The sequence below is a fragment of the Cyanistes caeruleus genome, chromosome 2, assembly GCF_971803275.1.
Source record: "Cyanistes caeruleus chromosome 2, bCyaCae1.hap1.1, whole genome shotgun sequence".
Lineage (NCBI taxonomy): Eukaryota > Metazoa > Chordata > Aves > Passeriformes > Paridae > Cyanistes > Cyanistes caeruleus.
In genome coordinates, this window is record NC_141702.1 from 19,129,834 (window position 1) to 19,418,191 (window position 288,358).

Sequence of the window (288,358 nt, forward strand, 5' to 3'; positions counted from 1 at the left end):
AAGACCCAAACACTTTGTGGCTAATCCTATGCAGTGAACTGACTGGTTTGCCCAGTTTTGGGTACTGAAGACTTTGTATCTGAGGTCTGGAGGCCAGATGATGTTCTAGAAAATGTTAGAAGGCTTAAGAGGCACAAGAACAAGATGTCGTAGTTACATGGGCTCTCTTACAGAAATGTGAAAGTTCCTCAATTGAAAATGTTATTAGTAACATCATAATATTATTTTTTTATATTTCAGAATATTTTGTATTGATCAACTACTGTAGTTCTCAAGAACAAAATGCTCAGAGAATTAAACAGGAAGAACAAAATGGCAAACAACAGCTATTTAAGAGGCTTTGGATATGCTTAGATACAATACTTTTGCAAAAATGAAGTTGTGGTCTGTCATTTAAACCTGCTTGATGAGTCAGTGTTAACCTGACCCATGTGTGTAAAGCAATAGGTTCAAGGCAGCTTAGCTGTCTGTATCCCTAACTGGCTGCTCTGATTTTGCTTCTCCTCACTACTTTCTGTTGAAACCTTCAGTAACTTTCTCCTCTTTTCTTTCCAGCTGTATTTTACCTTGATCTCATTTATCTCATGAAGTTTCACCTTTCTGTGTTCCCCACATTGGTCAAATCTTTGAGATGTAACTGTCTCAGCCTTTCCTTAAAGTGAGTACACCTAATGTCTAAGTGAGTGGATAAGAACACAGATTACAACAAAATAAGTATGAAAACTGATAAAATTTAAATATTCTGGTCAAGAAATTAAAATATGAGACCATAACCTTTTAAGGTTCTTCTTTCCAGTTGTGATCTTTCTCTTTTAATTTTGAGTAACTTTATGCATGTAACAAACTCTATCAACTTAACTGCATCACCAGGAAATGTCTTACCTGACAGTGCCTTTTGACCCAGCTCATATCAGCATTTCCCTCCTACTTCCTGCCCCAGTAACACACCTCCAAATGCTCAGTATTGATATCTGAGAGGGACCACCCCTCTAATTCTCAACCAAAGGTACAGGCATTGGCCAATTTTCCAGGCAAAGACATCCTCCCTACATCCCTTAGCTCTCCAACCTTTACGTCCCTCAGTGTCATCATGTATGCCCCCCTTTCAGATCTCACATTCTATTTGCAGTTTCCAACCTGTCCTCATGCCCCCACCCTCCAACTCTTCAGCCTTTCTACCTCTACCTCTCCCTCCCTCTCCTCCTCCCTCCCTCTTTGCTTAATGTTCTTTGTCCTTAGCTTAGTTCTTCTCTTGTGGGTCTTCTAATTGTCGCTAAACCATTCTTTTGAATTCCATCACAATTTTGTATATAACAAGGAGGGATTTACATGCTTTAAAATCCTTTGTGCTGGGTAGGCAGTAAGTACTGCTTGCAATGGGAATTTCACAGATGGCAGAGACTTGCCATACTTGCTCTACTTTTGACACTACCAAGTAAAGTTCCCCCTTTGGATGCACAAAAGCTGCACCTGAATCATTAAATAAGCCTGCATATGAAAAACAAAGTCCAGCTCTCAGAAGACAGAAAAGGAAAACAACCTCTTCTCTTCGGGTACTTAAAAATTAACCCACCCATTTCTCTGTCAGGTGCAATGATGCTAGCCCCAGTTCATGGGCTGCAGTGCAGACTGAGTACAACCTAGTTTCATAAAAATTAGCTGTGAATAACAGCTTCTTTCATTTGCAAAAATAGCTAAGTTTACATCCATCCCCAACCAGTATTAAAAATCATAAGAAAAGAATAAATGCTAATACTTTAAAATCTGCCACTGTCTTAACATTTTTTTTTGCAGTTGAAAAAACACCATTTTTTTCCCCCCCCAATAACTAGGAATCTTCTCTTTTGAACTACATACTGCAGAAAGTAATTCAGCTCTGTCATTCCAAGCATGAAGTAGAACAAACCACCTGAAATAGTTAATATAATTTAGTGCAAAGCAATTACATCTATTGCCATGAAAAGCACAATTTACTACCATGGGCAAGTGAAAAAGTCCAATATGTCATAGTAAAATGCACTTTAAGCTGCACATAAATGAGAACTTCCTCACATCTCTGCATATTTCTCTTCAGAACCAGAGCTCAGGATTACACCTCCCCAGGTGACAGCCCTGCCTGCTGGGTTACCAAAGCTTGCACTTTCATCTGTTCTTACTTTCCCTCTCCAGCAAATCTGCCTCCTCCCCTCCACAGTGGCACAACCTCAGCAGGAGGCCAGAAAGTGCTGCCATTCACAGCAGCCTCCTGAGATAATAAAAGCAGCTAGGATATTGCACTCAAGGGCTCGGGCACAAGCAGAGAGAAGTCGATGCCTAAGGAATGAGTACACAGCCCCCCAGCTGCTTGCCCTGTCCCCCTGTCCTTCCTGCCCTGTTGGTCCCCCCAGGCCAGACACTGAACTTAACCTCTGCAGGGACTGCTGAACTTAAAATGCCAGATTGTCACCCACACACAGGTACACACTCTCTCCCCTGCTGCCTCTTCTGCGCAGAGAACAGGAACAGGCAGGCATCTAAAAATTTGTCTGTTCTAGGAGCTCTCTTGCTAAAAGAACATTTTCCCCTCGGGCCCAGTGCTGTAATCAATGGGCAGTTAAATGTTGGTGTTACTCTGCTTTCCCCCACCTGCCAGTAGATATTTTAATAGAAATTGCAGCTTCCATGTCATCTTCCAGGGAGACTGACTAAAAATGCACTGTAGTATCAAGTCTTTCTGTGGACCAAGCAGCCTTCCTCCCAGCTGGGCTCCGCCTACATATAGCACACTTAAGAATATGTGGGAAATTTGTTGTATTAAGGATGTGCAAAGATTTATAGGCCTCAATGGACAAAAGGCTTTTTCTGTGATTGCTTTTTCATTCTGTGCTGTCAGTTTAGTTGTTTAAGTCTTACTTTAGATTCAATTTTGTGATACTAGGATACCTCTGGATTGAAAGACTAAGAGGATGGGTGAGTGAAATGTGTTAACTTAAAGACAACTTACAGGTTGTCTTTTATGACACTGCTATCGTTATTATCTAAGAGAGTAAGCCCGGCTCTATTACAAGCACATATTGTTTTTCTTTTAGGTCTAAATTCAGGATTTATACTTTTCCTTCAGAATATAGATGTGTTTTCTTTGTACAAGCTAGATATACTAGAAGAAATTAAAAAAGAAAAAAATCTCTGTTTATAAAAGTTCTATGAAGTCTCATTTTCCAAACATCTGCCTGGTACAGCCGACTTGGTCCTAATGTGCCATATTTTTTTCTCTGTTAGTAAAGCAAGAAAAAAATCTAGAAGAAATCTTAGATTACAAATCTGAATCATGCCCAGCTTTGAAGGCTGCAGACATTTTGCTGTTTAGTACTCTTCAATTCAGAATTTCAGCACTGATCTCTCACTGAAGCAAATGTATATGGTGGTCATTATGCCTTTCAGTAAATACTTACTGGCTGCATTTATACTGGCTGCATAAAAATGGAAATGCTTCCAATTACTTTCCATGTCCTCCTCCATATCTTGATTTCCATGGCCAAATTGGTCTTGATGACTAAAGGAAGATGCTGTGGCAATGTCTTTTCGCTGGCTTATAACTAAAAGGACTGGGGGCTGATCATAGGTCACATCATGCTTGAGTTTCTTCCTCACAGCAACAAGATCAAGCTAACAATGACTCATTGAATGAAAAGGAAAATGCAACTAAGTCCCTTAGTATTCTAGTTACAAAACCTTAATTTTAAAAAGTAAGAAACACACTAAAATCACTGATGATAAAATATAAAATTCAAACAGCTGCTATCAAATACCTTATATTTATTTCATAAATGACAAAAAATCCCACTAATGAGCAATAAATTATTTATTCAAAAACATCTATACAAAATAACACTCTTGGAGATATACACTTATACATTTTTAAAGTGCATCTCTTCATTGCTACAATATTTGATTTGATAATTTACACTGTACATTCATAATTTATAAAAAAAATAATTGGTGAATATTTCTCCAGTTGGATGCTAATAACAGTGACAAGGAGCACATATTCCATTGTAGAAATCACTTTTGAAGTGTGAACATATACAAACCATTCATATACAGATTGAAAGACAATACTGTGACAATAGCAAGAGTATCACTACAAAGTGGAATTACAGTATACTGTACGATAATAGATTCTTGTTATAAAAGGTTATTTAAAAGTGAAAAATATATACACTCTGCCTTTATATTACTTCCAAGTTTAATTTTTACTACCTATTAAATCCCTTTCTGACTTCCTGAACAGATAAAATTACAGTAATTTTACACTATGCAAATCTATAATCATGCACATGTTGAGAGGCTGCATTTCCAATAAAAAAAGGAACAAAAGCAAAGCTGCACACACAAAAAAATGCTGCATTTCAGATGTCTTTTTTTAATTTGCCAACTGAAACACATAAAATGTGTAGTAAAATATATAATGAATACCATTTAGATGTGAAACACTATGAGTATGAAAAATTTTTGTTCATTTTATTTTGATCATAGCAGGACTACCTGCAAATAGTTCCCTATACTAAGATGATCACATATATGGACTCATTTTGTTGCATTCTAGCCCTCAGTACCACCTTCCTTCAAAAAGGAAAGAAACCTGTAATATGAAAAAGAGCTTCAACAAATACTTAATTACCACATGGCAAAGATAGACAGCATTCAGTCTTTATGTGTCTATATAGAATTTTGACTCCTATTTAGGTTTGGATCTATTATGAACTGCTGAACTAATGCATTTTTAGGACAGAGGTAGTGAACTGTCAGGAAAAATTTAATAATGAATAGTTACTGGCTGCAATAGAGTATACTAATTCAAATATTCTTCCAAAAGAATTTCTGAGATCACATTGTGTAAAATTTTAAAACAGCAAATCTTGTGCCAGTTACCTGCTGTAGATCATTTTTTTCCCTGTTCCACAGACTGAAATATATTTGATTGTTCAAAACTTATGTCAATTAGTGAAGAAAATATGATCTTTCCCTTTCAATAAGATTTACAGGGCATGAATAAGAACAAATGGCAATTAGAGGGGAATACCTGAGTATTAATGTCACCACTGAATATTTAATCCTAAAGCCCTGAGTTCTTAAGGAATTCTGCCAATGCTCACTGACTTTCAAAGGCATGTCTAGAAGTGGTTTGAAACATTTCCTATTAAGTGTCTACACATCTTTTTCTTCTTTGGGTGAAAAAAACATTAAAAGGAATATCTGAAATATACACCTTTTTTTCCATGAACAACAGTAGCCAGGAGCCAGACTTATGCCACATTGAGGGTTACTGATCAGAATATCAAACTCTGGACATCATTGTCAATGACACTTACACACTGGAGAAAAGCACTGATTTCATTAAAAATCTCCACACTTCTCCTCCATCACATATTCTTGCAAGTTTTCACCAAGAAGTGGCAATTGCTTTTCACTTTGCAAACAAGATTGCATGATGGAGGGGCGGAGAAGCATCAGCTGCGCATTTCAAACTGATTATTTTGGGATGGAAATTCCCACAGATGTACTGTGGGATGCTCGGCTACTGATGGTGCTTGTCAACCACACTGGACAAACTGTGGTATTTAGGATAGTAATTCCTGGGAATACTGATACGAAAGTACAAGTAGGAATGCACTTTATACAAATTTCAAGGACACATAACAACTATTTTTTTTTTTCAAATAATAAGTCAAGTAGCTTTCCCTTCTTTTCAGTTACCACTTTCAGAAAGAATAAAGTCACCTCCATTTCTTACAGCTAAGTATAACCTGAGAACATCCCAAGAACCTTAAATACCTTGCTTTAAATCATAAGTGATTTATAGATTGTTGTCTCTATCAACCTAAGTAATTGGTCATGTTTCTATTGAAACTAACAGACTACAACTCAACTAACATACCACAAAATATGCCAAAATAGTTAAATTAAAGTTGACATCCCCAATGTCATTGCAAAATGTTTCTTTTTTTAAAATTTACTTTCCAGTGGATACAAAGATAAATACAGATCTGAGCATGTAACCATTTATGAATTGTTATTCCGTTTTTAAAAAAATCATGGCTTATATAACAAATACTCAATTTTTAAATGTCACGGATAAAGAGAATGCAATAAGCATGAATAATTAATCATTTATGTACACCTGATACAGTCAGTGTAAAAAATTTGAAATAACTGACATTTTGTATTGTCAATATAGTAAGCTATCAGAAAATTCCAAATACGGCTAAAACTCCTATCTCCATCTGTCTTTAAGAGACTTAAGATCTCCAAAATATTGGTTGTAAATAAGAAGTTTTGATTAAATTGATTAAGAGAACACAAACTTTGTTTTCCAAAGGCACTAGACAAGATATGAGAAAAACCCAACCACTCTAGGATGCTCAGTGAAAAAATACAGTGAATGGCAGATATACGTCCAGTGAACAGACACCTGCTGTGGGAAAAGTGAATTCAGAGGAATGAAATGAGAAAATTTTCAGTGAACCACCAGTGATTTGACCTCTTGGAGAATGGAACTGCTTCCTCTGAATGTTTTCATAATTAATATTATAATATGAGGAACAGGGCAGTGAGTTATGCACTTACATGCTTCAAAAAGAGATACAGAAAGTACTTGCGCTTGCAAAATCACTCACAAGCACAAAAAGGGAACTGAAACCCAAAGGTTTCACTTTCTCTGATAGGACCACTGTTTCATAACAATTGAGCAGTATTTCTGCTCACACTGTTGTTACTCAACAAGTAATTGTTGAATAATTCTCTTTTACTTCTCATTTGTAACCGTGCATGCTGCCTACTCTGGTGGCATAACAGCTTCTCAGGAGTCAGTGTATTCCCGAGCACCTGCTTTCATGCTGTTCCAGTTGAGTTCATTAATTTGCTTTTTTTCTTTGTTTTCTGTTCACATCCCAAGTTTTTTATTTGAGTGAGTGCTTTTACGGTTTGAATGTATTCTTTTCCCACCACTGAATTAATATTTAAAATTACTTTTAAGTATCAGTGGTGTACCTAACTGCTCATAGAACAGAGCATGTGCTCCTGCTCTTTATTTCAAACACTGCCACAGCTATGGCATAAAGAAAATGATTCAACAGCAGTAAGTTAGCTGTGCATAAACGGTGGTTAGAAGTACTTACATGTGCTTTTGCAGAGCTTTGTGTTCTACAGACAAGAGCCTTGTGAGTGCAGCTATCTCATTTACAAAATGTTTTTCACATAAGTTTTGCATTTATGACTGTAATCATGTATTGCATCACAACTACTCTTTTCTCATGAAAAAAATTAATTATGTTTGAAACTAAATGACAAGTTGCTCCAGAAGACTGGTCTCTACTCGTATATTTAAAATTAGCACATTGTTGCCTTTACAAGGTGAAAAAGAGACAACTGCACAAATTGTAGGCAGTGAATTAACCCAGCTCTACGTCTTTGGCATGGACAGAATTTTCAACAGTAGTGGGTCCTGTGATCATCATGGTGATAAAAAGCTGAGGACACTCAGCTAAAATCATGGAATCATATGGAACCAGCACGATCAGGGAACACAAAGAGGAGATTCAGGCACTGCTCATTTCCAGGACTTCATAACAGTGAATTTGCTTCTGCCCTGATCTGCAGTATGGGGATTTTTAATAAAAAAAGGGTATTTCTCAGTTTTTGACTGGTTACCCCCAAAGCTCTGCTGCTATTAAAAAGAGAAGAACTTGGAAACATCTTTATAATCCAGGGCCTGTTTTCTGAAATGAAGCGTGGTGGCAGGAAAACTGACAGGCTGAGAATTCCCCAAGTGCTGGATCCCGGAGCCTCAAGTCTCTGCCGTCTGGACTTGGACAGATTGATTGCTGGTTGGGAGGCAGTGCCAGATGCACAACAGTTGTGCTGGGATGCACGGAAATCTACTTTGTTAATTCATCCCAGTAAGTACTCTTCCAAATTCAGCTTATAATTAATGTTAGAGTATCAGAAAAACATTTATTTTTGTGTGGGTAGAACAGTTCAACTAGGAAAAAAAGCCAACAAAAGTGTAGATGACCAAAAAAAGTAGAAGAAAAAAAATCAAATTAGAATATATTTCTCTATAAATACTCATCTTCCTTCCCTTGTAACAGCTGAGAATCATACCTTTATTTCACCCTGTGTGTGTAGAAGACAGGTTTAAGCCACACTTACTTGCTAGAACATTTAGAGTTCTTGTATTCCTATTTGACCAATTCATGGAGGCTTGGGGGAATGCAGAAAATATTTAGGAACACTGTGCTAAATTAAAGGGGTTTTTCCCCCCCCTTTAAGATAATTTTCAGAAACATATGAACTCTGGATTGGAAAAGAATATTTGCCCCTTTTTATTTTTGTTTCAGTTTTGATTCAAGGAAGGAAAGCACTTTTCTTCTAGGTCTAAACATAAAACTTCCTCATTTTCAAAAATCTGAGACAAAATGCACATAAGAAATGGTGACTCTTTGTTTTCTGACATAGCAGCACAGGGATTGTGTAGGATGAAAGGTCTCCAGGATTAAGTGGCAAAGGCTCTGCTTAACAACACAAATGAGTCAGGAATGCATTTAAAGACAGAAACATAAGCAATGATGAAGCTGAACAGGCAAATGCTCTGAACGACCTTTCACATTTGAAAATGTGACAATACTACAACTTAAAGTATGACTTTCCTACACTGCATAATTATGCTGCCATGAGTACAAAATAAATGGGTAATTTTGATATAATTAGAAATCCTTGGAGTTCAAAAAAATAGAAATGGATTTCAATAGACTTTTCAAGTACATCAAGCGTGCTTATTTTCCTTTACTTTTAATACAACTACTTGCTTGCTCTTGGCACACTAAGAATATTTCGTAGAAATTTTCTTGTATTTTTAATTTAATTATAAACCCACCACTGAAGCACACTTTCAGTGGAACTAATCTATTTGACCTGCAAAGTCCAAGGATAGATTCACAGATAAACAGCCACAGGTAATCAAGCTATTACAGCTTAATGATGACTTCCACTCATCAACTAAGGCACAGCAATAATTTATATGCACACTCTCAGCTGGCTGTAGTTATTAACTGAAATATGCTCAGTAAACAATTGTGAAGGTCTAGGAATTAAAGGTGAGTGTCCAGTGTGAGTAGATTGTTGTACACTTAACTAATTTTCATGTAGGGTGTTCTAAATAATCACTTGCACATAGTACTAGAACAGCTGTATTTATTTCCCACTGCAAGATCTCCTTAGCAAGGTGGAAGTTGATTATGGGAATCTATTTCTTGAGTTTCCTGGGAAGGAACTCCCAAGGACATTTAACAGTTTGCATTCTCACTGTTCTCACAAACTAGAGTTCACAGAGGAACTGCAGTTTTATTCCACCTAAGGAAGGTCTTGCTTGACCAACCTGATGTCCTCCTATGACAAAATGACCTGCTTAATTGATGAGGGATAGGCTATGGATGTAGTCTACCTAGACTTCAGTGAAGTGTTTGACAGCATCTCCCACAGCATCCTCTTACAACAACTGTCTGTTGGCAGCTTGGATGGGTACGCTCTTCAAAGAGCAAAAACTGGCTGGCTGGCTGGGTCCAGAGAGCTGTGGTGAATGGAGATAACTCTGGCTGGCAGCTGTCTCTAGCAGTGTTCCCCAGGGCTCAGTATTGGGGCTGGTCCTGTTTAACATCTTTATTTAAGATCTGAACATTGGCCTTGAGTGCACCCTCAGTAAACTTGTATATCATACCAAGCTGGGTGGGAGGGAGCATTGGTTTGATTGAGTAGGACAGGAAGGTTCTACAGAGAGACCTAGACAGACTCCACCAATGGGCTCACTCCAACTCACTTCAAAAGGGGTGTTGAGGTACTGGAGTGTGTCCAGAGAAGGGCAACAAGGTTTGTGGAAGGGCTAGAGAACATGTCCTGTGAGGAACAGCTCAGGCAGCTGGGTTTGTTTAATCTCAAGAAGAGGAGGCCCAGGGGGGACCTCATCACTCTCTACAAGTTCCTGAAGAGGCTGCAGTGAGGTGAGGGTTGGTCTCTTCTGCTGTGGCTGCAGTGAGAAGACAAGAGGAAATGACTTTTGGCTGAGACAGGTGAGATTCAGATTAGATATTAGGAAAAAAATGTCACTGTTAGGGTGGGGAGACACTGGAATAGCTTGCCCAGGGAGGTGTTGGAGTCACCATCCCTGGAGGTGTTTATAAGAGTCATCCAGACCTGGAGCTGGGTGTTATGGTTTAGTGGTTACAGTAGTAACTGGGTAGGCAGTTGGACTTGGTGATCTTGGGGATCTCTTCCAACTTTAATGACTCTATAACTCTACCTTACCTGGGTTAAAAACTCTATATCCTTTTTGTGAGTATTTAAAATACATCTGCCTGTTGCTCTGTTAGATGGAGGATGTTTTCCGATGGAAAATCCTACAGGTTGCAGATTGCAAGTAGCACACAGTGAATGCTGCTGGATTATACTGTCAGGTGCTAGAGTTCAGCTTTTAAAGCCTGGTATATAATGCTTTAAAATGACAGACACAAGAAGTCTGTCTACACAAGAAGTTTTCTGAAGAGTTGAATTTTTCTGGAAAATTCCTCCCTATGTGTTTTTTACTGGTCCCTGGCTTTTCTAGGTGATATAAACAGCCAGACACAAATTGGTAGTTATTATGTCCACATTGTTTGCAAAACATTTTAATATAAAAAAAACCACATGCCTGATACAAAAATGTCCTCTCTTCTTTATGCTATAGATATTTAAGGGAACACCCATTTCCTTGGTTGCAATTTTATTTGCAGTTCAGATAATTAAAGTAGAGCTGCACACAATTCTGGCAATTTCCAAATTCCGGTGTCAAACAATAATGTACAGTAACCTGCCCATGTATATACTTGTGAGGTTATTTCACAGAGTTTGAATTCTGAATTTTTGAATTTGGATGGCATGTTTTCCTGCCACACAGACATAATTCTGGGTGTGTTTTGAATGTCAGAATTAAAAAGGAATGTGAGAAAAATAGGATGGAGCATGCAACTAGAATTTCCAAATATAACTTTCTTCTCATTTTTTGTAAAAAGAAAATGAAGAGAAAAATTAACTTCAATGAAGCAAGTTGTTGGAGAACAACTACAGAGATTTTTTTTCAGGCAGTTGAATTCTTTCAGAACAAGAGCTGAGAATGTAACTCTAAAAGAAAAAAATTTGATTGATTTTTTTTGAAGAGCTGTGACAAATGAACAGAAAATATAATCTCTCAGAAAAATGACCTTGATAAAATGGAAGTGGTATGATAAACCTAAGGGTAGTTTTTATTGCAGATTAAAACCTACCAATAAAAATGAAGAAATTGATTAGCAAACATTGGGCAAAAATGTTTGGACTCACTCTTAGACACAATTTACCATGGAGGCATTTTCAGTCTATTGGAAAAGTAGTGCAGCTTTGGATGGTAGAGAATACACTGTACACACTGAAAATAATTAAATAAATAATACCTATACCTTACCTGCCTGACTGTTTTGTATTTTACAAAAAAAAATGTATCAGTCATGTTAAACTAGGAGAATGTTCTCTTTGAAGGATGAGGACTAAGCAAATCTGAGTGAAAAGAACCACTTGGAGACTGGCCATGCAATTTAAATTAAGCAAAAAAACCTCCAGGACGCCTATGTATCTTTAAGACAGATTAAGTAAAATCATGAAAGCACGCCTTATAAATGTATTTACTACTGCTGAAAGGCATATATTGTTGAAGGCTGTATAACAGCATGGCAAAGACCTACTGCACTGCTGTGCATACTATGATAAACCAGACAAAACTGAAATATGGTACAAGTTTTTCCAAGAAGAAAATCAGTGAAAGATCATCATGACTAAAGCAGAGAAACCTTGTTTACATAATTTTCATATGAGCATTCAGAAACTATCTTTTTAGGGATAATTTCCTGATTGCAATTGAAGATATTTCTCTACAGGATATAAAATGCTGAGTGAGAAACTTATTAAGAAATTAAAAGGAAATTAAATAATGTTGAGGGAATGGAAATGGTTAATGTGTCAACAAAAGGCATTAGAAGCACTTGGCTTACTAGAATTAGGGTGACAAATACTATAATGAAACAAAAGAGTTTTAAGAGTATTTTGAGATACTAGTAAAACTCTGAAGTGCAAAAGAACTCAAGAAGCAAATAAAGGGAATTTGAAGGTCTGGGAAGAAATGAGCTCTTTGTAAAGTGACTAGGAACCCAGAATCTGATGTTATCATAAGAGCATTTTTACCTACCGTATGGAGTGAGTTAACTGAAATTCCACAGTCCCTTGGTCCAAAGGAAGGAAAAGGGCAAATTAAATATGTTTGGTTATGAATCTGATTACTTTTCCTTTCATCCTGCTATGAATATCCCAGTGATGGGGAAAAATAGGTCTCTAATAATACTACAAATGCTGATAAAAATCACTGACTGGAATGAAGAACTGAAGCCCAGAAATGTCTGTGACATTCAACTTCGCAGTCATTTGGAAGTTGCTGTTTCCTGCTTCTCTCTGGCTTCACACATTTCCCATTTTGAGTTCTGTGAAAGCATCAATATGTCTCAAGCACCATGATGTGATATGTGCTAGTAACTGCTGGGGCTTTTGTGGAAGCCACTGTGCTTTTAGTTATAGTCAAATGAGGAAAACTCCTGCCTTTACTCCAAAGATTCTTCATTGTATTGAAAACAGAAATAACGTACAAGACTGATGCAAATCACAGTACTTCTCCAAGTCTTAGTGTGAAAAATTCAAAAAGCAATTTTTCCAGTTCTATCCAGGAATAAAACCTACTGGTTCAGTAAAGGACTTTAAAACACAGGGAAAGCTTTATCCCTAAAACCAGTTTAGTATTCATATTCACTCCACCGGGGAATACTTGTCCATCTTCTGTGCAAAAAGAAAACAGTGAGCTGATTATGTACTCTGCTTATGAATGTTGTAGAGTAGTAATTTAGCTCAGTTCTGAATGTTAATTGAACAAAGAGCTTAAAAACACAGTAGAATGTCTCTAATATTTTTCTATGAGTAGCTCTGTGTTCCAAGAGTCAGTGCATCCCCTGAGACATAGAACTCATCTATGAAATAATACAATTTCTACTGTCTTATTTTAGAAATATCTTCTACTAAGCCCCAGGTAGTAACTCCTAGCTGGAAAAACAGGCTAAGACCTTTTCTTCCCTCCCCTCTGCCAGTTACATGGGATGACAAACTTCTGATTTAAATTTCATTCACTTCAGGATTGTTTTGTTTTATTCTCACAATCCTGAAACACTGCTAATTATTGCTACTTTTTATTGCATTGGGACATAAATCTGATATTAAACCTATCAATAGAAAATTGAACTGTCAAAAATCTGTGCAGTAGTACAGCTTGTTGATGGAGAAAGATGCCTTCTCAGAACATTATTCAGTCCACTGGTTTTCGACATCTATTGCAGGAAGGAATAAAGCACTCTTCTGGATTTACTGGTTATCAGTTGAGACCAGATGATTAACACAGACTGGATACCTAATTGCTACATTAATTCATTAATAAGCATTGAGTATGACATTTCCATTATAGTTGGGAATTTAGAGACTTATAAAAAACCAGTAAGTTAGTCTAAAAATGTAACAGAAATAATGTTCCAAGAATAGTTGGTAAGGAGGAAAGACAAATAAAGTTCTTACATTTAACTTCCTTTCCTTGCTTGGTTGTCATGCAATCTTAGATATCTATTCAACTGAGATATTTCTGCCACTCACACCTCCTGATGTGTATAGCTGCACAATAGATCATGTCCTTGCACTGAAAAAAAGTCTGTGATCCATTTTTAAATGGTCGGAATACCTGCGTAAGTGCAACTCGTACAGGGCATCATGACAGCTGTTCCAAAAAAAAGATTACTTTTGGGCTTTCATCCCAAATAGTTCTGATTTTGATTCCCAGTCAGCTGTTTTTTTCAATAGGAATGAATCCTTTAAGTGAACATGTAGGCAGCTGTGCACGGAGGGAATATTAGGAAAGAAAAGCATTTTTGTTCCTCTATTTATTATTTAAAATCATGTATCTTTCTTTCAGGCAAAGTCCTGCATAATTTACTGGGACTTAAAACAGCAGTAGATTTTGGCTCATGTCCATGGAGCTTGATAACTTCAAATTTCATAAAAATATTTTACTTAAGAATTTTTTGTGGTTGAGCCATATTAGAATGCATATTTGATTTCATCTTGCATGCTACACAAATGTGTTTTGCAGTTAATAAAGTTACAAGATCTTTAGTTCACATAAGATAATTGCTTCTTTACATACTTCAACACAAAAGTATCTAAACATTTTTGAAGCATAGGTTAAAAAAACCCCAAGATGATTACATGATACATTTTACATCTTTTCTTTGCAGTCTTTAACTCTTCAGCATCCATAACTGAATGGATAGAAACTCAGAGAACTACACTAAAATACTAATTTCCTGATGAAGTTCCAAAAATGAGTCAAATGAGTTCCAAGAGGTATTTTTAGCTTGCATACCTAAGTGAAGGCGTTTTTTAAGATTTCATGGTCTGTCTGTCTGTCCATTCCTCCCCTGCTTCCATTTTTGAAGTGCCTTGTCCCATTGCTCATGCACAGGAAAGATGGACAGAAATCCCCACTTTGCCACTCATGAGAGCATGGAGAAAAATACTTCATTCCTGACATTCACCTTCTTTGCTCTGAAAAAGCTTACTGGAGGACGCAGGCAAACTATATTAAAAAGGAAATCAACCACAGAATAAACAAAAAGCAGAAAAATTGCATTACCTTTATATACACCTCACTTTGAGCACTGTGAGAGGAGATACTCAGGTGGGCAAAAAAGTGTTATAAAATACTGAGAGTATTTTGATAGAAGCCATTTATGGAGATGTACTTAAACAGAAATTCAGGCAGTTTTAAATTCTGCTTAGGCCACTACAAGGATCAGACTACACATTAAAGGTTTTGTGGAAAAGGCATGCCTTGTCTGAAGTTACTTATGAATTAATGTAGTTCAGATATAACATAGGAGTTTGGATTAATGGTTGCAAAATGGTTGCAGAGCTTAGTGTTCCTCCCCCAGAAAATTATTTTTTAAGCTTCAGGCTGACTGGCTCAAGACTGAGAATAATTTTGAAATATTTTTCCTAAGATCCTAACCTTAGAAGAATTCAGTCAGATTTCCACAACTTGAGCTTTGGATCAGCACAGCTTCAGCCTCCCAGGCTTTATGATTACAGGCAAAAATAAAAGAAAGTATTTTAAGTCAGATTAAGTCACTGAAATGCTCTGGTAACATCTAAATTTATAACTAAAATTGTCAGGGCTTGTTTTTTCCCCTGAGGCCATCTGGCACAGCTAGCCATGTTCCCTCTATTAAATGCTCTGGTGTTTTCAACAGGGTAGCACAACCAGGCCATGAACTGAGAACAGAGCTCAGATGACTTCAGTTTGATTGTGAATAAGATTTTTTTCTGCAGATTTTACTCATGTTAGGGCAAAAACTGTCTGAAATTATATTAACAAATCATCAGTATGATTCAAGTCCAGTGCCTAAGTCCAGGCTGTACCACTCCTTAATTTTTAAGTCACTGATGAGACTTGTTCTAATTTCAATCAACAGTACTACCCATTTGCTCAAAATCATGTTTGTAGATGGGATTACTTTTAGCCTTTTAACCAAGTATTGAATTTAAATAAAGGCATAAAGATAATTTGGACACACGGAGACTGTCCTCTTTTTACTCATTTCTAATCACAAGCGGCTATCTTGATTTTGTGATGGGGTCCACTTTTTTAACTCTGTTTTCATGCTTCCTTCCCTAGCCTGCTGTTTATGGTACTGCTTTAGCAAATGCTTGTCTTTTCCTATTCCTTATTCAATTCTGGGACACTTGCCTCCCTAGGGAAAAAATAAAGGAGAACTATGAACAAATACGTAATGAGGTAGTAAGACTAAAGCTTAATATATCACAACTATTAACAAAGAATAATAAAATTTGTTTTATGACCTCATTAGAAACTAAATATTTGACATTTGAAAAGCCTAAAGCAGGTGTCCTCTGCCTCAGCCTGCGATTCCTGAGGGGTGACTTGGGAAGGTATGTACCAGCAGATCTATTTGTGAATCCTACTATTTTTCTATTTTGAGGTGTTTAGTGAGCTGAAATGTGGTGCAAATAATCAAAACTTTGACAGAATAAAACACATGCATGATGTACGATCCACATTCTGAGGGCAATGACTAACTAATATGCTTTACTGATGATTAAAAATCTGACAAAGAAACATAAGCAACCGAACAAATTAGGAGTGTAATATTTTCAAATACAAGTTATATGACTAAGAAATGCAAGGTGCTGTGGAAGTCCTACAAAGCCTATATAACAGCTGAGTAACTGGCAATCCATTAGTTTTTTCCAGGCTCTGGCAACTTCCTCAAAAAAACTGGCCTTTAGTCCAAGTGAGCTAATAGGGATCTTCAAGTTCCTCATTAAAAAATATGTTTGGAGAATTATTTTGAAAATACAATGCTAAATTTCAGAGAGTGAATTCATAAAATATTTTCTCTAATATTCCTTGAGATTGATTTGGACATACAGAATAAATCTACTGTCTTGCAAAAGAAGCAGCTTAGCAAAAGACTAAAATAATTTAGAAATTCCATTAAGCAAATAACAAAATTAATTAAAATCAGTATAAGCAACTTCATATAAGAGATTTGAAAGTGCTAATGAAAAAGTGAAATATCCAGCTGCTTTGGAAAAAAAATCAGTTTTGGAAAAATGCTCTTTTTGAATTGCAAAACTTTATTTTTTGGTAGAAATGAAAGATTACTTAATAAATTTGGCCTAATTTGTTTTAAGGTTTTTTTACAGTATTTGGGGAGATATGTTAGTTTGTAATCAAGCAGTTCTTAAAACATTAAGTCAAGATGTCTGACTGTAGTACCAGTTCAGTACTAGCTGGTAGAGTTTTCTACTGTAACTACCATGTTAGTATTGAACTTTTTAAGAAAATATTAGAAAATCAAAACTGAATTAATTCTTCATTCTGCAGAAACTGTGATGTTTTTAATTATTCATGCTAATAAACTGAATTGAGAATTGGTTATAAAAAAGATATTGTAATGTTAATGCTGTAATTTGTAAATGTTAAAACCTCAGTAAATACAATGAGCTGAAAATAAAAAAGGCTGAGAATTAAATGAAACATTTTCAATAAATGCATGTTCAAAGAAGAAAAGGTTTTAAATTTTTTTCTTGAAATAAAATGATTATAAAATTGCATTATAAAAATGTATGTTAACAATACAATAATGGCTATAATGATTTATTAAAAAGAATAAAAAATATTTATCGCATTTACTAAATACTGTTTTACCAGAAGCTAGCACTCCTACTATTCCTCATTGCAAACAATACTGAAACCTTAAACAACTGGAATTAGAAAATGAGTCTGCACTGCTCAAATTTATTTCTCGATGGATAACACTTAGAAACAAGTAATCCTCCTGGTGGGAATAAATCACCTGCATTAGACTTTCTTTGTGCCCAAGCTTTAGGTGGACAGAGAAGCATCTGTTGGCAGCAAGTGCCCCTCAGTCTGCCAAGACAGCTGAAGACCTGAAGGAGAGAATTTAGCTGACAAAACTTAAGCACTATGTTTATGTAAAAAACACTCCTCTCTTGAGACCTTTCAAAGGTACCAACCTCTTTTCACTGGGATACAGTAACTTCAGGCTACAACTTTAGCAGGACATCTTACAAGACTCCTAAAATTTGGGGAGGACTTTAATGAATTCAATCCTTATCCATACTTAAAATATTCTACTTGTTTGATTTTGATTATTTTCTTGATGCTGCCTCAAAAATACAAGTGAGAAAAACTAAAAGTTCTATTACAAAAACCTGCACTATTTGGTATGACTTACAGGGAATATGTCCTAAGAATAAAATGACTTATTTTTTAATAATTTTTTCAATAGCAGAAAGAATTATCTATGCATTTAAGATCATGATTTCAGAAGGGAGGTTAAGTATATGTCAAAAGTAAAACAATGTTGTTTCCTCAGCAAGGATAAAATCCACTTTGCTTGACTATAAGTAAAGGTTACAACTACAGGAAAAAGAAACACAGATGTCTCAGAAAAATACTTGTATTTTATGTTCATCTTATCTTGGAAGCATTTTACTCCAAATAAAAGCTGTTCCCAAGCATACAGGATAGGTATCAAGTCAATCTGTGAATGAATAAATAAATGGATCATGGAAGTTTTATTAAAAGATAAGAAAACCCTATGGCAAGTTTCTTAAAACTAAGTGTCTGTAGTCAGGCTTCTTAGCTGAGTCTAAAGCTCTTCACAGTTGATCTACCATGATACTTGAATACATACTTAACATTACCTTGGACATACACTGGGGCTACTGAGTATTCTTAGAGCCAAGTGTGTGCTTAACTTTGTTCCTGGATCTGAAATTATTTAGTATTCAGTGTTTTGCAAGAGCTAAAATCTCAGGCCTTGAGAGAACCCAACCATGGAACTACAATTTTTCAAACATATAAAAGGAAGATGGAAGTTCAATTTGTACAGCAGCTGTCTTCCATAATTACTTCTTTTCTACAGTGAAGACTGTCGTGATTGTATGCCCAGTATTTTTCAAAAGAGATTTAGAGGCCAAATTTTGGACATACACTTTTCAAATGTTACTCCACATTACTATCTAATAAAGGGGAGAATGTATCATCATGAGAGCAGAAATCAAAATGATTCTACAAATATTACTGAATGAATATTCACTTAGAATTTTAGATTAATACTGAATATAACAAACTGTTTGACTTAGCATTTTTTAACTCATAGATTCAAAATAATTATCATTGTGAAAACTCTTAACATTACAGATAACACAATTATAAGCTTCTTATAAAATCACAAAGTTGCAATATTGTGAATGAAATAACTACTTTTGTTAAGAAAATAATTTATTTTCCATAGTCACAACATATAATCTAGTATCAGTTACTGTACATATATTTTCTTGCAATACTCTGACTGTCTATGAATACTGGATCCACAGATGCCACTTTTGCTGCTATAAAGGAGTGAATACAGTGTAAAACTGCCGTCAGATCCTGAAATTCAAGTTCCTGAAAGAAGTAAGAGAAAAAAAAAAAGAAAATTTGAATTCAATTCAGGTTTATGAACATTTTACATGAACACAGACCAGGCTACTTAGAAAAAAATAATGGCCTTTACATGAGAATTGAGTTTTTATAGGAAACTGCAATATTAAAATAGTTAAGAATAAAAGCTGTATATCCATAATACCTTGTTAACAGGCAGTGCCACATGTCAATTTAGTTTTCACTCTTTGCTACTCTATTGTTTACATTGTACTCAGCTTGGACAATGAAATCAGTCAACTTGAAAGAACATTCAAATATTGTAACATAGAAAAATTCAGGTTGGAAAAGATCTTGAAGATCGTTGAGTCCAACAATTAACCCAGCACTGCCAAGCCTACCAGTAAACCATGCCTTATCTACACTTATCTCCTGGGATGCTGTGATTCAACCACTTCCCTACATAGTCTATTCCAGTGCTTGACAACCCTTTTGGTGAAGAAATTTTTCTTAATACCCAATCTAAACTTCCCCTGGCACAAGCTAAGGCCATTTCCTTTTGTCCTATCACTTGTAACTTGTTTCAGGCAATTGTAGAGAGTGGCAAGATCTTCCCTGAGACCCCTTTTCTCCAGGCTAAAAATTCTCAGCTCCTCCAGCCACTCCTCAAATGACATGCCTGTGTGATCCTTAACCAGCTCTGTTGCCTTTCTTGAAGTGAGTGGCCCAGAACTGGACACAGCACTCATGGTGTGGCCTCATGAGTGCTGAGTACAGGGGGACAATCCCTGTCCTGCTCCTGCTGGCCACACTATCGCTGACTCAGGCCAGGACGCCACTGGCCTTCTTGGCCACCTGGGCACACTGATTCTTCAGCTGTGGTTAACCAGCATCCTCAGATCTTTTCCCTCTCCAGGCAGCTTTCCAGCCCCTCTGACCCAGCCTGTAGCACTTCAAGGAGCTGCTGTGACCCAAGGGCAGGACTTGGTACTCGGCACTGTTGAACATTATTAAAGTATTTGACAAATTAAGGCTGTTTGAGGATGATGTGGTATCAAGTAGGTAGGGGGAGGAGATCACATCTTTTGTCAGCCTCTGAAGGAGAGATGTGAAGCCAGAGGCAGGGTGAAAGATAAGGTGAAGTCACAGCACACATCACACCTGAGAAACAAACATGGCTGGGTATGAAATTCATACACATTGATTCACAAAGAAAGGCAGAATTATTCCCAAACAGTTCTCAGATTTGTTTGCTTTTTACATCATATTTAATCTTGTGCACACAAGTTAACTTTCTTTTTCCCTATGAACCCAGACAGTAATAGATAGTCTGATACAATGACATGTAAATATAATATAATAAAAACAAATATAATGAAAAAAACATGTTCAATTTAAGTTACACCACTATGTGTGAAGTCTGCAGCTGGTAAATATATTGTGGGGACACCCAAGAGAGTTTTTGGTCTGAGCAGAAGACTATTTTTACCAATCTGATGGCTAACTAGTTGTTTGTTGAGGCATACTCCCTATGCTTGTTTTTAAGCAAAAAAATAAAGCACTGGACTTCTGCTTTTTCTGTAACAGAACTCTGTAGTGTGTTCTAAACAAAACTGGCCCAAAGAGAATATTTGGAATTCAAACTTACTGTTCCAGAATAGTTAACTATCACATAATTTTGTTATCCAAGGCCAGGATATTGTTATGTTATGTTATATTTATATTATTTATATAGGATATAAACCCTATTTACTAGGCACAAGTGGCCCTTACTACTAATTAATTATTCATTAATATTTTTGGGGCATGATTTTGTGAGCCTATTTGGGGCACAACTGGAAAATTTTTGGGAGTAGAGGGATCTGCAGGCACAGCCTCTTCAAGGAGAGTCTGTGTCACATACAGAAGGTTCTAGACAGGTTCAACTAATGCACCACCAGGCACAGCTGAGCCCCACAGTGAGGCAGGGGTACATCCGGGTAAATGTATGTAAGAAAGGGCAGAAAGTTCCCCAAAAAGTTAAGCAAGGCCAGTGAAGCAAGAGGTGCTCCATAGCAGAGCAGGTAACACACCTGAAGGGACTGAAACTGATGGAGAAGCCATAGCAGAGCAGAATAAAGTGTGAGTATATTTAACCCCATGTCATCTTTGTCATAAATTTTGGGAGCAAAATGCTCCTGTTGTTTCCATTTTAAATGACATTTAATTGACATTTGAGGAGAAAATATGGAAGTTTCTTAAAATACATTTTATTGATAGCAGATGTTGACTTTAAATATTAATATAAATTTATATACACATTTCCAGGAAAAATCCCTGCAATGCCACTATTTAAATCTCTTTATCTAAGTTGTATAAAACTAAAATTGGGTACATAGTCATGATTATTAATGAAATATGAACTAATACAGGCCTCAATACATAAGTTTTGGCTCAATCAAATGTTTTACATCTACTGAAATTCCATCTTCAAAACCAATAAATTAAAAAATATGACCATTTCCATTAATCTTAGATTTGCTCCAAAATCAACTGAAATCACCCAGCAATTTCACCTTAGGTTCTGACATTTGACACACTGACCAAACACAGGCAAACAAACAGAGAGAGTGGAGCCTTTCATAGAATTCCCATTTCTCAACTCCAGCTTTATGCACTTCCAATCTATAAATGTTTATGGATACAAGCAAACAGAGGTAACCTAACACATACTGCAGACAGGATTTCAGACTGTTCTAACAATATTATTTGGAGAGCTCTGGGTGTAGAAAAGGGCAAAGACAGGAACATCTTATCACTGTGAGTCAGTCTTTCCCAATGTCCCAACTGCAGAGTCCTGTGTTTCCATCACAGTTCAGAGCATCAAACTGCAGTAGCCCCTCCTCAGTATCTGAGAGAAGTCATCTAATCTGTTGTGAATAACCTTTTGAATACTAACATGCTCTTGTTTCTGTAAGATACAATCTACATAGCAATACATAGGAAGACTAGCAGTAACACTAAACCTGTATTTTATGTAACAACAACACTATTTTCTACAGGTAATACTGCAAGTATTCCATTTTTGGATTATTTTCAAGCATGTTGCCAATTTTGAAAGTTATTACAGAGCTGGAAAGCAAAATGTGTTGCATATAAGCACTCCTCATGCAGTTTACCAGCTGATCCACTCCTCTTGTCTCTCACATCTTCACTATTTAATGTTAGCTTTGTGCAGTGAGAGCAATCATCTGGGATCATAAAACAGGAGCAGAGCTCTGGAGATGTTGTCTTGCAGGCCCCAGTTAGATGTGGCCTCCTATGGTGGCATCAGAAAGGTGGGGCTCATCTGAGGCCTCATGCACCAGAACTTCCAGAAATTCAGCTTGTCATAGGAGTATATGATCCAGAAGTCCACTAATGGGGTAAGACTGTGGAGCTTTGTGTCTGAGGGATGTTTGATGCCTGTGCTGACTGTCTTTGCAATCCTGCAGCCAGCTAGACAGCTGTAGATAATGAGGAATAGTCACACATATCTAAGGATAAACTGGGGTGGGGATTTGCTTGCATGTAAATTACAATAGGGGAAGGGGAAGACCTTGACTGGTGGTTAGTTTGAGAATTTGGATTTAGTAAAAGATAAAGATGCCTTTCTGACTTGGGAAAATGTAGATGTTACAGTCTGAAGACTGGGGCACAATATGTCTCTTTGCTATCTTGAATACAGTTTTATAGGTGGAAATTTAGCCTTTTTAGCTTTGGAACGTAGTATGAATTCTTCCTAGAAAACAACACCATGACACTTCTTTCAAACAAATACATTGCTCTGATAGATTACTTTTTTTAAAGTAGCATTTCTCTCTGTGCTCAGTCAGGCAGATGAGTAACTGATAATTTTATTTGTGCTATATCATCTAACAGCACTTGTGGGAAATAGAAAAATAGAAACTTCCACAGAAGCTGAAGGGTTCAATCTGCAGCCTTGGAAAGAGTTTGGGTTAATGTAATGCTAAAGGTACACAAACGTTAAGTAGAAAAAAAACCAAACTTATGCTCCTATAATTGTAAGTAAGAATATGCCATGAGTAAGTAAGAAATTATATTAGATAAAACAGTAAGAAGTTTAAGCTGTAATAATATGACTTATAGGGTAGGCTAAGGATCTAAAAGCTATAATAAAGGTGTGTGTGGGTACGTGACCTATCAGTTTATTGGCTGAAAGACAAAACTTAGGCCAAATTAGGCAAAGGTGATAGGTTATTAAGCAGAAACAAATTTTGTGTTAACTGTCTATTGGACCAAAATGTTATATATTGTTGTGTGAAGAAGAAACCCGTGACTACCTTTAAGCTATGGCTGACTTGTTGCTTCTCTCCAAATCTCATGCCTTCGAGACTGATACCTTATCTGGCTTACTTAAGCAATAAATCATCTTAAATAGCACGGTGGTCCCATCCCCCGTTTTTCATCTCGAAAAGCATCCTTATACTTGATTTCATTATATGAGTTTGCTTTTTTCTTTAATTGAGACTGTCAGTTTTTAAGGAGAATCTGTGCATGTCTAATATTTCAATAATCGAAGCTATTTCAGTTTACTCTATGTACCATAATAAGCAGATTAAGTACAACAAAAGCACTAGAAGGAAGACACTGAGAGAAGAACACAAAAGGTTGGATTATAGCAGTGGGAGGACAAGACTGCAAAACCTCCTGCTGGTACTGAAATTATAAAAAATGAGTACACTGCACTGACCTCCTTCACTGTATGTACAGGGCCAAGGAAGAAAAATATACGCTCTTATTTCATCCACCCACTAGGAGAGTTGGATTTGTTACATATCATAAACAGCTTGACAGGCGTGTTGCATTATTACCATGCATGCAATTTTATAGAGAACTTCTGAGAGCTGTTGAGTCACTATTAGAACAAGACATGAGCCTGTATCACATAAAAGGCAAATAATGGAGATGCTGACAGTGTTATTGTGCCCTGTGCATTTCATGACTTTGAAGACATTGGTAAGCCTCAGTGTATTTGTTGACCAGAGCAGAACTATTACCATTGTATTATTCAAGATATGTTTTCCAATCAGATTGATTTTCTTTTTAGTTATTGTGGGTTTTTTGTCTGTTTGCTTGTTTGTTTTTGGTTTTGTTGTTGTTTTTGTTTTATTTTCTGGGGTTTTTTTTTGTTTGTTCGTTAGTTGGTTTGGGTTGGGTTTTTTATCAGGTTAAAAGACCAAATAAAGATACCCAGGTTTTAGCTCCAGATAACATAAAAGTCAAAATGGAAATCAAAATTCTAAATTTGGTTCAATATCTCAACAAGTATAGCAGGGCTTGGTTGCCATATCATGGATGAGAAGAACATGCAGGGCTCTTAAATTATCTTCTTGTAATAGATAAGAAATTTATGAGACCAGCAACATCTACTTCAAACTTCAATATGGCTCACAATACTCTATTGATCACAATGGTTTCTTTCTTCAATAAATATTTGAGACTAATATGAAAAGGGAATGGTTTCTTACCTTTCTTCAATAAATATTTGAGGTTAAGTAAGATGAAAAGAAAAGGGAAATGCTCAATTAAAATATGCTTGGGAAAATAGTCTTATCTTCCAGATATATACCTACAGTTTAGCAAAGGGGAATAAAGCATCAATACAAACTTGAAAGTATTAATCTTATTTTTTTTCTTTTTTTAGAGCAACCTGGAAAATTTGGTCAACAAATACCTACTATTATTACTTGTAATTTCTCAATACTAAAGGCAGGATAGGTTCAGGGAAGTACTGAAGTGGGAAACTATAGGAAGTTGTAGGGAATATGAAGAACCTGAAGGAGAAATAAGTGACAGGAATCTTTTCCTTATTATCTCCTTTCAACAGAAAACTTTTTAAATGGAAGAATGTATTGTTCACCTAAAATTAAAATGCAAAGGAAGATGTCCTTGGCTTAAAATTTAGAAGTCAAAATAGGAGAAGAAACATCACATCTAGCTAGTAAACAAGAAACAAAAATAGAATTCCCAATTGTGATTTTTTTTTTTACACCCCCCCCAAGAATTCATAATAATAAAATTAGACATAGTCTGGAAATTTCTTTTGCAACCTTGATTCTCTGTTTTCCACCAAGGGAACATTAGGCATTTGCATCAAGCTCTCTTTCGTGCATAGTGGCTCATTTACGCAGGAAAAATGAAATTTCTATTATTTGATAACATTCTTGTTTCTCACTATTGGCTGCATTTCACTGTATCGCACCATCTGGCCCTATGAAATTTCTTCCAGTGCAACAAGCAGAGGCAAATACTGGATTGAACTATGGGCTGGGCATTTTTCAGCCAGCCTGTAACTCTCAAGTCTAAGAAATCATACCATTTAGATGGTGGGCATACAATTGATTATATATACCAGTTATCTGAAGTTGAGAGGCTGCACAGCTGTGTCCCAGTCCCATTTAATGTGAAACCCTAGTAGGTAAATTGCACTTTGCAGAGGCAATTGTGAAAGGTGTAATCACTGAAATGCTGATAAATCCTCAGGCACTTAGTATCAGATTTTCCTCTGGCCTTTAATGAGCTTTTCCTGGGATCTTCCAACATTTACATCTCAGATGTACTTTTGGATATATAGATATTAAGAATTCTGTATGAACCAATCCCTTATCAACTTCCATCTGATACTTTTAAGGTACCTCACAAATATTCTTGTCAATTTTGCCAATTACAGGGTGTTTTCATTAGAGCCATGCAAAAGAATAATTTTTAACGTTTTAACAAATCTGTCTCCTGAAGAAAATTTACTGCAAAATTATCATAAGGGCTCACTTATAATAATTTTAGAGATAATAAAATTTTCATAAAAATGCTAAAATTTACAATTTTTCTATCTAAAGAGTAAAATCAGGTAAAACCAATTAAAAACAATCTAATTTTCACAAAAGGTAACGATTAAATAAAATTTAAAAGATCAGATTGTTTACCACAAAAGAAAGAGGAATGATACATTATTACAGTAATAGAATTTTACAAACAAAGGAATTTCAGCCCTTGGCTAATCACACAGAGTGACTGATGATTTAATGCACAGACATACACAAAGTAGTTTATGCATGAGTACAATCTTCCTGTCTAACCTGAAACAAGTTATGTAAGCTCTCTGCAACAGATATCACATATAAAATGAAGACACTAGTACTTTTCTGTCTCCAAGGACTACTGTGAGAAATGAAGTGGAAATGTCCTGCTAGTAGACAAATTATTATACATTTTACCTTTTGTAACAGATATTATAGTATCTTTTACAGTAGAGCCAAGAGGTAACTCAGGTCAAGCTTGCTGATGAAATTCTGAATAATTTACTAATACAGATGTATAAAGAAAGATATATTGCATGTACTGTAACTTTATGATAAATAAGGAAGGTTATGGACTTCTTCCTTAAAATTTTTTGAACATCAGAAGAATAGGCAACACAGATATTTTGTGTATGGTCAGTATAGAAAAATATCACTTTAGAAGTGACTTTATCCTGTACAAATCCAGGTATGAGTATTTGAAAACTTTCACAGGTCTTCAGATACTTTTTCTGTTCTTTCACTGGCTTTTGTCAACCAAAACCCAGCTGAACCACACTCTTATCTTCCTCTTCTATGTCATTTCACATGAAAGTTCTCCTCATTCTTTTTAAAACCACATAACTGAATGCAGTGGTTTAGATTTGCCAATTTGAGTTTCCCAGCCAGTGCACCAAATAAACTGTTTATTTTTCATTCAATAAAATCTTGGGATCAAATTTTACTTTTACTTTTTTTTTTTTTAAATGCAGATTTTAGACACTGTATCTACTATAGGTTGACAGAATAACTTCTGAGAAATTATCATTTTGAAGGAGAAAAATACTATCATAACACAACAATAGGAGGCTTGTAGAAATAGTGCAATAAATCTATGGGTATTACATTGCTTCCATGTATTGTGGAGTTTCTATAGAATTGGCAAAAAAGGATAAGCTGTTGTCTGTTCAACATGTGTATGTCCCAGTGAATGGGATTTCTGATTCTTTGACAGTAATTTTATGTCATGTTTAACTGCATTGAAAAAGAGGATGTTGCTTACCTTTGTCTCAATTTGTTTGGTGTCTAGATTTTGAAAAAGCAGCTTTACTCTTGTTTTCCCATCATCTGATGAGCCTTTGAGCTGAGAGAATTTAAACCTCCACAGCACATTCTAAAGGAAAAGAAATTTGATTAAGGACTCTGCTACATGCTTTTACCTAAAACTGTAGAATGATGATATATGTTTGTGTAATAAAATAAAGCACTACAGCAGTAATGCAGTGCATGAGAACAAGTTCTTTGCAGTGCAATTAAAATTGACATTTCTGTACCCTTTGTGAAAGCAAAAGTTGCAATATTAAAATTCACTAATAAAACAATTTTAAAATTCTCTGTGATATATATATATGTTTCAATTGCCTACACAGCATAAAGACGGCAAAAACTTAATTCCATAAAGATCCATGAGGATATTTGTATCAGTTTCAGTATGAACACAACTCCATGCCATATCTTGATCTTTCCTATTTCAGCTGGTTCATTTGCGTAACGTAGGTAAGTGTGACTTACACAGACATTGCAAAGCTGAATTTAATGATGTGTGAAAAGTGGTCTGAAATTCTAAAAAAAGCATTAGCAACGCAAAAATATTATTGCACATAGTCTCTGAAACCATAAAAACTTGTCCTACATTATATAATGGTTTGTAAAATAAATGACTTCTCAGCTTCTCGGTCTCCCACAGCTTTATGTATGGCATCTTACTAGTGTTGGAAAATTCTAGATTGACAGATATGCTGTAATATTTATGGAGATATTTTGTAAAAAAAATAATTGGGAAATTATTTTTGAAATTAAGATAATTTTCTGTATTTATCTGAGTGTTTTCTATTCATCATATGTGTAATTAGAAAAAACCCCGCAAGGTAACAACTTGCACCCTGACTTCCTGCTGGTGTTTCCTTTAATGCCTATAATCTTAATAAAAATTCTCTGCACATGTTGAAATGTGCTTCAGTCCCTGGACATTGCTGAATAAACACAATTGAAATACTTGGGAGGTTATCTTAAAAGTACACATAGAAAAAGAGTTTGCTGTGTTCCACTTTCCAACCTGCCTCTTCTCAAGATATTTTTTTAAGTAGACCAGTATTTTTTTAAGTGCTACCAGTGGTCTTCAGAACCCTACTTGTAGTTTAAAATGGAATGTCCTATAAATTAAAAACTCCTAGTTCCCTGCAGACATAAATGTCACCAACTTCTTAGAGAGATATAACAGATGAAGAAAAACTGAAGTATGCTACAGCACTGTGATGGTGCTTAAACCTTACATTCACAAACAGATTTTAACTGGGTCCAGAGGGCCTAATTAGACCACCTGAGAAGTGTTCAAAGCTTAATGAGTTTGGCTCTAAACAGGATAGATGAATGTTCGCTGTGTAATATAACTGCTAAGGTGGAGATGAATCAAGAACTTAGGAACAATTTAGTAATAATAAGCATTGCTGGAGTCATCATCTCTATCAACAGTTGACACTGAGTGGGAAAGACAAGAAGTAGAGAGCACTGGAAGATGGAAGAGAATGCACACTTTGGGATTCCTTTATATTGGAGGAGTGGCTGGAGGCACAGGATGAGGGAGATGAACCAACCAAGCTGACAAGATAAAAAGAATCTCTACAATGAAATATAAAGCAGATGCAGGCTACAGAAGTATCTCAGTGATGGGCCCAAAAAAGATAGAAGCTGAATTAATTAAGCCCATCAAGAGCCTGGAATGAAATATGCAGGGAAAGAAACTGTTCTAGGAAAGTTCTTAAAAGATATATTTATTGTGCTGAAGAGATGAGTGCGAATACAGGAGAGAAAACCCTACAGTTATCACGGTCAGTGAAGAAGAGAAAGGAGGTGCTGTTCCTGAAGGACTGCACCTAGTGGGAAGGACCCATGCTGGAGCAGTTCATGAAGAGCTGCAGCTCATGGGAAGGACTCATGCTGGATTCTGGAGGACATTTTCTTCCCTAGTGGGAAGGAACTCCATGCTGGAGCAGGAGAAGATTGTGAGGAGCTTTCCTCCTTAGTTGGGAAGTGGGGCAGAGACATGTGGTGAGCTGGCTACAGTGCCTGTTCCCAACCTGGCTGTGCTGGGGGAGAGGAGGAGATAAAGAAAATTGTGAAACAGAGAGGGGTGGGGGGAAGGTGTTTTAAGATCTGGTTTTTTTTTCTTATTATCATACTCTGATTTGATTGACAATAAATTAAACTAATTTGTCCAATTAGTCTGTTTTGCCCATGATGGTCACTGGTGAGTGACCTCTCCCTGACTTTATCTTGACCCACAAGCCTTTCATTGTATTTCCTCTCATTTGCACAACTCAGGAGGAAGCCAGGTAAACTACCCACACTCCAAAGGAAAAGTTCTTGTGCTCTTTATTTCAGGATTTGTAATAAGAAGGCTCTTTTAAAATTGTTTTTCAAAATGTAAAAAAGAATGTTTTTCAATGAGCACATGAGCTGGATGTCCAAAATTTGAGATCCAGATTTAGAGTCATAGAGCAGACAGAGGACTGACCTTCATTTTAATAATCCCCTTTGAACACTTGCTGGGATGTAAGAGGATTCTTTGCATCAATAGAAGACTTACATTTTTTCATTAACTCCATGAAAAAATAGATTCTTCAGTAAAATTGCTATGTCCCTAATGAACTGTTAATTGCTTGACCACTTTAAGAATCTTTCTCGCACTGGTAGGAAATATTCTGAAATAGCTATGCATATGGGAAAACACAGTAAACTTCAGGTGACAATTATGGGGAGATGAACTGCAGAAGTCACCCATTACTGCCTCATTCAGGCTTGAGGATGCAGAAAACATCTCCATCTCTCACACAGATGAAGAATAAATGTACTTGAGCTCTCCAGAATTTTTACTGTTTACCAATGGCATCAGTCTATATGTTGGTATTCTGTGTTTCTTCTTAGTTAAGCAACAATGATTCATCCAATACCTCCTCCTCATCAATACTGAAGGTAGGTACTGTGACACAAAGTCCTATTAATAAAGTAAGGCTACAGTTTGAAAGGTGGGAGTATATGCAATCTTTCTTCACATTTAAAAGAAATCCTTTCTATAGGCTAGGGAGATTACTTCTTACAGTTAATCTGTGGTTACATGCAAAATGTGTATAATAGTTCAAGAAGGAAGATTCCAGAAAGCAGTAGAACCTGAGGGAGAGAAGAGTATATAAAAGCATTTTCTGAATTTTTTTTTCCTGCTTCATGGGATGCACACTTAACTTAATTAGTCTAAATTTTCATGCAATTTTGGTCATTATTTCTCTGCACAAAGATTTCAATAGATTTGAAATTTTGGGGCATTTTGTCTCCAAACCCAAAAAATGCCAACATGCAAAAACTAAATAATGTATCAGTATTTCAAAAGGCAATGTGTTCCCTCTTTTCTCAGAATTTCTGCTGAAATTTCTGATTTTATTTTTAAAAAATATTTGAGAAGACAGACCTTCTACTTCACAGTTCTATCAATTCAGAAATATTTTTTGTATATATGTTTATTTCTATCGCCAAACAAATGCTAAAATCCACATAGAAAAATACACATTAAAGTACCACTAAATTATACAGAAAATAGTAACATTATAGACAGGGCTTGGAAGCTGGCATGTATCATTAACCATTCCTTGTAGACACTTTCTATATAATCACTGTTTTGCAGGATACGTGTGTGTAATCTTTCTGACCCTGAAAAACATTTGCCTTTATTCTGTTTATTTTAGAGATGACCTAAATTTCTTATGATGGAAGAATAATTAATCCTATTTTATATCTGTAGCTTCAAAACACATATAATCAGGTGACATCTCATTTTTTTCATTACTTATAATATTTTACAAATCTTGAAGTTGCTTCATTGTAACAAACCAAGTTCTCTGCTAAATATAACCTTCCTTTGCTTTTATTACTTGAAAAGGAAGTTACTTTTTTCATATATTTCTCAAAAATGTATCTTTACATGCTACACAGCTATAATTACCCCTTTCAAGTCTCAAAACGACTAAATTTCAGTATTTATTTTAAATAAATAAATAGTACAGTATATTGGAGGAATAAATGCTGGACATAAACATAAAATGCAATAGATGATAACTTCAATAACTGTAAAACAATACAGATATGTTTTCCTTTTCTTTTACTCTTACCTTTGTTTTACTGTCAAAACAGGTAAATCCTAGAGCAAAGTCGACTGTGAAACACAGGGTATCCCCTTGCCAACTGCACATATATGTTTTAGACTGAAAAAAAAAGTATGATTTTTGAGAGGACAACCATCACTTATAAATTATAGAATTAAAATAATATTTTATGCAGGTATTTTTGGCTGAGAAGACACTCAGCTGACAGCACTGGCACTGCTTTATATTACTGTGTTTGAAAATGGTCAAAAACTTCTGCCTGTAAATCAGTGTCACATCTGTCAGTTAGACATTAACTGCAGGTCTTTCACATTTCAAGCCACTCTTCTACAAAATATATTCTTGAAAACCAGCCCCTGAAAAACACAACAGAGAACAAAGAAAACCAAATCTGACTACTCTAAACTTTTGGAAGACTGCTTAGACCTCGGCTATTAATGACTTCTGATATCACTTCCAGAAAATGTGCAGGCAACAATGCCTAAATGTTCAGTCATTGCAATCTAATTATAGAAAAGCATTCTGTCTGCTTGACCTCTCCATCTGATTTAAACTTTATAGAGAATCTTTCTAATTTATAACACTTTTTAATTTGGGTCTGGTGATACGTCAGCACGGCACTAAGATAATGTTAGTTAATCTAATTTAATAGTAAGACCTAACAATGTGTCTAGTTAGCACTGATACTTGCTAGACACCACTGTATCTATACACCAATTCCATGGTGACCTTTCAGATTAGAAAGGAAAAAAGTCTGTTTTATTAACGAAACTCAGTAGTTCTGGTTAAAGTTATGAATAAGCTTTACAGTAAAAAGTCATTTGACTCTTTCCAGGCATTTTTAAGGCTCACTAACAACTCCTGAGAAGACATGAACAAGATTTGCTGTAATATGGAGCAGCCCAATAATGTTCACCACTGACAGTTAATAGCAAAAAGCTCATTGCCTTCAGCATGAGTAGAGATCAGATCATGTCTCCAGTCTTTCCTTGCCACACCTTACCAGCTATTTTTAGGATTATACCCTTGTGACCTATGAAATCTGTATTTTTTTTTGTTTCTTCCAAGGAAGCATTACTTCACTGTCATTGATGTATCATAAAACTCAGTGTTGCCTCATGCTTAGACATTTGCTTACACAAAAGTTTTGCATCTGGATAGTTTATTTTAATTAAAAAGGACCTAAACCTTTACACACAAGAATGCTCTAGTGGAGACTGAAAACATTAATAAAACTTGCCTAAAATTCAAACTGTCATTTAAATTGTTTTTTTAATTTTTTTTTAGTATAGTCTAAAACTTTTGGATGATTGTAAAGGTTTCATCACTCTAGTATTAATAAAAATAGTTAGTTACAATAAAATAAGCATTTTTGAGTTACAGTTATGACATTTTAAAAAGGATTTGGAAAGGGCTAGGAGTAATATCAGTTAATAAGTGCAGATTAGTATTATAATCATCTTCACAATAATGGAGATGTATAATATTTCTGAATAAATTAATTTGCTCATTGGTGTTCAAAGACCATATTATTTGGCATTTAAAAGGTTTCAGTGATTGATTTTCAATTAGAATGACATTTATATATCCTTACATTTCATTCAGTAATTAAAAGGTGGCATTAAGCATCAGTCATAACTTATTCTCCATTATTTTCCAATTAAAAAGGTCATACTAGCTGAGATCTGACTGAGCAAAGCAATTTTTAATACGAATAAAATTAGATTACCCTAATGGGTAAGCATCTAATTGCTCAGCCACAAATGGTGAATACTAAAATGAACTATGCACAAATAATGAGCTTGGAGTACTTTAAAAATATTCAATATTAGGACATAATGGGACCAGTTTTGAAATTATTCACAAATACTAGAGACAAACATAACATGCTTAATTTTCACTGTTATTAAAAATAGATATGTGTTTTGTACTTACAAAATAGACTCACAGGGTTTTCTTTACAACAAAATTAGTTTGTATTTTTCCATATAAGTTTAAAAGCCTGCTCATGGCATCTCCTCAGCGGCTCTGAACAGGTTCTCAGAAAGCTCTATGGTAAGGAGCCTCATCTCAACTCATTAACACCTGGACAGAGTCTTATTCATTTCCATTTTTGCATTTGGAATAAGCTTCCCATACACTTGCAATTGTGAACACCCTTGGCTCTCTACAACAATTTTTTACATGGAAACTTAACATCAGAAGTCTAGGCTCAGCTGTCTTTAAGTGAATTTTGCAAAAAAAAAAAGCACTGCATATTAGCTAGATTAGTGAGTCAATAAATATTCTTTTAACTCATGAAAAGATCATTAAGTTGATAATATCACTGCTCAAATAGCATAAGAACAGTGTGTCTGACTCATTTATGACAGAATTCCTCAGACAGACCACCCGTCGCTGATAAGAAGCATGACTCTTGTCAATCTCTGGCTCTGGAATCTCCTTAAGGTCAGATTAACTATTAAGTCTGAGAGGGCTTAATGGTTACAATGACTACACATATACACTCTCTCTCTTTCCCACAGACAGAGATTTCCCAGAAATAATTCTGCTTTGAACTATGGTGGTCAAGAAACAAGTGGGCATAGCACTTAGTGCCATGGTCTAGTTAACTAGCTGGTGATCAGTCTAGTTTGACTTGATGATGTCGCAGCTCTTTTTCATCAGTTTTTATAAAAAGGCAAGGACAAGGGACAGTTTGCTTCAACACTCTAAAAGAAAGCCTTATGTAGGGTTCTGTCTAACAGTAAAAGACATTACAAATATAAACAATTACAAGCCAATTAATTCCAAAAACAGTTTCTGTGGTTATGAATTACTGTGACTCTTTCCCTCAGGGGAGAGAATGTGTTTGTAAACAGATCAGCTAACAAAAAAACAAGGGCTTTGAACTCAGTTTATAGGTGCTGGGTACCCAAGACAAGAGGTGAGTAAACACTCAAACTGGAAAATGAATGCATGGGAAAAGACAAGAGGAACTTATTTCCACTCAGATAGGAGAGCACAAATATACCTCAGATATATGTGAGAGACAAAGCCTGAGGGACAAACAGAAAGAGGGAGCACCTCATGGGATATTCACCAGGCTGTGATGAGGCCAAAGCACAGACTGGGTGGGTACCAAGCACCACTGCAGCCCAGACAGAGATGTCTGGGGAAGGAAAGGCAAAGATAAAGAGGAACCAAATACTTCTAAATAAATCATGACATGCAACAGATTTTTTGCAATAGACTTTTGTTATTCCTGGAATATGAATTTATTTCAGTACTTTAGATGGAGGGCTTAAATTTGCCCAAGTTTTGCCACAGGCATCCAGTGTAGTATCTCTGGATTCTTTTTTGAAGACTGAGACCTTAATGTTATTCTGATGTGAGAGGGATTGTGTTCTGTCCAAGAAACAGGAGTTCAACTTCATTTTGTTTCTCAGTAAAATTCTTTTATATCAATATAAGAATAACTGTCAATTGAGATACCACATTCTGAGATCGTCAACTAACATTCTTAGTAAAAAATACCATTTAACATAATTTTTTAAGGATCAGGGCACTGACCTTTTTCAGTCAGTACTCCTTTTCCTAAGTTCATGGTAAGTAAGTTTTCTAAGGATCAAGTCAGACTCAGTGATGTTGCTGATGTAAGTGTAACATGAAAATGACATAGTGTATATTCATTTTAATGGATATTGCTTTTACAACTCTAATCCTGTTGGTCCTAATGTCCTTCTTGATTTAGTTTCAAAAATTCAGCTGATGATTGTCTACATTGCAGTTCATTATTGTCTTGCATGAAGGAAATCCTCATTTTGTTTTAACTACAGTACCGATATGCAACATATTCACTAATTTTGGACTCAGACACATTCTATTGAGCAGGAATTTTAGTGTTTTTAATCAGCCAAAATAAAGAAATAATACCTATCTTCTAGTCTAAGTGAATACAAATTGGGCATGCACATGATTTTGCTTGTTTATTTTCCAAAAAGCAATTGGAAAGTTGGCAATACCATGACACTTTCCCTGCTAAGCTGTTAACTACTGCATAGATATAGATATACATCTGCTCTAAGATGAGCTGTAAAGGTTTATTACAAGCAAATGGGAACACAGACATTATTTCTCAATATACTCATAATACAGAATTTAACACACACTTTCTAAAACAAAATTATAACCATAGAGCACAGCATTAAGGCAATAGCCATATCCACGAGGTGCACATATTGTATACTGTATTCACTTTAAGTTAAAATATGTGCTATGCCTCTGTGTGGAAATAATATGCTACCAATGTAAAAAATGCTAAAATATTTCTTAAAATTTGCCTTTTCTTAGAAAAAGTATTTAAATTAAAATTAACCTATGCTATGAATCCAAAGAATATATTTTTGGAGTAGAAGACTCCAGCATTGCTAACTTGAACTGATAAAATTTTAGCATCCTCCAAATATCACTTCTACTTGTTTCTTTTTATTTCTGCTACCAAATCCTTCCCCATTTTATATTTAATATTTTTCTCCATTTTTCTGTCAATGTCAGTAAAAACTGGGAGGTATTTTGTAGGACTTGTCAGAGGAAGTTAATGCCTGAAAGACAGAAGGACCTAAATTATATGTTCTTTTATTCTGCATTAGAAATAAAATAATGCACACCGGCAGTTAAGATACAGTGAGAGGGAGGGAAAAAATTATACCAACAGCAGATGGTTTGGAACACATTCTTGCATTAAGACTTTACACAGCAGCTTTTTACAAGCTTCTAAATCATACAGGCATGAGAGGAGTAAGGTGTCTTAATGCATCCAATGTATTTACCAAAACACAGAGTTTGGTAAAAGCCTTAATATGGGACCAGTTATGTGTAAAAAAAAAAAAAAAAAAAAAAAAAAGTCTTTATGAAAATTCCAATTTTAGGATTAAAAAAAATCCAAGTAGGATGTGAAAATGAAGATAGGAGGAACCAGAGTTATTAAGGTTGTACTGAGAAATATATATCAGCCCACACAGAGAGAGAGTACTAGAAGGCAAAATTAAACCCCTTAATTCTGAACCCAGCCTGCAAAACCTTTGAGTCTTTTTGCATAGAATTACTAATGCTAAACAGAAATGCTTTTTAAACTCTTTGAAACAGCAGAATACTTGAATTAAAAATGCAGATGCTTTGGCTTTCTCAAATTTTATAAAGACGTTGTTTTAGCATAAAATGTTTTATATATATATTTTTTTTAAAAACAAAACTTTCAGAACATATTTATAAAGTACACCAAAAGCATTGTCACTCTGAATTCACATTATGTATGAGAAAAATGAAGCAACAGTGAAATCTGTCATCCATCAAAAGCATGAGAGTTTTCAAAAATTTAATCTAGAATGGACTCCCAAATTGCAGGTGTATTCCTCTTCCAGATATCAGTAAAAAAGGACCAGTGAAATAATTTCAGTGAGAGTGTACAAATGAGTATCATCTTCACTTAAAAACTGTGGCAGATCCCCTTATTTTCCCATACCTTTAAGGAATTTGTTATGTCACAATTAAAAGGTTACAGAACTTTAATAATTATGGATAGATACAAATAAATCCACTTCATTGAAACAAACCATATCTGATTAAAAATCTTGTATATTCCTTTAAGATCTGCTGCTGCTGCAGCTAAAGGAATTACATCTTCATCTATGAAAATGACTATTTTTTACATACCTTGCTGGTATTAGTATGAAAAGTGCATTTTCTTATAAAAGATGGTACTGTAATCTGATGATTTCAAGAAGACATTATAGTTGGTTTTTTTTTTAAACATTCATGCACATTTGTGGTTCAGCATATATGTATGCAAGAGACAATCTGGCAGTAAGATTTTTTCAAAGGAATCAAATGATGGCTCATTATATTTTCTCTGAATTTCAAAGAAAGCTTCTATTTATTTCAGCAGAAGTGGGACTAGCTCTGTGCTTTAGAAAATACCTAGGTTTAATACATCCATGTTTTAAATGCTGGCTTTCTCAGGATATTGCTCAACTTTTCCCTTCAGGTTACTTATTGAAATAACTATGTGATCTATTTGTAATTTTAAATTTGTAATGCTCATGACATTACAGCAGCTAAATGCAAAAATGGTTTGCTTAGTAGAGCACTCATTAGATAGACTGTCCTTTCAGAAACTTTCAGCATCACTGAGATTAGTCATTAAACCACCATTCAGATATTAGGATTACATGTACATGTGGGATGAAGTGAATTTTACTCCAAAGGGAATTGTGTTCCTGCAGGAAGACTGAGGTGAACTTGTAGGTTCAGCTATTCCTTGGCAAGACAGATAATGCAGTGGTGGGTGCCTAGTCTTGGCTATGGCATTTTCCCTGTAATACAAACCTAGAACTAAAGTGAATCTGACAGAAGAAAAGACTTGCTATTCTCTTTGCTGAACAGGCAGACAACGGCCTAAATTGGTTGTAGGAAAAGGCAGTGAGAAAAATGGATGCAGGAGGAAAATATATAAGGGCAACAGCTTAAAAATGGTTATCTTCTATCAGGGAAAATTCAAATTGTGTTCTACAGCCTTTGCTTATGTCAGAAAGAGATTGTGCTTCCTCATCTCTGTGTCTCAGCAATGGCTTCATCATTTTGCAGCAACTAATTTTTCCATAAAGAAAAGCAAGAATCAACAGTGACATCAACGTTAAGTTTCCTACATTTAGCAGATTTTTGTAAGCCTGAGGCAGACTCTCAGTGGCAATCACAGCAATCAAGCTGACACCGCTTGTTTTAGTAGAACCAGTAGAGCACTACTGGCTAACTTCAACAAAGACAACGACTTCATTCTGATGCAGTTTGTTATTACATAATAAAAAACATTTTTCTTTGCTGACCTATAAATTCTAGAATTTCACAGTTGAAAGGGAAATTTAAAGAAGTATCATCGAGAGACATTCCTGAGTACACAATTCAGTTGTGAATCAATGATGCTTTGACTTGGATTTTGCTCTTCTGCCTGATTCTCCTAAATCATGGGTGGAGAATAACAGGGAACACCAAAATGAAAAACAAAATCCAGCATCAAAATTCTAAGGTAATATTACTCAATAAATTTGAAATTCCACAACAGTAAATTCTTGACAGATTTAAAAGAATCACAGAATGGTCTGGGTTGGAAGGGTTCCAAAATAGGCCCATCCACCATGGACAGGGACACTTTCCACTGCACCAGGCTCACCAGAGCGCTGTCCAACCTGGCCTTAGCCTCCTTCTGGGATGGGGCATCCACAGCATCTCTGGGAAACCTGTTCAGTGCCTTCCTGTACAGAATTTATTTCTGACATGCAATCTAAATCCACACTCTTGATTTAAAGCCATTCCCACTTGTTCTATCACTACGTGCTCTTGAAAAAGTCCCTCACCAGCTCTCTCATGGTTACTTCCTTATTCAAGTCTATAAGATCCTCTGGAAAATAAAAACAAAACTAGATTCCCGTGACATAATTTTTATCTAAATATTTGGATAAATATATGTAATATATAAAAAATTATTTACATTTATTCTTTGAATAAAAATAAATGCAATTTTAAGAATATATTTTATTTTCAGAAATAATGATGAACTTTTTATATTAATCATATTTAAAATACAGAATATAAAAACAAGTTTGAGTTCAACAGCCTTGTAAATTGGTACATTCTTTCACTGTTTTAAATATTCCAGTAAATGAATTGCTTGATTTTCATTTTTTATGTGAATTGTTGAATTATTAATAACTATTGAAAATGTATTTACTACTAATCTGTATGGTTCTCAGAACCTTTCTTGGTGGTAGAGAATGGTGGGTTTTTCGCATCAGTGTGAAAATGAATTAGAATCTAACACCATTTCTAAAGGTGACCAGTTAAATTGTAATTTTAATTGTAATAAGCTTTCAGTGCATAATGAAAACAATCTAAAACTTAATTGTGTAATTAAACTGAGTGCTTCTTGTAACAAACCGGTGAGTATCTTTTAATGACACTTTAAATCTAACCTAATCTAAATGCTATTTAATATCTCATCTGAATATAAGGAGAATATTTCCTTTGTTTAAATGTTTGTCTCAGAAATTGGTTCTGAAATTAGCATATGGTGGCATTTCTGTTCTTAAAGGAATGGAAAAGTTACATACAACTGTGTTTCATATATGCTTTGCAATCATCACAGAATAAAATAAAAAAAAACCACTGCCAATTGTATTTAAGATTTTTGCAATTCAATACATTATTTGCAGCTCACAAGGCTCATGCTGTGATCAACCAATCATGTTCCATTCAGCCTCTCAGGTCACTGTGAAGAATTAATAGAATCATAAATGTCCAATAATGGATCATAGAAATGACAATTACATCCTTTTAAGACTACTTAATTTCTGCTAGGTTTTGTTTATTTAAGTGGACTTCTTTTGGCTCAGTCTCTGAGGGTGGTTTAGACTTTCTGCAGCGCCACTTAATTCCCAAAATGCCCAGAAACAATGGCTGTGTTTGTTTTTGATGTTTTGTTTTGGATGTGTTTGTTTTGAGAGTTAATAAGACAGTCAAAGTTCTGAGCATCTCAGAGTCAGGTAGCTGGAAGAATTAAGCTTTGATAGATGAGTGAAAAGATAACTAATCTCTGGCCAAGTTCCAGTGGGGACAAAATCTCTAAAATCTATTCTGATTACATCTAACTTGAGTTGTAGTAGGATCAATTCAAAACGCCGCTAAAGAATGACTAGAAAACACATTTTGTATATAATGTTGCAGGAAGGAGACAGAGGAAGTGACACAACACACATCAGTCTTTATATTCTTAGTGACCTGTTGAACACTCAAATTCAAACAAATATAAAGGCACGTTGCTAAAGTATGCATTGAAGTTCTGTTTTCAAAAATAAATTATTTAGAAGCCATTTGAACTTCTATGTAAGGGATTTTCTCCACCTGACTCCTAATTTTGAAATCATGAGGAATTTATAATTATCTCCAGAAGACAAATAATAAAAACCTAACTAAATTAATTTTGGCTCTTTCTTGACCTGCTCAGTGCATGGGAGCTATTTATCCACCAATTTGGTGAAAATGTGAAGTCTTAAAATGTCAGTGCCATTTTGCACAGTTCTTTCTTTTTGATTTTTTATCATTATGTGGTTTTACATACCACAGAAGCAAATATGTGGTTTAAAATATAAACACTGGTTTTCATGTTATGAACCAATTACTGCTTGTGACTGGTTAGTAAGTAGCATGTATGCATACAGTTACTATTACACTGTTATTTTATACAATATAGGCAACTGAATGCTTTTAAAGGGAAATTCTGAGAAAAAATTCTAGTTTCCCTGAAAGGTTATTGAAGTCAGTTGGAAAGAAGTTATTCACTTCTGCATGTCTTAAATGAGTTGTAGTGAACCCTTTCAGAGGATTTTTAATAAAGATAGGCATTTAAAATTAAGTAACAGTCTAGAACAAACAGCAAGCAGTTGTTGTAACATGAGATTGCACAGATTATTTCCTGAGCTGCAAAGGAAGCATAAGAGTGAAGCATTACATGGACAAGTTTTACAAAGAAATCTTTAAACCCATAGCTCTTTACTTGAAAACCAAGAAGTGAAAATCAAAACCTGTTAACAGTATTCTGAAAGGATCTGTACAATGAAAAATATATGTTTCCTGGAAAGAAACTAAATTTTCTCAGATTAAAATCTGAGAAATTTCTACATTCATTTTCTCGGATGAAAATATTATGAATACCTTATAAGTTAATTCAAACTGATGAACTAGCAAAATCTATGACAAGGTATTACAAAGAAATTAAAAAGATGAATAGAAGAGAGGATACCAAAAAGTAGCCAGGACCAGACACTCAGTGTAAAATAGTCTTCTCAATCAATAAGGCAAAGACACATAAAGCTGAGGAAAGGTTATTGAGTTAAGCACTTCTTCAAAATAATTACATGATTTTTTTGTTGATTTGTTGGTTTTAATTAATTAAATTCAATTAATTGCATGACTCCTCATGTATTTAATACAGATCAGCCTGAAGAACACACACTGTACAGGGAGAAAAGTGGACCAGGAAGATAGTGAACTAAGCATTGTATAAGGTATGTCACTCTCATGTCTGTCATCTTTATTAAGCATAGAAGACTCAGATTCACAGAGGAAAACAATGACTAGCTGGAAAAACTAATGTGCAAAAGCAATTAACTGTTGCTTGCAAAACAAAACAAAATTATCAATTGCACTTGTCTATTATTTAATTTTTTAGGAATCGTGGTGTTTTAGCAGCACAATATTTGTATAAAGAAAATTAAAAGTTTAATATGGGAATCCTGTAGAAATGAAGCTCCAGGTCTGCATGCACAATTATTCTCAATCATTATTTTTGCTTTATCCAGGAACAGACATAATGTGTCTGAGAGCAATTCTGAGTCCTATATGCAGCATCAAGAATCTTACTATAGTGAATGGTTTGGTGTTTACTTCTAGGAAAACAAAGACATGTCAAAAATGCATTCAAAAACATAAAACATCCACAGAATATGGGGTTTATGTTAATAGATTTTAAAAGAGGGAAAACACAGGATAAGCATCATACATTTATGTTCATTATAAAATGGTTTTGAATTTCCAATAGTGTTAAGCGAAATAATTTGCAACATTAATTTTCATTTGTTTACTTTATTTGCTTGCTTTATTTACTTTAATTTTATTTGTAATATATATTCTTCACATCAGGACCCTGTATCATTCCAGGAATATCAATTTTATTGCTAACTTTTCCCTATAAATTCGTATCTCTGACTTTAAAAAAAATAATTATAATTTTATTTCAATTTTAGTTCTCTGTCAATGTCAGTCACCGAGTCATGAAACAAAATGGGAAGAAGTCAACTAGAAGTACTTACCTTAAAGCATGGAAAATAATGAGGCAGCAAAACTTCTTGATTATTCTATTATAATTGAATGGAATACAGCTTATTTGAATTCTTGGAGTAATTCATATTAAACAAATATTTTGTCCAAGTAATGCAAATGGTTTCAATACATTATGTTATTCAGCTGTATGAGGACTGGAAAGAATTTGCAGCATCTTCATCACAGACGAAGTATGAAGGGAAAACTTTTGTGTTAGAATTGCTAGTGAGGAGAGTTTGTAACCATGTCTTATCACTGTATGCCAACTGCAGGTACTTTAGAGCCACTGTGGTAGATAATTTTTCCACTGCATGGGTTTTTCAGTCTCCTGAGAATTCTTTCATTTGTAAAACAGATTCCTCTCCTCTGTCCTCTTCCAGCCATCAAACAAAGCTTACATGTACAAGGTTTCAAGATGATAAAACTGCTGGTCTAATTTTTCTATAGGTGACAGTAAAATATATTACTGTCACTCTTTCCCCTCTGTCCACTACCAGATACTATTCCAATATTCTCCTCCATCCTCCTGCTGAACAGAACTGATCCAAATCATCCCTTTGAGATGTTTCTGCATTAATTTAATAATCATACTCAAGACTCAGATGAGTCAATATAATTTCCTTTGGAAAAAATAGTCTGAGGCAAGGGAGGAATACTGATTGAGAAATTTAAAAAACACAACATTGAAAAAATGTGGAATGATATCCTATGCTACTGACAAGATCAACCTGAAGGTTCAAAGAATTAGTAAGAGCTTTGGAAAATGCACTAGTCTCTGGTTTTTGAAGATTTTATACACCATAAAAATAAGGAAAATAAAATAAAAAGAAGAAAAATTTCCTAATCTGAGCTTCATTTATTCATCTTGCACTGTTCAGGATGTTCCAGGTGAGACAAACATTTTTGCTGGGATCTGTGGGAGATAATTTAACTTCAAGATATGACTGAGGGGATTTCATTGCCTATCTTCCACCATTGCAATGCTGACTTTTATTATCAGCCTCATGGAAATACTTTTTAACAGCACTTTTTCTCTCTTTCAATTGCCTTTCTGCCTTAGTTCTACTGCATTTTTATTGCCCCCATCTATCCAAGTTATGCCATCAGCAACCACAACAGTTTTTCTGGGAAAAAGATAAACGTATTTCTAGTACATGGATTCAACATCTGTTTGTTTGTTATCATTGTCTGCAAGTAGATTAATTTCACCAGGGTCACTGAATTTCAGAGTTTCTTGATAAACTTTTTGTACACAATTGCAGCTTGAAATAGGGCTATAAGATAGCTGGAAGGGGAACAATATTGTGAAGGTGTTTCCTCCTGCTTTATTGCATTCTGTCATCTACTGCTGCTACCATTTTCAAAAGAAATCACACAACATGGGCAAATAAAATTCAGGAGGACCACTGCATCTTATCATTTCATTTCATAAACTGTGTAAGGACAGAATCTTCTCAGAAATACAGCTCTTATTATAGAAACACCAAGTACAAGGGGTATGTACAGCATAAGGTTAACAAAAACTCAAAGGCAAGATCCTAACTATACTCAAGAGTAAACAGGACCAAGTCCCATTTAAATAAGAACAGCTGAAATGACAGAGTACAATCCAACAGCTGCCATGAACCTTGCCCAATCATTTATGACTAAAAAATAATTTCCAAATTTCTCCAAAAGAAAGAACTTTTACAGACTACAGACATAGCAGTGATAAGCTCAGATTTTCTGGATACTGGAATGCCAGTTCTTTTTCTATGGCTTGAAACATTCTATGTAATATTACATTGCACCTCATTCATGCTACTCTTGACATCATTCTGAAAAGAAAGGCACTCACAACAGCATTTATGCTTTGAAGGAAGAAAGAAAATAGTGCAGCCAAAAGACTTTTCACTGCTGGAGAATGACCACAGTACTCTGAACTCTACTGACATAGTGGTTTACAGTAAATTTGAATGTATCCAACCATGTGAGAGAAAATTAAGACATAGGAAAACACATATGGAGACTTGAGCACTGTAATCAGGATTTTATTTGACTTTCCTAGGGGCCTCAGATAGGTTAAACCACAGATGCAGGAAATTTTAATGTCTTTTGTGTAAAATGAGTCTAGATGACTGATTCAAATGACAAAAGATCATTCCACAAGCAAAGAATCATTCCTTAGTTTTAAGGATGTAAAGAAAAAGCGAGTTTTGAGATTTAATAATAAATATTCAGAATTTTAATAAGATAAGTAGCTAGCTAATCTCCATACTTGTTATACTTAATTTTAATTATATGTTATCTGTTTTTTATATGGATAATAAATATGAGGATTAAATGGTTGGTCAAACAGTTGTATCACAATTTCTTGAAGAGTTCATGTGAAAAAATACTTTATGCATACTCAATATGCATTTTTATTCCCTCCCTGATGCCCAAGAGGACTTCAGAAAAAATCAATTTTTTCCTAAAGAACTGCACAGCTTCTCAGAAGTTCTGGATTAGGAAATATTACAAAATTTTTTTGTGCCTTCATCAGTCTAAACAGACAAATAGAAGATAATCCAAAAAACTTTAGAACGCTAGAGATTTGGAAATTTAGACAAACTGATTAACCACCTGCAATAGGACTCCTGCTCCTTGCAACTCATGTTTATACAGTGCTGTCATCCAGTGTTCTCAGAATTTCAAATACCTCTAGGAGGTCCACAGGGCATTGCAAACCTGAGCATACCAAATCAAGATGGCATTTGTGTTAAACTGTGTAAAGGTATTTTTAATTGGAGAAGGCCTATAGTCTCAATGCATACACTCCTACAATATTTGTCCAGTTCAGAGTATGGATCTAGATTTACTAGTCATCAGAGAGTGATAATTTGCTGTTTAATTTTGAGAATTCAAGACTATTACAAACTTCTTTTCACTTTTATACTGTCTTTAAACTCTTCTGTTGTTAACAAGGACAATCCCAATTCACAACTAACATTGTGAGAGCAAAATATTTCTTCTTTGAATACAGACTCATTATGCAAAACATAACATGTTTACCTTATGCAAGAGGAAAATTAGCTTTCTGGAGGAAAATGTTCAAGGAGTAAATAAACTCCTGAGAGTTCTCCAGTGGTAAAATATATTAATTTCTAGTTTTTAATAATCAAGGTGAACTTACAAATGACTACTTTCAATTTTCTATCTGTAATAACATGCTCACTGACTGTTATTACAGAGTCATTGACAGAAAAATATTTGATGTGATGATGAAGTTTTCAGAAGTCTTCATGTATTAAATGTACTCAGATCCTTAGTCACGGAGGACATCAATTGAATGCAATTATTAAACATACAAAGAATTTAAACTCTTGTTGTACTTATTTTACAGATTAAATGATTTAAATTGTTTACTACTTACCCCTGTTCTTTGAACTTCCAAGAAAATTGCTCTTTGAAATGATTTCTCCCACACTGCCAATTCACTGCCCAGCTCTACATTGAAATAATGGCTCTTGCCATGTCCAACCATAACACTGAAACAATACGGCCTCTGGTCTTCAAGATCGAAGTCCTGGTGAATACCTAAATACAAGTTTGCTTGTAGCCAGCAATCATCAGCAAGCCAGAGCTGAAAGACATGTTTCAGTATGTGATTCTTCATCTGGCAAAATCAAACAATTGAGGCAACACTGTCTTCTGTAAGTGATGGGTACTTGGATTATACTATGGCATCATGTCAACAATTATGTTGAAGAAATGTTCTAGGAATTAAATAATTATTTCAAAGACAGCTTCTCTCTTTGCTTCTTCTTTGCTTCATGCCCTGTCTTTTAATCCAAGCAACTACTGCAGCTCCAAAGTACTGTCAGAATAACGTAAGCAATACATATATAATTTAAAATGTGTTTGTACCAATATATTGCTTACAGTGAAAAAAGAAGGAAATCCCTGAATGCTACAATACATGCCAGGAGCCGTGTACCAGCTGGACAGGAGGCTATAATTACTCTGTTCTACTTGTGTTCCAATATTCTAAACCCCAAGGAATGCAGTAATTTATCAAGCACCCCAGGGCTAATTCTGGAAATGACAACATGAGTGTGTCCTGATAGCTGGCAATGCTGTTCTGTAATTACAAGGAGACTGAAGCAAGATCCTGCCATAACCTTCAAGATAAAGAAAAACCATGTATTAAACTTTCATAATAAAAAATATACCTGCAATAGAATGTTTTGTAAATGCAAACAAATTACTACAAGAAACTTCCCTAATATTCAAGGCTTCATTGATTAACATAAAGGAAAAGAAAACTAGATTAAAAAGCTACTACTTATACATCTAAGTACTTTCACAGCCTGAATTTCCAAATCATACGTATTTTTATTTTTCTATTTATTAGATAGACCCCTTCCCTATCTCCATTTCTCTGTGATATAATGGGCCAGAAAAGACTGAAACCCCAAAATAATTAGCAATGATTTGTGGGGCATCTTGGGAACAGCACATATTGCAACCACAGTACACATCACTGTGTTGTCAAAATTGACCCTGCAGCTATCTGAGGAGAGAACCGATTTGAAGAAACTCACTTATTTTACAACACTCCTTTGTACTGTTGAACAGGAAGCTGAACAAAATTACTGCATATATTCTGGTGTTTAGCAGCTATGGAGTGACCTGTATTTCATCTGCTTCAAGATTCAGTGCTGCATATCCTGGCTTGTAGATTTACTGTATTAGCTTTTTTAATTTTTGATTTTTTAATTTTATTTTTTTTTTTTTAATTTGCATGTGAAAATACCAGGCAATAAAAGAAAATGAAATGTTCTTAAGACAAGTGACTTTAAAAAATGTACATGATTACAATAAGAGTTTGAATTATGAGGCAAGCTAGAAGAATAAGCACATGTGATGCAAGACATTACATTTCAAATCATCAGGTTGCTACCACCAAATGACCAGAAATATGCAAGGGCATATTATATATATAGATATACATGAATTTTAATTCACGTATTTGTATGTATGTATTCATACACCTAAATCTAAAATATATCAAACATTCTGTTTTAAAATTTAAGATCCATACTGGATTCTTATTTACCATGTTCAACTCTTGCATCATAATAAACATAGATGAGAAGTCAACAATTAGGTGTGTAAAAATTAAAATCCTTAAAATCCATCTTTCATGAGAATGTACAATAACATTCCCCTGCAGTTTTGCACTACTTCTAACCAGCTTCTGAAAATCCTTAAGAACACCCTCCCCAAATGGCAGCTTTTACAACATAACTCTATCATGTGTAATGCAGAAACTTTAATCCCTTACAATTTTTTTGTTCTGTTTTCCTCATTGTCATTTATACCAAAGAATCAACAGAAAAGAGGTTAAGGAGTTCAATTTGAGCTTGTGCACTTTAGCTTATGTATTCATGAAGACTGGCAATTAAGCATTCATTTATTAAAATGTCAAGAACATTAAAGAGTTGAATCTTGGGTAGTTTATTTCCCTACTTCTTTTTCTTAATTAAAAAGTACTACAGAAGTTGCTGTAAGGACAGAATATCCTTGAAATTACCATAATATTCCAGGAAGAACTGAGTTTTAGCAGTAACACTTCTAGGAGAAAAAAACAAAACCAAAACCCAAGCCACAGCAAAATCTTCTCAAAAGGCTTATTGTCTACATCATTGACTTACTTATGAACCAAAAGTAAAATTATAAAAAATATGAAGGAGACTAAATAAATGATCTGTGACAGAACATTTACTTTTGTTGGTATCTTAGCGATGGGCAGGACCTGAATTTGCCCATGTGCTCCCAGCTGGAGACATGGTCACACAAAAGTAATCCCTACAAGAATATGGCTCTTCTCCGGCTCAGCTCCAGTGCCTCTGGAGCTGAGCTCTAGTCCTGAACTCCAGGACTACTGTTTTCCTGCCATGGCAGTGCCAAAACACTTCCTTCCCATGTCCCGAATAACTGTTGCGGATCAGAAAAAACCACAACAAATAAAAAAGCCATTACAACACAAAACCCACCCCCACATCCCAAATTAAACGAAAAAAAATCAACCCACCAATGCTAAACAAAAAACTTTAAGCTGCTTCAGTGCAGGATCTGTTACAGATAACAGCAATAACCTGCAGTTCCATGACATCAGTGCATGGTCAAAGTAGACACAACAGAGAAGGGCAGCAGCTGGTGAGAACTAAAGATGACCTTTAACTTTTCACTGAAAAGATGATTTTCTTTTCCTGAAAATATTTTTTACTCTCATAGACAAATACACTCTCATCCTAGCATAGCCTTATGTCACCTGCAAGAGTTCTGTTTTTGTTGGAGAACAAAATTAATCTATCTGATGCAATTTATTAGACAATATATTCTGTAAGTCAATTATTTACACAAAGTGCTAAAATTTTGCCCCAAATCTTTGCTAGGGACAAGCTAGACAGAAAACACACAAGAAAAAAACAGTATCATTATGATCAGCAGTGTGTTTCACTGATACTTCATACAGCTCTAATCCTGAAAACTTCAATAAGAAAGCATTTTAGTAACTTGCTCACTTGAAGCCTAACCCATTTTCCATGTTCTCTTATATTTGCACAGCTAATGCACTAGCAATTGCAAACAGTTTTTTATAACAACAGATGAACTATTTGAATGCTAATTATTCCTAGTTGAGATTAATTTGAGTTTATCATCACCAGGAAAAGGTAAACTTTCTTTACTAAATAAAATCATTGGAACCATTGGCAAACCTACCTTGTGAATTTTAAACAGAACCTCACAGAGGTTATATATTTTTTCAGCTCGTACCCAGTCTAGTGTGCTTACCTATAATAAAAAAAAAAATTATCAACATATTCTGTATTTGAAAATACTGTTCAGATAAAAAAAAACAAAAAAGGTTTCACTCATCATTATTCTACTGGATTCTTTAAATACAGACACATCACTACATTTAACATCCAGCATTTAGAAAAGACTGTCAAAAAGTATTAAATTTTTACAGACACAAGAATTAGAAGGTGTTAAATAATTTCATTTTTTCCTTTTCCCAGTATGATGGAAATCTCTTTCTAATCTCTACGGTTAGTTACATAAGCATTTTTATTTCTCAAGATGCTAACACAGAGATCTCAGTCTCAGAGTCATTCAGCTTCATGATTCAATATTAAAAAAATCTTACAATCAATAGACCAAGATGTATTCCTAAATTTAGTTTTGAGTTTAGATGCACTAAGGAGGCACTAACTCAATATTTAGTCTAAAAATAGAAAAGGACTTTGTGACTGAAATATTTAAAATCAAGAAGAATATCAACTGTGTGCTCAATAATATGAAAACACCTTTTTTTTTTCTTTTGATTTCATTACTTAATCCTGTTGACATAAAGAAAAACTTGTTTGTAAAACATCTTGTATATGTGGATGAAACTTAACAAGAAAAACTATGAAATTCAATAGCAGATTCTTTTTCTCTATGTTCACAGTAGAACATAATACACTTTTAAAAACATCTAGCATTTCTCCTGATGACTTGCATGGAGACATCAACATGTTCTGGTTCTTTTAAAATTCATTTTCAAGTTTAATTTTCAAGTCACTTTAAATTCTAAACTGAATTGTGATACATTGATTGTAATAATTTGATGAGAATGCAAACCACTACAACACGTACAGGCCTCTGATAGGATTTCTGTTGGTTATAAAATGTTACTTCAGAATCCTTTGGAGAAGTAATGTGAACTTGGTGTTAGTTTCTTTCTAATCTTAACAATCTGAATTAATTCTTAATAATCTAGCCTTCTCCCAGTTTCTCTTAGGCTTGGATTAATTTTTTGAGATTATTAAATTTAGATATTATGAACTACCTACTGAAGTGGGACTGAAGAGATCTGTAAGTTCTAGCGCCACATCTTTTCAGGCTATAGAGGGACTCTATAGGATTCTTCATTTCACAGTTTCTATATCTTAACAATCAAATGGCAAACATCACTTGAGTACAATAAATCCACTAGAATATGTAAAACAGGTTACACAGTTTGTTTTACGCTAAGCAAATTAAAGTTAAAAAAAAATTAAAGCTCATAACATTATATAGCTAATTTTAAAATTACATGATAAAAGCACGTAGCACTACTTAAACTTTTTCAAATTTAAATCTAATGTCAGCTGGTTTAGAAGTTTAAGGAAATTTTAGGTATTAACTTGTCCTCCCATTACTTTATAAAAGGTAGCAATTTTTAAAGACATGCCTTTCTATTTTTTAGGTTTTCATTTCTATTTTATTTCTTGTAAGTCCATTCAATATTTTATTTGAGTTCTGCAATTTAATTATTGTACAAATAACAAATTATGTAAGTTTTGAAACAGAGGACTTATAAAGCTAATTCATCAAGAAATATACATCTAACAGGCTCACAATAGAGTAAGTACTGCAGGTCTTTGCTTAATCTTATTTTCAGGGAAATATTTTGTACTTTGATGGTTGTTTTGAAAAGAAAAGAATTAAATAATACATGTTTTACCCCATTACTGTTGATCCTCCAAAGGGGTACTCATGCTTCTTACAAAATAAGGTTTAGAGTAGAATGGGGGTAGTTCATTATTTGGTCTTGAATTTCTCAAAGGGAAAAGATCTTTTCCATCTCATTTAACAACAGGAGAACCTCTTATTGCTGTAAGTGGCTAGACATAGAAGTATAAGCGTTGATTCATTTGCTGTTTTTGAAACTGAGTTTGGTGACATCGGCTGTGACCCGAAAGCTGTTGAGATATGAGTGGACTTTCATTTGCTCATACCATTTGTTTTGATTCCTGAAGATTAATTTGAACTGCTTGGGGTTTTTGCACTATTAATAATGGACGAAGGTGACACTGCTGTGCCATTAAATTCATTCTGAATACTTCAGACTTCTTCCCATTATTCCATACATCTCTTTGATCTTTTGATGCTGTGTAACCTCATATGACTTTTTCAGCATAGGCAGGCAGTGACAGTGACAACTGCTGGCACCTTCATAAGCCAAGGTTTTCTTTACCTGTGTATGTCAGAGAAAAGCTACCATACTTACAGAGTGAAACAGTCTGAATACCACTGTGTGCAAGGTGCTCAGAACATAAATGACATGTTGAGAGGAATTTTAAGGAGGCAAAATAAACATATTACAAAGGAATACTAGAATCTAAACAGACAGTTGACATTATTTATAGTTTTATCAGAACTATCACAGTACGTCTAAATTTAAAATGTTACTGTTATAGACTGTTTTACTTTTAAAAAACCCACAAATATCTTCCTAGTCAGGAGAAAAACTGGAAATAATCAGGGAAGTTCATGAAAATTGCAATATCCTTCATTTGATTCAAAGAATGTTCCAGTTTATTGCAGGTTATCCATCATCACACATGTAATAACTGGGTAATAAGTAACTAAGATAAATGAGATACTCAAGTATATTTCTTAGGCAATAAAATAGTTTTCTCATTATTTCCCCTTGGAATTGTTCCTGCAGGTATTCTATACATTGCAATTTCTTGGCATGACAGTATTATTATTTTTTCAAAGCATTTGACAAAACATTTCAAACAGCTGTATTCAGAATAGATGACTTAATAAGACATGCTTGAATTCATATGAATTTAGTTCAGACAGTTTCAGAAATAGTGTCAAAATGCATGAGAGTTTCAATTAGCATTCAGTAAGCTTATACTTTAATTCATGTTTGTCAGCTATATGAATTTATGACCAAGAGGAGCTGAAGGTTGTTATTTGTATTATCGGCAGACCAACTCCTTAGCTAACCCAGTGCAGTATCTATTGAATATTTGGTTCTGTAGACATTTAGCTACATTAATCCTTTAAGGAACATTGAAAAACTCAGACATTTGTAAAATCACAGGTAACACTGAGCTTATCAGAAAGATAATAAAACCAGAGTTACAAAAAATAGGAACCTGAAATTACAATTCTAAGTGTTTAATGAGGGGCTGAAATAGGTACATGGAGTTTCAAAAGTCCAAAGTGTTGCAGAAGTGCTTTTTACTTTAGCATGAGTTTCTGCAATTTCCTCATGGTTTAAAATTAAGCATTATAGTGGAGTTCTGAAAATAAAGAACACTGGTAAAATCTAGCTTTACACAGATCAGGTGATCTCAGCAGCAGTTCAAACTCATATTCCAAATATTCTTATCTTTAAATATGTGTGTTAATCATTGGCTTTTCTTAAAAAAGTTATGATTTGAAATAAAGAGAAAGCAATAAAATTAAACTAATTTTGACACATACATGCAGTAAACAATTAGCTTACGAAGTTACTCCCTAGAAGAGAACTCTGCAATTATAAAACAGGCATAAAAAACTTTCATGCCTGATCAGAGATCACCACTAGATAAAGAAATATGGGGTGAATGTAAAAGAGACTCATACTCCAAAACCCACTAAAATCAAATTAACATAACATTCTCTTAGACTTTCTCTGAACACAGAATCTGATTCTAGAAGTCTCCAGAGCCCCCCAAAATAATAAAAACATTTGAATAAATTTAAAGAGTAAAACGTAAGAGGGGAAAAAAGTAAAGTGTGTGTAGTATTTATTACTAGAATACAGCAAATGATGCATTATCTGAGAATTAAACAGAAGCATCCAATCTGCCTAGAAGTATTTAAAAGGTCTAAGGAGAAGATTAAATACTTCTAGGTAAAGAGCAATTAATTTCACTGGTCTCTTCACTCCTAAATGGAAAAAAAAAACCCCAAGAATAATTTTAAAAATTATTATGGAGTATAAAGAAGGAAAACAAGAAATCAAGGCCTGTTCCTGAGATAAACTATGATATGGCATCGTAAGAAGCCTAAAGATGCCCCAGACAGCTCAAACTGGGTGATACAAAATGCACACTAAAACACATCCTAGCAAATCCTGTACAGCAGAAATACAGCAAAAATGTGTAGAATTAGAAAGTTCACCAAAACTGTTCATGGTCAAGTCTAAGCCCTCCAACTTGTTCCCACCTTGCTCCTAATATGTTACATTGACATCAAGTGTAGTGTAAATTACCAGCAAAAATATTTAGAACTCACATGGCAGTATTAAAAACACTGCTTGTCTTAACTACATTGTGCTTCTCTATACTGTCAAATGTGGAACTATTTCTGTTACTTTCGCAATATTCTTCTATTTATTCTTTTCTTGAAATTGTAAACAGCACATGCATTGATTGTCTATCTGTCTTCATGTTAAATCACTTCAGTGCTATTTATTCAATCACATTCAAAAAGATAGTTTTGCAATTAAGGGTTACACAGGAAATATAAGGATATGGCTATTTGAAGACTAAAGCAAAAACCATAATGAGCTATAAGGAAAACACAAAAAAATTAAACAATAGAAATGTTTCCTACATCTAGCCCATATTCTATTAAAACATTAAATTATTTTCTGAGAATTTTCAAAGATATAAAAAATAGCTTTATTTTGAATGACAGTTTAGAATACTTTTCCCAAATTTCTTCTGGGATCTCAATTTAGAACTTTTCCAATATCTGAAAATTGACAGGAATTTTACAGATGCTTTTAGAATATAATACAATACTGCTTGTATATTAAAATTGACACAAGAATAATTTCTATTGTTTCAGTGTTGTTTTCTAGTTATGCAGTTTTCAGAAATGGGTCACACTTCCAATACAGCAGTCTGTAAATGAAACCTGTAAATTTCTTAAATGCAATCAGATAACCCACTTCAGGAATGCAAAAAAGACAATTCTCTGTTAAGCACACCATTCTTGATATTTACTTCTGTGGTGAGGCCTCAACATTTCTGGAATTACCATCTGAGATATTGTAGAAATAGTGTATAAATAGAATATTACTTGTCAGAGTGATTTCTTTCATAGTATAATATCCTAATTTTTTCCACAATTTTCTTTGTTTTTGCTCATATATGTTTTCAATTCTTCTGATTATCAGCAGCTGTATTTACATTCACATCATTTTTTACACACAATGAAACAGAAAAAGGGTGGAGATTTTACTACATCCTTTTACAAACAGTTGTAAAATTAAGGATAAGGATCCTAAAGTGAGCCATGGGGAAGGTGTCAACAAAAGCCAGGGCTGGAGGTGCCCTCAGGAGACTGAGGCTTTAGTGTGGCTTTAGTTTAGAAACTTATAATTGGGTGTTTAGTTTTTAGGGATTATTCCCCTGATGAAGGACATCTGGGGAATGTTAAAAGAGCAAGAAAACTGGTCAACAAGTTTTATGATTTATAGATTCTGCCGCACTTACTGGTGCATCATAGTATTGAGGGGACACAACACATGGATCAAAGGGATTCCCTTTGTTCATTTTTTGAAAGCTAAGCTTCCTACAAAAGAAAATTTAAAAGCATAATAGATTCTGTCAAGTAATTTATACTACCAATCATCCCCACTTGTCTGTTCTCACTCGAGTGCTGAAAATGGTAAATGAAGTAGTTTATCCCAAATTAGTATCATATATCATATAGATGAATAATTTTAATTTCTTAGAAACAGGTCTGAAGACAATAATGAAAATTTATTTAGGAAAATCATTCATATGATGTATTATTTATTTGTTTAATATTTCTGCATAATTTTCACGTTTTAATTGGACTGTAGTAATTTACTCAAATTTTAGTTCCTTGGCTTAACATATGAAACTCCCAATTTTTAGACAGGGAAATAACCTTGCTCTTCCCAGATGTGTTGTCTCATTTTAAAAAGAATACTGTTGGCCATTTTAGGATGTTTGAATTTAACTGGAATCATTGGATTAGTAATTTCAATCTTGAAAGGGGAAATTTTGCTTATTGCATTTCATTGAGGTTCATAAACAACTTTTGAAAAGTATGTATTTCACAAAGGTACTGCAAACAGTACACACTAAAGGATCAGATTTTCTTTATATCAGCAGACAAAACTGGGAGACTGAGCACCTTCTGAACAAAACTGTAAGCAAGTGGTATAACTGAAATTGCATTCTAAGTCCACATTTTATTCTTTTATGATTTGTTTAAGGCAAAGGTTTTCTGGAGAAAAAAAGAAAGGATTAAATATTAACATGTGGTAAGTACAGGTAACTTTTTTAAACAGTTTGGCATTCTACAGTTCATTTCCACTTCACCCTTCTAAATTAATTTTTAGAAAAATATTAGATAAGCCACCTGTTGTGAAACAGAATTCTTGTCATGAGGTATATAAATTATCAAAGCAAGACTTGTTCAAACTGTACACTTAGTACTTTGATCCCCTGCTTGTGTGAAAAACCCACAATTATCATCCAGTATTATGGATGGTTTATTTCATGATGTATCTTGTCTTTCAGAAAGCAGAGTAACTACCAATTCATTACATCTACAAAATACCTTAGAATAAATAAGGGAAGAAATATTAGGCCTAACCAACCAAAATAAAACCTGACCTTGACAACTTCAAAAAACAAAACATCCCATAAGGAATTCTTTACACTATTCAGATACAGCAAGGTTTTCAGAGGACCTTGAAAGAGGCTAAATATCTACAGTTTATTGAAATTCAGTGGCAACTGTGACTTTCACTTACATTGAAATCTCAGCTGAAAACTTCACTTGATAAAGGAAAAAAAACCCAGACATAACAAACAGGTTTCCATTTACAATGAAAATTACACAAAAATGTAATTTTTTTTTACCGGTGGAGTGCTGAAAATGTAGAAGGATGAACCCTTCAGGGCCAGAAACTTGAATTTGTAGAGCTGAGATGAATCAGTTCCTTCAAGTCTCTCATTTACCCATCCCATATGTATGACCTGTAAAAGAAAATAATTGAAAATTAAAGTTCTCTTTCTCAGTGGATCATAAGAGAGATTTTAGTAGAACAAGATGCATCATCTACTTTACATTTGCTTTCCAACCATTTCCATATTCTTGAAGTGCACAATGTCATACCAGTGTGTCAGAAGTCCTTGAAGAGACTTAAACTTATAGTACAGGTAGTCTGAATCTTATCTGAAATAATCCCTGTTTTAAAAGCCACCTATGCAGGTCAAAGCAGACTCTCATTTGAGCCCACAGAAAACTTACGTGTACTGAAGTAGTTCAGCAGTTTATAAAAATCATAATAGCTTATCTACAACAGTGCCAAAACTTGGACATACTGACATTTCAATTACACATACCTCTGAAGAAATACCTCAAAGCAAATCACTAGATTGATCTGAAATCAAACAGCTTTCATCATGCTCATATTTGTAACTGTTAACAAAGTCTTTGCAACACTTGTTGTCTTTCAGAGTTTATACCTTTTTTCATATACACTTTAACATATTTATGTATTCAAAGAATTAGATATCAAATTCAGTTGGTTACACAACATTAGCAGTGTTACAATGAATGTTACAATACAATTTATTTTCCAGATAAATTAATGCTAAGAAAAAATGAAATGAAGAAGTAATATTGCATGTTTCCCTTTTGAGGTAAATACAAATTTATAAAGGAATGCCATAAATAATAATGCCATAGTGTGGTAGCAGAATATCATGAATGTCTTTACTGAAAAATAACAAAGCAAAAAACATTCCAGGCTCCATTCTGCAGACATTAAGAGGAATATATTGCTCTTGAAACAGGTACTTAATTCTAGAGTGAATCACTAGTCTGAATTTACAAGTACTGCTGAGCAGCTTTCTCATTTTCAATGAAGGCTATACTTACAGACAGAAATGAGTTATATGGGAAAGAAATGCCAAAGCACTAGCTAATAGTATGGATGAGTGTTCATACCTATGAAAATGTCACAAATTGTTTTCTAATGTTGGTATTTAATATATCAATTATATCTTTTGTCAATAAATTTATCAATAAATGAAGAATAAATCAGTATGTTGAGGCAGACAATCCTTCTCCATACTGTTCTACTGAGCTCCAGCACTAAAAATTTAAGAAGAACTAAGAAACAGCAAAATAAATACAGTAGCCCTTCCAGGGGCTGATTTGCTATTCTGTAAATTGAATAACTCTCACCAAAACACTGTTTCTATAGTAGTCAGCAAAAGCATAGAAACAGGATGTTCAGACACTGTATTACTTTAAAAAAAAAAAAAAAAAAGATATTATTGTCAATAGTCTACTACAAAGATATTACATACTCAGTTAATCGGGGTCTTAATATCAAGTAACACAGATGAAAAGAATGATATCCAATATAATTTTAGGAGCTTTTACTTTCTTTCTACAAATCTTTCTTATTGACTGCTTTATTTAATGATCATTTAGACCTCAGAAATGGAGAAAGAATAATTATTTAGTTCAACAAAATCTGTATGGAACAAAAGCAAACAAGTGTTGGTACTCAGTAATAAGCTCTCAGTGGTTTACGGGGTTACTGAGATTTTAAACAGATTTTTATTGAAACCTGACATTTGAAGTTATCAGGAGTGCTCATAAGGCATTATACTACAAACTGTTCCTTCTCAGCACTGCTTTCACTACTGTTTGAAAATTACCCATACATCATTGATATATTAGTTTCTAACATGCTCTGATACACTTTCCAAAAGTCCCTGTAAGAAGAAAGAGCAATGGCACCCATTACAAGGAGATAAAACAAGTCACTAACAAAATGCAATCCAATCATAGCAGATAAATGAAAGTTCTTATTTGCACTTATTGTTTCCCTACAGCAATAAAGCAGCTAGATGTTGCAATAACTAGAACTTCAACACGTTAAATTTAATAAAGCACTCAGTACATGTTGTATATTGTACTTTTTGTTAAATACTTATGAAAAAGTAAATGATGCAAAACACTCAGGAGGGAATTGAAGTAAGAAAATCAAGTAGATCTCTATGTACAACACATCAGAACAGACAGATACACTTATGTAATTGAAGTGGGATAAGAATCTACAAGATCTTCCAGATTGACCTACAAGTTAAGAACCAGTGTCATACCAGAGGCAGAATGGAACTATAACTAATTAAGAAAGCAAAGAGAAGTACATCTTAAGGCACCTTAAAAAATAATTTTTGGGGGTCTTTTCCAAAACAAGTGGTAGATGGTAAATTTTGAAGTGAACAGCCATTGGGACAGGACTGGGAGGGGGGGCAAGCAGTCCTTACAGAGACACAAAGTTTAACTGAAAAAAAAAAGGAGATTGGAATGCTGTAAGTTTTAATGTATTACATTACTGGTTTCCATTGTACATCAGTTACTTTTAGCTATGTCTGAATGGCCACAATTCAAAACTAAATGTTCTAGAGATTAAAGTATAGAGGAATTCAGAAATTATGACACTCAGGTGTTTAATGTGCTTTAGTTCAACAATGAAATTTATAACTCCAAGCTGGCACAGTTTGAACACCACAAACAGCAACATATCCACACTATGCTGAAGGGAACTATGAAGACAGGTATGTATCTGAATTCATGTGTCCTCCTAGGCATTGTCTGCCTGGGCAAAATTTAGATTACAAGTCCTTTTGGGTAGCAATAATGATTTCTACTCTTTGTTCGCTTGTTTTAACAAGAAGGCTGGTAAATTCGACCTGATGTCTCTCACCTCTACTCATTACAGCCTTCTTGTTCAAGCTAGGATCCAAAGTAGAAAACTCTGTCTTGAAGACAGCTACCAGCAGTAAGTTGCTTTACTGGTTATACATTCTTATAGCAGATCAGGAACATTACTTATGCAGCAGGAACTAATCCAACTAAAGAAAAATGGGAAACTCACATCCTTCACAACTCACTTATTTGTTTGTTTGTTTATTTTTATTATAGGTCTGCTTTGTATTTTAGCAATTACAACAATATCAACAAGTGGCAAAATAAAGACAAAACCATTTCAAACTATAGTTGTTTATCTCATGGAGCATATTTACCTCACAGCACTGCATATTAGCTGACTAGAGGTTAAAACATTTAGTGTTTTTAAGTGATACTTCTTCTGTTATAGTAAGTTTTTTCAACTGACGATCTGAGGTGACAAAAAAAGTCTCTGAAGCAAATCAAGGCGATTTCATTAGGAAATGAAAAACTGTCATCCCATATAAATAAAGCAAAATAAATTACCAAAGAAGATCTCTATTCTATCTTTATTTGGTTTCTTTATGCTTAAAGAAATTTAGTCCTTCTCCCTTCCAACAAGTGTAAGCTGTAAAATTACAGTCTTCAAGAACCTAACTTTTCCAGACTATTAGAATAAAGTAATTTTATTGCTATATGTTGTATTTTTAAAAACATTTTTCTCTGTTTCGAGAAAAAAAAAAAAGAGGAAGAGAAAGGAAGAAAAAATGGTATTTCAAGAACAGGTACAGGGTTTCTTGTATGCTGTAGGATGAAGCCAGGCAAACATGTTGATGGCATGCCTGCACTAGCAGTTCTGCTATGAGGAACAATGAGAAAATCCTTCATATTTGACAAGTTTCTTATTTAGAATTATGATCTTATAATTATCAAACCACAGTAGAAAGAAGGCTTCTGAAAAACTTATTCAAGGGAACTGGATCCAGATCAGACCCCTTTAGCATTTCTGAAAATTTAATTTCATTTCATTTTTGAAGGTGAATCATGTATACCTAATATTGGATTATCCAACAAAATCTGTGCAACTGAAATCTGTACAAACAAGTATAATACTTTTTAAAAATATTTAAAGGTCAGAAGTTGTCAAAAGCCTTTCTGGAATAAAGACAGCAACCTCCTGTCACAGATCTACAGGATATACACAAGAGAAAATTAGATTTGTTATTGACAAATCCTTCAGGGCAATCATTTGTCATATTTCTGCTCCACACAGGTATTTTGTTTATTTATTTCAAATTTCTTTACAGGGATTGAAGTCAAATAGACTAGTCCCTAATTGTCCAACTTCTCCTTCTTTATTCAATTAGCAACCGTAATTTTTGCTCTTTCCTAATGTTTAGATATGCCATCTGGCAGACACAAAACCCCTGAAATAATCATGATAAAAGGTTGGCTCTGAAAAACATAAGAAACTATTCAGCAAACAAACCAAAAAAAACATTGCAAGTATTTTTAGTTGTGCAGAGAGAGAATGGTTTAATTTACATTCATAAAAAATAAAAATCAATCCAGTAGTAAGTATTTTTGGAAAATTGAGTCCCAAATCTAACCAAGAACCAAGTGCTTTCAAATCTCTAGAGTATTATAATAAATTATATCAAGCAAAATCAGAAGTTATGATGCTTAGATGCTGTGTGCTTCATCATTGACACAGGTTAAATAGACACTTAGAACCAGAGTTTCAGAAGTGCTACTTATTTAATGCCTTTCAAATTTGTGTAATCCCTGAATATTTCTTAAAATCTTGTAGTCTTTGACTTGGAGTAACTATCATGGCAAGTCTTGGTATACCTAGAACTTGGCAAACAATTTTCACAGACAGTCTGGGATTTCAGCTTTGGCGGAAAAAATTTCCAACAGGCAGTTCAAATGCAGACACCTTGCTTTGGTGGGAAAAAGGAATTTAAAAGTGTGGAAGTAGCTGGACCAATTAACTTCATGACCTGGTACTGTTTATTTGAATAGTATAAATAAATCAATAATAACTACAACTTCTACTACCTTGTCTAATACCTCTAACTTTGGGTCACAGACACAGCAAAAAAATCATAGAATCAGAGAACCACAGAATATTCTGAGTTGGAAGGGTTCCACAAGAATCCCCAAAGTCTAAATTACAGCCTTGCACAGGCCAAACATCATACTATGTTTGTTTGACATCTTTTGGCAAAGAGATCCATAAATAAAGCTGGTTTAGACCCAAGAACCAGTACCTCAGTACTTTCCCATATTCTTTATTTAAATGCATATCAAATTCATTATGTTCTGGAGATTCAGTTTGCAGTAAAAGCAGTCGGAGGCAATATCAAAAACAAAGAGGAAAGCAAGGTTTAACAAAATAATTTTTTACATTCTCAATAACCCTGAATTCTAGTTTGTTAATGGCCTGTGAAAACCAGAATTTGAATAAAACCTATCCACATCTAACCTCCTCCCTTAATGAAAGGTTAAGTTGGACTCTAAAAGCAATGAAGAAAACTCACCACAGGCAACACAGTAATGAAACTCTAAGGATCTATTTAATTCTTCAGGAAATATCCATGCTCAAAGAAAAATTTGCAGCTATCACCAGTTTTATTTCAAGGCAGTTCAAGTGACCTTCAATCTCTTAAGGTTATCCTTTCTCTAAATTTTAAACCAAATGCCTGAATAAGAACTATTCAGGTCTTTACAAGTATTACACAACTGTCACTAATAGGCTCCATTAATCTAGGGCAGAACTAGTCCTCTTCTGTTTTCAGTTTTCATTGACAAGTTTTATATGAAGCTTTTGTGATATATATACCCAAGAATTCACATTTTGATTGCTTTTAAAGCAAATTTTCACAAGACATATATAAAGTCTGAATTGTTCACAATTGGTCCTTTAATATTTTTATGTTTTCTAGTTTTGTTTACTTGATCTGCCCAAATTCATTATAAACTTTTTTTTTTTCTCACTTTTTGGCAGAGAACAATCCAATGTTTGTTGCTGTCCAAACTGTTTGGAGAACAATGCAATGTCTGTTGCTTCAAAATTTAAGCTGCACCTTAAATTTCCAACTTCTGAAATTAAGGTCCTAATTGTTCTCCTTTTTATACTTGGAATGGAAAAAGTGGGATAGATTTGTCCCACCTAACTTTAAGCACCTACTTTAGATGGTAGACTGGGACAAGTCAAGATAGTAAAAGTGGCTCCTCTAAAGGATGATTTAAAGCACTGCTACCAAGTTTCACATTTGAACAGCTCTCTGGAACAGAATAAGTTTCTGCACTGATTATTTAGGCAGTTTATGGAGACTAGCCTGTTTACTTAGGAAATCAAATTATGTATCTAGTGGTATCTACATAGTTATATGACTGTCCCCAAAATTTCTGAAAATCGAGGGAAAGTCCTTTTTTCAACCAAACTCATTATGTGTGCCCAAACTGGTAAGTAAAAGGTCTAAATAGTTACTAAAGTACTTGCAGTAGACAGCTCATACAACAAAAGGTATCCAAATCAAATATTCCAGATCAAATATTTTTTCCCCTGGCACTCATAGTCACGTGTTTTTCATATTGGTTTAATTAATAATTAAAAGCCATAGCAAAGAGAGTACTTAAATCACAGAATTCTAGAAAAGTTTGGGTTGGAAGGGAGCTTTAAATGTAATAGAGGTCAACCCCACTGCAAAAAGCAGGCACATCTTCAACTAGATTAGATTGCTCAGAGCTCCACTAACTTGACCTTGAATGTTTCCAGGGATGGGGCATGCACCACCTCTCTGGAAAACCTTTCCCAGTGTTTTACCACCCTTCATGTAAGAAAAACTTCATCTTTATGGCTAAATCAACACTCTTTCAGTTTAAAATCAGTACCTCTTGTCCTATCACAATATGCTCTGCTAAAAGTTTTTCCCAGTCATTCTTATAGGCCACCTTTAGATACTGAAAGGCTGCAATAAGGTCACCCTGGACCTTATTCTCCAGGTTGAACAGCCACAGCTTCCCCAGTCTCTCCTCAGAGGTGTTCCATCCTTCTGACTGTCTTTGAGGCCCTTCTCTGGATCTGTTAGAGTTGGTCCATTTCCTTCCTATTTTAGGAGCCCCAGGGCTGGATGCAGTGAGGTCTTACAAGAACAGAGTAGAGAGGCAGAATCATTTGACCTGCCCTGCTGGCCACTCTACTTTTGATGCAGCCCAGGACACGGCTGGCTTTCTGTTCCCCAAGTCCTTCCTGTCCTTCAAGTGCTTTATCACAACTTCTAGGGGGATCTCTCCCATGATTTTCCCAGGAACATGGATGAGGCTCACAGGTTGGTACATACTGGGTTCCTCCGTTCTAGCCGTTTTAAAAACGGGTGCAATGTTTCCTTTCTACCTTTCTACTTCTCACCAGGGGCTTCCCCTGACTTCTGTGACTTTCCAAACATCATGGAGAGTGGCTTGGCAACTACATCAGCCAATTATCTCAGGACTTTAGGATGCATTTCAACAGGTCCCATAGACTTAAGCATGTTCAGGTTCCTGAAGCGGTCACAAATCTGATCTTTACTTACAGTGGGAGGGACTTTGCTTTCCCATCACCAATCTTGCAGTCAGTCAATTTTAAAACCAGTTAGTTTTAAAACTGACTAGACGTGTATATGCAAGCTCTACAAATTTTCCAACAATGTAATCAAACAAATTTAAAAAATTGGATAATATAATGGAAATCTTACCTGGTCAGAGGGAGAACAGCATTTATTTGCCATTTTCATCTATGAAAGAGAGATGGAAGAACACATAGAGCTATTAGTATGCTGAAGAGTTTCTGTGATGCAATTAACACTGATTGACTTAGTTATTGAGTAATATATTAATACTTCCATATTATATTTGTAAGAAATTTTATCATTCAGTGCCTAAATACTATTTTTATTATTATAGTAAATTTGCAAAACCAAGGACTTGAAAGACAAAAGCCTTTTATCAGAGTTTGCCTTAAATACCTCATAGAGATTTGCATTTAAGAATTTTACTTTGCCAGTCTGAGTGAAAATACCATACTGTACTGTAGACATCTCACTTAGGTCTCAGTTAAACAATTGCTTAAGCAGATTCTTAAATGAGGTCTGTAATTAAGCTCCTGTGAAATGATGACCATGGAGTATAAGATGTATTTAAAGCTGAAATGAAATTGAATGGGCTTTCCTCTTAGTTTACTTTTCAAGACAAAGTTTTTCCTCTTTGTTTAGATAGAGTTTCAATCATTTTGACTTTTCTCTGGCAGTCATAGTTTGGACAGATAAGTGGTGGACAAATACTGACATATATAGTACACAAATACTTCTTTAAAGTGTAACATTTTCTAAAGTGTGATTTTATTAAGTACAGGTAAGAATTTAGAAAGAAATATATTAGCATGGAAAACCACATTCACTACATGCTAGGAGTAAGCTGAAAACTATCCTAGAGCTGATGAATACTTCCAAAGGACCATGCTGTCAAAAAGCCCGTTTTATTAGAAACAAAAGGCTTGTGGTGGAAGAGCAAAATCCTACACCTATGCACAGGGAAAACCACAATTGCCACTGGAAACGAGCAAAAGAAATCCAGGGTTATTGCTTGTAAGATCAAATCTGTGGATGTAACTCAGTTAATATGGTGATGCCATTGACTGTTGTGGTGGGTTGACTCTGCCAGCTGAGCACCCGCACAGGTGCTTACTCCATCCTCCCTACCAGCAGGAAGGGTGAGAGAATAGGAAAAGCAAGAAAACTTCTGAGTCAAGATAAACAGAGCTTAAGCGAAAGAAACAAGAAAAATTCAAATTATATAAATTCAATTACTCTCTGCCTCTGTGGTGGATTTGCACTAATTGACATTTGGTGAGGAGGGAAGAAGCCACCCACAAAAATGATTTTTCTGGGAGGGGCTGCTAAGAGCTTCTTCTGCCAAAAACCAATAGTTGGCTAGCTCTGAGAACTGACAACCTACTGAATGATTTAGAAGCTGTGTCCACCTCTGTGAGATTCACATTTTAAAGATGGGCAAGCCTGGGAAACCTCTCTTGGCTTCCAGCTTTTGAAGAGGGCACTGGTTGGATCAGCCCCATGCGGCCCAGACAAGATTTTCAGCCCCCTGAGGGGTGGTGAGTGGGCTGCTGAGCCCCTCACTGGGGAGTCCACCAGGTCCCGTCCCACCGGGTGGCTGGGCTCATTTCCCAGCGGGGCCAGGCCCCTTCCCGGCAGAGCCCTCAGGTCTTTTCTCCAGCAGCACTGCTAGCCCATGCCACCCAGGGCTATATTTGCGCCGGGAACAGCCATGTATGTGGCCAGGACCAATGCCAGGAGTGGCCCTGTGGTCAGCACTGGGGATGACCCTGAGGCCAGGAGCGGCCAGGGGCCAGGAGTGGCCACTGCCATCTCGTACTGGGAGCAGCCACATGGCTGGGACTGCGCGGCTGAAATCAACGCAACCAGGCCAGTGGCACGTGGCCGTGGCTGCTTCGGCATGGCTCCCAATGAACTTTGTTTGTTTAGCTGCTTTTAGCCAGCCATGCTGCGGACAGAAGGACAAAAATGGCAGCAGCAGCTTTTCTTGTTTTTGGTGCTCCACATAAAGAACAGCGCTGAGTGGATCTGGCAGCCGGAATGGCTCGCAGGGTGTCGGCAGAGACTGCGTGACCAGCAGCAACAGGCGCAGCAAGTGATCTCCCTGAGGCATAGCCTGGATGAGATCAACCTTTCAGCGCTGCAGAACTGTATAAAAACTGTTTTGATTGATAAAGCTTGAGAACAAATGAACCTACAAACACCAATTCTCTCCCAAATCAGGAAAAGGAAAGGGTGAAGACACATAAGGAAAACAACATGGGACACTGAGGTCAGTAAAGGAGTCAAATTCTAGTTAGGAGAGGATTGAGGAGATGCCTTGGTCTTGGGCTGAAATTCTCTTTGTAAGGCTCTGGTGAAGATATATTTTTGACATATCACACTTCTTTTTTTCCCTGTAATTCATTAAAGACATGGGGGGGATGCAGCATTCACCTGCAGCCCATGAGGAAAGGGCACTTGTGCTGGAGTATGTGCATGCTAAAAAGCTGTAATCTAATGAGAAGCTTGAACAGAGAGAGAAGAGAAACTCTGCCCCAGGGATAAGAAGAAGATAGAAGAAGAAGATTCCAAAGATAAAAGAAGAGAACTTTTGGGTTTTTTTATCTTAGAACAGCTCATCCTTAATACCCCATAGCTGACATGGCCCATGAAAGCAGCTTTGGGAAAGCTGCAAGGCTTAGGAGGAACTTTTACACTGTGAACAGATTTTCCTTTCCTGAGCGGCTGATTTGCTGTGACACTGAAGCCACAAGAGAAGCGTTTCTTGTGGAGAAGTCTCCATGGCATGGTGAGAGAAACTCCTCTCCCTACAAGAACTGATGAAAGACTATCGTAGAGGTGGAAACTGATTGAAAATCCCAGGTTTTGTCTCTACATTGTCAGAGGGAAGGAAAGGAGATTATGGGAAGGGGAGAAGTGTTCAGAAGGTTCTATTCTGATTTTTATTATTATTTTAGTTCTGTTAATAAAGTTTTCTCTATACCTTTTAAACTTTGAGCCTGCTTTACCCTCCTAATTCATATCTCACAGCAAGAAATGAGTACATACTTCTAGTAGGTGCACTGGAGATTTTAGCCAGCACTAAACCCACCACATTATTTGGTGCGTTGGCTGGGAAACTCAAATTGGCGAACCTGAACCACTACAGACTCCCACAAGCAGGCTCCAAGCAACTTAGAAGACAAACCCACATCTCCTTTCTCCACTATGTAATTTCAATTGTGGAGCACAGTGGTGTGGAATATTTCTTTGCTCACTTCCGGTCAGATGTCCCATTCGTATCCCTTCCTAATTCCTTGTTCCATCCTTTGCTGAGGGAGGTGGGGTGTGTCAGAGTGAGAAAATGTCAAAGCATTCACCCTGTGTAAGTGCTGTTCAGCACCAATCAAAACATTGGTGTTTTACTAATGCTGTTTTAGCCACAATTACAAAACACAGCACCTGATGCTAAAAAGAAAGCTACCCCTACCCCAGCCAGACCCAGTAGACCTGTATGGGCCAAAAGACTTCATGTTAATGACTTCATGGTAATGACACAGGCCTCAGGATGTGTCAGGATTTATACACACACATACATACACACACTTGCACCTAATTACAAGCCACTGTTCTCTACAGAGTGAAGTATCTATGATCATAAACAAAATAACCTTAGGACAAAAGGCAATGTGGTAGAGTAGGATGACAACAGGAATCTTGACTGTATGGACAAAGGGTGATAGCAATGCTCAGGGCTGAAGTAAGTCCTAACCCATCATGGGCCATCAGGGTTTCTTCTTCCTCATATGCTCATTTTTACAGCCCTTTGGAACGAACTGTGCTGTTAAATGGTGCAGGTGTGCTGGGGGGTCAGACAGCTGGGAATAACTAAAGGTCTGAGGTAGAGGTGACCAAGCTGCTGGGGGCCTGGGGCATCTGCCAGGCCTGTCTGTCACCCTGGACTGTGGGTTGGGAGATCCTGCCAGGCTCTCGCAGTGGCCCTGCCAGCTCCCTGCCACCCTAGAGGAGGAGAAGGTCATCACAACAGCTGCAGGTCACAGGCTGCAGGTGTTGGCACCCACAGCTTAGCACAGGCAGGGAACAATGATGAGGATGGAACTGAAATTCAGCTGCTGAGCAGACAGAGGGGTACCAGCAAGGCTCCTGGCAGGTCATGCACAATGGTGTGCCTTTGTCAGCCTGGCACAACTGCAGGGCTTCACTGTGCTGGGGATGGCCTGGAGGTGACTGAGCTTCTTGGTGCCCACAGGACCCCATCAGTAAAAACAAGCTGGAACTCAAGAACCTCACTCTGTAACTTGGTTAAAACAAATTGCTGACATGCCCAGTGTTGCAGAAGGAAGCAGTCACCAGTCCAATTTGCTGGTGGGTTTAATCCTGCTAGAGCAGTTGTGCAGGACATAATGAAATGACACCTGGAATACTTCAATGTCAGTAGAAATGCTGATACACCCTGCCCATCATCAGATCCAACCTTTCTCCTGTGCCTCAGACACAAATACATACACAAAGTAACTATACAAAAGCCATGTTATATGCACAGAAAATATCCAAAGTCAAGTATCAAGTATCCAAAACCATACTTAACCAGAAGATTATAGCACAAACCAGAGCAAGTAAATGGGTTCAGATGTGCCTGGAAAAAAGTGTGTCAGACTGGCCATGCAGGTTTCCTGCACCAAGTGAGTAGTATATTGTGAAGAGCATCCTCATCACCAGCTCAGTTTTCCATTGGTAAGGATAACAGGGAAGAATGCTTTGGACTCAGCAGCTGTTCACTGCACAGACAATACATTCCCTGTTCAAAGCAGGATGTCTGCAGCCCTGATGTAGCAGTGGGGAGAGGAAAAGATCTGCTTCTATAGCATATTATATCTATATCCCAGTGTCATGGGGCTGAGAAGTATGAACTCTTCACTTCACCTGGCACCACATGTGCCCTTCACATGTCTCCACAGCTGGTGAAGACAGACACAACGCAAATGTGCTAAATTTACCTTGCTGACAGCACATGAGCAATACTCAGTACTGCAGTGTAGAAATACAAGCTGGACACAGCGGGGGAGCTAAAACAGAAAACCTGGGTCTGCAAAGACTGCAGGCAACCTGGAAAGGAACTATTAAGAAAATTGCAATTCCTATACTCTGTTCTAAATGGATGCATATTGGGCAGGAACTGAAATGTTTCACAACCACTTACTTAAATCTAAATACCTCCCAGGTTGGGATTTATCTCACATATAATATACCTTTATACTCTTTCAAGAAAACAGTGCAAGTGAAGAATCTTGACAGGAACCTATTTTTCTCCTAGCTATATTAGTATCCTATGTGACTGCTTGGCTGAGTTTAGGGGATGTGGATCTTATCCCTACTGACTTCCCTTTGCAACTTCTACAGTTTGAACTGTGGTACTTGGTACTTTCAACTGAAAATTTTGCATTTAAAACAACAAAAAGAAACAGTGAAAAAATAGTGTATGTTCTGATTCTGGGAATAAAATTGTTTGTATAATCACTGAGGCAGTCAAATTTGTATACTGCTTCTTACACACAAGAACTTCACTTCCATCCACATGTACCCCACATTCTGCTGCTGTGTAAAAGCAAGTCTGTCTCAGTCTTCTTTCTTTTCCTTTTTTTAATGTATGTTTAAAGCTTATATTTCATAAGTCTCTTCCTGTTACAACAGAAATTTCACACAACTGCAGTACAGAGTATCACTCAGATATGTGTTTACATGAAGAAATAAAAAAGGTTTACAGACTATGACATATACAATTAAAAAAGCTGTCATGGGCATAAATGTGATCTGGATTAATAACCCTACTTTAATACCAAATTTTAAGTTTCTACCATCCTCCAATAAAACAGCTGCAATGATTTATAAAAATCATAAATAATATTTAAAGTAGAACAAGTGCATCATAACTTGTTCTATGATCTACTTATGACCTACTAATTTATTTGCTATTTTTTTAAAAGAAAGTAACACCATTAGATTATATTCGGAAAAAGCTACAAAACCTTGAGAAAATTTTAAATATAAGAAAATCTCTGTAATGTAAATGAACTGACAGCATTACCTTTAGGTGCTTCTACTGATTATGACTAAAGTTATGTTCAGTGCTAGATTTCAAAGAAAATAATTACGATCCATGAGAAAACCTGCATATATATAATAGCTGTCAATTCGAATGGTGGAAAACAGAGAGAAAAATATAAATTATCCCAAAGACCTTCTCCTAAAAAATCACAGCCATTACAGCATTGTCACCTCAGCCTACAAATAAACCTTTAGCTCAAGAATTAAGCACAAGAGCAGTAAGAAGCACATACAGATTAACTTGTTTCCTGTGCTTCTTGTTTCATCATGCAAGACTCACTGCCAGTTTCTGTTACCCTTTTTCCTCCAGTTTCTTCAACTTTTCCCTTCTGCAAGAAAAGAGGTGTATGAAGAAATAAATTTGAGGTGCTGATTCACCTGTATTTATTTCTGCCAAAGGTAAATGCAAAAAGCTTTGAAAACATTGAAAATGAGGACTGAATCACAAAGGTAGGGTAGTTTCATGCTGGTAGAAAAATATGTGAAAAAACAGAATACGAACAGAGAGATGAATCATTTGGGGCAAGGGTCCTCAGAAATAAAAGTGAATGCATCTTGCTTGTAAAGCTGACTGTAACTACGAGATTCTCTGAGCTAAGCATGTAAAACATGTATCAGCAATGAGGGCTGAAAAGACACCCTTACATTTTTCTCCACATTGCAGCATTCCCTGTGCTCCTCTGTCATCTAAGAACTAAGCCCAGGATGGTACCAGAATTGTTATCTCTCATCTACCAAGCAACACTAAATATGCCAACATACAGGGGCAGCACTCCTATGCAGTGACAACTTCCCACTTCTCCACTGTTGAAAGATAGCTCCTCCTCTACACTTCATCCACAGAGAGCTTGCCTTTGTACAGAAGTTAGATGTTTCAGTACTTCAAAAGAGTAGTCTGACATTAGCAGAAGTGTCACATTGTGGCAGAGCTATTTTTGCACTACCTACACTGGGACTGTCTCCTGGCACCAGCAGATCTGACGAAGAGCTGCTGAACATGACTGAATTTGGGTAAAATAAAAAAAAAAGAAGTCTATTAGGGTAAAGTGATACAGGAAAGATTGGGTGCCCTGTACGAAAACAATTAATCTGTATAAGGAACTCTTTAAGAATTAAAATTCTGAAAGAAATTATTAAAATGTAATCCAAATATGTAGGACAAAAAATGCATGTAAGACTAACACAAATAGGTCCAGTTTAAGTTAGAATGACTAAGGTGTGAGAAAAGTTGCTAAAGTAATGAAACAAGCACCACCAAACTAAAATATAAAAATGCATGGAAGTAAAACATGAATAATGGTTAAAATAATTGCTTAAAAACCCAGTAATAGTTCAGGTAAGGATGCTGATATTATGCCAAGAGTGTTAGCAAAAAAGTTCATTGTGATCATGTATCTAGTAATTAATTTCCATACTGAGATGATGGCATGGGACAGAATAAGAAATCAATATTTTAACTATTTTGAGAAGCAACTGAACTTTGAGTCAGAAAGTACTCATGGAAATAAACCATAACCAGATAAGGAACTCTCTGAAACAATTTCTGAGTGAGTAGTGATTTTCTCTCTAGAGAATGGGGAGATGCTCTGCAGAAGTGGAGAAGTGCAGAAACAGTAAGAAGCTCTGAAGGAATTACATATTCATTTCCTAATGTCAGTGTCAGAGGTATGATAAGAAAATAATCACTTTTTGAAATTATAAAACCATAGTAATAAAAAGGATTCCAAATGGACTTCCAAGAAGCCTAATTGAAAGGCCCTGTTCTAAGCACACGGATGTCCTAAGCATGGATGATGGTCTGTGTTTTTTGGTTGCCCAGAATCACAGAGTTGTCCAGCCTTCTGCTATACTTCAGCCTCTCAATCCTCACCTTAAAAGTAGTTTGCAACAAAAGCAATTCTCACTGACTCCATCTCCCCTTTTGATGATCAATAATTAAATAAATGCTCTGGTCAGACCTTTCCAGTTGTACCACAGGCTGCACGCCTGACAAAATCTCTAAAGCTACTGTGTAAGCAAAAATGTTAACATGCTTCTTACATGAGCTGCATAGAGTTTACTTTGTAACTCACTAAGAACACAAAACACGGACATTCATCATGACTTGGTTCTCAAGCCCTTCCTGGGAACAGCCAGTTACAGGAACACCAGGTGGACTATTTTGTTGACAGAATTCACTATTAATAGATAATGGAGAAGACTAAGTACTCAGTTTATAATAAAATATTGCTGCCAACAGGTTGCAGCACAATGAAGATACTGTATCAGGACACACAGTTACTGCACACAGTCCTTTAAAAAAACAGACTAGCACCCTATGACTAACAAAAGCTGCCTGCATTTATTTTTATTCTTATTCACTTATATCCTTGGAGTGGCTTTTATTCAGTTAATTTCTCTAGAAAGAAAAAAAAAAAAAAGCTTAGCAACTATGAATTGGAATTGCTCTAGAAATATTACCATACACTTTCTTAGAATTATCAAATAATAATACCCTGTACATTATGTGAGTCGCCAACTAGTATTTAAAAAGAGTGCATCATAAGAAAAATGTCTTTTGACAGAGATTGCTTAAGCAATTGAATATTTTAGAAAAATTAACAGAATAAATCAACTACTATGATCAAATGTGATTCATGTTTTTTTTGAGGACTAAGAAAACAAACTAAATATTAAGTCCGCTTTAATCAACAGACTTAAAGATTTATGTTGAAATCTAATACAAATTCTACACATTATAATCTGGAGACCTAAGCAACAGTTTGTTTAGAGTATAAAGCACATATAATAGCCTACTGAATCATAATTTATGAAAGAAGTTACATACTTTACACATGTTGAGAAAAAAAAGATTAAAACCTGCACAGGCAATTCTTTCTTTTCTTATTGTGTTTTTATCACTAAATTTTATCATTTCTTAAAGACCAATATATTTTCATTATTGTAGATTATTGAGTTCCCTATTTAGCTTTATGGTTAATTCTGTAATTGTAAATATTTTTATCTCTGTTGGAATAATAAATGTGCTATCCAAATAATAATTTTCTGTTTCTCTGGGGATTAGTTAATACTTGCAATACTTGTGCTTGCAAAGGCAGTTGTTACTTATTAATTTAGAGGAGTAATTTAAAGTAGTATAAGCATCTTTATACTTCTAGGACGTGAGATGGAATAATCTGACCTTAAATAAATCAACTCTTAGGTAACTTAGAGATGTCAAATTACTGTCTCCAGTAAGCCTCAGAAAATCATACTTCACTATGAGAAGAATTTTTACATGCTTCACATGCTTGTTTCAAAATCAACAAGTGCTAATTTCAAGCACAGTTTAACTACAAAAATGTGAAAATGAAATACTAGGTCACATTGAAAGCTCTGTGAAATTACCAATATGGATAAATATTTTGCCATAAAAATCTTTAAAATTATAAACATAATCTGAGTTTCTACTGGTTTCTGTTCTATGCTAATACTGCAAGCATTGAAAACTTATTGATACTTTTGATCAGGCAACCTCTCGCTGCTTTTTCCTTTCTCCTTTTCCACCCCATACACAAGCATTTTATATGTTGTTCTTAAAGGTGAATTGTTTCTTACCCTTTGAAAACTAGAAATAATTTTACAATAGCATAAACAAGAAAATATGCAGGAAGTAACATACATTTTGAAGTGTCAAATCACTGATGTTAGTTGACATTGCTCTCAGCCAGTCAGCACTCTCCTGGGCTGTATAAAACTGAAGTATCCCAGTACTAACTCCATCGAGTGCCAGCACTTCAAATGCATTAGATCTGCAGTAAGAAGAAATATATCCGTAAAGGAAGATATATCAGTTTTCTGAAACTGCCCAATATTTATCAGTGTTCAGGTGATATTTATGCCTTTTGACAAACTTTTGAGTGTTTAATTTTCCAATCAATTGAAAGGCAAGAAAACCAAGGATAATAGGGCAGTACCAAGAGCAACAGATACAATAAGTACTTTCTCTGTACCAATATATACATGTGCCGATGATCATCTACTTCCCCTGGGTATACATATGTTCATAATTACTGAACTTAAGGTAGTGTAATCAGGAAATATGCATTGGGTCTTTTTGAAAAAAACAAAACAAACAAACAAAAAAATAGTGTTTTTTTAAACTAAAATGCCAATTTTTATTAATTGAATTTTGACTTCATTTACTAGGAATGTATGAAGATTCAAAGCACTGTCTTCCCTAGCTTTCATTTGTTGGATTCCTAAACTTTCCCATGTAACATTCAAAGTAATGCTTACTTCAAGCACTTTTGTATCATAAGACTTTGAAAAATATTCTTAGAAATTTCTTCAAAAATTTTCCTTAGCCTTCTCAAAACAGCACTGGCACAGGCTAATGTCTGTCCAATTGCACTTTATAACTTTTAATCAACTTTTATGTGTTTATAGCAACTTTATTCTGCAAATGCCAATGCTTTCCTTTCCTAACTATCTGCAGTAAGTTAGGCACTGTGTATGTATGTACCTCTGAAATCCCTTGCATTTGAATGCTGGTGGGATATGCTTTTTAATTTAAGATTTTCCAATAGGAACAAAAAAAATCTCATTAAGTAGAGGTACAAAAGTACACTGATCTAAATTTTAAAAAAGTGACATATAATACTTGCAGTAACTAAACTTCAAAAAGATATCCAGATTATTTAAATGCCTATGATAGCCAGGAGAATTAGATTTTAGTTATATACTACTGTGAAAGAACAATTATAATTATCTCAGTGATTGTGCATAAGTTTGTTTTGTATATAATACAGAGAGTATCACTGCTACCTTCTACATTTGTAAATTATGTATTTATACCTATATGCTATATTGCTCAATTTTTGGTACCAACCTAGAAGAAAGCTAACTACTGAATCAGAATACTGCTCTATGAAGTTGCTGAATCTTCCTGGGGTTCTCTGATGTAAGGTGAAGACCTCTACTGCTTAACTGATGATATGTCAACATTGAAAATGACATATTTAATGTCATTAATGGGTAGTTATTCATTCCTGATTTACCAAAAAAGTTATTAACCTAACCTTTGTCATTGGTAGGGAGTTTGATGGTGAACATGAATACTGAACTCTGCATGCTTGCCAGAGTAGGTAATGTAAACTACCCATCATACACAATAAGACAAAGTATCTGAATAGGTAAGTATGAGATGCTTTGCTTTTCAAGGAGTCATGAAGCATTATATCTGCTGTTTTCAAAAATTAAGATGCTTGGCCTGGAGACTTAGATATGTATCAGCTGATTGCCTGTTTTCGTTTCATGATTGAATAATCACAGTAACTACTAAAATTTGATGGCAATGGCACAATTCTGTGTCACTTTCATTTCAGTAATATCTTTCACCTCTTCAGAAAGAAAAAAAAGATAAAATAAAATAATTTTACTGCCTTCAAGTAAACTGAGTAAAATAATCACCTCCCAAGCATATTGTTCTTTTTACCTAGGGTTCTGACTAAGATCCCAACAGTGCTGTAACTTATGGTATGATCACTTCAACATCCCACTGAGACAGTGAGAATCTCTCTGGAAGCAGACCTAATTTAATTCTGTGAGGAGAACCATTCCCAGTGCCCAGCTTAGATACCCCATTCAAATATCAAAGCTAAGATGCTAGGATCCTTACACAGCAAGAGGACTGTCCAGAGCATTCAAGAGAGGCAAGCAATAGTATGTGCTCCATGGAACCACGGGATGTCTAGATAGTAACTCAGCTTCAGCAGACACACAAAGACTTGAATGCCTTATCCCAGTGGCAGGAAGTTACATAAGTGGCTGATGAAAGATCACAGAAGGGAACTCCTTGGCTAACAATTGATGCAACCAAAACAGGCAATCAAAATTAAAAAAAAAACCCACCTTTTATTATAAAAATTACCAAATATTTTATCATTTGAAACATGATTCTGGTGATAGAGTGGATTACACTAAAACTCCTGTTCTTTATCTTATTAAAACATGGCAATCAATTACAGACAGTTAATAATATACAATATTCATCTAGAGATCTAACACTTCACTAACAGAATTTTTGCACAGAATCAAATAGGGTGTGAGAGGTCCTGCAAGTCCTCTACTCCAGCCTCCTCACTAACTTTCTTGAAATACAAATCTTTCCCACAGGAGGACCAAAACTGGACACAGAGGGAGCTATCTCAGGTGTGGCCTCAGGAATGGGAGTAGATGAGAATAGCTGAGAACAACCATTTCCCTTGCCTTGTTGACGATGTTATTGCTAACACAGTCCCTTATATGGGACTTCATCACCAGACCTGTGCTCAGCTGATTCCTGCTCAATGGGGAGACTGCCAAGATCCCCAAAAGCCCTTTCTGGAGCTTGTTTCCTTGCTCCAGCACACTGACACCAGGATGTCTTTTCTCAGAGCTCAGGCTGGTTCAAGGCTTCTGATGTGCCAGTGGTGGTCACATTACCAGGCACATGAGACTGAGACCTATGGGGCACTGCTGTCCCCACTGTGCTGACTTGGCAGGAAGATGGTTTGGCCAGAAAGCAGTTCAGTGTAAATGACGTAAGATAAAAAACAGGCAGGGTTTTCAAAGTTTATATATGCCAGTCATGAAGTCTACGGTAGCAACACAGTGTTTCTGCCCTGAAACGTAATCAACTATGATTGTTTTTTGCTTTCAGTTACAAAAATTTCACTCTGTAGATCCCATAATATATTGATATTGTTCCATGTACCACACTGTGTTCTGAAAAGCTTAGTGTACAGAATGCTACACGTAAAAGCAGATATCCTAACTAAAAATAAAAGCTTAACAAAATAAATCCTAAGGCTTTTGTTTTAAGTGAAACAATCAAAGCATGCACCAAGATGGCACAGGAATCCACGAGAAAATAAATCCCACAGGCTTAAATTACATACACTTCTCTCTGCCATTTCCTCAAAACAGAGAGAAGAAAAAAAGACACAACAAAGCACTATTGTTAGCTGTCAAGGAGGAGCTTTTCATTTAATACCAAATAGTAAGTTTGAAAGGTTTCAAGATGCTATAAAGTTGCTGTAGGCTTTTTATTTTCTTTGCTGGTTTGGATTTTTTGCTTTTGTTTTGGTTTTTGGGTTTTTTTCTGAGGCCCTAAGATAATTTTAAAACACAGAGGAAATTGCTACATCTTCCATTACTGCAGTTATGATACTGACTACTGCAACTAGGACAAGAAATTGGTATTTTCATTTCCTAAATACTAGAAATTTGTGTTGCACTGCCATCATATTTCTTACCTTGCGATTTGTCTCCCTGTCTCTAACACTGTTTCCTTCAAGCATTTCTGCTAAGGAGCATGAGGCACCCTTTTCATACTCAGTATCTTTCTATCTGACTTTCACAGTGAAATGATGAATGGATCTGCATTCCTGGTCACTTCTGGAGTCTGATTTATTTCTTTATTTAGGCATTAATTTCTTGTAATAAAATAAACACTACCTTTGTGAGTGTATCAGTCAGAATAACAGATGAGCATTGGTGGACTTTAGGTTCTCTACTTGAAATTGATGCCCTTAAACAAATATTATTAATTAATATTAAGGAAATTTTTTTTTCCATGCAAGCAGTTTGCTACTATAGAGGTGTTAAATCCAAAGATTTCTAAGATAAAAAGTATTTTCAGTGCCAGCTGAAATGGGAAAAGCTGAATTTTTGCTTTACCAGAGCAAAGCATATTTTTATATTTTTCAGTATCTGTGGCATGTGAAACCATCTCTCTTAGACTTGTATAGGTATTTTATTATATAGATATTTCTACAAAAATCTAGATGTAGGTTTGACAGCATCTCTTTTATCTTTACTACCATACTGATACAGACAGACAGATTTGATCAGCTTTGCATCTTCCCAGATCTTGAATCAGTATTCCCTCCTGTTTGTATGATTCTTTGATGTTTGAGTTAGTTTTCATTGCTTTTGTTACAACATTTTCTAGTGGCTTGTTTATAGTAATACATGGCCCTCTTGCTAGAATGTCTACTTAAACTGAAGTTTTAAGGACTATGGGTAGATGGGAGTGGAAATTCTCCAAAAATAAAGGATCTGAAATAAGGATCGGAATTACTTAATCTCTTTAAAATGTCATGTTAGAAGGAATGGGATTTTGTATGGTAAATGTCACAGAACCTCATATCTTACAAAATGTTTAAATGTGCACAAATAACTGGACTATTAACAGAAACTTCATAGCTCAGAAGATCAAAGCATTAAACATAAACTTGGACTGCATTTTATGTTTGTGGTTTTTGGGTGAACATTTTGCTTCCAGTATTGTAACTTTTATTTTTATTACACTTACAGCAATCAAGTAAGAACTGAAGCAATACAGACATTTATACTTCTACAGATATTTTCTAACTGACGTGTCAAAACTACGGGGAAGCTCACTCAGGTTTTGTAACTCAGTGAGGTTATGCAATTAATTCCTATATGTTTTTCAAAATGGTTTATTCAATTTCTTAGTTCTCAATCTTTTTATCTAATTAAAGGCATTTTGTAAACTTACTGAAATGATAAGTGGAAAATGCCATTCTCCAGAAAAAATCTGTTAAGAAACCTGTGACTGCATTAAAAAAAAAATAATACACAATACTTTGGAATAATTGCAATGGTCAGAATACCAATAAACAGAAAATAACACTTAAGTCTAATTAATTTTTGTTTTTTATAATTGGCATCATAGATACATGGGCTGATAGCTACTGGGCCTGAATTACTTTCATTCCACTCACTATTTCAGTCTTCTATATTCTAAATAAGCATTTTTTTCTTCAGCCTGTAAACTCATAATGTTCAAGATGTTACAGCAATTCTACCTCTACTCAAAGCTCCAGTCAATATATTGTATAAAAATTATTATACACTACTATGAGTATCAGCTGTGAGGACTAAAAATAGTTATCTGCATATCAATTCCATAACAAAGATGGAAGACTACAGTGCATCAGCTATGTTCTCCACCTTCTGAAAGACTACCTGTCTTTACTTTTCTCTCTTAAAAAAACCAAAAAACAACAAACAAAAAAAACCCACCCCAAACTATAATATGAACCGCAAACTCCTTTGGGTAAGAAAAACTTGCTTATATTATTTTTCTATTAAACTTACATCACATTTATTGACCAATTTAATTCTCAGCAGGAAAAAAATGTTTCTGTTGCCAACTACCAATTAAGAATATTCACAGCAATAGGATTATCACTACATTTATATTACCTGACTTCTTACAGAGAAAAATTACATTGATGGATTGGTGAGAAGTCTAGAATAATAGAAACAGTAGTGCTATATAATAAAGACAATCAAATACAAAAGTTACTGAATTGCTAAGAAATCAAAAAAATTAATTAGCATGCCGCATATATAAATAGACTCCAATCATATCAACAATGTGAAATACACTAATTCAAGATGATTTCTGTAAATACAATGTTTAATTTTCCATTGAGAACAGGTATGACATCTACTATGTTTCTTATCTTTCCTTTAAAATATTCTGAGGAATTTTTGTTTTGCTTTTGTTTTGTAGTACTGATAAACATGCCCAGTGTGCAGTATTTTAAGCCATTCCTTTATATGGAAGGAAAATATCTATCCCATTCTCTACTGTTTCTGTTAATACATATGGTGTTAACAGAATTTAAAATACACAAAAAAATATTCTTGAGTCACTATGTTACAGTCTAAAGACTTCCTGTGAAAAATACAATAAAAAGTCAAGGGAAATGAAGAGCCAAAGATAACTACTTTCTCTTCACATGAATAATGAATATGAATCAAACAGATATATGTGATCTTGGCCATCTCATGACACAGAAATATGCTGAAAGTATGCCTTTGTTTTTTGGAAAAGCTACTGGAAAACTCAACCAAAGTACAGAAGAATTTAAACTTCTCAGTCTAACAGCAAAAGAAATAATAGCCTAATCTGATTAGATGAGTCCAGATTTGACCGAAGGCACACTTAAAGTGTACTACAGTCTAACAGACAACTCTACCTTTGTAAGGCATTTCTAATTAAAAAATTAATTTTGAGCAAAATGCTGACATGCCATACTTTGTAATATTTTGTATGTTTTCAAAATAAAGGAAACAGAAAGGCCTTTAGTAAAATATCTGACTCTGCCCAACCTTAGGAGAGACAGGTTTTTTCTTCCAAGTACTGTAAGTATGGTACTTACACTACCAGGAAAAGAATGCTGAAAATATGAAACAATACTGAACATCAGGAAGTACTGTAAATGAGATCAGAGGAAATATCCACACTGGTAGATGGTAGTTTAGCACATCAGAACAGCAAAAGTAGTTGAATTTACAGGCACTATACACAGGCTAAACAATACTATGTATTTTTAAAAATCAGAGTACACTAACTAGAGTACGGTAAGTTCTGCCACAGACAACTGCAAGAATTCCACAGGTAAAAAGATGTTTTTTACATCAGAAAAACAAAGGATTGAAGAAAGCAGAGTATGCATTTCCTGTGAGTAGATAGACAATCTTTACTAACCTTTCAAAAGCCATAATGTGTTGCATAGTTAAAAAGTTATGTCAAAAGCCAATGGACTATAGGTAATTTTGATAGAAAGAATTGTATTGACCTCTCTGAATTTAATTCAGGTAAGAAGCAGGGAAAAAGACTTCATACAGTTCATCTAGCTGAAGAGAAGGCAAACAGCTGTGTATATGACACTATAGATGACAGTTACAATACTTCAACAGCTGATTTAAAAAATAATCTGGCTGTTCTGATGCCAGAGCACCTTTGCAAGACCAACTGAAGTAACTTAGTGGAGAAAACATAATAGCGCATTGCAACAAAACAGTTATGAAAAAGAACATGCAGGAGACAAAACCTTACAAGTAAGGCAGACTCATGGACTCACAGTGCAGAAAAAACAGGCATGCTGTCAACCCATGTATGCAAGTAGGCTCCAAGTAAATATTCAGGGTATGGCAAAATTAGGAATTTGGTCAGAAGGGTCTGTGATCCATTCAGGGGAATGAATTCGGACTCATGCCAAGGGCTTTATACTGATGGCTGCAACATAAAAGGGAACAGAGTTGTGTGGCTATGGTTGAAAGTGAGATTTTTATCTAGACTGATCAGAGGTTTTATTTCATGCAAAGCAGATATTTGATTTTAGAAAACAATTACAGAAGAAAAATTTTGGACACTGCATATATGAACATGGGGAAATGCAAAGAAAGGATACAAGTTGGAAAACAGTGAAAATACATACATGCATTTCACAGTAAGAGCAGTCTGGTGTCTCTCAGTCAAATAACAAATACCATTAGTAAGAAAATGGGAAACGCCTCATCCACAATTAACTTCAAGGCAGTATCCCTTTGATGCTCATATAGCTGTTTTTGTTGGTTCACCAAAAAAAACAAGGAGCACTTTAGAAGAAAAGTGTCATGGGATGGTGATAGGCTTTATGGAATTATTTTATCTTCCATCAGAGTGTATACAACAATAATAAAAATCAATTAATTAAGGAGTGGAATATAAACTAAATATATATGGGTGTGAAATACATCACAAGAGAATGTCTCTTCAAGACTAAGACCGAAAGCACCAAGTTCCTCAAATCTTACAAGAAAAATCTATCTATGATGGGTTGATCTTGTACCAGAAGCCAAGCATCTTCACTGCCATTCAGTCCCCCAGCCCTCTCCAGAGGCACAGCAGAGAGAATATGAAGAACAAAAAACCTCATGAATACAAATAAAGGTAGTTTAATAAGCAAACGGAAGAGGGGAAAAACCCCAATGTAGAAGCTAGGGCCCAGCGGTCGGAAGGTATCGGGTTGTAACGGAAAAACAGTCACCCCCCTCCTCTACAGTGTATGGTAATGACCCCCGTAATTAGCCAATAGCACCGAGCTGTGATGAAAGGAGATGAGAGTAACAGTGTGAACCTAGGTTATAAAGTGTCAAATTCTCCAGCAATAAATGCCATTTCTGCCATCCATCACATTGATGCCTGTGTGCGGGTTTGGACCGAGTGACCTGAGCGTGGCCACTGTGCTGCTCTTGAACCAGGGTGTCTGCCTTGCTAGGCAACACCCCAACTAAATTACAACAAAACAAGTCATGCAAAGGCAACTGCTCACTATCTCTCACAAGCAGAATGATGTCCTGTCAGTCTCTGAGACATGGCTCTCTCTCCCCAAGCCCTCTTTGCTCAGTTTTTATTGCTGCGCAAAAATGTTACACAGCACGGAATATCCCTTTGGTCAGTATGGGTCACTGATACTGCTTGCACCTCCTCTCAACTTCTTACCTACCCTGGGTCTCTTTACTGTGTAGGAGCAGAACAAGAAAAAAGGAAAGACTTGATGGTGTGCAAGCACTGGCAACAACCCAAATACTGGTGTGCTATTAATGTTGCTTTAGTCACAAACCAAAACACAGCACTATATTGACCACTATAAAGAAGATAAGCTCCATCTCAGTGAGACAGTACAATATCTGAAGGCGTTTTACTTCAAAGAATTCTCAAAATGAACATGGAACGCTTTTGGGAATTGGAATCCCTTGGGATTTCTTCATCTAATGTGTAAACTGCACAGCACAGGAGGGAAAGTGCTTTAAATAATCAGGGTGATAACTGAAGTCATCAAATGTTCTATCCTCTTCTGTTTATCCTTGAGATTCCAGAACACTGATGATAAGTTGAAGCCTAAATGTGAACCCTGAGATTTGTTTACTTAATTCAGAGAACGTCTAAGCCCTGAATGGTTGGAGGTCTGTGATAGATTGGACAAGGCTAGACATCATGAACTTGTCAGCTGAAGTAGGAAGAAAGTGGTGGAGGAAGAGATGAGACACTAAGTAAAAGAGTATTAAGTGTTCAAACAAAGTCTGTGGAAGAAGCTAAAACTTTTCTGGAAAATTTAATATTTACCTGTGATGCTTTAACACAAAGTCTGAAAGAGGAGCTGCCAACTGCCTTAGAATATGAATTGCTGTAAGTTAAAGCAGCATGTCTGTTCTAACAGGGAAAAAATGCTTTTCAGCTCATTTTTAGGAAAAATCTAGCATACATCAAGAAAGGTATTCAGATGAATTTTTGGTACCTCCTCATAGCAGGTGACCTGTATATTGATTCTTCAACAGAGATTGCAATTATCTTGTTAATATGCAAATATAGAGCAGCCCATAAAGACCATGGAAAACAATGACAGTGAATGAACCCCTGTTCTGATAACTATGGAGAACTGTGGACTGCTTGGACTAAAACTACTGGTAGATTTGAGGCAGTTGTACCACATAATGATTTGCAGAAAAAGCTTATGATTGTTGCAATGCGTTAAACTTTCTCAAGTATATTTATTGAAGCTTTATTAAACTCCACTTCTGCTTTCATATTTCATGAAGCCCAGTAAAATAGTACAGTTACTTTATAAACCATTAGTTGTGTCTCTGAGATGCAAAAAAATTCTATGATCAAAAATACAATATATTGTACCACATACTTTGCCAAAATCTTGTCAATATGAGTTTCTATGTCACAGTGACACAAGCATATCTATATGATATGATAGCACAGACATGATGATTATGCACTGTGTTATCATTTTTAATGAAAAAGGAGAATTAATTGACAATATTAGACATGGGGAATATAGAATTATCCTATTAGAGATACAGAAGGAAATGTAGAAGCTTCAAAATTAATTCACATAACACCAGGATTAACCTTTGTACTAGCTGCTGATGCTAACTGAATTCCCAAAATACAACAGATTATAGAAACATATTTGTAGGTGCTTTACCTTATCTCTGGTAATCACCATGCATACCATTAATCTTAGGAGAGGATGAACTGCATAGTTTTTAATAAGAAGAATTGCGTATCTCCACTCAATTCTTATAAAGCCAACAATCCACAGCAAAACACTACGTACAGCTAACTAACCCAATGCCTCCCCTTTTAGATTACAAACCTTAATTTATCTGTTCCAGTTTTGTACCTCGAGATTCGAGCCATCGACAGAGGAACTGATAAGGCGTCTAGCCAGCGCTTCTCGTATTTTGGTTCATTAGCTATGGGTGAAGAAGGTGATGATGGAGCCTGTGCAGAATAAATGAGAAACAGTAGGAGAGCTTATAAGACAATATAGTGAGAAACCTATGAATATGCATCTCTGGCTCTGTCTCAGAAGTGAATAATCATCACAATAAAAGTATTCAAGAAACTCAGGATGGAGCAGATAAATGAAAACCCATATGTTAACCACCTGGATATTTTGTTCTTGATGCAATTTCAGTATTACTTCAACATTAAATATATTTAAATTTTTGTTAATATTAATAATTGATACTAGAAAAGAAAGAGTTTTCAGTCATAAATGCAAAGATTTCTTTCTAAATGCAATATAATACATATTTGTAGTTTAAATTAATTTTTTCTGTACAACTCTTTTGCATGCTTCCATCATCAGAGAAAAGGATAAATAATATCCTTGTTAAATACTACACTAGGAAATTTATTTGTGCATTGTGACTTTTAGCCATCATTTAACAGAATTAAAATTCTGATTTCTGTGTTATCATACTACAGATGGATGACTTTTGAAATTTTATCTTTGAAGTCTTTCTTCACATGCCTCTACTGGAAAGACAAGAGATGAGCATTTCACTCTCTTATAAAGATAGCAGTAAAATTTACACAAAGGAGGCTGAGAAAAATTCACAGACATACATATTTAGGCCAAAGTTAGGTATTTGTGCTGTTTCTGAAACAAAATTTTTTATCCCAAACTGTGTGGAGAACTTTGCAGCAGAGAACAGAGCTGAAAGTTTCTTATTTTTATATGAGCTGGAAATAAGCGCTGAGTAGTATATATGAAAGGGAAGAAACCACAGAATGACCCAAATTCAGTTCTGTTCCACCCAGGTGTTCAAAAGCCATAAAACTTACTCAAAATAAAATGCATTCTGGGAATTGCCTATTTCTTTTTTTTTAGTCATAAGGATTTAGGATTATTTTTTTCCCCCTAAAGCTCTTTCTTACAGTCAACAAGAGCTGATCTTTGTATTTACTTCTTTAAATAAATCAAAATAGTGAGTTCACAGTCTAACAAGATGACTGAGGCTTAATGGCTGAAGTACATTTCCTAGTAAATGAAAAATTTATAATGAAATTGCTGGAGTTGGTAACACTAAGGAATGTTTTACACAGCAATCTTTTTGGGGACAAAAATTTCATTTAGAACGCTTCGTATCCCTAGAACCATACAGCTTTCATTTGACTGAGATCTCCTGGTATTTTTTGCAGGATGAGTATTTCATAATCAAGTCCACAGACTAATTTTGTTTTATGAAAGTAGACACAAAAGGCTAAGGTTTCTTTAAAATCTAGAATAAATTTATTAGTATCACAATCAAGAATATGATACATATTACAGAATTCTGCACAAACTGAAATAATTGGCAAAATGCCCTGCAATTTGAAGTTGGAAACTGTCCTGGAGTGACATTATGTCAACATAATCTAACACTGTCTGTCTGGAAACAAATTCCAATGCCTAGGAATCAAGCAGAAGGTAGCTTATTGCAGTCAGATATAAATACTTGATTATGATCACTGGATTTAATCCAAGAATGAGAAAATAAAGGAACATAAAAATTTCTGCAACAACCTAATCTATTATTCCCACCGTCTAAACTCTCAAGATGCAGAAAACATCTAGACAATTTAAATATAATAATCTATCTTTTTCTTATGAACTATTAGTTGTACTTCTTTTATCAGGTTATTGAACAACATTCTGTAAGATTCTAGGTAATTTAAGAGCATTTGGCAGGAAAAAAAAAAAAGTACATCAAGCAGGCAATTTAATATTTTCATTTGAGTCCCTTATACTTCAATCAAATGCTTCAATAGGGTATCAGTGAAAACAAAAAGTATCTCAATGTAAGCAGAAGTTAGAATTTTAGAGAACGTACATCACAGCAATTCATTAAATTAATGACTTGAAGGGGGAAAAATGGCCAACATCACTTGGTCAAAAATCTATAAACCCTAAAGCTATGAAACTGCAGTATAGAAATATTCATGTCAAAAGCTAAACTGTGAAAACTGCTGTAAACTCCTAAAGCAAATGGGTCTTCCCCAGACAATTTCAAAGATGTGATATTTGAAAAATACAATAGAAGGAGTATTTTTTTTTCCCCCACAGTTCCAAACTACTAATATCTGTAGAAACCCTGCTGCATGATCTGAACATTAATGGCCAAGAACAGCAAATGGATATGAAGGGGTCAAACTAGTCTAAGTTTCAAATATATATTTCTTATGAAGCCATATTCTACTAACCAGTTTATGGTTGAGCATAAAGTTGGAATTACCCTTCTTCATCTTCTTAAGGACAAACCAGGGTATACATATGTCTGTAAGACCATTGCACAGAAACAAAATAATATCATAGGACCAGAAGCTCATTTTGCTGTATTTAACCTATAATCTAGTAACATATTGATCTGAGATTCCTCTTCAAAACACATCGATAAAAATAAGAAACTAAGGAGGAAGCAAGTAAAAAAAATAAGAGAAAGAGGTGTTGAAGGAGCTCATTATACTGAATGGGAGCTAAAACTACTGCTAAAAATATAGTAAATATATGTATAGCAACGCACATGAAGAAAAACAATATTATCTTTCCCCATACTGTAATGCGATATGAACAGGTGATCACTACTCAAAATTTAGATCTCGAAATTTAGATGTCGAACAGAACTGTTTTTGAGCAATTAGGTTAACAAAGATTCATTGGTCTGGAAAAGAAACTGTTGAGGGAATTGTATGACTGAGGTACGTGAAAAAGTAAATAACCCAGAAAGAGGTTAAGAAACAGTGGTTTACTTGTCATTTTCACATAAGTAGCAGGGGATTGATTAAGAGACAGTAGGACAAAAACAGAAATGAATGTGTTAGTCTATATAACAAACTGGCTCAGGAAGCACCTATGTCAGAAGTCACTAGAGGTGTAGGAAATATTCCCTAGAAGTAACTGTATTTCTTCTGCTCTTGCATTCTCTTGAGGGCATGTGCTGAGAACAAGCTTTTGGGCTGGATGGTTCGTTGACTCAGTGTAGTGAGTTGGCTGACCTTCAAGACATTTCTCCACTATATAGCTGCTGCTGCTGCTGATCTTGAAAACTCTTCACATCACTCCTCCAAAGCACTAAAATAGAGATCATCTCTGTAACCACAGCTCGATCATTTTATACCTTCAGTTTTCTGCTGAGGTCTCCAACAATTTTGCCGATTTATGCCAATTTTCTTGTAACACCTGCCCATTAAGAAATGGATTGAAAGCAAAGATCTCATTTTTGACAGAACAAGAATCAAGTTTTAATGTCAGAAAAACACTACCTACCTGGGATAGCTGTGTACTGTTGACCTGGAGGAGGGTCTGACTCTGTATCCTATTAGCAATCACTGACCTATGAATGACACTGTAGGCAAGTGCTTTAGTGCCTTCTTAAACAACTATATAGCAACTCATTGTGGTGCAACCAGAAAGTCTTCCAAGAAGTAGAATAAGTCCAGAAAGTCCTTCACTAATGGGAAGATGTAATCAGACATGTCTCTATAATTAAGTTTCCACTAAGAACATAGGAAGGGAAAAAATACCAGCTGGCTGCAACTGTCAGTTTTTCATCTTTTTGTGACATATAATTTGCAGAATTTGGGAAACTCAGCTATTTTACCTTACTTTCTTTTAAACCGTCTTTGATTTTCAATCTCTGCAAGAAAAAATATCATGTCATCAGAAGAAAGTCTTTCTGAACCCTCTCTAGCAATTGAAATTCCAGTTGCTGCTAGGGCCCTACCTTGAAAGCAGCCACAGCTATTTTAGGTTGATACAGGTTTTTCATTAAACATGGGCTTCAAGAAGGCTGAAACTGGGTTAACTCACTTGGAATCAGAAATACTCATGGTCACATTACTCAGCATGATTAAGCTTGGTTTTAAATGTATTTTTAATCTCTTTAAATATTACAGTGTCTGCTTTGATGAAAGGCAAATGATGCCCCATCTTTGGAAGTATCCAAGGCCAGGTTGGACGGGGCCTTGACCAGCAACCATCCTAAATGCCATCATGCAGCACATGCAGGACAACTAGCTGACCAGGTACAGCCAGCATGGCTTTTGGAAAGGCAGATCCTGCTTAATGAGCCTGATCTTCTACTGCAAGACCTAGTGGATGAGGGAAAGGCTGTTCATGTTATCTACCTGGACAGTAAGGCTTTTGTTACTGCGTCCCACACCATTCTCTCGGAAAGGCTGGCAGCTCATGGCTGTATTTATCACTGGGTGAAATCTGGTTGGTGGCTGGGCCCAGAGAGTGCTGCTGAATGGAGTTACATGCAGCTGGGAGCTGGTCACAAGTTCCGATCCCCAGAGCCCACTGTTTGGGCCAGCACTGTTTAACATCTTTATTGGTGATCTGGAGGAAGGGATCAAAGGCACCTTCAGTCAGTTTGCAGAGGACACCAAGCAGGGTGAGTGCTGATCTACTGGTAGGGTAGAAGGATCTGCAGAGGGATCTGGACAGACTTTATCCACTGTATGAGGTTCAACAAGGCCAAGTGCCAGGTCCTCCACGTGGGTCACAATGATAACCTGCAGTGTCACAGGCTGAAGGTAGAGTCATTGGAAAGGTGGAAAAACAGCACACAGGGTGTGCTGTTTGACAGCTAACATGAGCCAGGATGTGCTGAGGTTGCTGTGAAGGCCAATGGCTGGAGAAAAGGCAGCTCTAGGGGTCCTTTTTGCTCTCTACAACTACCTGAAAGGAGGTTGTAGCCAAGTAGGTGTTGGTCTCTTCTCCCAAATAACAAGTGATAGAACAGGAGGAAATGGCCTCAGTTTCACCAGGATAAGTTTAGGTTGGATATTAGGGAAAACTTTCACAGAAAGGGTTGTCAAGCATTGGAACAGGCTTAAATGGTTGAGTGACTGTCCTTGGAGATATTTAAAAGATACATGAACAAGACACCTAGAGACATAGTTTGGTGCTGGACTTGGCCATTTTTGATTAAGCTCAGGTTGCATTTATTAATCTTAGAGGTCCTTCTAACCTAAATGTGTCTAGGATTGTACCATTATATGAAATAAGAATCAAGTGTGATAGCCATTAGGAAAAAATAGAACCTTTTACTGATAATTTGGAATTTATCCACTTTCTTCTTTAGATGATTTAATATTTCAAAGTGTATCATTCTCATAAAGTCTTGATCCTTTTCCATAAACATATATTTTTACAAAGCACATGTAAGAGGTATGACTAATCTTGATTACTGTCCTTGTTGACACTGGTTCAAAGAGAGATGATAATGATGATGCTGTTATTTATTTCTCAAAGTAATTTTGGTAGTTTCCATTTTAGTGAGCATTGATGAGAACTTCTGGAAAGAATATAAAATATCTCTCTGTAAAATATCTATATGAAAATGGTAGCAACATTAATATATTTGATATTTATATTTTGATATATTTTCCTTGTAAAAACAACTCTGTGGCTTATAGAAATTAAGTCCTAGAGTACCTCAAGTTGAAAAGGATCCATAAGGATCACTGAGTCCAAATCCCTGCCTCTCACAGGACTACCTAAAATGAAATCATATGACTAAGAGTGTTTTCCAGACATGCCTTAAACTCTGAAATGCTAAAATAGCTTGGTATAGCTTCATTGTCTTAAGCTGTAACTGAAAACACTGACCATTAAGTTTCAGTGGATTTCATGACAATGAAATACTAGCTTTCATGCATCTTTTTGATGCCAACTGGAATGTTTTTTGTCAAAGCTTCATTACTAAAAATGTTACAGCATACTAAAAAAAAAAAAAAAGGCCTTAAATATAATAAGCTTTTCAAATAGACAAGTTTCTCTTACACTTATTCTGAAAAAAGAGATTTATTACATAATTTCTTGCAACAACACCCAGCAACATTCAACTCAGAGTGAACTGGATGTGTTCTCTCTACGGTTTTTAGTCTGGTCTGTGATTGAAATGTATGTATATATACATATATAGGTAGATTGATTTTCAGAATATCAATGAACCAATCTGACCTATGGATGACTGAGCACTTACTAATACCTATTACAGGGACAGACAGAAAGCAGGGGCTTTATGTTGATTGGAGGAGAAAACATGACTGCTCCATTAAGCAGTAAAAGAGTCTCACATTAGCTTACTTTAATCATTGAACAACACAAATACCAAATGTTTAGCCAGGAGTAGAGACATGAGTGAAACTCTTGTGATGCCCAGCCAACAAATTATGGTGATATCTACTGTAAATAGGACTCAAAGCTTTCAACTTGTCTCAGAATTCTGAGGGATTTAATTACAATATCAAAATAACCTGAACATTCCTTTGATGCAGCATGAATTCAGGAGAGGTTCTGTATTTATTTATTTTTAATGGAATTCTTAGATGCAGGTGTACAATTCTGTGACAGTTTTAAGAATACAGTAATTATCTGGTAAAGTATACATCACCGAATCATTTAATAGATAAAGGCTTCTATAGAGGAAACATGCTCTTTCAGGTGAAGTAACAATTTGGACTTGTAATATGATGTCTTCAAAATTCACTGAAAGCAGCACCTTTTAATTATACAGCTCTATCTACAATATTTTAATTGACAGATGTTTAATTAAATGGGAGGAACATGAAAAAACATGCGAAAAACTCTTCCTTTCCTACCACAGAAAAGAAACACTTTTAATTCTAATGCTGCATCAGATACATGCTTTTGAAATATGATTTCTCTGTAAGACATTTAATTCTTTTTAATCAATATATGAGTTTACAGACTCTGAGCACCTAAACATGATGTTTACATAGAGCCTGTATAGCAGTACATGTTAGGGACTTACACTGCCTTACTCACTGCAACAGCTATGCATTTAAATCAATTGGATTACTATTCTGAGAGTGAGGAAAAAATTAAAACCCTTTCAATTATATAAATTTCTCTAGAGGTGATTTACAATGGAAATGAATATTTCATTACATCTGTGCTGCTAGGTGCGAATACATTATTATTTTTTTAATGAACCAGTGGGGTACAAGCCTGAAAAAGATATTTTTAGAGAACACATATGGACTATTTGTCAGAATCATGCCCCTTTTTCTTTAACTTGTTTCCCTTGAGCTAGTATGTAATTGGTTTCTGAGTAACCTGAACAACCTTGCCTGGAACACCTTTCTAGATATATTCCTCCTTTGGGGGTAGGGGACAGAGTAGTTTATATTAAATCTCAGTACAAAAAGTAGAAAGTAATTACGACTCCTCAAAAACCAGAAATCAAAATATAACATTAAATGTATATAAGAAAAAGATACAATGTTGAGATTGTTACAGTTTTACTCTATAAATGCAAGTGTACCCAAACTTCAGCTATTAGACATGGCTTTTGGCAGCCTTTTATATCCCCAAATGGAGCACGCTGTCCTTGCCCAGAAAAAATAGCTCAAGGTTAAGGAAACTCTTTGAACTTCACACAGTCTGCACACCCCTCAGGAAAAATAGGAGCCTTGACTCCTGCTTCTCTTCCTGAGATCAGTGTCAATTTGTTGCCAGAGCTTGCAGAAAAACACTGGATGCGACTTAGTGGGAGAACTTGCTACCTCAATTTTACTATCAGTTTTCTCTATATGCCACATACACATGTACCTGAACTGCAAGGGTTCATCTACGCTAACATCAAATTTAGAAGCATTTTTGCTGCTGCTGCTGCAAACTCAAAATGAGAAAATTCATAAGAACTGTAATAAACAATGTATTCACATGCAAATGTGAATGTATGTGGAAAATATGTATAATTAAGAACTAAAACCAGATACCTAACAAACTGGAAAATTTCTGTGCAGAAGAAATGATCAACCTGATCAACCGAATGTTAAATACTAGAAGAAATAACTCTGCTGAAAAGATTAGCAGTGACCATGGACATTAATAAAAGTAAAAAATATCCTTAAAGATACCTTTTATTAGCTTCATTAATGTCATAGCAAAATTCCCAATCAACTCTAACCACAATTAGAAAAACATAGCACTTCTGTACAGCTACATCTACACAAACATTTCAATCCAAAGTATTTTCCTTACAATTCTGTTGTCGTGAAGTAGGTGTTATTTAAAAGTTTTCTTCCAGTTTCTATTGCTACGATTTCTGAGAGGTATAATCAGAAACAGAAAATCTGGATTTTTTTTCACTGAGGTGGAAAAGGGATAGTCACTTCATATTTTATTAACTGACAAAAACTTACTTGAAGTGTGTTTACGTCATTCCATAAAGGTCTTCAGCACAGCAGCAGTCCAAATTATTTAACTGCAGCTGGCTGTGTTCGTCTGTTTTACCTTTCTCTTCAGCAAAAAATGAAAGACATGGTGACAATTACTTTCATGACAGTAACCACTGTGTACCTCTAAGTGAGATATTTTTGTATTTATTACACTAATCATTTTATGAATTTACATTTCCAAATAGTACACTGTGAACTGGATGTCAATTCAAAGTTACCTTGCTTTCATATTTCATGAGAAAATCATGGATTTTCAGATCAAGAGTTGGCAGACGCAACTGGTATCACTTGTGAAATCATTCTAATAGAAAAGGTATTGAACTGAAATCCTGAAGTTTCTCTTCTTAAAGCGAGCTACGGGATGACAAAAACTAAATAATAAAATAAATTTTAATAATAGTCAATAGTGTAATTTTATACTAAAATGGAAGATATTACAGGAATATTCAAAAAAGCGATAGTATTGAAGCTTTCATATGTAGGGCATCCATTCAATTGCAATTCAATATTCTGGTCATACATTCCCCTGAAGTATCCACCAGAATATATTTACTCACAGAAGAAGGGTGTCCACCTCCCTGTCTTGAATCCTCTTCCCTTTTTGCTGTTTAGTGCTCGGGATTGATTCATTATCATTTTCTCACTCTGGAACTAGGACTACCACAGACATTAAAGATGAAACATTCTACTGGTCCCATCAAGAGCTGAGCATTTGTACTTTTTTCTTTTTAAAAAACTTGATGATGAAGTAGGAAATGTCTTTTTTGAAGCAAAACTGTTTAATTCAGCATATGAAACAATGGCATCAAAGAAAAAATATTTTAAAGCAATTTAGAAAAATTTAATGCCTGTTTAGCTTCATCTAACCAACTATACTTAACATACACTATCAAAATTAAACTAAGAGTTCTTAAATTACATGGACATACAGAAAACAGCAATTTACTTTAGTTTCAATTCACTTGTTAGAATATAATTTTTAGACAATTCCAGGAAGCTGGAATCTCAAATAAATGAAAACCAAGTATATTATGCCTTTGCATTTTAACTGTCGTATTATCCTGTGGTGTCTTAAACAGAAATTTGTTTTATTTGCAGTATTTTTTTTTCCACCACCAATTTCTCCAGGGAGCTGGCCTGAATCTCTAGGATATTTGGACATGCTGTCTTTACAGCACTTTTTTCATTGTTTTAGAGTTAGAACTCTCCAAGTAAACAACCTCATTAGCCTTGAGACCATCTCCTTTGTATGTTTCATGTTCCCCTCTGCAAGTTTACATTGTGTTCAATAAACCACTTACAAGGTACAGATGAATGTAACTGCCACTGTCAAACCCTGTAGCATTTGTCACAGTGCTCAATCACAAAATAATTAGGTGTGAAGAGAGCACTTCAGCTCATTTCTCTGGGTTTCAGAGAACCCTGTTAAAGTTCTGTACTGCAAACTGTGCTGATATTATAAAAGATGTATATAAATCCTGAAGATGGTATCACATCACATACAACAGATGCTTCACAGCACAGGTGACAGAGATAGATCTAATGGAGGCAAGATAACACCAGAACTGAAAATGGTACAATCATATTAGACAGCTAGAGCTTACTGCTAAGATGGCTAAACTATCACCTCTATTATACAAGCCAGCTGTAGTGCCTTGGTACAGTTTTTCAGAAGACATCCAAAATGACAGCTTGGTAAAACTGGTGTAACAGTAATTCTTAGCTCTCATGGCTGTACTTTCCTTTACATGGTGTGCTTTTTGGAGCAGATTTTCTGCTTTAAAATATAGATGCATTGTCTATTATAGCATGGACCTGAGTGTGGTTAGGAAAGTACATAAAACGGTGACACAAACTTGCAAGATGCAGTGTTCAAAGTGAGTCAGATCTCCCCTAACAGGGCAAAGTAAGAACAGGATTCAAATATCATTAGCCTTATTAGGCAATACCATTACATAAAATGCCAGTTCTGTTTTTACTTTACCAAAAATATTTAATTGAATAAAATAGAAGCTCTCACTAGATGGTAGGTGAAACACATTCACAACAACTTTTCAAGATATGAAGCCCAGCTACACTCACAGCTTAGTTTGAGAAAAGTTTGACCATACAAAGCATCATCTCAAAATCCAGTCATTCCTGCTCAAAATACTTAGAGCCTTGCTTTTGAATTTCACAGTAAGATTTCATTTTGTTTTCTGTGAAGGGAGATCACGACTTCTATGAGCTACGATGTATTGTCCTGTTTATTCCACTTCTAGGTTATAGTGTCTGTTGTATACATAGCTCTCCACATGAGTTTATGTCAGGCTTCAGAAAAAATAAGTATTGTATAAAATCAACCTAGTACCTGACTATTACTCCTTTTTAATTTCTGTTTTTCCATTTATATTTGAAGCTTATACCCAGTCTTTTGTGTGCTATCTTGGCAATTAACTCTAAATTACTCTGTTACAAGTCTCCTACAAAACCCCAGCCACATATTTATGTTTTTTTAATATGCGAAGTTCAAAGTGTGCAATTCCTACAGTAGTCATAATGATTATTAAAAATTAATACACTCATTCTAGCATTTAGTAGGCAATAATTTACTAAAATGTGCTAATGCAATCACTGGCCATACCCCTTTTCTTGTAGTGCAGGGTCTTTGGAGGAAGGACTTTCTTTGCCTGCAGAGAGCTTGGCAGACAAACATTGCAGAACGCTGAACTCTGAGGTTTGGATTCTTTAGTAAGACAACAGTACAAGGCAGTTAAAGGTAATAAACATCTGGATAACTGCAAACAAATGAACATGAAACCTTTTGTATCTATGACCAGTTTGGACACCAAACACTAAGATATAGGTGTAAGATACAGGACGGAAAAGCGTATTTCTATTTAGTTATTTACTGTATATAATGCCTTTATATTATCATATATGAATATATTTTTAGCGGATGAAAATAAACTTTAAGGACTAGTATAGAGAGAGTGCTCAAGGAAGTGCAAAGCTTGAGAGAAGTACAGTCAGTATCAGACAATGATATCACTGTCTTAGAAGAAAAGGAAAAATAGAGGAGAAGCCTTCTGTCCATCCAGTGGGTATTGTTTCTATATAATCCAATGAAAAGACTAGAGCTGAGATTTTTAGGTGTGAAACAGGTTTTGAGCATGAAGATCAACAACTTGTACAACTAGTATTTACATCTTCAATCTTCATTACTAAAAGGATAGCACTGTTGCTTACTAAGACATCCTATCATCTTTGGTGACTACCATTTTTCTTGGAGAAGGGAACTTTTTTTCTTTCTCCACAATGCTACAATTAATTTAATCACAGTGCAGAAAAAAAGAATTGAATATCCTCTGGGCTAAAGAAAGAGACTTTTTTCTTCCCTCTTTTATTTCTTTCCCTTTTTTGTCCCTATCTTTCCTATTTAAAAAGTTTGCTTCAAGAATTAAACTTTACATTATGTTTTTAATTCTACCTGCATTTCAGCATCTCCAGCTGGATTAAATTCAACAGTATAATGCTACAATTCAACAATGTATGACAGAAGTTCACATGAATTCGTGTCCAATAATGATTAAATCTTACTCTGTTCACTCTTCCAAGCTTCTCAGCTGTCTCAGAGTAAAAACCTAGCTGTTCAGGGCCACGTGTTCAGGACTTTGTAAGTACAGAATTTTACAGTATAAGCACTTAAAAATCAATCAAAGCAAACAACAAGAACAAAACAAGGGTGGTCTTACTCTAGCATTTTGAAGCACAAAATGGGAGAAGAACTTACAGAGCTTATACCCACCATGCTTTTATTATTCACTTGCTTACCGTGTTAGTTGAGTTTCCATTTAAATGTAAGCCACTGTCAAAGAGAGGTGATGAAGTTCCACTGCTGTGATCACTGGATGGTCCAGGGGAACCTGGAAATCAGATCAAGAAAAATAACTGTTGATGTGAAAAAAAAAATGCATATATCAGACAATATCTACTCAGCTGTAGAACACTGGAAGAATTTTTATTATAATTCACCAAACCAAGACAGAAATACTATGTGTATTTTAGAAAGAGAGACAATTAAATATCCATATGCTATACTTAATGTCTAGAGAGAAAAAAGATATCTAGATGCCATCTGAGAGGGGCTGTGCTCATGAGATCTATTTCTATGTTTAACTGTTTGCAGGATTAAGTCTTTTTTCACTGAGAATGATATATTCAAAACCAAGTAACAAGTTCAGTTACACAAAATGCATTTATTAATTTAAAGACAAATTTTCTATCAGTTCTTGGAAGTCTCACCTTAGAGTATAACCATGGACTGAATTTATAAACAAAGAGAATAGGAAACTCAGGCAAGTAACTGGACACATACATACACTTTATTACTGGATATATCTTTTCCTTAAAATGCCAATTATTTTTAAAAAATATGTTTCTTGTCAAATTCAGAAATTGAAAGCAAAGAATCACCCTGAACTGTTGATACTATGTCAATATGGTAAGACTACACAGTTACAGTCTTTAAAACCTCTCCTTTTAGCAGTTATGTATTATGATCCTACTTTAGTAGTTAAAAGTGAATCCAGGAAAGCTTAATACTTTTGCAAAATATAATAATGGAAACAGCACAAAGTCACATCATTTTATAATTTCTGCTTAAATGTAAGATGTTAACAAATAGCACTAATAATATACAATTACTGTCAGAAAGCACTTGGTCTTATCAGTAATTCACATAAAATCAATTGCACAGCACTATACTCATCATCATTGAAAACTCATTTATCCATCTGAAGAATTCACCTGAAATTGCCTGTAAACCATCTCACATTAATAAGTTAGTCAAGCCTAACATCACGGAAGTCAAAAAGCCATTCTTAGTTATATATTTTTGTATGTATCTTTTCCATATATCTGGAAGATTTAGTAAAACAGAACTTAATTCCAGAAAAGCCATTTTCTCCATTATGGATCTGTCAGTTTAATGCTGAGGTCTCAGAATTATAGCCTGAATTCTGGAGTTTCACCATGTTTTTGTTTGGAGTCCTTTCTGTATGGTACTAGGTCATGTCAGCAGGAGTCATTATGCTTTGCTCCTGCTCCTATGGGACTATACCACCACAGACTCTAGTAACTACAATGTTTTGTAGCTACTATATATGTACAGCAGCCACAAGAATTTATGTTTATAGCCATAGACAACTACAGTGACTTAATGGAACAGAAGAAAATTTCTAATTTTTTTAATAAAAAAAATAAAAAATCCAAAAACTTGGCATTAAATTCTCCACTGAAGAGTCTGCCCACTGGGAAATCTGACTGTCTCCAGCAGTAGACAACTATCACAGGTTCATGAATCAATCAGATTCTGAAAGTGGACATATCCCACCTATTCAGTAATTTATCCCACCTATTCAGCAATTTGAGTATACCAAAAGACATGAGTTCAGGTATTTACAAATCTTTAAATCCAACTTTTACCATAAGACAGAATACTACATTAGAATAATTGATTATTTTTAAGTTGAGAGAATTTACATCCATCTCATGGGAAAGCTAGGAATAAAAGGTTAAGAAAGAAATTTCCCTCCTCTATAGTGTCCCAGCAGATTTACGTTCCAGCAGCTTTCTTCCATTTTCTGTGTGTTCCTAGCTACACAGCCTGTCACAGGCCAAGCCACCTCCATCACTTGACTGCAAACAAGTTCACAAGTATTTTAGTTTCTTCCCTGCTGTCTCTGCCTCACTTACTCATAGACTACTCTGTCATGGCCTCATTCATCATTTTAGAAGTTCCCACTGCAAATGCTCAGCTGCTTTCATTGAAAGTGCAGTGCTCTCATCTCTCCAAGGAACTCTGCCTTCCCACATGGCAGCCCTAGAGCAATCAGGGCTGTTCCTCCCTGCTCTTAGGACAAAACACAGTATGATCCTACTATCTGCTACCGCAGCCCTTGCTTAAGTAGATGAAACTCCAAATCAAGTGTAAGGTACTAGTGCAAACTCTGGAGCCTTACTGCAAGAAAGACTATCAAAATGCTTTCGCTAAACAAAATATCTGCTACAGATAGCTTACTACTCCCTGGCCATAATCACAGAATATTCCAAGTTAGAAGGGATCCACAAGGATCTCTGAGTCCAACTCTCAAGTGAATGGCCTGTACAGGGAGCAAACCCACAACCTTGATGTTATTAGCACCATGCTCTGACCAGCAGAGCTACAGCATTCTGTTGGGTACTGATGCCATGAAAAAAGGCATTTTTGATGTTGTGAAGTTTCCAGCAATTGTTACTGTCTCAATGTGTGATCCCATCCAAACCATAGACAATCAGCCTAAGAGAAATACAAACATACCCTATGACAAGCATCATCTGTTAATTCGCTTATTCTCAGCTTTGGCATTCTTGCTCTTTTGGGAAGGTGGGGTTAGCAAGGAGCCCGTGGGAGAGGAAAAGATCTCTGCCCGATCTTTACCTGAGCAATAGGTGTGTATGCTCAGAGGAAAAAGAAAACCACAACATACCCTGTGAAATAAGAAGGGGTGAGAGAGATGTAGAGATGGCAAGGACATGAGTCTGCAGTTCACAGAGGAAACTGAAATACCTTTTTGGATAGCACAAAAAAAACAGGCAGAACTCTGAGGTGAGAGAAATAAACTTTTTAAGGATCACACATGGTTTTGGAGAGCCAGCAGTAACTCAAGAAATCAGCAAGTTAGCTGACATTAAACCTAACACAAGAACTCATTTGCAGTGGTACAAGTAAGAGTTGTTTATAAATACTTTTATAATAGTTTTGCCAAATTTTTCAATTTAAAACATCAGTTATTTTACTATTTATTTTAATAAATCCTAGATTTTATTTTTAACTTTAAAAGCCTTATACTTTCTAGACCTAGAAAAGTCTCTACTAAAGTTCTGGATTTCAACAGTTCCATCAACAGGAAGTAGTTTATTTCAGTCAGTGAGTTACACTAAATCTCTAAATAACAACCCTCAAAACACACAACAGCAGAACAATGTACAGCAAACAGCAAGACTTCATTATGAACAACAATTTGTCTTATGACTGACATTTCTGAATGACACTGGAGATCCATTGCACATAAATAAAAATATATGTGTTGAACTTGCTGATCATGGCACAGGCAACCTCCAAAATACAAAAAAGTTCATTCTAGGATAGCCACAGAATTACAATCAAAGAAAACATTTTTGATGATCTTTAATTACACTGTAAGCTTTTTAAATTCAGAATATGCTGATCATTTGGTATAACTATCAAACAGAAGTATTTTGAAATAAGTCTGTTTTACCAGAAAATGTCCTGAGTTTTCCTAGCAGCAGTGAATCTTACTTAAATAGGCCCTGTAAGCGCCACTTACCCATCTGGGATGGCTAATGAACATATATCTAGAGAATCCTTAATGACAAGACCCAAGAGCTGATGCCATAATAATTCCGTAACAGGCTAACATACAGCCTCATAGTCAATTTTAACTTTCTGACCCAGCTAAAAAAATCTAAAATTCCTTGTCTTGGCTTCAAGAAAGACAAATCTATCTTCTCTCTAGCTGGCAGACACATTAGAGAAAGCCACAGCCATGTGGTGAGGAATTATCCTTGCCATGGAGCTACACAACTGAGTGAAGCAGACCTTAATGGTCCATAACAATTCTGATCCAGGCCTGATAATTTTCTGAGAAATAACTATTTGCCCTATGTAAAATTCTGCCAAGCATTCTGCAATATTGTATAAAATTGCTGATTAGAGAAATAACTGTGGCAGAGAATATTTGTTGGAATTATTTAATTTATTATTATGGACAGTCTTTTAATAGTCTAGTGAGTGCAAAGTGTCCTGGATCTGCTGTGAAAGAGACAAGGATCAATACTGGCATATCACCCTTGATTGGGACTGCCTCCAAACACAGAAACAAGCAATCCTTGTCTCATCCTTAAATGATACTTAATCAGTATCCACAAATAAGCCCATGCCAAATTTTGTATTTTTTGTTGGCAATAACGAAGGAATTTAACAGACAGAAATATGTTGTGAGAACTGTTGATAAATATTTCCATGTTATGGAATCTTGTGCTTTTGCCATGACATGAGATGGTGTAGGGAAGGGAGACATATGACAAGGAAGCAGGGGAGGAGGCAGATGCTACTCCTGATGATGTGCTCATAGTGATGATATGGGTTAATGGGAAGAGACAGTATGATTGCAGTTGAAGTGAACGTACCACAGCACTAAAACTGCCAGCACAGCAGCTGGTCTGACCAAATGCTGGAAGGTAGGGGACCAAGTGCCTGAGTCTTCTGGGATGCCAGGAAAAGCCAAGGTACTTCAGAATTATGCATATATGTACTTTAATTCTGCCTGCAGTGGGATTTGCAAATTTCTTTATTGCATAATGGCATTGCTACTTAGCTTTTTAAATGTGATGCTTCATGACTGGAATTCCCTTTTGTGCATGGACTTGTGAAAAGCTCTTCTTGAGATGGGGTGCTATTCTTTGTAACTTCAGTTTATTTATTTTCTTAAATCAGAAATATTTTCCATAACTTTATTCACCTTATTTGCTTATTTTCTCACCATAAGAATGAATATTTATAGCAAGCCATTTACCAAAGATCGTTTAACTCACAGACGTTGGTTTCAGCCTTTTTTGAATAGCTACACAGAACATTCTAGAGAGGCACATGTAAGCTCCTGTGGAGATCCAGGTTCAGTTCAGAAGGGCCATTTCTTAAGTTCCTCACATGTCTGATCATAGCTAGCAAGTTCTTTTATTTGAGCACGTGGTATAAGGCTGGGGTCATGCATGGGACTGGGTAGGGTAGTGTAATGCTTGGCAAAAGTTTCTTCATGCTCTGCATAGAGGAAGCAAGTCTGATAACCTGCCCAAAATTAGCAGTTTGTACACAAGATACCTCATTTCAGAAGCACTGCTGCACTCACTGATAGTCTGGTAGCTTGTCTAAAATGGCACTGTCCTCCCTATTCCAGAAAAGGCTTTCTTTGCACTACAGTAATCAGGTGCAGGCCCCAAATACTGCTAGCTGGTCACACTGAGAGGGGAGATGGCCTCTCTGATGATAACTGCTTCCCCTTTCTAGAAACAGCACTTTATGGAAGCAGTGCCATGATCTCAGCCTCCCTGACAGGAATGCTGAAGTATCTCCTGGTGAGAAAGCCAAGTTCTCCTGATGTATAAAGAGGGCACCAATATTCCTGTACCTATGTGAACTACTTGTGAAGATGGCAGCCTTCTACACATGTAGAGTGTGTACTAGGTCTTAGTGGCAAGGGTTTGTGGGATGGAATGTCTCCAGAAGTGGGAAATGGTTGGGGCTGCCCTGTGCCAGACACAGACAGTTCCAGCCAGATCCCACATTACCTCTGAGCCACGCAGCTGAGCTGGTAGCACCTCTGGGAAACTATTTAACAAAGGGTAAAATGCAGAAGAACAGAGACAATAGTAAGGAAAACAGTGACTCAAAAATCAAATGAACCTCAAGATCAATCAAGAAGGTGATGAACAATTTGTTTGTCTTTGTTTCTCATTGCCTGAATCTATTTTAATAGGCAATACATTTATCTAAGTTTCCCCATGCTGCCTCTGCTTCGGCCATGATGGTAATTCATAGCTAATCTCTTTTGACCTAAGAGCTTTTTTGTTCTATTTTCCAGCCATATTCTGTTGAACAACAGGGAGTGAGAGAGTGTCTGAGTGGGAGTTTGGCTCTTAGTTAAGGTTAAAGAAAGACAGGCAATACAGTTCAAGTATGTGATGTCAGTCTACAAGATGAGATACAAGTTCTAGTAGGATTATCATAGTAACAAATGAATATGTCCAGTAACACAGACACTACTGATAAGATGCTACTAGATTGCCAAAATCATGTTTAAGCTTGGACACAGTTATCCAAGGCACTGTCAGTATCATTTTAGAGTTGTCCGATGATCTAATAGGAAAAGTAGGAAGACCAAATCTGAAGATTCATTTTAAGAAACACTGACCATATATTAGCAGATGAAAATGATAAGCAGTAAGCACTGAAAGAAAAGTTTTAGTATAAAATGTATAGTTCAGTGTAACAGAGGCCTGTCAAGCTGGCTTTTGACAGATATAAAAATGATTAAATGATTAAACTCTTGTAATAGCAAGATATAAAATATGACACCTGTGAGTCTGTTGAAATTAGGAAAAAAAGAAGTAAATAGTTGAGCCCAACTTAAATAAATAAAAATCAATCCAAAGAATGAGATCTATTTCAAAAGTTTTTGCTTATTTTGAAGAGAAAACAAACTGCTAATATAAACTAGTGCAAAATTATTTAATGTGATGAAATAAACTTATTTATTATGAACACTTTTCTACTCGCTTGATCACAACTGTGCAACTTGAATATTTTATCTGCTAACCAAAAGAGCCCCAAACTTCCCTGATTTATATTTCTCATACAACTTTTAATATTGCTACTGTTAAACTACTCAGTTGCCAACATAATTCTGCTGACAAAACCAATCAAAATAGTAGATTAATTTATGAAAATATGTAATTAATGTTATCCATTTGTTTGGTAACTGTCCTCAAAGTACCTTTCAGTGTAAATGTATGATTCAAATGTTTGCAAACACTATTTTATTATATTCAGGCAAAGCTTCTATTAAAAAACCTTCAGCTATCACCCATGAGTATACTGCATTTTAATGATTTTTTTCAGTTTTATTTTGAATACATTATACATAAGCAGCAAGGCAGTATGCATTTGATTCTTATATGTTAAACAGCAAAGCAGACAGACAATTTTCTATTTCTTCCTGTAAAGCACTCAAGAACTGAATTTCTATTTCTGTCACTGTCAGCTCATTACAAGAATACTGCAAAGAGGAAAACAAATTACTCCTATTCACTTATTTCCTCTTACCTAATGGGAGCTTTAAAAATGATGGAGCTTCCCTGAGGTATTGAACTGTGATGGTAACTTCATCGCCAGCATTTCGCAGCAGGTGTACCTGTCAGCGTGACAAATAACAACTACTTTAAACTAAAGAACCATCAGTCACGGAAAGCACATTACTTACAATGAAATCAACATTCCTGTTGATCTATAATAAACTCAGTGTAAGCATTTATGACTTAGAATGTAAAACAGCTTGAGGATCAAGCCACACCAACAATGGAAAGGAGTAGACAAGACCAGTGGAATAAGCTGAATAAATAATTTTCTACAGAACCTGATATTACATACCAGCTGAACACAACTTCCACTAATTGATTTTATAAAATTGACATGGGGTAATAGGGAAATATGTGTTTATTTAGATATAATACATTAATTTTGTCTGCATACAAACAGAAAGACATACGGAAATATATATTAATACATCGTACACATCTTGGTTTTAAGTATTTGGTTTGATTGATTTGGGTAACAAATTAAGCACATTTTTGTGTTTCAAATACAGTATTTTGTTTTGTGTCTTTATTGTCTATAAGTATTTGTTAACCAAAAGGGAACACATACACACACACACACACACAAATAGACATGTTTTAAACCATCAGGATTCACTTTGGGGCATAGCACACTACCACATCAAGTGTTTTTTAAATGCAGAACTACAAATAATATCTCTGATGGACCTCAGTTCCTGCTACAGGGCAGAGGTATTCCTCAGTTTCACATCCATGACTCTCAGGAAATAGGAAATGCACTTGGTTTGCATGTGGGCTGTACACACAGGGTCTGCATATCACTGATCCCATCTGTCAGAAATGGATGCTCCACTTGTGGTCTCGAATCTGCACACAACCAGAGCATTCATCCACCAAGCAGAAAAGTAACAAATTGCAGAAAACTGACTTATATAGATGCATTTAATGGTTTAATGTACTGGGAGGAAGTTGGTGATTGTGTTATTCCAGACCACTGTTTTAGCACAATGCCACATTGGCCAACATCATGAGATGCAGGATTACCTCAAACATTTTATGATTACCACTTGTGTACCTAAAATAAAGCTTACACCAGAGACTGATGTACCCACATGAAAACTTCAAGCTTATGTCTGATAGAAACCAAGAACCCTTTTTCTTTTTTTCTTCCACCCCTCTCTCCCCCCCGGTTCAATCTGCTTTTAAATCATTTACTATGAAAAATGCAACACCCAGTGCTACATACTCAACACCAGAAATCTGAGTGTTGTGGTTTTTTGACTACTGACTATAAGAGAACCTGAGGTCTCATTGTGGGAAAAAACACTGTGAGAAAAATAATATGATCACTGATTTCTGACTAAATCATTTGAAGATGGTCACAACAGGAATAAACAGGAATGACACTGTAGCAAACTTCGCATGCTTCTTTAAGGTCATATGAAAGTATGTTAGGGCTGCAAAGCAAACCAATCTGTCTTAAATTAGAAGGTGCAAGAAAACTGTGTTTCCTGAAACTCTCCGCCCCTCATTTCCTGCAGGAAATTTCCTATTTCCTAATTTAGACATTTATTACTTAATACACACTGAAGATGACTGGTAGCTTTGCTAGTCTCACTCTACTGTTACAGACAGGACAAGCAATACATTCCCATTCAAATTAAAAATGTCAGAAAGTATCAGGGCAGGGAGAAGTCACAGTTGGCAAAAAAATACATGATACTGTTACCAAGTGCTGCTATACTTGCAATACTATTTTACTTTTCATTGCATGCTAAATCTATTAAAAATGACAACTTTAGTTCATAATCAGTATAGAAGAAAAAAAGTATATTGCAAAAATTAAATAGAAAATTTCAAAACCAACAAATTTTAAATGTAGTCATGATACTGTCCTAATATATCTAGTGGGAAGAAATATAAACCAAATAAAAATTAATACTGAGAACTTACCTTCTTATTGACAAATGTTTTTTTAAACAAGCCAAAAAAGTGAAGTACTTTAATTTTACCTTTGGAATACCAAGAAAGAACTTTAATTTCTCAATAGAAATAAACCTTTTGCAAACACAGAACAAATATGTTTCCTCTTAATTATGGAAAAAATATTTGCACACAAACATTTATATTTGTCAAGCAAAGAGAGGAGACAGTATGACTGATATATTGCCTAATGTACTTTTGGAAGACATTAGTCAAATTTTACAAAGAGAAATCCAAAAACTGTTACAACAACACAAAACAGTAGACAGAAAGTGTTGCAGAGTATGAGATTTCAGTTTTTATTTCAAAATATATTTTGAAAAGGAAATAACTCTAATATTAATGATTTAGTTTAAAATTATCAAGCATCAGTACTACCTTAAAAGATATTCACACTGTATCATACTCTTTGGAAGCTGCTTAGTATTCTTTGGGTAGTGGCGGAAGAGGTCAGAGTGTTGAACCATACACATACCAACAAAACTAAATCAACTTCAGTGATCACAAGAAGGTCTTAACAGTCAGAAGGTCACTAAATAATGCACTGCTCTGTGATGCTGAAGCTTTGACAAAAGACCACTAAGTCCAACAGAGATAATCCAGTACCTTTGGAGTAACATTTTTACTGTTACACTGTTACAGTAATAATATAAAACAAGGATTGCAGAAGTGAGAGGGTTTTGGTGTTTTTTAAAAGGTTGACTAAATACATTTAGCGCAGCTAAATCTGTGTGTGTATGTGTGTTTATGCACTTACTCATGTATAAAGGAAAAAGGACTTCAGCTGAAATGCTTGATTCTCATGCTGGCTTCAGTTTGCAGTTTGCGTATCTCTAAGTGAATTTATCACTCCAGGACTTATTACACTTCTCGTATGCATTGTTCAAGAACAGAGCAATACTACAAATATAAATAGGAGATTCTATATCTCAATTAACTACAGTACAGAGTCTGCTGAGAAAAATATGGCTCATATTGTCGGAAAATCTAATGACCTTTGCCATCTAATTTTTACTGTCAACACACAATTTAGAGAAATGCTGTATATCTCTAAGCTGACAAGACAATGGCACAATGCATAGCTGCTGTGCACTCTTTTTAAATTCTAGTTTACTTACCTTGTGTTTACTGTGATTTGTTCTAAATCTTAAAGCATCCCTGAACATTAATATTCACACTGCTCAAAGATTTAAACAAGGCTCTGGCTGTTTGAAACAGGTTTTGTCTTATCAAGAAGAACAATTAAAATTGAAATGGAGAATGTTTTTGATGAATGAATTGACCCATATTGCTCTTTAGCCAATACCTATTCTATGTGCAGAAGTTAAATCATTTCACTTTGGCCATTTAAAAGATTCAACTCTAAAGTATTTGCTAATACATTTTCTAGAAAACAGTAAAGATTTTAGGATACAGAGAAATCCTCATCCACAGATAACATATCCCTACATACAGAGAATCTAGATGATAACTTTATACTTTAAACATATGAAGTTAAATTAATCTTACCTTGCATGTATTGAAGAATATTTAAGTACCTAACTCAGACTAAAAGTCTGAAGCAAAAATTCTGAAGTAGAAGGATGTGAATCACCTGATGAATGTTGAGCTTGAGGTACAAAAATTTCACAAATAAAAAACTTGAAATTCACTTGAAGTGTAAGTCTTGCACTTGACAAGTATCTGGGTTGAAGGTTATATACAAGCCTGCAACAAAGCAGGCAAACAACCAAAATGTAGTAAAACATATGAAGAATTAGACCATAACACATAATAGTAAAAAAAACCAAAAAAACCCCCAATGAAATCTAGAGAACTAAAAATTTTTAAAAATTCTTTGTTTTCAGAAAGAACAATAGTATTTAACACTTAAAATGCCTCCTAGGCAAAAGTATACTTGGAGGCAATTTAAGAAACTTGGCCGTTTCAGCTTAAAGCATATGAACAGTGCTAAAAAATCTGGTATGCCTATGAGTAGGCAAGCAAAATGTGTGATAAACAGACACCTTGCAGTACAAGTAGACTTTAAGATAACAGTAGACACAAAATGTTTTTAAAATTAAAAATGGATTGCAATTCATATTGGAAGAATATGGAGCAGAATTAAGCTAGTTCAAGAAAGAGTGATTTCTTGATACTTGTCTCCTTTCCAGTGGCCAAATATGGAGTGTTTTCAAAGAAATACTTTTGATTCTTCTCTTCTTTAGCTTTGCACTATTCAATAAGCAATAATGTCTTTCTAAACTCTTAGCTGCCTAATTCAAAGCAAGCATTTGTCCGAACAATTTACACAAATATGCTAGGAAAAATGGCAGTCAACGCAGCTCATGGAAATTTTCACAGACTTAAACTAAACTGCAGCTTCTCTTAGTTTACTCAATCCTCACTCTTCTCTAATTTCTGCCTATAAATATAGAAAATGACATTTTTACAGATAGCTTCAGTATCAATTTAAACAAATAATTCTTCTTCTGTATGATATAAATATTAGGCATTATGGACAAAAAAATATATTTTTTTCATTATTGTGTACATTATTTTTCTATTTAATTACACACTCTTGAGTGTAATTAGCACTGTGTAAACAATGCTTGCAAAACTATGTGGAATATGAAAGACACTGTTACACACTGTGCATTGGAAAATAAATTTTGAGTCAACTCAGCTGTTCCCTGAAGCAATTAAAGTTTAAATAATTTTGCTTAAGGATAACTATTACCGGAAGCATGAAGATCCATTTCTGATAAAGTAACTTTGCCATTTTCAAAAAATCCCAAGAGTATCAGAGCATTATGGGGACTTCTCTCTGGTAATGCAGGTCAGTCTTAACTGTAATGGGTATACTATAAATAAAAAAGGTTCAAAGCCACAGAACTTGAAATTAAAGAAAAAGCAGTATGTTTTATTGCTTATCTACTGTTATGCATTACTTGTAAAAAGAAAGAATTGTATAAGGCACCAAAAACTCGCAACAGACAGATACACATATCTGACTACATGCAATTGGAAATGCATATGGTAAACTGGAATCAGTATCCACAGAATTGTAAATATTTCTGTCCCAAACGAAGTCCTTTTCAAGCAAAGAAATTGGAACAGCCTAACCCTGCAGGTTCATAATCTTCAACTATATCTAGAAATCTTTCTAGATGATAGTTAAGTGGTTAAGTTTATAAAAACTCAAATGAGCACAGATTGAGCTAAAATGACTAAATGCAGATTATCATGCACACATTACTTTCCAATCTTCTTTGTTTGCTTGTATCTGTAACATACCTGTATAGATCTCAGAAACAGATTTTATCTTACCTGAAGTTACTGAGGAGAGAGGTATCAGCAAAGAAACCCTGCCATCATTTAATGGCAATAGTATAAAATCATGATGAAAGTAACTTCAGCTAAAGGATGGGAAATATTTAATGAAGGTTGTCTTGTGCTACTGAATGTAAAAAAAACAAACAGAAGGTTTTGAAGTTTTTAAACCCAGCAGGTCATATGCTGCATTCTCTGATTTAGAAATTGTTAACAACTGTTAACAATCTGTTAATTTTGTCATAACAAAATTTTCCACAATGATCCCTTTGATCTAGGTCTTCTAGTCTAATCTAGAATTAATACAGGATTAAAGATAGGAAGCACTAAGAAGTGCTTTTGTTGCCTATACATTAACTGCTGAAGTACAAACTAGAAGACCCACAGAGTGATCAGCTCAATGGCGTGCCCTGCAGCTTGAATCAGCCATAGAATTTATCTATAATCATTCGTATGTTCATCCTTTCAGACTTAAAGAACTGGGGCACCTAGAACACAAGAACATTTCTCCTTTACTAAACTCCTTACAGCATGTAGATGAACATGAAAGTGTAATAGGAATACCTATGGATAAAGTTCAGCATTGTTGCACAGTAGTAGTACCCCACTATGTTAGCCCTTAATGCTTTTGTTTCCCCAATTCTGCAAACATGAAAGTGCTACTATCACCATAAACCATCAGATCATCTTCAATATTCAGCATACATCAGAGAGAAATCTTTTTTAGGCAAAGTCTCATACCTAAAACTTCTGTATACTGTCTCAGGACCATAGTCCACGATTGCTTGTGATTTTTCTACTGTATAGGCTAATATTTATTCAGCATAGATCACCATGAAGTATATTGTTTTATTCAATACTAAAAATTTCCTGTACTGGGAAAATAACACACTATTTGATAATGGGAATATAACTTAAATCCTATTGTCATGTTACAACCTGCTGACTTAGCTTCTCTTCCCTCAGAGTACTGAATACAGTTAAAGCCATAACTGCTTAAATACAGAGGTATATTTTTTCTACTAGACATTTTTGCATTAGACCTCTCGATACCTTAAATAACAGACAAATCAAAAAAAAAAGGCAACACCAAAAACCCTTTTGATTTCCTAATCCAGTCCTTTAATATTTTTGATGCAATGTTCTAGCTTATTTGCCATTCAAAATGTATGAATACACTCCTGCTCCATGACTGTTTTGTGTGCTTTCTACCATGATGAACAAGAGCCGGTGCTCTTACTCATCCTCCACTCAGCAGCTGAACAAATGAGCCTGAAATCTTAGTGATACCTAGAAGATCTATTCACTAATTTAGATCACGCTCCCATTAAGCCAATAATTTTTTGAAAAGAAATAATACTTATGTACACCTTATACAGTTAACTCAAAGGGGTTAATCTCTCTTGCGATCAGAAATACACCAATTTTATTAATGGGTTAATTTTATGTGATTTTAAATCCTCTATATAACTTATATTTCCCTTTCCATTTCAAACAATCTAAAAAAAATACAAAATAACTGAGTTTCATTTATGTAAACAGCCTAAATGTAATCTTTCACAAATATTTATTTAATTAATTGATTTGGAATCACCATTAAGAACTCATTATTAACTTGTAGCTCTGTTGTGTTGATAACATTGAGCTAGAGTGCGCTGGACTTCAAAGCTCTTTATACTCTGATGAAATACTGAAGGTCACGTAATTTCAGGCAGACCATTAATAAAAAGCACAAAACATTGTTTAGACAAGAAAAGGAGTAAGAGTGAGAAATGAGAGGTGATACTGCTTCAGAGAAGTCAGCTTAGCCAGAGCAGAAACCGAGTGACTAAAAAGAAAGAGATAGACTACTTTGGGAGCAGTATATAAGGATCAAAGGAAGCAGGAGTGGGTAGGTCTTGATACTGGTTACCAATGATAACAAAGGATATAATATAATATTGTTCCTAAAGCTATAAAGCAGCTTTTTCTTTTCCTACCAGCCCTTTCAAAGATAACCTCTCCCCACACACATCCCTCCCACCTTCCCCACTGATTTACCCACAGATAGCTTACACCCTTTTGTTGTTATTCCAAGTCCCTTTTTTGTTCAAATATTTAACCTACCTCTACAGTACTCAGTTTTGTACAGGTGGGAGGAGGAGGAGGAGATGGAAGAAAGTGCCCCTCTATTTATGACTAAAATGGCTGGTATAATTTCTCATAAATCCTCTGTACATCTTTCCACATTTATAAATGAAATAAATAGAAATTTTAAAGGGTTAAAAGAAATGTTTTTAAAAAAAAAAAATTAAATATCTTAACTCCTTGTATGCATAGTAATTACTGCTTAAAGGTGTAGCTGTCCAGTCACACTCTTGTGCTTTACCTAAGAGCTACATTTTGTGTCCATAGCTTAACAAAGATTTCAATTTTTCATAGCGCTCCTTTGTGTGAGGTACCTCAATTTTTCCATCAGTTTTAATTATAGTAATCCTGCTTTTGTGCTCAAAGATGATGCATGTTGTAAATGCTCATAATGCCAGCATACTTGCTGCTTCTCTCATGCAGAGAATGATGTTCCTGTGAAATGATGGAGCTAAAATAGTAATGCTGAAATATGAGCTACTTAATTGTGAATACTTTCTTAACATATTTAGAGCTTGAAAAAAAGTTGATTTCCACAACTACATTATGAAAGTTCTGTAATATTTTGAAGTACATTTTACACAAGTACTAATATTACTCCCTTTTTTAAAGATTTTTATCTGAAATTTTGCTATCTCCTACAAAAGCACAGTAAAGGTGTAAATGGATGTAAATTTAAATGGCAAAATAGTATCTTAAAAAATGTGAGTTTTATCATTTGCATGTGAAAGACATCGGAGACCAAAAGTATCCTATAACCTGTTTCTTAGTGAGAAATGTTGCCAGATGCATTCAATGAAGAACTAATCACACTTCTTAGAGCATCTGGAAACAATGAGGATGAATTGTATATTCCACTAAGTTTTAAAGTTATACTATAATTTGATGATTTTATGCAGCTTTATTTTTATACAGTTCTGGAATGCAGAATACTTATGGCAAATTAGTACCTGAAGAAACAAAATTAAATTTAGTTGATTTTCATCCAAGCAAGGTGAAAAACATTAAATAATTATTTGTCTCACTGTCATGATAAGTTCTGCTCTGCTGTGGCTAAATCTTCATGAAAGTAGCTCAGGAAAATTCTGTAGGGTAACTGAAAGAAAGCTATGTCCAGCAAATATCATATACTGGCACTCTTGCTGTATTTGATGTTGATGTTCATTTCTGCCCATCTATATAGCAGCAGCAAATTTTCTGAAGTACAAAGTCTTAATGAAAGTGACTACATTACATTTATTCATAAATGCTGCTCAATAAAAGAGTTTGTTCACTTCTCCCAGCTCCTGCATCAGGTCTGATGCAAGCAGCTGTCCCGCAGATTTACATTCAGCATTAACAGGTATTTGCTGTCCACGACTGAAGCATTCTTTTAGAACTGAGGTAATGACAAAGGAACACTGAGAACTACTACCAGATAAAGCTAAGAAAGTAGAATCTTCAAAAGCTTGGTATCTTCTTTGATGTGTCTGTAGTCCTACAAATATATTACAATGCATTAACTAAACATAAGCTTCATGAATTTTTTCACATGTAAAAAGCTTCTCAATGAAAATGAATTTATAGAAATTATGCAGTTTCTTAAACAGCTGTGTGGCAAAACTGCACTGTGCTTGAAAGTAATCTACAAATGGTTCCAAATCCATATGTTCACTTTGGCTGATGCCAAATATAAATATAATAACGAAGAATGCAAGGGGTCAATCTGAGATAATTTCAGCAAGCTCCCTGTCAATAATATTCCTGGGTGATGAATTCTACCCGTGCTGTTCACACGTCTTTGTGTAACTGGAGACACTCCCTCAGTCTGGAGCACATCAAAACCTTATGCCATTAAAGTGTAAAGATACACTTCATGCCCGAAACTGTCCATTTAAAGAAAATGGTAACAGCACCATATTTGGATGACAATATGTGTAATCAAAAACTAGTGGAAGTTTCTTACACAGGAACTAGTAATAGAAAAATTGACTTTTTCATTTTGAATATCTAATGACAATGTAGGTCAGTGGAAATCAGCTAGAGTGAGGAAAGTACAAAATGCTAAAGGTTTTGGCATAAACTCTAAACAGAAATACTGTACTATAATCTAAACAAACAAAAGCAATAAAACAATCTAAAAGCAAGCTCTGGAAATTGACAAGAAAATGAGAGAGCCGTGCAGTTGAAGAATGAAATCCAACGGTTTCATGACATGCAGAGGAATCACACAATCTTCACATGATTTAAGAAAAATTCAGTTACTGGTTCCTCTGGATCTGGTAGAATTACCCTTCCAATATTAAGAGAATAATTCTTCTATGGTGAGAACACAAAAAATTTGCAGTGCAAAGGATGAACTATTCACATTTTTAGCATTGCTAAAAGTACTGTGAAGTTTCACCTTGGCACCATTATGATACACTCATTCCAAGATGAGAATGATAGATTTCAAACCAAGAAATTCAACATACACAGTTTGTCTATGTGGAAAAATACTCGTTTTTCCTTCAAGTGGTCAAGCTCTCATTTTATACTTGTCATACTCAAATTACACTGTTCATTTTCACTTCTTAGCATCTTTTCTGTTGGGTGAAAAAGCATGTTCAAACCAAAAAGCTTCCCACAGGAAAAACTGCAGAAATTCAAGGACTAATTTTAAGTTAATAATCAGTCTTTGGTCGGAGATATGTGTAGGTCTGTAATGGTACCTATACATATTGGTGTAGCAACTACCTGGGCAATCTAGCTGAACAAAAATTTCCTTCATCTTCGGTTAATTCTTTCTAGCAGTAATCTTAAGTTTTTAAACCTTCTGTGTATATCAAATAAAAACTTTATTTTTAATTTCTCTAAGTGTCCTAAGGTTGTTGCCTCAAATATTAATGAATTGCACATTCAAATATTAACATGTGATTTAACCAACAGAACATAACACTGCAATTTTTACATTGTAAATATATATCTCAGTTTTTTAAAGGATTAATGATTTTAATAACATTATAAATCAATAACATTTACTCATGAATATGACCATATTACTACAGAGTAAAATTTGTAAATAAAAAACATTACTTTTGGTACTTCTTAAGCATCTATTTGAAAATATATTTTATAATGATTTTTATGACTGCATTTTATTAATCAATCATTCTAGGTATTTTTCTTTTATTATTTTATTAGTTTTGATATATTGATTGAGTAGTTAAGCATTATGCACCTATTCCAGCTTGTATTCTCTGATAATTTTTCTATGTCATCTCTTTTTTTTCTGACATCATATGGATAAAATTCATAATCTATGTTCCATCATTTGGAACTGAATTCCAGAAGACCACACAGAGAACTTCAATTTCAAAATAGCTAATGGTGAATGGATAATGGATTAAAAGAAAAATGAAAATAAAATCTCACTATCTTAATGAAGATAAATAATTTTCAGGTTCAATCCTTGCATCTCAATTAATCAGCCTACTGAAGAACAAGTTCATCACTGCCATCCAGTCATGCCAATCACACATTAAACCGCATTACACAAACATCTGAAGTACTAAATATTTTAAAAAAATAATTACTAGTGACTAATAACTGTTCAAATTCTGAAAATCTAAAATTATTTCCACTGAATGGATTATCTGTTTTAAGGATATTGTTTATTTAGCAATGTTCTTCTGTGATAATATTCATAAACAAAAAGAAATTAATGTTTCCAAGTACTTTCCTGGATCATTGAGCAAAATTCCAACGAGATTAACATTTGTGTGGAATACTAAAAATGTGTGAAACCTACTAATTTACTATAAAACACACAAATAAGATATAATAAGAAAAAAAATAACATGCAACACCTAATTTTCCATTTTTGTATAACTAAACTCCCTCTCCTGCATTTTCTAGCTAATGGAAATAATCAGTTTTTTAATCCTTGAGATGTGATTAATTTCATACAAACTTACATTTTAACTAATCATAGACACACTAATCATAGTCTACATGAAATTATGCAGAACCCTGTCCAATTCCCCTATGAAAGGCAACAGTGATGGTTTTTCATCACATCTACAATTTGCTTATAGTGGAAACAGACAGGTACTTCTAGACATTTCACACTCCCCTCTAGAGCAGAGGGCAGTGCTTACCTGAGGGACTCACAAAAATCTTTCTGAATCTTATTTTCCTCTTTCCCTAACAAAAGAGAGAGAAAAGTACCCAGATTCATACCACAAAGTGCCAGGTAGTGTGTTCAGCCCAGTGATTATCAAGTGGGTCAGGAAGATGCTCAGAGGGCTGGACCATCTCTCCTATGATTACAGCCTGTGGGAGCTGGAGATGTCCAGCCTGGAGAAGACAAAATTCAGGGGAGACCTTCCAGACCCTACAGGGGGCTATAAGAGGGTTGAAGAGGGATTTTTTACAAGAGAATACAGTGACAGGACAAGGGAGAACAGTTTTAAACTCAAGAAGGAGAGGTTTGAATTAGATATTAGGAAGAAATTCTTTACAGTGAAGGTGTAGAGCAGCTCGCCAGAGAAACTGAGGATGTCCCATCCCTGAAGTGTTCAAGGCCAGTTTGGATGGGTCTTTGAGCAGCCTGGTCTACTGGTAAGCGTCCCTGCCCATGGCAGGGGTGTTCGAAGTAGCTGATCTTCAAGGTTCTTTCCAAACAAACCATTTTATGATTCTGTGATTCTATGAATCCAAAAAAATTCTGCTGAATCAGAAAACTGCCCCCTTGTGTTACATTTCCTGTCACAGTTTATTGTGAATAGCTTGAAAATTGAAGTCCCAGCCAGAAGAACACCAAGTAGTACACCTTTGTGAACTTCAACCAAAATACTCTTTATATTTGCTTCCCTCTTTCTCTCCACTCAGATCTGACTGCTCCTTTCATGCACAGTGACAACCTGATTAGCCATCAGGAAAAGAAAATTAAATTGCCTCTCTGATACACAATACAGAAACAATACTGATCTCAGAATTAACATTTTCTGCATTCAGTCTCTCCACACCAGAATATTTCTAAAAATAAACTTAAGTTTCAAGGAAAAGAAATTATTTTCAATTTTCAACACTACTGTATTACCTACGACAAAAGCAGATTTTTTCATGGCAGTGATTCTGAATTATATATTCTATTCATACCCTTATCCAGAACTAATGTGTAATAGTAGCAGCTTGAATAATTGTGGAGAAAAGAAAATCCTAATATCAGAAGCAAAAACGAGGAGAGCCAGTTTGTTGCTAAAGTGTTGCTAACAGAGTAGCTAATTGTTTGGCTTGCCAAGAAGTAATCGAACAACAGACAGAACAAACTGTCCCCTTTCCTAAAGTTCTCTGATTTTGTAGCCTTCTCTGACATGTATTAATTATAAGTCTTTAACACCTGTGAACCATCCTAATATGCAATTACACTTAAGCTTCAGTTTTGTAAAATAAAGGTTTTCTGATTTTGTGCTGAGTGCACTTCCTCACATCCTGCAAGGGTGAACCAGCAGACATTCTAAAATGGCAGAAAGTAAGAGCAAACAGGGGGAAAAGTCTGAACAGCAAGGAAAGCCATTGTGAAACAAACAAAGTAAAAAACCAAAAGAAAATTTTTGAAAACATTTATTAGAGTTACAATTTAAAAAATAAAATAGTCAAACCACAACAAGAAAAACACACAGAAAAAACCCATCAGATCAACACCAAAAAAAAGTAAGAAACATATTTGCTTCTGCCCCTTTAATGGCTTATCACTGTGGTTGGACTAGTGGAGTAATTCAGAATCTCTACCTTTGCCAGCAGCGTCAGTTTAAACAGTTAATGGTGGGTTGATTCCCATTCCCCCCATTGGTTGGGAAGAGAATAGGAATAACAAAGGAAGAAAACCTTCATGATATAACAGCAGTTTCCCGATAAAGACAATTTAGTACCTTAAATAAAGACAAAAGTAAAAAACAAAACAAATTATGCAAAGGAAATCAGTCACAACTTCCTGATGCCCATCCAGTCTCTGAGCAATGGCTGCTTCCTCCAGAAAATACTCCCTACAATTTTTATGTTTCATGGTATGGAGTATCTCTTTGGTCAGTTCAGATAGGCTTTCCTGGCTGTATTCCCTTCCAACTTCTGGGCCACTCTCAGCCTACTCATTGGGAGGGGAAAAAAAACCTGAAGAACAGAGAAGCATTGATGGCCTACAGGCACTGCTCAGGAGTATCAGACAGTCTGCCAGTTACTCATGTTAGTTAGTCATGAACAAAAATACAACACCATACAGGCTGCTACAAAGAAAACTAATGTAGTCTCAGCCTAGACCCAGTACACACTCCCTTGAATCACATAGTACAATTCATAACCTTAAGTTAGTTGGTTTGCAAAAGAGGCCTCCTGTAGCCAGTATGCAAACAGCCAGAAATATCTTCAAACTGTAGGGTGGTATTTCAGGAGCCCAACTTTGAAGCAGATGACTGAATATGTAAGAAACCACAGTGCCAGATGCATACAGAGCAAGCCAAAAGAATTACTCAATAACCTTTGACAGGCTTCCATTAAGTACATTGTATTATGTTAACAAGGTTGTGTAAACTTGAACCCAGAGTGGATTAAGAATTCCCAAGCCTCACTGATGAGTGTCTTCTGAACTGAAGTGCTGGAGCACCTGACTTTTAACCTGAGTGACATTTAGAAAACAGGACATCTTTTAGAGAGAGAAGATGTAGGTATGATTATGTAGGTTAGATAAGTTTTCCATCCTTAACCTCTTGCTTTCTGGACAACTACCTATAATCACTGTATTATATTACTAACAATATATTGTAACAAGCTTAATATGTTATATACCTTCTTTAGTGGTGTTTCTGGTACCCAAACTTTCTTTTTAAAAGTATTTCCTTCAAATTGCAAACCCACCCTATTCAAATAATGAGGACTTTATCCCAACTATTATTTTATAAAAACACAAAGACATAATTTCAGTAAGAGAAGAAATAATAAATCTTCCATTCAGGAGCTTGGCAACAGCCCACCTCATTTCATAGAACCAGCTCTTTCCTCTACTGTCCGACACATCCTTCTAACCCCATTATGAATATAGTAACAAGCTGTGGTAGCAGCAATTTTACTTAATACTTCCACTGAATTCCCATATACAGGGCAAGGAGCAGACTATGCATTTCTCTCTCATTCCTCATCACTGTTGTGTTACACTGACAGTTCTAAAGCACTTCTTGGTTTTCACAAACAATCCTTAAGGAAAGTAACTTACCATTTTGTGAGAAGTAATGTTGCAGTCTGTTTATTGAATTTTGTCAAAGTTCAAATTGTTTGCTGGCTCGTTCCTTTTCCCCCCAGGTTAAATGTATTGTTTTCTCTCTGTTGTTATCCCTCCCTCATCTTGACTATCAAGGCAAACCCCTCCCTTCCGTCTTGAAAGTTCCTTGTCTGTCTCCCCAGCCCTGCCCCTACTCCCTATCCATCATTGTAAACCCCACCCTATCTTCCAGATCCTTCCCTGTCAATCATTTGTCCCTCGAGGCCCCACTGGTTAGTGTATCTTGCTCCCTCCCTCTGTGTATCCCTATTGGTTTTGAAGTTGCAATCCCCTCCTCCCCTCAGGATTCCCTATTGGTCCACGGTTTGTACCCTCCCCTGGAGATCGGGCTGTACTTAATTCCTTGCACAGCTGTGCTGAGGGCTCCTTCGGACCTGATCGCTTTGAGAGTGATCCCCCATTTCCTTAATAGATATCAATTATCCTTAATTATTACTGTATTAATTATCCTTAATAAATATTGCTGGGAACTTTACTCCGGAGAGACTCCTCTACTTTTTTACCTCCGCCCCTGATGCCATGCACTGGAGAGCTTGGGCCGGCCCAAGTCTCTGGAGGTTTCACTGAGTGAAAAGCCAACATCCTAGTGACTCCCCGCTCTTGGCGCTCACCCGTGCCAGAGGGAGAGAAGGAACGCCATAGAGCTAACCAGAGCTCTGGTGCAGTGCAGCATCAGAGTAACTTTCTGGAAGTCTGATTTTTTTTCTGTGCAATAACAGTACAACCAGCAGGAGGGCAGTTAACAAATACACAATAGATCTAACTATGCTTTACTGAGATTGTCTGTCAGAGAGTCAGCTTGATGGTATTAATCAACACCAAGGAAAGGACTGCAAGATCATGCCAGGTGCACTTTATCTTGACCTAGAGAGATCACCTTCAAATAATAAAAACAAGTTTAGTTCCTTTGCCCATGTAATTTCTGACTTGCTGATAAAACTGTCAAAGCCCGTGTCATTTATGGTTGCTACAGATGCTATTCTGAGATACTGTTTTCAGTGAATCAACTGATAACTGCCAATAAACAAACAGGGGGTAACAATTTTTATCTATATGGCCTTGCACTGCAAACCAGAAAAGCACTGCACATCGAGTGAATGTGAACTGGCTTTGTCCTCATACAGTCAATCTGATATATGAACCAAATCAGTAAAACCCGTCCACTATTCAATAAATTACTTTGTTTCAGGTTAGACCAAACATTGTGGTAAATTGTATCTCAATACAACTGGAAAACTTTTAATCAAATATATGACGAGCTTGATGATAGCACTGTCTTTATAGTAAAAAAAGAGTAAATTCATTTGAAACAAGGCCAGAGACAGAACAGTTTGGACATGAGATATTTCTGTACACCAGTAAAAATATCAAGGTGGAATGACTTACCACTTCTTCATGGGTAGCACTTTCTACATTTATACCATTAACCTAAAAACAGATATGATAGAGAGAAAATTACTTGTAATGCGAAGTTAGTTACTGAAATAAAAGCAAGTATGAAAGAAATGTCTGTGGAAAAAAGTGAATGATTACTTACCTGTATTATTGCATCTCCTATAAATAACATTCCTGTCTGTTCAGCTGTGGGATTACAGAAGGAATAGATTTTAATTGATTGTAATACTGAAAAAAATGCCATATTCTCTTCCAGCAACTGGTTTAACACACTCTTTGTAATCCTCATTTGAAACTGATTTGGTTGAGAAAATACCAATGGCACAGCAATCAGTATTCATCCAAAAAAGGTAATAGATTCCTAGCAATTTAAAAAGAAATTAAGAGAGCTACTTTCCAAGCATAAAGAACTTGTTTAGTATGGAATACAAATGTCAGTTCTCACTAATGAAGGATTTCATTAAATTATGTGGAAAATGTGATTCACACTTTTCATTATTCTTTCACAAAAGGAAAACAGGAGTTTCTGAAACTACTTAGCAATTCCTTTCCCCCGAACAAATTTACAGGAACTGCTATAATTAAAGATGTTGTGACTAGAAATTAATGCAATTTTTAACATGAATTTTGAGTTAGTTTTGTCCCTAAGAGCGACATTATTTCGATCTACAATTTGCATATTTCTTGCCTTACAGAGTTAATGGGAATAATGTCACAAAACTTCACACAACTCTCCATAGATACAAACAATGCCATTTTTGAGGCCTATTCTCTAACATTTAAACTTTCAACTTTTTTTTTGTTAGAATTTGAGGATGTTTATCTCATGAAATGCATTAATTAATTAATAGTAAGGCACCTATCCTGAAAAGACTGATAGTATTAATGAAGTCCTATTAGTCTTATACATGACCTTTAAGGTCATAGCTTGAGGCTTAGAAGAATGCCATCAATGTATTCATCAAAGTATTATGAGAAATGAAAATAGAAGTAAAAAAGAAAAAAAAGACTGCATAGAGTATTCTTTATTTCTGCAATTTAGTTGTTGCTGCTGCAAATGTACCTTTGTTACAAAATAGCATTTTTTAGAAAAAAATTGTTCATCACTCATTTGGCAGATTATAGTTCACTAGTCAATACTTAGGAAATTTCACTTATTTCATTATTTATTTTAAAAATCATGTTGCAAATTGCATTTGAGGTCTTTATCCCACTTCTCATCCTACTTCGTATTTAAAAATATGCATATAATTAGTAGTAGCTGGTATAGAAAAGACATCTATGTACAGAAATTTAATGGAATTAAAGCAGTTCAAAACTGTTACAAATCAATCAGTAGTTTGTCCTGGGTACATACATTGGTAGAGGTGCTGAACATTAGCTTGGGCATCTCAATACTATACTTCTATTTGAGATGTTAGTAATACATACACCAATTGTGAAAAATGTGAAGGATTTTTAATTGAGTGCTTATGTTATGGCCATTGGGCCATTTAAAAAAAGTGGAAGCATCCTTGAATTGGAGCTAGAAGGAAGAGGATGAGTTTGAAATTCCAGTAGTGGCAAAGCAGAAAAGGGTGAATTCAAAGGATGAATGCCTTGTCCCCTGTGTCTTTGACTCAGAAGTGAGTGGAGAAATTTAAAGCATGTTTCTATCAGCAAGTTGCCATGGTTTAACCTCAGCTGGCGACTATTTACATGCAGCCACTTGCTCAACCCTCCTTTCCAACCCCATTTTTCTACTCCAGGCTGGCCCACAGGAATGGGGAGAAGATTTGAAAAAAAAAAACTCTACACCAAAAACCTCATGGTCTCAGATTAAGAACAGTTTCATAATTGAAGTATAATAATAGTAATGGAAAGGTGAGAGTGTGCGATAAAACCCAAGAGAAACAAGTGATGCACAATACAATTCCTCATCCACTGCTGACTGATGCCCAGCCCATCCCTAAGCAGCAACATGCAGCTCTCAGCCAATTACCCAAGCTGATGTTCCAAGGATGATGTTCTATGGTATGGAATATTTCTTTGCCATGGAATATTTTTTTTGGCCAGTTCAGGTCACCTCTCCTGGCCATGCTTGCTCCCAGCTTCTTGTCTTGTTTGTAGGCAGAGCACGGGACAGTGAAAAGTCCTTGATTTAGGGAACACCATATTTTAGCTACAACTAAAATATCAGTGTGCTATGAACATCATTCCCATGCTCAATCAAAAACATAGCACTCTACCAGCTAATAAGAAGAAAATTACTCCTGTCCCATCTGAAAACCAAGATACAAAAGGCGTGTGTGAAGAGGCAGAATAGAAAGAGATCATGAATCAAAGCAGTTGATATTGATGTTCCTTATATCCATACTATAAGTTTTGGGAATTTTAGACAAGGTCAGACAGGTCCTCCAGTCTAAATGCTCTCAAGTGAAGAGAAGCTGCCCAAGGAAAATTAGTACAAAAAATTTCCTGTTTTGTGGATCCCTAAGGAGCAAATCCTAGGGCACACCATTACCACACCATGATGCACTCCTGTTGCCAGTAACAGCAGCAAAAGGGCCCAATAGGCAGAAGCAGACCTCGCGTGCAAGTACTGCAATAGTCCCTGAAACTGGAATCAGTGTAGAACCTGGATAGCAACCAAACAAGGTGAAACACAGGGAGAGTGCATCCTCAGCCTCCTTCTTGAGGGAAACCCTAGTAAGTCAATCCTCGGATATTACTCTGTCTGTGTGGGGGTCACAGTAGGATTGACATTCCATCTCTTTGCAGCAAGGCAGATGTGTTTGCTCTTCAACAAGTACCAGTCAGCTGATCTGCAGGCCACAGGTGTGGTAAGCACAGCACATGGGGGCAACAGCAGTCCTGCTTTCCTGAGGCTCTGTGCTGTTGGCTCTGCTGGGTGGCCAAAGCAGCTGTTGCTTTTGGGAATATGAGCTAGAAACAGCAGTATAGGAAAAAGCACAGTAAAGAAGGAGATGTGGAAATGTGAGAGATGAATTTTTGAAAGAATTTCTGTAAGAGGTGGAAACAGAAAAATGTAGGGCAAGAAAGCAAATCATACTGAACCAGAAAGTGTTTGTGTGAAAGCTGAGGTACTGACAGAAGAGAGCATGATGAAGATTTGCAGGCAGTTAGATAGTTATTACCATTCTCATGGATGTTCATCTATGTGCAATCCACTGCATAATGACACAATATCACAATTGTGCAATGTCTACATTTTCTGAGAAAACTGCCTTGTAACGAAAGTTATAATAAAATACATAGACTAGTATTCATGCAAAAAAGGAAAGACTAAGTTGTAGACGCAGCTAAAATTATTGAATTAGCACTGTTTAAAAGCTCAAGGCATAAAAAGGAAAAGCAGTGATTTGAAAAGGTATAAAACCTCAAGGAAGAAAACTGGGTAAGTGGAGGATAGTTACTTGGCAGCACAGAAGACAATTCACCTTCCAGTAAGCAGTGGAGGCTGAGCCTTTCCCCTGGGACTGTTGACTGCCAGGTCACCAAAGACCCATTGCTCACTCTACAGGGGTGATGAATACTGCAAGATCCCCAGCCACCTCATGTGCGTTAACCGATAAATTTTATAGTTTAAGAACACAAAGCAATTATATCCTGCTTGCTGAGTCTCAAAAAACAATCAAGCCTATCCAAATTAAGTAAATGAGAGAAGGAGCATTATGTGGTCAATACCAAACACCCTACAAACTGAAAGAAGCACAGCATTTGGGACAATCAGAGAACTTTCTCTAGAAGTGCACTGTACTCCATTAAGCCAATAAACTGGACACTTGCTGCTGCTATCATGGCTATGCTTGCATGTCTGTGATGAAAGACTTTGGGTTTAGACATGGTCTATAATTTAAAATCAAGGATGATTACTAAAAAATACATTTTCCATAAATCAAATTGTATAGGGTGTGTCACTACAATGCAGAATTTATAATATAATTTAGAAATATATTAGAAATAAAGTGACTCGAGAAACTACTTGGAGACTAAAAGTCAGCCTTGTTTCTCTAAGGCATATTGTAAAACTTAAGACAAGATATCTGTTGATGTTTTCATGAAATCACATTCTCTCTCCATTTATATAATATGACAAAAATTTTAAGTAAAATCTTACACACTATGTGAAACTTTTGCCCACTGGCAATATCCTCATATACAAAGGTGCTTATGAAAGGCTGTTCTAAAATTAGCAGTCACTATGTGTAAAATGAAGCAATACTAAAACCAAAATACTTCAAAAAGAGCTTTGGGCTACCACAGAGCATATAACCTTATTGACTGAAATTATAAACATGACTTTTTCAGAATCCAGTTTGCCTCCTGAAGTTTTACTTGAAATAATATTTTAGTAGAAGTGAATTGAACACATCCAGAAAAATATTAAAAATAAAATAAGCACAAAGTACTGATAAGCAGAGATATACCAGACTGTAAAAGAAAATGAGGCCCATGTTACAATAAGTAGTGCTACATCACCTTTACTCTTCATCTTAATTATCTTTAAAGAGGTTTAATGCTGATTAAACGTTGTACATTGATTAAACTCAAATGTAATACTGAATGAAGGAAAGCAGGACAGAAACTTAAAAGGTCTTATGTTGAAGTAATGGTATGAAAATAATCATTAGAAAAAGCTAAAATCTTATTTTTGAGTATATTGGATTAGAAAAATTTTCCCAATGTAAATAATCTTTTAAAAAAATAAACCTCAGGCAGAGCCATGAACTATTAAAAATTATTTTGCTCTCAGTGAGAAGGGAAAAGAACAAGTAATTCTAGCTTTGCTTTGCTTACTTTTCCTATCCACTAGGGCTGAAGAATGGCTGTATCAAATTTCCCAAAAGTTTCAAAGTAGTGAAATGGTAAATTTACTGAACAGAGTATCTAGAAATACTTACTTACAGTAGTTAATTGATGCACATCTCTCTGCCCATTTGAGTCTGTAGTTAATCTGATATCTTTATGTTTTTCAAGGTAGCTCACAGTATATATTTTAACACAATTTTTGCTGAATTCCTTAATCACATGAGAAACATACAAGGTACTATATCTTATGACAAAAAATGCTGCTTAAATTACACAGTGAGCTCCACTGACTTCATCGACCTCTCAATTCACCAGTTTAACATTAAATATATGCACAAGTATTTAACTGCCTGAAGAAAATCTAAAGGAATAATTAAGAAAGTGGATTAAATGAAAAGACTGGAAAAATTAAGGATGCAAAGACAATTTTAATATACCCAGATGTTTTTTTCCATCCTCTTCCATGAATTGGACATGATGAAAAATGACTGTAAAGATACATCTGGTGTAAGCAAGACCTTTAGTATGCGATTTAAAATACATTAACTCAATTATGGATAGACATTGGACCTTAAATACATTCTCCTTAGGTTGAACAGAAAAAAAATCCTGAATCACATCAAAATACCTTGCTTTTACTTGTTGAGTGATCCTCAACAGCTCATTATAAGGTGTTCCTTCTAATAAGAGGTACTGCCTTTCACTGCCTGTCTAGTCTTGAAAAGGCAACAGTTAAAAAGAAATCCAAAATTTTAAGAATGTACTTCTATGCCTTCTGAAAATAAGTTTAGAGATGGAGGCATAGGTCCATGAGAAAAAAACAATGGGTATGCTAATTTCATAGCATATATATCATTATGCTATTTCATATAAGCATATGATATTTCATATCATATATCATTAGCCTTCTAATAATAAAGAAAAATAACACTGTCAAAGATAATAAAAGATTGACAGAAAATAAGATTAATGATAAAAAAAATCTGAAGAATTTTTTAAGTGATATTAGGAGATAATGTCCAAAATTAAACACCACCCAGCCTCAACTGTCTAGTATTCTAATGAGGCCTTATGTTCTAATGAGACTGTATGTTCAAAGATGGCCTTGTATTCAGCCTTTACCTTCATTAGCACAAGCCGTAACAAATTTCTTACTCATTCTGTCTTCCTTATAAACCTAAATACCTCTATTTTTGCTTAACTCATCCTTAATATTGAGGTTGCTGGCTCAGTGGAATGAACCTCCAAGGGTGAGGAAACTAAGGTGAATCCAGCTGTAGGGATTAAGAATATCAACTGTGGATACAACCACACTGTGCAGCTTGGTGCAATCGCACATCATGCCCATCAGCTTGTTCAGACTAGGCTGGGTTATTGTACTTGTACCCTTTTGGTGACTAGAGCCAAAACCAAAACCCAGAAATCTATCTATGGAGGAGGCATCACATACAATTTCACACCAAATCATCTTTGTTTGGCATGTAAGTGAAACTGTTAAAAGCCCTCATCAAACTGATGCCATGTCCTCCAGATGGTCCTGAATGCAGGCAGCCAGGATGTGATATTTGGACAAAGTCTGTGTTTGATGAGCATGTGGCTGTAAGCCAAGAATGTTTCAGTTGCTGCATGTCTGGAGTTCATTCCAGTCCTGCCAGGGTATACAGCATCAGTTAGAAATGGACTTAACATAAAACAGAAGATTTTTCAACACAGTGTAATGTGAGTTATGAGTCAGCTTCTGTTACAGAAAGTGGGAAAAATCATTCAAAATAAGATTTTAATTAATTTTGGCTCTTAGGGGAGATTTTTTTTTAAAATTGGCACAATGCAAACTAACCCTATTCCACTGGGATTTATTTAATTTTGTTTACCTATTTTCATCACCCTTCATGAGCTGAACAAACTGCTCTGTTTCATCATTGCTGCTTGTCTGACTCCTCATATTATATGAGCTGTGAGCAGAACTTGCAGCAATAGTCAAATTATTGCAGAGGGTCTCACAAAATGAAAAGTTGCATCAGATAAAAATGTGATTGCTAACTGGATAATTCTGCAACACAAAACAGTACTTTATTTTTTGGTGTTGAAACAATCAGTATTTCCAGTATTATATGCAGTAAATCACTTGTACATTGCATGAGGTTAGATTTCAAAATCCATTCATTTTTACAACCTCCACTATCTTGATTCCACAAACTCATGAAGAATCTTTAGTAATGAAAAATGGGAATGCACAGAGAAATATGTAAACACATGACAACTTGTACACTTTATACATATATAGGACCTGAAGATTCTCTGAAGTACTTTTAATTGATCTGATGGATTCACAGTACAACAAGTAAACCTGGCTGATATGATTCCTTTCCAAGTTCTGGACATTACGTTACACAGCTCTAAGGATAGATAAGATAAAATGTAGATAAGGATTCTACATTTATTTGACTGTAAATCCACAATATTTGCCCTAAAGAAATTGTTAATATGATTATAGCACATATATAAAAATATACACACTTAGAAACTAATAGCAGATCACCAGTGTACTGTGTGTGTGTACTACATAAGTATATGTAAGTGTACTACATCTTAAGCCAGTTTCAAATGGAAAACACAAGAAAAAAAATACTGTCTTAAATTACATTAAAAAAAAAACCAAAAAAAACCCCAAACCAGCCTGAATCAGGCTTATAGAGCATTACTGAGAAGTTTTAACATCAGTAATTCTTTTCGTAATCTGGAAGATTATCAGCAATGTTGCTAGTACCCTGAGTCAACAGATGATATAATATATGGGTAGGAAAAAATCCTGGCTTCGGAAGTAAAATAATTTCCTATGGGATAAACATTATTCTGTGGCTAATTATATCGCATTACCCTTGAGATTCTAACTCCACATTGTTTTTTAAACATTGTAGGTTTGCATTTATTTTTCTCATTCTGTCTGGCACAGAACTTCTTTTCATTTTAACTTTAAATTAACTTTAGCAAAAGCTTTGGTGGTAGGAAAAAAAAATGTAACCTTTGCTAGAATGGAAGACAGAAGCATTTGAAAAAATGTAAAAGGCCAAACTTGGTGATGAGTCATTGGAATTAGCAAAACTTGCTCTGATACTGTTGAGGAGGATGTGCTCAGGAAAAACTCAGGATATTTTTTACTGTGATTTGCAATAGACTGGACACCAGTCTTCAGCCCTGAGTGACCAATTAATCTTGCATTTCAGAAATGTAAAGTCATGCTCTTGAACTGGGTTTCTGTGTATGTTTCAGTGAATTTGTTCAGGAAAGAAAAGTGATCTAGAATAACTTAATTTGAAATTTATAAACACAGTGATCACAGCTGAGAGGTCAAAACTGTAAGGATAGTATTTATAGGCACTGCTGCTACAGATGTGCTTCTGTGGAATAATGAAATGTAATCCTATTGAAATGTTCATCCTATTTCAAAAACTGAAGCAAAAATGCTGTCAGCTGATGCTTAGGTCAGTACCAACAAAATCACTCATCTGATGTTTAAAAAAATTAAAGAGTACAAAAATAGACAACTAATTATTTAAATAGCACAAAGGTTATAGAGATCTAAAAAAGAAACAACTGTTTTATTCTATTATGCTTCTTCATTTGGAACTAAAAAATAGTACTATATACAAACAAAGTAAGGTTGTAAACATGATTTTATATTGTTGTCATATAAAAGGCATCAAATTTCATGAAAATTGTCACAAATTATCAGCCATTTTAGGAAATCAGCTCTTTAGTTAATACGGAGAATTTTACTCATGTATGTTCAGGCATTTTACTTGAGTAGAGATAGCAGTAAAATGTCTGAAAACAAATTTCTTTTTTATCAGATAAATGATTTATTTTCTAATGTTATTGCACAAAAAAGCCTTTTTAATTTTTTTTTAATTCAGTATATTCACTTGAAGCAGCAACAAATCTCACTGCTTAACTAAAAGCCACTCTTAAAGGCAGCCAATCAGTTTCACTGTTATTAGTACCTTGTGTAATGGAAGTCCATTGGTGATTTATCTACATTATGAATACAGAGATTTTCAGACCAAAACTTAATTTTAGATAAATCTGTACTGGTCTCATTTCTCTGTCGTGCATAACACTTCCTCTCCTTACATTAAACTTTTTACAGATATTATTTTATATGTAAATACATCTGTGTTTTGGTATGCATGTCTATCTATATATATTATATAAACGGAGAGAGAATGCACATATTTGTAGAACACTTCTTATTTTCCTTTAAGTAATATTACCAGATTATTTTCTCTTGCATTTAAACACTAGAATCTAAAACCAGAAATATTGCCTCAATGTCACCTGTGAGATAAATTTAGACACGTTCTCTCACTTAATTTCCAATTATATATGATACTAGAAGAGTAACACTGAATAGGTTTGTGAAAAATCTTCTGAGGAGTAATTTTCAAATTTGAAGTAAAAAGCTGACCCCATAAAAATTGTTGCATTTGTTACTCTACAAATGAATACAGAAAAAGAAAAACTACTCACAATATACAGAACTCTGAATGTAAGTATTCTATATACAAACTCACTACTAACCTTGGTTGAAAGTACTATGCTCTAAGAGAGCAGGACATATCTTTCCTTGGTAATTAATTTCCTGAATTACTTCCCTTAGACCTGGATGCTTATGTTATTACTATTATTTTCATGTACATTTTCTTGGTATGGTTTATTATACTGTGTATTTAAGGAGCATGTCACTATTCCATATACAGCAACATAATTGATATAAAAACACCTTCTCTTCCTCAGTGCAGAAACAATATTATAAAAAGAAATGTAAGTACTGTGCACAGGAAACTTGAAGCAGTTTCCAACAGGATAGAGGCATAGACAGTCCATTCAATGTTCACTAGATATTAGATGAAATCAGGTATTCATTTTAAAAAAGGACCCCCTTAGGAAAATGCAGTGGATAAAATCCACTAAATATAAAATGCAGAGGATAAAAATCAGCGCAGTCTGTGACCTAGTAAAAGAGTGAGTCTAAACATGGTGTGAAGCAAATGTGCTTCATCTCCATTACAGAAAAGTAGGAAAAGAGCCTGATCAGTTCAAAAGATTATGTCAGTGGCTTTGAGATCTTTAAGGAGGAGGACGTGCACTAAGGATTATGTCTTTGTCTTTTTTTGAAGGAAATGTTACATGAAATGGGTAGATTTATACTAGGGAAGAGAGGAATCACATATCAGCTTTGGAAAACAACAGATCTTATAATACGTAAAAGATTGCCTCAGAAAATAAAAGAACAAACTTACCCCCATGTCCACATCTACCAGAGAAGAGAATATAACTCAGTTTTTGAACATCTAAGATCCTTAGTTGATGTTGCAAGGTACTGCCCACCCACATGCAATTTTTCCTCACTAAAGAGACCCTTTCACTTTCCAGACCCATTCTCCAACTTGCCAAGTTCAGTCTTAGGTCTGAAAACGTCTCCCAAAGGTTCCTTTTGCTAGATAAATGTCAATGTAATACTTAACCGGGATAGACTATACTGATTTAGATGTTGTGGTATCCTCACCATATTTGTAAATATTACAAATCACTCTCTGCAGGCACCTAGGCACAGCTAGTCATACCATATAGAAGTGAATTACTATGTGGGGAGAAAAAACATTTTTCTATCCTTTGCATTAAAAAGGTTAAGGACATCAATAGATTTCCCATGTCATATATATGTTTTTGTAAGTAAATTTAAATATTTTGTTTTTAACTGTCTTACTGAAGTAAAAGCAGATTCCTGATAATAACTACAGTGCTATATAAGTAAATAGCATAAGTTACCTGCTTGGTCTTTAAATATTTTTGATATGACGACAGGCACTTTGTGCTCTGCACCACCCTGTAAGAAAGACATATTGATCATGAGATCTCAACACTGAGGTGGTTGTACTGAAATTCAAAAGAAGAAAATAGATGTTACCCATACCTTTATGCTTAAGCCCAAGCCACCAACTGGTTGTCTATGAAGTGTAACAGTTCTGTGCTTTAAAAAATCGTAGAAAAAATAAATTTAGGTGAAAATACAATATCTGAATGAGCATAAAAGATGTTCCTAGGGTCTCAGTTACTTAAAAAAAAATTAAGTCTTAAAAGTAGTCTAGAATCCAAGTGATCAGTTCTGAAGTATCATTCAACATTGATTTATAGGCACTTAATTAATTCCTTATCACAGAGAGCAGAACTTGTGAGTTGTGTATTCAGACTTTAGTATGGTTTTCTATCTCTCAAGTGATATTCTTCCTGAACAGAAATTTGCACATACTTTTCCTTTGACAAGGGAAAACTATATGAAGAGCTCATATATGTGCATTTTCATAGCAATTGTGTATGTATATTTGTTCTAATTTCTCAACCAAGAATACCAGTGTTTTCTAGTCTACATCTTCAGATCCCTATGTATTTTTTTTTGTACCATATGCTGCAAAAATTTTAGTGATAATCTGTTTCAAATGTTTAATTTTTTCAGTTCAGATTTAAGTGCATAAGGAAGATAAACCTTTATCAATATTTTTCTAGAGAAACCTATCATATGTTTAACAGAGTGCTGAATTTGATGTTTCAATAATGTGTAACTCATGGTGCCTGACAACATAATAATAGCACTTCATCTGTTGACAATAATTACACAGTCAATGGTAACTTTTTTGGAACATGCTGAACAGCAGTGAATAGAATGACATCTTTACAGTTATTTCTGAACATATAAGATTAAATTTTTTTTCTTTTTCTGTACGTTAAAAATTGTATATAGGATTACTCCTACAGGTATACTTTCTGTCTGGGTGTTTTACAATTTCATTGATTCAGATAAATATAAATTTTTATTTCAGTAGTCAAGACCATAACCTTATAATGACAAGTTATTTTAATATATATACAACTTTTTTTTGTAACAGTTTATTATTTTGTAATAATAAATCATATTTGAGTCAGTGGAAAGCGAAACAAAATAAAACTGAAATCTCAGTTTCATTTTAAGTGGAAAAAAATAATCCATATGAAAAAAACAATTTGGAATAATTTAATACCTTTTCAAAATTGCTTCTATTTTCATGAATACTGTACACTAGTCTATGCTAAAAATGGAAAGCTGCTGCATTCTGAACATGGTACCTGACATATCCAAACTTTATAGGATTCAATTTCAGCTGATGAAATTCAGTTTCTTTGAAATTCGTGCTAATGCAAATTTTTTCACAAGTTTTTTCTTCATTTTGAACTGCATCAAAACTTCTGCTGAAAATTATCACACTTGCTGACAAAGTTCAGATCTGATCTGAATCAGAATACATCCCTAACTTTGAATTCAGTGATTCATTCTCAAGAGATGTTTTCCAGGTACTAATAGCTGTCTGCTTACTTAATTCTTGTTTTATTCATCTATTCTTACACCTTGAAAATATATTATCCTAATATATCCCATCATGAGGAGATGATGAAATAAATATTTCCAAATTTTAGTTTGCTTTAGCATGATCATAAAACAAACAGAAAGCTGCTATGTGGATAGCTTTAGCTGTTTTTATAAAAAGGATAAGTAGGGTACTACTTACTGGCATCTTATACTTTCAAATACAGCTAACATGCATTTTTGTATGATTAATAGGTAGCCCTATGAAGCAATCTATTTGCATAACATTGGTATAATCTTGACATTTCTATTTTAATAGTTCATAGCATTGCTTACTACAGATATTAAAATACTCTTATTAAAAGAAGAAATTAAACTCAAACGACTTCTACATTCTTCTAACAGCTTAGTAAAGGCTATGTTTAAAAAATGCAAAAACTTTCTTCTTTTCAGGATGTTCCAATTGCAAATGAAAATGCTAAAAGCTGATCATGATTAAGTATCATGATCAAGATCACTTACACATATTTATTTCAGTTCTGTGATCACATATAATTTGCTATGACTAGAAAGGCATAACTTGCTTGCCCTGTTTGACTTTTTTAAGGAAACCTTAACAGCTGTTGTCAGAAAAAAGACAGTGAGATTGATAGACTTTAGGTCTGAATCAGTCCTGAATTTGTTATGGAAGGACAAAATTTCATGACTGAAATTTGAACTGAAACCCAGAGTAGCTTTGTACGTAATTATGAAAGAAAATTCTACTCCAAAACATCTTGCCATAACTGAACTGCAATATTTGTAGGGAAATAAACCTAATTGTTTGTGACATTAATGTCATGCATATATGCAGCTGAAAACCCAATGTGTATGTCTCAAACATACAAACAACTTGTTTCACTTTTTCATTGCCTGCAGCCTAGTTATAATTTTTCTTTCCAGAAGAGTTTACTTATGGTTTTAGAGCGTATTTGTATCAGTGTTAGGCATTTGTATCAGTGTTAGAAAAATAAGAAAATACAATGCTATTGTTGACTGTGTAATTTTATTTCATTATAGGCAAGGAAAACCCTTTAGACTGTCTTACTAAATATCAATCTGTACAGCAAAACTGAAACTACATTTTTTTAAAAATTAACTTTATTTTGCTTTTTAACTAGTGTTTTGTTATGTTTAATAGTACCTACAGTTTCTTGAAACTCTGTTCTCATGGGTTCCAAAGCACTCGATGTGTACTCTATAAGCTACCAAGCAGAAGCAATTATATATCTGCCATGGCACAACAGCCTATTTTGTTTCCTGTTTCTAGGAGATTAGAGGACAAAGTACTATTCCACATAAAACTTCAGGATGCATTTGAATTGACAGAATATAAGTAATAAAACTGTAATTGATAGGATACCAATATGAAATACTCCTATCTCTTTGAGACCTTTTATTTTTGCAAGCTGTCAACTGGTAAGGCAGAAAATTTCAGGAACTCCAAGATCTATGCCAGACAGGGAATATATTGAAAAGCAGATATGACAAAAAAATTTAACCATATAAGACACAGACACCATTCAAAAGAACACTATGTCAACTACTGTATAGAGAAGAGACTACTTGTTAACAAGTGTTCATAACAGCTAAAATGAATAATACAGCTGAAAAAAAATCTATACTTTTATTAGTTGCAAACTGAATGACACTTTCAAATGTAATGGGGAGAACTATATGGTGAAATACCATCTTTTAGCTATCAGATAGCTCTACACAGAAAACCTACTAGATTCTGTTAAAAAACAATGACATAATAGAAAAGTTTATCTCTGGGAAGGTCTTTTGTGTCTTGGTATTTGTTCATATGAAGTGGCACAACTGGATCATAATGGGAAACATGAGAAGGCAATTGAAGTGCTTCTTTCTGTTGCTGTGTTTTAGGAAGATTTTATGTACAAATATATATACCAATGCCTACCTGATACATCATTATTACCAGGTTGTTAACATCCAGGACTGGCCCTTGTGGTAAAGGATCTCTCATTAGAAAAAAGTATTATATCTACCTGTATATCTATCTATCTATCTATCTATTTGGATAATACATTATGGGGATTGCAGAATGAGATTATGCTTGAAGAACTCCAAAATCATTGATATAAAAAGACATTTTTTAAAAAAGATTCTGTATGTACAATACTTTACTCTTCTGTTCCAGTCTGCAGGAAAATATTAATTAATACATATATTACTTCCAAACATAAAACTGAAGTACATAGCAAAAATGCTGGAGCACCTGGCACAGGCCATGTTCTTCAGGTTTTGTAGAAACTGTTGTAAGAAAAAAGCTCATTCACAATGGCTAGGACAGGTTGGAAGAGACAGATCACCGATGCTTTAATTTTGTTCTTTTCGCTTCTACTTACCAGTAAGACTACTGTGATGACCCTACTAGTGTCCTCCTGGGCTGCCCTGTCCCCATAGCAAGGAGGTCAACTGGGGAATCCCTGTGCTGACTTGTCTCCTGTGTGGGCATCTTTCATGCTACAGGACCTGGATGCTGACAGCATTAAATTTGGCAAGAATAATTCTCTTAGAGTAGGACCATAGTTACAAGCTGGGCAGAGCTGCAAAGGTCACACCTCCTTGTGTTCCCAATAATGGCCTTGGGGGTAACTAAGCTGACCACTGCCCCAGTATGATGGTGGCACTTCCTCTCCATCTTTTGGCTTCACTACCCAATAGCATTACAAGGCTAAATTCCTGGTACCAACTCCACTTGTTAGCCTGAGCCTGTGCTCATGGGCTAAGAGTAGCTGGGCTAAGCTCTGCAGTTATCGAGGGGTGCTATGTGCCTTATACTGCTTCAGACAGATATTGGCAAAAATGGGTCAACCAATAGCAGTAGTATTCATAACAATGACCACACCAACAAATCCTAGGGAATGTAGGGGGACCAACAGGTTCAGTATCATGAAACATCATCTAAATTACCAATTAGGACAAAAATTACTGGTCTTGACTTAAGGGGACTGGTCACATTTACTTAACTCAGAAAAGGAACAGGTATAAATTGTATGTGTTCATAAAATTATATAATACTCATGACTAAATGCGCCTTGGTACCTGAGCCTATCTAGTCCCACACTCACACCACAACAGACTATTATCTTAATAGATTGCAGTCTAGTCCTTAAATATAAAAAGTGAATAAACAGGAAGATAAGAAAAAGTGAACAAAGAGAACAAAGAAATCATCACTGCATTGTTTACAAGATTTTTTAAAAATAAATTTATTCTTACTTCTAAATCTGTAGTCTAGTATTTATTGGAAGGAGTAGTCTCAGAAGTTCTCCTTACTTGTTGAAAGTAAGATGTCAAATTAACTGCAGACACTACATGGCAGCTTTGCAACAGGAAAAAAAATAAGAAAAATGCAGAGTTTGCCATCTAGGCCCTTAGGAAACATACTGGGGAAAGGAAAAAGGAAAACAAGAAAGTGCAATAATAGAACTCAAAAGAGAAGCCTGTAACCTGTCCTGCATCAACGCAAGGGAAGAAGCAGTCTGATACCTGAAGGGGTAAGAAGATTGTACTAGTTTCACTTGGGATAGAGTTAGTTTTCTTCTTAGGACTTAACATATCAGCCATATGTTCCTTTTATTAGTAATTCTTGAAGGTACCGCAAGGAATTTATGAGATAGGAAATGACTGAACAGATCTTGTAAAAATGTGAGACCCAGTAAAATGCTTCATAAAAGGCAGATATCTGGCTGGTTGTTACATATCTCAAAAGAAGAAAAGATAATGTGGTGAATGAGAGTATGTTGAAATTTTTCAGGGAATTTTCTCCTCAAGAAGATTCATGGGAGCTCCCATGATGAGGGTTTTCTCAGTTCACACCCTCCACCTCTCCAGACCTTGAGCTCCCTCAGCAAACTGTTGAACATGTATTTAGCATTTAGCCAAATAGGTATTTTCACTTCCTCTCATATGACCCTCACTTTTCACTCACTGGCAGCGAAATTTCACCTACTCAATGACTGCAGGTTGCCATGCACCTGCTGGGAGACTGTGGCAGGACATCTATCCCCCATCCTCTCTACCACAGCTGGTGCACATAGAAGAGATAACCCAGGGTCTAAAGGGCCCAGCAAGGGGTCATCTCTGGTGCCAAAAGGGCTCAGACCTCAGCTAAGAATCAACATCTCAGTCTAGAGAGCAGATGTGAGAAGAAATAAAAGAAATATTCTTTACTAAGAGACACTGTTCTACGAACTATAAAAGACAAGTTTTCGCAGGAGCAGAAGCCTCTTACACCCTGAAGTATTTGAGACTTGTCCCCAGAGTTTGGAAGCAAATCCATGGTTACTTCCCTTTAGAGATTGAGGGAAAGGATCTTGATGTGTGCCCCACCAACAATTGGATGGTTAGATACATTGAATACTAAGTTATATTATTTCTTTGCTAGCTGTAACATTAATAGGTGCCTTTAACCTTGCACTGTATGCACCTACTAGTAGTTTCTCTTTTTTTTCCTTAATCCTGTGTAGTATTAGGTTAAGTCTTATGTCTGTTGGTTTTTTGGCTATTAAATAAATAATACATTCTATAATAGACCAAATCAGCCATTATTAAAGAACTTGCAAACGAGATTGGGTATTGACGTGGCTGCCTCAATAAAGCTACTGCCTGCTGCCAGAGGCCTGGGTAAAAGACATGAACTTATCTAAACCCCCACATCCATTTGTAGCACTGACTGTCCTTGTAGAAGTATGAATTTAATAGTACAGTAGGGGCTGCTCTTGCTGAAATTATTTCCAGATGGAATTGAAAATAAACACCATACTGAGGAGGGCGTGTATGTGCAGCACACTAACAAGAGATGGTGCCAGATTATAGTTAACCACTAAGTTAACAATAACAATAACTAACAATATAGGCATCTACATGATGAAGCTAGAACCACGCAGCATTATGCTAATATGTAAAGATACATTATATATCATACAGCACACCAGAGGAACTGCAATGCCTATACCTAGGACTGGAACAGAGACTCCTTCTTTCGGTACATGGCAGTCAGGATCAAAGAATACTTGACTATAAGCCAGAAAGCACTGAGTTTTGATTGCTGCTTCCTTACACACTGCTGTTACTACTTGTGTATGTCCTGAGTAAATGTAAATCTTAAAAAATGAAAGCAGCATAAGAAAAATGTAAATGTCACACTGTTAGCCACAGTCTGACTGAACATGCCATTTCTGCATTTCCACAAGTCATTAATACTGTCCTCTTAGGGAACTGTAATCATAAGCATCTTATATTAACCAGGTAAACAACCAAAGAATGCTTTGAAAAATAATGAAGCAGCTTTTCTATAAAACTACTCCTCCATGGTAACATGTGATGCCTCATTCTCCACATCCATGAAGTGAAGGCAAGGTGTAATAAGGAACAAGTAGACAAAAATCAAAATATTATTTTGAATGGGAGAGTTTTGAAGCTTAACTTCTTGCACTGCACAGGTTCTCACCTTTTTCTAAAAGGACAAGAAGAATGCAGCAAAAATTGACTGAGGCATGCCAGTTGCTGTTCAGCAAAACAAATCAAAGCAGATCTTTTCATGTGCTAAAAAAGACCTGGGACATCTGCAGAGTAAATATAGTAACATTTTTGGCAATTTACATTATTATCTTATTATAAATGTTATATTATCTTATTACTGTAGACAGAAATTGGTGAGTTTTTGTTTGTGTGTGGGGTTTTTTTTGTGGGTTAGTTTGGGGATTTTTGGGGGGAAAACTGTATTTTTTGGCAAATTTCTGTGGAGTTTTTTAGACAAAAATGAAGTCACTCATTTTATTTACAAAGCTAGACAAGCTAAGGGAGGATTATACAACAAAAAACGAAAACAAAAACAATTGTTCTCATAGGCTTACAAAGAAAAAGCATTAGAGGCAACAGTCAGAACTTGCAACAGAGGAAATTCCAATTGAGCATAACAATAGGAAAGAACTTCACATGCTTAAGAGTTATCAAGAGCTGCTCAGAGTGGTGGTAGCACCTCTGTCCTTGAAGATGTTCTAAACATGAATGGAAAAAGCCCTCAGCAGCTTGGAAGCTATCACCATTTTCAGCAGTGGGTTGAATTAGATAACCTCAAGAGGTCCCTTTCAAAATAAATTATTACATGATCTGTTCTAGTTAAGATGACTAACAAAGCTCATGGTGTTTTATTCCTCTGAGGGAAGGAATCACATTAATGTGTCTGGATGAAACAGTCTCAGTATGACTTCAGAATAATCCTCAGGTGCTCCTCCACTGATTTGTGAAATACTCAGTTGGGACAGGAGATTTTTTTGGCAAGTGGTGTGAAAAGACCCCAGACTCTTCTCAGATACAAATTACATCAATGCAGACCATCTACAAATATGGATTTCCAGAGTTACTAATGTATAGGGTCCTGTGTCAAGATATGATAATACTACTTCTATTAAAAATTAGCTGATTACTTTCAATTTAAAAGGCATCCTGTAAAACCAGATTATAGCTAAATTCTGCCAGAATACAGATTTTCTCTGAGTAATGCCAACTGCATTCAACTTTGCACAGCATTTCACAGGCTGGCTATAGTGAGGATGAACAATAGGGGTTGAACCCATCCATATTCCAAATATTGATGCTAGGAAGCCTCATACTTTCATCACAGTCAGACAGTTCAGTCTTAAGTGCTACAAGACCTCTCACAATGTCTACGTTACAGTTTACCAGTCCTGACACTGTCATAGCTTCAAGTATAATAGATTTATTGAAATTTAAGTTAAAGGACATATATATTGATGTATATGTGTGACTTACCGAAGTTGTGATGTCTTCATTTTATCTTGTTGGTATGAATACTCACCCTTCTTTCACTCTTTCCACATTTCAGGAAGAGATTGTTTTTCAGGGTTATTCTAAGTATCCTTTGCAATCTTCTGTTCTGTTTATCAGCCATTTTTTAAAGCTACTTATTCTTTCTATCTTTAATAATAAAGGTTTTTTTGTCATGCTGAGAAACACTCATATTTATTTTGTGATGCAAACTTCTAACTGTTCTCAGAGTGGCAGCAAGACAAGCATGTGATCTGCCATAATAAAGTTCCTAAGGAATTACTTGGTATCTATCTTCTAAGTATCTAGGTCAGCTTTCCAGACCATGGAAAACAAATGACAAACGGTTAAATAATGTATTTTCTCCATACAAGTGATCTTAGTTTCAAAAGGAAGACTTAATAATTCACTTGATGCTCAAAAAAAGATAGAAAAAAATATAGAAATTGTTCATTGTTAGCTTTTTTAATAAAAACAATTTTGAACTAAAATACCTCATCAGCAATGGTAGAACAGTCACCGGGCAAACTGCAGTATTAGCAGTTCTTGAGGCAGAAATTTCCTTGCATTATAAAAAAACAACTTTTAGATTTTTTTTGCAGATCTGTTCCCTAGACGTTTTCTAAAATAACATTCTTCTGTGTCCTTATTAGTGTCTGAGTTACAAAGGAAAACCCATATAAATCTCATCAGGGATTTAAACAGTATTTTCAGACACTGTTTTTATTTTTTTAATCAACAAAACAACTAATTTTGCTGTTTTTCTTCCTTATTCACTTTGTTTCCTTCTAAAACACAGCTTGTGAAGCTGGAACTTTGAGTATCCAGCATGCAAAGGTTTCTATTAGACTCAAATAAGCCTCTGAGGAGTCCTCTTCCAGTCAAGATGCCGTCTGCCTGCATTCAAAACCTCTTTGCCTGACCCCTGACCAATTCAGAGACAGTTCAGCTCTGTGAGAAGGACCAATTTTGATAAAAAAAAAGATGGATTTCTGTTCTTTTTCTTACAAAAATAAAATACAAAATAAAAGAAAGAAAATTCTAATGAAATTCTAATGCCATACCCAGGCATAAAACTATAGACTGTCAACAGAAGGATGAAGCAATATACATAGATGAAAAACAAAGACTATTAAGGATGAGGTACTGTATGCAAGAAATTAATTTTGGCAGGTAAAGTGAGAAAGAATTAAAGTACAATAGTACCTTCATTAAGTATAAAGTTCAAAATGTAATGTTTTCATGTTTCTCCTTTAACTAAAATTGATTTCTCCCTGTCTGTCATACAATTAATTTATTTCTGTGAGTATTGTTAAACTTTAAATTTAGGGGAGAAAATATCTTCTGTTAAAAATACTTGGCAGCTAGGGGAAACTATTTATTTTCAATTCAGTATTTCTGTCAATACTTCTGTGCTTGGATTTTATGAGTGTGCACCAATTCAGGAAATCACAGAATGAGTTTGGAAGGAACCACATTGGGTCATCTGGTCCAACTTCCCTGCTCAAGCAAGGTCATCCTACAGCAAGTGCCACAGGACTGTGTCCAGACTGTTCTTGAATACCTACAATGGAGGAGACTACAACCCTTCTGGGCAATCTGTTCCAGTGCTCAGTTACCTGTGAGTAACTGTAACTGTGAGTATACTGTGAGAGACAAAAAGCCTTACCAAAGCTGAGGTTCAGCTGTTATTCATCCAGGTAGCTGTTTCATCATAGAGGGCAATTGGGTTGGTCAGTCATGGTTTACTCTTAGTGAATTCATGCTGACTATTCCTGGTCACTTGCTCGTCATCCATGTAGATAGAGATGGCATCCAAAATGAGGCATTCCATCACCTTTCCAGGGATTGAGGTGAGGCTGACTGGCTGATAGTTTCCTGCATCCTTCTTCTTTCACTTTTTTGAAGACTGAGGTGACATTTGTTTTCTTCCAGTCCTCAGGCACCTATTCTGATTGCCACAACCTTTCAGGGATGATCATGAGCAGCCTTTATGTGGTATCTGGCATCCCTCTCAGCACTGGTGGATGGATCCCATCTGGGCCCCTGAACTTGTCGATGTCAGGTTTGCCTAGGTGTTCTCTAATCCAACCCTCCTTGACCATGGGAAAGTCTACCTTCCAAGAGTTCTTTTTCCTGGTTTCTCAGGTCAGAGATTCAGAGGTCTGATCTTACCAATAGAAGACCTATGCAAAGGCAGCATTCAGTTATTCTGCCTTCTCTGCATCTTCTGTTATTAAGGTTCCCTCTCCATTTAGTAATGTGCCCACATTATCCTTAGTTTTCCTTTTGCTATTGATGCATCTGAAAAAGCCTTTCTTATTGTCCTTGACATCCCTGACCAGATTTAATTCCAGGTGGACCTTGGCCTTTTTTTCACTTCTGCTTTGACAACCTCTCTATGTTAATTCCAAGTGATCTGATTCTGCTTCCATCTCCTCTGCATTTCCTGCTTACACATGAGTAATGACAGGAGTTCCTTTTTATCCATGCAGGTGTCTTCCCCCCTTTGTTCAATTACTTGCTCACTGGGTTGGTTTGTTCTTGAATCTGGAGAAAGTGATTCTTCAATATGAGCCAACTCTCGGACCCTTCTTTGCTGAAAGGTCCATTCCCATGGGATTCTTCCAAGAAGATCCCCTGAAGAGGCTAAAGGTAGTTCTTTAGCCCTGAATAGGCTGAAGGTTACAATTTACTTGTTGCCCTGCTTCTTGTTCTGTACTGAACTTCACAATCTCATGGTCACTACAGCCAAAACTGCCCCCAACCTTTACATCTCCAACAAGGCCCTCTCTGTTTTTTAGTGAAAGGTCAAGGAGCACACCATTCCTTGTGGGAACCTCCACTCCCCGTGTCAGGAAGTTGCCATTAGCACTTTCCAGGATGCTCCTGTGCTGTTTGTGCTTCATGGTGTTGCTTCTCCAGCAATGTCAGGGTGGTTGAAGTCCCCCACAAGAGCCAGAGCCTGTGACTGTGAGGCTGCTCTGAGCTGCCCGAAAAAGGCCTCATCCACTCCCCACTCCTGACCAGGAGCCTGTAGCAAACACCCACAACAGTGTCACCCTTGCTACTCTGCCCTTTTATCCTACCCTGCCCTTTTATTCTCCTCTGCCCTTTTATCCTAACTCATAACTCTCAATTTGCTCATCATCCACCCCAGGACAGAGCCTGGTACATTCCAAGAGTTGCCTCACACGGAGGTCAACTCTATCACCGTGATTTGGATGCACCTATGCACTCTCCTTTATGCTTAAAATCTGAACACCTCAAACATAACAGTCATGAAGACTTGCTTAAAACACTAGAATTTGCCAAGTCTGAAGATCTGAAATGCACCTTGATGGAAAAAATTGCATGTTTAGAACATAAATATAAATTATATAAATATTTACAGTTACATAGAAAATTATTTTTATAAATTATATATAAATATATTATATAAAAAAGCACTGCAAAATATTACTTCCCTAATTAGCTGCAAATCCAGAAGGATTTTTAGAGATACTTAAAAGCAGCTTGTCTACTGTGAAAAAATCAAATACAAAAAAAACCAGCTAATTCTACATTATTTTTTCTATATACCCGTTGAATGTCAAAAAACATGTTTTTCTCTTATTACTCTCTCATCCAAGTCCAAGACTGAAACAATTTAAATGGGCTGAACATTTAATTACAGTAAGCCAGGTACAAAATTTCTCATCAAAGGTGAAGCTTTCTCAATGCTTAAAAATAGCATTTAAATGAATGTCAGATTACAAAATATGAAATAGGAATAGAACTAGATGATGGTAGTAAATGGTATTTTATAGTAAGAACCTTTTATCCTTGGGTATAATCTCTATTGCTGAAAGTCCAACTCATCACAGTAGTTCTGATGATCACTGATGTCTTTGCCACTCCTCAGTGTAGCATTCAGAACTACACCAGACTGGCAGAGCTAAATATGCACAGCTGCAAATCCTGTCCTCAGTGTTCCTCAGGATTAATGAACCTGTCAGTAAAAGAGAGCCTAGAAGCAAATGCATCCCACAGATGCTATCCCATGTAAGTGGCTGGAGAAAAAAAGTATTACCACAAGTAGAAAAAGAACTTTCCTTTTCAATAATTTTCCATTCAAATATCCCAGTCCCAACTAAGAGGAAAAATCATACTACACTCAGGTTTTTTTTCTCATTCCATGCCTTCATGGTAAGCACAAAAAGAAGGCACAAGTTGCCTTCTTTTTTTTTTTTTGTTGCAAATGAACTGGTTTGATGAATAGCCATGTGTAAAATAAAGATTAACTACAAGTACCTGAGAATCAAAAAGTACAGAGAAAGGAGAATAAATCAGTAAGACAATGTGATCGTTTATGACTGCTATAGCATTGACTTTCAGGTTGCCATTTTCTATTAATATTTTGAATCATACGGAACAGGGATGAAAACTATTCTGTTTAACCACTTGAAATAGAAAGCATTTATCTCTGGAATTTCTATCATGTAACTGTAATTGTAAAATTACCAAACTCGATGTTAGAGAACTACCAACTATTTCAGCCTGATTTCAAATTCTGCTTTTGAGCTCCTATGTACTAGAAATTTAAATACAGTAAAAAGCAACAGTGTTTATCTCCATGTTACACTCAATTTGTGTTCATATTAAATGCTAGTTGTTCAGAAGTTTTTATTTGGTTCAAAATATAAAAAAAAAGAAAAAGTAAATATGGCCATCAAGACAGTCTAATCCATTTTTCTCATTAGAGTTTGATGACAGAATCCTGTGAGGAGTGCAGATAACACTTTCAACAAGGGACCTTGAGGAGATCTTGTAAGGGACGCAGAAAACCAATCAGACCCTTAAAATTTAGTTTTCAGAGTCTTCAGTGAGAAAATTTAAGGAAAATAAGGGTAACGGTAACAATTTTTTTTTCCAGGAAAGGGCAGCTCAGCAGGACTTCCCACTATTATTTCTCAACAGTATGAGGTATGAGAAATCCCTTCTGAATGGGTGTCATACCTAGAGCAATGCAATACTTTGCAACTCTAACCTAAATTACCATCTGTATTATACTTGAAATTCACTTATTTTTACACATTAACACTACATCTACAACAAAGAAAAACTATTTCTTCTTACCACAGTCCTAGGAATCATGTCTTTCTATGCTCTACCCATTACTGTGATTACTACTGGACATGAAATGCAATCAGGGAACTTGCACTCATTTTATATGCAGTGGCTGCATATCCCAGCTATGCCTCCTCTGCAAGGTCTATTATTTTCCAGAATTTATTTCAAAATTCAATTCCTTAAATATTATGAAAGCTTGTCTCCCTGTCTGTCTTCCATCAGGAAATACTATTTAGGGTACCCATCAAGTGCAGGTGTAAAAAGCATCAAAATCAACCCAAATCTTGATACTAAAAGGAAGAGGCAGACTTGGGTTTTTCAGGGTGGGGTTTTGTACTGTTTATGTTGGAGTTTGAGAATGTTGGGTGGGGGATGTCCTGCTGTATTTTGGATGTTGATCAATAAATACACAGATTTGATACAGTGTTTTCTCAGATGCAACTAGCTTGTGTTGATTCAAGAAGTAACCTAGGACTATGTAGGATAGAATTTTGATTCTTCTCTATGAGATTCATACACAAGGCATTTAAACCATTGAGTCCATAACAACCATGTATAATTCTATGCACAGACATATATACTGAAGTCTCATTATATTTTACTATGACTCTTGCAACAAGTTTGCATACAACTTACCAGCATTACCAGCAAGGACTGATAAAAAAAAAAAAAGCTGTGTTTTTTCATGCTTCTCAGTGAAGCAGAAAGTATATGCAAAGCTGATGAATGAGGCTTATACTTATCTCAGCAAACCAACCAGAAGTGGACATGCCTGTCACCGATCAAACATTTCTTAACATTTCTTAACATTTTAAAGAGTAAGTAAGTTATGTTCCACAGAATTCCATGGACAAGTACATAATGTTTTGAATTGCTAAAAGCTATTTCAAATTATTTTATATGTGATATTAAACAATTTATATGAATACTGCAGCAGGAATGAAATATTTACATATTATAGAGGTAGACTCTCTAACATATATATACACACACAGACACCCATTATATGCTTTTTTTGCTTCTAATTCTTAGCAGACTATCACAAACCCACTTAATGTCCCCAAGTCCCAGATTGTAAGCTTACATGACATATTCAATACAGCAAGCAGACAGAAACAATCTCTCTTGGCCCCTCTGAAGAGGATGCCGTGAACTGTGTGCTCTAAGAAACACCAGCAAAGTTCATGAAATTGATTTCACTCAGTTAAATTAAGTATATGTATTCCAATTTCAAGAAAAACACTGGTTCACTATTTATATGAGAAAATGAAATACATTACTTAAAAATGTTGATAACCTAGACACTCTTGCTGTACTGCTTATGCAAAATGCCACCATTTTATCTAGTGACATTACCAAATGGTCACACAGACCATAGAAGATTCCTCTATAGCTTAGAGGCACCACAGGCTTTGAAAATGCAGCATAACTGAATTTTGGTTAAAAAAAGCACCAAATACTGTGCCTGAAAGAGAATTACAGTGAAATAAGTGCCCGTCAAGTGTCCTCTCAGTCAGCTCAGTGCCCTTGAACAGACATCCTGTCTGGTACACAAATGAAGAAAACTTTGGTGTATCAGTTTACTATTCAAATGCTTCCATTAGGAAATATTTTTTCTTTTTCTCCCTTAATTTAATGGCCCAGCAATATTTAATGGACAAATGCTTTAATTTTGGTATTTAGAGAGGTTTTTGCTTCTGTTAAGATTATAAATTCTATAATAAAGTATGTATAGTACCAGTCAAAACTGCAGCTTTTACACTTATGAATGTAGGTAACCAAAGAAGAATTGACAACTGGTAATTACTTGTATTTCCATTACCCAATAAAATCTCTTGCACTCCAACAGAATAAGGTGACCTCTGCAGAAGACATTGAAGTGCGTAGTCAAAAGCACAGAGATATAGAAGCACTTACATTTGCACTGTGATCACTTCCACTAACACAGACGACATCTTGTTTTTGAATTGTTAATACCTCTTTTGTAAGTTTCAGTCGGATGTCATAAGCATTTTCAGATACTTCATCATACAACAATGCAATACCAGTTTTAGTCTGCAAAAAAGAAAGGCATACATAAAAATTTAAGAATATGAACGTTTCATAATGGTGAATAACAAGCTCTATCCCATTCAATAAGTAAAAAGCATACAGATGAGCATTTTTTACAGAAAGTGGAAAACTGGTCTGCTTTTCAGTCTTCAAATTGATTAGACATAAAAAGCCTCTTTTGTACCGGAAAATACAGACTAAGTGGTCTTTGAAGAAGACATTAATATGCAAAGAGTAAAAGAAAAAAAAAAAAATTAAAAAATATCTTCATTGTAGTGTTCCACAAAGAAATGTTGCCAATTAATGATGTCCTATTTGACTTTATTTATATAAAGACTTACGAAAATGTATTCAAAACAGGTAGGTATGTATAAATGCATGTGAACACATTTTCCATTTTTGGCAAGAAGTGAGGAAGTGAAATATTGTTCCTGTCTTAAAGATGTTTGTTCCACTCTGTCAGAAAAAGAACTGTACCCTTCATAAAAGTTTCCATTAAGATACAGAGTTCTGTTACATTAGAAAACTATGTTTTCACGTTTAAAACATGTTATTAAACCCAGTTGTTACAGAATTTCTTTCATTTAGGATAAGATGAACATACATTTCTTAAGTTACACCATCACTGGACTAATAACTAGCAAACTTCATAGGATGGTCAACTATTTGGTATAAACAATGTTTTCTCCATAAGTAGTAGAAAAGAAACTTTATTTTAATTTCTGGTTTATTCGCTTAAATTTCCCACTAACATTCAGTCAGGTATTTCCTTAAACAAAAACTTGTATTAGGACTGTTTACAGCAATTTGTTAAAATATGCAGGCAAATGAAATTTCAAATCTTTACATTCACTGCACAGAAGAAAAAAACCACCTGTTCTGAAATGAGCGATCATATTTAAAAGCACTATTTGTTTATCAATTTATAATATATATTACAACACTCCAGTTTATGCAAGAGAAGAAAAATCAAGCATTAAGTTTTTGTATTTTGTATTTGTTTTTAAAAGAAGATTTAATATCAAGTTGTTCATCTATGTTTTCCTAAACCGTGGACTGTATAAAAAAAGAGTAATGGAAATATAGAAGAAATGTGTCCTGTGTACAGAATGAAAGCTTGAAGGATTTTAAAATAAAAATAAACTGAAAAATTAGCTTCATAATATTTCCATTTCCATAAAATTAAGGCGAAAGGTCTGTGGTGATTGTCAATAAAACCTTTCAGTTATTAAAAACAGGATCAGCTTAAGCTTAAGGCACTTACATTTGGTGTAGCTCCATGCTGCAACGGAGTGTCAAAACCTCCCTTATAGCAAAAATAGAAAATGCAGCCTAGACAACAATTAAATTTGTCCTGAATTATATACACAGCAGTTGCTCAGATGAATTGCTCATGTAGTTGGGCTATCCCTGGGCTCAAAGCAATTGTCCCTAGGTAGGTCACTTCTGCCATTTAAGACACTAGGATATCCTAAGACCTCTGAGCATGCAAAGCTGACACAGGCTTTTTGGGATATCCAGGTCCTTTTCTAGCTGAAGGCAAGACCACATTTCCATGTTTATAATGAGATACAAACACTGGTCATGTCAGCAGACATCCACATGTAGGTATCTTCAGCCTGTAATGGATGTCACGAAAGGTTTACAGTGCAGAAATCACAGAACAGCTTGGGCTGGGAAGGTCCTTAAAATCATCCACTTTCAACACGTTGGAAGAACACCTTCCACTTAACCAGGTTGCTCAAAGCCCTGTCCAGCCTGACCTTCAGCACCTCCAGGAATGGGATATCCACAGCTTCTCTGAGCAACCTGCTCAAGTGCCTCACCACCCTCACAGTGAAGAATTTTTTTTCTAATATGTAACTCAAACCTGTGCTCTTCCAATTTAAAGCTATTCTGCCCTGTCCCATTACTTGTAAAAAGTCCCTCTCTGGCATTCTTGAAGGTGCTCTTCAGCTACTGGCAGGCTGCTCTAAGATATTCCTGGAGCCCTCTCTTTCCCAGAGTGAAAAACCCCAATTCTTCCAGCCTCTTTTTTTGTGAGAGAAACCCACATCTTTGCTGCTCTGAATCTGTCCAGGCAGCGGTGAGACTCTGAAGTGTGATTCTATCTGATCTCTTTTATACATCTATCTAGAAGGGAACAAATGAGTCATAGCTCTCTGAGTTATAAGGTAAATATAAGTAACAACTCAAATATAAGTGTCTAATTGTGGGAAGACAAATCCATTCAGTGTTTGCTGGGTATGTCTAAGGGAAAGAAAGTTCAGTCATAGTATAAAGCCTTACTCACTCTTACTCATTTGGAATCCAACTTTATTTTATTTTTCCAAGGCTTATAGTCTTTTCGCATTTTCAGCATGTGTGAATGTCCTATCAATACATTTTTGTGAATGACAATACATGAAAACTATGCCAGTACTATCTGCCTAAAAACCATGCTACCAGGAAGTATTTCCTAACAGAACTTCAGCCTTGAAAAAACAATGGCCCTGAATTTTGCTGCTGTTCAGATGTTGAGCATCACTGTCCCACATGGACTGGTGATCACTGCTACTTTTGCTGTGTACCAGAGCATGCTTTACAGAAACACTGGAAGAAAACAGCTCTGGAGCACTCTTTATACAGCTTAGACCCAGAACAATTCTCTTGCTAGAAATTGTTACATATGTTTAGAAGAATCACAATGAAAAAACTCTGAACTTTCATTTGTGCCAGATGATCAGATAACAAATGAAATATGCAGAGTGACCTATTAAATAGTTTAGCATTTTCCATCACACTATTTCAACTGAAGTCCAACTGAAGCTCATCTATTACCATTAAAATCCAATACCTACATTACACTTCATCTAACTGCTGAAGTGATCCAAGATGACGTGCAGCAATACCTTATTTGCTTTCAGAATCAATAAGATTAATCTGGATTTCTCTCAACCTTTCAAGTTAGCTTTTTTTAGACCATTATAAATAGCTTTGAATCAAAGTTCAGCACATTCCCTTTTTCTCTCTTTGTGTTAAAGAGCTGGCATACATAACTCTAGGGGACAAATCACAGTCCAGACAAAGGGTTTCTTCAAACAAGAAGCTTTAAATGAGAACTTAGTCTTTGCATGTAGATCTCACATTTTAACTAAGTATGTTCATCTCAATTTCTCATTTAAAAACTATCTATACAGTGGCCATTCTAGGTAGCTGATATCCAGAGGTGAGGACTGAAAAGTCAAAATAACTCTCCAAAATGACATAGTATTGTTAGAGATCATATGTTTTGTAATAAAAAGCATGCAGAAACTTCATAAGGAGTTGCATCTCAATAGGATTTCAGTGCTTACATTAAGAGGTAGGAGAATACAAATTTAAATTCACTTGGGCAGAAGAAGAAATTAATTGTTGATTTTCATACCTCTAACAGTTTTCTAGAAACTGGCTTCAGGAAAAGGAGTGTGTGGGTGTTCATGTGTATGTTCACTATGTGGTGGGAGGAAAAGAAGATCAGTAGTATAAGCATCATAGTAGCTGTGACTTGTAGGAAAGCATAGACACAGCTCTGTTTTTGAAAAAGAAAAAACAACACTGAAGCCTGCTTTCTTAAACCAGCTCAAAAACAGTCAGTACCACAGAAAACATTCCTCTCTAGAGGGAGCTAGAACAGCAGATGAATCTTTTTATCAGTTTTATTGTTGACTACTTAAGAAGGTCCCTAGCCATTGTACTTGCTTTGAAGCACTCCTTGTTCAGCATAATGTTTTGGGACCCTACTCAAAGTAACATGACTCTTTAAATGTGCTGTCTAAAGCTCACAGCTGCAAATTGTGCTCCAAGGTAGGCATCCCTACAACAAATTTCAGTCTTACTGGTATAAAAAAATTGTCTTCACTGCTGTTTTATTTTGAAACAGCTTGCAAAAAAATTCTCTGCATTAAGTTACATTTGCTCTCCAGCAGAAAACATTATTTGCTGATCTTAGTCTTTAATAAACACATCCATAGCTTCAAGGGCACTGCAGTTCAATTTTATATGTTAAAATTCACTCATAAATGACCTTCCTTTATTTGTAAATAAAACTCTTTAAATACTGTATTTGAACTTTTTTTTTCCCCACTGAAATGCCACATTATCCAGACTAATATTTTATCATCAACATTTATACCTCACAAGTCTAGTGATAAAATTCTCTAATCCAATTTAATTTTTTTAAAATGAAAAAATTCATTTTAAAATTTCACTCTGTTGAAATTACATATCTGTGGTATACTTATAGTTGGAACACTTGCAGAAGACACATAAAAACTGGAGTCACTGATTTTTATCTTACATCATTTAAGATTAGAAAGAAAGAGAACTTCAGGAAGTCCCTCATAGTGCCCTGAGCACTAAATTGTGGCAGGCTCAAATCCAGTTTCTCTCTCACAACAGGTTTGATGTTGTCTGCACCGCATTTCCCATCATGATCAAAAGAGAAAGATACTTTCTCAGAGAAATTAAAATTTAAAATAGCCATGACTAACATAAAAAGATTTAAAATGGGATGAAATGTAAAGGGAAAAAAAGCGTGAGGTGTTCCACTATAGGCAGAACAGTCATCTGTATGGAAGAAGAAAAGCTCTTCTACACCATATCTTAAGGAATGGAAACAGGTATGTAGCACTGAGATTGGGCAGAAAAATATGGGCATCAATATTTTGTTGTTGCAATAAAGGCAAACACATGCTTTCTTCAAATCGTTTCCTTTGATTTTTTTTTTTCTCAATCTTACAAGACAGTACCTAAAAGTACAAATAAAAATACAGTTCTTTAGTTGGGTAGTTGAGAAGGTTCCTTAAACACTGCTGAATGTGAGGGAGCAAAATTTCATGCCCATGAAGTAATCTATCATCAGTGTTGCATTTAATACATCTCAGTATATTGTTTCCTTTTATACAGTATTATGTCAGTGTTGTTTCATGGCTACACTACATCAAAGAGGTAATGAGCTGAAAAGGGTCATGAGAGAAACAAAAAAAATTAGAAGTGGTCAGAGATCTGTAAAATAGGATGTGTAAGTAATTCAAGATAAATTCAGGTTATTTTGTTTCAAGACAGCATATACAAAAACATAGTGACAGTTTTAAGTACTTCAAAACATATTGCTAATAGAGCAATCAAGAAAGAAAATAATTCAGAAATCTCCTCCTTTGAAAATATTCCGGTTACAAGGAAATGGAAGTCCTTGAACAGATTGCTTGGATAAATTATGGACATCCATTGCTAAGGGATTCTGAGAGAAAACTGAACAAACATCTGCCCAAATGGTACTGGTAATCCTCTCTCAGGGCAAAATCCCAGAAAATAACATCTCCTTTAGATCTATGTCATGCTAATATTCAAAATTATGTGACTTCTTGCATACGAATGAACTTCTGAATCAAGGAGAAAACCTGACTGGCTATACAAGGACGCCTAGACTGAATAACTTGCAACTGCCATAGGATGGGTGAAAAATAACTATGAAGGCCTGAAGTTTATCACTTTAGGGCCTAGATATTGGATGAGTTCTATTACAGCAAACTTTGTAAATAATCAAAATTTTCATAGCACTTAATCTGAAAGATGACTGTACCTTAAGAAGAAATGTGCTTACGTCTTTCATGATGAAAAAAAGACAGTTTTAGGCTTAAGGAGCCTTGAGTAAGAACAAATAAACACTTTTCAATGGGACAAAATTGGACAAATGGATAAGGCAGTAGAGAGTGAAAGCAGTAACACATCTGTGGAACACAGAGAATCAATGATTCCATTAGCAGCACAAACACACAAAGAACCATTCAGTAAAGCTAAAAGCATACAGAAATCAATTATAACTTTCTGAAATGAGTCATACAGAGCTCCTTTACAGTGTATGTTTTTTCCTGCAATTACACATGGAGTTGTCCTTATTCTCAGCTTTAACATACTACAACTTTTACATTTAATGACACTGTACCACTAATTCAGAGACAAAAATACCTCAGTATTCCTTCCTTTAAGAAATTCTGACTATAATGATAATGAAGCCATTAAACAGACTATTTGGAGGATAGCTTATGGCTCCCCAACACTATGAGGGTGAGGGGTTCTGTGAACAAGCCAGAAGAAGCATCTCAAAAAATGTTGTGGAGAATAAATGCTATGGATTTGTCCCTTATCTCAGAAGAGTAGTTCAAGTCTCCTGTATTAGGGGAGAAAACATTATTTTACCATCACTTGTAGGAAGGAATCTGGAAAGGTATGAAACCCAGCCACAAAGGCAACTGTGTGACCAGCAACCCAGCTGAAAATCTCTAAGGACAGAGGCTGTTCCCCACTGCTGGGCAAACAGCTCTACTATTTGTCTGTCCTCATGAGAAAAGGCTTTTCATTGTGTCCCATTTCAAGTTCTGCTTACTGTCTTGTGTCCACCCCAGGCACCATTACAAAGAGCCTGGTTCTATCTTCTTGATGTCCTCATTGACATGGAAAGGCTGCATTTAGGTCCTGATGAAGCCATCTCCAGGCTGAACGGGCCCAGCTCCCTCGCAGGGAAAGCGCTTCCAGGCCCACCCAGCTTGGTGGCTCCCCAATGAACCTTCTCTGCATTATCAATGTCTTTTTTGTACTGAGGGAGTCTAAACTGCATACAGTATTCTACATACTACTCTAATGAGCACTGAGTAGAGAGGGATAATCATTCCCTTGATCTCCTAGTTGTGCTCCTCCTAATCCCTTCTCTGCTGCTGGTTCAGGTATAACTCACTACCCAACAAGGCCCCTGAAACTCTTCCTATGAGCTGCACCACAGACAGGCAGGCCCCAGTCTGTATCACTGCCAGGAACTCTTCTTTCCCAGGTGCAGGATGTGGCACTTGTTGGATTTTATTAATTTAGTTCATTAATTTCCTGGCAGTCTCTTTGTTAGCCTGCCTAGGTGTCTGTCAAGGGTATACTGACTGCACCCTCCAGTTTGGTGTTATCAGCAAAGCTGAAAACCAAGCCCTCTGTGCCCTCTTCCAGGTCACTGACAAAAATGTTAAAGACGACGGGTCACAGGATAGACATCTGAAGAACACCACTTACCACAGTAATCCAGACAGATGATACCCCATTAACCACTACCCCCAGTCTGAGCATCAAAGCAGTTGTCCACCCACCCATATAGATGGAGGCTATGGCAACAAAGAATCAAACATTTTTATTTCCTTAAACTAAAATACTACTAATACCAATAACAATGTTAATGAAAAACTGACTCTTCATTTTGAGACTTAAATGCATAAAAAACGTTAACTTTTAAAAAATCAGGAAAAAAATCAAAAAAGAAAAAAAGTATTAAGTATCTTTCTGCTGTAAAGTACACTGCCCACTCTCAGCAGTATCCAATTCCCATGTACAGAAGGATGCTGCAATGCCCTTACATCCATTAGGCCCAGCAGCCCTGCCCACCCCATCTCAGAGGCCAAAGGCGAGGACACACCTGCATTCATGGCAGGGGCCACAACCCCCCTTCACACTCTCCACATGTAGACCACCAGCAGCTGCTTCTGCCTCCCTTCCCAAAGTCTGCAGCTGGGAAACAGCACCAACACCAGCACTGCTACAGATGATGAAACTTGAGGCTGCTCCAGTGGTCCAGGCCTTACCCTACTGCTCGTGTCTGAGGGCAAATATTTCAAAGTAGCTTGAAGGGAAATATTTCAAATTAAGATTTGAAAAAAGTTAAGTCTGAATTTCATTCTAGCTGGAAAGAAAAATTATCAATGTTACTTTTTAACACTGAATAGTGTATCACAAAAAATTTTAAGTATCACAAGACCAACAACCCCCCACCTTTTAAACTAGAATAATATACAATCAAACTGAGCTAATAGCTACCCAACTTTTATAATGTACTTGAGATGTTCAGCTTCTTTCAGGTCCTATTCAAAATAAGCACACCCACAAGAAAAATGGATGGGAAATTGCAGGAAAAAAACCCACAACTGCATTATAGCCTCAGTAAGAAGCTAGTAAGAATACTTATATTTGCCATTCCATGTTATAAAACTGATATTAGATCATGCATTTTTACTAGAGCTGTAACTCTATGTCATAGTTTCATAATGTTCACAATTGTTCTCAATGAATAGAATCACAAATTTCTGATAACTCCTTTCAAAATGGTGATTCACATTCACAACAAAGACAGTGGAATATTATCTGATGGACACCACTGATTTTTGTGTAAGTCAATTCAGATTAAAGATACTGAATTAAAATGTACTGTAAATTTTAAATGCACTTTTTGGTAAAAAAATCAACATCAGAAATAAAGATCATCAAAACTAGATACTTAGGAAATCTTTGAATCTTTCCCAAAAGCATTGGTTACATTTGAAATATGCACCTTTAATAGTACAATATAAATTCAAATCTTGATAAAGATGTTTTTGTTTTTTTTTAATCTGCATTTATTAAAAACAATATTATGGATTTGAATTTCAATATAAACAGCTGTAAAAGGTGTATTAGCATTACATCTTTTTAGAAGATTTTACTAGCAGCATGACTTCATCAGTTTCTAACAACTCAGAACAGTTTTTCCTAAATTATCAAGGGTGATATTCAAGGTAACAGAAGTTTGAAAAGATGCTCTCAATATCCAAAATTTTTAAGTCTGTTTTGTTGCTTACATCACAACCTATCTAATAGTCAAAAATAGCCTTAGGGATACATGTCTGCTAATGACATTACCCTTGCAAGAAAAGTGATTAACAGCTGGCTCACAATATCTGTGATCTTAATCAGTAAGCACGAATATCTTCTTTAATTACTGTAAGCTCAGTACATCATGAGCTAATTAGCTATGATTGATTGTTGTCATTCTCATGCACCTCTCAAAACATCTGACACAAATATTTAAATTCTCTATTGCACATTTGAAAAATCAATTTCCAGAATGCCATGTCAGAATAAAAATTGCCTTCTTAAAAACTAACAAATGCTAATAGAGACACATGGTTAAATGTTCTAAATTCTAACCCAGAAAATTGCTAAGACTCAAATCAGTAGAAAAATTGCCTACTTTTATTTTGATTTAGATAGTATCTTTAAGTAAATGGCTTAAGAATATAAAACCTCAGAATATAAAGATGTACCTATGCTTACAGCAGTTTCTACCAGTCAAACAAAAACTCATAAATTTCACACTTCGAACTAAACCACTTAGCAATAGCTGGAAAAACCTCACAACATTCCCTTCAGAGATTATTTAGAAACAAGATTATCAGAAAATTAATGTGATTAGTTCTATTGCTGATACCATGAATCTTACCCTTAGCAAGGCTTCAGCTGATTAATAAATACTCCTGTCATTATATAAAAAGGCAAACAAAAAAACTAAGAACATAATAAAAACATCTCACCCATTTTCTTAACCTAGAATAGCCAAATAAGAGCAATGTGAAGGCATCAATTTTTTTTTTTTTTTTTAATAGAATACCTGATTTTGATTCATCCTGTTCTTGCTATCCTTCCCTTTTTGACTGCTACAGGTCCAGCACAGTCATTCTTTTTCAAGATTTTGCATTAAAATTGTTGTTGGTTTTTGGAGTTTTTGTCCTATTAAACTGTTGTGTTACTCTGCCAAAATCAAGAAAAAAGCCATATCCAACTACTTAATTTCTGAATAAGGTGGAAAAGAAAACAGGTCCAACTAGGAAAAAAGTACTAAAGTTTTCTGCAAAAGACAAAAACAAAGCAAACAATCAAAACAACAACAAGAAAATAAAATTTAAAAATAATAAAATAAAACAATAAAAATAAAAATAAAATAAAAATAATAATAAATAACCAGTGTAAAGATCTTAAGCAGTTATCCTTCAGAAACTGGAAGCATTTAAAGAAAATAGCACAGAAGAAACACGAATCCTAAGCTGAAGTGTTTTTGCAATACCCAGTAATTGAAGAAAAACTGCAGGTAATTTAAGTATTGAAAATTCAATGATTAATTTAAATTCAGATTTTAGAAAAAGATTTCTTTAGATGAAGAATATCTATTCTAGACCACTTTTCATAAGCAAGAAAACATGTAATCAGAAATAGCAAGTGGAGATACAGATTCAGCTCTCATCAAAAAAAAATAAAAAATACTTGGTCTGGGATGAATGTTTGTCCAGGATTCAAAGGTCGCATTTTTAAAGTATATACAGCCTAGTTTCATTAGCATCAAGACAAACAAGAAGATCAGAACTAAGAAAAAAAAATCTGGAACTGATGCTCAGTCTAATTTTGGTAGCTGCATATAAAACTTGTTTCGTATCTTTCTCAACTTCAATGATTTGCTGACTGACAACCAGTACATGCAACTGATTGATACACAGGCCCTTAACTATTAGACTTAAGCCTACGGAGGTGCATTGCACATTGGGATGCACGTCTCACAGAACAAAAATAAAACTAGGAAAGGAAACTAGGCAAGAAACACACATTTCTGAGTAAAAAGATTCAAAAGTAAGATGCTTGACTAAAGAGCTGGACATTTAAGGGGCTTTGATAAAATGTTGCCAAGGATCCGTATTTCAGAGTGATAAATGTGCAGCACAATTTAATTTTACCCATAATCATCTGCCCAGTGTCATCTGTCCCTTGATGCTCTTAGTCACAGAGCACTGGACTGCCAAAGTATTTCCATGTGCCACATGTGCTAAATGGAAAGTCTCATTCCCACAGGCCAGGGATGAAGCTGATCTATCACCCACTGCAGACCAGAACAATACAAGCAAACTCTTTATTCTGAGAAACTGCAGGAGAGAAGGATGGGACTGAGGGGATTTATTTTAAGTTCAGAACATGGAACCAAAGAACTAAAACAGACTCAGAAACAGACAAAACACCTGGCAGTTAAAGGAAGAAAAAGCAGAAATTTTGATTGTTCCTTTCCAGACAACATCAACTGTATCATGGAGTCATACCAATACCGTGGCAGAACTACTGTCAGGTTATCCTAGTGGTATTTCACAGTGGAAAGGCTGAAGGAAGTAATGTCCATGAGTACACAAGTATTTTGGTAATGAGGCACTGAGAATACAAACTGCTTTGTTGTGTATATTTGAAGCATACTTATGAAAGGCCCGTGTTGAGAAAAAGTACATGACCTTAAATACACTATCAGCATTTTCACAGTTTTATGCAAGTATACGAGTCAAATTTGCAGGGTAAGAAACATGACTGTATTTTTTGAAGGAAAGCAGAAGTAGAGGTATGGATGTGAAAAGGCAGAGAATAGTTCTTGGTATAACAAAGCTTAGTTATGTAAGAGGAAATGAAGATCTAAAATAAGACCAGAAATCAGTATGAGGAATTAACATAAATAAAGCGGAAAAGATAAAAATTAAAAAAAAAATTATATTAAAAAAAGGAAATTTCTAGAAATTGAATGCTTAAGAAAAAGAGTAGCTGTCCACTGACAAACACATCTATTTTTTGTAGGAATGATCACAATAGGTTACTAATCTGTAAAATAATCTTACATATTACTCTACTTATAGTATTAAAAATATGTTTGAAAAATAGAAACAAAATTTACAAAAGCTGTGTGCAACAAACCTGGTATCCAATATTTGAAAGTGCATCTAAAAAATAAGCCATAAAACATAGCTGGTGGTAAATAGGATCCTGCCTGAGGTTTACCACTGCTTCTCCCACTATCACACAGCTCTCTGGGATAACCATTAATGGAAACTGTGCCTTTGCGCTCTACTACTTCCTTCTCATCTCGTGCCAGCCAAAAGATGGGCTGATCACTGATCATTGCTTACCTAATCCCATTTTCGCTTCCACACCTATGGTTGTGTGTTTTATACCTCTTTTACATACCGCCATACTTACTATTACCCCTTTTCTGCACAGTAGAAACCAAGAAAACTATGTGATTTTCTAAGGAAATGTTTAGGGGATAAACAGTGAGAATATTTCAGTCTTTCTGTGACATACTGGTTTCAGATGCAACTGCTCCTACAGCTGAGAAGTTACTGTGCTTTGTTTTTTGTTTTTTTTGCAAAGCCATACCACATAAAACATCACATGTCAGGATTTTCTGTTTTGCAGATAAGGACTTTTTGAGTAGAAGGTGCAGTACAGGGCACCTCCCCTGCTCCTGGCTTAGGTTCTCTTCATTACATGAATGTCAAAGGCTTACTTTAGCTTTTGTTATCCTCCTTTGATTTCTGTACCACAGGGATGCACATTTTCTACATTCAGATGATTCTCACTGGTGTTCACGGGCCATTAAAAATCCTGAGAGTAATCTTAGATAATCTCTCTCCATTGCTTGTACCTGAAACTCAGCTATTATTTTCTTTTTATAAAAGAGAAACAGCATTCTAGCACAAATGCTCAAAAAAATCCTGGGAATTTAATTTTAGTCCCAATGAAGCTGAAGTCAATTGAAAACTCTCAGTTGAGTCAGGCTTTCATTGTAAAAATAATTAGTTTAATTTTTTTCACAAATGTTGACAGCTTTTCAAGTTGTAACATTCATAGCATAGTTATTACCATCGCTATAAAAATGCATGCAGAAGGACATATTTCAGGATTCTGCAGTTTTCTTACAAAAAATTCGCCTACCATTTTGTCAACTGCTATCAAGACCCCCCCAAACAATGCTGGTTTTAGTACTCATAAAAAATTACTTCAAGTTTCTGAACAAACAAAGGGTACATTAACAAGTTATAAACATACACAACATCATCATTCAGAAATAAAAATGACATTAAAAAATGGTAAGTGGTATAGTTTTAAATTCAACTATTTCCAAGACAATCTCAGAATAACAAGGGCCAAATTAACTACTAAATACCTCAGGTTAATACAATAAAAATATTTGTTAATAAAGGATGAAGAAATAATCACATACAAATGAAGCTTTATTAATTTTGTTTAAAAAAAACCAGTGAAAACTGAACGTAAAAATGAAAACTAAGACAGTACAGGAACCTTTCAAAAAATTACAGTTGAACAGCAGAATAGATTTCTATGGAGATGATCCAAAAAAATTATGAAAGGGAAACAAGGAGAAAAAAAAAAAAACCAAAAAATCCAATCACAATTATAGCAAGCAATCTACTTAAAAGATATGCAAAGAAGTCCATATTAGTAGCCCTCTTTATTGCTTTTTTCCCTGATTGTGTTAGGGTTTGTTTTATCTTTTTAAGAACGATCAATTATTAAAACAAAAAGCAATGTGGATCTTATTTTGTGAAACCTGATTATTATTATTATTATTATAAGCATGGAAATGCTAATCATATTCATTTTTCTGCTCTCACAAAATGAGGGTTTTTTTGTTTGTTTGAGACTGTACACTCAAAAAAAACCTCTCAGACTTAAAGGAAAACACTAGGAAAGAAACACAGAAGCACTAAGGATGGAAGGGGCTTCTGGAGATCATCTAATTCAAAGCCCCATGCAAATCATAGAATGTTAAGCAGTTGGAATGGACCTTAAAGATCATCTAATCCCAACCCTTCTCTCCATGGGCAGGAACACCTCCCATTAGACCAGGCTACTCTGCTCAGGATCATGTGCAATCAGGTTTAGAGTATTGCCAATGATGGAAATCTTGCATAAACCAATGTGGGTCCTTTTCCAGTGTCACTGTGAAAAATAAAAAATAATCCTTGTTCAACAGAATTTCCTGTGTTCCAATTTTTGTTCATTGCCTCTTTCACTGGGCACTTCTGAGAACACTCTGGCTCAGTCTTCATTGCCACCTGCCAGCTGGGAATTTTTCCACATTGGTGTAAGACTGCTCTGAGCCTTCTCTCCTTTAGCTCCTCAGTCACAGCTCTCTCATCCTCTTCTCATATGCCAGATGCTCCATCTCCTTGATCTATTTGGGCCTTTGATGGACTTGCTCCAGCATGCCCATATCTCTCCTGCAATGGGGAGCACAGGACTGGGCACATAACTCCAAATGCTGCCTCACAATGCAGTGCTGAGCAGAGGGTCAGGATCACCTCCCTCCACCTGCTGACAATGCTCTGGCTAATGCAGCTAAGAGAGCTGCTGTCTTTAGCCACAAGGCTGCATTGCTGGCTCAGTTCAATTTGGTGACCACTAGGATCTGGTCCCTTTTCTGTGAAGTTGCTTTCCACCCTATCAGCCTCCAGCCTCTACTGGTGTCTAGAGTTATTCCTTCCCAGCTGCAGGACTGTGCATTACTCTTTCTTGAGCTTCACATCAGCCTATTCTCCAGCCAGTCCCCCCAAAAGGCAACACAGCCATCTGATATTATCAGCCAGTCTTCCCAGATTTGTACCATCTGCAAACTTTTTGAGGGCTTTCTCTTTCCCAAGATCCAAGACATCAGATGGTATACAGGACCGGATCCATTATTGATTTTCTCACTATAGCACTAGTGACCATCCTCAACTTGGACTTCATGCCACAGATCACAACTCTTTTGACTATGGTAAGTTTTAAATTGCACCTCCCCATTCATCAAGTACATACTCCATCAATTTGCCTATGACAATATGATAGAAGCCAGTGGCAAAAAATTTACTACTGAAAGATTAACATCCACTCTTAGACCCTCATCCACCAATCCAATGATTTCACTAGGGATGACTATGATGTTGGTCAGGTGAAATTTCCCCATTATATATCATTGCAGAGTACTTCCAAACACCTTCTTCTCCACCACATTTGGAAGTGGATTCTGTTGTGGTAGAGTTGTTAGAATGTTGTTAAGTTAGTTTATGTTAATAGTTGATAGCATGAAATATGTATTTTCCCCTCTTTTAGTTGTGATTTCCCCCCCTGCTTCTCTTTCTCCTTATTGTTTACCTGGCATCAAGTTACCACGGTTACTGAAGTTTCTCTCCTCAGCCCCACGGCGAGAGGCCGGATAGAGTAAAGAGAGGACCCTGCTGGCATTTCCAGCTGCTTGAAATTTCTGCTGCCCAGGAGACCCTTCTTTCCAACACGGAAGTTTGTAACTCTGTTTTTCCTGTCCCAGAATGCCTCTGAGCTATGGAAGCTGAGAGGGCATGCTCACCTTCCCTTTCTTTCCCCCCTGTGTTGCCAGGAAACCAAACTCCCTCTCTCCTCCTCTGCCCCTCTGTGGAGAATACTCCTACACCTTTGTGGGCATTTGAAGAAGTTGGTGTCTTATTTCTTATCTTAGCGTGTGTAACCTTGATTTGTAGAAAGTTTGTAAGATGTACTAACTGAGAAAAATAATTGGTTCCCTCTCTGATGTTCCCTCCCTCTGAAAAACCCTGTTAAAAAAAGACCCCAAATCCTTTGTCTCTCGTCCTTTGGATTCCCCTTCACAGAAATAAACTGTGGAATGCAAACCAGGGAGAGAGTCCACCCCTGATTTCTTTACTCACTTGATAGACTTGAATTCTTGAAGAAAATCAATGAATCTCACAAACATATGCTGGCTTGAAACTCGAGTGAAGAGAAACCTCATCACTGAGCTAGCCCGGCCACTACTGGGAGGTGGATTTGCTCTATTACCTCTCCAAGGATCTCACCAAGGATCCATGTTTATTGCCCTTCTCAGAGACAGGCTTTCCTCAAGTCCCAGCTGCCACGATGTTTAAAAAAGTTATCTGGAGAGGCCTTGCATCAGCCAGCTCCTTCACCACTTTTGAATACCTTCTGTGAGCTTCTGCCCACTTGTATATATATGTCTGGTGTGTTTAAGTGTTCCATAACCTGATCCTCCTCCAACAGGTCAAAGTCCTGCTTGCTCCAGATTTTCCCACTGGTATGGGACACCTGGGTTTGCAGATGCATTAGACCATTATAGGTGAAGAAGACACAGAGTACCTCAGCATTTTCCAAATTCTCCATCAGATTATTTGTCCCACTCAGCAGTGTCCTTTTGCTGCTGATGGACCTGTAGAATTGTTCCCTGTTACCATTTGTGCCCCTTGAGATTCAACTCCAGGTAGCTTTTGGTTTTCATAACCCAATTCCTACATGATGATACAGTATCTCTACATTCCTCCCAGGATACCTGTCCCTGCTCTCACCTCTTGCACGCTTCCTTTCTGTAGTTGAGTTCAGTGAGAACATCATGCAGGTCTCCTGCTGTCCTTGTTTGTTGGGATGGACTGTTCTTGAGGAGGACTTGTTCTTAGGGGAGGCCATCCTTGAAAATCAGTGAGGGGATCTCTCCTAGACCCCTCTTTTCTCCAGGATTTACATGTATCCTATGGGATTCTTTCAAATTCTGCTTGCCAGAACCCTGAAGTCAGGATCCTGCTTTTTACCTTCTCTCCTCCAAGGGGCTTGGATACCCATCATCATGTGACTGAGCAAGTGAAAGAAAAGTGACTGAGAATATTTCCAGATTTGGAAAAACTGCAAATGTTTCTTAAAATTTATAGGTTAATACAATTTGTTATCTGAAAATAGACAGCTGATGAAGAATTGAAGAAAGCGCTTGCATGTGGAAAAAATATGATTTTTAAACATTTTTAAAAGTTGCTATTTCAACTTAAAGTTATTTATATTACTTACATCATTTACTGAATTCCTTTCCCTGATAAAGCCTCAAAGCAATTCCTAACTAGTTTGGTTAGGTTACAATATAATTTTAAAATATCAGTATCTACAAAGCCAAAATAAGCATCAACTCTTGTCATTCTCCCCCAGAAAATAAGAAATGAACATACCAAATGACCAGTCCTGCAGTTTCAGTAGGAGATTGTAACATTTCCAATAAATGCACGCACGCACACACATGTATGTGGGTGTATATTTTTTTTTTTCTCCCACAGAAAAATACACATATATAGAAAATACACAAAGTAAAGTAGCTAAGACTTTTATGATATAGTTAGGAGAGTGAAAAAAGATTAACTGTTATAACATAGTGAATTAGAAAGATCAGTTTATCATACTGAAAATTTTGTCCAGTGAGAGTACCACACTGCTATGATAAGACCAGGTCAGTCACTTCAGCTCTCTGTGTAAGGACCTCTAAGTGCACATGAAGACTGGAACTCCACATTTGAAATCAGTTCTGTGGACTCCTTTGGGTTTTTTTAGGCATTAGATTTCACTTGCTATGTTCTTACTGGAGGCAGTGTATGCATTAGAAAATTGTTTCAAATAATTTTGAAATTATTCAAAAAAAAAGAGAAAAATATGGTGTAAATGTAAAAATGCTTGGTTCTAGTTTTACTTGTAAAAGCCACTTCTAAGTTCATAAATTGCCTGTCAGTCTGTAAGTGAAAGATTCTCCTCCATGTTCCATTCTTGCTTTCATCCAAGTGTCATAAGATTGGCTCACACCATGCAGAAGATAAAGGATATGATAGATAATTGGCTCTCTAAAATTGCTCTGTCTACAGTCCTAAGAGCTGAAGGATAAGCCAGGTAGCAAAATAACAGTCTGAAGTGTCTTTTTTACACTAAAAAATATTTAAGATTGTAACATAAAATTAAGGATACAGCAGTCAAGAACAATATATGTCTCAACTAAGAGTAAATGGGACCAAATAATTCCTATCAACCATTTCTCTACTCCATCAACAGTGAATAAAAGAGGAGTTTTGGGAGTCAGATAATAGAAACCTGTTCAAGTTAACTTACAGTAAAATTCTGAAATAAACCTGCAAGGAGATTCAGTTGGTCTAACATGCTAGGAAAAAAAGGCAAGCATATTCTCATTTTTTCAGCCAGGTGTCTCTACATAAAATATGAGCGCTGAGCATATGGAAACAAGCTTGGTGGTATAAGTGTATTCTCATTAAAAAACCTTTAAAAACCAGGTTTTGGAAACTGGCTTGAGGGAGAACTTAGAACAGATTATTTAGTATTAGGCAGTAAGGTTAAAAGAGATGAGGGATAAAATTGCAGGTTCCAGGGCATCCATGACAGTGACAGCTACCTGATGAACTCCTTGCCCTTCTGACAGACATTTATTTCTATTTTTTTAAAAAAGATTTTCAGCATAATTAAGCATTTGATAAAGGGTGGAAACAACAGTTATAAAAGTAAAAAGAAAATAAAAAAATTACAAATATTTTAAAATATCAATAAAAAGCAATAAAAATAAAAGCATATATCTTATAAAATGCAATTGTTAGTTAAATAAGAAATTATTGAATTTAAGAGATTAATTTTTCATTTTCTATTATATGTAGATATAATAGAAACTGCTAATTGTTTTTTAACAGTTTCAGTGCGTTTTACAGTCAAAAGCAATATGAACAAATCTTTTAGAAGTTATGTAGGTAGAAAAGGGACTACTAATCCTCCTGCTAAGTGGATTTACTGATTGTACATTGCACACAATAACTAGAACCTTAATTATGGACCAAAATCCCTTGCTCTGTCTGTACAGAGGTACAGAGAAAAATTCATCACACCAAATTCTAGATACTTTACTGAAATCCCTAAGATTAGAATATATTTACACTAACCTCCCTGAAGTTTCAGTGAACAAAGATAGTGATCCCCGAAGAACTCAGAGATTAACCACCCTCTGAAGGTGCCTCTCATGCAAAATATATCCTAAAGCAGCATCATGAAAGAAAAATGCTTCAATAGCAATTTTGGGTTAACACCATGTATTGGAGCTGAACTATAGGGAAGCTTTTTTAAAAAACAATTAACCCATTCAAAAATAAAACTTCCAAAAACATTATTTGAAATAAAACAAGCTGTGAGGAAATCAGAAGTTGGCATTATGATATGATTATAGGCAAAGGCCAGCCTCACCACCAAACAAGAGGAAATGAGTAAGACAGAAAGAGGCACTAAACAAAGAGGAAACTAGTCTTTGTTTGGTACAAAAACTGGTATAAAAATGGTGCAAAAGGGCAGAAAGAGCAATGAATGGAAAAGGTAATGTCTCACAGCCTGTTCATAAATCACAGGCCTCCCTAGCTCAACATTATGTTCTCTCCACATAGTATCCAACCAACTTAGGTTTGTCACAGCTGAACATTCCTAATTGTGAAGATCAGGTAAAGAGGACAACAAATAGTTTTCACTTTCTTCAGACATGTTGAAGTCACACATACTTTGTAAGGATATCTTCCCAGCGTAAAAGAAGAGCTGTGAAGCCAGTTACTAACCCCAGTTAAACAACTAGAACTATGCTTGTTCCACCAGCAGTGCATTTTCTCGAAGCATATGTATTCAGTGATAACCTTATTATTCAAAAATATATCCCTGAAAAACTTTAGCTGGAGGGAGTGAAATGCAGGTGAAAACTTTAAGACTCAGCACTATTGCAATTGTGTCATGCATGCCATCACCAGCATCGTAAACATATGATCCTAGTGTACACAAAAGTCTAATTTTTTAAACTATGGAAATTAGCAAATAGGCATACCTAATGTGTATGCAACTGCTACCTAAACATACAAACAGCGTGTGGCTACTGTAACTTACATTTTTAGCTATAAAGCTCACCTACATTTAAAAGGTCTGTTGCCAGAGTTTTTCAAGAACTGCAAATTATATCATTATATAATGAAGTAATTCTAATTTTGATCCTGAATTTGGTTGTTCAACTTCTCAACTTAATATATCTCAAGTTGTAAAAATTATAGAGTCAGATGTCCTAAATAAAAATGAGCATTCCCCAAAAGATAAATTATCTCTTAAATGAAAAACTCTTTGTTTGATGCAGCAGGTTTCCACCTTGACTATCTCCACTAATATCTTCTCTCCTGCTTTTCCTAACTTTTCTCTACCAAAGTATTTCCGCAGGTGTCTGCATAGTCACCTACACCTAGCCCAACATAAGTTGCCTCTGGTCTTGTTTGCTTCCTTCTTTAGTTGTTTTTTTTTCCTTTATAATAACCACAAAATGTCACTTATTATGCCTTTGTTGCATATGGTAGATTTTCATTTGAACATACCCCTAAGAAAGGCCTTTCAACATTTCTGACTCAGTCCTCTCAATGTTAAATTAGGGATAAATCATATTTCATGTACAAAAAGTGCTTTTTCTTATTTTTTTAATTGGACCATTATTTTGGGGAATCATGTTAGGTTTACATGTGAAAAGCATCCCAAATTATGTAGGCAGAAATAAAAGTGTGAGCATTCTTCTGAATATTTAAATTTGTCCCACATGAATTCAGAAATAAGTCTTCCGTTTATAGTTTGTGTTATTCATATTATTGGCACAGAATGCCAAAACAGGACAACCAATTCACAACACAAGAAGTCATACTCCTATTTTTTTTTCCCCACTATAATGCTGAGATTTTTACTCTGCAGTACTTAGACAGTCTCAAGATGGATATTTTCCTACAGGTTTTGTTTGTTTCTTCCACATAAAACAATGGTTTTGCATGCTTGTTTGATATCTTTCTATTGGCTTGTTTTCATACATTTTGAGACAGGACTAGTTTGGAGAGAAAAAAATAAGCAAAACGAGACAAAGAACATCATCCCTACTGAAGCAATAACATAGCCTACAGCCAGGGATTGTCACTTCTTCACAGAGAAGAAACCAACAGAATTCTTCTGGGAGATATTGATGACACTGCAATGGGGGTAACCTTCCTTAAGATGGCAGATCCACCCTAGGGCCAAAGGGAAGTAAATATCATATCCACATGGAATTAGTGAGTTTAAGCTGATTATTTTAAGGAAGCTTGTGTGAGTGGGAAAAATAAGATTGCAACAAGCAACATATAGATAGATACAAATGGTGCTCTCCTACACTACATGATTCCTATCATGAATTTCAATAATGCCAAAACAATTCTTAAATCTGAGACTGAAAAGAATACAGATTTATAATGCTAAAAATGTTCATTGCTCTGCAGCCTGTTCTCAAATTAGGTAAGATCATGGAAAACCAGCAATAGGATTTGGCCCTCTACATTTTTTTTATTTTCTAGGCAAACACTGCTTTCCACTATCAAATGCTCTCAATCACCAATAGAGAAATTACTGTAAGTATTTTTAATTATTCTAAAATTAAGAAATTATTTCATTACTAAAAGACACTGCACATTCCTCAGGACTTAAAACATCAGTATAGTATGCCAAAATATGGTAGTATGTCCCGATTATTTACTGGTGAATAAAGAAGTTGTGAGTAACTTCTATACATGCATGCTGAAAGTTTGCTTTGTAGAGAGACCTGAAAGGTCATCTAATTCCAACACCCCCGCCAGATGCAGGTATACCACCCACTAGATCAGGCTGGTCAAAGCCCCATCAGCCTGGTCTTAAACACTTCCAGTGCTGGGGGATCCACAACTTCTCTAGGAAAGCTTTTCTAATGCCTCACCACCCTCACAGTAAAGAATTTCTTCTTAACCTCTAATCTAAATCTCTGTTAGTTTAAAACCATCAACCCTTATCACTACAGATCCATGTAAAAATTGTTCTTCTTTTTTGTAAGTCCCCTTTCGGCACTGGAAGGCAACTCTACAATTTCCCTACACCCCAGACTTTTCTCTCCAGGCTGAACAACCCCAACTCCCTTAGCCTGTGTTAACAGGAGAGGTGCTCCAGCCCTCTGATCATCTATGTTGCCCCACTCTGGGCCTCTTCTAATGGGTCCACATCTTGTGCTGGGGAGCTCAGAGCTGGAAGCAGCACTCCAGCTGCACTAGCACTCTCACTAGAGTGGAGTAGAGGGGCAGAATCCCCTCCGTTGCCCTCCTGGCCACGCTGCTTTGTAGGGAGCTCAGGGTGTGGTTGGCTTTCTGGGCTTCAAGTGCACACTGTTGGCTCATGTCCAGCTTCTCATCCTATGTCAGGTGCATCCTGTCTCCACAGGACCTCATCCTTCAGCCAACATCAAATACGCACATTTCTATCCACAAAGATAATGTAAAATGCAGTGTATTGTGCAGACAGAAAGCCTTAGCCCTTGCCTGAGTCCTTGGTCATCATCCCACAAAAGGAATATAAAAATACATCACAAATGCTGCATGAATATCTGAATTTTCAAAGCAGCCTCATGAATTTATTTCAGTAGCTTAATTGTAACATAACAGTAGCTTACTGGGGAGGGTCAGATGGGAGGTCAGATTGAGTGTGTGTCAATAAATGTATTTTAAACCATTTAAGGGGATTAATTTAAAAACCAAGTGAGCATCATAAATTTTAAATAACACTAACCGTAGTAAGGTCAGGTTTTAGATTCAAGTAGAAATCTTTCCATACACACACAGGCAAATCCATAAAATCACCATAATTATTTCAGTTCCTTTGGAAATACACAAAATGGCTTGAATGAAGAGATGTCACTGTCCTAAAAAATACAATTTGAATGTATTTACATTAAATGGGAAACTAAGGGTATCTGTAAAAAATAGGTGATCTAACAAAATAGGTGACCTGTCGATGACTCAAAACTTGCTCAAGACCGAACTCAGCAAACCACTTTAGTATGTATCCAGGATTTAACATGAGCACTACTGAAATCCAGTTCTAGTCCTGAAATCAACAGCTTAGCACAGGTCACTAGTGCCTAGCTGGGTGTGCCACACATGGGGACCTCCACCTTGCTCTCTGCTTGCAGGATCTCAAGAGCTTTTGCACCATGACAAGCCCCAGCAGACTGTGGGAAGAGGCAGGGGCATGTGCAGAACAGAAGAAACCACAGCTCCAGTCAGGGATGGAAATGTGGTGTGTGTCAATAGGGATTGTTTAGAAGTTTGTTGGTCATACCAGTACTGAAAGGATAAGGACAGACAAAAATGAGAAAACCTTAGAAGCAAACTGTACTTATGGATGAACAAGCCTTATGCTAGTGAGTATACCCTCTGAAAATACATGTGTGAATTAAGTGGCTGTAAAATACTTCAGAGTGTTCAGAGCCCCTGTTCTGTAATTTTGCACCCCACTTGATGTACTGTTCACAAAGCTAAGGTCTAAAAGAGAATAAATGAACAGAAAAGGGGAAGGATGCTGAAAGAAGCACAAATGACAAAATGCAAATAAATGGCAGACCACCAGACTAACAAGCACAGATGTGAGAGGTCAAGAGACCAAAAGGACTGAAAAAGAACACCATAAGCAAGAAAGTAAGATTAAAGCATATCTTGGCAAAATAGCCATTAAAGATAGAAAAAATAAAAATCCTGAAAGATAGGAAAGTCATTAGAAATCAGTAAAAATCAGACTTTATAAATTGTAAAAATCTGAGAAGGTAAAATAAAACCAGGATGAAGATAGGCTTTTAAAATTATGACATCTGCCATCAAATAGCAATAGAGTGCAACTCACAACATATCAGGACACTGATGTTAATTAACAAATCATGGAACAGCAAGAAAATTCCAAATGAATATTGAAAGCACACTGTTGCCCTTAGATAAGCAAATAGGACATCCTAAGTAACTACAAACAGATTAGAAGCTATTATATACAACTAACTTAATGATCATTCTCTGATATTAAGACATTGGAAATAGTCACCAAAGCTAAAGGAAAACCAACTTCTCAAAATGGCCTTTATTTCTTGGAGAAATTCACAAGTCAGTTTGATAAATGGAATTTATTTACTCTAAACATATTGATAAATTTGAAAAATCTGCAGTGACCTGGTGAATCAAGTGGTTCCATGAGCAGCAAAACTGATCTTCCTTGGTTTTACAAAGATTTCCATCCAATATCCTCATAAAAAGCCTGTTTTTATGTCTCCAGTTTACCATATTCTCCTTTTCCAAGTCTCCCCACATTCCTTGGGTTGCACTCCTTCCACAGGACTGGGCAAGCCACTGTACACAAGAACATGCACCAGGGTATCCATGAGAATAAGTGCTACCAGCCACACCACAGCCATGTCTTGTAAAGACACTTTACTGCCCCTACTGAAGTAACTAGCTCAGCTTTCTCTAACAAGTTATATTGTTACACTTCACTTATTTGACAGTAACAATTAAACAGTCACCAAGAGAAAACGAAGGAAAGAGGACTATGGGACAGTTAGACCAATGGACTCAAAACTGGCACACATGGCTAATATTTAGGTTAAAAATAAAGTCTACCAAGATGGCTTGTAAGAAACAAAATTAAATGATTAATGAAGAAAAAACCTTCATTGGGGAGTATAATTTAATTGTGTGATTTTTGATTTCAAAAATATTTTCAAAAATATTTGTATTTCAAAGAATATGCATAGCAGAATCAAGAAGATACTTTGTGAAGAAGCAAGATAAAGCCCAACTCAACCCAACAATCCAACATGACATATAATAAATCTTTAATATGAGTGACAGCTGATATCTACATGTCTCTGCACAGCACATATAAAGCCTAAAACAGTCAATTAATGACATTATGTGCTAAAAAATTAAAATAAGAAAACTGAGTAAGAAGCTATAAAAATTGTCTTCAAGAACTCAATAATGAGAAAAATATCAATTTTTTAAATTTTAATGAATTAATCAATGATAATAAATAATTTGTTAAGGATATTTATCTAAGTATTGCCAAAATGTAGTCTAAGTTATCAAATTTTTTATTAATGGATATTCCTGAGCTTTTGAATGTGTGGGTTTGCTTGTTTTTTTAGACTTTGACATCCTTTTCACTTACTGTTTGTTAATCAGTATGGTTTCCCAAAATTGTATCATTACATCTCTCCAGTCATCTAAAAAATGCTGACATAAATTAATCATTAAAAAAATAAATTCATTTCTTGATTCAGTTATGGATAGTGAGATTAAAAATTTGACGAGCTTCATGAAGTAGAAGATGCAAACAAGACAAAATGTTCCCCAAATATCACATAGAATAGCCAGTTTCATACATTTCATAGAGGTTGTTTGTCCTGAAAGTTGCATTTTGGTGAATACTGACTAAAAAACCCTGGAAGTGAGCAGGACACTGAAATGAAAAAAAATCAGCTTTTGAATGAGTTGTGTCCACTGCCTTACTGCCTCTCCTACAAGGGCAGACAAAATCTGTCCAAGTGGAAGGATACTATTGTCACCCCTCTTCATAATTTCAATTACACAATATCCTATTACTGTAAGAAAATGAAAACCATATTTAAATTCACCACTCAAGATCTCCAGGATGTTCTCTAGGAGTTGGCAAGAATCCATTAAATGAAGCCAAAAGAAACATTTCCAGTAAAAGAACAAAAAGCAAGGAATGAGCTCCTTTCTCATTCCTAAAATTCCCTGAAAACCCATATGAAACTCACTTGTCTGCAAATCTGAGGGAAGTTATAAGTTGTCTAAGCTTCAGTTGGCTGCTGACTGCTACCGCAGTCATTAGCCTTCAAAATGCCTGGATTTTCTCAGTTTGCAGAATTCTGGATCCTCAAATTGCAGAAGGAACAACAGCAGGTAAGCCAAGGAAAAATGATACATTTGAATCACCACTCCATTTTTTAGAGTCTGCACAAGGAGAGAAGTCATGGCAACCTGGATTTATGTGCAGATGTTCCTAGATAACACCCATGACCTTCAGAGGCCTTCAGCCCTTTAGTGAAAAAATCTTTTTCAACAACAAACATTCTAGTCAAGCATAATCTGAAATCTGTCACTGGTCCGCAAAACATAGGAAAAAAAAGAAAAAAGAGCCAAGTAATTTGGACAACATTTTTATATCTGTTTTTCTACAATCACCTTTGGTTTTTGTTTTTTAAATTTACATTATATTCACCAAGTTAGCCAAGTAAGTATGATAAACACATTCAGAAGGGACAGGTTAGATAAATACAGCTGCTACCAAAGAAATTAGTGAGTGGTTTATCGCATGGAGTGCATTTAGTCTGGAAGAATTTGCATTATGGCTTAATTTAAAACTGCACTTTCAAAAAGTAGTTTCCCATATTTATAACAAATAATTTAAAAAAGGAGACACAAATCCAATGAACATTGTCAGTTCTCAGTTTTGCTTTACCTTTATGCACGCAAAGACAGTAACAACATATTTGACTGAGATTAATTTGAGAATAATAATAGTATAGTCCAGAAAGAACTCTTGCTATGATAATGAAGTTGTGTCTAATTTGATTTCATATTTCTGTCACTTGATCCATTTGTAAAAGATCCAACTGAATCAAAAAGTCAGCCACGAAATATAATAAAGACATTAGAGCAGAAAAAAAAGAGAACTGTCAATATTTCATTGACACTCTTGCAGCACTATCATTATCAGCACTCTCACTCTTCCCTTCATTAATCTTCCTCCTTCTAGAACTAAACACTTGGATTCCCCTGTCTTACATCCATGCATGGTGACAGCTCTGTAGAGCCCTTGTGCCTGTCTGTCTGTTTTTCCACAACCATTTGCATTCTGTTCAAAAAGCTGTATTAGAAATTTGTAATGGACTTATTCAATAAAATATTATTATGAGCTAGTTACCATATCATTTGGACACATGACATTGTCATCTCATCCTTCTGTGCTTGTTTTACTGCCTTTTCATACTGTAAATCCCCAGTTGGGATTCCAGGAACATTCCCAGGAGCAGAACCAACCAACACCAAAAGAATCTCTCACCCGTTTAGATTTTTCTTGGATCAACATTAATTAGCCTCATGGTATTTGTATAATCCAGAATTCAATTGAAAGCACTTTAAAGGGCAATACCCTTTCATGATCCCCCATCTGACCAAAGTCTGGAAACTACTACTGCAAGCACCACAGTCAGAGCTTTCCTGTCAGTGCCACTCTGCAACAGGACACCACTCTGCACAAATTCCACTGCAGTGATAGCCCAACTAGATGCATTATCTACAGGTTCTAAAATTACATTCTATACTGCAAAGGAATTATTTTGTCCTACATATGGAAGAGCTCACTAAATTAGTCAAATACACTGAGCTTGAGTGCCTCCAGTAGTAAATAAACAAGTTCAAAGATTAAGAAGACATTTTCATAGAAGTTATTTGGTTAGCATTATGAAAAGGAATTGTAAGAAAAAGTTATGTATAGACTGAAAAGAGCATAGTGTACTTCTTTGTAAAGCATACTAAATCCAACTAAATCACTCTTCTACAAAAAAAAAATCACTAGGGACCTAAGATAATGTATTCAGTATTTGATATAAGTCTACAATGAAAATAAATCTGCAATACAAAATTCTGTGCTATATCACAGTACAATAGACAGACTGAATACCACATACCAGAAGACACTCTATACCACATTTTTTTTTCCTTACTAACTGCTGATACAAGGATTTTCAATGCTCTAACATGTAATTAATGCTGCATTCTTTCAATTAAGGTAAGAAATACTAATTATATTGGAGTGTATCACAAAGTTTGGATTTTTAGTGTTTTACCATCTAAGGTTAAAAATCTAGCACCAGCACTAATAACATATAAACACAGTAATATAATACTGCAATACGTAATATAATATGTATTATATACTAATATAATACATACAGAAGAAAACAGTATAGTGTGCTCATTGTATGCCCTGCCAAAAAGAAAGATCATTCTGTGTTTGTGTCTTACAGTAATGCCTGAAAAAAATTCGGTATTATACTGCATTAAAGTTCACAGAAATGCAAACGTAACAGTTTGTGTTCTGGAAAACATACTCCTGCAACATCATTAAAGCTGGAAGAAAGAAAAATATCAACAAATAATGAATAAATTATTATCAGCAACATCTCCTAAATTATACTACCTCTCCCACATCAATTTTTTCATTACTGGAAAGAAGATATGGAAGGCCTTTAATTTATTCATTCATATTATCAAATTAAAACCTGCTGAATCAGAAAGCATGATTTAAACACAGTGTACTCCTACCAAAACAATAGTGGGTGAAAATGGCATTAGAGAGCCTGGAAAGCAATGAAGTTCAGCCAATGTCTTATTCCACAGCAACAAATTACTAAACATTAAAACTCATTGTAAAGTCTCACACTGTACTTCTACATTAGATGCCCCCTTCGTCTCCACCAATTTTATTTCAATAGCAAAAAATTACTTTCAAATTGTCCCTACCCAGTCACAGCCTGAGTGCTGCTATTCCCAGCATGTGGAAATAGATAGGAGTGTGTAGTTTAACAGTTCCTCCACAGCAGTTTGCTCACTGTGGTCTACTATCATCCTCAAGTAAGCAGAGTTATATTATGAAAAGAGATAAGCCAACAGACATTCATCACACTGCAGACTGATGATGAAAAAGTTATTTGGGAACAAATGACACATTTTAAATGCAGATACTCTTTGCACCTTTGAGATAAAAAAAGAAGCGCATTCAGTGGTAAACAGCTGGTTGCATAATAAGAGTTAATACTTTCACAAGGAAATAATAGGGAAAGCAGTATTCAGACCTTTACCATTACACAGCAGAAATAACCAATGGTGTTGTTCTCAAATATTATTTTTCATCCTTTTGTCATACCATATATAACTACCCTTTGCAAAAGACAGAATGCTATACTAGGCACTATTTTAAAATAATTTATTTACAAAATACCTTTTTGTTTATATTTGGCATCTCCACAAATCACAATTAACAGCTCTATTTTTGACATAGGTGTGAATGCAGACATGTACACTGCATGAAGCACCTCTCCCACAGTACATGTTCATACAGCCTCCAAAAACCTACATAAGCCAGACAGAAATGCATTATTCAGCATTTTCTGGATTCACCAACACGTTATCTAATTTAGACCTAATAACGTGAGGCTCTAACACCCTAATTAGCATCAGTGAGAAGCTGATTGGCAGAGGAGAATAAAAGCAGAAGCAGGGCAGCCTGACAAATGGGGGAAATAAGCATGTCTCAAGGTCAAGAGAGCATCTCAAGCTTACATGGGAGCATTTCCTACACACAATGAAGTTGTAAAGAGGTTGTGAACAAGTAATCTATAAAAAGCATGTCTAACTGTAAAGCTTTAAAAATTATTTTTGGTTTTGCATTAACAGCATAAAACATGCAGAGATTCTGAATAACTCTCCCTTTGCATGCTCAAATAAACTAAGAAGCAGTTTTAATTTTATCTCTGGTAACTGAGTATTGCAGAGCCTCATTAAGGAAAAACTCCGTAATACAAACTTGAAGTTTAACTTCAAAGAACAATTTTAAAATGCCTTGAGTTTCACCAGCCAATAAATGTCTTCATAACCCTTGAAAGATACAACATGTAGAAATTTTGTTGAGTGCACACTGAGAACTAAGGATCCTGCATGTGGCAAGTAGTTTATCTGCTTAAATTTACAGAAATATTAGATTCTGAATTTTTATTTCAGTTTTGATGTGTAATATTTGTACCACTACTGTCAACAGAAATATACTTACTGAGTCACAATCTTGATTTGAGTATGAATTTTTCTGGACATTGAGGGGATTGGGGGAGAGGAGGGGGAAGTTGTTTGATTTTAGGTTTATTTGCTATAAATGGATCAGTTTGTTTTGATTTTACAGGAGACAATTAAAAAGTACCTATTGAGTTGTGTGTGTCATCTGATCCCCCTCCCCCTGACCCTGTTTAGGCTCTGATTTTTAGTAAATTGCAAATCCCTATCACAAAGAAATCAATAGTGAAGGTATTGCATAGGTGAATATGCAAAGGCTTGTAAAGACATAGGCTATACTCAATTAAAAAAAAAGCTTATTCTAGATGGAGCCATCTGACATAGCAGATGTTTGTTAAGGCATTTCTGAATGAACCAGCAAGAGCTTGAATTTTTACAAGATCACCTGATACTAATATATATACATATCTGTATTTAATTCATCCTTGAAAAACATAATTATATTAACCCTCTATCCCCATTTACATCCTTCCATAAAGAGCAGTCCCTGCACAAAACAAAGTTGAACAATTATGCCTACAAATTATGGTGTCACCCACATTTAATTTAATTTTTTAAAAATTAATTACTTCTTTATACATTTAATAAACTTAATTTGTTTTACTTTATTGGTAAGACAGATGAAGAGAATTAAGTTTGTGTATTAATATTTTTATTTCTTGTGAGCCCCGATCTCTGGTTTCATCCTATTAAGAGGAAACAGTGGAAAAAAAAGATCAATTCAAGATGCAGCTGAGGGCACTACAAGTGTAGGACACTTCAGAAACTCAGCTCCATTTAGCATGGTTATGAAGTTTGCCTCTAAAGCAGACAATATAATGGAAACCATAGCAACTGCTCAACTATGGCAAAAGAGGCAAGAGCATGAACTATAAATATTCAAATTGCAAGCAGCTTATAATTTTGCTTTTAAATGTATGATTAATAAAGAACTATTTAACTTTATACAAAGTATGTTTTTGTGTAATTTCCACTAATGCTGAAGTTTCAAAGGCTTCTGAGGAAGACACAACAGTCACAGCACAATGAAGAGATGGCAGTCAAGTTAAAGTCTAAACCGTGAGTCATATAAAATATACTTTATAAATTACATTCTTACCTATTAACACCACACATCACAGCTTAGGACACCCCAGTCAACACTTAGGTAAGAAGTCAGACTTAGGTAAGAAGGTAGCAGGTCAAAATGCCCTTCTCCTCCACCCTGGACACTTGCTGTAGAAGCTGAAATCTTCCTTTGAATTTGAACTAAATGTATTTACCTGGCCTCTTCTAGTTTCTCAATGTTCTAGAAAAAAAATAACTTCTTTAATACTGGGTTTTTGACTGCATTATTTAGAAGTTACATGAAAAAATAGCCAATTGCATCACTAGAAAACCTTAAATGTATCTAAAGCATGAGGTTTTTTTCCTTTTCCACTTCCACTTGCATATTCCATCTCTTGTTTCATATCAGAATGACAGAAGATCACTTAAAAGTTTTTCTAAGGTTAATGTTCAACAAGAAGAATTCCTTGGACTGGACCACCAAAAAGTTGTACAGCTTGACTGCAACAGGCATCTGAAAATAGGTATTAGCTTCATTGAATATGATATGATGTTCTCAGAATCTAACATAAAATTTTTAAATTGTGATTTTTTTGTGTTTTAAACAACTTCAACTGCTTTAAGAAATAAAACTTAAACAAAAAATATAAGAGTATAATCACACAAGTCAGGTAAGCATCCTGTATTTTCCAGATGCTAACCATTACAAAAAGACACTCATTTTCCTTCTACAGGATGAAATGGCAGATGGGAAATTTTTACACATGGCAATTCATCTTTCAAAGGTATATTGGATTGCTAGTTTAGCTTTAGAGAAAGCACACTTAGATTCCTAATTTAGGCTTGTAAACAAATTAATTTGGACAGAAATTATGCACTATTTTCCTTGTCTAATCCAACAGAATTTTATCAAAAGATATGAAATAGAAAACTGGTTTGTCTATTTCATGCTTGGTGTGAAGAATTTTCAATTCATGAGGTAGCATCATCTTAAAATCATAGAATCACAGAATATGCTGAGTTGGAAGGGGTGGGACATCAAGTCCAACTCCCTGTCCTACACAGGACACCCCAAGAGTCACAGTATGTGCTTGAGAGCATAGTCCAAGTGCTTCTTGAACTCTATCAGGCTTGGTGCTGTGATCATTCCCCTTGGGAGTCTGCTCAGTGCCCAACCACCCTCTGGGTGAAGAACCGTTTTTCTAATATCCAACTTAAACCTCCCCTGACACAGCTTCAAGCCACTCTCGAGTTCTGTCATTGGTCACCAGAGAGATCAGTGTCTGCTCCTCCTCTTTCCCTCATGAGATGTAATGAGGTCTCCCTTCAGTCTGCTCTTCTCCAGGGTGAACAGACCAAGTAACCTCAGCCACTCCTCATTTGGCTTCCCCTCAAGGCCCTTCATCATTCTTGTTGCCTTCCTTTGGACACTTTCAAAGAGTTAATATCTTTCATTGTGGTGTCCAAAACCTCAAGGTGAGGCTGCCCCAGAGTGCAGAGCAGAGCAGGAAAACCCCCTCCCTTGTCCCGCTGGCCATGCTGGGCCTGATGCCCCCAGGACAGCACCGACACTCCTGGCTGCCAGGGCATTGCTGGCTCGTGTTCAATCTGTCATTGTCCAGGACAAAGGCCAGGTCCCTTTCCATGGTGCTGATTTCTAGAATCTCATTCTCCAGTCTGCCTGTACAGCCAGGGTTTCATTCTGCCTGTGCAGAATCCAGCACGTTCCCTTGTTGAGCTCCATACATTTGGTGATTGCCCAGTCCTCCAAGCTGCTGAGGTCTCCCTTCAGGGCCTCTCTGCCCTCAAGGGAGTCAACAGCTCCTCCCACTTTTGTATCATCTGCACACTTGCCTAGTTACCCTTCCATTCCTGCATCCAAGTTGTTTATGAAGATGTTAAGAGCACAGGAGTGAGGATGGAGCCCTGTGAAACCCTGCTAGTGACACGTCCCAGTCTGATGTCATCCTACTCCCTGCAACCCTTTGTGTCTGACCCATGAGCAAATTACTCACCTATCAGATGATGTATTTATCCAGCTGTGTGCTGGACATTTAGTCCAGAGGATACTGTGAGAAACAACATTGAGAGCTTTACTGAAATTTAAAAAGATTCCATCAACTGGATTCCCCTGATCAAGTAAGTGGCTTACCATGTCATAAAAGGAAATTAAGTTTCTTAAGCAGGACTTTCCTCCCATTAAGTTCACTCACTCTCTACAATTTGCGACAGGAGTCCGTCTCTTCTCCCAGACAGCCAGTGACAGGATGAGAGGACACAGTCTTAAGTTTACCAGGCAAAGTTTAAGCTAGACATTAGAGAAAAAAAAAAAAAATCCAGAAAGAGTGGTTGGGCATTGGAACGGAATGCCAGGAAGATGGTGGAGCCACTGTCACTGGAAATGTTTAAAAAAAGACTGGATGTGGCACTCAGTGTCATGGTTTTGTTAATAAGGTTGTGTTAGGTCATAGGTTGGACTTAAAGATCTCCAAGGTTGTTTCCAACCCAGTTAATTCATCAGAGTACTGGCCAAAATATAAAAATGGTCTTTTCCTGGTTTTTAGAATAAAAATTTTCAGGTTCAGTAATATTTGTTATTTTTATTATTTATCTACAAGTTCTGCTACCTAAGTAAATAAATTGATACAATTCCCCAGAATATGAAACTTATGTAAATAATTCTCCATTGTAATGAAGTATTGCCAGCAATTTTCATTATTGGTTACTGTAAGACCCGCAACAGTTCTTCCACTAAGTGCTCACTTTTGGCAGGAATGGCTTATTATGTATATAATCTATTTTAAAATATACTCTGTCCTGAGCACTTTTCTCCTTACACAGAGATTCTATCAGATGAATGAAACACTGCAGTATATACAGTGATTTGACATCTACCTGTCCAGCAATTAAACATACACATTAGGCTTCTATATAAACACCTGCAAGATAACACCTTAAAATGTCAAGACAAGTACTTCTGAACATAAGAACATAAGTTTTGAGTCTTTTCACAACTCCAAATTCAGTTCAGCATGTACTATATGTACAATGTGTACAATACTACACTCCTAAAACACCATATGCAATTATATCTGAAGAAAAGTATCACTTAATTTTCATCTAAAAGGACTCAGATGCAACATTCAGATTCTGCTCAACATTTCAGTTGAGTTTCAATCAGTTACAGATTACAAATAAAATTGAAGCAGATGACCACAATCAACTTACATCTTCAACCTGCTTTAACCTTTAATTTGATTTATAGTTCACTTATGTTGTTTCCAAGTATTCTTGCTATTTTTCTCTTAATATTCCTACTCCATTTTACAGATTTCCTTATGTGAATTATCACAATCACCTTTCACTCACACTGTCACCATAATCTACAATGTAGTTCTTAAATATTATTGTAAGGATATCCACTGACTATTGTTTGATCACTAATAATCCGGATTATAATCAACCACATCAGGTTTTCACGCAAGTGTCATTCAGTAAATCAATCCATGTTATACTTCTAATGGCTGGAAGTTCAGCAGAGTCTTGGCTATCTCCTTCCAGTGAACAAAAATCAAACTTCTCTTAGAGGAATCTAGTATTTCATATTAAGGACTCATTACCTGTGCTCTTGAATCAATGCAAATGACTATATTATTGCTATAGAAATCATAAAAGAAATTTCCTTCATTACAAGAACCTGCTCATAATTGATGAATCACTTATTCTTCCAAACTCAATGCTCTCTCTAATTATGCTCAAGACAATTAGGAACTACAAGCACAGAGGATTACTTTTCTGTTTGTTTGCCAAGACTGCCAGTAACCCACTTTGACTGAAGGGGACATTTGGCTGCCTTTACTAAAGTGGTATACTCAAAACCTTTCATCAAACTGGAAATGGTTCTTTGCTAACAAAATTATACTGCTTTCACAATGAATCTGCACTCTTTTGCTGGAACAGACTATAGATAATAGCAAGACTTATTCATACCCCTTTGCTAAATATAACTTCAAAAAATCATTGGACTGCCTTAACAAAGTGATTTGGAGACCTTGATTTTAACTTGTGTCAGTTTTCAATTTCTTAATGTGTAAGTAGCAGCAATAGAAAAGACCTACTGACTAGAAAGTTTCTTCTATTCAGTGTTCCTACCTATTCAAATACAAACATTTCTGTAACTGTCAACTTCCTTGCAGTGTTTCGAATCCCTGGCACGAACATAACTGCCTCTAGTACAACAGAAACCTTTCACCAGTTTCACCAAATGTCTGTGAGCTGGGCAGAGCAGTGTGTGTCACCAAGTACTTCAAGGGATATCTTGAAGCTTTTATTGTAAGAAAACTTGTTTTCAGAGTTTTTCAGTTTAACCTCATATGAACAAGAACTGATTTCAAATGAACAAATACATTTTTCTACTTTCACCATATTCTCTGACCTAAATAAAATCACAGTCCAATATTTTTCAAAAGTTATTATTTAACTTGAAGATGCAACATCTGTTAATAGCCAGAAGTTTCATTTTTGGACACAAAAATATTTCACAGTGGCATGAACTAGTATATGAGGATATTGAATAGATGTAACAGTAGGCAACACTGAATACACCATTAGTTAAAAAGAACAAAACATTACACAGATACAGAGAATAGTTGGAAAACATTTCCCATGGATTATAAATCTATTATTATTCATTACTCTTTATTTTGAACTTAAGGAATAAAAATAGAGATAAAATTTAAATACATATTCATGGATGATAGACTGACAAAATAAAAGTGAAACTCCAAGCTTTACTCCAGGATTTTTCAAGTATTTCATAATTATGAACACCTATATTTAGTTAATAAAATATCATATAATGATTTGGCTTGGAAGGGATCTTAAAAATAATTAAGTTTCAACTCCCAACTTATTTTATTATTTTTTTAAGAAGAGAAACTAGAAACTACACTCTAAATCTACACAGACCAAACCAAAAACTTGCCAAGTAATACAGTGACCATACAATTGTCATTGTAGTTTCTAAACATAAAATTTAATCTTTTCTTTGACTTAATAACTTACCTTACAATAGCACTCGATCTTCTCTTTTAGTTACAATGCTGAGAGGCTGGCAAACAGAAGGGACGATATTCACTCACCTCTAGTGCATTTGTCAGTCACTTGTTGACAGAAGCCTCTGATTGCACTGCTCTGTCCACACTGGTTCTAAAGCACTTCTCCAGTGTTTTTCCAGAACCTGGATGCAGTTTTTTAACAGATCCTATGTCACATCACACATACATTTGACATGATGATAAAAGGCCTTTTCTCATTTGTTGATATAACACCTGAAACACAGTTTGCTAATTTTATACATGCTATTGGGTATACATGCTTTCTGAAAAGAAACCAGCTGTCCTGGATCCCTCTTTTCCCCAGGAACTGCATCCCATGGGATGAATCAGCTCATGCTGAACCTTGACCTAGCCAACAGGTCCCTAAACATGAAAAAGGTTTTGATCTTCATGAAAGAAGACCATATCCTTCTTCAATACCTCATTTTATTATTTTCTTCCCATAAATTCAGTTTCTTCTTCTTTACCTTACCACTTCTCACCTTTATTTCACCATCTATCATTGTGCTCAAGAGAAGAGATAGTTAAAAAAATTACATAATTACTCTTCCAGCTTCTCTCAAGCTGCATGACAAAAGGTCTTAAAGTCTAGTTGTGTTCCCAGCAAGAGATGATCAAATTTATTCTCCCTCCCTTACCAGTCTTCACTAACCCAGTGAAAATGTTACTATCTTTCAGGTCTCATCCAGATTTTAACTAGACACTGATTCCAGAATTCCCTTGGGTAGTATAGGAAGAAGTGACAGAAAGTGGTTTATCAAGCAGAGATATAAACAAGATTTTTCCTATAAGAACTTGTGTCAAAGCATTGTCCAGAGAAGTCAAAGATAATAAAAATCATAAAGACAACTTTGCAAAGTTGCAAAACTTTTGCAACTTTGGTAAATTTTCCTGTACTATCAACGTCTCATTTTGCTCAATAACAAGGAGAGTTTATTCCTTAGAACTTCTCTTTGGAAGTTTTGTATCATAGTAATTCAGACTCTTCAAATTTCAACTCCCAGTTTTTGTCTGGGAATATTAAAACTCATTCACTGAACCTTATTATTGAGAAATGTTTATTTTCACATTAAACCATTCTCACTAAGAAAATATAATACAAAAACTCTGAATTAAAAGGACATTTTTTACAAGGAAAGGCTGAGAGAGCTGGCCTGTTAAGACCTGAGAAAACATGACTGAGAGGGAACCTCATCAAAGTCTCCCAATGAAGGGAGGATATCAGAGGATGTTTCCAGGCTCATCTTGATTGCACCAAGAAACAGAACAAGAGGTGACAGGCAGAAACTGATGCACAGGAAGTGCATATATTCATATGCATAATGAAATTATGGGGATACTGACAGAGATGTGTATATGAAATAGCTTCCCAATGAGAGAAAAGCAGATAGTATGCAGAGGTATAAATACAATGAAATTTCTATGCTTTCATTGGGACTGCTGTCTACTGACCCTACATCACTTCTCTGTGCAAGACAAAGCCTCAACTCTTCAAGCTAATAAATGCAAATGAAAACAACCATAACAAGTTTCTATCGCTAGAATATTTTGGAGAGAAAAGGGGAAACTCCCCAACACACACAATAAGTTTTCCTTGATAGAATATTTTGTAGATGAAAGGGGAAATTCCCAAAAATTTAAACTGTTCCTTCACATAAATTCAGATTAATTTCCTATAAGATATTAAAGCCCCTAAAAAGACAAAAATACCCCAAAAAACCAAAAACAAAACAAAACAAACAGAAAAAACAAAACAAAAGAACCCCACAATAAATCCAAAATAAGGTCAGAGGGCTGGAGCACCTCTCCTATGAAGACAAGCCAAGAAAGCAGGAGTTGTTCAGCCCTAACAGCAGCCTTTCATTACCCAAATGGGGCATACAAGAGAATAGGAAAGAGACATTTTACAAGGGCATAAAATGATTTGAGAGGGGGTGATGGCTTTAAACTGAAAGGGATCAAATTTGTATTAGATATCAGGAAGAAATGTTTTACTGTGAGGATGATGAGGCACTTGAACAGGTTACCCAGAAAAGCTGTGGCTACTCCAAACCTGGAAGAGTTCAAGGCCAGGTTGGATGGGGTGTTGAACAACCTGGTCTGCTGGAAGGTGTCCTTGCCCATGGTAGAGGGGGTTGACACTAAGTGATCTTTAAGGTCCCTTCCAACCCAAACCATTCTATGATTCTATGATAAATAAAGTTCAATACATTTTAGGTTGCAATTGTAATAAAAGAGATAAATATCTTTCCTGACAGTTTCAAACCACATTTAGCCTGATAAATGTAATGGATACAATTAGACAACCCATATTCTTACTTTAGCATTGATATCTTTCTTGAATACATCAGTTTTCTGAAGAAGTGTTCGCAATTATACATGACTCCAAAATAATTTAAGTAAATTTTGCATGTATACTGCCTCAAAACCTTTAACACATAAACTGTCATTGAAATAAACTTTTAATTAATAGTGTAACAATTCCACACTGTAACAATGAAAAGTATATTTGTCTTTACATTGATTTTCTCTGCAAAAAACACTGAAAGTAACAGACACATTAACTCCCTTACTTGCATGACTGATTAAAAAGAAGTTCCTGGATCAGTTCTGAGCAGAAATTAATGAAGTTTTGTCAAAAAATGTATTATATACTAAAATTACTCTTTCATGTCATGGCTGTTGAGCTGGTCATGAATTGGTGCACCACCTTCTCCATTTCTGGGCTTGTTATGAAATTAATGCATGTGAGAACAGTCTCTGCTCCTGAAGCTGAAGTGCTACTCAATTGCAGAAACAATAATTCTGAATACCAAACTTGAGATAATCCATACCAAACAGCACACAACAAACTACACCAGTCTTACTCTGGAATCCCTCTTCCACTTACAGTGATAAAATTCAGGGCATCCATTCAACATAGCACAATTGCTACTTGTAGTTCCAGTCTCTGCATCTCAGGGAAGACACAGCAGAGTTAGACATGTACAGCCAAGGAGTGAAGCAGCTACCCTGTGTATAAATAAATAAATCTGGAACTCTCAGAAATAAAAGTATGCAGAGAATATGAGCAAGTTTTATAACACTGTAGCAACAGTGGGTTAAGGTGAATACCAAAGGGCCTTCCACCAAGCTCTGTGCAACACCAAAACACAGCATCAACTCAGTAACCAAAAAAAAAATACCTCATTTAGACAGCAGGTAGTGAACTTGGGAAATGTGTCATCACAAAGGTTCTCCAGGCTGACAGCATTATCTGTACTACCGGTGTTATTGAAAAGAGAAATTAGATACAATAAAGGAAAACAGTTTCCAATGTTATAATATGATTTAGTACCTTGCACTGTCACTATCAGAAACAGACTGGTGGGGTCAGACTGCAGCTCTGACCTCAGTAAGAACCTGCTTCTGTTTGAATTCTTAACTTCTATTTTTTTAACCTGCATTTGAAGTGTACTTAGAGGTACTGCAGATCCGGATCCCTCAAAGATCAGTTTTCCCTCCTTTACTTCTGGCCTTCTTTGCAGGAAGACTGCTAGAAAAGCTAGATTAATTTTACTACAATATTTAAGAAGTGAACAGCACTATATGAAAGGCTTCATACTATTATGCAGCTCACAAAAAAGAAACTGGCAGCTAATCTGCATCAACCTTTGCTAAGCCTTAAAACATCACCACAGTACTGTAGAAATGCTCTTTGTGACATTCAGACAAATTATTTTCTAACTTGAATTTAGACATAGCTAACTTCAGTTGTCAGAGTTGCTATGTCAACTCTTTCAAACAATTTTCACAGGATTCATTCAATCAACTGTGTGGCAACTCTGTGCAGCAGAGGCTACAATCTGTAAGAAACAGATCTGCTTGTAGACACATTCATATCATCTATCACTTACGTTACCTCACACAGAGACCTATGTATCAAATCTTGATCCTCAATCTGCTCTCCAGGCTGCTTTATCAGATTACTTTTTAATCTCAGGAAAGTGTTCCATCTGGGGTATTATCTGAGGGCATTACTGCAAAAGAAGACAGGAAGTCTGCTTCACATTGAAAACTTTGCAAAGATGATGGCTTGAGAAAGCTCATCATTATAGTAGTCATTATAATCCCAATTCCTTCCAAAAAAAAGTTAGTTTATGACACCCAAAAGAGTTATGACAGTGGAAGGAGCAAAAAGTGCCAGTTTCATTGCAGTGGGATGGACAGGAGTTTTCCATATTCAGTATGAAAAATGGTTCCATTAAAAACATTTCACTACATATTAATTATTATTCTGGAAATACCAAATACAACTTCAGGAAAGCTAACTAAATTAAAAAAGTTCCAAAGACACCTTTGAAGAAGACAAAAAAACCCAACCAAAAAGTACCCAAAACCCCCAAAAAAACCCAAAACCAACCAAAAAAATCACAACAAAAAACCAACCAAAAAGCCCACCCCAACAAGTAATGTAAGAGAAGTAGAAACATTCAAAAGTGCCCTCCACAGTGAAGAATGTAATTTTTCAAGCCATTATGAGTATGCTATATAAAAGTTGTGAGGTATTCAATTTTCTACAATAGTCCCTTTGTGGAGGAAATATCTTTGCAGATCGAAGAAGATCTTCTATGTGAAAGGGATCTGAACTTCTGAATGACAACATCAGAAAAAGAACAAAGTCAGTAACAAAGATGTTTCTTAAAGATAGTTTTTTTCTGTGTGACTGAGCCAATGAACATGAATTCACTACCTTTCATTTGTCCATCCCTTCTCTATTTTTTTTTATTTCAGTTTGTGCTTATGGCATACAGTGTAATGTTTTTCAGCTAGAGGCAAGATCATAAAAACATAATTTTTGTTCCTATTTGTAGAACAAGTCACAAAGTCTCCACAGTAAATCTAGTTTGTAGCAATTAAGTCATTTTGAAGATTGATTATTTCTTCTTTTTCTCAGAAACTCAGAATTCTGAGAATATTCAGAGAACAGATTGTATTTCCTTCTTCAGCAAATATTCCAGCCCTGCAGGACACTCTTTACATTTTCACTTGTTCCACTGAAACAATAAACATTTTACATGGTCATTTTATTCTCCCCAAAGTTTGTATTGACAGGTTGCATACTGTGTGCCCCCAGTATTATGTATATTATCCTCCTAAAAGCATATTTATGATATCATTCATTCTGAGTAACGTTCCAAATCTATTAGTCTTTTCTGATTATTGTAAGGCACTCTATGTGCAACATGTATAATAAATGCAACTATAAAATACTTAGGGTACAAGGAGTTTTACACTAGCATTCAATCTGTATTACCAAGAAGTACACTAGATTAGAAGATACTAACTAGACTAAAAGATACTATATTCCCTTACTGAACTAACAGCTATGATAAAGGCCAGTAGGAGTGAAGCAGAGATTAAACATCAAGATGAAGCAAAAAAGTTGAGAAAACTGATTGCCAAGCTCCCCTCAGATTTTAAAGCAAAACTCAACAATATTCCAGACATGTTTCTGCATATACCTGTTCTAGCTTAATGCTGTAATTTCATCATGAATACACCAAATGATACCAGCATGCCCATAAGGAATATCCTTGTATCATACTGCATTTTTCACAACATTTGACATCCTATGCTAACTATACCATGTAGAAATTGCCTGCAAGGATTTCCATCCCTCTTGCAAGTAAGCTATTAGTAAGAAACCATTTCCTCTTGATCCATCTTCACTTGCAGTTTATGTGATTGCACCTCTTTGGTTGATGCACAACATCAACAAAAAATACTCAGACATGCTCAAAACTGCAAACAAGTTAAAAAAAATCCTACATGTCATTCATGGTATAAAACATCTTACAGTAACTACTATTACAACAATGCACCATGTAGATATTAGGAGATACATGGAACACAGGCATGAGCACATACCTGCTATCCTTCTACTACAGAATGCTAGAAAACAAAACTTAAATAATCTTAAACAAACTGTTTTTTTTGGTTTTTTTTCAATACACAGCCCAGATTGCATGCAAAGCAATTATCTAGGATGCTACTAAGGCATTCAAGCCTGTACATATAACCTCTAGTCTAAACCAGCAGCTTTAGGTAAACTCCCACTTTTTAAAGTATCTGATAACCATTTTGTCTCTTTTTCTCAAATACTCTTCCTCCTTACTGTATTTTCCATTTCTCCCCCATGCCCTGCAAGATCTCACTGCTCCGCTGCACACCTTTTCCATGTCTTTAAGTATTTTTTTACATATTATCTCTCTGTATAGTCCTTCTGAGTCCAGGTCCACCTGCCTTACAGAGGAATTATCACAGCTGTTTGTCCTATTCTTGATATCTTTAGGTAGCAACAGAGGAGATGCTTGCAAATTAAGCACATGATGGCTAGCCCTGCCAGTCATCCAGATGTACATAAACCCATGGCCATATATAAATACATACCAATATTTTAGTGAATTTAAAGAAGACTGCATAATATCAACTGTTTATCAGAATTTTTTCTAGTACTCCAGCACTTGCCTTTTGAGAAAAAATATATTATGACTATATTCAACTTGAAATCTGTTTAGACCAGCACACTATGCCAACACTACTTTTAAGTCAGTTGCTCTATGACAGAAAGCACATGATGCAAATACAAAAATGGCAATGCAATTATTAAAGGTGTCTAAATATAACTGCTGCACAAATTATTTGGGCTTCCCTAACATACTGACTTGTGCAAGGGCTTGGCTCAGAAAATACCCTTAAGAAAAGATGTATTATTCCCCAACAGGTTTCTTTCATCAGAAATGCCTTCTCATTTCCTAAGAGTGTTTTTTTCCTCAGTCTTTGATAGAAGTGCCTAAAGGAAACTGGAGTAAAAATGGAGAGACTAGATGGAATGTTGGAAGAACTTTTTTTATAACAAGTCTTTCCTTAAGGTTTTATTAAAAGATAAGTAAGTTAAAATTTATTAATATATCCTGAAATTATGAGCATACCATTTATAAATTAATTTATGAGCATACCATTCATAAATTATTTTAATGTTAGCACACATGGCAGAAAAAATCAGAACTGATAGATTATTAACAAAAAACAGTTGGAAAGAACATAACCCAGTAGTGTTGTGTCCTCTGCAAATGCAGAATGGTGAAAAAGTAACATGAATACATATACATTTCAAAAGCACTCTTTCCAAATACAGCAATGGGACACTTGGGTAAACAAGAATTTAAGATTTAATTAAACCTTGTTTAGTGGCAATGTAAGAATCCAATGAAACTCTGATCCCCCAATTTGCAGCCTCTTTAGTTACTTCAATGAAACTCTCTATGGGGCCAGGCTGTAAATTAGCTTAATTAAAGGAAGTGGTCAGCAAAACTTAATTTCATCTTTGTTCCAAATAAAACAACGAGAAACTACACTCTTGCTCAGACTATCCTTAATTTTTGTATCTAGACACATTCCTCCATAGGTGTGCTGAAGTTAAGCCAAGCCTGATCTGCTGCCTTGGAATTTTTTCAAGCATCTCATTGCACAGCCAACTTTCCTGCTGTCTTTTTCCATAGAGCAAGAAATTAACTACAACCAACCCAAACAGAAGAAAACTGTGATCATGAAGCACTTAGAGATGAGGAAAACACCCCAACTTTTTACTTCCTTGGTCTGCAATTCCACATACCATTTAACTTTAATATAATGGTATGTTTTATTATATTTTATATCTTGGATGTATTTCTGGTTTGAATTTATAAAACCAATTTTACTTCATTCCAATGAATTTAATCCCTTTGTGATCAATAACTGAACATTTCTGAGCTGTTTATAGCTCTGGGATATGTGTGTGTCATCCTCTGTGCTTGTAACTATTGCTTTGCTGTCATTCTATGCCTCTGGTCCTCTGAGCTATACCTTTCTCCTATGGTCATAGCTCATCTTACATACAGTTTGCAACTTATCACACTATTAGTCATAGAAATGCATGAGAGTCTGTGGGAAAAAATGGCTTTTCAGTACACAATCCTACAATACTAAACTAAAATCAAAACAGATAATGGAAAAAATTCTTGGTCATTATGCAATTGTTATTACATTTGAAGAAGCTGCAACAGAGCCCCAGGTAAGCTTAAAAAAAGTACAAAATATGCCTGACAGGCCTCGTCAGGAAGCTAAGTAAGGTAAGTCTGTAGGCAGTGACAGACAATGAAAATATTTCTTGTGATACAGGTACGAGTCTGCTACGTGAGTAGGGCTCCTGGTTTGGAACCAGCAGCTGTGGGACTGCAAATAGCTGATCTGTAGGCAGAGCAAACACAGCAAATGACACCTGAGACTTTCAACAATCCTGCTGGGCCAAGATCAGTCCTACCCACTTTTAGCACTGGAGGTCAGTTAGATGTTCCCTAGTTGTACTTAGCTGGACACACATCAACCCCTGGCCACTGGGTGCAGCTCTATTTTTTTCAGCCAATGTTCAAAGCTCAGCAGCTATTCTGCCTGCAACACAAACCCCAGAGCACTTCCAGAAACTATTTCCAACTTGAATCTCCAGTAACAACCAGATTTACACATCAGGTTCACTTTTTGACTTTATTGCTTAAAGTGGGAATACTTCCATAATCAAGGTTTTCTTCCTACACCCTGTGCCTTCTGAACTAATTCATCTTTTAGCCAGGTATCTACTTGTGAGTGAATCAGCCACATAAAATGTGGTAAAATATTTCTTGACAAAGAGAGAGGACATCACATTTCCTTTCTACTAACACTAATTCATTCAAAAATCCTATTGGAAGGGTCTGACAACAGTCAAGACTCCTGGAATAAAGAAATCAGTAATGGGAGATGAACAGCTCTACTATTTCTTTGAAATAAAGTAACATAGAAATATCCTTTTTTGCTTTCAACTACTTATATGGGAAAATTATAAAATACATATTTTGTAACCAGAAGCTGACAAGTAGAATAGCAAATTTCAAGTGAAGATGGACACCTACATATTCCTCTAAATCCAGACTTATTCAGAACTTAATTTTTCTACACTGTCTCTGCTGAATATGTTATTATGTTTGCTGTATGGATTTTAGCCCTCTTAATTTTTTTAAATCATTCAGTTAAATGAGCAACATACCCCTTTACTTAAAAACAAACTAACAAAGAGTACTCATTTGAATTAGGAATAAGGGATTCATCAGAAACCTAGTTCTACACAGAGAAAATCTGCCAACATCTCATTAATTCATTGAGAGATAGGTCTGCAATGAAAGAAAAATCATATTTTTAAAAGAGATTCTTGTTCTCAATCATTTAAATATGCACATTTCACTTTTAAAGTTATGTTTTTTCTTCTAAGAAATGCAAAGTAACAAACATATCTAGTTCAATATACCTGAATATTTTTTTAATACTTAAGAGAGCCAGCTAATGTACTTGTGAAACTGAAACATATATTTGTTTATAAACTTACAGTTCAAGCAATTACTAGGTCATCAATTGCGTGTGTAAGCAGCTGCTAAATGAATCATTTTCCACATGGAAATACTGTTCAAGAAAATAATTTTTAAAGGCTGCTCTTAATACAGAAGGTTTTCATGTTTCAGTAATTTAATTTTATCTGTTAGAACCATGCAAGTTGCCAAGGATTAAGTTTTTTCCTTCAGCATAAAATGAAATGTATTTTACTGAATGCCTGAAGCCTTTCTATATTTATCTGTTATTCAGAGGAGTCATTGCTCAGTAGTCAGTGGTATACACCATTGCATATGTAAGTCAAAAAGTTTTCTTTGAGGGGGCACAGAGTCCCTGAATTTGGATAAGAAATGGCAGAATGGATGAAAAAAGTTACATGGAAAAGCAAATGTTTTCACAATTGGAAATGTATTCCTCCAGATGATCAAATGAACTCATAATCCTCTGCAGTAGCACAGGAGACCTTCCTGCTCTCAGTTTCTGTGCTCAACATTAGAATAAAGTACAACACTAGTAGATAAAAGCAATACAGATAGTTCTTTGAGATTTCAAGACTATTTAGAAATTTAAACTAACATTTAGAACTGATCTCTCAGAGTAAAGGCTGTGGTCTTGGAAGAAATTCATGCCAAAGCCATGTGAAAGCATGATGGCAAACAGCAGAGTAACTGATAGCAAATGGTTTTATTTACTGGACAGCTGAACAAATTACCACAACAATTTTCTCCAGCCACACGGGCTGTGTCTCCGTGGTGATCACCCTTCTCCACACTGCAGAAGCTTTTGCTGATTTCTTATATGTTGCAGTCTCCCCCTGAGATGCCCTGCAGAGATGCAGCTCTGCACTGCAGCTAGAGTAAGGTTGTACATAATACACTGCAAAGCCTTCAGGCAGTCTTTTCCACTGGAATCACTGGCAGAGTTTCTGAAGTAAAAATGAGTAAATAAACACATAAAATCATTGTTTGCAATAAACAGACTTTATATTAAAAAATTCTAACTATAAACTTTGCAGAAAAGCTTACCAAAGGGTATAAAAGCACACAGTTTAACTAGTAGATGTAGCAGATGTATCTAAAGTACAGCTATAATTTGTCTTTTTGGGAGGGAGAGGACACTTCTGCCAAGACATAAACAAAAGACTCCACACATGCATTGCTATGCTGGCACATAATTCAGGGTCTTAGTCACAAAGTGAGGTAAAATTAATTACTGTAACATAATTAACTCCCTATAAATTCAGGACCAAATGATAATTTTTTTAGAAAACGCTATTTAATGAGAGATTAAAAATTCCAAATCTGAGCTGACTTAATGCAATTCAAATTAATATAGGATTAACCATGTAGCATGTATTAACAAGTCTGAGAAAAGTATTTTCCTTAAGTGTTATTTGATGTTTTCTTTTTCCTGTGAAGGCTGATTACATGGAAAAGAATGGTTTGTAGCTATGTCTAGAAACACAAGATAAAAGTGGAATCTTTACAGCACAGACTGCTATTTGCTATTCTAGGATATTTTGCCACTCCTCCTCCTACTAGGAGGGAGGTGATCCCTCAGCCATCTCTTCTATGCTAAGAAACTTTCTGAAGGAGTAGGGAAATAAAGGTTAGCTGGCAATTAGCTGTACTTGTTCTTATCTTTTACATCCCCACCAGTCAATTTCCCTACACAGAATTAGAAAAGATTTATTAAATTAGTATTCTTGCACATCCTTCTTGCTGACAGACATTTTTAAATTACAGCAACTTAGCTGAAATTTATAAGAAGCAAGGTTCAGATATTCTACTGAAATTAATCCAAATTAATTTGCAAAGAACAAAACAGATTAAGAATTTACATAATCACAACAAATTACTTTACTATACAATGAGAAATATAGTAAAGATAGTTTTTATTCTTTTGTGTTACTGTATTTTTTCTGCCTTCACTGGAATGCAGAAATAAAATTTTGGGTCACTGAGATTTTAAGATGTGGTATCTCTGACAAAAGTAGAGGCTTGAAATTTCATTTATCGGAAAACATAAATTGGATAAATTCTCAAACACATTACTCATTTTAATTCATGCCTGATTCTTGTTGCCAAAAAAGAATAATATTCATGTGATGAGATTTTTAGAGCACCATAAGGGACACTGGATAGGCAAAACAATTGTTGTAGACGAGAGGTGATGTCCTCTCTAAGAACTGTTTCAAGGGGTTTTTTAGTATTGTCTAGTTTACTACAAAGTTTTACATAAAGCTTGCAAAGATCAACAACACCAATTACTGCATTAATCACAGTAATTAACTGATGCAGTTATTCAGTCAAAATCTCTTGAACCAAACATCATTTTTCCTTAAGATAGCAAAGACACATGAGAAGCATGAGATGGGTACTTGAATTTAGCTTCTTTATAGTCTTAATGCATTCAGTCATTTATGGAATTCAGCATATGAGTTGTTTATATTGAGTTAAAGATATATGAGATTCCAATACTATTATTTCCTGAATGGTGCAATTATCCTGTAGTTTCTATTCCACTGTATGTTTTGTGGAAAAAGAGAAATAACTCAAATCCGAGAGATGTTACTGCTTCTCCAGAAATACGAGGCAGCCTCAGGACAAGGCATTTTAGCATGAATGCAGAATCCCCTATGAGCACCAAGTGCATGCCCCTAAAGACAAAAGGGACACACTTTTTCCTCTGCTGCTGGGCTGTGGGATACTATTGCAAAGATTAAGATTGGAACAAATTATGGCATCCAAGTATTTTCTGTTTTAACCCAATAGTCCTCTACCAGTCAATAAAATCACCTAAACATTTTGGACATCTAAACTACCCTGGAGAGAAAGACTACTGTCAAATAAACAGCAGCCCTCTCAGGATGGGATACAACATTTTTACTAATTGTTTTCTTCTGAAAATAAATGCACCAGCACTTCAAATTCACTTCCTAGGCTTCTGGCTATTAAATTGAGAATTTCAATATGATGAGAAAAACATCACCCTTTGTATCAACAAAATCTGCTTAGCACAGAAATAGGCCTTTAACATTCTGCAAATATTTTTGATAAACAATATTACTAAAGATCAATTCAGAACCTAATGGGAAAATAAATATTATTTTAACAGTGTAATGAATTTTTTTTAGTTGAATACAAAGGCTGAGAGAAGCCAATAACGTACATTTGTATTACTCTCACATACCCTTCAATATCACATACCTCTTCTGTTCAGGAACACAAATGATGCAATGATGGGAAAATTCTATTTCTGCCATACTAATACAATTTGTTATACTCCTTAGTGGTATTACACAGACCCTAAATCAAGTTAAATATAAATACCACAGTACTGACACTTCACAAGAGCATACACAGCAAAAGCTTCCAGGGACCTTCCCACTACTACCACAACAAGCTAACAGACACGATGGGATAAAAACCAAAATAATTCAGTGGAGCCATGATCATCCTCCATCACTGAGGCCAGTGGAAGGAACAACATCAGATCCTGATGATCTATTTTACCCCTCAGAAGAAAGGCAAATACACCTGTAGTGCACAGGGGACAGCCTCTATCCCAGTGAACTTCCACAGGATGAGAGATGAAGAAAGCTGCATAGTCCACACCAAAATCAAACCCAGGAAACCTACAGAAAACCCTCAAGAGCAGAGGGCTGACCCATCTGACCAGAAGCATCTCCTGGGCTATCTCACCTTCCCACAGCAGATGTTGTCATCAGTGTAGAGAGGTGACACACTGGCAGAAGTTGCATGATATTCAAGCATTTTGTTTGGCAGTTGTTACAACCATCCATAATTTATAATTTTTACTTTACCACAGTAATAGCTTCTTTGTATTTGTCAATACATGTCTTTTTTACCATATTATATAACCCACATGTATGTCCTGAAGAAAGGAATTTTAAATCCATATGACTACATCACCTGGCTTCCCTTGATTAACTACATGGATTACCTTTCATATAAGGACAATAACTCTGACAAGCAACACTTTCCACTCATGAAACCATGCTAGCTGTGACCCCTGACTATGTTGTCTGTACACATATCTTCCACAATAATCAATCTTCATAATTTTACCACTGAAGTGAGACTGATAGTCTTGTAGTTTCCAGGGTCATATTTCTTGCCTTTCTCAAAAATTGGGACGAGGCTGGACAGCTTCCAGCTGGGGCCTCTCTGGATACCCAACACCATTCAAAAATTATTAAGAGAGGCCTCACAAAGATATCAGATCCTTGGGTATTTTTGAATGATTTCCACCTATTACCTTTTGGGTAGAAATTGCCCAATGTTTTTAATCTGTTTGGAGGAAAGCTGTTTAGAAAAGGTAACAGGTGGTACAAGAACTTATGTATTACCAGGATACATCAAATTGTTTTCTTATTTTCTTCATAAGTAAATTTGAGTGCTAAAACATTTGAGATAAATACTGAAATCTGATCTTTCAAAAAAGTTCTGTGTCTCTCCTTGAAAATGATCTAGGGTTTTCTAAAGCAGATTTTGTATCTAATTCATTGATGCCTATGTTTCAAAAGGATGTTTGAAGCAAGAGAAGATTTTATGAAGATGCTTATATACACTGAACTCACTTTGCAATGAGTTCAATGGTTGCCTTAAGCTCCTCACTGTTATAAAGAAACAAATTAGATAATGCCAAGTATCAAAATGAACATCAGCAGCGCTACTAAGACATCTTACTGATCTCAGATTTTGTAATGTAGGAACATCTTATTTAATTCCTGGTACTTTATCTCAGGATCACCAGTAGTATAGAGCCATAAGCTAAATTCAGACAAACCTTTGTAAGAACAAAAAAAGCATTTAACTGATGAAAAAGAATATAACCTTTCTCTAAGAAACTGGCTCAAAAAGATGTTACCATTCAACTAAAAAAAGTTAGGTTTCAGTTGAGAAATTTCACTGTCTGTTTTTAGTCATTTTAGCAGCACAAAATCCTAGCTCAGAAAATTTAAATGTTCATACAAAACTTTGTCATCTCCAAAAATAGCCAGAAACAATGCTAACACACCGTGTGTTTAAGTGCAAGAACATGATTACAGGACACTCTACACCAGCATCCATTATCTGAAAGTTAACTAAATATTGTAGAAGATGCAAGAAAATTTAAAATTAGTTAATATATACATGCCACTTCCTACTAAAAATGCTGCAGTGGAGATTACTGGATAGAGCTTCATTGACTTTAGAAGAATTTACTGTTAACTAAGTTTATGTATTCCCATTATCTTTTAAAATACAAGAGTCAAGGGACAAACTGGTCTGCTTAGGGGCAAGAGTGAAAAGAATTAGCTGTGCACAATTACAAGCAATTATATTAACTGAAAAGAAATGGAATTTTCCATGCAGATCCTGAGTTACAAGACTGTAGTAAGATATAATCTTTTCAACTAGCAACAGAAAATTAATGTGTGTCTACTCTTGCAGTACACAAGAAATTATAGAATCATTTTAGATAAATTCTCTTAGCTTACCAAGTACAACTCTCAAAGTGTTTCACACTACTAACTTCCATATATTATGATCTATTAAATCATGTTCATTACTTGAGATATGACCAATAAAACATCACTGAATCTTTTTTAATCAATTTTCTGATAGAAAAAAACATGTCTTGTCATTATTTTCATCCATGCTCTTCCTTCCATTGAGTGTTAGATCTCAAAGGGGAAGTGAACCACAAAGGCTTTTTCTTCATAACTTTACTCAAGAAACACCAAATAGAAAAATATTCAGCAACCATTTATACAGAAATCTAGTTTTTCACATCTCACTTTTTCTTTGTTTTTATATGCTCACCTAAGAGATATGACAGGGTAGAAGAACCACACATCAACCTGAACTAACTGCATGGCACAATGCCACAGAGTATCATCCAATGCATTGCAGATCGCCTACCACGTGCTCTTTCATCCCACTAAATGATCTGTGTTAATTATGCTTCTAATGCTTGTAAAGTAGTGTTGGTATTTAAACACAAAATGGTAAGGAAAAGTAAAAAATATTGGAACTACTTTTTATATTTCAGGTTGTGTGAAGCATAGACACAGAAGACAGTATCTTTCTACCTGTTCTTTCTTCCATTCAAGAAAAGGTGCTTACAGAAATACAAATTTTTTCAAGAGGCACCAAAAATGTCAGAAAGGGAAAGGCTACAATAACACCATTATCTTAACAAAGAGTAAACAAAAACATACTCAGAGAAACTTAATTCAAATTAGTTAAAAAAATACCATGTGGAACACAGAACATTAATTGCCTGAAAGAAGATCTTCAATATTTTTTTCATTTTAATTGGTCACAGTAACAGCAGAACCTAACTTCCAACACAATTAAAAGCTCCAGGACTTTTTCCCCCAAAATCAGAAGTAGTTGTCATGTAATGAAAGGAACCTACTGTACATCTTGAATTAGTTGTCAGTGAAGTAACTGGTTATTAAGGGACAAACAAGTATGTAAAGTGAAGGAAAGATTCTTCTTCTATAAAGCACAAATTCCTTTCTTCAGTGTCAAAGCAATTTGTGACAGAAGATTTGTGAATTGCATTTGTGCTACGAAAATGATAGAGTTCACAGTACCTATCAGACATTAAAAAAATTAAATAACCCTTTGTCAAAACTGTATTATTTTCACCAGTGTCTGGCACAATGGATTACATCAATTAAAATACATACTCTAGAATGAATGAAATTTCTGCATAAGTAGAAGTAAAATCTCCACAGAGATGCAATTTATGATCAGATTTGAATATGAAACATGGGCCCTTTTTTCTCTCTTTTTATTGACTTTTTAGTAAGCTTTAGCTCAAACAGACTTCTTCTATGGCTCTATTTGTAACTTCTCTGTAAAGACCATGCTGGGCATGCAAGACTACAGTCAGCCTTCACTGCAGTGACCATGAGACAGTGGGGTTTGTGAGAAGAGGGAAGAAAGCAGAAAGCACACTGCTAATACTGAGCTACAGGCAAGACCTCAGCCTCGTCAGAAAACAGCTTGGAAGAATTCTATAGGATCTAGTCATGCCAAGGGAAGCCCTGAACAGATGATTGATTTTCCAAGGATAACATTCTCTAAGCTCAAGAATGGTTGATCTTAACAAGCAAGAAGCCAAAGGTGGCAAGATGCCTGCAGGGGTAAATAAGGTGTCCCTGACTGGACTGAGAGAGAAGAAGGAAGTATTCAGGAGATAAAAGCAGGGACAGGTAATCTAGAAGGAAGAAAAAGACACTATTCAAAGGTTAGGAAAGCCAAAGCCCATCTGGGCATCTGATATTAAGAGATGCTGAAAGATTTGGAACTGTCCAGCCCAGAAAAAAAAAAATACTCATGGGACCTCCTCAGCACATATTAATACTGATGAGCACAGCAAGGAAGACTGACTCAGATTCAGAGGAGACAAGAGGCAACAAGCACAAGCTGAAATACTGAAATATGACCAGCAAAAGTAAGATTAGAAAAGAACACTGATTAGATCAGTGGACTGTGAGGTGGACTAAAAAGCAGAGGCTAAGTTCAAAGGGTAGTGATGAGCAAGCAGAAGAATTTCCAGCTTTAGGCCAGTCACTAGTAGAATATCCAGGAAGTAGATGTTGGGACCAGTACTGTTTAACATTGCAATTTATGACCTGGTAATGAGACAGAGAACACCTTCCAAAAGTTTGCAGACTACACGAAGCTAGCAGGAAGGGTGGCAGAAAGGTTGCTTGTGTTTCATTCAGATGAACCTTAAGAGGCTGGAAAAATAGATCAAGAGTTTAGTGAATTCCAAAAGAAAGTGCTCAGTCCTGGGAAGGAATAACCTCATACATCAATGCAGGCTTGAGGCAATTGATACTGGAGAGCATCTTTGCAGAAAAAGATCTGGGGCTCTGGGTGCACACCATGTTGGGCATGAGCAAGGATTGTGAGCCAACAATACACCATTGAAGAAAAGAAGGCTGGAAGCAGCCTGGGCTACATGAGGGAGACTGTTCTCTGCAGGTTAAGGGAGGTGATGCTTTCCCTCCCCACAGCACTGGTGTGACATGGAAATATGGGAGCAAATGCAGGGAAATGCACAAGGAGACAAAGACAGCTGTGACTGTCCAACCCAGAGAAGATAAAGCTCTGGGGACATCTGCTCAGTGTGTATAAGTACCTGAAGAAGACAGTGAAGATGACTGGTCCAAAGAGATTCAGATCAGGCAAGAGTCAATGAACACAAACTGAATACAGAAAACTGCATTTAAACATCAAAGAAATTGTGTTATTGACAGGATAGATGAACACTAGAACAGATTGCCCTGGGAGGCTGTGGAGTCTCCACTCTGGGAGATACTCAAAACTTAACAAGCTACAGCCCTGAACAACCTGCTGCAATGAATCTCTTTTAGAAGCAGAGGGGTTTGACTAGATGATCTTCAGAAGTCCCCTTCCAAACTGAAAAGTTCTGTGATCCTTTTCATTATGTGTTTATTCTGTCTGTTACCACTTAATTATGCTTGGGCTAGAAACAATATTTTTTGAATCTGGAAGCATGATTTTTTACTAGAGTACCTATGGTATTTTGAGATGGAACACATACTTTCTATACTCTCTATGATAATTTAATGTACTTTTATATAAATTATTAATTTAAAAATTTTTGCTAGGATTTTCAATCTAAGGTTTTCTGAAAAAATCATGATGCCAAAAAAGAACTCTACAGCCCCTGCCTTTGAAATCCTCTGTTGTATTGACCTTTAAAGACGTTGGAGCATTAAATCTGCAAGGAGAGTTTGCTCTTTTGCATATTACCATTTTTAAATATAAATACACTGGAAAAAAAACAAAACGAAAAAATGATGTAGACCTATTAACCAATGTAGTGGATAAATGTCCAGTTTATAATTATCAGCCACCACTACACCAGTTATTTCTTTGTTGTTTATAGCTATCAGATTTTTCTCATGTTGAAGAGTATTTATGTTGTTCACTGTTAGAGATCCATAATTTGAGCTGCAGAAAACAAGCCCAAAGAAAACCCTTATCCAAGCAATTATTACAGATTTTGTTGCAATTCAAGAGCATGTTTGTTCTCAACATGCAATCAAATAACAACAAACATATTTCAAGTGACAAAAATGCAGTAAGTTACAGAAGGCCATTCTTCTTAAAGAACAAGGCTTTAGCATGGACAGTAACCACAAGCTGAGATGATCTGAGTCAAGTACATGCTAAAAGTGATGACAAACTCTAAGGAAGGCCTGTGACTTTTCCCAAAGCATATTCATTCTAACAAACAAGCAGGGCTGGGACATCAACAGAAATAACACATACTAATTAAATGTTGACTTTACTCCTTGGCACAGTTTGGCCTGTACTTACTAATATTCCCCAGCAAATGCACCAGAACAGGTCAGGATACAGCAGTGACCAAAGACTGTATCTGACAGGAGGTACACATAGGACAGAAAACTGATCAGTTGCTCTTAACTGAGCTGTCACTTGTCCTAGGATAGCATCCTCACAAAATTCTCTTTGTATCCCTTTCTCCCTGCTCAATACTTTCACCTCACAACTACAGAAAGTTCAGCCACACACAGAGTTGAATCAGCCCCAAGCATAAGACAGGGAACACTGAATGTAGTATCTGTCATTCTTAATAGAAACTCTAAGTCAAAAGTGTGCACTAACCCCTCAATAAATTACAGAGCTAATTACCATTTTTAAACTATTTTTTAATAACTACTATTAAAAACAAAACACCAAAGAAAACAAAAACCCAAAACCCAAACCAAAACAGAAAAAACCCAGAAACTAACAAACAAAAACTAAAAAAACCACACCAAATCCCACCAGAAAACAGTCATCTATGAAATATTAGTAACAGTGTCCTTCTGTAAAGCAGTAATAAACTGAAATTATAATCTTTAATATGGTATATAGCTCAATAAATGTTGCATGTTATCATTTAGATGAAATGTTAACAAGCATTATGCTCCTTATTTATAAAAAGCCCTTGTTAGAAAACAATTACATCAGAGAATATAAAATCTAATTGTAACATATTACAAAAGTAAATCATGCTTAAAAGTTATAAAAATGAACCACACAATTTTCAAGTATCAGCATGACAATTTACTCTGAAGAAACCTAGCAGGACCCAAAGCTAAAAAAAAAAACCCAAACAGAACATAGAATGCTAGTCAGAACAGAATCCACTTGCATTTTTAACATCTCACAGTTTTCTTCCAAATCCCAGTCCCCATTAATTAATGTATGCCAAATGTTCCAAAGTCACTACAGATCTGGATTGCTACACAGTTTACATACCCATTTAGAAAATGCATTCCTCAAAACTGTGACTAAGAATTGGGCTAGAGGAATGCACTGGCTTTATTTGCAATTAATGTTTTATTGGGGAAAACTCCAAACCTTATGTTCCATTTCATTTTAAGAGGAGATTGTAAGCAAGGATCAGTTTTTAGTTCTCGAATAAAGTGAGATCCGCATATTTTGACAAGAGAATTCAGTTTACTAAATAGCTGTGCAAAAGTTCATCTGCAGTGTCCCACTGCCAATTAAGGCCAAGATACCTCTCATCCTTTAGACTGCTTGTGGATGTTTTCAGGCAGTCCTTTACAAAATATTTATTAATATCTCTTAATTAGGCCAAATATTTCTTTCAGTTTAGTTTTTTGTTTAGTTCAAAGAATTTAAAAATTCCACTCCTGTAGTCTGAACAGCAGAAAGCATAATATAAATTTTTCTATCAGTTTTATGCTTCCAAAACTGTCCCTTCAAATAATAATTAAAAAAACAAAAAACAAAAAACCCCAACCAACCTACCCCCCACCCCCCCCCCCCCCGCAAAAAAAACCCCAAACCAGTAGTGGAACTTGCATTCTGAAGGACAATATACAAGTCTTTCTTGTCTCCATACAAGGTGAGCAACACAGTACAACATATGGCACAGGCATAGTCATTTCAAGATTAAAGGAACAGAAGATGCCTGCTGAAAACCAATGAATACAATGAAAGACCCATTACAACAATAAATATTCAATCTTTTACATTTAATATAATGCCACTCCTAATTAGCATCATGTTTCCATATATTACAGATGCCATTCTAACATGTGATTCTCCCATCTATGCTATACCACCTAACTATAGGCTGTTACCTAATTCTATAGGACTCCTCCCTTTCCAATTATCATCTGCTTTAATCATCATCTCTGTGAACAGAATGGCACTTCAAAAAGCCCTTTGAATACCTTAAACCTACACTGCAAGTCCAGAAGATAGAAAAAGCTTTATCATATTGCTGCTGGGATTATGAAACTCAGAAATAGGATCTTTTTACTGTTAGTAAAAGGCTCAGAAAATAGTTAGCAAGCACATTCATAAAGACTGCTCAAAGTATCCTACAAATACTTTTAGTCTACATGATCTTAAAGAAAAGAGAGTGTTACCCAGAGAACTAATTAGTCTAGAAACAAGATAGACACACTGTACTTTTATAGCGAGTGCCTGAGTAAAGTACAAGAGTGCTTTGGGTTACAAGGGAAGGTAGAACCAAAAGTATGTATCCTATTACCATGAAGCTGTTAAAATAGATGTTGCAGTGTTCTTTGTCTTCTCCATGACTCACTCAGTCCTGATAACTCCCTCTGGGAAAGCAGCAGCTACCCTGAGGGGGCCATCTCCACTAATGGGCTAATCTCAGCTAATGTGCTGTCAAGGTGACTCATAGAATGACATCATCCCACTGTGAGATGCCCCGCCCTTGGGGGAGGAACCAAACATTCCTACCTGTGTGTAACCTGAGACTTGGAACACCAGAGCAGCACTACTACTGGATTCCCAGAGGACAAGAACTCAGTAACTACCACTGGACCTCCAGAGAAGGCCTTGCTACAGGATCACCCAATGAAACCACATTTGTCATCCCAATGGCACTTTAGCCTTTGATTGGACCGCTAACACCACTCTGACCAACAGGATGTCAGGTTGTATTCTGACTTTGTCAGTTTAAGCCAGTGTTTCTGTACCATTGCCTCTATTTTGATTTTCCTTTTAAATTTTAATTTGTAGTTGGATCTCTCACAAGATATTTGTGTGGAGTTAACTCCTCCTGTTGGTTTGCCTTAAAACCAGAACAAAGAGAAATATGCATATCTCAAGATAGATTACTCCCTGTTAGCATGTGACACCTGTCCAGGGTGACTAGGCCAAGAGACCTGAAGAACTATCCAGTACAGTCAGAGCTGATCACCTTGGAGTCATTTTTTTCCAGGCTTTCCTCTCAGTCCATCCTGGTCCCCAGCTTAAGTTTTGCTCCATCATCCTTCCTCTACAATATCACCGAGAGCTATTTTCTCGTAAGGCCTGAACCCCCAACCTGCAAAAAAGTGATTTGCAACCTACAGATGAAAAACTTAGCCTTTCCATATTCAGCCATATCTATTTATCTTGCCCAATGCTTTTCCTGCTTTATCTGGAAAAAGCAACAGCTGACATTAAATTAGCAGCTCACACTCTCAGCAGCCCTGCTTCTTTACAGGGATGCCATCAAACAGAGGTGAGGTGGGTAGGTGCCTGTACACCTCTACCCCCTCCTGGGAGGAAGCAAGGGAATTTAATCAGTCATGAGCAAACCTCAGGACATGTTACAGAGAAACTTGCTGTGCCGAAAAAGATGATGTTTGGCTTCCCAACTTTCTGACTGCAGTGCACTGCTACCCAGTGAACAGATTCTGTCTGGCAAGTAGAAGCTCATTTGCTCCAGTTCTTCAGCCAAGTACTTTGCAAGGTCAAGAGTGCAGTCAGCTCTCAGTTGAAGCTGAAGACTGCAGAAGTCTGTGCATAACATATCTACTTTGCTGGCTGCTGCCCCTAGTAGGGCTTCAGTCCAAAAACTATGTCTAGACTCATGAATTTAATGTGCCAGAACTGTCCTCTGGCCTGGAGCCCTCCTTGGAGCCCATGTCATGACTGTTAAACTTTCCCTCTCCATCCCAGTCAAAGAGGCCTCACTCAGCTCTGGTTCTTGCTAACCGGTGATCCTGCCTGAGGAGGCTTTGAGACAGCTGTAGTTCTTTTGGATCAAACAATGCTAGGCTTCATGGTGACAGCATCCCAGTGCAGACCACCAAGGTGCAATACCCTGGAATAGCTACCACTGCACTACAATGTACCCAACCAAGGAGTAAGGTGTCTATGACTTGGCAAGATATCAAGACACTACCTCTGCACTCACTATTATACTAAAAAAAGCAAAAAACTAAATGGACCTTGCCTGAAAATGTTGTTAGCTTACAGTTTTCACCTTGACTGTCAGTCTGTTTGGTGCTTTTTTTATAACACTTTTATTACTGAGCCAGTGTTAAAAATAAAAGTAAGTATGTAAAAAGACAGCACTTTTCAAGGCCATATAAAAGGCTTGAAAGTCACAGGGCTTTGAAAAGGAGGACAGTCTGCATCCTGGGATAGTGGCATCACCAGCTGAACAACTTTGTTCTCTGGCCTGAACACTCTACACTGAGAGCTCATAAGCTGTTAAAAAACAAAATGAGACACTCGGTGTCTGAGACCCATTAACCACCCTTCAGTCCCCTGGACCTAGAAAAATTTCAAAATGCTACGGTTTTCTGAGACAGCCCTGGAAAGAGGCTTTTGCTTTTCCTTTAAAAGGTCACAGGGAGGGTTTACACTATCCGATGATGTCTAGTCTCTACATTTCTAAGAATTTGGATTTGTTTTAGCTGTGCTTACTGTCATCCACCATTGAGGTGAATACTTCCTTATTTGTCCAGATTAACTTGGAATGGGTGTTTGCAACCAAGACCTAAAAAACAACAGAATCAGCCTTGGCAATGGCCAGCCTCTGAGCAGGTGGGTAAACACATTCATGGGACCATTCCCAAGAGACTTCACCAGCCTGGCTCTGGCACCACGGGCACTCCAGGCAGGGACAGTGTCACAAAGGCAGACACTGAAATGGTATAATGATCTTGAATCATCTCCATTGCTTTGGAATAAGCAAAACTGAGGAAAAAAATTCCAAAATATTGCAAGGAATAATTTGTTCATATATTATCTAGAAATAATAAAAAAGTATACATTATCACATAGTTTGTTTTTTTTAAAGACCAAAATCATAATGACTAGTCATATTAAAAAATACAAACTCTAGCATAAAAGACAATATGCATTTCTTGACAGTCTTACATAGTGACACATCTACAGATTTAAACATACCATGAAAACAAATCAGGCCATACCTTCATCAGCACCCAAGCAGACATGAATTCTTCATCCCTTTTAAAACCATCAGTAAGTTCCACCAAAGTGTGAATGCCACAAAAAATGTGTCCATCTGACACAGACAAGGCATTTGGATGTCCACACAAAAACAACAAAACAGCTCACACTATGTTGGAATGTAAGGAGCCGACGACAAACTAAATTATTCAACAAACGTGTTTTTCTTGACATTTTTTATTTCTTATTTTTCAGTTTTGAAATCAATTCAGAAAAACACTTTGTGTCTAATCTTGCTATATATAGAAATCACTGAGGTGCAGTGACAGCAAAACCCACTTAAAGCTCTGCAGGATGAGGTATTCTGCAAACTTGCTCAAAAAGCAGACTCTGTGGAGCATCTTCATTAAGATCAGAAAACAGTCAAAACTGTACATTCCAGTCCAGCAGGATCTGTTTGATTTTAACAACTGTTCTGTTGGAATATATCCCAAATCATTTTAATTTCATAATTATGGAGAGTAATGTAAGTGCTTAACTGAGAAAAGATTTCCAAAATATATATTTTCAGCACTCAAGCCATGATTTGAATCTAAGCCCCTTCAAAACATGTATTTGGTATTCCAGCCAAAAATGCTGCCTTGGAATGAGCAAAAGCCAATACTTGTGCTCTCAGTGAAACAGGAGAGAGCTACTCGAGGTAGGTTGGCTCTGAGAAGCACCATAATATTAGAGTGGCTTCAAAATGGCTGGAGACTACTTCATTTCTCAGTAGATAGTTGGTTAAAGGACAGTAATGTATCTGTATTGCTTTGGGGGGCTAAAAATGCCAGATTCAGCTAGGCCAAGTAGTTCTTCAGGAAATTGCCTTCGCTTCCATCAAAAATTCTTCAGAGGTGGAGTCCAGACTGGCTTTTCTGAACTATACCAAGATAGGGACTGTTGGTATGTCAACATTTACAAATAAATACTGTCTCTAAAGCCTGGTCATTTTTAACCTTCAAAATTTCTTCTCCTACCTTCAATTACACTGACTGTTTTTTTTCCCCAAAGAAACAGAAGGCTTTGGTCTATAGTACATTGAACACACAGTTCTAAACTGGTTGGAAATAAGTATATGAACCTTAAATACATGGATGTGCAAAATATGCTCACAGACTCAAACTAAAAAATTATTTAAACAATTTTTTGTATAACTTTTTACTTAAAAATCAATAGTTCTATCTCATCCCAGTCACTTATCACTTTTCCCCATCATTCTTCTTTCTTTCCACCCTGCTTATCTTCATATTTTTATCAGTAATCCAGATGAAATTTCAAATAACTACTTTTCTCAAAATCATTGATAACTATCTCATTCACTGAATTACTGTGTTTTCATTTACTGACAAGATTTTCCCTATCCTTCTTCTGTGTGTAGAGTTGTGTGTTTATAATCACTTTGCAGTGCAATGGTTTTTATTCATTTGTTCAAACAAACCAATTCAAACTAGAGAAAATATTTTTACTTAATACAGTTGGCTGAAATCAGATGTACCCAAATAATACATTTAATTAGGACTAATCTATCATAGTATATTCCAGATGAAAAGAAACATTCCCCAAGGTCACCAATTTCTTTATTTTATCTACTCCCAACCATGTCATGGAAAACCATGCATATTTGGTTCTTGTTTAGAACTGCTATACTGAATAAGGACTTCATTCACTCATTACAAAATCATTCATCTGGCATGGCCATCCTCTTTTTTTCAGTTTTATGTATGATTAAGCTAATTTTTGAGAATTGTAGGGTATTAGTAGTATTAACTATTCTACTGATTTAGTGTAGTATATGTGATACGTTCACATACTTAAGTTCTCATTTAGAATTTATTTTATGTGTATTACTCTTCTTATGTATCTTCACCTTTTAGGGGTACTGTATAATACAGGAGAAAAAAGAATTCTTTATTTAGAAATTAAAAGTTCAGTGTAATAGTTTTTTGTTTTGGGTTTTTTTTTTTTGTAACATTCTATTTATTCTATGTATTTATTGGTATTATTGCTCTCTGTATACTCTCTCTTTTATTAGCCCTGGATTTCTTAAATTTAATATAGTACAGAGTTAAACATACCTTATTAAGTATTCCCAGCCTTACTTTGCAGCCAAGAGGAGCTGAAGGAATGGCACACTGCTGTACCTCATTATTACATTTAGAAATCCCAGGCAATTAATAGATTAATTTTCTTTTCCCTCTGGAGGTTTGACTGTTTTCAGAAGAGAAATGAAGACAAAAATAAAATTCATATATTAAATAAGGCATTTTTCATTAGGATAGCTAAGCTTCACTCTAAGCTGTATTTCAGCCTTCTGATTGTTCAGGCTGCAGGTTTACAAGTAGGTACATAACAGCTATGCTTTGTCTGACACAACTTGCCTTTGTGATTAGCTGCTCTTTAAAAATAATGGAGCTTTGAACATTGATATTTTTTGGAAGGTTTCTAGGAGTGTGAAAGTTGTGAAATAAAACATAAAGAAACACCATTCTGTCAGAGATTTTGCATTATCCTTCCTCTTGAAGATAAAGATAAGGTTTTATAGAAGGCCCCACAAATATGAAGAATAATTGAAAACATACAAGTCTCTCTTTTCCTCTTCCATATACACCACTGTAATTATACAGTTTAGTTATTGCAGCTCTCTTTTTGAGGTTCTTGGCACCCCAATTCCTTCCCCCAAACATGTTGGAAACATTGTATTTGAAGGTTTTTGGTTTCCCTTCATTCTGACTTCCAATTAACATTAAAGATTTCCAAATTATTTTTTCCTTGGAGAAGAATAAACATTTTGTCCTTATTCTTTACAGCACTATTTTTTTTACCTTTACAAACTCACCCACTCAGACTTTTGTGCAGCCTCTCCCTGGTTTGCTCTGTCAGAGCAGTAGCAACAAAACACTGTTTGCATCCATGAGCACAAAACGGTACCATGTATTTTCCTATCTTATTCACAAGAAGGTACTTCTGTTACATAAAAAATATATAAATTATATATAAAAAACTGTTATTCTCTGTTGATGACCAAGAATATTTGACTAGTTTCACATTACTGAATTGACTCTGTGGACATTAAATTAAGCATGAGACCTTGAACTAATCTAAAGAACAATGTGTAATCCCCATGAGGATTTACAAAGCAATGCACTCAGACCAAGTGATTTGAATGTCACATGGGAGAGAAGCCATTATTTTGTTTAGGAGAAAAGGACAAAAATTATGGAGCAGTGTGATAAGGCACACCTTAGATCTCTACCTAAACTTCAGCTGAATATAGTAAAGGGAATGCTTATCCTTTATCAAGGGGAGTAGAAATTAGAGTCATAAATTGCTGTGGCTCTACTCTTGGTCATACTAATATGTACCATTGAGAGATTTACTGTGAGGGTGGGTCAAGCACTGGAAAATGTTAAGAAACTGTGTTATGTCCAGCCTTTCAGATGTTCAAGACCTGACTGGACATCACCCTGAGCACCCTCTTCCTGGTGAGTCCACTCTGAACAAGAGGTTGGACTGGACAACCTCCAGAAGTGCCCTTCCACCCCAGTGGTTCTGTGACTCCAAGAACTGACACAGATTGCCTGAAAACGTTCATTGGAATGTTTCCCCAGTGGCTTCCAACCGTCTTAAATTCAAATGTCTACAATGAGCTCCTTAGACACCTTTCCATTCTGCAACACGTCCTGAATCTTTACACCATCCTTTTGTCCTTTGTCTCCTCAAAAGGTTTTGTTTACAGGCAACTAAGATTAAAAAAAAACAAACAACTACTCCCAAGACCATATAATGAGTAATTTTCCTTTCCATATTAGAATTTAAATTCTCATCTGTGAATGTATCACTTGCTAGTGAAGATCAGGATTTTTATGGGGTTTGCATATAAAGAAACATATAAAAAATTTAAAAAGTAACAACACAAAATTTAAACAAAACTAGTGCTGAACAAGCAACATGAAAATGCTGCTGTATAACTCAAGTATGAAAATACTGCTGTACAACTCAAGTAATACATGCAAATAAACAGCTAGGAATAAACATTCATTATGTATCTGTATGCAGAAAGCCTTTTAATCAGAACTCACTCTAACTCAAGCATGGAGTTTCCAGAAATCTGACCTACTTTAATTTTAAAACAATTTGTGTAATGTGCATACATTTCAGTGCCTCATATTTAATCTTCACAATGCAATCTAAAATAGTTGCAGAATGACAAAAGTTTGCAAAAAATTGCAGAGCAATGTGAGAACTATTTTCTTAGTTTTTAATTACTTATGATTACATTCTGCAGTCATATATAGGTGATGGTCTACCTTAAAAGTGTTGAAAAGTCAGTAACAGAAGACTTAAAAGCAAAGCACTATTGTGAAATACTTTCTGAGGAAGAATGAAGATGTTGAATTTTGTCTTTGATAGAGTGGTCACGTGAAAAATGTAAACTAGCAACTTTCTTCCATATGCACGTATTTTTATCATTTAGCAAACTAAACAGAGCCCACATGCTCTTTCCCAGCACTCAAGAGAGACTGTTCTCCTGGTTGCATTTTATGTCTTGGTGAATTTTAGAGATGCTAAACTAGCACTGTAAAATTTAAAGCAAATAAAATTTGAGCACATCAGTTGCTTGATTACATATTAGTTCCATATAATCTTGACAAAAATTCCAAACAATTATATTTAGATATTTTGATAATGTCACAAGGGCATTTACATATACCATGTAATGACAGATTAATGGTTTTATAGAGGCCTCTGAAGATTTCATAACAGCAAGCATTAATTAATTCTTCCTGACAATTGCTACACAAAAATACACTGAACGGCTTAATGCTCCATAGTTTCTCATTGTAACTCTCCCTGTTAGCAGCAATCTTTTCTGTTCCCAGGGTTACATAATCCCCAAGTCTCTGCCACCTCTAGGCACTAGCAGTGCTTGTGGCACCTGCATTTTGAACTTAACATTTGCCTGGAGCAAAATCTACATTGTTCCATTTTATTTTCCATTTATGCAGCCTCCCACCAAATAGTGTTTATTTGTCTGTTACCCTTTTATACTTGCAGTATTAAAATTTTCACATCTGAAACCTCCTTGTCTAACAAGATGGCCAATGTTCCTCCCTTTCCACAAAGCCAGGAACCATTTTGAGAACATCTGTATATATACCTTGGCTTTCTGAAAATCAGTGCTTATTTGAGTCAATGCTAAGATTTCTACTGATGTTAAACTGGCTTTAGACCAAATTGGAAATGTTAAGTGTATTAAGCATCAGCAGTTTCAGATATCTAATCTTAACATTAAACATAATGACTTGTGAATACTGGAGCATTTGGTGTTCCATCTGGTTTTTGCCTTTGTAGTTTATATTGTAGTAAGAGATCCACTGATCATTAGGAAGCAGACAAAATAATAAGCATATATTTCAAGTGGAAAAATAAAAAAAGAAATTTTAAAAAAGCTAACTTTTGTAACAGTCATTCCTTTAAGTTGCCAGGTAGAAATATAAAATTTCTGAAACATTTAATCTAAATATACAAAAGCCAGAGCAGAATGTGCACCAATGCTATGTTTTAACTGACTTAAAATTAAATTAAAAGGAGCATTTTCTTTTAAAACTGACTGAATAATGAAGTATTTGTCCCACATTCATCAAACAATATAATTTTTCACATTTAAATTGTGTTAAGCACAGCTCAGCACACCTAAACTTCCATTCTGAAAACAAATTCAGATTCAGTGTTGTTTGTGAGTATCTTAAGAAAAATTTGTTTTCTCATAAAACCATGAATAAAATATGGAAGTATTTACGTTGCAGAATGTTGCTAAACATGCTTTCTCTTTCTTCTATAAAAATGAAAGTTTAGTAGAAACTACATAAATAAAACTAAACTCTTTAGATTCCATTTCATGTAATGGTATCCAAATGGCTCTTGAGTTGTCCAAGCTGAAAGAAAACCAATCCAAAAACCTGCCTTTTGGGGAAAAAAACATACTCAAATTTCTTTTCATTAGACACATTGAGTTGTCAAAGTTGTAGACTAGTCCTCCAGAACAGAATAAACAAAAATCCCTCCATGCTTTCTCTTTTTAGCTCATAGTTTAATATTTTCATCAACATAACACAGGAGCTATCTTGGCTTATTTTAAGTCACCATTAAAGAAAGAAAAATTGACAACAACCCTTCCCAAACTGACAAAGGCTTTCCTTTCCAGGAGGAAGAAGAAACAAAACTGACAAGAAGTGACAGAATGTAGTTGTTTGTCATGTCATTCCCTGTCATAGAAAAAAAGTGATTTTTTTCAGAAAAAGCTTAGTTTTTAAAAAGCTTGCAAAAAACTTTAAAACCTTTTTGCTGGCATGAACTAAAGTAGGTTTAGAAACAGACTGTTTGTGAAATAAATGTAAAAGCACCAAAAATACCATGAGAAGTTATTCCTGACAGAATACATTGCAAGGCAGTATTTTGGTGTGTATTAATCATAAACTATAGAATCACTAAGGTTGTAAAAGACCTCCAAGAGCATAGAGTCCAACTTTGAGCAAAAACTGTTTTCCATGAACTTCTCCAATATGAGTCCATCCCATGAGCAACAGCTCCCTGAAAACTGCTGAAATGTGTGTCCATCCCATGTGCTCAAACTGCTGTGGTATGGGTCACTCTTCCATGGGGTGCAGTCCTCTAGAATAGGCTGCTCCAGCCTGGGACCAGGGCCCCTCTTTCCATGTGTTTGCCACAGGATCACAGCCTCCTCTAGGCATCCAGCTACTCTGGTGTGGGGCTCCTCCACAGGCTGCAGGTGGATCTGCATGGGCTGCAGGGGCACAGCTGCCTTACCATGGTCCTCGTTATGGTCTGCAGGGGAATCCCAGCTTTGGTGCCTGGAGCGCCTCCTCCCCCTCTGTCACTGTTGGACACGAAATAAAGAGCGTGGTTTCTATTCAACAGGCAGAGTGAGAATCCACAGAAGCTTTATTTTCCAAACTTTTTAGCTTCTTATAGGGTGTTACAATACAGGTTTAATATGATTGCTAAAGGGAACACCACCTCTGTTGTCCCATTGGTGGAACAAGGGAAAACACACTCATCAGAGCCATACAATATTGTTTAGAGAACTATGAATTACTTACAAAAATAGTCCTTGAGTGAGAGATGTTCTCAAGAGACTCCCTTGGGAACAGATCAGCCACTTACAGACTGGAACTCTCTCAGACTCAGAAAATCAGGTCCACACCCCTCCTTCTCCACTGACCTTGGTGTCTACAGAGCTGTTCTGCCCACATATTCTCACTGTGCTTTTCTCTGGCTGGAATTAAAACTGCTTCTACAATCTTTGTTTTGATTTCTTCCTAACTACACTAATAACAGAGGGGCTTCTGCCATCTCTAATCGGCCCAGTCTTGGCCAGTGCCATGTCCCATCTTCAGAGCCATCAGGGACTGGCTCTGCTGGACATGGTGGAAGCTTCTGGAAGCTTCTCACAGAAGCCACCTCTGTGGTCCCCTGCTACCAAAAACCAGGCCATGCAAACCCAATACAGTGTGCTAACTGTATGATGAACTGAACTTAACATCGTTACGAGGAGCAATACTGACCCCAGGTAAAATAAGGTCCTTCACAGGCAGTAAATAACATGTCCTCTTTTCTTTGTAACATGTTAAATCTCTGCATATTTTTTTCCATTTTGTGCTCTTTAATACCTACCCAGGACCTCTGTCAATTAGGAACAGAGAATTCAAACAGTTTCATACACTGTGCCTTTCTTCCATCTCCACAAGAACTGCATTGATAGAAGACTAGAAAAGGAATGAATTAGGCTATGCACCTTTTTATTGGACTGTTTTGCAAAAAACAAACTGTTATTAAAATTTTCCAAAGTATTTTATTATGAAAAATATTAATAGCATGGTTATTTATTTTCTTGTATAATATGTACATTCTACTACTTTATTACTACTGAGCAGTGTAAAAATGCTGTTTATTACATGCATCTAGAGTATAACTCATAAGCCTTGAGATGCATATTAACAACTTCTGCCAAGACTTTATTTCTCTGTTCTCCCAAACAGTACTATGATGTTCTCTTTCAAAAAGTAATTTAAATATAAAAGGAAGTTCTTTAAAGCATTCACTACAGAGATTTGTTATTTGTTTCTAAATGAAAAAAAAAATGCTTTCTATTCATACAAAAACAAGAATATTTTCATAACTAATTTACTTTTGGTCATAATATGGCCTTAAAGGATTGCCAGAAGTACTGTACTTAATCATAACAAATTAAGTCTTTCATTGGATTTGCAGGAAAAGCCTGAGTGACAGCCACAATAGTACAGCATTACAGAAATTGAAACATTAATATTTTTCATCTTCTTGCAAAAGTAAGGCTGACCCATCAAAAATTAATTTAAATTATTCTATTTTAAGCTGATTAAGACTCATACCTGGAGCAGTCAGTTATTTTTCTGTCTACACAATATCAGAAGGACAGCTCACTAATCAAAAAAAAATCTAATTAAACGGATGAAGAAGACAGAGAAGTCAGTAAGAAAGATACTGTCTTCCTAAGTATGTGAAGAAAGTCCAAATACAGTACATGTCAGCAATCCGTCTTGTAAAGTTCTTTATAATCCCCTTTCACACAACATTTAATTGTTTTAGAGTCTTGAAAGCATTTCACAACAGGTTCATGAGGTAGAGCACTGTTTGTTGGCTCTGTAGATTCCCAGACAAGGAAGGCAAGGAAGGGCATGACTGCAAGCTACCAAGCAGTCAGAGAGGACCTTCCTCTGCCTTGCTCCACAAGGACCTACGACAAGTAAGTTCCAAGGACAAGACAGTAGAGGTATGATAAACTTTCCATTCCCAAAATTCAAAATAACCAGCACTAACGTGGCTCTACATAAAAATTTTTAGAATGGAAAAAAACCTGTGATGAATAAAGTTGCTAACTCGCAGTTCTCTGAGAAGACACTTGAGTGAGCTGCCATTGTTCAGCCTGAAGAAGCAAAGGCGCCAGGAAGACCTAACTGCACCCTGAAGGGAGCCTACAAAAAAGCTGGAGAGGGACTTTTACTTGGGTATACAGTGATAGGACAGGGGGGAATGGCTTTAAGATGAAAGATGGTAGGTTTAGATTAGAGTCTATGAAGTACCCAGGCTATACCTTCACCAACAACATTCTCACTTCCTTTTAAGTAGAAAGACTCAAGACCCCTGCACAACTATTACCAGATTTGATTTCTAAAGCTCCTTTTAATGATTTTCAGACACATACAACTGTCAACACCAATATAATTGTTCAGTCTGAAAACCCCCAAATGATTTGACAGAAGTTATATGCAAGGAATACTGGAATGGTGGCAATGAACTTCTGCATCTCACAGAAGCACCCTCAGACACTTAGTGCCACCACAGTCCAAAGGTCATTTCTTAAAAACGACAGGTGAAAAATCTGCAGCTGTACAAGGCCAAAGTGGGAAGTATCAGTGAGGAAACATTTGGATGGCATGTGAGGAGTCCTGCAAAGATACAAGGATATAGTTGGCCAGGGATATTTTCAACAAGCAGTGTTAAAAGAGAAGTAACCGGTGGTGAAGTAGAAGAAGCTCATTGCAAATCACCTTAAATCAGCTATAATTGTATTGAAATTGGGATTATATGACTAAGACAGAAAATAATGAAGTGCCCTAATTGTGCCTCAAGACATTTAAATAGAAATTATATGTAGGGCTTGTATAAATGTCACTTTATCAGATGTTATAATTTTCATCAAAATTACTCTCTGTAATTGAGTAATTCTACTCAATTAATTGCCTTACTTCCCCTGCTCCCTGCAAAAGTACAGTTCCCAAATGACTATGTGAATATCAACCGTTCTTATTTTACTGCATGAATAATAAAGCTAATCTATGGATATACATTTACTCAGTTAAAACTAGTTGAATTCTGCTAAGATGTGTATTATGGAAAGAAAACGGCTCCCAGGAAACACAGTTTAAGAATATGCCCTGCTTCTTTCAATAGCCTTCAGCATATGCAATTACCCAGCAACTCACTGGGGACAGGAAACAAATAGAAAAGAAACATTGGAACATTCTTGCTTCAGTTGCCTAAGAAATTATTTTCACTTATCAACCTTTGTCTCTTTACGTAGTTACTTGTGTTAGCACTACTTAAAATTATTCTCCAAATAGCTACAAAATATAAGCAAGTAACCATCCCTTATACTTCTGATTTTGTGTTAGCTACTATGTAGTACATATGTTAAGAAGTCTCTCTCCAAAGACACTGAGTCAGCTTTAATTGTGTATGTAAAGTTTTAGTAACACTTTGAAGCTAGACAGCAACTCTTTGATCTTTAAAAGCTTAAGTGAGAGATTCAAGTGTATATCCTAAAACTTGCAGTTAATCTGAATTAAGACTCAAAATGAGGGACTGATTCACAATTCAAATTAATCAGACATCTTAATATGACAGTGGCTAACTGATTAGTGTCCGGAATATGTCATTCTTATAGAGAAATAAATCCTAAGAAACATTTACCCTGTAACTTTTATTGGTAACATTCTGATATGAAGACCTCACTCAATGTGTAATACACTCATAGAGAAGGAATTTCAATTCTTCTTGGAGTCAACAGACACTGTACTCAACTGTTCACACGACAAAAAGATTTAATAGTTCCAGTACTGCTCTCAGAACACAGCTAAAATAAGGTAATATTTCAAAATTACATCACTGCATTTCACATCAATGTAGAAAATTCCACAATAAGAGAAGAGTGAAATGTAATACTAGGTTGCTTTTCCTTTTCTTTGCATAATGGTGGTTTGATTTTATCCACATTCTTTCCAAAAGAAGAGGTATTTGTTCACATCTTTCCCCTTCACAATTATGTCCCAGCTGCACTCGCAGCACAAACATAGACACACACACCTTTTTTAAATTATTAAATCAGCTTCATCTAGTTTTGAAGAAAGATGAAAAGAACACTAGTACAATAATTCCTGATGTTTCAGTAACATCACATAACGCTCTTGCATGAAAAGGACAACATTTAGAATAGTGTCCTAGTCTAGTTAAAATTATGCTTGGTAGTCTCAAAAAAGGACACAGAGACACCTGGATTTACAAAGAGACTATGTTTAAGTCTGAAAAAAACTCAAACAACTTACTACAAAAGTGTCCTGCTATGATTCAACTCTTGAAGGTTGGGGACCCCCCCACCCCAGTCTCTAATCAGTATCAGAAGGAGACAAATATGTTCAACTTTGCTAAGCAGCTGCATCTCAAGCTCCCACACCCACCCCAGCCATCCAGCTGAAACTGGAGAGATTCTGGCTCTCTCCCAGAGCCCAGGATGTGAGCAAAGTCTCTCTACTCCACCATATGAGAAAATCATGTTTACTGCCTCGTACCAAAAAGGAAGATTACAAAAACATTCACCTTAATATAGATACTAGGATCCTGTGATGCTATAGCAAAAATTAAAATGTTTGGAAGAAGGGAGAGTAGGGATCTGGGAAAACATCCAGCTCAGAATGCTTTTGAGTCTTTCACACTCACTTGGAGAAATGTAACAGCACTCTTCTCATATGCATTTAATAAACCTGCAGCTACTTAACCATGTTCCTCACTGTGAGCAAATGCTGCTTGCTCTTACATGCAGTAAAAAGTAAGTAATCCTGAAACCCTCAACTTAGTGTCAGTACAGAGCCAGCAGCTGACACTTATGTGTGCTACAGATTCCTTACATGCTCAGCACTGGCTGTAGTCTTCAGCTTTTAATCATACCACAACTGCAGAGCCATGCTAATAGAAAGTTTAGCCTTCAAAATTAGATATAATCTCATTTTATCAATTAATAAATTTGCCATTTATTGCAAAAGTCCTAAGGAGTTGCTTCAAGTTTTCCTCTATTATAGCTAGTTTTCTACTTTCTCCTCTTTATTTTAATATTAAAGGCTTATGAGTCCGATAGAGGGAGATAAAATAAATGTTCCAATTGATTATTCAACCAAGTTCCATTGATCACAGGAGGTTATGAAAAAACTTGCATGCACAGCACAAAATAAAGTTGTATTATCAACTACATGAAACATTATTCATACTTACATGTAACTGATTTAAAAATATTAATAAACTTTAATGTGAGAACTATATAGCTTCTCCACACAGAATATAATAACCAATTCATTTACTATCCTGTAAGACTTTTTTGGGGCCTCTAGACTGCTAACTACAGTCAAGCACTGTAATCACACCGAGTAGCTGTGGCCTCGGATTCAAGATTTCCATGCTACATCTCACACTGGAACATCTGTCAGTCCACTGCAAATACAGATGTTCTCTGGATCATAGTCTTAAAAAAGTTTCAGAATAACATAGAAGCATGTACTGTAATCACTGATCTTCTTGATGGGAGATGAATTGGCAAGACAACATCATAACAGACATTACTAGATTTCAGAATTAATTTTCTGCTAAAAATAGTGAGATTATACATTCTAGTGTTGTCTTCAGCTAACTTTGGGCTCCAATGAGAACCAAACACTGTCCTGTATTTTGCCTAACCTTTCTCATCTGCATTTTCCACCTCACAACATATTTCATGATGAACCTGTGAATTTTCAATTTAAAGTTCTACTATATATGGAAACAATTTTAAATTACTTAAAGAGATATGCTGTATTATTTTCAAATTTCAATGAATACCAGTTTCCACTATTTAAACTCCCCATATGTGTTGCTTTCTCTTGGATTTTTGTCAAGCTTCCTCCAGAATACAGACAATTTGCAATCAAAAATCACTTCTTCATGGAAACACATAGATTAAATACTCCTCATTTGACTCTTTATCTCCAACTTCTGTTACCAGACCCTTTTATCAGACCCTTTACTGGACAACACAGACACATTACAAAGAAAATTCTTGTAGTAGAGATGACAACTATTTTGTAATGTACAATTACAGATTTGAACTAAAATCAGAATCAATTAATTTCATTTGTTCTTAATGACAGAACAAGAGGCAACACTTGAAGCTGCAGTAGGGTACATTAGCTGCCCTACCAGAGGAAAAAATTACACTCACCAGATCATTAAACAAACTGCCAAGTGAAGTTACAGACTCATTATCACTTGAAACATGACACCTATCAGAGAAGCCAGAAATAATAAATTTGCCTTGCCAAAATGGTAATGGGTTGTCCATAAATTCCAGAAGAAACAGATTCCAAAACTAAAATGGCTTGATTACATTACAAGAATTTCTTGTTATTACAGTCTGCATCATTTTGTTTAGTCAGTAAGAAAGAACATGAGAAGTGCTACAGCAAACAGCCTCTTGAAATATTACTTGACTGGCAGTGTACTTAATGAAGCTTTCTGTTATAAGCCTTCACTTCTTTTCCTACTGTTTCGAAATTCATAACTCTGCACAACACAATGCAGTTTTGGGCAGGAAATAAAATCCTCTCAGTTGTGTTTTTTGCATGTATTTTCTATACACATAAAAATAATGCCACCTGCTTGTAATTCATCCCGTTTTATACCTTATGTGAGGAAAACCATCAGGTATGGGACTAAACACAGCCTCAGGCAACCACTGTGGCATGGCAGAGGCCCAGCTGTCACAGGCAGCTCTACACAGAGGGCACTTGGTGTCCAGGAGCAGCAGGAGCAAGGGATGCTCCCGAGGTGCACAGCAACAAAGCAACAAATGTGATTTGGACACCAGGCTCTGAGAACCAGGCAAAGGGAGCAGACAAGGCCAAGCCAGGAAGTACAAAACAAGTTGTGAGAAAAGCTAGTGCTAGTGTGGGTCAGTCTGGGGGGAAAGCAGGTCAGGCAGGGCTGAAATAGGGCTCCTGGGCCTTGAGCAGGGAGGTTGCAGGCCAGTGGTGCTCTCAGGGTTCAGACAGTCGACCCCCATCATCAAAATGCATTGGTTCTGATTTGAAGGCACAAGAGCTTAGTGAAATGCCATGGTGCAATTTAGATTTTACATTCTGGTTTGTTTCTCACTTTTAAAGCAAGTTTTATTTACATTGGCCATCTAATTGTGAAAATTAAACCATTTCAGTTCAGGTAGGGCAATCTGTCTGCATGGTATAGTTATTCCTGCACAGAGACAAGCCATGCTTAAAATGAGCATCTCCACAGAGTCTGCCACACCGGGAGGAGGCTTCCTGACAGCTTTAGTGACTTCAGTAAATGACACAGAAGTCTAAAAGTGAAAACTGTGAAAACATTAAGTTCAGTAACATGCATACATTCATTAGAATGAAATTAGAAAGGGCAGTAAAAAGCACTACAGCAGTGACAAACACCACACTGCCTGATTTGCAAGCACTGTCTTTGAACAGGTTTCCACAGCTTAGGAGAGGGAATATTAACCCCAGACACCCATAAATTTAACCCCAACACTCATAAATTTTCCTACAGACATCTCAAGCTATACATTAAATAGCTTTCACAGACAAAACATCAAAACACATGCACTGAAGCTTTAACACAAGTACTCTTCCAAACAGAACAGTGATTGTCAGGCTGACAAACAACTGATCTTGGTCCAGAAGGTCACACACTTCACTTTCAAGGACAGCCCAGAATAACTTTGTGTAAAGAGCATGAAAAGGAAATATTACGTCAAAAAAATTAAAAGATAGAATCTTGAGCACAGAAAAATTCTAACTGTGAAATAGCAACCAAAGTCAAAATGATTGACAATTTAGCAAGGTTCTTTTTTTCTTCTTAGATATTAAAGTTAATTAAAATTGGTGAAGTCATCAAGTCATTTGTGGCTTATCCTAAATGTAATATAATCTCATCTGAAAAGCATGAAATTGCTCTGCCTATATCTATTACTTCAATTCTTGGTAACCATTATAGTCATTCAATAATCCAATTACTATAAATTACATTGCAGAAGTAGGTCTATGCAATAGCCAAAATAGAAAAGGGTTGTGACATTGTCTGCACAACATTAATTGACCAAAAGAAACTTATTAGATAAAACAAACTGAAGAACACAATTTTTTGACTTTCCACAATACATATGTTTGTTCAGCAGAACAGAACACTATGAACATATATACATTTTTAAGTGCAAGAGTCAGAATGTATATTGAATCTAGAATGGAAGATTAACCTTTGCTTTCAATGCAGTTTGGAACGTATTGTTTGACATCAGTAAATAGGCACTCTTGGATGCTGATCAAACAAACATCCTAAAATACAGGAACAACATACTCATCCATACAAAGTTCCATTTTCTGGTGCCTGAGATTTAAGATTCAAGATGTGCATGCAAGGAAAAAGTTCCCAGAAGAAGGGATATTTAATAAATACTAGTATTAATAGTCTACTTTGACTGGTTTAAAATCTGGTTTGAGTTCAGAGCTTTTTAACACAAATAAATATTTATCTTAAGTTTATAAACATGAGGAATAGTTTATTTTGGCTAGAGTCTCGCCAAAATATCTGATAAAAATCTAGCATTTCAGTGTCAGCTCAGGAATCAAATCCAAAACCACGCATGTTAAGGGAGAAAAGATGGTATCTGAAGAATTCAAGGTTGCAAAAGGTTTAACTGAAAGGGTTATGAATGGAGAGAAAATCAAAGCTGCTTCATTTTCCAAACATTTCCAATGAAAATTTTAAATGTAAATTTAAACACCACTAAATTAGATAGGGAAAATGATGCTTTGGAATATGAAGTCACCTCACAAACAGCGAGTTTAGAATAATCATTAGCTGTTATGCAAAGTTAGAGATATGCTAAATGGTAAGAAAAAAAATTTGTGTTTATCCTGTTTTACACTTCAGTTTATGAGGATGCAACATTCAAATGATCAGGCCACCAAGCCTGAAGGAAACACTGTCACTGGTCACTGATGTCCACAGCCAGCTGGGTTCTGTGGTCTGGTGACTCACATCTACAACTAGAATCGGTAAAACCCAGTGTCCCCATCCATAGCTACACAGCATTATCTTTCTTCATGATACAGAAAAACATATTAGAATTATCCTAGAAGAGTTAAGACTATTCCAATTTTCCTTCTTTGCCTGTATTTACAGAAGGAAAACACTTTACAGAGCATTTAAAACCATCCTATGAAACAGAAAGCATGGGGGAGTTATTCTGCAGATAATTGGAATGTAATGATCACACAAATAATTTTTCACTACATATTTCACTATAAGTAACTAACAAGTTTTATAAAATCAATATCCAATAAAAGAAAACCTCCAAACAAGCCAAGCATTAATTATCATAATTTGCAACAGAAAAACTATTACTTCTTTTTCTTTTTGAGATCATTAAAATATCAGGCAAAAATCTAAAGTTTTTGAAAAAGTAAATTTTCAGAAATTATTGATGTTATTTTCTTCTATTCCTCTGGACTAAAAAGCCCAGAAAAGAATTCTGTTCCCATACATTTCTTTAAGGTATTTAGCTTTCATATGTATCACAAATGAAATCTCTGTCTCATGGAACATGAAAGCATATTCTCTGAAATTCTTCTTAAGTGCAAAGCACAATCTGGCTTTGTAAATCTCCAGAACTATCAAGAAGTGAGGCAGCCAAGAAAAAAAACCAAACAAACTATATATATACACACTCATGCACAAGGTAAAATAAGAGTCAAACCCAATTCTGACAGATTAATTACAAAATTTCATACTGATTTATACATGATACACTCTCACTCAGCACATCCCACAGAAGTTGCTCTTGTATTAATGAGATCCAGTGGATCTAAAGTTACTGTCATAAAATGTAACAACTCATGTGGAGTGAAAATGAAAAAAAGAAACAATTAAGCTATAGTGTTAATATAAGTTGTAAAATAACTGCATATTTATTTGAATTTCTACATGGAATTTCATACAGAAAAGAGATCTGCTTACTGTTTTAGTGTTTGAGACAAGTAAAACATTTCAGTTACATGTAGAAAATGCTGACAACCACCACTGTGGAAGAAAAAAAGGTTTTACTTAAAATAAATATTATGTTTCGCTTTTTCAGTTTTTTTCTGATATATCACCTTACGTTTTGTTCAGTACTCTTCCTTCTGTTTATACCTCTGCATGTTTTAGTTAGTTAGTATTTAATCTTTTTAAATACATATAATTTTTCTCCATGGTTACAAACACATTTTTTGGTTCTCTGTCCTAGTTGAGATTCCAATTTCTATTCATGATCTGAGTACTTCTATTATAATGAAAATCCTGAACAGCACAACACATTTTTATCAGCTACTATTCATTTAGCTTCAGCTACTTTTTAAAAAGATCTGATATTAAGTAATTAAAAACTGTAACACCAAAGCTAAGTTTGAATTTGAAATGTAGTTGTGTCTGACCCAGTAATACATCTCCAATATTTTGTCTATTTTAAATAGGTAATTTGCCATCATTTGCCAACACCACCAAGCTGTGTGGTGCAGTCAGCAAGCTGGAGAGAAGTGATGTCATCCAGACAGACTTCAGAGGTGGGCCCATGCAGACGTCCTGAAGGTCAACAAGGCCAAGTGCAAGGTCCTGCCCCTAGACTGGGGCAGTCCCAAGCAAAAATAGAGGCTGGGTGAAGAATGTATTGAGAGGACCCCTGAGGAGAAGGCTTAGGGATGTTTGTTGAAGAGAAGCACAGCGTGATCTACCCTCTGATTCTAGAAATCCAGAAATTCGGGGCTTCATCCAAGGAAGCGTGGCCAGCTGCTCAAGGGAGGGGATTCTGCCCCTCTATTCTGTCCTGGTGAGACCCCACCTGGGGTGCTGCATCCCACTCTTGGGTGTCCAACAAAGGATGTGGACCTGCTTAAGTGAGTCCAGGGGAGAATCATGAACGTGAGTGTTTGGCTCCCCTTAGAAACTGAGGAAACCTTAGAGCAAAAAACTACCACTGAAAGGGTCCTACAAGAAACCCAGACTTTTGACACAGGTTAGTATGTGTTGGGGCGTAGGATTTTTTCATTTGTTTCTTCCTCTTCGGGAATTTTCTCCCTTTTTGTTGCTATGAAACCCCGTCCCACCGTGCCTCTGTTCCTGCTCCGGTGCTTTTGCTACACTGTAGCTGTGCACGCCTGCCTGCTGTGGCCAGCTCCTGCTACAGCTGCAGAGGCTCTGATACACCTCATCTACTACTCCAGGATTTATTTCATCCCTGCCATTCCAGCTTCCTAGATCCCTGCCACAGCTCCTTTTGCTATCCAGAGGCGGCACTGGGGATCAGCTGCTCCAGGGGGACTGTAAAGGAAGCTCCTTCTCCATCCATTTCCGCCGGCTGTGGCCGCTGTTACCGGGTGAGGGAGAGGCGGCTGAGCCCGCGCCACAGCGCCCCCTGCCGGCGCGGGGGAATCATCGCACCCTGCCCGGCCGGCAGCCAGCAGCGCCCCTGGCGGCCGTGCCCGGAACTGCACCGAGGGACACTGCCTGCGGCTGGGAGAGCGGCTGTCGCTGGGCCTCTGGCTCTGCTTGTGCTCCTGCTGCTGCTGCTGCTGTCATTTGTTTGCCTTGTTATACATACTAGTAAGGAACTAGTTATTCCTTTTCCTATATCTCTGCCTGAAAGCCCTTTAATTTCAAAGTTATAGTAATTCAGAAAGAAGGGGGTCATATTCTCCGTTCCAAGGGAGGTTCCTGCCTTCCTTGGCAGACACCTGTCTTTCCAACCAAGACAACATGACAGGACAAGGGGGAATGGACTTCAAGTGGAAGAAGGTAGATTTAGATTAGGTATTAGGAGAAAAAATTTAACTGAGGGTAGTGAGAGCTTGCTCAGAGAGGATGTGGATGCCCTGTTCCTGGAAGTGTTCAAGGCATGGCTTCCAAACTATTCTATGATTCTATGATATGAAAAAAAAAATCCATTACTGAATGCTGGAATTTTCAAGCTTTTAATAAATCAATTGTTGCAGAAAGGCATTATACATGTCACATTATAGAAAGAAGAAATCAGAAGCATAACATCAGCTTTCAGAAGTCTCCTAAAAATGCTTTCTCCATCCCACTGCTATATATCCATTAAGTTGAATCTTCCTGTTAGAAAACATAACATTCCTAGCTGTTGTTTAGTAACACAGTGTGCCATGGCCATTTTACCATGTAGCTTTCCTACATTTTAACCAGGCATTAGATCTCCTTCTGCCTTAATTAATTTTATATTCAGCATCTTCAAAGGAACAAGAGCTTTAATTAAACCTTTTTTTTTTTTTTCTTTTTTTTTTCCCCTGACGAAATTCAAATGTTATTATACTAATTAGTACATTATCTGAAAAGAAAGTACTGGATACTGGTTCTGAAATTCCATCCAAGTTATCTTACATTTCACCTCTTGAAGTACCAGAGAGAGGTATGTGACCCTGGTATGACACGATCTACTGCAGGGACCCCTGGAGATGTCCACTGCAGCCTTCTGCTCGAAGCAGAAGGGTCTACTGTGACAAGTAGACCCACAACCACTACCTCCAGCATCCAGACATTTAAATCATGTCACCAATCCAGATCATAATGTACCTGTATCCTTGCTATAAGAATACTATAGAAGACAGTTTCCAAAGCCATACTAAAGTACAGGTAAACAAAATCTGCTACTCTCTCCTTTTGCGCAAATCCCACCCTTTTATTATAAAAGGCAACCAGGTTGCTCAGGCAGGATCTACCCTTGCGAAGTCCACACTGACTTTTCATAATCACCTTCTACTTCATGCACTCATGAAATCTCTGTCACATTCTAAAAGGATCCAACTCCACAATATTGTGAGGGCCCAAGCTGAGGCTGCCAGACTATTTCCCCATATCTAGCTACAGGTCTGTAATTAAGATTGGTGCAAGGCAGAGCAAAATGACAGCCAAAGAACAATATTAAACATTAGAAATAGTGAGAAAAGTTTACAAACAGGACCAGTTAATGCATGAACAGACACATATACCCTCTTTACGCATGATCAGATTAGAAACATTCTCTCTCCTGCCATTCACCTGATCAATAATGAGAAGACTTTGTATCATATATTTATTTCTTTCTTTTCACTACCACTATAATGAAATTGTTGGCAGACTAAGAGTCAAGTATTAGCAATAGTTGGCAACATGCAACAGGAATTGAGAAAACCTGGGAATTAAGTTATTAGGCTAATGGGTACTGCAGTCACATTTATGTACTGCTTTTCAGAGGCAGAAAAAGCCCTATGTTACTCTAAGGATAGGGGTCTCATCTCATGTTCAAGGATGCTTTGAATTAGAATTAAAGCATCCAAAATACACTTTCCAAAATATTTTTTTAAACTCTAATCTTCCCCCAATCTTTTGGTTTTTTCACAACTTTTCCCAATGAATTAATAGGAAGAAAAGTTTCATCTAGCAAAAAAAAATAAGGTATTTTTCATGCCTCAAAGATTAGCCACATCTACTACCTGAAATATTCTTCACTAATCTGCTGTACCTCATTTCTTAAAAGAACCAAGTAATAATGAGTATTCTGCAGTCCATGAAGAAGAGGAACAAAACATATAGCAGAAGTTATTTCCTCTAGAATTCCTCAATTTGTATAATTCAGGAAATTTGCAAATTGAGGGAATATTTTCTATCTTACTTCTCATAGCCCACCTGCTAATAATTCTCAAAATCACACCCTCTCAAATACAAAAAAATATTAGGAAGGAATAGTAAGGAGGTGTAAGAGAAAGAGTTGTCAATATTTATTGTTTTAGCCTGACCTCCAGTGCTATACACCAGTATCTAAGGAAAGTGGGGGATTTAGCAGGGTAGGCAAGGAAGACACAAGTACTTTCTTCATTTGTACACCGGGGGGAGGGGGAGGGAAGTTGGGGGAAACGAGAGAGGATGGATAGTAAGGAGACTGCATCCTGTACTCACTTTAGGAATATAAAAACAAAACCAAATTTACTGAGCCTGTATCTACACAGACTAGTAATGCAGTATAAAACAAGTCAATCTGCAGAGAGTAAAACTGTTTTTGTCAGGGATGCAACACTCCTACCATCAGCATTTTGAAGAGATTTTAATTTGGACTTGTTATAGCATGGTCATACAGACCGAACCCTCAGTGGATCTGCAATTAATCAGGTGCACCTATGAAGCAACTTTCAATTTAGTTCCTGTTCTGAAAGCCTGTATGCTTCTCTATCAGCATTTCAGTTAGCATTAGAAGCAGATTTTTGAAGCAAGTCTCCTCCAGTCATTCCCACTTCTCATACCCTGGTCTCCATCATAGCATAGTCCCAAAGCACATGAGCTGGAGGTGTTCCAGGGGCAAACCTAGACAGACCAACCACTAATAGTCCACCAGATCCAGCTAGAGTTAATCTGAAATCAAACTAAATTGGTAATGTTCAGTCCCTCTGCCTTATTCCACAAATCTGCCTGTATTTAGGTGTGCTATTTGTCAACACAGGATATAATTTTGATGCTCACCAAAGCCATGCCCCTATCCAAAGTAAAATATCAATGCATGTGTCCTAGGATGAAATAATTTTTTGAATGGGTTATTTTCCATCACTTTATGCTTTATTCTGCAAATGACAGATAATCTAAATACTTATTTTTTAAAAAAAAATCCTTTACTGAGATCACTGATGGTAAATTTCCTTGAGTAAAAGGGTCATGAAATCTCAAAGACTTCTGAGCACATCAAGTTAGTATGAGGACAAACAGGCAGCTAAAGCAAGCAGCTGAGAGCCTGAAGGTCAGGTGACAACTTGTATGAGTGAATCTAAATGCTTTTGCCCTTCCTGAAGACATGGACCACAATCACACCTCCCACAGGCATGGCTAGTTCCAAGTCACATTTTGGGTATGATCTGGAAGACTGCTAACTAGCAAGGACAAAATTATGTAAAGGAAAATGCTAACATTTTAACAGTTATGAACAAATGCATTTTTGTGCTTGGCACTCTGTCATGGCCACTTTTGTGTATTCTTACTGACTGCATCTCTGTAGTGTAGGCAGCAGTAATTCCCACCCACAGAAGGGTACCATTTAAATGGAATGTTAGTTGGCTTATATAGCAGTTATTCAACATCCAACAGTTAATAACCAAAGCAGGGTTATACCTTTAAGTCATAGGTTACCCTGTAGTGGAAAAGCTGGAAACTCTTAAATTTTGAAAAATTAAGGCAAGGTGTTATGTTCCAATTAACTGAAACAGTCATGAAAAGTATCTGCAGAACTCATTAGTGAAAGCACCTTAATTTCACGTAAGAGCATGAATTAGTTCCACAAGATAACTGATCTGTAAATATCAAGCAAGATGATGAAAGATTGTTTAGACTGCAATTTATAACTAGTGTATCTAATTTTTTATCCTGTGCAATTATGTTCAAGATGACAATTTTCCTTTATATTTAAGTAAGAAAATACTTTTCAGTCTTTCTTGCAGATCATATATAGAGAACATAGAATACTGCTCTGATTGTTCTTTCAAGTCACATCCAATTAAATATAAAATAATTAGATCTCAGTCAGCAGAAGCCTTCCTAATGAAACATCAACACCACAAATAAAACCAGAGATTATAGTCTGACTAGTCAGTTATAGAGAAATATTATTCTTAGACCTAAATTTTGTTTCCTCATCTTTCATTTTGGAGAAAGTTTTGATTACTTAACTTAAATGGAAAAGTTTCCTTCTCCATAGGACAAGAGTTTTTCAATTTATATGAAAAATAATAATAATCTCTTGACTGGCCTTTATTTGCCAAAGTTTCACAGAAATACTTGAAAAATAATTATGCTTTGAAAAACAATCTACTTTTTACCAATTATAAATTCCACCCAAAAGGAATTTATAGAATATCATTATGTTAATCTCACACCTCAATGCCATAAACTATGGCAATAGGTTGATGGATTTGTTTTAGTTTTATTTCTTAGTTCTACTAAATATGCTAGGCTAAGTCATATTTTTTTTTAAGGTAGAATAGTCTGCCTTACAAAAAAACATTTTTATAGTTCTCCCAGAGCAGAACTATAAACACTAACACTAATTGCTTAAAATTATACATGAAGCACTCTCTGTACTTCTTTGTGGCACTTGGCAATGAATCACATATTGGACTAATAGAGGGGAAATTTTATAATTTTAAAATATAAAGTCTTCATTTTATGCTACAAATTGATGAAGCAAGAGGTTTTTACAAAACAGTATTAGGTTGACCCTGGTCAGATTAAAATGATACTGGTATTATGAGAATTAGAGAGTCAGCTCAAGCAGGTTTACTACATTTAGGTATTTTTCACTATGAAACTACAGCAAATTGACACTGTGTTAAACTCAGCAACATTCATAAAAGTCTATCAAATTGCTAAAAGATGGAAAGAAGAAGCAGAGATAGCACAGACATAACTATGGACTTTCTCTATTACATGAAAATACAAATAATCCATTAAAAACAACCCACTACTCCCTGAAGTCTAGGCAACACGTGTCTGCTACTCACCCGTTTCACATCCACTCTTCTTTTATAACTACCCTGTAATGTTTCTGGTTGTATGAAAAAAAATCCTCTCTTCATTTTTTTATTAACTGAAATGGAGGGCCTACAAGAATACATGTTCAGCTAATTAGAAAGTCTGATTTATTTTTATTAGATCTACAGCGAAGATTATGAAGAAAGAGAACAGACTGGTGAAGTACAGAATTAGAGGAGTAAATAATCACAATAGCACATAAGCATAATTAGTCACAATAAACTAAAAATTGAAGAGATTATAAAAAATCCCTGCATCAAGTCAGCTTATCATCTGTGGTTGGTTTGGGATTTTTCCTTACTGCCAGTAAAATATTACAACTTTTTCTTCTTTCCTGACATTTGAAGGGAATACTCTTGAGCATTTAGGCACAGCTGGTTCCAACTGCTACAAGACTACCCTCAGTAAGAATTACAAATCTAATTTTTGTTTTCTTATTCAAAAGGTTCAATTACAGCTAGTAAAAGTAAGAAGAACGAAGCATTCCTTCAAGCTATAATTTATATTATCTGACTCTCTGCCATAAATAACAGAATTCCTTGGGATTATGCATGCAAATCAGATCTAAACGATTTCAGTTGAACCACTAGGTTGTTGTGGTAGCATTTTAAAGATGAGAGGACACAGTCTCAAGCTGCACCAGGGGAAGTTTAGGTTGGACATTAGGAAGAAGTTCTTCAGAGAAAGGGTGATTTGGCATTGGAATGGGCTGCCCAGGAAGGTGAAGGAGTCACTATCCCTGAAGGTGTTTAAGAGAAGACTGGATGTGGAACTCAGTGCCAAGGTCTCGTTGACAAGATGGTGTTAGGTCACAGTATCCATGATCTCAAAGGTCTTTTCCAACCTACATAATTCTGTGATTTTGTGATTTTTATAACTCAGACTGCATACTTTCTTCCTGGGCCATCTTCCTAAAACATCTACCTTTAGGAGTATCCACCTATTTCAAAGCCAAATATGCTTAAAGCAGACAGCTTTATTATTGGATTAGGCATGTTTTCTGAAAAGACCATGCTGCTTTTCAAAGTCCTTTGAGAACAACACATCCAGCTACATCCCCAACTTCAATTGTTTAAACAGAGTTGTGACAATGCCATGCTTTTGTTAATGTCCCGTTTAACAAAAAAACTTACAGCTCTTAAAACTTCTGAATGTCTAATTTCAATGAAGAAATTAATTTTTTTGTAAATGAAAGGTACATTAATAGATTTAAGTCTCATCTTCTGAAACTTTATTAGAAGAAAGTTCTGTATGAAATTTTATTTGATTGGGAGAAAAGATGCCTAACTCTAAACAGTTAAATTAGCCCATTTACAATTTCTGCCATCCTTCCCTTGACACTATGGTAATGACACTATGGAATGAAGTGGTAAATCAGCCTTAAGCTAATGTTAGTCAATTATTTCACCTACAATACATTTCAGTAATTTTCTAATGTAAAAAGAGTGTGAAGTTTGTCAAATATATGAAAGAATTTGGAGGTTTGTGTAGAGTTAGATAAAGTGGGCTGAAGTATATCTATTGCCTGCAGGTTATCTGAAGACTGAGAAGGTCTTTGTTTAATGTTTGATAATCTTGGAGGACATATAACTTTTGCAGATTTTAAGAATAAACATTTCTTGCCTTACCAATTGTAAATGGTACTAGCATAATTTATTCTGTGATTATCAGTCACAGAAGTGGAAGAAGTATAATATAGCTAGTCCATGTATGATACAGTTTTTGTCAGAGAATAATGTCTTTTTCACCCCTCTACTTTTTGGATATTATGAATACAGACACATATAGGTATGCACACATGTTCCACTAGAATCAAAAATTCCTTTAATGATAACAAAATCCTGTAAAACCAGCTTGGAGATTTTAGAAGAGTAAAGTTACTCTTCAAAGCACGCTAGGAAGCCTAATCCTTTTATGTAGTGTATTTTTCCCCTTATTATTCAAAAAAGAGCATTCTGTTTAGCACACCCAGCATATGCACCATATGATGCACCAGATGCTTTAGTAAATAAATCATCTCTTAATGAAAAGTACAATAAATAGATGCATAGAACTGTGTGGCAATGCAACTGATAACTACCCTTTCAAAACTAGGAAAAGAGGAGATTTTAAAAAGAGCAATAGCTATATCACAAAACAATACTGTCAGACTGATCTGGCAACATATGCTTAATTATGCTTCAACTGTATTCTGGAAATGAGCACACAACACAGATTACTGCATATATTATTATATTGCTGCTCCATCAGGGCTCATGAAGGGTGGCAGAAGAATGTCTAAATGCTGCATTTACAATGCCTAAGACAGCAGGATAGGTTGAGAAATAGAGGAAAAGACACATGACGTAAAATAAGATTGTAATGCCTGCCTGAAGTGAGTATTTTACTGGTATAGAAGACACTAGCATTTTATTAACACAACATCTATGAGTAATTCCTAAAGCCTTTCTAAAAATGTGACTTAATACTGTTAAGATAGGATTTGTATGAAAAGATGTGCCCATGAATTTCCTTGCAGTATCTATGCCTTAGCTGCAGACAGTGAAACAAATGAAAAATCTTTTTGCCTGTTGATTTAACAGGCTTGCTGGAGATAAAGATGGCAACACACTTGTGACAAACGGCTTTCAAACATGCATGTGTCCTCATGCTATCCCATATGAGATTATTTCTTGTGACACTTTCCTCCAATAAACTTACTATTTGCACATATACCTAGAAGAAAAACACAGCTTCTATAGAGGAAACAAAATAATATTCCATACTATCTCTTATTTCATTTAGCACTCTTTCGAATGTGTATTTTTGTTCTTCTCTATTTTTCATATTATATATCAGCATTATATAAGAGACATATCCATGCTAATGGTAATCCTAAACATACTAGTCCTTAGTTAGACAAGTATCATCAGCCACTAAGTTAAATGAATGAGATTCCTCCAAAGTCTACATCCATTACTGGATGTGAAAAGATACTGCATGATATAGTGAGGGGAAAAAAATCTAATTGAGATACAAAAGAAAACTTTGAAAAAGATTCTCTGCATAATATATGGGGAAGTTTTGTCAGGTATTCACAAAATATAAAGTACTGAAAGACAATTTCCTCAACCCAAATTTACAAAGAAAATCCCGAAACCAAATTTCAAAACCTTAACTGAAATCTCTTTCCTTCAGTTTTTCAGCTGGTAAAAGTAGGAACAATAATGCTCACCCACTTCACAGTGTGTTCTGAAACTTACCATACTGTTATTTACATTTTCTCTGGTGTAAAGATAGCCATCAACATCAGTTAGTAAGAAACAGTGTTGTATCACTGTGGAAACGCTGTCCACCAGCATGTACAGTGCAGCAAACATAGTTTTTTACTGTCTGTATGAGAACAGACCATCAAAAAACAGATGCTGAACTAATCTGATCCCCATTTCAATTCATTCCATTGTAGTCAGGCCTCCTGCAAAACCTGGGCATAAATAAGACTTCCCATCAAAAGGTAAAACCAGCAAACAATTGTTTTGTGGCAAGGAAAAATCACCAAGAGCTGATGATACAGATTTGACACCAAAAGGTTTTGATTCCAGCCCTGGGTATGACTGCTTCTCTGGTCCTCAACAAATCAATTAAGCCTGCACCTCACTGTAACTACTCATTTCAGTCAAGGAAGTGCTCTGGAATTCAGCCACTCAGACTCTGGGAGGTCACTCTGCTTATCGTGTGGATGTTAAGCACCCATGTAAAAAAGCTACTCCCAGATGCTCTTTGCACAGTAAATAGCATTAGACAGAATTTGCCTGTGTAGGGAAAAGGTTTCTCCTTAGCTTTTAATCATCTGATGACTTAAAATTCTCAGATAAGCTCTGCAAAGTTAAAAATCACAGAACAACAGGCATGAAACAGTCATGCAAGTTTGGCATGGTGGAGGGAAGCATTATAAGAGTAATGATTTTAGAGTATCATACAGCACAAGCATGTACAATGCCTCTTTAAACACAGTACAAAAAAATCCTGATATTTTGCATTGATTTTTCTGCCCACAACTTCTATAAATACTAGAAATGCATTTTGTCCCTATAACAATCTGAACTTCACAAGGAGATGATAAATGAGATAATATTGATTAGATTGTGCTAAAGGGTTCCAGCTCTTCAAGGTTATATCCTTTAGACTGTTTGTAAATCTCATTACAGAAATCTGCCTGTTGATACACATAAATAAAGAGTGGCAGAAGGGTTCCAGCATGACAGCTCTCACTGGAGTCATGCTGTTCTTCAGACAGGAAGTTCAGACAAGCAGGTACAGAAGAGCTCAAAACAGTAGGATCAGCTTCCCTTTTTCAAAGAAAACAGACCAATAAAATTTAGATCATAACTGCTCTAAGAGTATTACTGACAAAGACTGTCTGTAGTGAAACACAATCATGGGCCTCAGTTGGCTTTGACTGTCAAATTCATCTGTAATGTGAAGGATGAGTAAGTCCACTAAATTGTTCCGACTAGTTTAACATGCAGTTCTCAAAGTAAATGAATCTTAACTTCAGATGAAAGTCAGCATGAGCCTTTTCTTGCTTTTGGTAGTGAAAAAAAAAAAAAAAATATCAAGGAGCTCACAAAAAAGCAAGTACAATAATCTGCTAATTCCCCTGGAGTTCTGCATTCACTCTCAACTAAAGGAGGATGAGAAGAGACATTTAAACTGGGCATCTGCACTTTAAAAACTTCAAATTTCTCCAAGACATGGCAGAGGAGAGGGGAGTGGGTGGGGAGTGGGATGTGTCAGGTGTGGGGAAGAGTATATACTGAAAAGAACCAGAGGTCCTTCTGTCCTGATGGGCAGGAGTCACCAGTACATGATACCAGCCACAAAGGCTGACAGCATTAGCCACAACAGAGAGCAACCCATGTAATCCTTTCCTCTTACTTGGCACTCATTACATGCACCCAGGAAGTAGGGACTTTGAGGGAAGAGCTAACAATACACCCCCAATTCACCAGGAAAACAACCCAGCAGGGAGAAGCTTTCACAGAGAGGTTGAGCAGTCTCCATCCTTGGAGGTTTTGAAGAGGCACTGGGAAAAGACCTGAGGAGCTCAATCTCAATTCCACACAGTCACTGTTTTCAGGGGAAGGTTATGCTTGTGGACCTCCCAAGGTCCCTTTCAACCTGAATGAATCTGATTTGTGTTTGCTGTCTTCAATTACTGTGATGCTACTGACAAGCAATAGTAGGTGTCAGTTTTGTAGGAACATGGTCACGCTCTGTTCCTTTCTGCTGAGCTCTACTACCATTTCTATTCTAAGCAGTCTCTGAACTCTCAAGTGAAAGTGATTCTATTTATATTCATCTCAAAATGTTTAAAACATCAGTAAAAAAAACCCCAAAAACTACTTACAATTTGAAACACAGATCTGAGGTGTAAAAGGATTACCAATGCTCTTATTTTTCTGAGTGGCAGGTGGGCACAAGTCCTATTTCCATTAAGATGTTAAAGCCATAGGCTTAAATATGCTTGTTTGTTTGTTTTTTTTTTAATCATTTTGATAAATGTTTTCATGGAGATATGTACAGGTAAAAGACATACTCAGATTTGCTTTGTGAAAGCAAGGAAGCCAAGTGAAGAAAAAAGAAACATTTGGTCACTCTGGTATTTAGTAACTGTTTGGTAAAGTTTGTTAATAGGATCTTGAAACTATTAATTTAACAGATTTTTTAGGGAGAAAAAACATCTTCCCAGATAAATGGGAAAGAAACAACAAAAGTTACATTAAAAAGTAATTATCAGGCTTCACACAACAGAGTACACAGACATCTACTCCCTGTCATGAAGATCCACCATCTGTTTTCTTGTGTTTGCCATTTCCAAATCAGAAGACAAATTCTGCTCACTTTACAGCTAAAGTTCCTGAAATTAGCTTTTGACAAGCTAGAAATGTTAATAGGAAATAGTATCTGGGAGAAAAACCTTCAATTAAGTATATCCTATTATTTGTATTGTGGCATAGACAGATCTTGGAAATAATCTTGAAATCCATGCCACCTCAGTACTGATGATTTCTCAGAAAAACCACAGGAAAACTGAAGCTTCTGACAGTCACGCAGAGTATGACTGAATTGATTCCAAACTTACTAAAATACTGGTGTGGAATATAATAGTGGTCATCTGTTTTACAAAAATGCCACGATTAACTGTTGACCCTGAAAAGATAGGGAGAAGACAAGACACCGGTGCTTGTGGTAACGTGACACCTAGTGTTCGCTTCCAGGAAGCTTCAGTATTGCTGGGTGCCACATGCTAAAGAAACATCATTGCCCTGGGACCTCTTTCCAAATTAATAAAAGGCAGATATTTACATCAGCATGTCTAAGCAAGTGCCTAAATCACACAGACACAGTGAAAACGGAGAGGAGGAAAGGAACAGAAAATCTGCTTGTGCTGCACTTGCCTTTCCTACTGAGTACACAGCTTGGGTAACTGCAGAGAAGAGTGCTATCCAAACAAGTTTCATATTCCTGTATTTTTTTTCTTTGGGCTTCTGCTGCAAAAAGAAACTGTCTACCTATTGCCGTTTTTCTGGTTGTGCGTGGAAGCTAATAGAAAACTGGATCTACTACATATATGCACAAGTTTAAGAGAAGAGTCCCTATGGGAAAAAAAACCAACAAAACACAAAAAAGGTTTATTTATACATAGCAATGAGCTGTACATTTATTTCTTAACTTAAAATCATGGTGTAACAACAGTACAAGTGCCTATTACATTATCATTCCCTCCAAGCTTCCAGCAACACAATGAAATCCAGAGTAACTAATGCATACTAGATCAATGAGACCACAAAATCCATGTAAGAACATGGCACAAGCACTCTAACATTGCAATTGCTAAGAGATATGACCCCTTGAGTATTTCCAAGGGCAAAGGTGGGAAAGGATTATATGAGAAATTAGAACAAAAAGTTCACTACAGATAGAGGAAACATATACAGATTTTTTAAATCAGATGAGTAAGAATCCATGTCTGACAGTGAATGAAACAGGTGTCAGGAATTACACTGAGATTAGCAGAACATAAGAGACAAGGTCTGATTGAAACTTCACTTCAGAACTGAACATAAACAACTGCGCTTCAAGAAGTTTATAGATACACTATGAGAAACATTCTTAAAAGATAATTAATGTTAAGAATACATGCATGCAAAACAAATTAGTATTGTATATCAAATCTAGCACTGTCTTTAATTTAGAAGTATGCTAAGTTATTTTCCAGGGAGTAGTGTTTAACTGTTATCCTTCTGAAGAGAAAAAAACCACAAAGACAACACATCTATCTTTTTGTATTAATATTGTCTAGCTACCAGAATCCCAAGCAATTAATTTGACTCAGCAAGCAATATTTAGTAAACGCTAAGTACTGTTATTATACCTTATTTCTGAGAAAAATGTGCACACAGTCAATACAAAGGTATTAAAATACACATTTTTCTTTTAACAAGGTAAACAGATCTAGATTCCAATACTGCTAAATAACTCAAGGAGATGCAAGTCAAGCACTTGTCACACTGTGAATTATAAATCAAGTTCTTATTTTTCAATATATTTTGAGCATAATTTTCTTCAGATGTTTAGTATGTGACATATCTGGGGAGCCAAATAATTATGAACTCACCTAAATAAATATCTGCCATAAGATGTCCCTGCTGAACATTAGTCTAAATGGCTTTTTTACTAAGACTATATATTCATTTATTCTTTCAATCACATACCACTGTTTGAAATAGCCAGGAAAGTGAGGCTAAATCTGTCTGTTGGAAACTGACAGCTTGCCAGATTCATAGCATTATTTCTCACTTGGGGTCAAGGTAAATTGTGTAGTCACATGCCTTTAGCTCCTATTGCTCTTGTCTAAAAGGTCAGGTCACCATTCATGAAGTGTCTAGTTTGGTCCCAGGCAGAAGTCCCATGAGTAACAGCAGAAATGGCATGTCCTATTGGTGTTCAACGTACACATTTGACACAACTACAAGAATAGCAGTCATACATTTCACCTAATGGTAGTGATTACCCCTCACCTTTAACGCTGAAATATCCTGAACTGCCATACAACCTACTCGGCTGTTAACATTTTAGATAATTGCTGCACAAATTATTTTTGCAGCTCCTGAACAGGTCTTACAAATTAAGCACTGTGAAACAACTTTCAAACACAGAGGATTCAACAGTAGGCTTAATTCCATTATTTCTTTTTGAATTATGGAAATTCTAAAAGCCCAAAGGTTAAATTTATGCATCTCCTTACACACAGTCAAAAGATAGATGCAAATACAGGCTGTGAAAGCTTCTCAGACAAGACAACAGTTTGTTTCCACAGATTTATGTGAAACTGTCATACATGCTTATGACGTCAGGTATCCTCTACCCTTTTCTTCTACGCTTGAATTTCCAAATATTACTTTCATTATTACGAATACAGAAGCTTGAAGTAGTTACAAACTCACTGTGAGGGAGAACGTGTCTCTTAAGTCAGTTTTCATGCAGCTGAGGCACTTTCTAAACAACACTGGATAAAACACCAGGAAGATAAACATAGTTTTTCCTTTAAAAATTGCAAGGCTGTGGTCACCGAAACAGCTCGAAGGGCAACGCAAAAAAAAATTGTTTATTTTAGCACCGGTACAAGTTTTATATAAGTACAATGAATAATTTTTTAGCTGGTGATCGAAAACGATTGCAAAGAAGCTTCAACAAAACAACTTTACATGCCAAAAAGAGCGGCATGTTAAACCACAGAGCCTGTAATGATTTCTAAAGGTCCGCAGGGCAGACCTACTACATTTTATATAAACCAAGACAGCGAAGAACCGCCATCAGAGGGCATCATTCATGAATGATTTGCCAAATACGCTGCCGTGAAGTAGCAAGTTATTTTCTAACTCCCTAACGGGCTTCTCCTAAAAGTGCACGAGGCGCTAAATACATCCAAGTAGATGACTTTTTTTTTTCTTTTCTTTTTTTTTTTTTTTTTTTTTAATTTATCATCTCAGGCTTGCAGCTGGGTTTGAAACTGAGTGATTCAACGCGGTCCCCGGGAAACTCGACCCTCACGCTGCAGCCTGTCAGGGCGCGTTGAAAACCGCGGCGAGGATCCAGCGGGACACGTCCCGCCCGGCCGCGCTCGGGCCCCGCTGCCGCCCGGCCGCGGAGGGAGGCGGGATGGCGCCCGTCCCGTCCCGGCCCGGCCCGGCCCGCCCGGGGAGCAACTCGTCCCCGCCAGAGCCCCTCCGGCAGCCCGAGCCCACACCGCCCCGCTCCCGCTCCCGCTCAGGCGCCTCCCTCCCGCCCTCCGGGCAGCGCCGCCGGCGGGACCCTCCCCACCCCCGCCCCGCCGCGGGAGTTGGCACCGGGACGGGCCGAGGGGCAGCGGTACTTGCCCAGGTGGGGACGAGGAGGCTGCCGGGCCGCTCGAGCGGTGCTGGAGGAGGCTGCTTCCCCGCCACGCTCATCTCCTCCCATGCAGCTGGCGTAGTCCTGTCAGACGGGCGGCTCGGCGGGACGCGGCGCCTCCGGCACCGACTCCAAAGCGCCCGCCCCTCCCGGCAGCGCCGGCGTCCCGGCTCCGCGGGGCAGGCTGGCTCCGCGCTGCCCTCGGCCGCCCGCGGCCCGGGCCGGGCGGGGTAGGACGGGGGACGTTCGCCGAGGGCTCGGAGCCGGGAGGGGAGAGGAAGGCGGCGGCGTGGCGCTGGCTATTTAACTTGGCTCTTCGCCGGGGGAAGGTGCCGCCGTTCCCGTTCCCCACCCCTCCGCGGCCGCATCCCGGCAGCCGAGCTCTGGGTGCTCCTGCCAGCGCTGCCGCGCTCCTCCCCGACACCGCAAGGCTCCGCTCGGCCCGCCCGCGCCGCCCCGCGGGGCAAAGGCGGGCGGGGGCTCCGGTGGGGCAGAGGGGCTGCTGCTGCTGCTGCTGCTGCTGCGGGGGGAAGGTGGCCGACGTGGCGGGGCTGTGGGGGTGAGGCTGCTGGCGCTCCGAGCGCAGCCCCCCGCCCCTTGTCCGCGCCCGCAGCGGGCAGTTGCGCCTCGTCTTGTGTCATAAGCGACCGCCGCTTGGCTCTCTGATGGCCCTGCTCGCTGATCTCTGAATCAAAACCGAGAGAGTAGTTTGGCATCCCTCGAGTATTCTTGGTACCCTCAGCATTGTGTAGCACCTGGGAAGGAAAAGTCCCCTATCCTAAGCATTGTAATGAGATTTTGCTCTTCTGTGAATCTTTAGCTTCCATCCAATTCCTGACCAGGGTCCCTGACCCAGACTATCAGTTTTGTGGGAACTTCTTGCAGTCCACTGGTAGCAACATTGAAGCTGATCCTAAGGCAGAGGAGGTCCCTTAACATACGACTTTATTAGCAGACATATATTTCTATTCTTAGGGAGAGAGAAGGGAAAGCTTTTAGTTTTTCCTATCAGTTGATTTAAAAATATGTGCTTCATGCACATACCTTTCTGGTTTTTTTACCTAAATGTAAATTGAAAAGGCATCTCTGTCCCTTTCGATGCCTTTACCTTTGTCATGCACAGATAGATAACGAAGTATGACTGGAGTTGATTAGACTTTTTATAAAGATAATTTTGGAGTTGGGGCTTTTTTCCTTGCTAAAGTGCATAAAATCCATACGAAATACTGTTCAGGGCCGTCCACCTGTGCTTGACTTGTTTTCTTTACCATGCACCAAGGTGTAGAGTTCGACATGCGGCAAGGGGTCGATGCCATTCTGCTCAAAAGCTGGAGTTAGTACTCAAGCCAATCTGCCCCAATCCATTCCGTGTGTAAGAAGACATTCATCTCACTCCGTGCCTGTAGAAAAGTGTGTGCCAACACACCAGAGTGTGAAATGTTTGAAAAGATCAGACTGGGGCACTGCCTCGCATGACCATCCAAACTTAGGTGCATGCAGACACTGTGAGAGGTATGAGTCTGCTTCAGGCTAAAAACAATCAAAGAAGGCAAAGCCACACATGTGAGCTGCATTTGCTTTGGAGGTGGACTGCTCCAGCCTCCATGGGAGTTGCCAGGATAACAGCAGTAGTCCTGGTGGGTATTTGGTAGTATGGATAATAGTTTTCTTGTGATCACAAACTTGTTACCTCATCTGGCATTGCCTCTCCTGGTTCTTCATCATAAATATGGCATGTAAGTGGGGATTAAAAACTGGAGATGCAAGTTAGTGTAAACATAGAATAAATAGCATAGCTGTATGCTAATGTACAGGGAATAGATGTGGGAAATTACTGACAGAGATAAATAAAATAGAAAGAGTATATTTTATAGAATGTTTCTCTTTACCTACAAGCTGTGCTTTTTAAATTTAAAAATCGTTGTCAGTGGATATAATTAAGCCTTGTACACAATATACGACTTCCTGAGTGGCATATCTTAACACTAACAATTACATAAATTATTTCTGGAATTCTTAAAAAAACTGGATAGAATCAGCCAAGGAACTATTAATGTTAAATTTCTTTTTGGAATTAACAAGTGCCCTTCACTGAATTATATATTCCTGTGATATTGCTGTACTGAATGTAAGCAGGTACATATAATTTGGAGAAGGATTAAGAAAAACTAAATATTTTTTACTTAAGTTGAGCTAAGCCAATTTGTGATAGCTTCATCTAATGGTTTATTTCAGGGGCCGATCAGGTTTAATAGCTTAAGAAACCCATGAGCTTCTTTAGGAGTTGATGTCTTGTCCAGTTTGTTGCTAGTTGAAAGCATGTATGCATTTTTCCCTTTCTTCTTTTTCTATTTTTTCAGTTTTACTGCATCTCTGATCCTGAAAAATCTTTTGGTTTTGCCATTTCTGAAATAAAGAAAATGGAAGCTAGGAGTCACTTTGCTATTTAAGTGATGATAGTTTTTGTTTTTCTAGATTACATTAAATCCTATAATTTGAAAGTTTCATCAAAATCTACAAAATATCAAGAAAGTAATCATGCAAAGAGATGGCAGTTCAAGGCAATGCAGAATGTTTTTAATAAGATGACTTAAAGCCAAACTCATTATTTTGGGGTGTTACATTAGATAATTGCTAAGATGTTTCATTCAGATCTGACTTGGCTAACAATAGGAAAATCGAAAATTGTTCAAAAGATTTTAATAAAATCAGCCTGCATGAAAACAGATGCAAACTGTTCAATCTGGAAAATATCACATTACAGACCTGTCTTTATTTCCTTCTGTTTTCATATACATGCTTTGCATTTGTACATACAAGCACACATACAGAGATGATACATATGAAGGATCAGAAATAGATGGGAACAAAAGACTATTAGACAATAAATAATTTATTTTACTAAGATGTCAAGGACAAAGACTTTTTTTGGAGACGTGGATGGAAGAGTGTAATTTGGTTTTCCAGGAAATGTAGGTATGCAAAAATTAAAACTTAGCTCTATCTATACAAAAACCTTCACAAAGCTATTGAAGTCAATTTGTTGTCTTAATACAAACTCTAGTATTTGCAGATGCCATTTTACTTTTTAGATATTAATATTTCCTGTATATTAATCAGGAAGGAGGCCTTTTGTAAAACTTAATTGCTTTGTGAACTTCATTACACCTAATATTTTACTGTGAAAATAAATGATCTGTCATTTAATTTTGTGCTGTGGGAAGACATCAAAAGAATGGGGAAGCAAAGAGTACTTTTGAAAGTACATTGGGTTTGCATGGCCAAGCTTTGGTAGTGGAGGGGGGCTACAGGGTTGGCTTCTGTGAGCAGCTGCCAGAAGCTTCCTCCATGTCCAGCAGAGATGCCAGACAGCTCCAGGATGGACATGCCCCTGGCCAAGGCTGGGCAGAAATGGTGGTAACAACTATGAGATAACAGAGTGTAGAAGAAAAAGAAAAGTGATTATGCAGGTGTAATTGTGGCCAGACCAGAGCAGTATGAGAACATGTGGGCAGAACAGCTCTGCAGACACCAAGGTCAGCGCAGAAGGAGGGACAGGAGGTGCTCCAGGCACCAGAGCTGAGATTCCCCTGCAGGCCGTGGTGCAGCCCACGGTGAGGCAGCTGTGCCCCTGCAGCCCCTGGGGATCCACAGGGATGCAGAGATCCACCCACAGCCCCTGGGGATCCACGGGGGATGCAGAGATCCACCCACAGCCCCTGGGGATCCACGGGGGATGCAGAGATCCACCCACAGCCCCTGGGGATCCACGGGGGATGCAGAGATCCACCCACAGCGGGTGGCTCAGAATGCCTGAGAGGAGGATGTGACCCTGTGGGAGGCCTGTGCTGGAGCAGGGTCCTGGCAGGGACCTGCAGATCTGTGGAGAGAGGAGAAACTGCAGATGATAAACTGACCATAACCCCCATTCCCATATCCCTAAACTGCTGGGGGGGAGGAGGTAGAATTGGAAAGAAAGGAGGGGTCAGGGGAAGGTGTTTTTAAGATCTTATTTTATTCCGCATTATCCTGCTCTGATTTTGTTAGTAATAAATTTAATACCTCTAATTGGCATCTGTTTTTCCCGTGACAGTATTTGGTGAGTGATCTCTCCCAGTCCTTATCTCGACCTATGAACTCTGTTATATTATCTCTCCCCTGTCCAGCTGCAAAAGGAATGAGGGAGCGGCTTTGGTGGGTGCCTGGAATTCAGCTAGAGTCAACCAACTACAAAAAGAAGTTTCTGACTTGGGAATCATAGTTAAGGCATTGTAAAAATACCAAATGTCCCAAGGAGACTGCTGCCTATCCAGATAAGGATGCTGCCATTTAGCCACCAGTATTTTCCAATTTAGGAGGAGTAAGGAAGGCACTAGTATGATGACAATCAACCTTAGATCCCTTATCTCAATCTGCTCTCCATTTGCCACTTTTATTGTGTCAAGCTGAGGAATAAGGGGTAAATTACAAGAAATAACAACTGGACAGCCTATCAGAGGACAGTAATGTTTGAGTGTTTTTAAAATAAACACTGGTAAATCACTAAATTTTCATGGATATATTCTTTTGCTTCAAAAGACCAACATTCTCTTGCTCTCCCAAAACTATAATGTGCATATACCCTGTCAAATACCCTGTATATTTTCCCAGAAATTTCTTCAGTTCATTGAATTGGGTAAAAAACAGTAAATGTACATAAGGCAGTAGGAAATTGGAATAAAGCACTAAAATTGTCTGTAACATTAAAGGAATGGAAGAGACTAACGTATTTCAAAGAAACCAACAAAAACTTTCCTTGAACAGCTGTACATTGTGAAAGGGTGATTGAAATAAGTGTCTCATCCTTTGGGGCAGGCAGCTTGAGCAACACGTGGGAGAGACTGTTAAAAAGGTTTGCTGAACTGTCTTTCTCCACCCCTTCCTGAGGCATAGGTTATGTTACATGTTACCAGGGCACCCAGCTGCCAAATTTAAGGATTGGCTAGAGCAAGCCAGTACTATTTTGGGTGTCACTATCACAGGAGTGAGTATTCACTGCATCAATCAGGAATTCAGCATCCCAGGCTATTCAAGGGAGCAACTTATCACTGCTGTCCTGAGCAAGTTATTACAAAAGATGATCAAAAATGGGCAATTGAGTGACTGGACATCTAAAAGATGTATTCCCAGTGAGTGTTTATAGAGGAACATTGAATTGATCAGTATGTGTTGTTCAAAATCAGACAGTTTTGATAACACTGAAAACATCAATGTAAATTTCCAGTGCTTATCACCAGCCAAGAAAAAGTAGCAAGTAGCAAGTGGCAAGAAATTGGCTAAATGGCACTGCGGAGCCAAGTAGGATTTCAGTGCTGCTTCCTGAAGCTGCTGATAAAATATTCATTCTTTCCTGTCCTTGAAATCTGCCTTGTATGACCAAGCGGAGGAGCTGATGTTCTGCAAACTTGAGTATTTTGTGTGTGCTGGTGCTTTGCAGACAGCAGTGTGCCAAGACATTTTGTGGAAGCTCTGCCAATATGCAAAAGAGAGTATGGTATTTCATGGCCAAAGGAAGCACAAACAAATATTCAGCTTGTCAGAGGGGGAAGAAATAAGTTCTGGAAACCTACTGCCATTACTCAGTTTAATCCAGAAATTGCTTGGCATCAAAATAGTTGCCAGTTCTGGGAAGAGACAGTAGAATATAGAAATCCCTCCTTCTTGGGAAGTGCCTGTCTCACTGAGATAGGGTGTGATGCTCTTTTTAGCTTTCCATTTCACACTGGTTTCTGCTCATTACATTTAATAACCAATGTATAAACCTCATTGTGAGCTATTTATTATATCACATAGTTTGCATAGTTTATTTGTGCTTTAACATAACTTGACCAAAATCTCTCTTATCCAATAAATATATGCAAGTAACCAAGACTCAATTAATTAAGAAAATGTGTTACACAAAGAAAGTAAACTTGATTGTAAGTGAAAGCACTGGTCAGTTGTAATCAATGAACCAAGGCAATGGTATGTGGTTTGTGTCACAAATAAATAAATCAGATAGGAACTTATGAGTACATAATTCATGGCCAACTTCTGTCAAAAACTCCATAGCCTTTTCTATTAATAATTTTGTTACAGATGGACATGATTTTTATGGATTTGTTGCTTCATTTGTGAGTAATTCATTAGCAGAAGCAAGGGTACAATATAGTTATTGAGTTGTTCAAGTAGCTCCATTCCTATCCTGTCCCATCCCATCCTTATACTATTTTGAATCAATTTATAGCTAATTTTCAAAGGGTTTCATTTGAGCAGACATTCTTTGTTAAGAAAAGGTAAAGTGGACAATTAGAAGAAAGTAAGAATTTTATTGCTGGTTTTATTGCCTGGAAAATGCTAGGACAGCCTATACTTAATAATCCCCATGCAAAATAGAATAGGAAATACAAGAAAATGTTCACTGCAGTGGTAATCTCCCTTTCCTCTCATCTTTCTATAACAGTACAAAAGTTTGTTCTGTGTACTGACACTGCAAAATATTAATTGTTTTAAACCAGTCTTCCTCTTGCTTTTAATCTCCTAAGGTTTAGAATTATACTTGTGTATTATAGGAAAAGTACGCCAAATCTTCATACCGAATTAATTTTTCAAAGACATTTAGCTACTAGTTATTTTTAATTGTTTTTTATTTCTACATATTCAGTCATAGTCATAAGTTGGACGAAGTGCTGATTAAGCTAATTTCCTCTCTTTACAGAGGAATTAAATGCAAGTATGAAGTGAACCTAAACAAAAGCAACCAGTGTTTTTTATACACCCTTGACCACAGACTTTCTAATTAACTTAAGAACTGGCTTCAGGAATTTTCACTGATGTCTTGAGCAACTGTGGGTGTGTAACAGCAAAATGTCAAGGGAGGCTATTGCCCCGCTGCAATAGGTTTCGCATTAGCTTAGCCCTGGCTGCAGTTGTATGTATGGCCTCAGGATGCAATGAAAAAGTGAGTGGTTGTTGCATAACGAACCTGAGGGGAATAGGAAGAGGCAGGGTAATCAAATAGACCTATATAAAATAACCCTAAGAAGACCCAAGAGCAGAGAGAACAGCAAGAGCAAACTTCACAGCAAAGAGTTCAGGTCACTGGTGACTCAGTGCAAACCCTTCCTCTTCTGGAGTAGGCTCACAGTGGCAATTTTAGTATCCTGAAGGTCATGGGGAGGGTAATCATAAAACAAGAAGACAGGGTTAGATTGCAAAAAGTCAGCATAGAGCTGAAAGGATCAAATTAATGGGGATTAGCAATAATTGGATAATTTGGAATACATGTGTTAGTATCATTGTAACTAGATTAACATATGTCTTTGTTGTATTAGGCTGCCAAAACACTAATTAGACTACTAATAAATTCATGGCTCTGCATATGATGAGTGTTCTGTTAAGCCAAAACAAATTACTCCTGGTTAGGTCAACAAAGTGGTGATGTATGAAGACAATGTGGGAAAATGTTGCTGAGAGGACTTGCTGAAAATGTGAGATGGAGAGGAAGCCAAGAGTGAGCTGTGGGAAGTTTGTGTTCTTGATGAGAAGGAGTAATCTGAAGAATTCTCTTTAAATGTCCTTGGCCAAGGAGCAGTCCTGCTTCTTCCCTGGAGTAGGGTAGTTCTGAATTTATAGGGTAGCCGTGAAAGCTCAAAGAAGTAAGGAATGAAACCCTATAGCTTTATAGAGGGGATAAAATATTAAAAGGGGGAAGGGAAATAAAACCCTGCTGGATCAGGATTTCTGAAGAGATTTCTAGGCGTTTCACTCTGTGTTACATCCACATTTACTCAGGCACACCTGGATGACTCAGTTCAGTCCTGGTTTGGTAGGGGAAGGGGAAACTCTGATGATGGAGAACAGGCTTTTTCTCTAAAGTGGGGTAAAGACCAAAAAGCTAAATGATGATTGAAGACCCTAAAATGTCTTGTACTAGTAGTAATTGGGGATTCATGTGTGGAGCTACCAAAATAAATTGCATGTAAACAATATGCATTTGTTTTAGATGCATTAAAAATACTGTAGGCCCAGTATGTCCCAAATGACCCTAGTACCTCGGTGAAGGTACTTATTCAACCAAAACTATGTAAAGTATAAATAGCTTTGATATACTATCAAGAAGAAAGGGCCTGCTCAAATTTAGGGTATTTTAAATGAGTTTATGTTCTCAGAGTTTTACCAGCTCCAATGCGAGACCTGTATCTAATACACTACAGATACCCTTGTATGAGGAATGTAAAATTATGTGAGTTTTCTAAATCCCAGATAGGATTTATGTAGTAGGGCTAAGGATTAGATACAATTTTAAGTGCATATCACAGCAGAAGTTCTAAATTTAATCAATATATAGAATCGTGTCTATAATCCTGATACCTCTTTCCCCAAGCACACATATTTCTGTGATTTATTTTATGAACTGACATATTCAATAGGAGACTTGGTCCTTTCATTTCCTTTGGATTTTCTTAACAGTTTTGTTTTAATGTACTGAAAGACAGTACAAAAAACTAGCCACTGATTCAGTTGCTACTCTTACTGTCAAAGGTGAGCTGTTTGCTCTAAATACTTATTAACATCTATGTCCAAAGGAGTTTGCAATGAGCTTCACTGAGATGCAAGTCCAGCTGTAAATGTCATACTTTGTGTAAAAATGCTGCTACTATTCTGATCAGGTCAACAGTCTCTACTCCATATGCTCAGATCTATATTTTATTAAGCAGGGATAATCTCTTAGTTAAAATAATCTGCATATAACTATTGTCATGTTTTATACATACTTTAATTGATCAGTCATGACTTTGAATTCTTCTAATTTTTCTTGTAATCATCATTTACTTTTGTGGCTTCTTATCAATTGTTACCCTCCTTCTATTTTTTTTACCAGTTGGCATTTATGACTTTAGGTAGATCTGAAATTGGATCCAATTATAAATATATATATATATATATATGGGTAGGTTATACACTGTAAACAAATCAGCTAAATAATTCTCCACTCACCAAGGTTGTATTGCAAAATACATTTTTTATTTTTTATGCAATAGGATCATTTGGGAAAACGCTAATTAGTATAAATAGGGTTCATTTTTACTTAGAATTTATCAACTGAAGAATGAAAGAGGATTGTATGGGTTGCTATTTGTATAGTAATCAGAAAAATTATTTCTTCAAAAGTGTTGACAGGTCTTTTTTGTTTGCTGGTTTACTTGCTTCTAGCATTCTTCATTCTATTTATTTTTGTTTCTTCTCCTTTGAAAGGGAACTATTCTATTTTAAGTTCTATAAATTAAGGAACTGCTTTAGCTTTCTATTGAAATATTTAAAAAGAATGCAGTGAAACGTGTACCTGCATTATTTTTGTGATGGAAATAGAAAGTGTTTTTCAAAAGCTCAAATATATTTTTATCTCTGAAGATACCACTGTTAATTATGATCAGAGAAAAGAAATCAGCATCAAGAAAAAGGAATCTGAATTTATAAATTAACTATTCTAATATTATTTTCAGTATAGAGTATTTTAATGTTATGTTTTAGGACAGAGTGTAGAATTCAAGAAACAATCTAGGTTAGTGAATAGTTCAAAAAGATCCAGAGACTCCAACAACATTTCAAAGTGCCAAACAAAGTGAAGTTCAGATCTAGGCTCTCACAAAGAACAAGAAAGGAGGCTACAATTCAGGTATTAATACAGAGTAATGAAAAAATATAAAATTTGAACTGGAATTTTTGACCAATATGTAAGGGAGGACTGAGGAAATAACATTGCAATGCAGGAAGAGCTGAAGAATAACAAAGAAAGCTCACTTTGAAAAGTGTCATTCTTAAGTGACTTCTTAAATGTCAGTAGGAAAACAGCTTATTGTCTCTATTTCCACTATTTTCCCTCATATAATTAGACTTAATTTTTATTAGAGGAGTGTTTTGGGACAAACAAACTAGAAATACTGAAAAATAAAACTAACTTCAGAACATAACAGAATTAGGTCAAGACACTTTATTTACTAGTACAGAAATTAATCTGGTCCGAGATTTTACATTTGTGGGATGATGGGAACAAATCAATAATAGATTATTGAAAGAGAAGAGGTATTAACTTAGGCTGTTTAAAATTTAGGAGTGAAAAAATAATGTTAAATAGGATGAAACACCAGATAAAGCCGTATGATTCACTCAAAACTGGGAGGAGGAACATATTTATTTTGGCAATTGATTAAGAAATTTTCACATCCCTCCTATATGTGCTACCCCTTGACTTGTTGCTGTAGACAACAAGTACATCCATGAACAAATCTATGTTAAAAATTACCTGGTAAGGGGAATGAGCTGTGAGGGTAGCAGATTTAAGTCTCCAAAGCCAGTATTTCTTGTAAATCCCTCATAAATCAAAACTTGAGACAATTATTTGAGTATGGGCCAGGAAACAAAAGACTTGAAATGCTGAAAATAAAAACCGAGCAACCAACCCAAAATATCCCCTGATATTCCAGCATTCCTGAAATTTATCAGCTATAACTACCTAAGCAAAAAAATAATTAGTATGGTTAAAAAATATGATGCAGAAAGAGAGAACAGGTGTGAAGACCTTATGCCTGCACAATGCATGTTTCAAGGAGAGTAATTTTTGTCTGGCCTCCTGAGCTGAATACTCCAGCCTTTCAATTTATTTCCAGACAACACATCATCATTATCCTGGAAGAATACCCAAAGGCAGTTTAATCACTGAGAATTCACTCCATGGTGCCATCCCAAGCTTGGTAAGTCAGAAGTTGCACTACAAAAGTGAATCCAAACTAAAACTCTAATGTATGTGTATTTTTTTTCTTTCAGCTCTCTCCTGAGAAAGTGAAAAGATACTAAAATTTGCTTATTGCTTCCCTGTGTGGTAGGAACAAAGATCCACAAGAGCAGCCCAGTGTGTGGAGTACATTAGTGAGAACAGTTCATCCTTAATATTATCTCAGTGGAAAGATCTTTGATTACTAAACCTATTACTACGATGACCTGAAAGCTAAAACTGTGCCCTCCCCTTGATTAGGAAGAAAATTCCAGAAAAGAGAGGACTGTTTTCTTTCCTCTCACCAGTATAGCGTTTGACTGTAGGTCATCTCAAATTTTGCAGTGTTTCATAGTAAGCATGAGATTAATTGATTCTGTTACTCAAGGCTTATAAATATTAGACAATTTAATAAAAATGTTTGAGCCAAAGTCAAGGTGTTGGGCTATGACTTTTAATCACCCAACAGAAAACATGTTGAACAATCTTGCTTCTGTGCTTTGTATTGTCTGTAATCGGTATTTGAGTTTAAAAATATGATACCAGACTGAATGAAAGAGAGATCATCACTTCAAAGAAGTGGTATGTCACTTCCTAAAAAGCCATGTCTGTAAAACTACTTCCCCATATATCTGTGCAGTAGCTATAGGGTACTGATTAGACAACCTACCTGCCCAGGTTAATTTAGCAAGAATTTACAAGAACCATAAATTTATTTGTAGTGAGTCAGTCATCTGCGCTTTTAAGAAAGTATTCGTGCAATATGGTAATTCATCAACACTATTCCTGTCACTGGGATTTTCCTAATTTATTTGTGTAACTGCCAACATCAAAGATTGCTCATGAAATAAAAAATCATCCCATTTCATAGCAGAAAGAATTTAAACATCAAAGTTCGCTAGTGGTTCAGTGAATTTGTATGTTAATTTTTAGTTTCTGACAGAAATGCCTCACTAGGTCAGAATTATAAAGCTTTTCCAGACAGAAACAGTTTGCCTTACAGAAATATAGAATAATTAATGCTTTCATAATTAACCTGTTAGTTAAATATTTTACCTGAAAGAGTTGATATCAACATATGTCAAGTGCTTTGATGCACTCAGGGAAAATTTTTAGTTTTAAACTAAGAAAAACTTGTTCTCAAACGTGTATTTTTTACAGCATAACAGGAGCTTCTGTATTCATAAAGATCAGGACACAAAGGCCATCTTCTTACAGAAATGTCAGATGCTTTTTTTAAAACAAAACAGAACAAAACCAAAACCCACAGCCCCACCTTTTCCACTAGTGTAAAGATACCTATCGTAGTCAAGCATTTTTCTCCATTGTATCATAGAATGGAAGCTCAACCATAGTTCCAACATATGGTAACCTGGTTCATGATTTTTTTCCCTGCTTGTGTTTCAAGGTCACTTAAATCTAAGAACTTTAAAGAAAACTACAACTAAAATTGTCAGATTTTGTTTCCTTATCCCACTTCTTTGTATGTGAAGCTATTCTCATTTGTTAAAGAGTTTTTAACAAATTTGTTAGTAAAAACTAAAATCTAAACCAAATAATCAGCTTCTACTCTCTTTTAATCAAAAAGTTTTAGAGGAAACTGGTATTTCCCCTCAATATAAAAAAAAAAAACAATATTAGACCATTCTACTAAAATTCATCAAGCTAGAACACTACAAATAGATTTTAAAGTGAGTAAAATTTTCATAAGGAGTCTCTAATTTGCGAGCCCAGTTTTGTGTACCATTGACAGTAGGTCTGATTGAATCTGCAAATTATGTTTTAAATTGTGAAGGCTTGTGTCTAATTTGTGCTGTTACCCTTTTCATAGAATCATAGAACACCACGTTGGAAGAGACCTTGAGGATCATCTATTTACACTTTCCTTGACAAAATTACAGTCCTTGGATCACCTTTTTGGCCTTTCTCTGGACCCTCTCCCACTGGTCCATGTCTTTTTGCATAGTGTGAGCACCGTATTCCAGGTGTGGCCTGACAGCCCTGGGTGGGACAGTGACTTCTGTGTCTCTGTGGTGATGCCCTGGCTGATGGAGCTCAGCACCGTGCTGGCTCTCTGTGCCACAGCAGCACCACTCACTCACACTGAGCTTGGCATCCCCAGGACCCTCAGGTCCCTTTCCACAGAGCTGCTCACAGCCTGTGCTGTGCTCCTGGGTTATGTTTTCCCAGGTGCAAGACTTTAGACTTTTAGCAAGTGGTCATAATATTGGTTATAAAAAAAGCCTTCCAGGAGCTGTGTTTGCGAAGAAGGTGTTCCCAAATGTATAATATACATTATTATAATAATAATAATATATTGTTGCAGGTAATATGTAATATATATTGTTACATGTAATTGATTTAATATTAGCATTTCTTACAATTTCTCTTCTATTTATCTTGAAATAGGCCTTTCATGACTAAAAATGTATGAACAGGTGGCTCCTCTTTTGAAATTCCAGTGTTATTTTTGAAAAATACTCTTGGGCTTTTGTGTTCATTTACTGACATCACAGTTCAGTGGGAATTACGATTTAGATTTAAAATGTAATGACCAGTTGTCACTATTCCATTTCCCACATTCTGCTACTGCTGACATAGTGTATTAATTTGAATAAATTTAAAAATGTGTATTACAGAAATTTACAAATAGGCCACTAAACTATGTAGATTTAAAACAATCTGGATATTAAAAAAAACACCATGAGCTGTCATCATATTGGCTAGCATAGTTGAGTAATCATCCCAAGCAAGCTTGCTTCTGTGATTTTAGCAGGTATTTTCTGTGGACATACTATCCCATCTGGCTCCCATTGCCTGGCCAGGGTAGTTGACAAAGAAAATTGCAGCCTCTCCAAGGACTTTGTCCTCTTCATCCTTGGTGAATGCATGGCACTTTGACATATGCAGGTGGAATCATAGCTATAATTTTAGCTATGGGTAAAACTGGCACTAAGAAGAGAATGTATGTGCAATCTCTGAGCTTCACAGTCTATTGCTGTGGCAGAATACTTGTTAATAAAACACTATAATTTTTTTTTAGGAGAGATAGGAAGTAGAAAACACCAAAGGGTTTGTTTTCTTTTATTTTTTTCCTTTTACATGGGATTTGCCTCTGCTTCTGCTGCTGCTTATAGTATTTCATCTTTTTGGCAGCATAATAGCATTTTTCTCAGTGTTATTACAAGTGGAGATATGTAATGATAAACACAGTATCCATTAGTGACAAGAATTTTAGGCCTCTATATCTGTAGACTGCTTTCTTTTTAAATCTATCTCATTTGATGGATTTAGAATTGATAGAATCTTATGGTCACCTAGCTAAAAACCATTTCTGTTTTTCTCTTCTTTCAACCTGCTCTCCAGTATAAATATTTGTGTGTGAGAGAAGATTTGCAGGGAGTTTGCTTTTCCCCTTTGGTACACAGAGACTCAAGTAAGGAACATCTGCAATATCTGACCTTCTGTACACAGATTCCCTAGTGTGCACAAAAGCATCCAACCCCTTTGTGTTTTGATCCCTCAAAGTGCAGGGATATACTGTAAGTCAATCAGAATCAAAATATTTAAATAAATTCTTCGGATTTGAAAATTAAATAAAAGAAGTAAAATCCATGGATTTCCTTGCATTTTCAAAATTTGTAGTGTGTTTCAGAAAGGTCTGCTGAAAATCGATTTTTCATTGCAGAAAGCAGTAACTTCAATGAAGTCTCAAAGCACATATTTCATTTGCCCTTCACTTTCCTGAACTCCAAACTTTGAGGAACAGTTTTCTAGATGTGATCTCATCCCACAGGCTTGTTGTTTCTCTTTAAATCTAAATTAAATAATTTTTAGAACACTGTGATAAAGAAGAGTGAAGTATATTTCTCTCACACTAAAAGAAGAAAGCAAAACAAAAAAACGCAGTTGCTACCTCTTTTTATTATTATTATTTTCAAAAGAACCACTCCCACTGCTGCTGGTATCAAGTGATGAACCCTAGCACTGAAAGACCTCTTGCTGTGGAAAACTGCATCTGCATATTCTAGTAAACATTTGTTTTGAATTGACCAAGTTGTGAATTCACAAATCACACACTGGGTATGTACAATATATTTACTTATAATAGATGTCCTTATTTTTGCTAAGTTTCTCATATATTAAGGCTATCCCTTATTCTGGATAATTAAATATGTTCTGCAGGTGCATATATCTGAGGAAAAACTTCGGCAGGAGTCCTGCCTGCTGTTGGTAGCATTCATCAAAGAAAACCCATCTACTGCAATGCTGAATGTGAGGTCATAGACTAGAAACATCAAATCATTTAGATTGGGTAAGACCTTTCATATTACTGAGTCCAACAGTAAACCTAGGACTTCCAGGTCTGCCATTAAACCACTTCCCTAAATGCCTTATCCACATGTCTTTGAAATCCCTCCAGGGATGAAGACTCAGCTTCTTGATGGGCATCCAGTGCTTGAAAGTCCTTTCTGCAAAAAGCACAACTTGAGGACTCCTCTTGCTATCACTTGTTACCTAGGAAAAGAGACTGACCCCACGTTGCTACAACCTCTTTTAGGGTAGTTAGAGAGAGCAAACTCTCTGTACCTCCTTTTCTCCAGGATGAACCACCCCATTTCCTTCAGCAGCTCCTCACAGGACTTGTTCTCTGCAAGAATCAAAAGCTCCATTTTCTTTTCTTTCCAGGAACCCACAAAACTCACAGAGCTGTCATTCTGCTCCCTTCCCCTCTTACAATAATTTGTGAGTCCCATGTATGAGAACTGGTCCTGGGATCATTTGCTCTGTGAGAAGTTTCCATCTTTTGGGCATTTGGTCTGGATCCTCACTGGATATAAATGGCTTGGGTTTGAGGGTTTCCAAACCCATCTGCCATGGGGGGAATACCACCCGCTGCATCAGGTATCCCATGCTCACAGCTGGCCTTGAGCACTTCCATGGATAGGGCATCCACAGCATGCCTCCTGGTGGGATACCCTCCTGCAAGTATGCCCACACGAGCCAAGGCTGGGAATCTTTTTCACATAAATTGAATGAATCCAGGTATTTTTCCTCTGTTACATTAAGAAATTCATCTGGAGTCTCTGCCTAGGGATAGTCTTCAAAGCTACACGTGTTCTGTGATAACAAGTGTGATTCTGAGACAATATTCAAAATATATTGTAGTGGTATCTGACACAAAGGCAGGGGCAGAAAACACCATACATACCACAGTACTAATGAATGTTTTTAATTAATAAATGTTTCCTGTCAATGGTTTTGTTCTGCAAGATTTTTATTTCAAAACCTTTGATTCTTTGATATATCTTGGCTGGAATTAATTTTTGTTATATGCAACTGGTGTTGTAAGATGGTTGAAATTTTGCAGGAAAACCACAAAAATTTCAAGTACCTGTTTGAATGTTTGTCTTGTTCAAACTGCTTTACACATGTTTCTTATTATTTTTTCAACATAATGTTTAACAAATGAGGTCTCTAATGAGTGAACACATACATGAGAGATGGAAGATGCAAAAATATGGAAGCCACTGACCACTTTTTTTCTGAATACTCACTGGAAATTTTTACATGTCAGAGTATGCTGATATTTAATAAATTTTACAAAAATGTTTCATCATTTTAACTTTTAAAGTCCTATTAGGACAATGTGTACTGTAAGGGAATGAATACCTCTGCTACTAAAAGTATAGGAAAAATTTTATTTTATCTTTTGCAAACAAAGTAGCAAACTTTTATTCAACTCTAATAACAGGCACGTTCCACAGAATAACTATAAACTATGTGGATATTAAGATTTTATTTTAATTACTTATATTAAGGTAGTGTATAGAAGATCCCAATTCTATTCATAGACATGTTTTTAAAAATATCATATGGGAAAATGCTGCTCTCGAAACTTAAAGGCACACAGACTTGGGAGGAAAACTCTTGGCAGAACTTTCAGTAATCACTTAATTGACTTAAAATGAGAAGTCCATTAGTAGTGAAAGGCTTATGCATTTTTGGAAATTACAGACGTGGCAATTCCCCTAAGGTTAAACAGAATGATATAAAAAATGATGAAAAGTGTATCCAATCCTTTTAATAGATATTAAAATGATACTTTGACTGGAAAACTCGGATTATCTCATATTATCCACTAAATTTAAATAGGTACTGTCCTTAGCTTCTTTTTTCTTGTTCACATGATCTACAGAAGTCACAAAAAATCTTGTGCAGTTTATTCCCAGATAATCAATCCTTCAGCACAAATTCAGCTGGGTTTATGGCAGCTTTATACAACTGGAGTGGGAACAGAAAAAGCCGTGTTTATATTGCTGACCTGTAATACAACCCAGAAACAAAGATGACCGCTCACCAGTAAGTCACATGTTTGGGGCTTTTTGCAGGTCATTTTTTACTTGCTGGAGAGCAAACCAATAATCCAAGGGTTCTGCATTTTCTTTACATTGCTATTTCTATTGCAACATACATTACGTACACATTCTATATTATTTAAGTATTGAATGGAAGTGATTTCAGGCTCTCACCTTTTCAGGTATCTGTGCTGATATACTGGGAGGTGGATCAGCAGGAGCTGTCTACAAAATTAGCTCTAAAATGTTTAATGCAAAAGGGAAATTATTAATCTTGGAGGCATCAGCTCCTCCCTATGTAAAGTACCCCAGAAAGCAAATAAAATAATTTATTACTAGATTAATTGTTGTCTGTAACTTTTAAAACTCTAAAGCCTATTGTAACAGAATATATGAAGAGATAAGGAGAATATATGAAATTAATATAAAATTCTATATAAGGAAGTATTTTATATACAGTATTAGTTCTTTTTAAAAAAGATAAAAAAATCAAATATTTCAATGTTTCATATAAAGAAATATTTTCATGTTGAGAAAAATTGTCTTAAAAAAACAGAAATAGAGGAGCAGAAACAATAACTGAATGACCAAAATAACCTAAAGAGAGTAATCATAAAACACCATCAATGTGAATTCATTTTAACCTCAGTGTCTCAGCGACAGGATGCCTTTACTCATGCTGGGATAGGTGCCATCAAGAGATTATTACTCACGCTCAGAAAGGGGAAGGCTAGAGTAATGTTCAAAATAATAGAAGGTTTAAGATAAGGCAAAAAAACCCAAACAAACCAAAAGAGGCAAGTGAGATTAGTGCTGTGAAAAACCTGCATTTTTAAACTTTATAATGTTGATGCATAAGAAAGCATGAATTGCCCAGAGAATATGCCAAGAAAAGGAAAACAGAGAGGAAAGAAGGATGAAATATAGTTATTGTAAGTCTCTGACCAGTTTGTGTTTGTATTTCCATGAAAGCAAAAAGTAAGAAAAGGTAATGGAAATCACAAACAACAGACCGAGAAGTGTAAGGACTTTAAGAATTCTGAGATTACAAATTAATTATTTTTCTAATACTTGGAACACAATTAAGAAATTATAAATAGTTTTGAGATGTTCTGTTTAAATATTTGGAACTGTAGAACTCTTAAATTCATTGGAAAAACTGCACCCCTCCGAGAGTACTTTCACTATACCCATCACTCAATAATTTCTATAAATATTCCTAGGAGTGTAACAGACCCATACATCATTAAATTTAGCTCCTCTCTGCCATAGCTGATATAGTAAATAGAATGGCATAGACAGTTTAAAACAGTAAGACTGAATCTGAAAGCAAGCTTGATAGGATTGAAAGAAAAATGCAAGCACTATCTCACAGTTCCTCTCTTCTAAATTTATAGCTTTTCTCTACCTTCTCTGTCCACCAGCTTTCTCTGATCTCTTACTGGTTTTTTGTCCTGGAAAAAAAATTAGCACAAAGTTAAAGTATCAGATTAAAACAACTGAGCACTAAAATGCAAGTGCTGCTTAGTTCAAAACTGTATTATTAGACCAAAAAGAGAAGAAACAGAGTGAAGGTTATAGTTCATGATTTACCGGCTGTCAAGCTATCCAATTTCATGGCACCTTTTAATGCTGCGTTCCACTGGAATTACTAAGAGATGCAAATTTTCACTTCAGTGTAAAAAGTTGGAAGGTTCAAAGCTTATTCAATATTCAAAGGTGAGTGAGTATAAGCTGATGTGAATGTTTCACTTGATGTTTTTGACTATGTTCATGGTTGTGTGGTATCTCTTATTAGTCAAAAGAATGTTAAAATCCTTGTAGTCATTTCTTTAAAATGTAACTGAAGTGTTATTCTCTAAATTAGTTCATTCATTGAGGATTAAGTACAACTAAAAAGTTTGGGGTGTTCAGGATTTTTAATTTTAGAGCACTTACTGTTTCACAATAGGATTTGCTTTTAGCAAAACTCTTCCTTTGTTCTTTATCAGTGTGCAGAAAAATGACAAATCTTCCAAGATAAGTAACTCTCTAAGAAGTCATTTTTGGATATAATTCTTATATGTCTGATATACACATATCTTTGCTGTTAAAAAAGCAATGTCCCTGAAAGGGTTTTATGTATTATTTTGACATAACATATTATTTTGACAAGGTTTCATCCTGCTTCACCCTTCTAAAATCTTGGTATTTATTCCAGGCCCATACAAGCCATTTTGGTAGTCAAAACAGAAAAGACACGTAAGGTCCAAAGGCATGAAACTCCATAAAAGTTAATACATTTGATGTTTGCTTGATACAGTCTGGTGTTTGCAGAGTCTCTGGAGAGTTGCCCTGAGATAGCTAAAGGCAGGCTGGATAGACCATTTTACACTTCCTTCTCTGGCAACTGATTGAGCTAGGGGGCCACACAGATCACAGCCAGAATTTTTTAGAATCTGTTTTAATCATTAAGTTATTACTAACAAAATCAAGCTGCTCTTGTTCGTGGCAGGCAGCTGCTCACAGCCTTCATCAGCACGCTTTGCACACTCGCTACGTTACACGCTGGTGCCCAGCAGGGAGGACAGCCCCAGCTGTTTTCTTAGAAGCTCAGAGTTAGGTTGTTCTGTAGCACGTAGCGGAAAAGAGCCTTAGTAATGCAAGATATTATAAATATAATATCTTCAGTCATAAAGATACCACTCATGAAAGAAAGATGGAAACCTACACCTTTTGATACCTGCAGAGGATATGTGTGCTACCATCTATGTATTATCAAGACAAATGCCTGATCACTGCTAGACGTATGACAGTATCTCTCACAGTCAATATTATATAAAGATATAAAGAGCATGCAAGATTAATGATCCAGCAGATTTAGTCTGTAACAGCTGCCCCAAACTTATATTTTCCTTCAAAATCTTTGTAGTAATTACAGTGCTTTTACATAAAAATACTTTGGGAAGATTAGAGGGTGAGTGTAGGGTCCTAAGCACCAAGTTTTTCCTTATGAATCTGATTCCCACTTGCTGATACAGGCACAATGGACTTAAAACAATCCTCTTTTGCAAAATATTTACAGTTTAAACTATTACTTGTGATTTTGTTCTGTCATTGTCAAAGTTGGAAGGAATCCGTGTCTAGTCTAGATATCAACAGTTCAGACTGGCTTTCTTGTTTCAGGTTCCTTAAACAAGAATAATGGGGGATAATAATGGGAATAATAATCCAGAAGCAGGGTATAATTATTTCTTCAGTATAAATAAACCTATGCAAAACTTGTAGCATAAATTGGATAATTCTTCTTGAGCAATGCATTTTCACAGAGAACCTAAGGTTCTGATATCTTCTTTGTTCTGTTATTGTCTTTATATATTTTTAGGCTTTAAATTTCTTTCAATTTTTTTTTTAAATTCAGTTTGTTCTCTTATGCTGCATTTTTGTGTTCTTTATATATGTGCTTTGTTTCTGTCTTCTCAAGTGCTTGTGATACCTGACTTAAAGTACATTTAAGTAATGTTGTACAACTTACCTAAGCTACATCTGAGTGATTCATATGGACTTTTGCAGCTGAGGCATAGATGGGAAGAAATTAACTTCTAAGGTAGAGTTCATATTTTCATAGAATAGTCATTTAGAAGGAGTCAAATTAATTACATTTTTAGGATTAGGTATTTCTCCAGCACTGACTCCCTGAGTAACCTGGGGGAACTGTTTCAGAGATCTAGCAAGTATAAGCCTAAAATTAGATAAGATAGACCTTGAAAGTTTCCCAAACAAATTCTGTGAAGAAGTGCTGCTTACACTGATGAGTCTAAAATCATTCCTGGTGACCAGAACCTTCCTTGATTGTTGCTGCCATCTTTATGCAGCCTGTGGCTGTTCTGGACTGTGCTGCTTCCTCTCTGCAAAAACCTGAGCTTTGGTTCTTCGGTGCTCTAGTTCAAACATCAACAGCAGTTCCAGTTAAAGGCAGACACTGTAATGGTGTTTTATTCCACACCTAATATGGTACTTGTCTCTTGCCAGAACGGCTAAGATGTTAGTATTTTGTGCACTTACTGAAGTAAAGGGCTGAGTGAGAGACTGATTTTCTGTTCTGCTGTGCACTGCTCCCTTTTCACTTGCCAGAACATGCAATCTGGGCTGAGTGAACTACACTGGCTTCTAATTCACTACGTTTAGTGCCTTGCATCAACCTCTTCTAGAGTCACTCTTTCACTCTTGGGCTATTGAGGCCCATTAAAATCTGATCCCATGCAGAACCTAAAGATTTCTAAAGGCTCAGTGTTTAACTCAATAACACAAAAATCTGACTATTTTATATTCTTACTTTTCTTGTTTTATGAGATTAAAGAAGGATCTTTCAAAAGCTTTATTCTTCTTAAGAGTGTAATGGTCTGCAAAGTTCTGTGGCATTATCTGATAACTTGTTCTTCCTGACCTAACTGAAGGTAGTTACACATCTCCAAGATATCCATTTATTTTTGAAAATGTATTTATGCAATTGCTTTCTGTGACTCTTCTCTCCTTCATGAAGGAATTAATGGTTGGGTTTTTTTCAGGCCTTATTTCACCTGCATTCCCAGTCCTGTATTTGGATTCTAAATTGCTTCCACATTTTAGTGCTTTATTTTTTTCATGCCAGCATTTCAAGATTCTCTCTTTGGTTCTTCCAATTCTGTGGTTTTTGCTTTACCATCACAGTTAGTGAGTTTCTCTGAGGTGCTTGTGAAAGAAAAAGGACTGTAATGTACAAACAGTTAAGCTACTAACATGGTTAGCAACCTTTCAAAATGGAGAGATAATATCAGTGGACCACGTCTGTGGTATTATATCTTGTGTAAACCAGGAAGTTAATTTTAACCAGCCATTCAAATTCTTTGACTACACATTGCCTCTTCAGGTCCCTGAAGCTGCCTAAGCTTACTCTTCAAAAATCCATTATCCTTATTTTCTACGCACTATTAAACAAAATTACTAATTGTTATATATCTATGCATTATAAATACTTGAGGGGTTATTTCTTCAGCACAATGAAATGAAAATACTTTAATTTTGTGAAAATACAGTATCTCTGTGCTTTAAGCAGCTCCAAAAATATTAAGCCAGTTTATTTTACTCCAGAGGGACAATGTTTTGAGCTCACTAATGACCTTGTTTTCCTTCATTAGAAAATTAAAGTTGTAAGTATTACTAAGCCTATTGCTGCTTTTGTTATTGCTTTATGTTTGTATGAGAATAATTCATTGGCTGAAGTACGATTAAAATCTTATCTTTAAAAATATGACCGTAATATATGGGATATGTACTTACAATGCTATAAAATTCTCTGCAGAAATACTGGACTTCCACTTCTTTTTACTTTAGAGTTGTGTTCCTCTGGTTTATAATCAATATATATAGATTTTGAAATAAGTCAGTGGAATGCTTTCAAGCCATATTTCACATTTTCTTATGTATAATTACTGGTAGTCTGTATTACAATCCCTGTGAGCCTAAAGAATCACAGTAGGTCAGATGATGTCTCAAATCTGGCGTGCTGCTCACAACACTCTTCATAGACCCTCTGGCTATATTGATGCTAGCAAATTAAATGTGCCAAGTACCATTCTCTGCCACTGAAGCTGTTAGCAAGCAACAATTAAAAGTTTAGCCTTGAAATTTGGAGGGGGGAATGCAGAAGCACACTTTTGTCAAACAATTCTTTGGGAGATTTATTACATGACCTAGACCCAAAATCTGTTAGGGTCTGGTAGATGACCCTCTCCTGACTCATACAGAAACACAGAGACCTGGAATATTTTCTGACGTGGTACAGATTACCGCTCTGAAGTTTAACTGGAAACATGTTAGGCCTTTTCCTTGCTTTCTCAAAGCCAGGAAATAATTCTACTCTAAATGTGTATGGTTTTTTCCTGGCTTTGAGGAAGGGCTCACATCAGTCTGTTTCTCTTTAACCTCCTGCTCAGGAGGAGTGCCAGCAGCTGTGCAACATGGATTTTGCTGAGGCTGAATCTGGAATATTCAGAGATTTTTACGTATCTTTGCAGAAGTCCTCTGATCCATCCTTTAACAGCTATAGGCTTCTGATGAAGATATAACTGATAAAACAGAATGTACTTTCAGAAATTTCTGCTATACTGTTGTACATGTGCATGCAATACTGGTTTAACAGGAGAAGTGCCAGCTTGGATGTTTTACCTCATACAGTCATGCTAAGAAAGGCAGAAGCAGGCATTAAAAACTCTAAAAATAGGAATTTCAATTGAAAAATTGATATAATTCTAGTCACACTGAGGTAAATATCACTGAAACTTTGACTCCAGAAATCTTTAGCTGGTGGGGATTCCCACCAGGCAGTACAATCTGCTTTTGTCAGTGTGAATATCTTGTCTTGCAATGTCGTGGTACTTGGCTCAGTGCTGACATGGGCCATACATGCATAGCAAGGGGGAAAAACAAAAGTCAGTGTGGTGCTTTTAGTTTGAACTGGGTGGAAACAACAATCTAGTGTAGTGGTTTAAGTTTGCCAATTTGAGTTTCCCAGTCAACACACCAAATAATGTACTGGGTTTAGCACTGGCTAAAATCACCAGTGCACTTACTAGCATTATTTACTTATTATGTACTGTGAGATAAGAATTAGGAGGAGGGCAAAACAGGCTCAAAACTTAAAAGGTATAAAGAAAACTTTATAACAGAGCTAAAAGAATAGTAAGAATCAGAACAAAACCTTCAGAACACTTCTCCTCCCCTCTCCACAACTTCTTTTCTTTCCCAACTGACAACATAGAGACAAAACCTGTGATTTTCAATCAGTTACTACCTCTACAATAGTCTTTCATCAGTTCTTGAAGTGAGAGGAGTTTCTCTCGCCATGCCATGGAGACTTCTCCACAAGAAACAGTTCTCTTGTGGCTTTTTAATTTCCACGAATAGCGGCTGCCTGGAAAATCTGCCATTGTGAAGTTCCTCCCATTTTCACAGCCTTCCCACCAGCGAGTTAATGGGCAATGTCAACTTATGAGGGACTGTTTTAAGGATGAGTTTGAAAGCAAAGGTTCTCTTCATCTATCTCTGAGATCATCTTCATCTCTGGGAACAGAGGTCTTCTCTCTCTGGGGGAAAAGGGTCTTCATCACTGTCATCTCTCTCTGTTCAAGCTTCTCATGGGATCACAGCTACTTCAACATCTGCTTTACTTCATTGTGGATGCCTCTATTCACATCTACAGTTTGAACACTCCATCTCCCCATATTTTCTCATGAATTAAAGGGGATATTCTAATGTATCATAGTCCATCTCCACAGCCTTACCAAAAGAACTTTCAGCCCAATACAAATGCATGTCCTCATTCTCCTTCCATGTGGGACTTGACTCCTTTACTGTCCTTGGTGTCTTCATGTTGTCCTCTGCATGTCTCCACTCTAGCCTTTTATCTCACCCAAGGGAGGATCAATGTTTTGGAAGTTTCATCTGTGCAGTGAAAGAGTTAATACCTTAACCAGGCCTGCAGATGGTCATGATGGTTTCTGCTTGGCAGTGACAGAAGCAGTCACAGTGATGGATTCCAGGCCCAGGGCAGAGCGGGGCCGGCCCAAGCAATACCCAGCCGCCTCTTCAAAGCAGGAAGCAAGAGAGAGCTTTCCCGGTTTTGCCTGACTTTAAAATATGAATCTCAGCTTCTAAATGGTTCAATAGGTTGTAAATTATCAGAACTAACCAGTTTTTGCTAGGCACAGGGGAAGCTCTTTGCAGCCCCTGCCAAATTATTTTTGTGGGAGGCTTCTTCCCTCCTCAACAAATGCCATTTACTCCAAAACCAGCACAGTCAGAAAGGTTTTATTAAGGGTTAGGAAGTTCCTGTGGGAATAGACCCCAGTGCTGCCTAGGGGAGAACTGCTTCTGCATATGAGTGAATGTCTGAAAAATAGTCCTGGAGGTTCCAGTGAAACGTAAACAATTTAGTGTTACATAGGCAGCTAACTGCTGGTTATGAAACACAGCAAATGGTGCTCTTAGGCTACCTGTGTTATTGCTTATATCCCTGCATTATTAGTGATAATGGGTTCTGCGAGAAGGGGAAGTGCTGTGGAAATCTTGTGGAAGTGGCTCATATAACTGACATTACAGCTTGACCATTTCAAGCACAGTCATTGGATATGTCTGTCTAATTGCTGAAGTCAGCCAGCTTCCTAAAATGCCAGTGCTCTACCAATGGTATAGAAGTATTTGTATTATTAGATTCATCCATTGCAGCTAATATTAAGTAGCAGTTTCTCCTGGAAGACCGACCGTAGAGCAAATTTCTAGTCTGAAACTACCCTAACTCCAAGTAGCCCCAGAAGAATGATTCTGAATAGGTGCTCTGAGGACTCCCTCTTTCTAACCAGTCCAATTCCTGTGACAGGTTAAAAGCTCTTTTGTGGTAATGTCAGTCCAATCCTTCAAACACCAAATTGGAAATACATATATATACACACTCATATTTCAAATATATTTGGGATATAATCTTGAAATATATTACATATTTCAAATTCAGTGAATAAATGGAATATATTCCACATATATACACACACACATATATACATATATATATATATATATATACATACACTTATGTATGCTTACATTTTTCTATTTCTCATATTTATTTATTCAGCTTTTTGTCTAATAGGTGTGCATTTCTTAAATAGATACAGCAGCTGGTCTCTTGAGAAGAGAAACACTATGCTATTTATAGAAAAATATTAAACAGCAACTCCTTTCATTTAATGCCCTTGGCTAATTTTTGCAAGCATCTCTGTTTTCAGTAATGGGATTTTCTTTAAAAGAGCAGTGTCAAAGCAGAAAATTTTCTAACCATAGAATTCACAGCTGAACAGTGAAACCTGCAGCAGCAACTCAGAAAAATGGGTATAAGGAAGATCCTATCTACTGCTAGTTCTCTAAAAATATAGTACACAACAAATAGCTATGAACACTTATTTTAAGCAACAGAAGTACACAAAAGCAGCAAATATGTAGAAAGAAATAGGAAAGCTTGTTACAAAGAATGCTTTATTCCTAATGAGGGATTTTTAATCTTTCTGCCTCTAAGTCTGAGACCAGATGTTTCTTCTGTTATTCCTGTTTCCTCACTTCTCCCACATTAGTCTGTGTGCTTTGCCCCTTCCTTTGCTTGCCTGCAGACCACTGTCATTGCCATCCCACTCTCTGCCTACCTTACACTTTGGCTCACATCACTGTTGCATGTCAAGCTGTCACATTAAATTCAGATTGGTAGCATGATTTTTTTATTAAATACTTTTATGGATTAGCAATAAGTTTCCTTTGAAGCTTTTTTATGTAGCTTATTTTTTCTTAATTATTGCAATATAATACGACAAATACAACAACAAAAGGGAATTAAATAAAATTTTAATCACACTGTAACACTGATATGTTCCGTAAAAGAAAGTTTGATAGGTGGTTTGGTCATCCTTTTAATAGCAAGCCTGTTTTTCTTCTGTACATCAGTAATACTTAAATGCCATATTGTATACCTGCCAATATTGCTTACTTTTGGTGACAGTTTTGGAGATAAATAGATAACTTTGTGTCTCATTACTTACTGAAGTTCTCTTTTTCGTCTTGGTGAGAAGCATAGGCAAAATGACTACAGCACATCAGTCAAAGCAAGGATTAATTAGATGCATCACTGTTTTGTGAAGGGCTAGGAATGAGCAAAACTGAAGTCTGAATAAGAAATCCTAAACAACAAATCAGATTGCATAACAAACTTGTACTAAGAAAAACAGTCATCTAAGTTTCTTCTTTGAGAAGAACATGTTTCAAAAATCTGTGGGGGATAGGTCAGAAACCACAACAGGCTTCACCCACTGTATTTGGTCCCAAGTTCACCATAAGGAATGAGGCAGTCAGAGGCAGCTTCTCCTTATCCACATAATTAATTCAGGGCAGAATGAATTGCAAGGAATTACTTACCTGACTTTCCTTTTTCAAGATCACAGCAGTTTTCATTAGTTCTGGCTTTTCACAACCTTGCAGGCCTGACCAATTAAACTATGCCAAAGCTGGTTTTATTTCTTACTGAAATAATTAGTTTGCAAATATGTTAGTGACTGCAATAATAGTTTAGTTGCATGCTCTAGAATAATTTAATTAATAAAACAAGACTAAATGTGGTCCCATTTAACTTCAGACTTGAAAAAGTATTTGATTCTTAAACCTTGTAGAATTTCTCTGGTGGACTGTAATCACTACCCAAAAAACAATTTAATCCGAATTTTTTTAATATTCTAGAATAAAAATTAAAAATTGCAAAATTTGTTAACAAAATTTTTTCATCAATGAGTCTCAGAGGTTACATATGAAACTCTACCTGAAACTGTAGACTAAGAGTGAAAACCAATCGAAGTTGGATTGCATCTGTAGAGACAATTGCTTTGATATAAGCATCTGTGGTACAATACAGTGTACACTGCTGCCATTTTTCCAGCCATCATTCAATACAATAATTTTTTTCCAGGTTTATATACATTTTTAAAAGATTAATTTTTATCTTTATGTGTGTTCTTGAGTACTACAAATATAAGATGATGGAGGTCTGCAAAAACTCATTAATAACAAAGGAATAAAAAGGTCTGGGGAAATGAAGGCTTGACCTTGTCTCTTCCCTTCAGGTTCTTTGAAGTGTTCAGTGAATCCCCTGCCTCGACCTGCTCAGCTGCTGAGAGGATGGTAGCAGTAAAGTAAAGCTGGAGAGGTCTTCACTCATTTTTGGAGTGTGACACTCCAGTGTTCCTCGTGGCCTATTCACACCACTCATCTCATAGCCACAGATGCAAACTTTTTACAATTTTGTTTGAAGATGATTATTTCATTGCGTAACACTGGAGTGGAAAGAGGAAATTCAGGGAATAAAGGTGGTACTATCAATGCCAAGCTGGAGAAAAAAGGAGTTTGGCTGGGAAAGGGTAGCTGCAGCTCATGCCTTTTTCTTCTGAAATCTCCTTCTGTCAGGGATCACAGGAAAGAGGTGAGCACGAGCCCTGACTGTGCTGACTAAAGTCCCACACAGGGTTGTACCTCAGCTGGTCAGAGAACATAGGAAGGCAGTGGTGTCTCTCTTTTCTTCTCCAGTGAGCTGAGAGCAGCTGAGAAGTGAGTGGACACATCATTGCCAGCTGAGCCTCACTGTGGGTCTGCCACAAATTGATTCATTATCTGGAACTCATGAGTCTTGAATGATTAGTAATATAACAAGTGCTCTGCAACCTCTCAAAAGGTGCTAAAGTAATTATTCTGAGCAAAATTGTTGTTCTTAGTTTGAGATGTAAGCTCTTCTTCACACAGAGTTACATGGACCCAGGCTAAAATAATTTTCTACTGTCGTTTTCATGACTCCACTTTACTACAGGAAGTACCTAAAATGCAGTGTTGTAGTGATTCCAGTATCTGGGAAGACCTCATTTGGACCAGCAGGAGACCATGAGGAATCAAATAAAATAAGCAAAGCCATAGTATAACTGAGGAAAATTGGCTATTAAAGGTCATGTACTTCGCACTGAAGGAGATTATCACTGAAATAGGATTTTGTTCACAATATTTTCTTGTCTTTTATACATTTAGTGCCTGCTGACCTTGTTAGTGTACTTATGCAAATGTATATGTCTATGTCAAGAATGTACAAAATAAGCTGAGCATTTATTCACCAATATAGCTGCCAGAATAAATAGAATTTTCTACCAAAAGCAGTTATTTCAGCAAGACATTTAACTGTCTGGCAAGCTTATCTCTTTGGGTTTCAATATAAGAGTAAAATAAGTTACATTTATAAAATATAAGTTCTCATAAATTGATAGAATAATCTTATTTCAGGCAGGAAAAAAACTTCAGAAATCACATCCCTGCAGAACCAAAATCTCTGAGCCAAATCTGCCTGGGAGCACATGAAAATAGGACTAATTATTTTTTCTTTCCCTTTCCTGTATGTTGCTCAGCTTTTCATAAAATAGAATTAAACATTTCTGAGTCTTTGATGAGAGCAAACATATAGCTGAAATTTACGGTACTCCTATATTTGTGTCAATGGTGTTCTAATTCTGAAAACAAATGGTGACAGAGTCACTACTGGTATTGCTTATGTATATTAAATTGATTTAGTAAAAATTCCATAATTACTAAATGTTTTCATCATTCAAAATCATTTAAAAGCACATTTCAAGTCAATGAAATTGAACATACAAATCTGTTTTAAATGGCTAAAATTTAGTATTGAATTGTTTTGTCCTAAGCATGATGGGAACACAATCTCTGTTTTATTTGGATAGAATTATTTCAGAATGTTTGAAATTTCTTAGGTATCCAGGTAGTGATTGTGTACAGTCAAAGGAAAGAAAAAAATGCTAGATATGTGTCACTGAGCAGTTGCTACAGATTATTACAGTGAGCAAGGGCAGAGGATGTTAAAAGGAGTGCCACAGCATAATAATAATGAAAAAGAACAAACTAACAATGGAATAAAGAAAAGAACTACTACTGCCATAACTGAAGAATGGTTAGACATCAGTGATCTGACGTGTTATAATGCCACAATGATGGCCAATATTTTTTCTAAGTTCAAAATTGACCAGGAAGTACAACTCTAAAGGAAATCAAACATCACTAGTTCCACTATTTGTGGAAATATATATTTTTATTATAACAAAAATAAAAATAATATAACAAAAATTGAGGGAGATTGAGGTTTTATTTGAACAAGGGACTACAAATTTAGGATATGCATCTGCAGTACTGAAGTAAAATTCCTGTGGTTCAGGCTTTCTCTGGCTACATTCTCTAGCTGTATTCTCTAGCTACAGCCTTTGATCTGTACATGTAGGTCAAATAGCCATACAAAATACTTTTTATACTACCTCAGATCTGGTCAGCAGCAGATATTTAGGGAAAGTATAAGAACTATGTGATATCTAGAACTCAATAAGACTTCCTGTCTTTGAACAAGTTGTGTTATAGTGAATTAACAATCTGAAGGTTTCTCTGGCCCATTATCCTTCAGAGAAATGAATGAATCCCATCTTCTGTAAGTGCCCCATTCCCTCAAACAGCATATATATTTTATATATATATATATATCTATATCTCACAGGGTGAGATCCTGTGAAACAGTTCTGCAATTTAGTCATACACTATTTGAAAAAAGAAATAAGTAAGGAAACCTAATGCCTATTGAACATTTTAAACTTATTCTATGACCTTTACCTTTTCTATATTTTCATTGTATCCCAGACTTTATACATCCATGGATTAACTGAAATTCTTCTTAAAAATAAGAATCCAAACATAAATAGGCAAAAGTATGTATGCATAGTGTACTAAAATTGTACAAAATAATATATTTGAATATTTATAATATATTTTAAACCATCTTAGAAGCACAAAGGCAGAGTGTACCATAAGTCTTGTCCTTTGTGATCTATACTCAGTAGTAATTTAACACAGAAGGCATCCTTTGCTCAGAAAAGAAGGGCTACATCTTTGCAGCCTATGCATCTCGTGAACTTGAGCCTACTGCCAGTGTCTGAGGCTTTGATGATTTAGCAGTTATAGATACAGTCCAGGAATCAAGGCTGTCAGGGCATCTAAATTAAATAACTCACATATAATGTCCACCAAAGATGGACTAAAATCTCAACCCTGCAATGCACAACAAAAATTATATCAAATTTCCATTACCACCATCTTGCTGGTAACAGGTATACTTTGAGTGGATGCATGATTCATGAAAATGAGTAATTAATTATAAAGGACTCTCCTAAGATGCACTTAGCAGATGTCATCACAGTTATTTAAAGTGCTACCTCAAACTGAGTAACATCAGCAGTCTAATTATGCCATGGAATAAACTTTCTGTGTTAAACTAAGAGGTACCATATATAGAAATTTGCAGAGCCTGGATACTGGATTGTAAATACATTCTTCCACTAACCTTTAGATAGATGGTTGCATAATGTACCTGGATGCTACACATAATGCTAAGAAATCTGCATCTTGGAAATTTCAGGAGCAGAGAGAAGAGGGAAAGACACTCAAAATTGCCTCATTCTGAGTACTTGAAAAATATTGTGGCACTTCAATATAGTATTTGTTCTGTCTTAATACAAGAACTTGATGAAACAAACAGGTGTTGACTGCTAATTTTAGTGCCTATGTGATTTGCACTGATTAGACATCATATCACTTTTCTGTACTGGGAAGAGAATACAGAACAGGGAGAGAGGGGTGGGAAGAGAGAGTGAGAGTGCATGTTGATGCAGGGTACCTAATGATTCTCAGTAACACAGGCCCAATAACAAAAGCTAGTAAGTTAACAGCTTTACTGAGACAGAATAAGAAGAGGAATACAAAATGCAAGTCAATCTTATGCCAATTTAGATGCTGGGCATCTGTATTTGTGCAGCATCAGATGGACCCTATGTGGACTTTCCCATGTCACACTACAGACCCTCTCCATGGGGGCAGGTTCCTCACTTTTGGTCATTTGAGGTATTACATAATTTTGTTAGAAAAGTAATAACTATTCATAAAAGATGTTCACAGGAGAACTTCCAGCTGCACTTTTAGATAAAGCCAAGGCTATGGAGGTGGCATAATTGCTGATACCAAGTGGGAGCTGCCCCCAGGTTTGTCTGTTACAAGGAGACAGCTGAAGCTGTCATACAGCCATAGGATTTGTGCAGCTCAACACAATGTGAAGGTGCTAGAGACTTACTCTGTGTGAATCATTAAATCAGGCTTATACAATGGTTTTCTGGTCAGGATCACTGCAGTCACCTAATGGACTTTTATTTTGTTCAATAATATGAGAGGACAATCCTGGAACTGTAGTCTGACAACTGTGATACAATAGTGATTATTCCCTGCTTAATCACCAAAAGATCAGTTTAAGACTTTGGATTGTGGAGCATATGGATGAGGGCTAAGGAGCTGTTCCCATTATACTTTGGCTCCTTATGTATGTCATGTTATTGACACATTGTCATGTGTTATTGAAATGTAGACATGGAAGTAATCTTTTGTTGGAGCTAAACACTTTGCATAATTATCTTAATTCTATTATCAACTAATCACTAAATAAAACTTAGAATATTCCAGTGTATTGAATATTCAAGTAAACATCAAGTCCATCAACGAATACTCAAGAAATAGTGAGAAAATGCGCCTCATTGAATATTTCACCATTAGCATTGTGAGAAAAATAGATTCACAGTGAAAGCTACATTTTCATATATGTAAAAGAAATTCAACTAAAAATTATAGGTACAAAATACAGCTTGCACAGTGCATTCATGAAGAATAATTGGTGGGACAATATTGAATAGTTAATTCAACATTATATAAAATATAATATTATGATTATATTATAATATAATAATTGTAATAATATATTATTATTACAATATAATAGTTGTTATGAGACAACTAAAGCTATCTGCTGATAAGCTATTGATTATTAGTACATCTGAAGAACCTGCAATGTGTGGAAGATAGTCAGAGAACTGACTCCAGTTTGCTTAAGAAGAAAATTGTAGTATATGGTGATGTTGTTTCTATAGCAGATGTGTCTGCACCAGCTTTATCTGTATTCAAAGCCAGCATGGAGATGTGCTAGTAATGAATCCTACAGTAAGCTGTTTCTCAGGTTAGTTATGCTTAGACACCGGCATGCAGCTTCACATTTTGATCTGAGCCTTGACTTCAAACCATGGCAACTTGCTTCCATTGGAAAGCAATTTTATTAAAATACCAGTCCTATTCCCATAGCTCATGATGCTTGCCCAAGTATTGTATCTGTATCTCCTAACAGTCCACTGTGTCTATGAGGTGAACTATTCCCTGACCCTTAAGCTAATCAAAGATTACTTATGTCTGCAGCAATTCACCTCTTCAAGGCTGTGTAAGGAAAACTAGAGACTACAAAAGGGAAAGTCTAAGGACAGGGTGGCCATGGAAGTACAAGAGCAGGATAATGTGAGAGGCCCTAAAGGTAAAAGCGTAAGTTCTAGCAAATTAATTACTGATCATTTGAAAAAAAAAAACCAGATCTTTGGGGCTGGATAAGATTGATTTTAGGGTATTACTTCAACACGTATAGAACTGTATAGGAAGCAATTACTGCCCATGACTGGCAGAATAGGTGGAGACATCTCTACTTTGATAGTAAGAAAAGCATTAGTTGTGCATGTACCTTAATTCAGAACCTGACATGCAAAACTTATCACTCTCATATCTAATGTTCTGTATATGTAAGTATTATTGTTAGCATCAAAGAGAAGTACATATTCTTTTGGTGGTGCTCGGCTTAGTCTTCAGTTGCTTTGTTTGATCTGACATCCTGCCCTAGTTTGATGCTCTGTCCTACAGAAATTTGGCAGTATAGGTGAAATTAATAAACTGGCAAGAGACAATCTTATGTGAAGGTCAAAAATACCAAAACCATGTTTTCAAATGGAGACCATCTTTTTTTTCCCCAATAGGAGACTCATATGAGGCTGCTGTGAGCATAACTGCTCAATATTCACTACACTGAGAGGAAATACATGCTTGTTTATTTTAATAGTGGACTTTGGCTTGCTGTAAAGTGAGAAAGGAAAAAGAAATTGAAATCTGGCATAGAAAAGTTTGCATAGCTTTGCCACAAAATCTATTAATGAAAATGAATTTCCTCTAGTGTTGTTTCTGAGTGAGTAGAAGTCCCCAGTCTAATGAAAAAATGTATACTAGCAGAAAAAGCCTGAAGGCTCAACATGATGAGAGCACTATATGCTAAATTTCTTTTTATTCATTCAATTTATAAGATTAGACCATGTCACAAATTAGGTCACATGATGTTACAGGTCTTTCTGACTTTATTCCTTTCTCCCTTTCTCTCCTTAGAACTTGTTTATTCAGAGGTCATACCATATAATTTTTAACTGCTTAAGAAGTCCAATGTTATTTAAAGCTGCTACACTGAAATATGTTACACCAGCCAAAAAATTGATTTAAAAACAAAGACTGATTTTACGGTATGGGAAAAAAAAATAAGATTATCTAAATGTTGGTGTCACGTATCCTGGTGGAGCCAGCAGTGTGCCCTTGCCAAAAGGAAGGCTTAGGGTACCTGGGATGCCTTGGACAACACATTGTGACCAGATCACAAGAAGTGATCCTTCTTTATTCAGCAGTGGTGAGGCCTCCCCTGGAGTGCTGTCTCCAGTTACAGGCTCCCCAGTATAAAACATACTGGAGAGAGTCCATTGAAGGGCTGCAAAGATGATGAAAGGATGTGAGCATCTGTCTTGTGAGGAAAGGGTGGGAGAGCTGGGACTGTTCAGCCTGGAGAAGAGGAGGCTCAGGGGCATCTCATTAATGCATATAAATAACTGAGGGGATGGAGCCAGCCTGTTTTCAGTGGTGCCTCCTGACAAAGCCACAAGTAATGGGCACAATTGAAACACAGGTGTCATCAGAACATCAGGAAACACTTTGTTACTGTGAGGGTGATCTAGCACTGTCACAGGTTTCCCAAAGGTGTTGTGCAGTCTTTCTCCTTGGAAGTTATTCAAAAGCCATCTGTTCGTGGTCCTGTGGAACTGGCTGTAGGTGGCCTTGCTCAAGCAGGAGAGTTACACAAGCTGACCTCTAGAGGCCCCTTCCAATCTCAACCATTCTATGATTCTCTGATTCTGTATTCCTAAATTGAGTATCCAAATTGAGACAAATTTTGATGAACAAATTCAAAATGTGGGTTTTTTTGAGATCTTTCCTGAACCTATGCTAATGCCACAAAAAATTGAAGTGTAATTAATCACGAAACTCTGTATGTAAAATGTGGAAGAGATGGTAAAACACGCTGAGCGATACAAGCATCCTACTGATGGCAGCAAATCTAATTCCAGAGTGAAAACTAATGTCTTATTGAATTGTTCATCTATCATTTGTTTTGAATGGCTCAGTAGAGAATCTGTGTGAATGAAGTAACAGCATCATAATCATATAGCACCAGGGATATTCTCTCACCTGCAAACTTAGTGGTAATGCCAGAGGCACATCTTTTGGAGGCACAAGCTGCCTGAAGAGGTCAGTGCTTTCCTTGAGTCTACAAACTCAAGGAGGTGGATATCAGTGGTATTTTTTTTAGCTCTTTAAAGGACATAAATGCAGCATGGCTCTAGAATATACCCTTGGCATGGGAGGGCCTTTTTTCTGGTAAGAGTTGCACAGTACCGCCACAACATAGATAATAAAAGCAACAATCAGTGAAGCCTTATTACATATTCATTAAACAATATCAAATTATGTGTGGAAAGCAGTTTCTGCATACCAGCTACTTTTACTTGCCATAAATTGCCCAAAGATATAGGGCTTTGTGAATTTCTGAAAATTTTGCATTCCATTGATGCAGGAAAAGCCAAATGTATAATTTTCTGTAATGATTCAAGTAAAAAAATGCCTGTGTGTGTGAAGAACAGAATATCTATAAAAGCATACGCGGTTGCAAACTCTAATCCTGCCACCAAGTTTTACACAGCAATGTGCAAACTTTCTACATTTGCTGTGAAAATTTTCCCAAGGAAATAAAAAGGAGAGTGGAATTCCTTAAATTTTCATTTTTCCTTTGAAAAAGGAATGCTCTTTTAGGAGATTTCTTCAAATACACCTAATTTTGTTCTGGACTTGTGTTGATCTCTGATTTCAGACATGAATGTAGTCTCAGTCAATATGTTTATGTGTATACAGGACATTGGTAATTACTTCTAGTGTTTTGCTGAATTGAGGTCACATAACAGCAAACCAGTAAGAGCCCAGTCTTTGTCAGGTTAACTAGGAACCCTTTAAGAATCAGATTTGCAGTTGCAGCTGACAGAAACAGGTTAGAAATTGAAAAATCATTAGTGAAAGCTTAACATTTTTAAAACTGAAATTGAACAAAATCCCTAAGGCAGATAACTGTGGAAACAAGGAGAGTCAAAGACAGGATTCTGTTTCATCACTAAGGACAGCAGTAAATCTGTAAGCCTTGTGCTGGTATGGCATAGCATAATATATTAAAAAGAATTCTAATGTCTTTTTCTCTTTCATCTTTTTTTCATGTTTTCAAAGATAAGCACTGTATGAGATTAATATTAGAATGACAGGGACACTGAATTGGAAATTCATCAGGGGTTTAAAATACCACATTTCAGAATTTACTGAAGGGAAAATAAAACAGGAAATGGCAAATTCGATGCAGTAGAATGAGCTGCTGATATATCACTATTTAGGTTGAAATAGTAGGCAAATCTAAGTAGAAGTTAATAAAAGAAAAAAAACAAACAGGCCTCCTGAAGAACTTTAAAAATAATTTATATTTTTTAATTCTATTTCTAGAAATACATATATTCCCAAAATTGTTGGAACAGTAATAATACTTCAAAGTAATTGAAGAAAACCTTTCAAAGAAATCAGATATTTAGATTGCCTTTAAATAGTCAAGTTTGCCTTTTTCCATAGGTTGCAGTAGTTTGTTCTTTTACTGTTTCTTCAACAGTTTTCATAGGAAGAGGGTATTTCAGAAGCATTCATAGAAATAAAGAATAGTAACTAAGAACAGTGGAAGAAAAATGAATGTAAGGGCCAGATAAAGAAACATGCCTTACTGTATGCAACAGCTCTTGAAACTGGCTGTGTGGGAGGCATAAGAATGAAACAATATGAACCATGCTCTGCTATGTGTAGGTAATTAATGTTTTTCATTCTAATGCCCATCAGAAAACAAACAGGAACTCTGAAGGTAACTCAGCTTAGCTTACAAGAGCCTCAGCTCCTGCTCATCATCATCACCATCATCAATAATTTATGGCATTCTGTCTGCCCTTACTGCTGACTTACACTGTCTGTAATACAGAGGTGTAAAAATATGCTCACACAAATTCAAGGATGTTATTATTGGAATTCTTCATGAATAATAGTTTGTAACTGAGCTTTGTAGGCTCTTAGGTAGAAATTCTCTGAAGATGTGAAAAGGCAAAAAGAAAAATTACAAATTAAATGGAAATAGCTAATAAAAGCTGAAGATATATATATTCCATAAATATATTCTGAATTTATATATCCATACATAATTGTGCATATATACATGCTTAAGAGTTTTGATAGTGTTTGAACAGACAAATGTAATACTGAGTGGAACATCACTGAATTACAGTATGCTGCAATCCTTCAAGTATCATTAGCGCTCCTGGTTAAATTATTCTTTGGAAACCAGTTCTTGGCTGTATTTAAGTCTGCTTTTTTTTTTGTTCAAGTTTATAAAGATTATGCAAAACTCCCCTCTCTTTCTGGCTGATGTATTCATTATTCAGACAGATAAAATTAATGACTTCTCAAAAATATTCCAAGTATGTATTCTTTACAAACTATTTATATTGACTATTTATATTTATATTGACTACTCAGTGAGTGTGATATGTCTCATAAATCAAATTGTGTATTGCTTCTTCAGTTAGATGGCTGAAACTCTTTAAAAAATAGAGAATAATAAATGGCAAAGAGTGAATGAAACAAAACATAGCTAGAGCATATTTTTGACACACCCTTTTTATGCTTAATTTTGTAATCCTTTAAGAACTTATGAATATTTTCATGAATAAATAACTAATCGTAAATAACAACTAGGATGAGCTAGCATATAACAGTAGGATATTTCTTTGCATCATATTAGTGAATTAGTTCATCCTGCATTTGACCAATACAATTTACACACAAAGAATGAAACTTAAATATCCCAAACCTGTAGGAAAGAACTGTTAAAATTGTTGTGACTGTGGCATATTAGGAAAGGTTAGCATGATAAACAGAGACTATTTTTTATATTGCAGGTATTTATGCCGTAATTTTTAACTTCTCAAAACTCCACATTTAAATTTTATAGCGCAAGAAGTCTTTCTTAAGATGTTTTTGACTGGTAGATTGGATCAATTAAAAAGTTGACACCACAATATCTTTGGCATATTTGGTGTTTGTTATGTTTTGGAGTTGGGTTTGAGTTTTAGCTTGGGTGTAGGGGGGTTTTATTACTTTCTTTTTTTTTCCTTGAAATGTGGATTCCTGGACTACATAGAATGATTCTTCAGAGCTATTCTTGAATTGCCAGATCAAAAAATAGCACCGCTTCCAAAAATGGAATGAATGTAACAAAGAAGAAAAAGTGTATATCTGTAAAGTGCAGTTCAAAGATTGAGTTCTTCATGGACCAGTCCCTCACAACTTCAGAGACCACTTCTCACTATTCAGCTCTATTTGATGGCACAGCTGGAGAGGTCAGCCAGTTCTGGGGGGCTCATGATCTTCTGAGAATCGAGCTTTCATTTTAGACAAGAGTTGATGCCCACTGATGCAGCAGAAAAAAAAACACTTAAATTTTCACATGTACTAGAATAAAACCAACATTTATTTCTTTTGCTTTTTTCCCTTTGTAACTTCCTGTCATGGCCATCAAGCTGTGTCTCCTCCAGAACAGAGACAAGAAGAGAAATTCAGCTAGATATGTTTCTCTGTTTCAATAGTTGGGAAGCAGATAAATACTGAGATAATAATGGCTACACAAATGCTGATACATACAAATAGGCGATACTTTAAAAATTTAAAAATTATACATGATTTTTTTAATATTTAACCACAACACTGCTGTTCTTCCTCCTGAGAGATATAGATTGAAAGAGTTGAGTTCAAATCCTGAATCCAGGGTAGCAGAGCTTTTGGACCTCTGAATAAAATATTAATGTAAGATTTTCAAACTAAAAGTTGTCTGCTAAGTAGACATAAAACTGATCAGAAAAATACTAAAAGGAGAATCAGGGACATAAATTACACTTTTCATTGAATTGCAGAGTGCTTTTCAGCTAATAGTAAATTGTTCCACAAATATATTTACAGGAGACTGAAGATAAAATGAAAATTGCCATGCTGAAATTGTAGCTGAAAAGGGATAGAAAGGATAAAAGAACACCAGATTTGCTGAACTGATGCTTTATTTATGTCTTTTCAGAGGAAAATGAGAATGGAGCACAAACAGAGACAGGAGTCATATTTCTTGATACAGCCAAGAGCAGAGGTATTAGACACAGTGTGGATAATAATAGAAATAACGTCAGATATAAGAGAGATGACTTTACAGTTTGCAGATTTTTGGTTTTCTTTTTATATATACATATTTTATTTGTCACTATCCTTCAAAACCTTAAGTAATTGAAATTTGATTAATATTTACAGCTGAAACAATGGTCAAATTAAAAATTTTATAAGAAAAGAATCAAAAAGGATTATATAGATGAGATCCTAATGAAATTTTTTTTTAAAAAATATAAGTACTGAAATTCCAGTTTTGTTATTTGATAACATTCACATATAAATTTTATTTGCCAGGATCAGAGTAAAATGCATATGAATAAAGACAGTTCAACACAATGCAGTACAATTTTTGGGCCTTTGAAAAATGATTTGTTGAATTTGAGCTGCATCTCATTTTGTGTGCAAATCCACTCAGCTTATTCTTCTGAAAGACAGTAAGACTGTGGTTTTGATATAAACTTAAAGAATAAACATATAAAATTAAACAAGAAACAGTATCTTTCTACTTATCAGATAAATTAAGAAAACAGATTAGTCCCCTTAAAAAGAGTACATAAGATAGAGAAAATAATCTATATATATATAATTTTTAAGTATCTTTTCTCAAGATCTTTTCCCAGTTTTTGGTTGGTTGGTTGATTGTTTGGTTGGCTGGTTGTGGGACTTCAATTTTTTTTTTCTTTGTGCTAAAATGGAGCATAAAAAATTTAGTCTTGGTTGAGGAATAATGTCCTGAAATTCCATATAGGCTTGCCAAAGGAAAATTACTAAAAGTACAAAGCAAAATATGGTTTGATGGTTTCAACTGCCTCACTTTTCAGAGAAAAAATTAGAAAAAGGTATGTTATTTAGATCCAAACCAGACCACCCTGCACAGTATAATCAGACATATGTCTTGTATTACACTTATTGGTAAAACAACCTCTGATTTGTTTCTGTTGCAGTATAGCACCACTGATTGTATAGATACTGAATTGTATCGATATTGAAAAATATCAAACATATGTCAGTTGAAAAAATATCTGCCAAAGTTGAAGTTCATACCCTTTTCATATGTAAGTTTCTTACATGTGTCTTTAATAGTGTAATATAGTGTTATATAACAGCATAGGTCCATGTGCCTTGCTAAAACAGATTCAAGGCACTTTTTTTTCTCTCATAGTGCACTTGTTACAGGAACTTCAGTATTAAAGGGATATCCCATAGACAAGAGGGAGGAAGGTGGGAAATGGTCAGAGCAATGCTATTTGTTTTCTGGGTCACCACAACATGTGATAGAACCCTGCTTTCCTGGGCTTGGCTGAACACACCTGCCTGCCCATGGGAAAGTGGTGTATTAGTTCCTTGCTTTGCTTTGCATGCACACACAGATTCTGCTTTACTTGTTGCAGTGTCTTAGTTCTGATCCACGAGTTTTGTCACATTTGCCTTTCTGTTTCTCTCCCCCATCCTACTATGGTGAGGAGAGAGCAGATGTGTGGAGCTGTGCTACCAGCTGGGGTTGACACACAACACCACAGAAAAAAGTATTTTTATAGCATCCATTCACACAGGGGTTTGAGATTCCTAAAACAGAGATGCTGAGCTCTAAGCTTTGGGGGGTTTATTTCATGAATTTTTCCATTAATATGCATGTTTCAGTGCCAAAGTTTTTTGATATTGATGCCTGGCTAAAGTCTTTATCTGCTCCCTCTTATGGCTTCCTGGACTCTGAGAGGAGCAGAGCATCCAGAATCATGTCTTTACCCCTATGTTGGGACTTGTGGCTTTCTGGTGATCATGTTGGAGTAGCAGAGTCTGTGGGGATGCTGTATGGTCCCGCTGTGTGGCAGCTCAAAGTGAGGGGTCCCTGTAAGTGCATGTATGTGTAGATGCAAATAGATTAGTTGGAGAGCTAGTAGAACTTTTTGGACAGCCACAGGAATTTGAAGGGCAAGAGACAAGGTATAACAGATGCCCTTACTCTTTTCTGGGATTAAAGAGCCTGGAGAGTGGGCAGGAGTACTGACAGTTGAAGTTTCTATAAGGTTCTGTCGCTGTAAAATAGCTGAGACAAATGTTAAAAAAAATTCTGACAAAGAATAACTTCTTTCATGTTCAAAGACGTTATGAAGTATTCATGAAAATACAATATATAATGAAACATGACTAATCATACAAGTTTCAAAGAAAAAAATAGAAAAGCTTTCGATAATGATGAAGACACCTGAAGATGATGTATAATGAGCACTGCAGGTTGTGGATTATTGTCCAGGTTATCTAAATTCTTAAAGTGTAAGACCTTGCTGAATAGATGGTAAAAAACTTGACAAAACTTCTCATTTCATGTTTGCATAAGCAACATAAAAAAATAAAAATAATCATGGGGTTTTTATTTTGTTTTGTTTTCTTGAAAAGTGGTAGAATACAAGGATGAATCAGAGATTTAAAATAGTAGATAAATTTGCACTTGAATGCTAACATATGCAGGGAAATAAAGTGAACTTGAGTACCCTGGATAATATTACAGCTCATCAGCAGTCACCAGCCTATAATATTCAGGTTATGGCTGAACAAGGTGTAAAGGTACTTCCTCTGCAAACTATCTGAATTTTATGATGACTGCTATGCTTTATTGTTGGTAGAAAATGAAACTTGAAGAGCTGTCATTTTAGGTGTGACTGCATGGTGAAAACTTTTAGTAAATATTGACTTTCCAAATTACATACTTTATTTGCTTGAGAGTCTCAGTAATTTAAATATGTGTCTCCTAGTCTTTTATTCAAGTTGGTTTTAGTGCAAAGGCGGAAGATGTCTTTAGGAATAAAGATCAAACTTTGTTATAAATTAAGCACTAGATTTAGTGCAGGGTTATGGAGCTCTAGTGACTCTTCTTTTGGCTTACTGTGGGACTTTGATAAAACACCTCATTTATTAATTTTCCATTCTCCTGCCAGATTTTAGGTTGAGTTAGATTTAACTGGGATCATGAGGATTTTCACCCCACTTTTTCCAAAATCCATTAATTCTTTCTGCAGCTCTTCAATGTTCAGTGTTCAGTATTTCATATTCTTTCTGACTCCTCAAACCTGTGAGGAGCCAGAGATAACCTGCATTCATGTGCACAGAACACTTTTCCAAGTGTGGAAATTTGTAAACTGTATTGAAAATAACTCACTAGAATTTAATCTCAAGTCTCTTCCCACGGTTTTCCAAGAGAAGAATTCCATTTAAATAAGTAGTCTAGATTGTTTAGAAAGGGTATTAGGTATGCTATACAACTCTTTAAATTAAAATTTATTATAATTAGAAGTGTTAAAACTTCTTATGAATTATATTTTCCAGTAGTGTGGCTGTAATATGGCTGACACATTGCTGGATGATTCATTTTTTCTTACTATCTTTAAAGGAAAAATGTAAAACAAGCCTCATGGAAAAAAAAAACCCAGATTATTCATATTTAGGAGCTCTTAAATTAATTTAGATTCTATGAATGATTTCAAGCCACACAGTGAATACATTAAAATATTTTAATTCTGAACTTCATTGGCAGAAGAGGTGCTAATTTCATTTGATATGACAGATGAACTATCCTTGCATGGAAATACACTAAAATAATTTTCATGGCATACAATATAAACTGGAATATATTTTTGTTTAAAATTATTAAACCAATTTATTTATTTTATATCAGACCTTGATTGAATTACTAATATTATTCTATTTTTATAATAATGTTTATTCTAACTAAAAAAAAAGTGTAAGAATATTCAGCTCTGTTACTGGTTTTTTTTCCAGGAAAAACAAGCTTGAAGAAAAAAAGGAATGCCAAAACATGTTTAAAGCAAATTTAATGCTCCATCTCCAGAAACTCTGTCTTTATTTAATAGCCAAATATTATGCTATATCTGTAGAGAATAAATCACACAGCTGCTGAGTTCTGGACAGTAATCTTTTCTGACAGTTCAACATGAATACTTTCAGAGAAAGGTAGGAAGACTCTTACCTTCAACTTTCAAAACTAATGGTGTGTTATACTCCCAAAAATACATTCTCATTATGCAGAAGCAAGGACATGCTACACTTCAAGTGCTATTAAAAGAATTTTTCACTATTTTCATAACAAATAGGCAATATGTACTAATGCATAGTCCAGCTTGCCCATCACATACAATAATATTGCAAATACAAGTAAAATGGATAAAAATGTATAATTTTTTTCTATTCAGTGCAAATGTAATATTCATCCTATGAATTTAGGAATGTCCACTGTCTATTGTCATTTCAAATCTATTAGTATTGTATCTTCAATAGAATAATTTAGGTAAAATTAGTGAAGAAGTGTGTGCAGGAAGATATGTCTGTGGACTTATTATGATGGGGTGCATGACATTTCATCACTTTTTAATGAAAAAAGAATCAGCTGCTATTGAAAAAGGTAGTACAGACATCAAAATTAAATTTATTGTTGCTGTGAGAATTTAAGGGGATTTTTTTTTTCTGAAGGCAGGATTAAAAACTCTCTGTAATGACCAAATCTTAGCTGTTATTTTAATTGGTTTTCGGTCTATGTTGAAGGATTAACAATTTCTTCAATTTGAATTCTGTTAATAAGAAGAAATTTTTTAATTGTTGTCTGCACAGACAACAACTGAAGACAAAGTAAGTAGTTACAGTACTTTTCTTATCACTTCCACGAGGATTGCAGTTGGTGCCTGCAGTGAATATGGGACTGATGGGCAATCTTGTATCAGATAGACTGTGCAGTATTTCAGTATCTGAGATACCCACTCCATGTGAGGGGTAGAGTTTTGGGGCCTAGAGTTTTGGTGACAGTCTTGCCTCTGGCCCCTTTTCTGATTCACACGTACCTCTTTGCCCCTGGGCACTTGCTTTCCAAGATCTGTGAGCTGAGCTTTCCTGCAGTGAAATGTTGCTGTTAAGGTCTCTCTCGTGCTCTACAGTCTTGAATAATGAGTGAGATTAGAAATCAAGTGAAATATAGTGGAGAAAAATAAACAAAAGTGGAAAAGGAGCTGGAGAATATAGACAACAAGCGCCATATGGATACCTATCCTTCATGAGTGGCATTGTCCCACTTGGGCAAAATGATCAAGGAAACAGTGCTTCTCTGGGAAGATTTTATATATTAATTTAATTCACATTCTGTATGAAACTGTGAATCCTTTTAAAAAGATTTCAGCAAAATGTTAATAATATCTATATCCTCTACTAAGCAGTGAATATGTACCAAAAAGGACTGCACAGAAAAGTTTGCAGTTAAGGACCAAACATGAATATGGATACAAGAAGCTGATATTATATAAGATAGTAAGACCTGTGTTATTTTCCACACTTGGAACTTTCTGCCTTTGTCAAACAGAGATGTTCAGAAATTAAAATCTTTTCTTTCCAAAAACCTTGTTGACAAGACTATTAATATCTTAATATCTCAAGTAACATTTTTTAAAAATTAAAATATGTTATGGTATAATAAGCACTGTCTTTTTCACTGCTACAGCCAGAGTAGGCTGTGCAATTGAAATTTTATTGCTCTTCCTTCAGTATTTCTTGCACCCTGATTAGCAATTCAGCTAGTACTGTGTGACAGGTGAGTTTGTTATGGCTTATGATACTGTGAAGTTGGTGACAAAAAGAAACCAGATGTAAGTATATGCTGCTTAAGTTCAGCATGTCACCAAGCATTTTTCAACTATCTATAGAATCTAAGCATAATTACAGATCAGTTTTGGCAGAAATGACATCCTCAATACTTGAGCTTTTCTTGCTGCGCATTATTAGATGTTTCATATCTCAGTGTTATTATCTTCACCTGAGAGGGAAAACCTTCACTGCATCATACCGGCACGTTGTAAAAAACACATAAGTGATTGAAAGGAAGAACAGTTGATTGATAAAAGAAGTATTGCCTGGGATAAGCTGTATCCCCTCCCAGGGTGATGAGGGAGCTGGCAGATGAGCTTGTGAAGCCACTCTCCATCATTTACCAACAATCCTGGCTCACTGGTGAGGTTCCAGATGACTGGAAGCTGGCCAATGTGTGATGCCCATTCACAAGAAGGGTGGGAAGGAGGATCCTGGTAATTACAGGATCCTGACCTCAGTGTCCAGTAAGGTAATGGAACTGTTTATATTGAGTGTCAACACGCAGCCCCTACAGGATGGCCAGGGTATCAGATCCAGCCAGCATGGGTTTAGGAGGGGGTTTAGGAGGGGTTTTAGGAGGAGTAGGTTGTGTTTGACCAACCTGATCTCCTTTTATGACAAGGTGACCCTCCTGGTGGATGAGGGAAAGGCTGTGGATGTGTCTATTTGGACTTCAGCAAGGCCTTTGGCACTGTCTCCCACAGCACACTCCTGGAAAAGCTGCAGCCCTTGGCTTGGACAGGAGCTCTCTTTGCTGAGTTCAGAACTGTCTGGATGGCTGGGACCAGAGAGTGGTGGTGAACGGTGCTGCACCCAGCTGGTGGCCTGTCACCAGTGGTGTCCCTCAGGGGTCTGTGCTGGGGCCAGTTCTGATCAATGTTTTTATTGATGACATGGATAAGGGTATTGGCTCTTTCAGTGGTAAATTTGCAGATGACACTAAGCTCGGAGCATGTGTCGATCTGTTGGAAGGGAGAAGGGCTCTGTAGAGAGACCTGGAATGGTTGGATGGATGGGCAGAGTCCAACAAGAAGATGTTTAATAACTTCAAGTTCCAAGTCCTGAATTTTGGCCACATTAACTCCCTATAGTGCTACTGGCTGGGGATGGTGTGGCTGGACAGTGCCCAGGCAGAAAGGGACCTGGGGGTGCTGGTGACAGCCGGCTGGACATGAGCCAGCAGTGTGCCCTGGTGGCCAATGAGGCCAATGGCCCCTGGCCTGGATCAGGAATGGTGTGGCCAGCCGGAGCAGGGAGGTCATTCTCCCCCTGTACTCGGCACTGGTGAGGCCACACCTGGAGCTGTGTCCATTTCTGGCCCCTCAGTTTGGGAAGGACATTGAGACGTTTGAGCGCGTCCAAAGGAGGCAGCAAGGCTGGTGAGGGGTTTGGAACACAAACCCTGTGAGGAGTGGCTGAGGGAGCTGGGGTTGTTTGGCCTGGGGAAAAGGAGACTCAGAGGTGACCTTATGGTGATACAACTCCCTGAGAGGTGGCTGTAGTCAGGTGGGTTGGTCTTTTTCTCCAGGCAACAACTGACAGAACGAGAGGACACAGTCTCAAGATGTGCCAAGGGAAATATAGGTTGGATATTGGGAAAAAGTTTTGATAGAAAGGGTGATAAAGTATTGGAATTTTCTGCTGGGGGAGGTGGTGGAGTCACCATTTCTGGATGTGTTTAAAAAAATACTGGATGTGGCACTCAGTGCCGTGGTCTAGTTGAGGTGTTAGGGCTACGTTGGACTTAATGATCTTAAAGGTCTCTTCCAGTGATTCTGTGATTCTATATACAAGCACTAAGATATTATAAGACTATCAAATATTGATTTATATTGCTCCTATTTGCAGAGGTGCCATGTAAGATCTTACTATCCTCAGGAAAGTGAGCAATATGTGAGAGATATCATAAGCAAGAGAATATTTCCTTGCTTTTGTTAATCAAAAACGTAGGGGTTAGGGATGTATAATTCTTTGTAAACCATGAAGGCAGGTGGAGTAAAACTTTGTCAGAGAAGTGGTCTGCAGTTGCTATTATGCTATTCATGTCTTTTATGGGATACTAAGTGCAAATTTACTATGAATACTCTTTCCAGTGATCCAGTCCTACCCCTTCTTCTCTAGGACAAACCAGAATATTATGCATGCAGTGAGCTTTACAGTACCAATGGTAAAGTGTTCGATAACACAATTTAACAGCAGAAAAAAAGAATTTCTAGTGTCATAGCTAAAATTCAAGTCATATCAGAGAATGCCCAGCTGTTCCTAAAAGTGCAATAATGTGTCTCACCCACCCAGCAAGTGCAGTTGATCCTGCCATTGCCTCTGCCATCCTCTCTTCTGTCAATCTGTAGCTGGGGGAGACATTGGAGAACTGTGAAAGAGTGCCCCATGGCACCTGGAGGTTGACCATCCCTTTCTCATATCTGCTTACTTTCCAGTATTTCTCACACCCACAGCAACAACAAAAAAACAGCAAAAAACCAAATAAACAAAAAAAAGTTAAGAAAGAAGAGTAACAGCCCTGTTTATTTTACCCAGCAAGGCTATTTCAGAAAAATTCTAGGTGACAATGGTAAGGGGAAGAATTTCTGCAGCTGGAGATACCAATAGAGGCTTTTCTGCTACTACCCTAAATCCTTGCAAAATATGCTGGATCTTTTTTGCTCCAGAACTTTAAACCTCTCTGAGCATATTCTGATCTCTTGCCTTCCTGGTAATGGGAACAGCAATAAAGGGGAAACTGTGTAGAAAACTGGCAAGTACAAGTCACTAGTGCTGAGTGTGGAACACAGAAAGGTCCTCTGGCAAAGTGAAAAACAGCAGTTGGGAAATGATAGAAGATGGGTGGAGGCAGTGAAATATCGTGCAGAAGGTAGTTTTGAGGATAGGTCATGTGAAAACAACACAGCAGGTAAGAGGAAAACAGGGAGAAGATATAACACCTAAGTAACACTAATGAGTTTTGCAGATAACAAGCTGTAAGTGACAAGAGATTTCAGTAATGGTCATCACCAAAAAGAATCTTAATAGACTAAGAAATAAAATAATAAAATATCCAGCCATAACTAATTTTATCTGGAGTTTCTGAATTATCATCATCCATCTTATCACATTTGTTTGTCCTATTTTTAAAGCAGCTTATTTAAGAAAACAGTATACATCTCCTCAGCCTTTGTTAACAAAAGTACTGATTACCAGTAAGTAAAAGTGGTATCAGGCAAAGATCCATTCTTTGAATTGGGCAGAATTCTAGGAAATACCTGGCTTTTATAGGAAGCTGAAAATTTGATGGAACAAATGCAAAGGTGTCTGTTCCTTGAAGACAAGATTACTTTATGCTGTCTCATGGTAGTGTGCTGCAGAGCAGAAATCAGGATTAGCAGATTCTGGAACAATAACACAACAGTTTAGCTTGTAAAAGACAATTGCTTTTAACCAATTTAATCTCAAAGATGAAGAAAATTACTGAATATAAATAAATTTTAAAGCCTTTAGAAAGAAGTAAGATATAAATATTCTATAAACCAGTACACCTCGCATATCAAGTCCAGTCTAGTCTGCATTCCACAGAGATACAGGATACCATAGATGAATGTTCCAGAAGAATAGACTTGAGGCCACCAATGAATGAAAGTTGTCATGTCATTCCATTGCAAAGGGATATCTGAGAGGTAGTAATAGATTATTAGCTGAACACGGAATGTCTGTATGTTGCTAGGAGCTTTAGAACAGGAGAACATCAGGATGAAGTAAGTGATATGCCTTTTTTGATTATGTTGCTGCAACTATTTCATGCTGTTCTGAAGCCTAAAGTTGTAAAGATTTAGAAAAAATTGGAAAGGATTTGTCGTGGTTTTAAACTACTAACTAAGAAAATTACTTACGTCTTGCTGTGAGATACGGATTAGAATAAGAGCAAAACAGGCATACAACTTAAAAGGGAAAAAAAAGAAAGTTTATTGACAAACCACAATAATAAGAACACCAGAATAAACTTCCAGAAAAACCTTTCCATCTCTTATCTACTCACTATTCCCTTGTTCACATGACAACAGAGACAAAAACTCTGGAACTCTGATGGTTAAAACAGTCTTAATTCTTGCTAGTCTTTTTACCAATCTTTATAGAGAAACAGAAGTTTCTTCCTGTTAATTTATGGAGTTTCTCACAAGAAAACTATTTTTGTTATAGTTTTCTATTGCTCTAATGTTAGCTGCTCAGAGCTGCTATTATTAGAGTTCACTCTTCCCATTTTCACATCACTCTGAAGTATGTATGGGCCATGCGTCTAGAGATAGCATTTTTAAGGATAAGTTATTCAAAGGCAAAAAAAAAGTCTTCTTCATCTGTTTCTGTGAGCTTCACCAGAAAACAGTTTTCTCATGGCCTCTCAGGGCTTCAAATCTCTCAACAGTTTTCTCATGGCCTCTCAAGGCTTTTAATCTCCCAGTACTTCACTATACTATAATTACTCTTTACTCAAATTTACACTTTGAACACTATTCCTCTCTAGATCCTATATCATGAATTAAAGGAGTTCTTTTCAAGACTTCATTGTCTATCTCCATAGTTTTAACAGGGAGATATTTCAGCTTAATTAAAGCATCTTCTTAATTCTCTTCTTGAAGCTTCTTTTCTTTCCTGTCACTGGTAGTTTATAAAGTCTCTTTTCATGTTGATCTCTCTCTCTCTCTCTCTGGATAAAAAGATTAATCCGCAAGTCTCATCTGGGTAATGAAAGAGTTAACATCTTGCCCAGGCTTTTGTAGATGGTTCGGTGATCTCTGCCGAACAGGAGCTGGAGCCGTCTGCGATGGAAGGTTCCTCATGGCTGCTCTGGAGCGTGTAGTCTCTGCTCCAACCCGCTGCAAGTCCAGGGCCTCCCTCTTTCTTCACTGGGCAGTTTCTAGTGAATTTCGTTACAGCAAAACCTGCAGCCGAGCCAGAGATCGGCCCAGCTCGGCCCGGCCCGGAGAAAACCTTCCCCAGGCCCCCCCATCTCCCGGCCTGGAGACGGGGCAGGCCCGGCCCCATCCCCGCCCGGCCGCATGGCCTGGGCAGGGACGGGAGGCCTGGAGCTCCGCCACCCTCCACAGACAGAAAACAAAAAGAGCCCAGAAAGCTCTGCTTTTACATTTTAAGGTAGGGTTCACAAGTTGATCCCACTTTTCAATGGCCTAAACTGCTGTCAATTCCCAGCAATGACCGATAATTGGTCAGGAGAAAAGACTCCAAGCACTTCCTAGCAACTCCAACTCCCTTAAAAGTAAAATAACTCCATGACAGGATTCAGAACATGAAGAAGAAGGAATATGGAAAAAAGGGAGAGAGGAGGAAGAGTAAGATGCTCAGTTCAAAAGCTGATATGTGAACAAAATATTTCAATACAGAAACATAGAATGGTCAGGTATCAAAATGTTCCACGAGGAATCTAAAAATAATTGTTGGAGGCATAAGACAGGAATAGATGTTAGATGCTGGCAGGGTTCTCCCTAAGTGATACCCCCTATGGCCCCTGACAGGGAAGGACTATTGTGCTAGAAGGACAGCTGTTGTGAGGCAGTACAGTACTCCTTGTATTTACATGTTCCTTAATATGAAAAAGGGCCTTCCAACAGGGGATAACACTAGAGTGACGAGACAAGGCAGTACTAAAAAAATAGGGCATAGCTTCTAATATTGATGATAATAAACAGAACTTGGCCTACATGGGAGATCACAGAGATTAATTTTGTAGCAATTACAAGTCATTAAACAATCATGAAACTGTAACCCAGTAATCAGGTTGCAGTGGTCAAAAAAGAGATAATTTTTCAAGACAACTATGACAAAAGTTCACGTGTATTCTTTTAGGTTGTGGCAAATGAAAAAAAGTTGATATTTCATATTTCTGCTTTGCTGTGTTAATGAGTAGAAGTATAGTAATTTTTCTTTGATTAGATGTGGATAACTTTGGGAGAGCACATAAGGAACTGATATTAGATGGAATAGGGTAGTACAACATGCTTGTGTTGGGGAAAATGTGCTTTGTCCTGACTTGTTTAATCCTTAGTATTGAAGAATGGAACCTTGGGAGGGTTAAACAAAAGATTTTGTCTCTAAAATTCTTTTCATTCACCTCTGTAATGGTCTTTGTCTTCT

General features: G+C 36.1%; 1 protein-coding gene and 1 long non-coding RNA gene across 8 annotated transcripts in view; one reads left to right on the top strand and one right to left on the bottom strand.

The window, feature by feature from the left end:
• Positions 1-16,265: 16,265 nt before the first annotated feature.
• On the bottom strand, positions 16,266-237,474 carry SNTG2 (syntrophin gamma 2). 5 transcript variants are annotated; one of them, XM_086875954.1, is made up of 17 exons: positions 237,265-237,474; positions 145,088-145,225; positions 129,776-129,832; positions 129,631-129,688; positions 119,132-119,175; positions 118,981-119,022; positions 102,868-102,955; positions 95,757-95,848; positions 83,557-83,684; positions 73,224-73,353; positions 63,581-63,619; positions 56,006-56,122; positions 49,071-49,142; positions 45,715-45,924; positions 31,416-31,508; positions 27,260-27,370; positions 16,266-19,183 (listed from the first exon to the last, which is right to left on the bottom strand). In XM_086875954.1, exons 1-17 carry the CDS (start codon positions 237,334-237,336, stop codon positions 19,052-19,054), a joined length of 1,623 nt encoding a protein of 540 aa, XP_086732080.1. In that variant the 5' UTR covers positions 237,337-237,474; the 3' UTR covers positions 16,266-19,051. The 5 variants fall into 5 exon arrangements, with proteins under 5 accessions (XP_086732080.1, XP_086732083.1, XP_086732082.1 ...); XM_086875957.1 differs by lacking the exon at positions 237,265-237,474 and adding an exon at positions 201,648-201,822 and having other exon boundaries at positions 129,776-129,827; XM_086875956.1 differs by lacking the exon at positions 237,265-237,474 and adding an exon at positions 201,648-201,768.
• A 49,751-nt stretch (positions 237,475-287,225) lies between these two features.
• The window catches only part of LOC111925918 (uncharacterized), an 18,831-nt gene continuing 17,698 nt past the window's right edge, over positions 287,226-288,358 (top strand). The window contains exon 1 of one of the 3 annotated variants that reach the window (XR_015282799.1): positions 287,226-287,359. This is a non-coding gene — a long non-coding RNA (uncharacterized LOC111925918). The remainder of the gene's footprint in view (positions 287,360-288,358) is intronic. The other 2 variants (XR_015282801.1, XR_015282802.1) reach the window with 2 other exon arrangements.

Bases quoted from the DNA above. Each gene is read 5' to 3' on its own strand.
- SNTG2 (XM_086875954.1), bottom strand. From the start codon at position 237,336: ATGAGCGTGGCGGGGAAGCAGCCTCCTCCAGCACCGCTCGAGCGGCCC. The intron at 119,176-129,630 runs GTAACTTATGCT...GTAATCCCACAG, and splicing joins AATATTTAAAGACCAAGCAG to CTGAACAGACAGGAATGTTA. The intron at 27,371-31,415 runs GTAAGAGTAAAA...CTTTTCCTTTAG, and splicing joins GTTTTGACAGTAAAACAAAG to AATGTGCTGTGGAGGTTTAA.